The sequence below is a fragment of the Castor canadensis genome, chromosome 8 (assembly GCF_047511655.1).
Source record: "Castor canadensis chromosome 8, mCasCan1.hap1v2, whole genome shotgun sequence".
In the NCBI taxonomy this organism is placed as follows: domain Eukaryota; kingdom Metazoa; phylum Chordata; class Mammalia; order Rodentia; family Castoridae; genus Castor; species Castor canadensis.
Genome location: NC_133393.1, coordinates 133,597,727 through 133,866,912, shown reverse-complemented (window position 1 = coordinate 133,866,912; position 269,186 = coordinate 133,597,727). Strand labels below are relative to the sequence as shown.

General features: G+C 39.2%; 2 protein-coding genes, 1 long non-coding RNA gene and 1 pseudogene across 5 annotated transcripts; 3 read left to right on the top strand and 1 right to left on the bottom strand.

Moving 5' to 3' along the window:
- The first annotated feature begins 39,620 nt into the window (after positions 1 to 39,620).
- LOC141425573 (uncharacterized) lies at positions 39,621 to 47,387 on the top strand. Its single transcript, XR_012450549.1, has 5 exons — positions 39,621 to 39,793; positions 40,436 to 40,546; positions 42,981 to 43,122; positions 45,392 to 45,516; positions 47,141 to 47,387. It is a non-coding gene; the product is annotated as an uncharacterized lncRNA (long non-coding RNA).
- A 12,241-nt stretch (positions 47,388 to 59,628) lies between these two features.
- Cdk17 (cyclin dependent kinase 17) lies at positions 59,629 to 173,062 on the top strand. 3 transcript variants are annotated; one of them, XM_020182993.2, is made up of 17 exons: positions 59,629 to 59,762; positions 115,582 to 115,731; positions 120,121 to 120,285; positions 125,938 to 126,071; positions 128,691 to 128,816; positions 135,963 to 136,019; positions 136,984 to 137,098; positions 137,749 to 137,843; positions 138,087 to 138,149; positions 140,223 to 140,346; positions 144,731 to 144,851; positions 147,074 to 147,171; positions 148,134 to 148,239; positions 150,034 to 150,076; positions 150,813 to 150,903; positions 152,357 to 152,434; positions 152,964 to 173,062. In XM_020182993.2, the coding sequence occupies exons 2-17, from the start codon at positions 115,614 to 115,616 to the stop codon at positions 152,999 to 153,001; spliced, it is 1,572 nt and encodes a 523-aa protein (XP_020038582.1). In that variant the 5' UTR covers positions 59,629 to 59,762; positions 115,582 to 115,613; the 3' UTR covers positions 153,002 to 173,062. The 3 variants fall into 3 exon arrangements, with proteins under 3 accessions (XP_020038582.1, XP_020038583.1, XP_073940268.1); XM_020182994.2 differs by having other exon boundaries at positions 152,609 to 173,062; XM_074084167.1 differs by lacking the exon at positions 59,629 to 59,762 and adding an exon at positions 60,226 to 60,343 and having other exon boundaries at positions 152,357 to 173,062.
- On the top strand, positions 113,221 to 113,307 carry LOC141425991 (small nucleolar RNA U3; annotated as a pseudogene).
- Elk3 (ETS transcription factor ELK3) lies at positions 163,238 to 226,374 on the bottom strand. Its single transcript, XM_020182995.2, has 5 exons — positions 226,020 to 226,374; positions 199,629 to 199,837; positions 179,788 to 180,582; positions 171,041 to 171,163; positions 163,238 to 165,867 (listed from the first exon to the last, which is right to left on the bottom strand). The coding sequence occupies exons 2-5, from the start codon at positions 199,833 to 199,835 to the stop codon at positions 165,769 to 165,771; spliced, it is 1,224 nt and encodes a 407-aa protein (XP_020038584.1). The 5' UTR covers positions 199,836 to 199,837; positions 226,020 to 226,374; the 3' UTR covers positions 163,238 to 165,768.
- Between the last annotated feature and the right edge of the window lie 42,812 nt (positions 226,375 to 269,186).

Here is a 269,186-nt window from a genome sequence, read left to right as displayed (position 1 = left end):
TAGACTGTTTAAAAACAAAATTAGCTTGGTAAATCCTCTAATTCTCATCTTTCTCTTTTTTTTCACATAGCAGACTTGTCCACTTCAGATCAAAAGCTTAGTGCAATTTGCCACTGAGAACTATCTGTATATTGATGAAAAGTGAAACAGCAGGATTCAATTAAATTAAAGTGGTCAGAGAAGAGGAAAGAAAATAAAAATAAAACAGACAAAGTAGGATTTTTCCCATGTGGTCTGGTTGTTCTCACAAATGACCTTTCTCCTACTGTTTGAAGTTCAAAGTCACAGGTAAAAGAAAATGTGGCTAATTAAATTCAAATACTTGAATTATGAAACATTGCATCTTAGTCATCTTTCTCCTTGCACATACTTTAGTTAACAATACTTAACTTGCATTAGTTTTTGGAAGCTTCTCTGAATACTAAATGGATGTTATGTTCAAAATCATGGTAAGAGGGAAGTTTCCATTTTGTACAGTTCAAATTATATTCAAGGCATTTTTTAACATCTTAAAGATGTGATTTTTCTGGTAATGAGATGCAGCCATTATAATATCTTTTCTATTTGCTTGACACTTTGCTTTATTCTTTTCACTGTAATGAAAGAATGGAGCTAGGCAACTACTGTGTCTGACAGGGCTAAGTAATGTAAATAGCTTCCTTATAAATAATGTAAATTGCTGTTTCCTATAATTAATGCCTCTGCAGGCTGCAGGGATCCTTCTTGCCATTTGAAATTCTTTTTCATCTAAAGTTACTGTTAGAAAAATAATAAATAAGGTTAGTGTTCTTTCTCGTAGTAATTTAGTTGTTAAACACTTGAACTGTCCCAAATAGGTAGTCTTAAAAAAAAAAAAAAAAAGCACAAAAATCTCCCTTTCTCACATCGCCAGCTAATATGTAGGCTTAAAAACTTTTTTCTTTTTAAATCCATCCATTCAGTTAAATGCAACCATTTCTCTAGTGTGTCCATAGAATGCATAGTTGAGACCACACATTCCCCACAGGTGACACCTATCACAACTAACCATGATTGAAAGACATGCTGTGGGGGGTGCTGCTCTTAAAAAAAATGTTATAGGAGTTCCAACATGAAGCTTGGGACGGGAGAGAAAACAAAAGATTGTAGAAGAAATGACACTTTCACTCTGGACTGTAACTGTCCCTCATTAGCAGAAAGAGAACCCTGCAACAGGGGCTTGCCTGTGTACTGTAGTAACAATGTCGCCCCAAAACCCAGGCCAGGCCCAGAAAAATCTTTGTTTGAATGAGGAAATAAAAAAAAAAAGACGAAGACCATTTAGAAAGGTATCCCTGAATGAGAGAAAAGTCCGAGAACACAAACAGCAAGTAAACAATGTCTAGTGCAGTGGGCCCCAAACTGCAATACATTAAGAGGCACAAAAACAAAATGAGGCAGAAAAGGAAGTATGATCAAAAACAGTGTTGTAGTTGGAAAGTGGGCTCAGAAATTTGCACTTGGCTTTGTAAGCAGCAAAGCTCCTTGACTAGAAAAACATACATTCCTCAAGCTATGACTTAGCAATTTTTTTACTTTACTATAGCGGGAAAGTATACCCATTTGACCATTCTGGTTTTTTTTCACTTTCAGAACAGTGTTCTGAAAAGCATTCAATAAGTTACATGAGCTATTCAACCCTTCGTTATAAAATAGGCTTTGTACTAGATAACTTTGCCCTACCATAACCCAATGAAAGTATTCCGAGCACACTTCAGGTAAGCTAGGCTAACCTACGATGTTTGGTAGGCTAGATACATCAAATGTATTTTTAACTTATATTTTAAACTTGCAATGGTTTTATAGAGACATAACCCCATAAGTCAAGGCACATCTGTCTAACATAGAGATTAAAAGCCCAATTCTGGGGCCAGAAAGCATCATTTGAATCTTTAGTTCCTCCAAGTTACTCAGCCTCATTATGACTTGTTTTCTTCATCTGTACAATGGGGCTGAAATAATAATAATGCTGTGTCAAGTCTCTGTTCTGGTTAGAAATCAATGATAATATATTTAAAGCCCAAAGAACAGTGCCTGGCACATAGGAAATGCTATGTAAATGTTTGCTAATTATAATTATTGAATTGGAAACCACAGAAAGTTCCTAAGCAGAGCAGTATAAGATCTAGTCTGTATTTTATATTTAGAAAGGAAATTATTATGGCAGAATAAAAGATGGATTGAACTGAAGATTTTACCTCACCTCAGCTGTACAGATTATCACAGTAATTATATATAATCAACAGAGAAGTAGCCAAACTAAAACTATGGATAGACACTGAGGCAGAATCACTAAGAAACCAAATTCTAACCAATAAAATAAAGCGGTGTTTCCAGGTGCTGGTAGCGTATGTCTATAATCTTAGCTACTCGGGAGGCAGAGATTAGGAGGATCATGGTTGGTGACCAGTTCATGAGACCCTATCTCAAAAAAACTCAACACAAAAAAAGACTAGTGGAGTGACTCAAGTGGTAAATCACCTGCCTAGCAAGACTGAGACCCTGAGTTCAAACTCCAGTACCACTAAATAAATAAATGGATATTTAGAGAATATTATGTAACTTATTTAAGAAATATATATTATATTTCATAATATATAATTTTAAAGTAGTAAAAGAAATTTTAACAGAATGTACTCATGATCTTGAACAAGAAGTTACTCTAATAGCTACAAAAGTAAAAGAAGAAAAAGGGAAATACTGATCATCTTGAATCCATTAAGATAAACTTTTGGAAGCATGAAAGATAGCAAAACAAAAGTAGAAAAACAAGCCACCCACTAAAAGATATTTGTCATGTGTAACCTACTGTGTTTGTACCATTTTGATAAATATCGATTGCCAGCTCAGATCGATGGGAAGACCAGATAGATAGTTTACCTTTTGAGTAAACCAAACAGATTTACTTAGTACAAGATTTCAGTGGAAGTCGGTGTGGTCTGCATACAGGCCAAAGAGATCAACCACATTATCAAGGACAGAGAGCTATATGCTTCCCAAACCTAAAAGCCTCACCAGTGACGCAGCTTTCAAATTTTTGATGCTTGCACTGCAAAATCTGCAATTCCTCTGGAATGCAATATTGCTTCTAATTTCATAGTTTGGTATGGACAGTTTCCTATCCTTCTACAGCCTGTTATAATCAGCTTTCATTCCAGAAGTTAAAGTTAGGGTTCTGCTAAATACTGTCTCCTCTCCAATCAAGCAAAGCTATGGATAATGGGGAAACTACTGTATTGAGATACACTTTAAACATATTCCCCCCCTGGTTTCTGCTAATGCCTGTTAACAGGATCCTGCATTTCCTTTGGCATGTGGTCTATTTCTTCTCAGAGCAGGACTTGTAATTTCCTGCTCAGGCTGTGCTGAAACCTGACTTTGCTTTTCAGCCAGGAGGCAATCAAGTACGTTTGGGGTATATTTTGAGGAAAACAAGCCCCATCTTCAAAGATGCCTGCTTCAGATTAGGTCATCATGTGATCCCCCCAGGCAAGCATAAACTGTTTTTCTCTGGCAAGTGGTTAGGAGCACTTTCTGCCATAGAGAAGGCTCTGAGGAATGTAGGAACTCAAAATTCTTAGGCTGTGTATGTAAATGTCTCCATTTCAGGTCTGTGCACCCCACACTTGGAATATCTGCTATATAATCAGATCCTAGGTCTGGTTTTCAGCAGTCTTCTCTACATTTGCCTCAGGCTAGAATGAGGCACTCTGTCTTTTGAAATATTGCTTAAATTTTCTATTAACTGCCCTAAGTCAATACGATCCCTGTTGCTCTCAGATAAGTGGGTAATTTAACTCTAAAATTCCATCCTGGCGATCTACTTTTTATTTCTCGCTCCTATCCTGTTGGGTAGCTTTAAAAACAGAGCTTGAGAAAAGGGCTTAAGTGATAATGTTTTATATGCTGGTGTAATTCCCATGGATTACAAGAATGAGGGAAAAGGGAAGTGAGACAGAAATGAATGGAAAGGAAATATGATGGCCAATGAATCATGAGGAGACACAGCCAGTTGCTCAGTCATGTGGGATATCTCCCATCAGCTTATCTAGATTTCTATGTGTTTCTTACAGTTATTTATATGTATGTATCTATATGTAGTTTCTATATATATCTTATGTGTCTTATAGTGCTCCATAAGAGGGAGAAGGAGAAAGAAAATGTACTTGTTGACTTCCTCCTGATCAAGAGTCACCTCTGTACTTCCAGGTTGGATCACTTGATCCCTTAGCCATTGGAGATGCCAAATGCTATTCTTTGTAATACAGTGTTTTATCTTAGTTCAAAAGTATTGGAAGGATCCAGGTACTCCAGACTGTGGCCTCAGATGGTAGAACCACTCTGCCAGCCTGAGGGAAATCACCACCGCAGCTGCTAGAATGCTGCAAGTAATGGAGGGCCCAGTAGATAAGTGAAGTGTCCAAGGTATGTCCCATATACAAGCATTCTTTTATTATTATTATTATTATTTATTGTTGTGTTGGATGGGGGTACATTGTGGCATTTACAAAAGTTTTTACAATATAGCAAATATATCATACTTGAATTCTCCCCCTCCACCATTCTCCTTTATTCTTCCTGCCCCCATTCCTAGAATAGTTTCAACAGGTATCATTTTTACATTTGCATACATGTGTACACAGTATTTGCCATATTCATCCTCCTACATCCTTTCCCCACCACATCTCCCTCCCAGTGGTACCAAACCCCCCATCCCCGGGGCAGGACCTGTACCACCCTCCTGTTCTCTGATTTTATAAAAGAAAAAAATTTTAAATGGCATTTTTGCATGTTTAAGATAGCTACACAGGGAGTTTGCTGTCTCCTCTATTTTTCATCATTCTACCTTAATGCCTTTCTTATGGTGGTTTCAACTAGTTTAAAAATTTTATATTCATTCTTTATACAAGTTTTCTTGAATGCTAATGCTGGAAGCAATCTAAGGAAGGCAGAGCAGAAAGACGGAAGGAGCCTGAGTTCCTGACACTGTGAGGCCACAATACTAGTTCCTGCCCACTCACATCCAAATTACTATATGATAGAAAAATAAACTATCTCATTTAAAGTATTAGTATTGAAGGTCATTGTAGGGGCAACCAAACCTGTATTCTAACTACTGCATGACTAAGAAACTTCACTGTATTACTCTTTCTTAACCTTCCTCCCTCCTCCACCCCCATTTTTAACAGCTTTTAGTGGGTTTCAATTATGCTATTTTCATATAAATATATAATTATATCATATATATATAAAGTACTTCAATCATATTCACCCATCTGCATCTCCTTTTCCTTCCCCCTTTCTTCTGCTCCCCCAGTTTCCTCTTTACAATCACATCCTATTTTTTTTTTTAGATCTGGATTCTACATATGAAAGCCAACATGCAATAGTTATCTTTTTGAACTTGGTTTATCTTGCTCAACGTGATGATCTTCAATTCCATCCATGTTTCTGCAAACAACATTATTTAATTCTTCATTATTGCTAAATAATATTCCATGGTACACATGTACCACAATTTCTTTATTCATTCATAAATTGCTGGTCTGAGTCCATAGCTTTGCTGGTATGAATAGTGCTCCAATACACATGAGGGTGCAGGTGTCTATACTGTATGTTGATTTATATTCCTTTGGAAATATGCCCAGGAGTGGTATAGTAGGATCATATGGCAGTTCTAATTTAGTCTTTTGAAGAACATCCATACTGATTTCCATAGTGGCTGCACTAATTTACATTCCCACCAATATTTTCTCCCCTGCATTGTCATCTCTCCAAGACTTAGCATCTACATGGACCTCCAAAGTAGGCATGTTTATTTAACCATGTGTCCATCTCTTTCTGTAATTTCACCTTCCCCACCTTTTGTCTTTACTTGAATTTAAAGACTTAAAAACCCAGTTTACTTCCAACAGAGCAGGAAGTAAAGGCAATATGTGAAGAGACATTGCAACCCAGAATGCTGGCTTCCCTAAGGAAAAGCTCAAGCAGGTATAGATTGGAAGAACACTGAGAAGAGACTGCTCTGAGGATCAAGTCTGCCATATAATTCTTGGTTCAAAGTACTGAAGTTCTTGGACTGCGAATGTAGCTTAGTGATACAGCACTTGCCTGGCACGTGCGAGACCCTGGGTTCAATCACCAGCACTGCCAAGAAAACAAAAAAAACCCTGAAATTTTTATCTTACAGCCTAGGTTAGTCAGAAAACTCCAGTCTAATAGCTTCCAAACCTTTTTACCATAATGCACAGTAAAAAATACAAACAGCATGATGACTATACTTTTAATTTGGTTCTTGTGAGGAGCCTGACTATTAACTGCCATTGATTTTGTTACCAGGCTAAGATGAGAAACAATTGTCTCCTTGAATCCTGCAAAGTCCTAGTGCGTTTTCATTTTCCCTTGCTTGAAGATCATGTATCTTTTCTGGGCTCATATCTTCTTCTTGTGTTCCCTTGTCAAAAATAACCAACCGCAATCAATACACGCTTTTTGTTTCCCGACCTTTCACCTACAACCCCAAATTCTTTCAGTCAATTTTATGCTTCCATTTGATGGTAGGTATCAGTGTTATCAATTATTTCATCACTAAATAACATGAGTTTCTTTTCTTTCTTTCTTCCTTTTAAAACAGGATCTCTCTATGTAGCTCAGGCTGGCCTCAAACATCTGATCTTCTTGCCTCTGCCTCCTAAGTACTGGGTTTACAAGTGTGTACAGCATGCTTGGTTTACTTCATATCTTTCTAGGCTCCAATAACAGTCTCCTTGCTGCCCACTACCTGCTTCTGCAGCATACATTTTAAGACTGTTGTTGTTGTTGCAACAACACCTAATTTCAGTTCAAAATACCATGATAGTGTCCTTTGTCTAAATTATGCTAGGGTAACAAACAATACCATACCTCCAAAGAACAAAGTTTGATTCCTTGCTTACATTTGTGAATAATATAAATTGACTGAGTGTCTACTCCACACATTATCTTCACTTTGGGTCCCAAGCTGAAGGTGCAAGCCATATGCCAGTCTCAAGGCAGAGGAGGAAAATGATGGTGGAACCATTCAACAGAGCTTAAAGCTCCAGTTCTGAAGTAGCACCCCATCACTTCCACTCACATCTATTTTTTAAAGCAGCTCAAATGGTCAAGGTTGCTTTAAGAGGGGGTGGGGGACAGAAAATATAATCCCCCTACAGGAGAAGTAAACAATATTTTGAACAATAATACAATCTGCCAGAATTCCCCCAATTTAACATAATCCAAACTGAACATACATCTTCCTCCTAGCCCTGAACCTCCTTTCTGTCTCTTAGTAAATAACTAATGTTATTTGTGGAGGCTCCAGAACTTTCATGCTAGAAGGTTAGTGTGACAGTAGGTTAGAAGGAAGAGCTCAGACACTGGTTTTGAAGCTGCATTTTCTAAACAAGTGCCTAGGTTTTCCTTAGATTATATGGTCATTTTAATTGGCTTGGTGGAGTAGATTGAAATTATGAAATACCTAATATCCTCTCAACTCACCCCCTTGACCCTCCCACTGGATAACACCACTACAGTCACCGAAGCAAGAAAAAGCATTTTGCTTTTTTTTGAGCATTCCTACCTACTTCCAGTCCCAATCTCCAGATCTGCACTGCCCCATATTGCAGTCCTTAGTCACATGTGGCTATTGAGCACTCAAAGTGCTCTTCAATATTGTCTGGTTTGTGTGCTCTCAACGCATGATACATGTGTTATAAGTGTAAAATACAAATTTCAAAGACTTTGTACAAATAAAGTATGCATTTAAAAAACATTTTTACATTGATGACATTTTGAAATGACAAAATTCTGCATATATTGGATTAAAAATACATTATTAAAGTGAATTCCACTCATTTTTTTTTACCTTTTTTTTGTGGCTACTAGACAGTTTTACTTTTTTTTGCACAGCTGGAAATCAATAGACAATTTTAAATTACACATGTGGTTTTCATTATTGGCTGGCATGATATTTCTGTTGGACAACACTACTCCAGTGTATCTTCTCTCCCTCTCCACAGCACCAGCTTAGCATTTATCTTCTTTCAATGAGGTTTCAACAAAAGCCTCCTAACTAATCTTTCTGTTCCAGTTGGGCCTCTCTCCAATCCATTCTTCACAGTGTCTAGAATAATCTTTCAAAATGCAAATCACATCATGCTAACTCAATACAGTTGATAAATTTCCATAGGTCTCCATTGCCTTTAATTCTGTAGTTCCTTACATAAAGCCCCCCAATGATCCAGACCCATGGTTTCATCCTGGGGTCCTCTTAGCACTGGGACTATACCAAGACTTCCTTACCTATAGCACCACCAGTACCACAATCCCCAAAACACACATGCTTTCCTAGATGCAGCTTTATTCAGAGGCTCTACTTCTCAGCTATCTCAGCCAGGCATCCTCATGATATTTTGTTGTATGACACTGGTCTGTCTTCTCTCCATGCCAACAATGAGCCCTGGAAGAACCAATTAAGTTAATATCTGGCACCATGATGAGTTCACGGTGGAGCTTTGCCCAAGTTACTCAAGTCTGTGAGCTTTAGTAGACTCATCAGTGAAGTGGAAAGTGCTAGACATTAACCTGATTGTCTCTGTTTAGCTCTCCATGGGGAACTTAATTTCCCATTTTTTCCCTCAATTGACTATTGGTTAACTAGAGGCACTAGTGAGAAAGTTGAGGGTAAAAGGAACAGAGAAGTCAGTGTTAGTCTTCCTGTTCCTAAGAACCTTGGACAGCACTTCGAACAGCCTGACCTCCTCAAAGACTCCAATTGTCACTGGACAACTCTCTGTGGTTCAACTTTGGATGAGCAGCTCCTAGACTCCCTTTGTCCCTATGGCATGTTGTTACTTTCATTGTCCCCTATTTGGTTTTGCACCCCTTTTATCTAACTAATTACCTATATTAAATTCCTATTCCTGCTACTTAAAATATCTTATTGGGGAATTTTGCTTCAAGAAAGATGGAATAGATTGATATTTTCCCTATTCTCCCTCACTAAGTATAGCTAAAAGTCTCGAGCAGCTGGGAGCCAGTGGCTCACGCCTATCATCCTAGCTACTTAGAAGACAGAGATCGGGGGGTATCGAGGTTTGAAGCCAGTCCAGGCAAATAGTTTGTGAGACCCTATCTCAAAAAACCCATCACAAAAAAAAAGGCTGGCAGAGAGACTCAAGATGTAGGCCCTGAGTTCAAACCCTAGTACCATTAAAAAAAAAAAAGTCTCAGGCAGTATGTATAAAACAAACACAAGAAGACTCTAAAAGATGGAAGTGGGGCATGGAACAGCGTCAGATATCCTAGGTGGCATTCTGGAGAAGCCCACAACCTAGACACACTAATGGGAAGAGACAGAAGAAAAACTATATCTAGGAGAGACTTTTCTGTCTACACGAAGGACCAGGAGAGGGGCAGCCTCACAAGACAAAACTTACAGATGGTAACCATTCTCCTCTAGCCCAACACCGCAGAAATAACTACAACGCCCATCTTCAACCCCACCAGCAAAGGCTGGAACATCCATCCCCACCTGGAGTAGTGAAGCCCCCTCCCCCCTCCAGGCTGGGGAGGTGTCTGCAGAGGCCTGGTAGAAGATCAAGACTCTCATTACCACCCAGCAGTAACAAAGTCACTGTCTCATGGTATCAGTGTATGATAAGTAATGATGTAGTACTCCTGTCCCTCTCAGTCCTGGTGGTATCAACAGAGGCCTGTCAAATTCCATCATCAGCCAACAGTAGGGAAGAACTCCTCTTTCCACTGGGTGTCAACAGAGGCTAAGTGGGGAAACTGGACTTTCACTCCCCTCCAGCAGGAATGAGGTGGCACCCCCTTCTCCTGCTAGAGGAAGCTGCTAAAACAGATTTAAATAACATCTAGTCTCATAACATCATAGCCAAAATGTCTATGTTTCGTTAAAAATCACTCATCAGGGTGAGAGGGGTAGGGAAGACTTGCCTAGCAAGCATGAGGCCCTGAGTTCAAACCCCAGTACTGCCAAAAAAAATCACTCATCATATCAAGAACCAAAAATATTTCATTCTGGGTTGAAAAATAAGTAAATAAGAGGCACCAAGATGATACAGATATTAAAATTCTCAGAGAAGAACTTTAAATAAGCCAGCATAAAAATGGTCCAATGAGCAATTTCATAAACACTTGAAACAAATGAAAAGTTAGAAGGTCTCTTCAAGGAAATAGACTATATAAAGAAGACTTGTATGGAAATTTTAGAACTAAAAGATACAATAAGTGAAAATTTAAAACTCCTTGGGTAAGTCAGGTATGGTGGCACACACCTGTAATTTTAGCACTAGAAAGGCTAAAGCAGGAGGATCACAAATTTGAGGCCAGCCTGAGATACAGACCAAGACCCTGTCTCAACACACAAAATCCTACCCTCAAAACAAAACAAACAAAAAATACTTCATTGGACGGGCTCAACTATAGGATAGTGAGGAAAGAACTAAGGAACTATGAAACTATAAAATGATGCTTTATGTATGAAAACGTGAAATCATAACAGATTTCTCATTAAAAATGATAGATGCCAGAAGGAAGTAACACAACATGTTCTAAGTGTTGAATAAAAAAAATAAAATAAAACTCTCCACCAAAAGATTCTATAGCCAGTGAAAGTATCCTTCAAGGATAAAGGGGAAATCATGACGTTCTCCAGTGAGGATGAACTAAGAGGATTTGTCACCAGCAAACCTGCACTAGAACAATGACTAAAGGAAGTTTTCCAAACGTTCTTCAGATTAAAGAAGAAGTCTTAGGATATATAACAAAGGAGAAAAAAATTAACAGAAAGATTTTTAAAAAATACCATATGCATTCTTTTTCTCTTGAATTTTCTAAGTTTTGTTTGGCAGTTGAAGCAAAAATTATAACACTGTCTGATGTGGTCCTGGGTGTATGTAAGGGAAATATTTAAAATAATTATATCATAAATGGGAAAGGCAAAAACACATAGTTTTTTTGTATAGTTTATATAGTTTATTTATTTTTTGTATAGTGTTTGTTTATTTTTTGTATAGTTTATTTGAACTAGTAAAACATAATAAATTACATAACCTTATTGAGCAACCACTGAAAAAGCTATACATGAGGTACACTCAAAAACTCTATAGTTAAATCAAAATGGAATTCTTAAAAGTATCCACACAGCCTTCAGGAAATCAGAGGAATGCAAAAATTAATAAAGAAAACAAAAAATAAAGATTTCCCTGGACCTAATCAACATGTACAGAATGTACCTTCCTTTTTTGAAGTAGCCATATAACATATATCAAATAGGTCATTCCTAAACCATAAAACAAACATCAAAAATTTAAAAGAATTAAAATTATGCACTGTATTCTCTGACCATAAAGAACTGAAACTTAGTATAAAGAGCAAAAATATCTCCAAACTTATTAACTAAACTTTACACCTCTGAATAATCCATTGGTCAAAGAAGTCTCAAATGAAATAAAAATATGCATTGAACTAAATGGATGTAAAAATACAACATAGAAAAACTTATGGGACTCAGGCAAAGTAGTGCTGATGGAAAAAATACATAGCACTAAATACTTACATTAAAAAAGGAAAAGTCTCAAATCAATAACACCAACTCCATTCTCAAAAAAGAAAGAGGAAAGGAGATGAGAGGAGGGGAGGAAAGAGAGAGAAGAGGAAGGGAGAGGAAAGGAAGAAAAAGAGCAGGAAAAAAGCAAGCAGAAAAAAATGAATAATAAATATAAGAGCAGAAGCCAATGAAATTAAAATAACAGATTAGACTTGACTGAAACGTTGGCATAAATTTAAGCCTAACAGATTAAGTAAATTAATACATTCAGAATGCGTACAAAGAGCCTACACAAAAGTAAGCAATAATGTTCACTGTTATTATTTCATTTGTATTATTTGTTTTTACTTGTTAACACAATAATTGAGTGAGAACAATTGGAGCGCAAAACCATTGTTCAATTTTGTTCTCACTCAAAAAGTCACTGGAGTTTTTGAAGAAAAATATAAAAGAGCAATTATTAAGGTAAACATTTCATTTTTTCAAAGATTTGTTTTGGGAGCTCTGTAAACTCACAGAGAAATCTTATATTTCTCTATATTTCTCCTCTATAGCATATTTTCAAATTTCAAGAACATATTCATTCTACAGGTGTGATACTCAAATTATCAGCTTCCCTGGCAACAGAAGTACTGGCTTTTACCTTCCCAGTTGGTATGCAAACCTCTTTGCTCCAAAAAACCGTTACCCGCTCACCCAGCACTCTTGTTTGGACCATGTGATTTCACCATCAGTCAACTAATGATTGGACCAAGGATGAACACTTGACCTTGCTGAATCAATGAGAGTCTTTCTCCTGGAGAATCTGAAAGAGTGGAATTGAATGTAAAGGTGACCAGTTTCTGCCAAGAATTTGAAAAGCAGAAAAAGCTGGTTTGGAGAGAGAAAAGCAGGCTGTCTCAGAAAGGCAGAAGCAGAAACTGGAGAGAGGATTGCCTGTGTTAGTAAGACTTTTCAGGTCCTGACTCTAATCCCTTCTTGGGAGCCAGCTGCTTTCCTAGCCTCATAAGAGTATAGCAAGTAAACAGATTTGTTTTCTGATGCTCTGAGCCAAAAGAATCATTGATTAAATAGGGAGGATGATGATTGATACACTTGGAACACATACTGAATCTGATTTCCTTTCCTTCTTCAGAAATATTGATTCCTTTTTGACCATGGCTTTTCTAGACTCTATTATATTTTGAATAAAGTTCCAAGCCTTTTTCTTCCCGTCCTTTTAAGAGATATCTACTATCAGAACTTAGGTAATATTTTTTACACCTTATCCTCAGAAGAAAAAGTGTCCTTCCTTCCCAAATCTCTGGGTACCTTAAGATGTCCATCCCTTATAAAGAATAGTCCTGAAGGAAGGAACCTGTCAAGAAAAGTATTATTGTCAAAGACAAAAAGTATGGACAGAAGGCTTTTCTCCTGCACATAATGTTCACAAGGCATGATGTTATTCTCTTGGAATATGAGAAAAACTGGAACAGAAAACATGCACAGGGAAATTTGAACTACAGAATATTATACAAGCAGTGAAATGCATTTCATTTTCTAATTGCTTATTGACTTCAACACCTTTTCATAACACCTTGAAGAAAAAAAAAAAAGTCTGCAAATTGATTTCTTAATGTCAGGAGGCTCCACACACTCCCAGCCCACTCTCTTTCAGTTGCTAAGTGCACTGGATTGTCACAGTATGATCCAGAGGCTCCGGATTTCTCTCAAATATGAAATATGTCCTTCTCATTGGATGCAAAAGTCCTTGAATTTCAAATACAATATTCTCTAAAAACAAAGAAACCATACCCATTAGGTCTCCAGTCCAAATTAAAAATGACTTCCCAAAGCAAGTGAAATCTTACAAGATTTAAAACTTAACAATATTATCTTACAACCTAGAACTCAAAGATGATTTACAGATTAGTTTTGTTTTATTAACTTTACCTCATTAAGAAGAAAAAAACCGTATGATACTAAACATTTTTCCTTACATTCACTGATGACTTCTATTGATGAGATATATTATAAGAGGCTTTGCCTCTAACTCAGTAACATAAATGAAACTTTAGGCAAAAGTTTAAGACTGAGAGAAAGAAATGATAGCAAGATGTCAATAAAAACATAGAGATTTATTGGGTATATATGTACAAATTTAACAAATATTTAGTGAGTGGAGCCAGTTAGATATAAATTGCAATTTATTGATGAGTTTAGAGTCCAGTAGGAGAGCTTCACCATTTTATTTATTCCCCATAAATAAGATACTTTTGGGGTGATAAATCTTAGTCTATGCTGGATCACTTTAGTATGTCATCAGATTTACAAACTTTTACTTTATGGTTTTATGACGCTGCAAGAAATAGATGACTATTTCTTGCTCAGGCTGGTGGAGTGGCCCAAGTGGTAGAGTGCCTGCCCTGAGTTCAAACTCTACTACTGCCCCCCTCAAAAAAACCTCAAACCATATAGAAACAAAAAGCAACAGATTAAATAATTGAAACCACTATTGCATTTAAAGTGGCACTTTAAATAAGCACATATGAGTACACACAAATGCCTTTTTATTTCTTACTTGTTTTTGCTTTCTTGAGATGGGATATCACTATGTGGCCCAGGCTGGTCTGGAATTTGCAATCCTCCAGTCTTCCCCTCCCAAGTGTTGGAATTACAGACCTGAACCACCATACTCAGCAAATACCTAAAAAAAAGCAAAGATAGTGTCACACTTTACACAAAGTCGGTATAGCATGAGGCTTGAGAGAGTAGGCATTAAACAACACCACTTTGATCCAAATCCTTAGTGAGTAAAAACTGAACTGTGTAAATAAGGAAATTAAGTATCTAAAAAGAGTATCATTTCAAATAAGTTGGGAAGGGATACACTGCTCAGTTAATGGTAATGGAAAGTTTGGCTACCCATCTAGTCAAAAATTTAGATTTCTACTTTATATCAGACCAAAAAACTCTACATTATTAAAAACCCAAGTAGGAAGCAACAATAGTAAGGGACCATAAGAAAATATAGGAGAATATTTTCATAGTCAGTTTTCAGCACCCCCAACACATAATACACACACACACACACACACGTATAGGATAAATGTCATTTTTATATATGATAATGGAACCTAAGGAGATATTGATGTTGAACACATTTTCTCATAAATGAATTTTCATTTTCATTGAATAGACAAAAGAATAAAATAAGTTAGAGACAGCCACTGGAGAACTTATATCATATTAATGGAACATAGACTGCTACTGAAAGAAATTTCATAAGCAAATTGTAACAAGGAATTATTAAATAGAGTCAAAGGAAATACAATTAAAAGAGAGGTATACATAATTTAGATATTTATAACTTATTTCAGATAAAAGACAAATACTTTTCAGCATAAGTACATCTTGTGCAATATTTTTCTTTTCTTCAGTATACATTTGCATAGGCAATGAATAATAATTATAATTTAATGGGATGTCCTTTATTCTGATTGGCTCAGTCTGGTAACCCTAAGGGAAAGCCAAATTTTTTTTTAATTTCTTCATACTTAGATTGCGTCTTTTGAGAATAACAGCCTCTTGTATTTTTATGGATGTAATAAATCTATATAGATCTGTTTCCTGCTCTAATTGTCTTTCCTCACCAAGAATTTCTTTTGTTTCTACAGTGTGACATCAAACTTTCATGCTGTTGGTTTCCTTAAATGTTAGGGACTTTTTGGTTACCCATTCATCCTTATAATTTCATGTTTAGGTTGACTTGTTTGGTAGTTGGAGTGTTTCAGTTCATGAAATTCTGTTTTCTTGATAGTACAGTACCTAAGGAGACTGTGTGGCCAAGCAGGTTTTTCTCTTTGGTACTTTCCACCCCTGTGACCAGGGGAAACCGGGTCTTGGTTTGCCTGTGATGGTCACAGGCTACCCACCTTGTCTTGGCATAATTATTAATGGTGCTTTCTTCCACTTAAACATATTCCAGTGCAGACAATAAATTACATTTTCATCTTTCTTACAACAGATGAAAGTTAGCTGGAACACCCTCTCCTACTCTCCCTAGTCCCAGCACTCACCTTGGCAGTGTCTGGCACCAAATATTACATTTAATTTAGAGAGCAGAGTTCATAGCTTTGATCTGAGGGCAAATGCTACTGCTAGCACGTGGAGAATAAAAGACTGATTCGGTTCCTCCATGGCACTATAATTAATTATCCTTCTGGCTGCCTGCCTCCATCTTTATGGCCAAACAGTTTAGGTTTCTTTATCAAGGGGTCATCAGAACTATTATCTTTCACCTAAATCGGAGTAAAGATTTTTTTTTAATTCCTGATGTATATTTTCATCTATGTCTAACCCTACCTGCTTTAATATTCAATACTAATTCTATAATTGCACCTATACTGTCATCTAAGTGCGATGTGAAAGCTTAGCACTGTTCAAAGATCTTGGTTTATATTCATCTTCCCAAAACCACTATAAGGTCATTACTATTAATCTCCATTTTCAGATATGGAAATTGAGCCCTAGAGAGGGTAAGTAACTTACCCAAAAGCTGGAAGATCCAGCTTAACATGAAACAGCAGTTGGTTCCAGAACATCTATTTTCACCACCACCCAAATCTCCCATGCCAGACAACAGCTCACTTTCTGGCCTTCCAGCGCTATTTAGGGGTTTAACACTTCTTTATTACTCCTGTCATTTCTATGGGATTTTGGAGAGAAAGAGGCTCACCCACAAGCTCAGATAACTCATGAACCAGAAGCTTATTAAAACTGCTTTTTTCAAATTTGGGTATTCTGCCCTATTGAAGAAGGTTCTGGTGTAAATGGCTGTATGCTATTGTATGTCAGTTACCACCTATTAGCCAACTCTTACCTACAGACATTCCCACCCCACCTTACACTGCTACATCAGTCTGTAAAACTGGATGAAGATCTGGCATAAAAGCTGGAAAGGTGGCAGGAAGATTTCTACGTGTCCCTGGATACTCACTGTAAGTCCATTGTACCACTTCAGTTTTGCAGTTTTACAGGAGGGCTTCCCTTTACAATGTATTACCCCAAATCATGGTATTTTAAATTTCAAGGAGCAAGTACTAACTATGGCCAATCCTATCATTTTGCAAGAGAAGGAATTCCAAAGAGATCAAGTGACTTGCTCACATCTCACAGCTAATTAGTATATTTGTTCGTGATAAGGCCGGAATTCCACCCAGTACCCTAACAAACACACTGTTCTGTCCATGCTATCTCACTGCCTCTCTGTTCATTGCTTTGGAAACAGAAAGGGGAAATCATCAAAATAATGTAACTGTAAGTCTAGAAATGGTGGTTTTATATAGATTTGATCTCAATGTTCTAGACCCAAACTTTTGAAAAAAGATTACTTCTTCAGTTTTGAAAGAAGCCTTTAGAAATGGATTGCTGTATCTCTCATGGCTCTCTTACTTGTCAAGTTTTTTCTGCAATATACATGGTGGTTCAGTAAACCAGGCTTCTCTTCACCTCCCAGCATAGCATTGACTCTTCTCTGTTCAAATTAACCTTTTCTTCTCAACTGACTCACCTGCTAAGAGCAATGGGATTTGAGGCCAGTGCCTAGGATAATCTGTGTCACCTAGAAAAGTTGGATAAGATAAAGAATATTATTCTACTTTAAGGCTAATGAATTGTGAAAAGTGAAAGCTTTTCTTTTTCCTGTTTTTCCTGATAGCAATCAGCTTTCTGGGGTACAGATATGTTCTAGCAATTGCAACATTTGAAAGGTTAAAAAAAAATGGAGTATAAAGTAAAGAAAAAGGGAGTAGAAACAGGAAGTATTTCATAACTTATCAAGAGATAACTATTTCACATTCTAAAGAAATATAAATGGACTCTTTGTCTAGGAACAAAAGGAGATCTGTACCCAAAAAAAAGGGAGAGAAAAGCTGATAAAGTTTTATTATTTGTTATAAGAAAAAAGTAGCTATAGATACTCAATAATTTCTACTGGAATTAAATTCTAAAAATGTCCATTGCTCCTAAACCATAGATTCAAGATAAAAACAATAATTCTTATTAATTAATACCTCTATCCTCTCCTCTTGGTTGTTTCCAGTCAAGAGGCTTGAAAATCCGTTACCATCTCTGCAGCTCTAAACGGTCCACTACTTCCCTCAGCAGATGCACTTCCTTGAAATCAGCACCCCCACCACCTCATTCTGCCTCTTTCTGTCTAATTCCCAATGACGCTGCAAGAGAGAAAAAACAAGTAACATACAAAGGTAAACCCATCAAAATCACAGCAGACTTCTCAACAGAAACATTAAAAGCAAGAAGAGCGTGGGGTGAGATCTTCCGGGCACTGAATGAAAATAACTTCAACCCCAGGATACTCTACCCAGCAAAGCTATCATTCAAAATAGATGGAGCAATAAAAGTCTTCCATGATAAGCAGAAACTAAAACAATATGTGACCACAAAGCCACCATTACAAAAGATTCTGCAAGGGATCCTGCACACAGAAAGTGACACCCAACTTAACCATGAAAAGGCAGGCAGCACCAAACCACAGGATAAGAAAAAGCAAGACAGTAGAGAGTAACATCAAGTTAGGTACACACAATCAAACCTTCAAACAACTAAGACAACTAAATGGCAGGAATCACCACATACCTGTCAGTACTAACACTTAATGTTAATGGACTTAATTCACCCATCAAAAGACACCGTTTGACAAAATGGATTAAAAAAGAAGATCCAACAATTTGTTGCTTACAGGAGACTCATCTCACCGACAGAAATAAGCATATGCTTAGGATGAAAGGCTGGAAGAAGATTTACCAAGCCAATGGCCCCCGAAAACAAGCAGGAGTAGCAATACTTATCTCTGACAAAGTAGACTTCAAACCTACATTGATCAAACGAGATAAAGAAGGACATTCCATACTAATAAAAGGGGAAATAGACCAAAAGGAAATAATAATCATCAATCTGTACGCACCCAATGTCAACGCACCCAATTTCATCAAACATACCCTGAAAGACCTAAAAGCATATATAAACGCCAACACAGTGGTTGTGGGAGACTTTAACACTCCATTATCATCAATAGATAGGTCATCCAAACAAAAACTCAATAAAGAAATCCAAGATCTAAAATATGCAATAGATCTAGTGGACCTAGTAGATGTCTATAGAACATTTCATCCAACCTCTACACAATATACATTCTTCTCAGCAGCCCATGGAACCTTCTCCAAAATAGATCATATCCTAGGGCACAAAGCAAGCCTCAGCAAATATAAGAAAATAGAAATAATACCATGCATACTATCTGACCACAATGCAGTAAAAGTAGAACTCAACAACAAAAGTAAAGACAAAAAACATGCAAACAGCTGGAAACTAAATAACTCATTACTTAATGAAGAATGGATCATCGATGCAATAAAAGAGGAAATTAAAAAGTTCCTAGAAGTCAATGAAAATGAAAACACAACCTACCAGAACCTATGGGACACAGCTAAGGCAGTCTTGAGAGGAAAGTTTATAGCCATGAGTGCATATATTAAAAAGATTGAAAGATCCCAAATCAATGACCTAATGATACATCTCAAACTCCTAGAAAAACAAGAACAAGCAAATCCCAAAACAAATAGAAGGAGAGAAATAATAAAAATAAGAGCTGAAATCAACGAAATAGAAACCAAAAAAACCATACAAAGAATTAATGAAACAAAAAGTTGGTTCTTTGAAAAAATAAACAAGATCGATAGACCCCTGGCAAACCTGACTAAAATGAGGAGAGAAAAAACCCAAATTAGTAGAATCAGGAATGCAAAAGGGGAGATAACAACAAACACCATGGAAGTCCAGGAAATCATCAGAGACTACTTTGAGAACCTATATTCAAATAAATTTGAAAATCTAAAAGAAATGGACAGATTTCTAGATACATATGATCATCCAAAACTGAACCAAGAGGAAATTAATCACCTGAATAGACCTATAACACAAAATGAAATTGAAGCAGCAATCAAGAGTCTCCCCAAAAAGAAAAGTCCAGGACCTGATGGATTCTCTGCTGAATTCTATCAGACCTTTAAAGAAGAACTGATACCAACCCTCCTTAAACTGTTCCATGAAATAGAAAGGGAAGGAAAACTGCCAAACACATTTTATGAAGCCACTATTACACTTATCCCAAAACCAGGCAAAGACACCTCCAAAAAGGAGAACTATAGGCCAATCTCCTTAATGAACATTGATGCAAAAATCCTCAACAAAATAATGGCAAATCGAATTCAGCAACACATCAAAAAGATTATTCACCACGACCAGGTAGGCTTCATCCCAGGGATGCAGGGGTGGTTCAACATACGAAAATCAATAAACGTAATAAACCACATTAACAGAAGCAAAGACAAAAACCACTTGATCATCTCAATAGATGCAGAAAAAGCCTTTGATAAGATCCAACATCATTTCATGATAAAAGCTCTAAGAAAACTAGGAATAGAAGGAAAGTTCCTCAACATTATAAAAGCTATATATGACAAACCTACAGCCAGCATTATACTTAACGGAGAAAAATTAAAACCATTCCCTCTAAAATCAGGAACCAGACAAGGATGCCCACTATCTCCACTCCTATTCAACATAGTACTGGAATTCCTAGCCAGAGCAAGTAGGCAAGAAGAAGGAATAAAAGGAATACAAATAGGTAAAGAAACTGTCAAAATATCCCTATTTGCAGACGACATGATCCTATACCTTAAAGACCCAAAAAACTCTACTCAGAAGCTTCTAGACATCATCAATAGCTATAGCAAGGTAGCAGGATATAAAATCAACATAGAAAAATCATTAGCATTTCTATACACTAACAATGAGCAAACGGAAAAAGAATGTATGAAAACAATTCCATTTACAATAGCCTCAAAAAAAATCAAATACCTAGGTGCAAACCTAACAAAAGATGTGAAAGACCTCTACAAGGAAAACTATACACTTCTGAAGAAAGAGATTGAGGAAGACTATAGAAAGTGGAGAGATCTCCCATGCTCATGGATTGGTAGAATCAACATAGTAAAAATGTCTATACTCCCAAAAGTAATCTACATGTTTAATGCAATTCCCATCAAAATTCCAATGACATTCATCAAAGAGATTGAAAAATCTACTGTTAAATTTATATGGAAACACAAGAGGCCACGAATAGCCAAGGCAATACTCAGTCAAAAGAACAATGCAGGAGGTATCACAATACCTGACTTCAAACTATATTACAAAGCAATAATAATAAAAACAGCATGGTACTGGCACAAAAACAGACATGAAGACCAGTGGAACAGAATAGAGGATCCAGATATGAAGCCACACAACTATAAGCAACTTATCTTTGACAAAGGAGCTAAAAATATACGATGGAGAAATAGCAGCCTCTTCAACAAAAACTGCTGGGAAAACTGGTTAGCAGTCTGCAAAAAACTGAAACTAGATCCATGTATATCACCCTATACCAAGATTAACTCAAAATGGATCAAGGATCTTAATATCAGACCCCAAACTCTTAAGTTGATACAAGAAAGAGTAGGAAATACTCTGGAGTTAGTAGGTATAGGTAAGAACTTTCTCAATGAAACCCCAGCAGCACAGCAACTAAGAGATAGCATAGATAAATGGGACCTCATAAAACTAAAAAGCTTCTGTTCATCAAAAGAAATGGTCTCTAAACTGAAGAGAACACCCACAGAGTGGGAGAAAATATTTGCCAACTATACATCAGACAAAGGACTGATAACCAGAATATACAGGGAACTTAAAAAACTAAATTCTCCCAAAACTAATGAACCAATAAAGAAATGGGCACGTGAACTAAACAGAACTTTCTCAAAAGAAGAAATTCAAATGGCCAGAAAACACATGAAAAAATGCTCACCATCTCTAGCAATAAAGGAAATGCAAATTAAAACCACACTAAGATTCCACCTCACCCCTGTTAGAATAGCCATCATCAGCAACACCACCAACAACAGGTGTTGGCGAGGGTGCGGGGAAAAAGGAACCCTCTTACACTGTTGGTGGGAATGTAGACTAGTACAACCACTCTGGAAAAAAATTTGGAGGCTACTTAAAAAGCTGGACATCGATCTACCATTTGATCCAGCAATACCACTCTTGGGGATATACCCAAAAGACTGTTACTCCAGAGGCACCTGCACATCCATGTTTATTGCGGCACTATTCACAATAGCCAAGTTATGGAAACAGCCAAGATGCCCCAGCACTGACGAATGGATTAAGAAAATGTGGTATCTATACACAATGGAATTTTATGCAGCCATGAAGAAGAACGAAATGTTATCATTCGCTGGTAAATGGATGGAATTGGAGAACATCATTCTGAGTGAGGTTAGCCTGGCTCAAAAGACCAAAAATCGTATGTTCTCCCTCATATGTGGACATTAGATCAAGGGCAAACACAACAAGGGGATTGGACTATGAGCACATGATAAAAGCGAGAGCACACAAGGGAGGGGTGAGGATAGGTAAGACACCTAAAAAACTAGCTAGCATTTGTTGCCCTTAATGCAGAGAAACTAAAGCAGATACCTTAAAGCAACTGAGGCCAATAGGAAAAGGGGACCAGGAACTAGAGAAAAGGTTAGATCAAAAAGAATTAACCTAGAAGGTAACACCCACGCACAGGAAATCAATGTGAGCCAATGCCCTGTATAGCTATCCTTATCTCAACCAGCAAAACCCCTTGTTCCTTCCTATTATTGCTTATACTCTCTCTACAACAAAATTAGAGATAAGGGCAAAATAGTTTCTGCTGGGTATTGAGGGGGGGAGCGGGAGGGGGTGGAGTGGGTGGTAAGGGAGGGGGTGGAGTGGGTGGTAAGAGAGGGGGTGGGGGCAGGGGGGAGAAATGACCCAAGCCTTGTATGCACATATGAATAATAAAAGAAAAATGAAAAAAAAAAAAAAATTCCCAATGACTTGGTTCTTGCTACTGAAGTCCCCACTTCCTTTTCTTCAGGGGCACCAGAGTAACATCCTACTTACACTCCTATTACTCCTAGCTAAAACAAAACTTTTTCCTGTTTCATTTTCTTAGTAGCTCTTTTACTTTATATATATATATATAAAGTATATATGTATATACTATATATATATAAATTTATATATATATATAAATTGTTTACATATTTGCTGTCTGTCAGCTCTCATTAGAGAAGATGGTGTCTTATTTGTTCCTCTCAACATGCCATCCCAGTGTCTCAAACAATGCCTGACACCTGGGAGGTGCTGTCAACTTGTTATTGTTGAATGAATAATCCTGTTTGACTCCCTTGAAGCTTCAACATGTCTCAAGCTCTGAAATACCAGAGCTTATCCTAATCCTTCAATATCAGCTACTCTCATGTTGCCCACCTCATCAGCTCCCAGAAATGTCTCACCTCTAAGATGTTAAACCCCATAGAAATTTACTCTGGAAGTTTGTCATCCACTTTTTTCCTCTTTCTCTGGTACATTCTATTTGCTTTATTCTCAACTGTTCAGGAGTCTCCAACAGTAGCACAAACATTCCACCAATTCTAGTAGTTTACCTCTCACTTTCCTCTGTGAATAAGCTTAGTGAAAGAATAGTTACGCCCACTAGCTTGACTTAACCACCCCCACTCTCCCAGGCATTCTGGCTTCTCTTCCCACCATAGTACCAAAACTGCTTTTTCCAAGGTTACTACTCCATCACCCCATTCAATTATGGAGGAAAAAATGAAATCTAATACCAAATATTGGGAAAACAGGAAGTTTCATATATCTGGACTAAAAAATTGGTCCAACCATTTTGGAAAATAATTGGTGATAAAGTTATAGCATGAATTACCGACAACCTATTCTTTTAGAAAAGTGTTCTACATAAACACGGAAAGATATCTACGTGAATATCTCATAGCATTGTAATAGTAGAAAATTGGAAATCTACTATATGTCCAAAGTGGTAGGCATTTCTCCTTGACCCTTGAATAGACTTTGCCCTTCTTCATTAGTATAAAGCAACTAAATTTTAGGCATGTGGTCATTAAGTACAGGTATTCTTTTTCCAACTCTTCTTTATAGCTGTGATCACGTGATTTAAGTTTTAACCAATAGATGTAAGCAAAATGAGAGAATGAAACTTCTTCCCTTTCTCCTTCATACTCTAGCAATGAAGATGTGTCCACTAGAGGTGGAGTGCCCATCTTGAACTTTGAGGTGACCTTGTTTGTAAAGGCCCATGTACAAGTGGAGCAACAAGGTGGAGGAGACTGGGTTCCTGAACCAGTAACACTCCATATCACCTCTGGAAAATCACCTTTGGATTTAGACATAAGACCTTATTTTAAGACTCTGTTATTTTTGTTTGTGTTAATCACTGTTAACCAGACATAATCTTAGCATTCAGAACAATATATTCACAAAATGGACTCCAGACATCAATTAATGGGCACACACATAAGAAAATTCTAACAATATGAATAAACCCCGTAAGCATGATGTTTCAGGATGATGTGTCCAAATTTATAGCACTTATTTAAAATAAAAATGTAAACAATATATATTATGCATGAATTTATACATATTTACATTATAAATACAAAAACATATGACCATGATTCATAACAACTTCTGGTATCCTCGGAGCAAGAACTTCTCTGACCCTACATTGATTAACTTGATGTGTTACTGATTATCTTATCAGCTAGGATGGCAGAAGCCAAACCAGTCAAGAGCTTTCAAGTCTGATCTGTCCACCTCTAATCTTCCTTATAAACCACTGAAATAAAGCCCTGCTCTTTGGTATCTGAGCCACTGTTGAAAAACAAGAGGTGATAAAAAACTACCTAGCATTTGTTGCCCTTAACGCAGAGAAACTAAAGCAGATACCTTAAAGCAACTGAGGCCAATAGGAAAAGGGGACCAGGAACTAGAGAAAAGGTTAGATTAAAAAGAATTAACCTAGAAGGTAACACCCACGCACAGGAAATCAATGTGAGTCAATGCCCTGTATAGCTATCCTTATCTCAACCAGCAAAACCCCTTGTTCCTTCCTATTATTGCTTATACTCTCTCTACAACAAAATTAGAGATAAGGGCAAAATAGTTTCTGCTGGGTATTGAGTGGGTGGGGGGGTTGGTAAGGGAGGGGTGGGGGGGTGGTAAGGGGGGATGGTGGGGGGGGCAGGGGGGAGAAATGACCCAAGCATTGTATGCACATATGAATAATAAAAAAAATTAGAAAAAAAGAAAAACAAAAGATGAGACAAGCTGTTTCTGGGACATGACTTGTGAAATTCAAGTTAAGGAGAATCACTATTCTTCCACACTTCGATATAAGGAGAAAGCAGAAGTAGCCTTGGCTAAGTAGCAGTTGTGGACTAGCCACAATTTATTCCTATTCACTCACTCACCAGCTCTTTCCTGAGTGTGTTCTGAGTTAAGTATAAGAATATTAACCCTGTAAATTAGTGCAAATGAAACAAGAGGTGAATATTATATTTCTTATATGTAGAGGAAAGAGCATGAGAAAAGGGGGGAAATTAACCACTTAGTCATTTTCCAAATTTCTATAATGGTGAGAATAATAACCTCCTTATGAGCTCTTACTATGTCCCAGACATGCTGTATATGTTCAACTACGTAAGAAAAATTTCACAACAATCCTATATTCTAAATTTAAAAGCTGAGGAAAAGGGATTCTAGAGTTGTCTGAATCTAAAGTCTATATTCTTGAACACTATTCTAGGTCAGTTATTGCCACTAACAATATTTACTTCATGGTCTAGTTCCATGACCAGGTAAATTAAACGGTTGACTATGTTGTGTAATTAACAGGGTGACTCACTGTGCAACTAAAGGCTATTGAAGGCTTTACCTTCTCTACATTCTATAATGTTGCTAACATTTATGTCCCTTTTTAGGTCAAGTCATTTCCTCATAGTGTCAGCATAATTTTTCCCCTACGAGAGATGTTACATTAATCTTTAGATTAACAAAGTACAATTTAATAACAATCTATTAAAACTAGATTCCCAAAGGAGTGAGCTACTCATCGTATATACTTCAGTGGATACTTCAGTGGATAATGTAAAAGTCTTTTGAGAATTATGAACTCTTAGAAGGAAAAACTGGGAAAGAGGGACCTAAACAGTGAAGTGATACCAAAGAGGTATTGTGTGCCCTGTGGATTTGGTGATCTCAAACCGGAAATGGAATGTTCAAATTTGACACTTGCATATTCCAATCCCCTTCCTCTCCACAGCCACCCAAATCCACCCTTACCAAAGAGCTTAGCTGCAGATAGAGTCCTCCATTTCTCCATAGTCATATAAATAGGTTTTAACTATGCTAAAACTAAACATAAACCTTATAACTCCAAGATCACATCTCTCTGCCTAAAAAAGAAAAAAAAATCATTGCCTTTACCAGTCTTGAAATGTTTTCTTCTAGTTGTTTCATTGTTTCACATCTTACACTCAGGTCTTTGATACATTTTTAGTTGACCATGGTATAGGGTGAGAAACAGGGGTCAAGTTTTAATCTTCTGTATATGGACATCCCATTTTCCCAGTACCATGGACTGAAGAGGCCACCCTTCCTACAATGTATATTTTTGGTGCCTTTGTCAAGAATGAGTTGGTTGTAGATGTGTGGATTTATTTCTCAGGCCTCTATTCTAATGGGTTTATGTGTCTGTTTTTAATGCCAGGACCATGCTGTTCTGGTGGCTATGGTTCTGTAGTATATCTCCAAATCAGGTATTGTGATGCCTCTAGGTTTGTTCTTTCCATTCAAGATTGCTTTCGTTATTCAGGGGCTTTTGCATTTTGTAATTCCATGTGAATTCTTCCAATGGAAAACAGTCTGAAATTTCCTCAGAAAAACTAAAAATAGATCTACCATATGATCCAGCTATCCCACTTCTGGATTTTATCCAAAGGAAATGAAATCACTATACTAATGAGATAACTGCATCCCAGATTAATTGTGGCACTATTTACAATAGCTAAGCTATGTAATCAGTTACTGGATAAATAGGTTAAGAAAATGTAATAGATGATAGATACATAGATAGTTTCATAGATAGATATAGATAACAGATTATTATTCAGCCATAAAGAATAATAAAATCTTAACAGGGCACAGTGACTCACACCTCTAATTCCATATACTTGGGAGATGGAGATTGGAAGGATCACAGTTCAAGGCCTGCCCAGGAAAAAAGTTAGTGAGACTCCATCTCCATCTCAACAAATAAGCCAGGTGTGGTGGTTAACACCTGTAATTTCAGTTACATGGGAGGCATAAATAGAAGGATAACAGTCCTGAGGCTATCCCAGGCAACAATTCAAAGCCCTATAGGAAAAGCAATTAAGGTGAAAAAGGGTTGGGGACAAGGATCAAGTGATACAGTGTCTGCCTAGCAAAAGCATGAGGCCTTGAGTTCAAACCCCATGAAAGGGAGGATAAGACAGAGGAGGGGAGAAGGGGAGGGGAGGGAGAGGAGGAGGGGGTAGAGGAGAAGGAGACGGAGGAGGAGGAGGAGGAGGAGGAGGAGGAGGAGGAGGAAGAAGAAGAAGAAGAAGAAGAAGGAGGAGGAGGAGGAGGAGGAGGAGGAGGAGGAGGAGGAGGAGGAGGGGGAGAAGAAGAAGATCAGGAGGAGAAGAAGAAGAAGGAGAGGAGGAGGGCAGAGGTGGGGGAGAGGGTGGGGAAGAGGAGGAGGATGAGGGAGAATGAAGTTTTGTTATCTGCAACAAAATGGATAGAACTGGAGAATATTATATTGAGTGAAATAACCAGATACAGAAAGACAAGTCCATGCATTCTCTCTCATATGAAGAAGTTGAAAAGAAAAGTCGGCTTGAATATAGAACAGTGATTACTAGAGCTTGGCAAGAGGGTAGGTGAGGATGGGGAAAGGATGTCTGGATCTGATCTGTACATGCTGTGTGCATGCATGGAAACATCACACTGAACCCTACTCAGGTGTACAATTAGCACATGTTAATAAAAAACAAAATAAAATTTGGGGAGAAAAATGCTGAAAAGCAGAAGATAAAGTGGAGAGAAAGAAAGGAAATTTTGATTCAAGTCATAATTTTAACCAACACAAGCCCACACATCCACCAAGTATCCTTATCTATTTCTGGGTGGAAAGCAAGGAAAAGAGAGGGAAGTGAGGAGGTGGCTGAGTGGGTGCCAGGAGCTTCTGCCTCTGTTTGGGCAGCCTGTTGAAGTCACCCAGAGAGCTGGAGCTCTGACTTCCGCTTCCTCCTTTCTACAAGCCCACAGTTGATGGGAGGAGAAAAGAGGGATAGCTTTGATGAGGAGAGGAGAGGCTTCTGAACAGAGCCAGCGATTCAGCTTGTGCAGTTTCCAGCCTAGTCTACTTCCACCCTGTGGCATCCTCAGTAAGTCTGCGAGACACAGAGACCACCACTTCCCTGGATGGATCTCACCTATGAATCAAAATGCAAAATGCTGTTACTCTCACCCACTGGTCCTAGTAATGTCCTCTGGAACCACTCCCAACAGGTCAAATCCCAGCTGGGCATTGGTGGCTCATGCCTGTAAAACTAGCTACTCCGGTGGCTGAGATCAGAAGGATGGAGGTTTGAGGCCAGCCCAAGCAAATAACTAGAGATACCCCATCTCCAAAACACCCAGAGAAAAATGGACTGGAGGTGTGGCTCCAGCAGTAGAGTACCTGCTTTGCAAGTGTGAAATCCTGAGTCCAAATCCTAGTTCCACCAAAAAACAAAAACAAACAAACAAACAAAAAACCCACAGGTCAAATCCCCCCTCTACATAATAACCTTTCACATATCTGACGAGTCACACATAATAACAGAAAACTCTATCATATAGTGCTGGCACTGCTCAAAATACTTTATTTGTAGTAATTCATTTAACTTTCACAAGTCTATATTATTATCATGGGTCCCATTTTACAGATGAGGAACCTGAAGCATAGACAGTTTAAGAAACTGACTTATCACACAGTAAGTCAGTGTTCAAGCTAGGATTTGATTCTTTTCACTCATTCCTTGTGTTACACAAACTTTTCTTCTTTTTCCCTCGCCCTTCAGCTACTCATCATAGGGCATGTTTTCCCCTTTCCTCTGACTCACACTGTTAGTCAATGCTGTTTTTAAACAGTGAATGTAGCAATTGAGCTCCCTGGGAGGCAGGCATGGAGTCTGAGTTCATGGCATGCGAGAGGATTAAGAAGGAGAGCCCTTGGTGTCTGTACCTGAAAATGGTGAACAAGGCGGAGATGGGAGGAGAACAGATCTAAGACATTTTTAGTCTATATCACAAAATATTCATAGGTTACTCTGAAAATGTAAAATATGTTCACTTGACTGGTTATATAAGATTGGCTGAAATTTTGCATACATTAATTATATACCTAAGTTTTGCCTAAATTAATTACATGATTTTGTCCCAGGCAAAATCATCCAGGACACACTATTAAAATAGGACATAATAGTGCTTATGAATGATGACAATGGTAACTATTTCACTGATTCATAAAATTATTTTTAAATTAAGTCAAAAAATTGGGGGCACATTTTCCTCCCTAGAGATGTAGCTGGGAATGTAACTCAGTGGTAGAGCCCAAGCCTACCTGGGCTCTTAAGGCCCTGGAAAGAGAGAGAGAGAGAGAGAGAGAGAGAGAGAGAGGATTTATCTTTGAAAACAAAAGGTACATCTCTTAGGCCTCACATTTGTGTGCAAGTACTTTTGTTTGTTAGTTTAATAACTCTTCTGCTGGCTGATCAATCAAGTTGTTTTAAGAGCTCCACATTATATTAGAAAGTCTGTTAAATAATAGATAATTAGTCCCCAGGAAAAAAACCAGGAGAATGCAACAGCCCCCGCAAATCTGTTACTTGTCAGCTGCCTATTACAGTGGCTGCTCCAAATGCTATTAAAGTGAAACCTTACATTCTTACCTTATTTATTCTCACAATCTGCTTATCCACTGTTTATATTCCAAGGCTCCATACATTTTTGTTCTTGTTTTTATCACATTGTCAATTTCAGCAATCACAATTATGACTTAGCTACAATATAAATATTAAGAATCATAAGAATTAATAAAAAGGAAAATTGATAGAGGTATTACTTTAATGATAACTATGGAGTACTGAGTTAAGGAAATTTTCAAAGGGAAATTAAAAGCATGTAAGTTAAAATAACAGGAAATAGAATGGGATGAGGAAGAATGGTCCATCTGTTAAATTAATATACTCTCATTCACTGTGGATTCCAAAGCAATATTGTTATTCCACATTGTTAAGTTCACTGAGAAGGTTTTTCTGTTTTGTTTTTTGACACAGGGTCTTTCTTTGTAGCCCAGGCTGGCCTTGAACTCCCAACCCTCCTGCCTCTGCCTCCTGAGTGTTGGGATTACAAGTGTGCATCACCACTCCAAGCAGGAGAAGATATTTTAAGTGGCCATTTTGTTATTGTTTTTTTTCTTTTTGGCAGTACAGGGGTTTGAACTCAGTACCTCGTGCTTGCTAGGCAGGCACTTTACCACTTGAACCACTCTATAGCCTGTTTCGTGTTGGATATTTTCGAGATAAGGTCTCTAGAACTATTTGCACAGGCTGACTTCGAAATGTGATCCTTCTGATCTCTGCTTCCTGTGTAGCTAGGATCACAGGAGTGAACCACCAGTGCCAAGCTGGCAACTCCTATTTTCAAGTTGAATTACTTCTACAAAGTAAGCCAGCCAGCTCTTACTGATATTTTTCAGCAGCTATGGCCTCTCTCTACCAAACCCAGGATAATGCAGGCTATTTGTTATGTCACTAGACATATCTTCTTCTCTTTGAAGTGGTCCAACCCTCTTTCCCTAAACTAATTCTATTCCCTTGCTAACTCTGCATAATTGTTCTCCATGGAAACAGTTCCTTGCTAGTCAAACTATGACAAGAGCAAAATAAGTTGGCTGCTTGAATTAACAAATCTGATCGAAACTAAAGGAGAAATTAAATGCTTATCAAGTAAACTGTTCTATATGGGTAACTTTCCCATGAATCAACCCAACATTTCCTATAAGAATTACATAATATGTACTGCTCACTTTGCCAAAAGTCCTTATCTTGCCTATGATGTAAAACAGCTATAAGAGAGAAACATTGGGAAGAGGAAGGTGAGCAGAAACCCTGCACCAACTTTCAGCAGCAAAGGGAAATTGACTAATCTTAGAAATTTGCTTTTCCTTCCTTGTCCTAGGTTTGATCCAACTGGAGGAAACTGACTGGCATTTCATGATTTTCCTTTACAATAAGCTGTGAACAAGCTGCAGAGGAAACTAGGCAGGTCAGAGCAGAAAGGAAACTGCCTAGCACCTTCGTCAGTTTCCTGTTGCATATGACCGATAGCAGAAAGAAGAGGATGTGATGTTATGGTGCTGGGGGTTGGTTCCAAGATGCAGCTGATAAATGGCTCTGCCTTCCATTCAGTGGCTAGTGATTTACAGTTTGCTACTGACCAAATCTAGGTTCAGACCAAAAACTTACCCCTTAAAAATCACTTAACAATTCAGACTTTTAAAATGCTTATTCTGTATAAGATAGGAGGAGCCAAAAAAGTTATACTATATTCCTTGTAAACAGCCCCCTGGTGATCTATAAGCTCCAGAAATAAACCAGATCTGTTTCCAGGGAAATTAGTTTCTTCAGGCTTTGGTCAGCTCATCACAAACATTTCCGTGGGGGGAATGTCTTCTGTTTAAGTCAGAGGTTGGGAGTATTATACAGATTATTAGAATCTGTTTCCCAAATACTCCTAATAGGGCATTTAGCAACTCAACTCAAAAATTTTAATGACTTCCCTTGATTAAAGAAGAGAATTCTAGAGTTTTTACACAGAATTTGAAAGACTTGCAAAACATAGTCCGTACCTATGTTTCCACACTTATCTCAAACCATACCCCTTTCATTCTTTTTTTAAAGAGTCTACACACAGTGTTCCTAGCTTGAAGAGCTTGTACTTCGGCCAGGCTACCTAAGTAAGCACTCATGTCACTCTATTCTCCTTTCTAAGTTCTGTCTATTAGTCAAATCAAGTTCAAGTTGCTGCTTTTCCAACAAGTCTTCCTTGCCTACTCCGGGTACAAAGAAATTCACGTTCCTTATAGCATGAATTGTCTCTGTGTCTCATTGATCTCTTCTTTGCTGGAACACATCTTGTACTGTTTGGTTGTGCAGTACTATTTCTTCATTCTTGGGTTCCTACTTAAGTTTGTATGTTTTTGAAATAAATTCAAGAGGAAGATTTTATCTTACATATTCTTTGTATGTCTGCTCATCATCCATAATAGTGTTTTTGATTCAATAATACATATTTTAGATTAATTTATTGAGCACAAGGTATCAAACAGGACCAAACACAACCCTTATAAACTTAAGTGGAATAGAATGATCTAGCACGATAGGACAATCATTGATTTGGGGGTGTTTAAATAGGTTAGGTTCATACAGGCTCAGATTTATAATTTTATAGGAAATATTTTAAGTTTTTTAATCAACTAAGCAACCAACTTATCAAGAGGGGAAAAAAAGCAAACAAAACCTGTTCTGAGTTTGGGTGATGATAGCTGTCACAAGTGTACCACTCTGATGCACTTGTGATGGGAATTGAACCCAGGGCCTCTTGTACGCTAAGCATGTACACTACCACTGACCTAGACTTCCAACCCTTTCACATACATGGTTGGAATGGATCCCTGGAGGCTTTGCCTTCACCACAAGCTTCCTGAAGTAACTAGAATCTCCAAAAGGGGCAAAGTAGTAGGCTTGAACCAGTGAGAAATGACAGACTGACAGTATTCCAAGATGTACTGGTTTTCAAACAATCACATGTGTTTTGTTAACAAGCTGTGGCCAGCAAAGTAATACACCACCTGGTGCGCCCTCCTTCCTTCCTTCCTCTTTTTTTTCTCTTTACTCTCAGTTTCCTAGGATTGTAACCTGAAAAGATGGTTATATAAACTTGGGCTCTATTTTCTAAGGAATCTGAACACCTAACAAATATCAAACAAACCCTGTGCTTAGTGTTAGGGAAAAGACATGGTGTTCTACAGTTACAAATGCTCTTTTTATATTTTATTAGTTTTTTTCCACATGGTTAAAAAAAGTAAAGGCACAAAAGTGTAAAAAAATGAAAGCCTCTCTCTCACACATGTGTTTCTGGCACCTCCTGCATCTTGGTCCCTTTCTATTAACTTATCTTGAAAGTGTTTCATATCAGCCCATAAAAATCCACCACAACATTTTTGACTGCATAGTACTCCAGTACATAGATATAGCATAATTTATTCACTCATTCTGTTATTAATGAAACTTTAATACTTTTTTGTTTTCATTCTGATTCCATTACAAACAAAAGAGAATGAATAACATTACATGTACACTGATTTTATACATGATCTTTCTGGGTCAAGGAGAATACTGGCCTGTAGTAGAGTATCTATTATTACGTATTCTCAACGACACAGCACGTTAAGGTTTTGCTTTCTGCCTATTTGGTTGGTGAGGAATGGTATCTCAGCTTGTAGTTAATTGTACTTATTTTTTTGAGTGAAACTGAATATAATTTCTGATGTTTGGGAGCCATTTGTTTTTTTCTTTTCTGTGAACTTCTTGTTTTTGAAGAAATCTTCACCAAGGGAACATTGTTGAAGGCTCTATTTTTAATATCCTGTGCTCTGTGTCTCAAAGAAAATTAAATTGAGGACTTTCACACAACTCTCGCTATTACTGCTTGAAGTACTGTGATTTATATCATCTCTACTTTGCAACATCTAGTCCCCACGCTCAACAAGTTCACAGTCTGGCAAGAAAAGATAGACAGTGGGAAGAAAGGAAATCAGGCCAATGCACAGAGATATCCCAGTTGCAATGCCCTAAAACCATGACCCACTGATGCTTAGGGCTAAGGTTGATACTCAAAAGCTCCATCTGATGGACAGGTCACCACAGCTGCCATTTCTAAGCACTGTCAGGGCTAACAGATGAATGACAGTGCACTGGTTCTTGGAACTCTCAAGAGTAAACCTAACTTAAGCCAGTCATTGAAAGGTTTGGGACAGACCGAAACAACATTACAATCTTCGAGAAAAGCAATTTACAAACTATTATGGAAATACAGAGACTGGGAAGGACTTAAATATCCCTAGGATGCAGAAAGTGAGTTCTAGAAAAGTCTCACACTGAGATGACTTTTGAACAAGGACTTGAAGGATAAAATGGAATACACAGGTAGAACAGCAGAGATGGCTGTTCTATATGTAAAGAAATGCCATTACCAAAAATATGGAAATTTGAGATCTTTTCTCTATGAATGGTGACTGATCAATTGTGACTAGAGAACAGAGAGGGCGTGTGTGTGTATGTGTGTGTGCTGTGTGCATATTTACAGACAAGGGGTATAAAAGATAGGCGGAATGAGAAATGAAGTCACCCTTTAATTAAAAGCTTTTCTTTCTTGAACTGAGCTCAAATTTTCTTATAAGTTTTATTTGGCATACACAAAAAAACCCGAGCATAAACATGAATTGAGATAATGTAAAAACAACCGATTTTAGAGAAGACAGAGGGAAAAGCCCACCAGGTCAAAGAGAGTTGGTCTCTATTAGTCACAATCTCTCTTGTTCTCAAAAAATCAAAAATAAATTGCAGGGGATGGAGGCTAATGGGCACGTTTGTAAGGCAAAGCTGCACAGTGTTGGGGGTGGAACAAAGCAGAAACTTATTTTAAAATCAGGAAATGTATATCGCTTTTATATTTATGGTAATTAGAACTATTGGAATAAAGAAAAATGAATGCACACATGCAAAGAGAGGTCAGTGAGCGAAATTAGCCCCATTACAGAACTCTAATGATACTTTCTACAAACCCAGTAGACTTCACTAATGAATACTCCAGAGATGTAACCATTTAAAAAAAAAAAATCTGCTTGGCTTTAACAAGAAAAAATACATGATAATTATTTTTTCAAGGAGATGTTGCCAAGGTTTATCCATGCCAAAACGCTGAGGGAAATTTTAATGTGAAATGAACCACAGGAAAGAGATGATAATGAGAGAGGCTTACAAAGGCTCTGTCATCTGCAGACACATTGCATTCTCTGTTCTTCTTTCAGCTCCTCCTCAAACTGTTCTCTCCTAATCCTTGATGTTTATGTTATCCACCCCCTAAAACCCAACACTTGACAGACTCCAGGGATTAAAAACAAGAACTAAATTCTCAGATCTTTACATATAAGGCCAAACTAGCGGTAGAGGTTCAAATGACCTCACTAATATCTCACAGTATCATTCAGCCTTGTCTTGTGGGTCCAGGAAAGGGCTGTGTCCAGTCAATTGTTTGTTGGGGTTTTGTTTTTATGGTTCTGAGGATTGAACCAAGAGACCTATGCATGCAGACAAGAACTCTTCCACTGAGCTACACTGCCACCCCAATTGTTCTTTGGTAATGACTATCTACGTCTTGTTTGTGTAAGGACTCAGGATAAATCAGGACAAAAACTTTCAAATGCAGTAGGAGAGAAAGTAGGGAATGAATGCAGTGAGGTTGAGAACTGATCACATGGGGCAGGATGAGAAGATACTCTCAAAGTCTATGGCCAACACTCTTGGTTGCTACTCACCAACCTTCCCTTCTTGCTTGCAAACTAAACCCCAACTTTGTTCTGGAACACAGGCCCAGCACATGGAGTGAGTTATAGGTCTAAGCCAATCATGGTAAACCCGTTCTCCTTTGCTAGTAATTGGTACAGGAACAGGCACGTAATGACCAGTGCAATGTAAGGAGAAGTTGGTTGAAGGCTTGTTGGAAATATTTTATTCACTGATGGAGAAAATCTTTTTGGTATCCTTTTGCCTTGCTCCAGCTTGCATGCCTTTGCATGAAGGGTATTTCCTAGAGTGGTGACATCAAAGCTGACATTCGCAGGGGAGACCCAGCAACTCACTGAGAAACCAAGGTAGAATTTGCCTTCTTGATAACATTGTCTAATTACCAAACCAACCCTGAGGCAGGCTTTAGTTGGGTAAGCAACAAATATTCTTATGATCTTAGGCCATTATTTGTTAGGCTTCTATTTTCTGTAGCAGGAAATAAAAATAAAAACATTCTCTGCATAGTAGAAACCAAATCAGTAGCCATGGCAGTAGTGGCAGAGAGAACCCCAAAGGATGGGATGGAACATTAAGTAGAAGGGGACTCTGTCTTTCCTCTCCATCTTTATAATTTCACAACCAAATTTTTTTTTTTTTTTTTGCAGTACTGGGGCTTGAACTCAGGGCCTACACCTTGAGCCACTCTTCCAGCCCTTTTTGTAAAGGGTTTTTTTGAGATCATTCTCACAGAACTATTTGCCCAGGCTGGCTTCGAACAGCGGTCCTCCTGATCTCTGCCTCCCGGGTAGCTAGGATTACAGGTGTGAGTCCCTGGCACCCAACACAACCAGATTTTTTTTAAATTGCATTATTGTTTCACACTCTGACCATTGCAATACCCCAGCTGGCATTTTTCTGTCTTTTGCATCTTCATGATTCTAGGACTTTGCTCTTATCATTCTATCTAGAATGCTCTCCTTATCCTCTCTTGACTGATCCTTAGACATTCTTCAAAGCTAAGTCCAAGTCTCACATGTTATGTGAGACCTTCCCTGACAACTGTAAACCACTGTGGTTTCTCTTTCTGTTGAGTTCCTAGGGCACTTATTGTCTGTACCACTTATTATACATGTTTTTTGCCTTGCACTATTAGTCTTTTTACATGTACACATAGCCCAAACATTTCCACAAACTCCTCTCCCTTTAGACTTTAATGCAATAAACATCACTTTATTCTGTTAAAAAAAATACTTGAGTTTGCTGTATCTGCCACTTCTTGCTCCAAACCTTTGTGCCCTCCTCAATTCTTGATCTTTCACCATCTTGCCTCCTGCATTTACTATCCTTCCCCTCCCCTCCTCCTTCTTTCAGTGCTGGAGATCAAACTCAGAGCTTTGTTCATTCTCTGCAAGCATTCTATCACTGAGCTAACCCTTCGTCCTACTCCTCTCTTAGTACTGATTTCCCTATGAGGGAAAATCTCCTCCGTTTGTTAAAGCAAGACTAACAGGGGGAGCTGTTCCATGTAATAAACTCTTTCTAAACATTTGGGGACAGCAGAATAATTGAGCTTAGAACAGAAAATTATTCAAGTTTCCATATCATAAAGTAACAATTATTGATCACTTCCCATGTTTTCAGATTCTGATCAAGCATTTTTCAAGAGTTACTTAATATTCACAGTATACTTTATACCCTCTACTATACAGCTCATAAACTAAGGAACCATGATTCAAATCCAAGTCTTTCTGACCCTAGAATATGTAGTACTCATTACTATTTCTAAAATTCATGACCTATAAAGAATCTCTTACTAGATGTGTAGATTTTGTTTGCCTGTTCAATATTTATACAATTTCTCTTTCTTGTTTATAAAACTTAGACTTTTTTCAGGAATAGAGAACAGCTTCCCCCATGGAAAGCTGCAGCCTGATTGTTCTGAACAACTATGTCTGGCAGTGATTAGTTTAAGCATGGATGTGTGATATATTCTGGCCCATAAGATGTGAAAGGCAATCTTCTGTGCTTTTTCTGGGAAATCTTCCTTTCTCTTAAGAGAGAGAAACAGAAAGAGATGGTCTTCTTCTCCAAACACTATCCTGTCCAATGGTGATACATGTGAACTGCTATGGCCATTTTACAACCACAAGGGGATTTCTCTGAGGACAAAGATAACAGAAAAAGACTGCAAACAAGAAAGATCAAGGGGGAAAAAACCCCAAAACCCTGGTCTTTATTATTGGACTACCAAAATACTTTATCTTGAATATCCCTACCTTTGAACTTTTTTGAATAACAATGTTATTTTTCATAACCATTATGAGCCAGTTTTCTGTTATTTACAATGAAAAACAGTCCAATAGATCTTCTGCTTCTCTCTCTCTGAAGACTCCATCCTGCTGCCATTGTGAAGACTCAATCTCCTGCTCATAGCTACAAGCCTTCTTGGAATCCCAGGATCTCCAAATCTACTTTCCATAAATGTCAGAGAACATCTCCCAAAATTCTATTACTTTACTATGGGGAACAATTCCCTATTTTCTCAATTTTTCCCATTTGCCTTCCAGGGCTGCCTCTCCCCGTTTCATTACCAAAAAGACGACTTAGTGAGTTTTCCTAAAGAATTATTTCTAGAGAGTAGATACTCAAGACCAGGACTTTTACTATCTGAACTTGAATCTCAGTTCCATGTCTTTCTTTGACAAATTTATTTTTCTGAGGCTCATCTTCATCTGCCAAATGGGAAGAACAATTGAAGAGTTGTTACAAAGAATCAATGATGTCATCATCCACACAAAGACAATGACTGGTACTTGCAAGTATTCAAGAAAAAAATACTGACTGGAAATAAAGAAAAGTAATTCAGGTAGGCAGTAAGGAAACTTTCCATTGTACATGCTAGGATCTCATAGAATGTAAAACCCAGCTCAATAACCAAGCAAAGAAAAGATAAGGACTGGAATATTTGAAGATCCAGATAACAAGAAAGAAGTTTCAATCTTATTGTGTTCCTCTGCTCAAGATTCAATCAAAGTCCCTGTAGGAAGCAGTATCTGATTGGTCCAGTTTGGCTCATGGGTCCCCCTGCTTCCTTGGCTGGCAAAGTACCTTGGATAATGGGACAGCCAGATTGTCTGCAATAGTACCCCAACACAAACTTGAAATACTGTATCCAGAAAAGGCAGTAAAATAAAAAACAATTATTATACTTTGAATATAAGATGTCTTCCACAAGCTCTTGTGTTGAATGCTTGGTCCTCAGCTGAGATGCTATTTTGGGAGGTTATGGAAACTTTAGGAGGTGGGGCCTGCCTAAAGGAAGTAGCTCACTGGGGGTATGTCCTTGCAGGCTGTCTTTTATCCTGGCTTCCTCTCTGTCTCTGTGTCTCTCTTTCTCTTTTCCCCTCATATGCTCTGCTTCCTGTCTGTCATGAGGTGATGAAATTCCTCCACCACATGTACCCACCACCAGGATGTTCTTCTGCTCAAGTTCATGGGTCAAGAAATCATGGACAGTGGACGAAAAGAAATCTTTCCTCCTTTAAGTTGTTTCTGTCAGGTATTTTGTCACAGCAATGAGAAAAGTTAACTTGCACAACAAGCAAGCTAACTACTATTCTACATTTGTTATATTATGTTTATAGGATAAGGGTTAGGTATGACTCACTGTATTACCTAATGTTCAACCATTCTCAATAATTAAGGTTTGTTGGTTGGTTTTTCTTATGTAAGTTGACTTGTAACATTGATCATTTGCATTTTTAAGGCTCAATCCAAAAGAAAACACATGCTCCTTTCTTGGGTATTTTTAAGCTTAGGAAGTCTGTCAATGACAATTATGAAGGGATATAACAAGGCTGTTTTTGAAGGGTGGAGGAAGCAGAGTGTGAAGCTGTTAACTTTAAAAAATAAAATCAATATTAAAGAAAAAAGGTGAAAGAAAGCATAGACCTGTCAGCCTGTCTTCTTCTTCTTTCTCTGATTTTGCCCAGATTTCAGTCCTAGAAGATGGGAAAGGAGAAATTGGTAGAAAAATATCTCAATGTTCTACTTGGCTTTTGTTTTATCTTTGGAAGTAGTGCTCTTTTGACCTCAAGTATGGTCAAAAAAGAAGACTACATGTTGCATCAATAGGCAGAAAAGCACCAATTGGGTCCATTTTCCCTTATAAACATATTTTAACTTCAAGCTCATTTCTGTTGTCAAAGACAGCCTGGATACCAGTCATCTTGTCTCCCAAGATGACTCCTCAGCCTGTCTCCCAAGAGCTTATTCTTGCTCCATTCCTTTCCATGAAGTCACAGAATGAGTCAGCTTCCTCAAGCATTATTTTGGTCCCATGCCTTTGAAATCATAAGTTCCTGATCCAGATGTGAGCGCAATCTGGCTGAGACATCCATCACGCCTTTGCTCATCAGCACTGATTCTACTGACTTGACCAGTGAGGCAGATGTCCACCTCCCCCCACCTTCCTTACTACTCCACGTGGTCCCCTCCCCGAGTGCTTCATGTGGGAACACTGGTAAGTCAACAGGAAGGGAGGCCATGATCCTTGATGAGATTGTCTAAGTAAAGAGTAGAGAGTAAGAGGAGAAGAGGGTTGGGGATAAATATTAGATGAATGCTAACAGTGAATGGTTAAGTTGTAGAGGGTGAACTTGAAAGAAAGCAGAGAAGTAGGTGTCAGGAAGGTAGGAGGAAAACCAGGAAAAATGCAGTGTTGTAGATGCCAAGGAAAGGGAAGATCTCAAAAAGTAGTGAGGTCATAGTCAAAATGTGACTTAAACAATGGTGTATTATTCAAACTTAAGAAGAAAGGAAATTCTAACATGCTACAATATGGATGAACCTTGATGGCATTATTTTAAGAGATATAAATCAGTTACCAAAGTATAAATAGTCAAACTTAGAGAAACAGAAAGTAGAATGGTGGTTGCCAGGAGATGAGGAATGGGGGTTGTAGGGAGTTAATGTTTAATGGGTACAGAGTTTCAGAAGTGCTATGGATGTATATGAGGTGCTCAAGCTGCTTTTGCTGAAAAGCACTAACTCTTTCTTAGGTCCATGACTTAACTAATAGCAAGAAATCTGTCCTGCATTTTATACCTGTCTTTGTTCTAAGCCATTCTCTTTCCAGTCACCTTGCAATGACCTTGAATTCCAGAAAGGACAGGACAAGGAACAGAAACTACACCCAACAACAGACCTTCCTCAGGATGGACCACCTACCTGCCAGTCATGAGACCAACTAAACCATACCTGTGACTGGGACTGTGTAAGTATGCTTACCTTTGTCCCCTGCCCCCAGTTCTTTTGTCAACTTAAACCTATAGCTCAGGTCTGTACCCCGAAGATGGCTAAAGATGAGCTGAGTACTTACTCTGCCTCTTCCCACTGCGTGTCCAAAGCCATGAAATAAACCTCATTTCTCTGCCTTCACCATGCTTCATTATTTGGCCATTAAGGATGGGTGACAAGACCCAGCATATGAAATCTCGGGAGTTTGGACCTTGGGTCCAAAATTCCATTTTCAGAACAATGTGAATGTGCTTAAAGTGGTTAAGATGACAAGTTCTGTGTGTTATGTGTATTTTACCACAATTTTAAAAAGTGTGTGTGGGGGTGGAGTGGCTCAAGTGGTAGACGCCTGTCTAGCAAGTGTGAAGCCCTGAGTTCAAGTCCCAGTAACACCAAAAAAAAAAGTAAAGAGATGTCAGTAGTGTTAGATGCTGGCGAAAGATCAAGTATGGGGAGGTTGGTGTTTAGTGTCATAGAGACTGCTTGGTGACATGTGTGAGAGGGATCTAGCCTATGTTCTGGGTGACATAATTATTTACATGTAAACATACATATTTTCTGACTGATAACTGATTTTTAGTAAAAGTGAGTCATGACTGATTCAGGCCATCTCCAGTTCTACAGCTAACCTCTTCCTCCTGTCCCCGCCCTGTCCCTGCCCTCACTTGATGAGCTTCATTCTCACTGGTGTTCTCTTTCACTCCCACACGTGGTTCATCATTTTCTATCTGAAGCTTAACAGGACTGCAATAGCCTGTGTCCCCAAGTGCAGTACTTATTCTTCCTCTCTGCCAACTTGCATCTCTTCCCTGCTTCCCAACAGTCACTAACTACACACTTCCCTCCTCCAAGGTCTTTTCCTAGATTAACTACAACTGTCTTCATCCACATAATCCATTAAGAATTTTTTGAAAATAGTAAAATAGCCACTGTCATTTATTCAACAACTATTTAAGGAATTTTGTATTCCATAAATATTAATAGAGCCTCTACTGCATATGTGGAATTGTGATATTTGTTGGAGCTACAACTCCTGCCTCAAATAGGTCAAGTCCAGTGAGGAGGAACTTATCCTTTGAGCATTTAGGCAGGTAAATTTAAGAATAAATGACCAAGAAAAAATATCTCTCTACAGAAACATTTACAACTATTTTGGGGAAGACTATATCAGTATAATTCTAGTAGAAAGTCCTTTGCACTGGTAATAAATTAAGCAGAGTAGGTATTACAAAAACTCATCGCCCTGACCTTGTTATGTGTTTATTGCATAACTTTACAAAGCAACTTTCTAGCACTAGCTCTCTCAGCTACCCTAATATACTCTATGTTCCAGTAAAACTGATTTACCTTATTTTCCCATTTCTAAAATGCAACTGATGATTACAAGACACACTATCAATTAAAGAACATTTCAGGGGAAAAAAGGAAACAACCATTGTATAGTCAGATAGTGATTATCAGACACATACCAATTACACAAATTTGGAAATGTCAAAATGGAAAGGGGGAACACAAGGATGATGTACACATCTTATAGTGAAAGATACAGTGTTTATTGCTGTCAAAAAATGCTTTGCCTTTCTCAGGCTCCAAACATTTGTTTATGCCTTTCCTTCCATCTGAGAAATCTCTCTGCTCCCTACTCCTACCTACAATCTATCCAATCTTGCTTGTTTGTTTTGTTTGCTTGTGGGGGGTGGGGAGGGGAATGGGGGTAGGTACTCTAACGCTTGAGCCATACCTCCAGCTCTTTTTGCTCTAGTTATTTTGAAATAGGGTCTTACTTTTTGCTCAGGCCAGCCTGGACAGGGATCCTCTTATTTCATGCTTTCCACTGTAGCTGGGATAACAGGTGTCTGTCTGCCTCCATACTCTGATTTTTGTGTTTGTATAGGGTCTTGCAAACTTTTCTTGCCTGGGCTGACTGGGAACCATGAGCCTCCTGATCTCAAACTTTGGTATAGCTTAGGGTGACAGGCATGTGCCACTGCACCCAGCTCTTGCTTTTTTCAATCCTTTAAGACTATAAATCAGGGCCAAATTTACTTAAGTCCATTATATAATTTTTTATTGAGCTACATTTTAATCACATAGTTTAGGCTTTTACCAAAAGTTGCTATATCAGTCATATTAAATTAATTACAGCATTTGCTGTAAAATGTTATTGAAAACATTATTTAATACATTATCCAATATACCACCATGACTTCCCTTTGAAATTCGGTGCTGGTCAAACTTCTAAATTAGCTCACTTCTTCTCTTCTGAACCTAAGATTTATCTAATGGGCTGTGTTTCACCTTACTGCTATAAGTGTCAGAAAACTCAAAATCAATTCAACAATTTAATTTGAACAGTTGAAGCCATATGTTTATCCATATGGCTATAATATTTCTGTTTTTCTTTTTCTCAGATCTTGACTTTTCATAATGATTAATATCAGAGTATGCCAGGCTCTGTGCCAGATGCTTAACATGAGTTATTTCATTTAAACTTCACAACAATCCTGAGTTTTACAGATGAAAAAAATCCTGACACTTGGAGAAGGTCAAACAGTGAGTACCAGAGCTTGGATTGAACCTGGGCAGTTTGATCTCTTTACTACAGTCCCTTATCATGTGGAGTGTGTCTTTTAAAATAATTTCAGGAAAAGCCAGGTGCTGGTTGCTCAAGTCTGTAATCCTAGCTACTCAGGAGTCAGAGATCAGGAGACTAGAGGGTCAAAGCCAGCCCACGCAAATAGTTCACAAGACCCTATCTTGAGAAAACCCATCACAAAAAAGGGCTGGCAGCTGGACTCCAGTGGCTCATGCCTATAATTCTAGCTACTCAGGAGAAAGAGATCAGGAGGATCAAGGTTCAACGCCAGCCCCAGGCAAACAGTTCCCAAGACCCTATTTGAGAAAACCCATCACAAAAAAGGGCTGGCAGCTGGACTCCAGTGGCTCACACCTGTAATCCTAGCTACTCAGGAGGTAGCGATCAGGAAGATCCCAGTTCGAGGCCAGCCCAGGCAAATAATTCAAGAGACCTTATCTAGAAAAAAAACATCATTCTGCCTGGAAGCAGAGTGGGAGGGGTGGGAGGCGGGGAGAGGAGTAAGAGGAGAGAGGGGGAAGGTGGCCCAAATAATGTATACACATTTGAGTAAATGTAAAAACGATAAATTTTTTAAAAAATTAAAAGAAAAAACCCATTACAAAGAAGAGCTGGTGGAGTGGCTCAAGGTGTAGGCCCTGAGTTCAAACCCCGGTACCGCAAGTAATAGTAATTTCAGGAAAAAGAAGGAAACAATGTACATATTTATGCTTACATATGCATTTGTATGTGTATATAAAATGGTTTGAATTGTAATATAAAACAAAACACAGTGTTAATGACCTCATACAATGTCTTATTTGGTGGTCATTATGAAACATATGGAATTCCTTGACCCTTTGGCTATTTTATATAGATGAGTATGACCTAAACAAGAGTATTTTAATTTCATTTTAGTGCATAATTAAATTTAGCATGAAAGAAATTTTATTTAAAAATTCCATCAGAATATGAGATTAGGTAAAAAAAAAAAAAAAATCCCTCAAATTTTCAAGTTCAAATTGTGGTGCAGTCCATTGCTGTAAATTTCAAAGAAAGAGTTCCCGGCTGCATTGCAGTAAATTTCCTTAGATAATATACGTCATGTTTTAATATAAGATTGGCTCCCAAGTGGGATCTGGATCCTGGATTCCTGGCTCTCTTAGACACTGAAGCTAAGCTCATCAGAAGAATCTTATGTGGTTTAACATTTAAATAACTCTGCAGTCCCTGTCAGCCAAGATTGGGTTTACATTTTTATGAGACAATTTGTAGAGAGAAGGAAATTATTGGCGCTTACTCCCAAGGCAAATGCTATCTGTTAGGGCAGTATTCAAGGCAACCTTTTTTCACTATAGCAGGATTTTACTCCCATCCTATTTAGAAAATAGAGGTATTAATATATCAAGAACAGGAAAAGAATCCCCAGCAATGTCATTTCTCTTCACCAAAGCTAGAAGCAAGAAAACTAAGTAGGAAAACCTGTTTCAGGAACAAACAAAGCCACAGCAGGAAACTCTCCCAGGGTGTTCACACTCATTTAGTGAGAGCAATAGCTTTTCCTTTGCAGGAAGAACAAGTCCCTCCCCCTCCTCCCAAAAAAAGAAAACCTGCAGAGTCACCTGGTTGAGCCAACCCACAATTGCAAAAGGGACAGAAGTCAGATTACCAAAGCACCATTAAGGAGGAAGGTAGAACACAGCATAGTGTAGTATATGTCACTAAGATTACCTAACATTGTTCTTGGGAACTTGAAGAGGGGAAGGAGTTGTTCGCAACTGATAAGAAAATATTGCTCTTCTCTCTTTCATTTTGGAAGGGATTAGTAAAAAAAGCACACATCGACTGTAGCATAATATCAAAGTGGTCAGGAATCAAATGAACCACATTTAGTACAGTCAAGAGCAATGAGAAAAAAAAAATCTGCTTTCTAAAGATAAGAAAATGATGGCAGAAGATGGTTGCAAAAAGACTAAGCAGGCATTGGGAATCAAAAGATGTGCACGTGAGTCAGCCCTACTGGGAGATACACGGTTCTGGCATGTGCTTGTTCAAACCAAGGTTTGCCTTGTAAAATTGTTAGGTGGTTCTGCCCATTGTCAACTGTGTCACTGATGGGACGGGCGGGGGGAGTGGGGAGGAGTAATTGAATCGCTTTGTCTAAATATTTCTACTGCAGTGCTCTTTCCACAAGTTGCTGGATATTTCAGAGTCTACTAATTGTTTGTACTCAACCTTGTGTTTCAGAACCTCATTGGTTATTTTTTCATTCCATCGACACTTTCAACTGGGTGCCCACTAGCTGCAGACTCTGTGCTGGGCTGGGAGGATACAGAGATGAACAAAAGAAGGGACTCAGAAAAGGAGCTCGGGTAATCAGTTCTTATACTAGTTGACCCCCTAAGAAGCTGTTTGACATGAAAAAATTCATTGGTTTATAATGCAAAATCTTAAGAACATGGATTTTTATAATCCAAGGGATACCTTTCCTGATAAACCCCCACAATGGAGGCTAGGTCACTATTCACAAGATTTTTTGGGAATGCAGATTTAAAGCTGAAGGATCCAGATTCTGTTTTGAAACATGGTACTTTCCAGAAAGATAGTTTTACTCATTTCTTTTTAAATTAACTCTACCCCACCCCCAAAACCTTATATTTACCCTTCAGGTAAGAACTCTGCTTTCTTTGCTTTTTTCTTATTTTCCCACATACATCTCTGATTCTTTCACATTAGTGTAATAATAATTCAGAGGCCTTAGAGCCTAGGAATTGTGGGTTCAAATTGCAGCGTAGTCACTAGCTGTGCATCATTGGGGAAGTTGCCTAGCATTTGGAGCCTCAAATTTCTCATCTGTAAATGCAAGTCAATAATAGTACCTGTTTCATAAGAGTGTTATGAGGGGATTAATTGAGATAATACATGTAGAACAGTTATAACCTGTCTACCTATTATAACATACTCACTATTCTGATATTACATATCTGTGCTCACATCCAAGTGGCATACAATCTTTTTGACTCCTGGTTATCTCATTTTGCCCAACATTCTATTTTACTTAAATATGTAATTCATTTTTATTCTAACAGCATTATGAAAAAAATAGTGGTCAAAAATTTTTAAGAGAATCTTATAGCTGGGTGTGGTGGTGCACATCTGTAACTCAGTACTTATGAGATTGAGGCAGGAGGATTGCAGGTTCAAGGCCAGCCTGTGCTACATGATGAGATCCTATCCCCAAAACAAACAAATAAAATTTTTATTTTATTTTGGGAGCCCCTTTTGGGAACCCCAAAGGTCCTGAGTTATTTGATATGGTAAAGAGTTACTTCTTCAAGTTAAAACTCCAATTGCACACAACACTTTGAGACTATGGTGCACATGCAGTGTTTGGCAACACATCTGGTTTTTCTGCTTTGGTGAACAAAGAAACCTAACACATCATTATGAGTCACAGCTTTCTACATCACCTTGCATTGGGCACTAGAGTTGCTGCCAACAGTCCTGAGAGGAGTCTACCTATCACTGCAGGAGTCATGAGTTTATTCAGACCCCAGACTTGGACTCGGTGGCATTAAAAGAGACTTTTGCCCAGAAATGAAAACAGCATATGAAATTCTTCACAGGAATTTACTACTAAAATAATTCTACAGGGAACAAGTCATTTGTGCTATGGTTTATTGAATCACATGAATAAGGTAGGGCATTTTTTTCAGCATAAGATCCTCATTTTGGAAACTGATCAAAAAAAAAAAAAAAAGCCACAAGTGCTTTTGGCTAAGTTGTTACTGTAGGAGAGAGATTGGGAAAAGACAATTACAAAAAGCTATTCCCATGCTGAAGGAGATTCTCCTTGCTCCATTCAGGAGTGATGAAGCATGCCAATTTCTCATGAGACAGAAATCTACAGACACCTGGAAACATTGCAAAATGCCTCTAAACTTTGACCTTAAAATTGCACATGTATTTTAACCATTTTCTCCTTGGTATATATAGCATTGATGGTGCAGCCTTCGTGAAGATGGCCAGATTTGTAGACCTGAATACAGAAGAAATGATGCAACTGTGTTAGCATAAAGGGTCCTAGAGAAAAAAAAAATAATTAAATTAAATTTAAAAAGAGTCCTAGAGATCCACTGTGCCTGGATCCAGCCTAACTGTGGGCTACCACACAGCTTTGCAAATGTGCACTTCCTTTCATTTGTTGCTATCAAAATTAAAAGTAAACATAGTACCATGTAAACTTATACCATAATTTCTTCTTTTCAAGTCAATCAATGGCAGTCCTGATCTTGAAATTCACTGTGGGGAAAAACTTTTGATTTTGGTTTTTCTTTTGTATTTGCATATTTGCATTCTTTTAAAATTGCTTCATTACCCGAATAAACAAAATAAGGTAATATTTTTTTCTATGTGAAGGGAATAAATTTCTAAAGAAATAAAATAAAGCAGATGCCAAATGTGGGAGGATGCTTAAGTACATTTGGGGAAGAAAATAACCTTTATCTTTCATCACATGGAAACAAGCAAATGACCCCTTCTGGAAAAAGATTATAAACACTGATCTAATATGGCCTCTTTATTTTATAGTGAATAAATGGAATCCCCAAAACACAAAATATTTCCCTAAAGTCATACAGTTAATAAGTGTTAGAACTGGAGTTTGAACTCAGTTCTTTTGACCTAAGGTAACTAGATTATGTGACCACTGTATTTCCCCAATGGGACATCCCACAGTTGCATAAGAAAGTTCGTGGGAACTAAATTAAGTCAAAGCAAAGCAAGACCAGAAGCAATCAGTCAACCATAAAATTTCTGTGGAAATGAAGTCTTTTTTGCTCCAAGTGTGTGACTATCAGATTTTCCCATCCTTGACTTGTGTAGACCTGAGCTGGTTGCCAGCTACTTAGAACCCATCTGCTACCTATCCCATGTTGGTCCTGCTTGTTTTTCTTCCTTGATGACAGATGTCCCAGTTCCAAATCTACCAGCAGATTTAAGCGTCTTAAATAACCAACACTTGGCTTCACCTGGGTGTGTCGCTATTCTCTAAATGCTGCTGTGTCATTCTGCCATCATCTGAAGACTATGTGTAACACCTTACACTAGAGTTTAGTGGGTTCCAGTGACCATATGCTGAAATGGACCCTTTGCCTTAAAAAGAAAAAAAAAAAACCCTGAGAATCCTAATTTAAAGTCTTTTCATTTTCAAGTATATAAAAGTCATATAGTTTTCATATTTATTTCAATTACCTGTCTTCTATATAAACTAAATTTTTTATTTTGAGTTTAAGAATTTTTTTAAAAATTTCTAGTAAAAACAACAAAACAGTTGAGATTTGACCAATAGTCAAGAGCACCTGTCTGCCTTTTTGAAGATAGGGTAGGTCATTTCAATTAAGTTTACTCTTGATATCTGAATAATTGGACTCCCTGCAAGTAGGAAGCCTTCAGGATGGAGCCACAGTGGGTGAAATCAAGGTGGTGATTCAGGAGAATAAGTTATAATATAAAGTCCTATGTAGAAACCTAATAGCATTCATGGAAAATGGCTGCAGAGCCAGCAGAAGTTTGGGTAGACTGAGGGCTGTAGTTTGGATCTGGAGTATCCTCCAAAGGCCCATGTGTTAAAGGCGTGGCCCCCAGCCCTTGGTGCTATTCAGAGGTGGTGAAAGCTTTAAGACATAAGGCCTAGTAGGAGGTCTTCTGGTCATGCCTTCAAAGGTGATTGTGGGACACTACCCCTTCCTCTCTTCCTTCCATTAATGGTCATGAGGTAGATGGGCTTCCTCTACCACTTGCTCCCATTGTAATGTACTGTGCCATCAAAGATCCAAAGCAATATAGCCAATTGGTCATGGACTAAGACCTCTAAAACTGTGAGTCAATTGTAAATTGATATCAAGCATTTTGTTACAGTAACAGAAAGTTGGCTAACACACTCAGCTTGCCTGAAAACATGTTGGTATCAAGTAATGGAGAAGAGGAGTTAAATGAGCTGTATGGTTAGCTGACTGGGCAGAAACCCATTCCAGTGATGTACCTCTTTCTCCCAGCAACTCCCAGGTACACTTTGATGAAGCCTTTACCAGAGGGTGGGGAAGGGTCATGACAAAGATTACAGAATTTTAGGCAGCCAACAATTAGAATAATCATGAAGACTCTTGCAAAGCAAGCATTTGTGATAACGATAAGAAGCGGATACAAAACTACTTGTACACTGTTAAAACATATGTAAGTACGAAATAAAGGCTAGAAAAAAATACTACAAAATGATAAAAGTTACTGTGTTGGAGTTGAGGAGTTATGGGTGATTTTCTTTAATTTCTTTTTAAAATCTTTTATAATATTGTATAATTTTTAAAGCTTTTACCAAAAAAAAAAAAAAAAAGACAAAGGGAGAAGAAAAAAGCTAATCAACATTTTATATTCTATAAGAAAAAATAGAAGATTCTTAAAAACCTAACAATTTTTTCCCCCATTCTTCCTTTGTCATCTCTTTAAACTCTAATTTCAAGCTTCTTCTCATTCCAATTAATTCCGTTTTGAATAAAACACATCACTCCCCCTCAGCCTCAATTATGGTACAGCTTGAGTCTTTTGTATTTTGCTGGTTTGGTGTCACTTGTGTGAGATTATTCAGACTTGCCTAAATCTCTGGTGAAAGTACTTGACCTGCAGAAAAAAAAGCTGAGAGATCTAGTTTGTGAAGCTACAGAAGGCATGAGTCAGATACAAAAGGAAAGACAGTATTTCTCAAGTGAACAAACCAAAAAACCGAGATGTTGAACTTCAGAGTGTAAGGCTATTTTAGGTAGAAGAAGCTGGAAACTCTTCTATCTAAGTTGGGATAGAATATTTCACATTTAATGGGATCATAATATAAATAAAACTGAATTTATCTCTGATGACTGTTTTAAGATAAAGTTGTTAAAGATTTATAGTATGTCTCTATTGTGAAATAAAATGCTTGACTTTTCTAATAAAAGTTTAGTACCCACCTCAATCTTGTTATGTACAAATACCAGAACCAGATTTTATATGACTCTACAGGCATAACTGTATGCCACTAATGCTTTAAAAATCAGGGTGTGGCAATAATCAAATAACTCTTTTAAATTTTTAGTTTATGGAGCCAAGACCCATAAGGAATGGTCTGCCCCAATTCATAACTTGGTAAAAGACTAGAGGCTCTTTTGAGAAGTCCCGATTTCAATTTTTTTCCTTTGTCTCTTTATCAAAGCACTTGTATAAAGAGAGGCACCTAGCTTTTGTCTCTACATATAATAGATTTGTTGTTTTCTAAAACTAAACTACTATTAACAACTGAGTTACTATTAAAAAATTGACTTTTGAAATAAATACTTCAAAAGCTATAGAATGAATGAAAATAGCCTGCCTGCTTTGCAAATTCTGCTTAGTGCTAGGTTATTTGGTCAAACCACAGGTTATGCATGCCATGAGGGTACAGATTACTGCTTCAGATGCTTTAGCATTCTCCAGCACGATGCACAGATTCCTAATTAGTCACTAAAAAGTACTTGTTGACTTGTCTTATGTGAGCAGTGTAACCTGCTTTGATTTCCTCCTAACACCTCCCCACTTCTCCCAGCTACAAGTCTTCCTCTCCTCTGCATCATATTCAAACTTTCACTTTATACTTTTAGCTCTTTCTGAGTTATGGCCAGGCCTTCTCTCCTGACACACACTAAGCCTTTTGAGGACAAATATCTTCTGTGCCTTCTTTCCATTCTTTACAGTGCCTGGCACATTGTAGACATGAAACAAACTGGTTGAACAGAGACTTGAATGAAGCAACATTTGAAAAGTAAATATGACAATTAGAAGACTTCTAGTTGCCAACCCTAAAATTGCTTGAGAAAAATGAAATACATAATTATTTCTTACAAATACAAGGTACAGAAAACAGATAAATAAGAATCTGTGGTCATGTGATTTGTTCTCTTTACAGGAAAATCTTTTTAGATCACAAACTGTATTTTTTGTTCACTATAGCTATTACAGGTTCACATTCTGAATATTAGATAATGCTAACATTATGATGGATAATACATGAAAATATAAATACCTATTTTTTTGTCTAAATGGAGCTGCTAATCTTCCAGAAAAAAAAGTTTATTTTTCTCCATTTCTTTCTTATAAGTACTGTAGTGCTTTCCATAGAAGACAGATTATTTCTCTAGACCATTATAAACTTAGATCTCTGCCTTCCTAGATGTGTTTTTGTGGAAGTATTTTTCCATGACTTTTATAGTCATGATGTGCAGGAGTGGAAGGAAGAACACTAACATTTCTTCATTGCCTGTTAAGTGTCAAGTGTTATGTTAGGCACTTTTATATTTGGAATCTTGTTGAATCATCATGAAAGGCCCCATAGACATGCCCATTTTATATATGAAGCAACTGAAGTTCAAGAAGATTAATGAACTTTCTCAATGTCTTACAACAAATAGTGCAGCCAAGATCCAAACCCAGCTTCACTTCACCCTGTTCTATAGACTTCCTACTGCATTTTGCTGAAATTTTTGTGAACATTTGTGCAAAATAAAAAGGCCTGGAGCTGGGCACCAGTGGTTCACCTGTAATCCTAGCTACTTTGGAGGCAGAGATCAGGAGGTTCACAATTTGAAGCCAGCACAAGCAAATAGTTCAGTGAGACCCTATCTCAAAAAAACCCTTCACAAAAATAGAGCTGGTGAACTGGCTGAAGGTGAAGGCCCTAAGTTCAAGCCCCAGTTCAAAGAAAAAAAACCCCTAGGATGTTTTATACTGTATGCCTAGAAATAAATAGAAAGTTGTGAAGGAATGACGCATGATGCAGAGGCACTGATGATTATGACAATAGGTTTATCTACAATGATGCAAGTTATGCAAACATGTAAAATTTCTTTCTCCTTTTTTGTGATACTGGGGTTTGAATTCAGGGCTTTGCATTCATGAGGCAGGTGCTCTACCTCTTGAGCCACACCTTCATCCCTTTTTGCTCTGGTTATTTTGGAGATAGGGTCTTGCTTTTTGTTCAGGTTGGCCTAGACTGCTATTTCCCTATTTTAACCTTCCTGCCATGCTAGCATGACAGGGCACACCACCACACCCAGCTTTTCTCCATTGAGATGGGACCTAATGAAGTAGTTTTTTTTCCCCTTGGGCTGGCCTAGAATCACAATCCTCCTGATCTCATCTCCAATGTAGCTTGGGATGACAGGACCATACCACTGGTGCCCTGCTAAAATAACTTTCTTAACATACTACATTATTAAATTCTTTATCACCATGAGGACATTGTCTCTTGGACAACAAAAACCAGTCTTTGTAAAATGGCTTTGTGTTTCTCAGTGTATGAAATAATTACCATTGCTGATACCTTCCAATCCAACTAAAATTTGAAGACAGGTAACTGTTATCAGCACTAGAAAACAATTTTATCTGTAATCTGCCTACTAGCTTTGAGGATCAGAGTGCCCAAAGCAACAGAGTGTTTCTAATGGCAAGCTTTTTTTTGCCTCGAGGGAACACCCCATTAATTCACAGATGGTTTACATTTTTGCCAGGAGTAAAAAGAGGAAATTTTCTTTTTCATAAATACATGAGATGAACAATATCTCAAACTTTTCTGGTGATTTCCACATTGAGGAAGTAGAGGAAAAGGGGGCTGACATTTATTGTATGCTCTAACCTGCTTTAACAGGATGTCTTGGAGTTACTAGGTCAATACTTTATATAAAATAAGGTCAAGTAGGTTTCAGGTGTGTCTCACTCATAATTGTCTCACTTCTACACTCTTTTGCACTGTAGAGAGCAATAGGTCAAAATTATACTCTTATTCGTAGCTTTTATTAACCTCTCCTTTGACGCTGAGGCTAGAAATCACCTCTGGGTTAAGTGGTATGACTTCTACATAGGTATACTTAGAGAAAGCCTGCATTTTCAGCATTGTTGGAAAATTCAGTCTTAGACAGACAGGTAAGATAATAGTTTCCAATGCCATTTGACAGGGCAGTGTTTTTTTTTTTTTTTAATCACATTTTCTCTTTTTAACAGTATTACATAGGTATGTTTACATATAATAAACTGCACATATTTAAAGTGTTCAACTTGATAAGTCTTCACATTAGGTATACACCCATGAAAAGTCATCAGCACAATAATCTAAAAAATTTGTTTTATCGGGTGTTCCTTTGTAATACTTCCTTCCTCCCACCCTACCTTCTGGCTCTGGCAACTACTGGTTTACCTTATTTACTTACTTACTTACTTACTTATTGGGACTGGGGATTGAATTCAAGGTTTCATGCTTGACAAGCAGATGTTCTACCACTTGAGCCACACCTCCAGTCCATTTTGCTCTGGTTATTTTGGAGAGGGGTCTCTTAGAGCTCTTTGACTGGGCTGGCTTGAACTATTTCTCTAGCCTCCCAAGTAGCTAGGATTACAGGTGTAAGCCACTGGTGCCTGGTTGATCTGCTTTTTGTTTGCATTTCCTATAATTTTATGAAAATATAATCATACATTGTATACTGTTTTTTGGTCTGACTTCTTTCACTCCTCATAATTTTTTGGGGATTCATCCATGTTGTCACATGCATCAGTAAGTCAATCCTTTTCATTGCTGAATATTATCCCACACTATTTGTTTTTTCATTTATCCCTTCATTTATCCATCTTTGCAATTCATCCTAACCTCTTTATCAAAATTATTTCTCTGATTTGCAGTTTCTAATTATACTCTTGGCACTTCTGCAGGGGTGGAGGACGCCTTTGGTTTTCAACTACTCTGCATCTGTCCTCTTACTTCTGTTAATGGTGTCCTCCTGTTCTTTGGGCATTTGTATTTTCTGCATTACACCTGGTTTTGTGGAACCCTTCTGATTAGAGGGTGATACATGACCTAGGTTGGTCAGAGTCGTTCCTTGGAATTTTCTAAATGGACCTTCCTCCACTTAAATGAGGAAGTTTTCCATTCCTGAGATAACAACTTACAAAAGAGAAGGGATTTATTTTGGCTAACAGTTTTAGAGGGTTTAGTCCATGGTTGATTGGATCTGTTGCTTTGGGTTGGTGGCAGCACAGGGCACCATGGTGGGAGTACACGCTCCAGAAGACCTTTCTATTTTTTTTTTGTTTTGTTTTGTTTTCGAGGAGACCTTTCTACCTCAGGGCAGCTGAGAAACAAAGAGAGAGAGGAATGGGCCAGGATTCTAATATCCCTTTCAAGGACATGCTCACATAGTGACCTAACTTACTTCCAGTAGGCTCTATGTCTTAAAGGTTCTACTACCTTCCAACAGTACCATAGGCTGAGGACTAAACTTTTGACACATAAGCATCTGGGGGATACCTACTCAAATCACTGAAGGAACTATGAGGGTATAATTCCAAAACTTTCAGTGAATTTGGAAAAATGATGTTGGCACATAAACTGAGGCCCAGATCAGAGACAGAGCAACCATGTTCCATGGTGGGTCTCCCGGAACTAGCTGATGACAAAGTTTCTTCATCCCTGGTTTTTGCATTTTATTAGGTGGGTTTCCTATGGGCACTTCCTTACTTATTGTAAGAGTACCCTTTTTTTGTTTGGGGGGGACATTTCTTCTAATACTCTCAGCACACGTGATTCAGGTAAAACAGATTCTACCCTGGCTTTTGGGGTAAAACACATATCTAGGTCCTAGCCAGCTACTCAACTACCTTGGCCAGAGTGAAAATGATTCAAGCTGGGGCCAATTAGAGCTAATGTTTATGCTACTGTGAGATTCTGTTGACCTAGTGGGTGGACGAGCCAAGATTGCCAAAGGCAGAACCAAGAGGAGAGAAACCAGGTTTTGACAACATCATGTGGGCTGTTGGCTAAGACATCCCCGAAGCCTGCACTTCCCTTGGCCTTTTTAGTCATTAAAAAAAAAAAAAAATCTCCTTTTGTAACAAGTTACTTGAGTTGCTGTTCATGTCACTTATGGCAGAAAAAAAAAATCACAATACAATGCATTACATTCATTATCTCATTTAATTCTTATAACCTAGCAGGTATATTATTATCCCAAGATTATATATGGGGAAACTCTTGATTAAGTAACCTACCAACATCTAGTGGCAAAGCTAGAACTCCCATCCAATCCAAGTGCTTGCAAAGCCCAACAATTGTGTAATACTGCTCAGGGCTAGAACCCTGACCTGCTTAGCTTTGTGTTAACATTTGCATCTTCCTTATTGCTGAAGTAAAATTATATTTATAAGGCTTAATTCTCCTCCTCCTTTCCCCCTGCTTCTTATCTTTCGTGTCTTCTTTCCCTCTTCCTCATTTTTTATTTTTCCAATGTCTAAATACCAAATATTTGCTCTACTCTCCTCTTTACAGGTTGTATCTACTCTGAAAGTGTTCTGAGGTGTCGATGTTGGCGTGGGCAAGGCAAAGTTTATTTTACTGAAAACTTGATCTTTTGAGGAATGGCTAAGAATTAGAAGTCTTCAAATCAATTGGATCAACTGACCTAAAAGCAAGCCACTGGGGAAAATTTCAAGATAACAAACTATAAGGCCACTATTGCTTCCTTTCCCTCATTCTTTACAAAGAAAAAAAAAAAGATCAATGCTCATTGATCATTTTCCCCTGGGAAAAGGGCCAATTGTCCTGTCATTTTCAATGAGGTCTAACAGAAAACCTGTACTATCCCAGTGCTCACTTTTCAACAGTTTAAAAAAAAAAAAAAAGTGAGGAATTTTTAAAAATCTTAAAGCTGGTTTCATGATGGGCTTCATTTTGGGAGGATGTTCAGATAAGCTTTAGATGTGTTTTATTTGATTAAGAGCAGACAAAACATCAATTTAGATAAGGGAGGGAAGGAAGGAAGGAAGGAGAGAAAGAAGGAAGAAGGCAGAGAAGGAAGGAGAGAAAGAAAAAAGGAAGGAAGGAGGAAGGAAGGAAAGAAGGGAGAGAGGGAGGAGGTAATTAATTTCTTCTCAGTCTTTTTTTCTTTTTTTTTTTTTGTGGTACTGGGGCTTGAACTCAGGGCCTACACCTTAAGCCACTCCACTAGCCCCCTTTTTTTTTTTGTGATGGGTTTCTTTGAGATAGTCTTGAAAACTATTTGCCCGGGATGGCTTCAAACCGCTTATCTACCTGATCTCTGCCTCCTTAGTAGCTAGAATTTTTTCCCACAAAAAAACCGCCAGACTTTCTGTAAGATTCATTCTAACGAAATAGGGAATGGGCCCAGATAATAAGAGTTTTCCCAACTTTGCAGGTAAGCACTTAGCCACAACGACATAGGGTTAACTGAGCTGAGTGCTCCATGCCCAGAGGGCTGAGACACCCTGAACTTGGAGAGGTTTGGGTCCATGTGTCAGAAGGCGTAAGTGATGCTGTCAGTCTGCTCGGTGACACTGGGGTTGCGTGAGCACTGCTTGGGCAGGCTTTTTTGGTGGACTTTGCTTCTTGGGATTCCATGGTAGAGCTCCTTTTCGTTCTTTCCTATCTCCGCAGAGAGTTAAACTGTAGAAGAAAGTCCTCGATACACCGTGCTTATAGGCATATCGTCTTCAACCCACCTGCTGTCCATGCTGCAGTAAGAGTGGGGCTTCATGGTTCAGGCGCGGTAGCCCCAGCACTATAGTTTTATTTTATAAGGTAAAAATAAAACAAAACAAAACAAACCCCTATATTGCAACCTAGTGAAAAGACCAATCAACACACTCAAAATTTAAAATCGGTTTTGAAAAATAATTAAACAAATGCCCTCATCCATTGTTTTGATTGTTCTGTGACCTTGTCTCATCAAATAATTTACTGAGTGATATAAAGAAAAAGCCCACAGCTTTAGCCTCTGCTGGCCATCAGAACTTTCCTGATTTTGCCATCTAAAAGATCCCAGTTCACCTCCCCTTTCCATTTTGTTTCCATTACTCCTTCGTTTTCTTCATCTGTCAGGATTATAAATTATGCATGAATCCCTCAAGTGATTTACACGTTTACTGCTTATTTCAGTTCCACAAGGCCAACACCTTGCCTATTTTGTTCACCACTATCTACATCTTCAATGTTTAGCAGCGTACCTGGCACATTATGTGCAATTAGTAAATTTTTTTGATTGAAAGAACAAATAGATCAATAAAATAAGAAATAGAAATGTGATCCAGGTTCTAATGATCACATTTCTATGGTGGTGCTGTGGTAGGAAGAGAAGAGAATACACTTCAACAGATTTAGATGAGGCAGTTAGAATAATCTTTTTACTTCCAATGGGATAATTGCAGTCTGATGATATGAAGGGGGAATTTTATTTATTTACTACTTATTCATATGTTTTGATAATACTGGGGTTTTGAACTCAGGGCCTCACACTTGCAAGGCAGGCACTCTATCACTTGAGCCACTCTGCCAGCCTTTTTTTTTGTGTTGGGTATTTTCGAGATAAAAGTCTTGCAAACTATTTGCCCAGACTGGCTTTGAACCATGATCCTCCTGATCACTGCCTCCTGAATAGCTAGGATTACAGGCATAAGCCACCAGTAGGAGCAATTATTGATGCTGAAACTTAGGATGCAATTTTGTAGACTCTTTTTGGTGATTTTTGAATATTTACTAAGAGGATAAAAAGACATACAATTTTTTTTACATAAAAATACTTGGCCTACAAGTAGGTCATGTACAAACAAAATTTTTCTTTCTCACTTAAAAAGAACTGAAAATGATGCTACTTCTTGCTATATAATAAAGTTCTTTGACTTGGACAACTCTAAAGGCATCACTAACAGTGGTTTTTGAAAGTGCACACTCATTCTAAAGAAAAGCTTGTTACATACATTTGCATTCTTGAATAGTAAATATGTGTGGAGTGTATTTGTTGCTAATTTATGAATCCTGGTAATTTTAGAGGCACAGGAGAAGTCTGGTTGACACGTGTGGTTGGATATTAACAGCAGATACATGTAACTTTGCCCAACAAAATAAGAGAAAGAAAACAGTAGGTAGTGATTTCAAGAGGGAAAGGATTCACCCAGGAATCTAAGATGACAATTGTCAAAAGTCCTTAGGCCATAATGTGACTTGAAATTGCATTTAAAATGTATTGTCTACTTCCGGGTGTTAAAATGGAAAAACATATTTTTATATCTCACTTCACAGGCCTTTCATGTGGTTAAGTTTGTTTTTTTCTTTTCTTGTTTAGGTTGTCTACATCCGGTCCCTATTCTTTTATTATCTCCCTCTAGGGGTTTAAGTTTGTTTTTACCTTATGCTTTTATCCTTATTTGTGGAAAAAAAGTGGGTCAGTATTACTTTTAGTTTGTCTTCACTTTCACTCGGCTGTGCATTCCTGAACTTGCTTTTGGCCTCTGGGAAAGAAAAAAACTAAAAACATACCCAGAAACTGGGCCAGCCTCTCAAGGCCCGCCTCCCCCAAGAAAACAAAACCTAACCAACTGCGACCGTAGTCCTTTCTGTTCTCATAGCACGTGGAATTTCCCTTCTCTCAACGCTCGGATTTTCATTGTAACTCTTTGTCTTTCATCCTGGCGAGACCCTCAGCCCTTTGACAGCCTAGACGCGCGTCAAGAATGTAAAAATCTGTAGAAAACGTTGGAATTTAAATCAGCAAATGCTGCATGCACGAAGGATGGATGCACTAGCACCCATTCACCCACCCGACACACGCAGGAGAAAAGCTGCAGCGACCAGCAGGCTTCAGCGCGGGTCCTTTGACATCAACTCTCTGGAAAGCCAGCTATCTGTACTGGACATGGATAATTCAAATTGGTTTTGGTTGGGACAGGGTGTGGGGGAAGATGAAAGGACTGAATTATTCAGAGAATTTCTTCCCCAGTCGCTGTGGACAGGTACTGCCCAGCCTTCCCACTTCTGTGGGTCTCCTCGCCACTCGCACTGCCCCAGAAGACAGGCTGGGGACACCCAGGTGCCCACCTTGGGGACGCGGTTTCCAGAGGCTACCACGCCCCGCCCCGACTCTCAGGCCCCGCCCCCAAACCGCAGGCCCCGCCCCCGCCGCCGCCGCCGCCGCCGGCAGGGGTCGCGCTGCCCGTGGCGAGCGGCACAGGCGGGGGTGAGGGAAGCTCCCGTGGCCGGCCGTCTTTCTCCGCCGCTGCTGGTTGGATCGGTTCAATAAAAGTCTTTCTGCTCGCTCGCTCGCTCGCTCTCCTCCGAGGAACAGGCGGAGGCGTCAAGCCGCAGCTGCCGAGTACGAAAGCGACGCACACGCAGAGAGCGAAAGCAGCTGCCGCGCTCTCTTTCAGCGCCGCACGGTCCAATCCCACAGCCGTGGAGAAGGAGCCGGGCCGGGCCGTCTCGCTCCCGCCCCGGTTTCTCAGCGGGGATTAGTGGGCCGCCCGCGCGGCTCTACGGCCCGGGAGCCATGTTGACCAGGGGGTTCGGCCGCGCGTGAGACCCCCCCTCGGGCCCTCCCTGGAGCTCCGCACCCTCGGCCGGAGCCGGAAGACGGCTGCGGCGGCGGAGGCCTGCGCCGCGGCGAAGGCGCCTCGGGGCTGCCGGCCGCTGGGACCCGGACCTGCATCCGGTTGCCGCGGGCGTCGGCGGAGCCGCTTTCCCTTCGCGCCTCGCCTCGGGACGCGGTCCCCGCACTTGCTGGTGAGTTGGCGACCGAGCCACCCTGTCCCCTGCTGCCGGGTCCGCAAGGGGGTGCGCCCATGGCCGGGAGGGGGAGATACGGGGGGCCGCAGGAGGCTCAGGCCCGGCGGCGAAGTTGAGAGAGGCGGCTTGGCGCTGGGGCTCGTGTGTGCCTGTCACTCGTCGGGTCCGGCGCGGACCCCCGGTCGCCTGGGCATATCCAAGGGTGGGGTGGGGTGGGGTGGGGTTAGGGAGTCTTCCCGGTGCCGCCGCCTCCGGGGCTTGCTGCCGCTTTGGTGTCCGGGGAGGCGGAGGAGGAGAGGAGGCGGAAAGTCCCCCGAGACACAAAGGTCCCCTCGGCGGGGGTGGAGCTGGAGGCGCCCGGGAGGGGCAGGAAGGGGCGCGGGTCGGCGGGAGGTGGGCGAGCAGGCGGTGGCGCTCCGGGCTCCTTGGAGACGCAGGGGCCGTGCGCGGGTGGGAGCGCGGAGCTGGAGCAGGAGGAGGAGCCCGCGCGTGGGGGGCGCGTCGAGACAAAGATCGGGGCGGCCTCCTGCTGGCGGGTCACACCCCGGAGTGTTGGTCTAGAGCCGAGGTGCAGGAAGGTGGGAAACCCTAAGAACCCATGGCGGGGGTGGGGCGAGTGGGGAAGGGGGCGGGGGGTCAAGTGTCGCCTTGGCTGCAGTCGCTTTTCTCAGCGTTTTTGTGCCCGGTGCTTTTTTTTGCTCCCCAACTCAGCTGGATAGCTCCAGATTCTCCTCCCATCACCCCACACTGCCACATTGACTCCCCTGTGGTTTCCCCCTTCATTCTCGCTAGTTCTCACCCACTCCTTTTCGGGTAAGCAGTATTTTGCCTTCAGCTCGGTGAACGTTTGCTAATGACAGGATGCCTGAGCTTGTTCTGACCCTGAACTGCCTTGAACTCCTCTCTCTTCCTCCCACCCTTTCCCTTCTGGGAGCGCCAATGTCACATGGCCATTAACAATTAGCTTTTCTTCTGCAAAAATGGCAAAAGCATTTAGCTGAAATCCGTGGCGCCTCTCCTTTATGTTAATCTGTCCACCGAAGACGCGTTGTTGGTCATGTTTTTATGGCCTCTTAGCCAAATTGATTTTCTAGACACAGAAGTAACAAATTTTGTTTTGAGTCTTGGTCATTCCTAGGGTCAGCAAAGTGTGTTCCTGTCAGCCAGACCTTCTGTCACTTAACAGGAAATGCTTGACTTAAAGATAGACAGTTCTTGCCTTAAACTTTACTTTTTCTTTTTCTTTCTTTTTTAAAAAGTCTTTGTTGAAGGATTTCTTTTAAAAGTCATTTGTGCCACAAGATCAAAGTAACAAATGTGAGTTACTGTGTTGACTTCGTTAACCATTGAGCAGAAGAAAATATACGGGATTTTAAGACCTTTGATCCCTTGAGTTGACCTAAACTTCCCTTCAAGCTAGAAATAAGGCTAAGCTAAATTTTAGGAAAAAGAATTGCTCGTGGGGATATCACTGGTTTTATTTTGTTCTTTTTGAGTTTCAGGAGTTGGCTTGCTTCTTAAACGTTGGGGTGTTGCTTTGTTTGATGAAGTCATTCAGTCTTTTTAATTCTGACATCTGCATAGTTCCATAAATAATGGGTGAGAACAAAGAAAAATGTGACTGTTTAAGGAGTATTCCTTTTATTTTTTAATGTTATGAGAAAATACTGAAATGTAGAGTGTTGTCCTTTTATCTGGTAAACCATGTCATAGGCCAAAGGCACTAACAGTTTGAATGCTATGCTTCAAAGAAAAACCGCTGAGTCTTTGAATTTAAGCTGCTTTAAAATTAAATGCTAATATTATTTGATTGTTTTACAATGAAAATAAAAACATTACTGAAATATGGATAAAAGAAAGTAAAAGTAAAGCCTGTTCGATATAGGGACTTTTGATGGTGTCACTGTAAAAACAGTCATGTCTTGCAGTTTGCTGCTATTAAAGTGTTGACACTATAAAAATTAGGAAATTTCAGTTTAGGGACCATTCTCTGAATTTTGGGACTCCCTTCCTACCCCACCCCAACACAAACATTTTGGAGACCTTTGAAATTAACATGTCATACTTGATGTTTTAGATAATGTTTATCAAAAGGCCATATTGAGGGTACATTTTTTTAAACTGCATATTTATTACTGTCTGCTTAGAGAATCAAAATTTGTGTCTCTGTCAGGAAATCTACCAGAAAGTTAAACGTTTCTGGATAGTGGGATTTATTGTTGATTACGTTTTTTTCTATTTCTGCAAATTTTCACGTTACTTCTACGATCAAAAAAAAAAAAAGTAAATTTGGAATTAAAGTCTTGTTAATGTCTTAAATTGCCTATTATAAAAAAAGGTTTTACAAAATATATTAGTTATTCTCATCCTTTGATTAGGCCCAATAAAATAACTTTTTGTCTTAGGTATTTAAAAAATTGTAGCCTGTCATGCATACTGACTAACAGAAAGACAAAAGGAAGAGATGCATGCACAGTAAGGAAAAATGAAATTGGAGGAATTGATTTATTGTGTGAGGTAGGTTTATACACCTACTTTCTAATAAGTCCTTGTTTTATGAAAAGTGGAAATTTTAAACTGCAGTTACTGTGTATCAAAGGTTATATGTTGACAAAGGAGATTTTAATATATGTCTGTTGATACATCTAATTTTCAGATACTGATTCAGTCCTGTGGTGGAAAGAGATGGCATATAGAATCATTTATTTTGCTCTATCAAGGCTTGTTTTTTCTCATTCTTTCTGTAATACATTTTCCTCCTTTCCTTTCATTGGTGAGATAGTACTAATTGAAAAGCAGCACAAATATTTTATTGTGAATAGTAGAAGCTATAATGGCTACTGAGGAAGCTCTTCAGAAGTGAAGAATTGTCCCTTAATGTAAAAAAAGTTATCTGTGAATACACATTATTCCCCATTTTCTTTAATAGTGCTGAATGTTTATAAGGCATTGCACTTTAAATCTTTATTGCTATTCCCTAGTCCTTATAAAATTATAAAATCATGTCCTGCCATTCTTCTACATGGCATTTTTATTTCCAAGGTGGATAGTTACTTTATTGAATATATTGCAGTACTAGGGGAAAAAAAAGCCATTATATGTTAAATCCAGGTTATAAAAAAATTCTCTAGGGTAGTCTCTCCTTTTGTATATGGAAAGGAAGAACAATTTTAGGTTCTTTTGAATTTTAAATGGGTAATTTTAAACCTTTAAATAGGAAAGTTATTTAAAGTATTTTTTATAAAGTGATTATGGCATTTTGCATTGTAAATGCTGAAGGTAAGCAATAGGCTTATGGTATTCAAAATGTGCTTTGTATAGCATTTGTGAAGTAAAACACTGCCTATGCTAGAAAACTTTGTATAGCTCACTAGCAATCTGTAATGTTACCAGTTTCTTTGAACTACTAGAGAAAGGATTCATTAGACTGGCTTTTAAGAATTTTTATTGTCTCAAGGCCTGGTGACTCACGCCTGTAATCCTAGCTACTTGTGAGGCTGAGATCTGGAGGATCATAGTTTGAGGACAGCTGGGTAAAATAGTTCTCGAGACCCCATCTCCAAAATAACCAGAGCAAAATGGATTGTAGGTATGACTCAAGCTGTAGAGCACCTGCTTTGCAAGCATGAAGCCCTGAGTTCAAACCCCAATCCTACAAAAAAAAAAAAAAAAAGAGAATTCTTACTATCATTAGTGGATTCTTTTTCATTATTTTGCTCACAGTATAGTTGGTATTTACTTTTTTTTTTTTTTTGGTGCTTGCTTCTGTTGTCTGCAAAATATTGACCAAGTGGAATTGCCAAGGGCCAAAAAAAAGGTTTTGAGTGTATCTTTCTGTTCTTATTCTTATTTTGCTCTCCCTGTTGGCCTACTAGGAAAATCAATAGACATTTACCAATAAGTCTGATAATGTTGTTATGTTCTGCAGTATCATACAACAGTAACATTCTGTCTTTCAGGAGGTAAATTTATAGATCCATGGCATGTTGGAATGACATGAAAATACCTTGCTTTCTAAAGTCTCTTTTTAAAAATATTTATTGTAATCAATCCCAGTCTTCTTGGGCTTCTATAACAAATACCATACACTGGGTGACTAAAACATTTTCTCACAATTCTTGAGTCCAGAAGTCTGAGGTTACCTTGGTTGAGTTCAAGTGAGGATCTTCTTTCTCATTTGTAGGTACTTCTCTTTTTAACTGTGTGGTCTTCTAAAATTTCCTCTGGTGCCTGAAGGTGGAGGGAAGGAATGAGAAAGAGGGAGCGGGAGAGAGGAAGGGAAAAAGAAAAAGGGAGAGTTCTTTTTTGTCTTATAAGGGCACAAATCCCATTATAAGAGCCCACCTTCAGGTCCTAAACAAAATGTAATTACCTGTCAAAGGCTCACCTCCAGTAACCTTAACACTGGGAGGTTAGGGCCTCAGTTTATGAATCTGGTGATGGGGGCACTCAAACATTCACTATATAACATAAACTTTGAAAGAAGTTAATGTTAATTGTGTCCTCTGTTAGAGGCTGTACTGTTATTTTGTTAAATCCTTACCAGAATCCAATAATCGAAGTATTGCACTTGTTTTCAAATGGGGAAACAAAGGCTTTAGGTTGAGTGATTATCTTCAGGGTCCTACTGCCATAGTGATCCTGAAATTCCAGTTTAAGTATTTAAACCACTAAGCTACCATGCCTCAACGGAAAGAATGCCGAAAAAGTTCAGTGTTAGTGTTTGCTCTGTACAAACAGTGGTAAATTAGAAAAGTTCATAAAAATTAGAAAATGCCACTGAACTAGTTTCACTGCATAAAAATTGAACTATTCAAAAAATGTATAAGGAAGGGCATGTATATCATTCAAAAGGAATTCAAATTGCGGTGCTTAAAAAGATATTAAAGTATTTGTATTAGTTTTCATTTTTCTTTTTTTGAGTTAGAATTTTTTTTAAATTTTATTTTTGAGACAGGGTTTCTATATCGTTCACACTGTCCTTGAATTTACAATCTGCCTCCTAGGTGCTGGGAGTGCAGGTACTCATTGCCATGCAGTTGTGGATTTATTTTCAATCACGGATTTTTTTTTTTTTTTTTTTCTGGTGGTATTAGGGGTTTGAACTCAGGGCTTTGTGCTTGCTGGACAGGTGCTCTACCACTTGAGCCACTCCACCAACCCTCAGTCATGGATTCTTCAGTGTTCTTTGTATGTAAAAGGAATATGGCTGCTGTAAAGCAAAAAAAAAAAAAAAAAAGGAAGCAAAAATCCCCAAATGTGCTTGGCGTTATGATGAAAATACATTTACTTTCTTTTTTGTATATATTTACTTGTTTTGATTTTACACATTGAAATTATCTTTCAGGCTGGGGTTATGGCTGAAGTGGTAGAGTATCTGCCTAGCAAGCACAGCCCCTTAGTTCAAACTCCAGTATCCACCCCCATCAAAAAAAATTAGCTTTCATTATTTAAGTATATGCCATCTGTGTTATTACTGTGACAAAATAACTGAGAAAGTCAACTTAAAGGAGAAAAGATTTATTTTGGCCCCTGGTTTTGGAGGTTTCAGGCCATGGTTACTTGGCTCCATGGTTACTGGGCCTGTGGTGAGACCAAACAATATGGTAGGCAGCGTGGGGCAGAGCAAAGCTGCTTACCTCATAGTGGCTGGGAAGCAAAGAGAGGGTGGAGAGAGGTTCTGGGGACAAATACACTCTTCATTGGCATGCCCCCAAGTGCCTTCTTCCTTCAACTAGACTTCATTTCCTTAAGATTCCAACACCTCCCAATAGCCATTGAGTTATGAATTCATAAATAGATTAATCCATTCATGAGGTAAAAGCCCTTAAGATCTGATCATTTCCCAAAGGCCCCACCTGGACATTGCTGCATTGGTGACTAAGCTTTTGGGGTCATTTAAAATCCCAATCATAATACCATCAAAGGGAAGCTAGTGAAGATGCTTGATGTTGAGTGCCAGAGGCACACACCTATAATCCTATCTACTTGGGAGGCTGGGATTCAGAGGATCCCAATTCAAGTCCATCCTGGGCAAAAAGTTTGAGGGATTCTCCCCTCCCCCACCCCACAACCAAATGCTGGATGTGGTTGGTTGGTGTGTGGTCATTCCAGCCATGGTGCCACAAGGGAAGTCTAACATAGGCTGACCTGGACAAAAAAGCAAGACCTTATCTCCAAAAATAACCAGAATAAAAAGGGTTGGAGGTGTGGCTCAAGTGGTAGAGTGGCGCCTAGTAAGTGTGAAGCCCTGATTTCAAACCCCAGAGAAATACAGAGAATGGGTTGCTCTAATATTGTGTGAAAATTTGCTTTAAGGTAAATACACACATACTCACACATATCTGCTATCTTTTAATATTGGTAATTGCTTGTTTTAAGTAAGGTGTAAGTATTGGATGTATGTTTTTATTTACATGTGACTGCCACTGAAAAACTGAAATATGAGACCATATTTCACTTTTTCAAGTAAAACTTTACAGTGAAAACCAGTCAAGATATAAAAATTGCAAATTAGTATTGTTAATATAGATGTTTTTTTCTTGCTCACATTTAAAGGACAGAGAATGTTATTGCCTGAAAGTGGTCCATTAAAGCAAAAAATCAGTGAAATTTGTTTTCTTTCTTTTGTTGCCATAAAAATTAATTAAAAACAAAAAAGGTTTAGCTGAACATGATGGTCCATATCTGTAATCTTAACACTGGGGAGGCTGAGTAAGAAAGATGGTGAGTTCAAAGCCATCCTGGCTTAAATAGTACATCCTTCTCTGTTTTATGCACTTGTTAGTATAAAATACTTTCAAGAATTTTCTAAGTTTAACAATGGGTAAAGGGCCCAATAATATTTTTTCTTTTACTGTAACTTAGTTACTTTTTCTTTCTCAGGTTATGTATTTATTTAATCAAGCTGTGTGTTTGTGTGTGTGTGTGAGATTTGTTTTGGCAGGACTAGCATTTGAACTCAGGGCTTTATACTTGCAAAGAAGGCACTCTACCACTTGAGCTATGCCTCCAGTCCACAAGCTATATTTTTAATTGATGGCTAATATTTGTTTCTACTATAAATGAATGCTCAATAATATAAATAATTGTTGATAAAAAGTGATGTATTTGTGAGAAATTACCAGCTAACAAATTGAAACTCTTCACCCTATTGAAACGTTTTAAGTTAATAAGTATTTTTAAGTCTTATTTTTAAAGAATGCATCAGAGGAAAATGGAAATGTGTATTAGACACTGTGATTCAAAGATGAGGAAAATGGTGTGTTGACACTGCAATGCTGTGACACTTACCTGGAGAGCAGTTCTCATTTTTTAGGCCAAATGTCACTTCTTCTGACGTTTTCTTTGTTCTACTCTGACAGCCGTAGAGGCTCTGTTATTTAGCATTTATGTCTAGTATAGTACTGAATACATTATATTGTACTTAATTATATACAAGAATCTCCCCCTTTTGGCTGACTTTGTGCTTCAGAGGGCCTGATTTTTGTTTTTGTAGTTCCACCATACTATGTATCAGTCAATCCAATGAAGTGATATAATTAGGAGAGACAACACTGAATTAGTAAATTAGGGTCAGAGTAGTCATGGTCAAGAAACAGTCAAAAATAAATTCCGATATAGTAGAAAATAAAAGCTATCAAAGATTTTGAATAGTAGAGGTATACATTATTGGATATACTTGTGTGACAATAATCTAGAAGCAGTTTGTAGGCCAACATGCAGGTGCAGTAATTGGGCATGATTGTGACTTTTTAATTACATGTGAGCTGTACTAATTTGTCAGTGAAAACGGAGAAAAGAGGGATGTAGCTTTCAAAGATTGCTTCCTTTCAGACAAATTGGAAACACAAAATTACAAAAGGAAGCACTTTTTTTTGGCAGTACTAGGATTTGAACTTGGGGCCTTGGGCTTGCTAGGCAGGTGTTCTACCTCTTGAGCCCCTCCCCTAACAAGAAAGTACTTATTACTATAGGTCTAAAAACAAGGGTAAATTTCTCTCTTTTTTTTTTTTTACAACGTTTGGGTCATTTCTCCCTCCTTCCCCCCACCCCCTCCCCTACCCCCCCAAGGGTAAATTTCTTAAGTAAAATTTGGTTTAACTGAAAAAAAATTTCATCTCTGACAAAATCCAGCTCTTTAGCTATGTAGAACTAGATTTACATGAATTTACTGAAGTGCAGAATTGCATGTAAATAATTGCTCAGTATGTTTAATGTCATTCCTGCTACCCTGATAGTTTATGTATATAGTTGATCAGGAGTTTGTTCTTTAATAGAATTACTGTAATTATATGATTTTATGGTCCACTTTTCAAATTAAGTACCTTTTTTGTTGTTACTAGAATTTGAATTCAGGGCCTCCTGCTTGCTTGCTAGACTGGCACCCTACCACTTGAGCCACTCCACAGCCCCAAATTAAGTACTTTTAAAAAACTGAGTTTTAAATTTATACCTCTGCTATAGTAGAGTATCATGTGTTACAAGTAATAGATTTATTTTAAAAATTAGAGATTATGGCTTGGTAATACCAAGTTTGAAATGTTAAAAATTATTTTTTACAGCTTATGAGATTGGGTCCATTTTCAAATTCCTCACTGATGTACTACATTTATCATTTCAGATATAGTGGAGTCAGCATTGTATTTTGTAATAATTTTTGTTCATAATTTTGGGAGCATGGATTTTTGTCAATTTCTCCCTTTTTCATATGTTATTACCTAAATTTCCATTTTCCTCTGATCCTCCCCCCGCCCACAAAGCTTATAAAATTATTGAAGAGCTTATTTTATATATAATATTCTGAGAAATCTGCAACTCCAGTTTCTGTTTAATAAAGTTTAACATTAGTTATCTATTTTCATTCTTTTTTATAAAGACTGCTTCAGCACTAACTGATAACCATGTGATCATAAGCTAGAAAGTTTACCTTTTAAGGGTTAGTTTCTTCTGTAAGGTACAGCAGGGTTTTTTTGGTGAATATTCTTTGTATAATGAGAAATATTGTTAATGATAGTAAATATTTGTTTAACTGGTCCATTCCTTTATGTTGATGAATGTTTAAATTAGTGATTCACAAGGAAAATTAAATCAAAATAATTTGTTTGGCTTCTTAAACTACATATATGTCCCAGGTTTTCTGATATGCCTTTCCACTCCCACTCAATTTGAGACTCACTCTAGTGAACTGTCTAGTGATAGCAATGGCTGTACATTGCACCCTTCATGTATGTTGGGTAAGGGGTAGGAGAGAGGGATCAAATAACCTAGAATATTCATGGTTTCCTATCTAATGGCCATTAGGAATAAAGAAGACATAATCACCCTGTAAGCACATTGATAAACTTTTACTTATGGACAACCAAATTTTTCTTTTTATTGTCCTCCCCTTCCCCCATCCTCCATTACCCCCTGACTGATATTTGAACTCAGGGCCTGGCACTTCTTAGGCAGACATGCTACCACGTGAGCCATACCTCCAACCCTCTTCGGCTTTAATTATTTTTAGGATACAGTCTCAATTTTTTTTTTCCCAGGGCTGACCTTGGACCCTGATCTTCCAACCTATATCTCCTGTGTGGTTGGGATTGCAGATGTGTACCATCACATTCAGCTTTTTGTTGAATAAATAACTTGTTGCCTAGGTTGGTCTTGAACTGAGATCCTCCCAATTTCTGCTTCTGGATTAGCTGGGATTACAGCCATGTCCTACCATGTCTGGCTCCAGTTTTTTCTTTTAACCATTTACCCTGATCTGTGTTCATTCTTTAGACCTGTGTTTTACCACTTGTTTGATGTTGAGGCAGTTTGCATAGTACCTGCTTTCTTTGTTGATAACTCTCCTGTATGATTCAAGTTTTTTGAAAACAGAATAATTGGTCTTATAATTTACCAACCCAAATAAGAAACTGACTTTGCATTTTATTCTTTGTCCTAAAGTTTCCTATTTATTATTATTTATTATCTGTTGTTCTAGGTCAACAGATAAACCTGAACTTTGGAACTACTCTTGTTGATTAAAAAAACCAAAAAAAAGCCAAAGACACTTATGTATGTAAGTGTGTGTGTGTCTGCCCCAGAACAAGTGAATCACAATCTTTGGGCCTGGGTTTCCATGCAATTCTCCATTAATCTGAAGAGTTTAGCATAGTGTTAAGGGAAGGATTCACTCAGCTACAAGTTAAATTTAAAGTAAAGGCAAAGTGATTTAAACTTTCTGTCATTCCATCTCATTTTTTCCTCTGTTTTTATTCTACACTGAACCTTCTAGCTTTATCAGATTTTTTTTTGGGGGGGTGGTGCTTTTAAGTGTATATATAAAAGTCTTTTATTTTTTAAATTTTGTATCTTTTTTTTTTTATTTTTGCAGTACTGAGGTTTGAACTCAGAGCTTCATGCTTGCAAGGCAAGCGCTGTACCACTTTTTCCTTGGTTTTTCATTAGTCTTCTATTTTTTGTTTAAGATTATTTTCTTTTTTGGCATTACTGATGTTTGAACTCAGCACTTTGCTAGTGTTTGCTAGGCAGGCACTTTATCACCTAAGCCATGTCCCTAGCCCCAAGACACTTTTTGTAATGCAGCATAAGATTTCTTAAGGTACCAAATAATTCTTTTGGCTGTCATTTTTAGTGTATGCATCAGTCTATCAAAAGACGTTTAACCATTTCATAGTGTTTAAAAATTGTTATTTTTCATATTTGATTATGGTTAAGTTGTCCTGTGACAAACTTGAACATGTGATAACCCCTACCCCCTTCAATTTGACATTTCCTTAGGGCATAGGTATCCAGAAATGCTATTCATATATGAAAATCCATCAAGCTTTTTCTAGTATTGTCTGTCTGGTAATGTGTCACATCTGTTTTCAGAGACTTTAACTGTGGTGGTTAATCTTGAGTATCAACTTGATTGGACTGACTTTTAAAGCATACCTCTGGGGATGTCTGTGAGGGACTTTTCAGAGACAGTTAGATCATGAGTGGTTTAATCCATTGATGGATTCAAGATTTGAATAGATTATTGGGAGGTGGAAGGACTGTGGAAGGTAAGGCCTGGATGGAGGAAATAAGTTACTGGGGGCGTGTCCTTGGTGACTATGTCTTGCCCTTGCTCCACTCTGCTTCTTGCTGCCATGATGTGCTCTCTCTGCCATATCCTTTCCACCATGATGAACTAAAACCTTGGAAACTGAGCAATAAATCTTTCTTCCTTTAAGTTATGTATTTTATACCAGAGAAGTGTGATTTTTGCTGTGATTTCACCAAGTGAAGCAGATCAGAAACCTTTGGAAGTGGTTTGTGAGAGGAATTTGGAAAATTTTGGAGGTCTGGGCTAGAGAATTCCTAGAACGCTATAAGCAGAGCTTGACATGCAATTCTGGAGGGAGCTCAGAAGATTGAAAGACCAGAATGCTGATAGGAATGTGGACAGTAAAAATTGTGCTCATGTTTCTAGTGGGAAAAAGGACTGTTAGGATTTGGAGTAGAGGCCATTGGTACTACATTCTGGTGAAGAACTCGTGTATATTCTATGTCCTGAGACTGTGGGAAGTTAAGTTTAAAGGTGATGGAATTAATTTGGTAGAAAAATTTTCAAGGCAACTTAGAATTCAGGCTGTGGCATAGGTTTTGCTGACTGCTTTTAACCATGTTTGCTGTGGTGATTGTGAGCAAAAAGCAGAGCTGAAAGGCTTGAAAAATTGCATTTTATGTGGAAGAGAGGTGGATGTAAAGTTGGTCCAAGGAAAGTTAGAGATTAGAGCCACTAAAAAGAGGCTGAGTACTTTGCACCAAGCTACTAGGAAAGATACCTTGAGGTCATCTCAGTAATTAGCTGGACCCCACCAGACACAAGCTGAAGGGTGTGAAGGTTTTAAACTTATTTTAAAGATTGTTTTGAGAAGAGAGCTTTGGGGCAACCTGCTCACACAGGGCCACCTAGGGAAGTGTTTCTCAGCTTTTAGCCATGTAGAGGCTGCTCAGTCATGGCCCAAGGGGGGCTGGCTATTGCTTGAGGGGGCCGCAGAACTTGAAGTTATTCATGTGATACTAGTTTTGCAGGCATGCAGAATGCAATAGTTTTGGGGTCATGGAGGCTTCAACCCAGATTTCAAAGTAAATCCTGTGAGACCAGTCAATATCTGACAGTGTCAGGATCCCTGCAGGCATCCCCTAAGAGGGTAGTGTGTGAAGCTATGAAAGGGAAGCCAAAGATGCATTTGAAACCCTAGGATATTGGCTATTCCAGGATCTAGGAGTATCTGCTGAGGAAAGCTGCAGGAAATGAAGAAAACCAGTCAGAGAGATCATGTGGGCTGCAACCCAGCAAGACAGTAGGGGCAGGGCTTCTCTAAGACCTCTTGGGGCCCACATGCTGGCACACCTTCCCCAGATGGCGGACATGTTGCTGCAGGATTTAACGTTTGCCCTTCTGGATCCTGGCCTTGCTTTTGTCTGATCCTTTCTTGCTTTTCTCCTATTCCCCTCTTTTGGAAAGGTAATGTTTACTCTTTGATATTGTATATTAGAAGTATGTAACTTGCTTTTTGATTTTAATTTTGCAGAGATTCACAGCTAAGAGTTGCTTGGAGTCTCAGAGAAGACTTTGAACTTGGGCTTATGAACAATATTGGAACTCTTAAGACTATGGAGACTCATAGAGATGGACTGAATGCACTTTGCATTATGCAATAAACATGAGACTTGTGGGCTAGGGGTAGAATGTGATACTTCACGGAGATGTGTTTGGGTGTCAGGTTGACAAAGGGTGGACTTGTGATGGTTAATTTTGACTGCTAACTTGATTGTATTGAGAAACACTTAGGTTAGTAAAGTGTACCCTCTTGAGTGTGTCTGTAAGGGTATTTCCAGAGTTGTTTAGATCTGACATAATGAGTGGTTTAATACATTGATGGATTCAACATTTGAATAGACTATTAGGTGGTGGTAGAACAGTGGAAGGTGGGGGCTGGTTGGAGGTAGTAGGTCACTGGGGGTGTGTCCTTGGCAGCTATACCTTGCCCTGGTTCTTCCTGTTGTGGCTCTGCTGTACTTCCTGTCCATCATGATATGAGCTACTCCACCACTCATACCTCTGGAACTGAGTAAAATCTTTCTTACCTTAAGTTGTGTATGTCAGATATTTTGTCACAGCAACTCAAGTCTGACTACACTAATTTTTAAAATGTTTGCTTTGGATTATCTGTTTGTATGAAGATATCATTAATTGTATTTGAATTCCTTTGCTGGGATGTTGGATTTTTTTTTTTCCCTCTGTTTTTTCCCCAAATTGCTAAGGAGGAGAGCATTATCATGCCTTAATTCTGACAACTTAAAAAAAATTCTTTTGTGATATATTCTTTTTTTAATTAAATTGATACATATATATAAATTTTATCCTAAGGTAATATTTTTTGCTCTTCTATTCATTATACTCATCTCAGCTTATTTTAATTATCAGTACCTTATATCTTAATATTTGGTATGTCAAGACACTCATTTTTTTCTCCTAATAGTTTTGATAAATTTATGTGTTTTTATTATACTTTTATGAGTGGCAAACAAAAAATCTAAGAGGTTGTAATTAAGTTTTTGGAAGAAAATTGCAGTTGGTCCTGTCAGCTGTGTTTGCTCTGTTTTTTCTTCAAAACTGTCTCTGTACTATAAAATTTGAACTCTTAAGTATGTCAGCATATGTACAACAGTACAGGAATTGGAATATAACATTCTCTGACCCATTATACACATTTTACAATTTAAAGAGCATCTCACTAGGTACATTAGTTAGTTTATCAGTGACTTTATCAGTTCATTCATGTTACTACCAAAGATAAACTTTGGGTTATCATGAAGAGAGGCATGAGTGACTTTTTTTTTTCTTTTTTTTGGCGGGGGCTAATACCTGAATACTACCATGGCCTAGAATTTGCTAGGCAAGCACTCTGCCACTTGAGTCATGTCCTCAGCCTTTTTGCTGTAGATATTTTTCAGATAGTGTTTCCAGCTTTTTATTTGGGCTGGCCTCAGATCATGAGCCTTCTTCCTATTCCTCCCACATACTGGATTCAGAGATGTGCTCCACCACATATGACTTGTTCTCTGAGATGGGATTTACTAACTTTTTTTGCTCAGGCTGGTCTCAAACCTCCCATTTCTGCCTGCAAAGGAGCCAGGATTACAGACATGAGCCACTACACCTAGCCTAAGTGAGTGACATTTTGCTGTAAATATTTTCATAGATTTCTCAGAGGAGGTGGTGCTAAAGCTTTATAAGTAGAGAAGAGAAGCATTTCCTAGGATAAAAGAGGATGTAAAACCTGGAGGGTTATGAAAAATGAGTTTACATTCCTTTAAAAATAATGCTATTCTGTACCTGTCTGATAAGTATTTCATGGTAGAGATAAACAAGTAAAGGTTGCTTGTTGAGGTAGGAGATGAGATCACAGTGTTATTCCAGAAGGAAGTTTGTATTTTATATATCTGTAGCATTCAGTTACACATTGAACATTTTTTATGGCAGTATTCATTTTTCTACAGTGAAACTCTTGTGAAAGGTTTTTTGTTTTGTTTTATTGTTGTACTGGGGGTTGAATTTAGGGCCATATACTTGCTAGGCAGGCACTATATCTCCTGAGCCTCTCCACAGCCCTTTTTGCTTTGGTCATTTTTGAGGTAGAGTCTCACTTTATGCCTGGGATGGCCTGGACCACCATCCTGCTATTTGTGTTTCCTGGAGTAACTAAGGTGAGAAGCATACACCATCCCACCTAATCACTGGTTGAGATGGGGGTCTCGTGAACTTTGTGCCCTGGCTGACCTTGAACTGCCATCCTCCTGATGTCTGCCTCCCAAGTAGCTAGGATTACAGGTGTGAGCCACTATGCCTGGCTGGAAAAGTTTTGTGAACCGTTGCAAACAGGCTGCTTCTGAAAGTTGAATTGATGGCATTTTGTGAAATGTTGATGTTTCAGAAGCAGCCTCAGAAGAGTTGCTTCCCCACATTGAGAATGCTGAAAGAGCTGCCTGTGGCTTTTTGTTCTAGTTTGGTTCACCTTAGAGACATCTCTTAGGAACACTTAGGAAAACGTGTTTAATTAGCAAACCCTCTGCCGTTTCTATCTTCCAATAAGGAAATGTTTCTGTATGTTAGAAATTGGTTTCACCATTTTATTAGGGAAACAGAGATACAAATAGTAGATTTATAATATGTAGAAATGGGATCCTTTTATTCAACTATAAATATAATTGTCACCATATTTTATTATCAAGAATATAAGTATTGTTTCTCTACAAATGATTTTGCAGTTCTTTAAGCTTTACTTCCTGCTTTTCTTTTAATAGTTATTCACTTTAGTTATATGAAAGTTCTGAGAGTAGGTTAATCTTAAAGTTCTTTAAATTCAACTGAGTTTGACTTGAAATACTTCTGTTGTATTAGTTTCTGAAAAATTGTTTGGTACATGACTGTCATTAGATTAGAGATACCTTGGCCCATACTATTTACTCTTCAAAAGTACTTTTTTTGTCTTTTCTTAGAATTTGAACTCTTCAGATGTTTCCACTTTGGCGTAGGCATTTTAATGTTTTTGAAAAAGTTAAAGTCAATTTTTTAAATAGATGAAGCTTACAAGTAGGTAGAGAGATGTATACAGAGAGGTCTTGTTTTCCTCTTTTGCTCTCTCCTTGTTTTCCTCCTATACCTTTTGTAGGTAAATGTTTGTTTTAGTATCTTTCCTATGTTTCTTTTTGTGATTATAAAGGAATGTATATTTTACTTTGGATGTCTTTACAGATCCAAGGAAATGCTTATTTTTAATAGCTGCATAGTATTTCATTATGTGGATGTACCTTAGTTTAGCCACTTGGCCCTTTGTGGACACTTGGGATGTTTCCTGTCTTTTGCCTCTAAGGTGCAAAATGAATCTCTGTCTCTCTCTCTCTCTCTCTCTCTTTCTGTGTGTGTGTGTGTGTGTGTGTATGTATATGCATACAAAGATAGATATATAGATGTCTATAAAGATACAGATACATAGATATCTATATGTGTGTATATACACACACCTCTGTATGTATACAATGAATGTAAAATTTAGATTGTGAGAACAAGAGTATTGTACATATCCATGCCTGTCAGCTGAGATGGTCTAGACGCAATGACATTTCAGTAGTTATTAGCATACTTAAGTACCCCAGATTTTAGTTTCTAATAGCATTTCCCAATAAAAGAAACCAGGCCTCTTTGGAGAAATGGCTGATTCTTGGACTGGGAAAGGAAATAAACATATAAGATGAAGCTGGAGCATGTTGTAGTGGAATACATCTTGTAAGGAATACTCAAAACCAAGGATTTGGCTTTGTTTAAGAGACAAAGCAACTGAAAGACTGTACAGTGGCCAATGCTGGAATAATTTGGGCAACAAAATGAAGTACTATGATCCAAAGTATAAAATAACATCCACGAGTTCATACTGATAGAAATAAGTGATTGACTAAATAAATGGGGATGAATAAGCAAATCTCCTGTGCAGAAGAATTATAAATAATTTATGTAGATACTCCTCAAGACTATATGACACAACTACTCACTCCTTAAATGTGGGCTAGACAAAGTAACTTTTTTCCAAAGAGTACAGCATGGAAAATGGGGACAAGGATAAATTGATATAGGAGAAACCTGGAAAGCACTACTTAAAGTTACCTAGCATCAACAATTGCAAGTCATGTTGATAGTATGATGTGGTGAGAATGGTACTTCATCACTACGGTCTTCTTCCCTGAAAATTATAACCCTGTTTAATCATGAGAAAATGGCAAATCCTAGTTGAGGGATATTCTGTAAAATACTTGAGTGGTTTTCCTCAAAATTCTCAAGATCATCAAGAACAGGGAAGTCAAGAGAGATGGTCACATCCAACAGGATCCTAACGTGATTATTATAATACGTGATAAACTGGATAGAATCCTGGAACAGAAGGAGTCCATTAGAGAAAAACTAAGAAAATTTAAATAAAGTCTGGACTTTAGTTAATAAAAATGTATCAGTATTGGTGTGGTACTTTGTCACAAGTAATGAACCAATACTGATACATTATTATGAATTGTAGCAGCAGTAATCTTTGATATCATCAGTGATTACAACTTTATGGGCCTGTGCAATATGCCTGGTTATTTAACCTTTCTTTTAAATAAATACTTGTACTCACTTATTTCTTCATTATTGTGCTGAGTGGGAGTGCATTGTGGCATTTACAAAAGTTCTTATAAGATATACTTGAATTCACCTCCACCATTCTCCTTCATTCTCTCCTCCCCCTATTCCTGGAGTAGTTTCAGCAGGTGTCATTTTTCCATTTACATGTATGTGTATACAGTATTTGCACCATATTCACTGTCCTTCACCATTTCCCTGCCTCCTTCCCTCTTTTAAATAAATTCTACATAAGGATGTTTTTGGTCTTACAGGTGCTTTAAATGATTTATTGTAAAAAACTGCTTATACATTTAGCGTTGGTGGGTAAAAATTCTCAATATTCTGGAAACATTTTAAGCATTTCATTGTGTCAATTGCAAATCATAGTTTTAAGTTTATTTTACAGTTAGGGAAATTGTTTTAAAGTTTACTTTCTCTGTTGTAATATATTTGAGTATCTTTTCTTCTGGTGATTGTTACTATTGTGGATTGTTAATATTCAGTTTTTCCCATCCTGTTTTTCATTCTGTTCTTGCTTATTCAACTTGTCTGTGTTCTATCTCTCACCTTCCTTAGAGTTCCTCACTGACATGGCCTCTCTGATACCAGTAAATGTATCTGTTTTATTAAGACACTGGGGCTGTTGTTAGTGGATGCTCCCTGATGTAGGTAGATGATCTATCATAACTTTTTATAAAGTTATAGTTGGGACTGGGGTTTAGACTCAGGGCTTCTTGGTTGCAAAGCAGACGCTCTGCCACTTGAGCCATTTTGCTCAAGTTATTTTGGAGATAGGGTCTCCCAGAGTATCTGCCTGGTCTGGCCTAGGACCATGATCTTCTCAATTTCAGCTTCTCAAATAGTTAGGATTACAGGCGTGAACCACTGTGCCAGCTCAACATGGCTCCTTGATGCAATAAAGAGATGCGACAAACGCAAAACATTTGAGGGTGCTGCTTATGTAACATGGCATACTGTTTTGTAGTTTTTTTTTTTCATGTAAGTAGTACACTAATGATAAAAAGTATAGCGTGGTAAATATGTACATCAAAACATTTTATTTCATTATCAAGTACTATGTACTGTGCATAATTGTATGTGTTATGCTTTTATATGACTGGTAGTGCAGTAGGTTTGCTCACACCATCAGTATCATAGATAAGAGTAATGCATTGTACTGTGGCATCACCAAGTGATAGGAATTTTTCAGCTCCATCATAATCTTATGGGACCACTAACATGTGCAGTCTGATCGTTGACCAAAATGGGGGCATATGACTTACTTATGCATTAGAGTAGGCACAAGTATATGTACCTTCCTTCTGCTCCCTGCAATGCCACTCTGCTGTGCCTCTTTGTTTTTCCCTGATGATCATCCTCATATGCCCTTCTTGTTTGCCCTTACTCTTACAACTTGACTAGTATTCACTCTATTTCAACTTTTTGTTTGTTTGTTTGTTTTGTGGTGCTGGGTTTGAACTCAGGGTCTTGTGCTTGCTAGCCAGGCTCTCTACCACTTGAGCCATGCTGCCAGTCTCAATTTGCTTTTTTCGTTTGGAGAAGTAATTACTTCTCCCTAGAACTACCATTCCTCTCCCTGACTTTCACAGGGTCTTGAGATTTCTGGTATTGATTCATAGAAGAAAAAGGGGTTTTTGAATAAAATTATGAAGAAAAAATAAGAGTTTATCAAGAGGACTGAGGGGCTAGTTTTTCCAGGTAAAGGGATATACTTGTGCAAAGCAGAGAGGCCTGGCAAAACACCTGAAGGGAATAGAAGCTAGGAGTAATTTCTTCAAGGCAATGAAGCTTTCACTGTGAATGGGATATCTGGAGATGAGGATGAAAATTATCAGGGTCAGCAGGAAGGCAGATGCCTAAATGGAGAAAGATCTTTTTGCTTCCTTGGTCAGTTTTCACTTGCCAGTTCTGTGTATATACAAAATATCAACTTTACAGAGCTATTCAGTCTGTTCTTGACCTAAGTATTGCCTAGTGGGAAATTTCTGTTTGTAGGTTAGTTATTTGAAATTGAGAATATTTTTTGTAGAAATTACTTTTACTAACTTGGTTCTCATATTACCCCACAAAAGTTATTTAATCTCTCAGTTTGTCTGTGATGGGGAATAGGGGAGTCAGTGGGTATAGTCTGCAGTTTTTATATACAGTATACATATATTTGATATTCATAATTTGGGAGTTTATAATGGAGGACGTAACAACTGTTGAATGTGTGTGCTAGCCACAACACATACATTCTAGTTTAGATCTCACATCCTTTTTAAGTAGTTGTTAATTTCTTTCTCTAAAGAGGAAATAACCTGTAGCTTTCTCAGTGTTATAGTCCTCACTCTCCCCAGTGTCCAAATGAATCAGGATTTGAACCAAGGTAAGGCTTACTCTAAAATTTACTATCAATTTCTGTTGCACAAAGTAGATTTCCTGTGTGCTGTAAGGCCTCATCACTAGTGCCAAAGTTGTATATAATTAACATTTCACCAAGGTGTTAATTAAATGTAGAAATATGTTACATCTTGTTTTTGAGGATCAAGACTGAACAGGTAATGAGCAATAATGAAGAAAGAGAGAATCTAGGCCCATGTAGCTGATCTTTCATTAACTAGAATCCATTTAATTCCACTGAGTAGAGAATTCAAACAGCCAGAAGTATCCTGTTAATCAGAATTCTGGTTAATTCAAGCATGACTTTTAAATGATTCTCTTGTTCTCATAGGAAACCCTCCTTTGAATATTTTTTAAAATGTCATTTAATGCATATGCACTTCTTGCTTTTTTTTTTTTTGGTGGCACTGGAGTTTGAACTCAGGACCTCATGCTTACTAGGCAGGCTTTTTTACCGCTTGAGCCACTCTTTGTGATGGGTGTTTTTGAGATAGGGTCTTAGGGAACTATTTGCCTGGGCTGGCTTCCAACCGTAATCCTCCTGCTCTCTGCCTCCTGAGTAGCTAGAATTAGGCGTAAGTGTCTTTTTTCTTTATGTTAATCTAGTCCAGTACTTTAGTTTTCTATTTCTAGTATTCTGAAGTTTCCTAAATAAGTGGAATTAGTACAATAGAAATTCCTACAAATAAAAATGAAAATCTTTGGAACAATCCAAAGTTGTATCTATGGAGTTTAGTTAGGTACAAATTTTCTTCTTACTGTTTTGATTGAAGTCTTATGATCTAGCCTTTATTGTAGATGTTATAAAGAAAGTAGAATATACTTGTTTGTCTTATGTTCCCTCCGTTTTAGGATTGGTATGTGAACTGTTTCTAATTTTCCATTCAGCAAGTAATGTAGAGTATTGGGGTCTCTTCCCTCAAAAAAAAAAAAAAAAACTTTTCTGAAGGTTTTGAGGTAAACTCATTCAGTATTCAGAAGACTCTTTTTGCTGGGTATTTACCAGAAGGTTGAAGAGTTCTAATGTTTTTAACATGCTGTCAAGTCTTCTATTGTTGAGGAAAATTGGCCATTATCCAGTGGAATCTGTTTTACAAAGATTCTAATAAAGTGTTAGTTTAAAAAAATGTAACAAACCATTCTTGTGTCACATACTATAGAGTGACAAAATAGCAAATTTAGTTGTCCAGTTCAGAAGTCTCTTAGAAACAAAGGCCAGAAAGTTGCCTGCACATTTCTATTTTTTTCCTTTTAAAACACGAGAAAATTCGTATTTACCTTGTGTCAAATATGCTGAGAACCTTCTCATCGAAACCTATGTGAATATTTAAAAAGTAAGAAATTTTGTGAGATGTACTTATAAACCTGAAAACAAACTGTAATATTACTTGGACATAATTGAAAATATGTCATATTGTATTAAATTATTATTTTTGAAAGGAATTAAAGTTTCATTTTCATAGTGCCTGTAAGAATGTGATCTTTGAAAATATGTAAATGTATTTTTTACCTAATTTTTCTTATTAAAATTAAGTCCCTAAAGTGCTGTTTTAATTTCTTCCTACTAGAGTGAGGTGGTTAAAAGGGTAAGTGATTAGCTGGATGCCATAGGATCTCTCACATCAGTGTGATCAGCAAGCAGCAGGCTTATCTTTCCAGCTTTTTGATGACATTTCAGTTCATTTTGAGATGATGCACTACTGTAGAAACTTTTATGCTAATTAAAGAACAAAGTAAAGTGACAATTTACAAATACACAGTGAGAAGTATTGTGGTTTGATTCAGCACTTTTTTAAATGTGAGTGATGTGATTAAGAGTAGGGAGAGACAAAATTTTCTTTTAAAAAGCTTCTGTCCTTACAGAGTTTATAATATGGTGAGATCTAGGAGGGTATTATTTACATAGCCCCCTTAATCCTTGTGAGCAAATCAGTTTAGAAGACCAGCTTTTAAATTTGAAAATTGGTTGAGAATACCTTAGAGAAATAGGGTTTCAGCCTTCTTAGACTGATATAGAAATACTCTTAAATGTTTGTTAAAGACCCTTAAGACCTTTGTGTATGTGAGTTATATCTGTTTGTATTTTTGTATTGTAAATGAAAACAGAAAATGTAAATGATAAGAAATTGCAATTTACTTGAAAATAACAAATACTACATTTTATACCCACATGCACACACATGCTGAGGATTTTTTTTTTGGACTGGGGTTTGAACTCAGGGCTTTGCACTTGCTAGGCAGGTGCTCAGCCACTTGAGCCAAGCCTGCAGCCTAGGTTTTTTTGTGTTGAGATGGGGTTTCACAAACTTGGCTTGGAACCACAATCCTCTCTTATCTCAGGCTCCAGCGTAGCTTGGGCTGACAGGGATGATCCACTGCTCCCAACTTTTGGTTGAGATGGGGTTTCACAAATTCCCTGCCAAGACTGGCCTCAAACTGAGATCCCTCTGATTTTAACCTCCCATGTAGTTAGGATTACAGGCATGAGTCATTGGTGCCTGGCCATATTTAAAATGAAAAATAACTTTTGATAATAATATGACAATATTAACATTGTTTTACATACTTGCACAACTGCTTTAGACAAAGCAGCTGGATTCTCACATCCCTGTGCATTCTTTTGCATGTTAGTCTATTGCAATATTCTGTGCCGTGTACTCTGGAAAATTCTGTACACTTGTGAGAGAAGTATAAAAAGTGGAAAGGCAAATTACTTTCTATTATTATAAAAGTTGTTTAGGCCTCAGGATCCCTGTAAAGATTGAGTAGATCACCTTTACTTTAGAGCAAAATGAAATTGGATCCTAATCCTTTCCTTGATCTCTGGATTGTATATTCTGTTTCTGTCAAGCCATAGTAACCTTCCAGAATTCATGTCTGGAATCTGCACTCGGTAGCCACTGCTATGAAGAAACAGCCTTACTTATATTAACTTTGATTGGAAACGGCAAGGCTTGCTGGTTGTGTGATCTGAGGTGCATTCTTACCATATAGGGGTCTGTTTCCTCCTGTAAAATGGGTAGAATATCAGCTCATGAGGCTTTCATGGGAATTAAATAAGATAAAGCAGTATACACTTGGCAATCAAATCTTTCTGGCAGCCAGGCATGGAGGCATAGGTTTGAATCCCAGCACCTGGAAGGGTGAGGCACGAGTATTGGAAGTCCCAGCTGGCCTGGACCTGCATAGTGAGGTCAAGGCCAGCCTGAGCTATATAGTGAGATTCTAATTCACAAAACAGAAAACCAACCAACCAACCAACCAAAACCCTTAGTGTTAATAGGAGTTAGCAGCAAATGGTATTTGAGATGTTCCGATTTTCTCACATACATTTTGGATAATTTGGTTAATTTGCAAAATATAATGAATAAGATTTGTGTGTCTCTTGTATACAAGTTACTTTAGAGAGTGGTTTTTTTTTTTTAAAAACCATTCTGCTTTCTCTGTCTTGTCTACTTGGGCCTTCTAGTTCCTTCACAAGGAAGTACAGATTTTAAAACAGGATAGAAACTATCCTTCTCTAAGGAGTTTCCTTCTCTAATCTTGTGCTTAAACTAATTAGAAGCAATTAAAAAGAAGCTATTTATAATACACATGTGTATGCTGGGTGCAGGTGGCTCATGCCTGTAATCCTAGCTACTCGGGAGACAGAGATCAGGTGGATAGCAGTTCGAAGCCAGCCCTGGGCAAATAGTTTGTGAGACCCTATCTCGAAAATACCCAGTACAAAAAAGGGCTTGCGGAGTGGCTCAAGTGGTAGAGTCTCTCCCTAGCAAGTGTGAGGCTCCAAGTTCAAACCTAGTACTGTCATCAAAAACAATCACATGTGAAGACTAAATTCATAGTGTAGGGAATAGCAGTTACTGTCTAAGTAGAGAAATTCAGAAAGAAAAGGAAGAATTAGTTTATGCATTCTCAGTCACTGGTTTTTATAACTCCTGAAAGAAAAACTATTAAGCACCCAACCAATTCATATTCATACTTACTGAGTGAAGCCATATGCTAATCCTATTTTGAATGACACTGTCTAGTGGTTGAGAATGTGGACCAGGGTGTTAAACTGCGTGGATTCTCAGTAGCTCCTGCTTATTTGGTGTAGCCTTCTGTGAGTTTTAACTTTTTACTGTTCAAGTTTCTTTATATGTAAAATGGGGATACTATTTCAGTAACCTTATACATTTACAGTTATGGTTTAAATGAGTTAATGTATATAAAGTTCTAGAACAGACTGGCACATAATACTGTTTAACTACTTTTCCTATTACAGAATACATTAAAAGGGAAGACATTATTTCTTTGACAGTATTAATTTCTAGCACTCCCAGGGAGATCATATATTTTAAAATGAATGCTTAAGAAATTAGATAATGTGAAAAGTTCATTTTATCTTTTTCACTCCCTTGTTAAAGCACATTTTACTACTTTGACTTAGACAAGACAAAATTGATAAAAGACCAGATCAATTAGTATTTAGAACATGTTTTATCTAAAATCATATCAAGGATTTTTTTTTTTGGCAGTACTATGGTTTGATCTCAGTGCCTCATGCTTGCTAGGCAGGTGCTCTATCACTTGAGCTACTCTGCCAGCCCTTTCTTGGGACGGGTTTTTTGAGATAGGGTCTTAACAAACTATGCCCATGGCTGCCTTCGAACCATGATTCACCTGATCTTTGCCTCCTGAGTAGCTCAGATTACAGGCATGAGCCACCAGTGCAATATATATATATATATTCACTGAATATATATATATATTCAGTGGTATTAGGGTTTGAACTCAGGGCCTCACACTTGCTAGGCAGGCATTCTACGTCTTCAAGGAATTTTTTTAGTAACTTTTCCCCTTGAATTTATAGGTACCTTCCTTCTTAGGTGAATGTGGCAAGGGAAACTGATGAGTAGGGAAGTAGCTACATTTTAAAAACCTATTTAAAATTTTTTATGACTATATTAATTGTACAAATAATGGGTTTCCTTTTGACATTTTCATACATGCATACAATGTACTTTAATTTTATTTTCCCCACCATTATCACCTTCTTCCTCTACCCCCTCACATTGGTCACTTTAGTCTTTCCAGATAGTCCCCCTTCCTTTTCTTACATAGTCCTTCTTCTAATTCCATGTTTTTTAAAAGTCTAGATTCTGCATGTGAGAGAACACAGCACTAATTACCTTTCTCAGCCTGGCTTAGTTTGCTTAACCCAGTGCTTCCATTTCCATTCATTTTCCTACAAATGACATGTTTTCATTCATTTATTTTTTGGTGGGCCTAGGGTTTGAATTCAGGTTTTCTTGCTTGCAAAGCAGGTGCTCTCAAATGCTTGATCCACATGTCCATTTCCAGTTTGTTTTACTCTGGTTATTTTGGAGATTAGGCCTCATGAACTATTTGTGCATAGCGGTGTGAGCCACCGACACCTAGCTTCATTCTTCTTCATGGCTGGATAATATTCCATTGAGTATTTGTATATCACCTTTTGATTATCCATTCATGTTTATGGGTACCTAGGCTGCTTCTATAACTTTGTTATTGTGATAGTGCTGTCACAAATATGGTTATGCAAGTATCTCTTGTAGGAATTCAGGAGTAGTATGCCAGAATCCTTCTTTGAGATAGGATCTGGCTAACCTTTTTGCCCGGGCTGGCCTCAAATCTTGATCCTCTTCTCTTTCTTCGTAAGTAACTGGGATTATAGCAGTGAGCCACTCTGCCAGCCCAAGCCTTATTTTTTGTTTCCTTATTGACAGCCATTCTGACTGAGGTGATATGGAACTTAAATGTAATTTTGATTTGTGTTTTTCTTTTTTTTTTTTTTTCTTAGCACTGGGGTTTGAACTCAGGGTCTCATGCTTACTAGCCCTGTTTTGTGATGATTTTTTTTTTTTTTTTGAGATAGGGTTTCTCAAACTATTTGCCCAAGGCTGCCTTGGAACTGCCATCCTCCTGATCTCTGCCTCCTGAGTAGCTAGTATTATAGGCTCAAACCACCTGTGCCTGGCTGATATGCATTTTTCTGATGTTGAACATTTTTTCATGTATTTTTTTGGTCATTTGCACTTCTCCTTTGGAGAAGTATCTATTCAAGTTAATTTGCCCATTAATTTGTTGGATTATTCTTGTGTTAATTTTTTGAGTTTTTAATATAGTCTGGATAATAATCCTTTGTCAGGTGGATAGCTGGCAAAGATTTTTCTCCCATTCTGTATGCTGTCTACTCAACTTAGTAATTGTTTCCTTTGCTGTATAGAAACTTGAATTTTATGCACTCTCTCGTTTATATCAATTCTTTGCTGCTATTACGTCCTGTGCTGTTAGAAGTCATTTGCCTTTGCCTGTATCTTGAAGTGTTTTCCCCTAGTAGTTTCAGAGTTTCAGGTCTTCCCATTAAGTCCTTTGATCCATTTTGATCCATTTTTATATAGGGTGAGATATAGGAATCTAGTTTCAGTCTTCTACATGTGAGTATCCAGTTTTCCCATTTGTCAAGAGGCTGTCTTTTCTCCAATGTATGTTTTTGACTGCTTTGAAAGAAACCAGATGACTATAGCTGTGTGGGTTTATTTCTGGGTCTTTTCTTCTACTCCACTGTTCTTACATTTCTAATTTTATGCCAATGTCAATACCATGCTGTTTGTGTTACTGTGGTTTTATAGTATGCTTTGAAATCAGGTTATTGTAAAACTTCTACATTGCTCTTTTTGCTCATGATTGCTTTGGCTGTCTAGGGTCTTTTGTGCTTCCATTCAAATTTAGGGTTGATTGGCTTTTCTATTTTCATAAAGAATGTCATTGGAATTTTGATGAGGATTTCATTGAATCTGTAGATCGTTTTTGATAATACAGCCATTTTCGTAATGTTAATTCTGTTGGTATGTGAACATAGGAAGTCTTTTCATCTTTTAGTATATTGTTTCTTTCTTCATTATTTTATAGAGTTCATTGTAGAGGTATTTCACCTCCTAGATTAGGTTTATTCCTAAGTTTTGTTTATTTGTGTTGAGGCTGTTGTGAATAGGATCATTTTTCTGATTTCTTAGCATGTTTTTTATTGGTTTATAGAAAAATTACTGATTTTTTGTGTGTGTGTGTGTCACTTTTGTATACTGCTACTTTGCTAAAAGTGTTTTATCACATCTAAGAGTTTTCTGGTGAAGTCTTTAGATCTTTTAAAGTATAGGATCCTATCATCTGCAAATAGGGATATTTTGAATCCTTCCTTTCCTATTTGTATCCTCTTTTTTTTTCTTGCTTTATTGGTTTGGCTGAGAACTCACAAACTATTGAATAAGACTAGAGAGAAAGTACACCTTTGTATCAGTCCTGATTTTAGAGGAAATGTTTTCAGTTTTCCTCATTCATTGTAACATTGGCTGTAGGTTTGGCATATATGTTGATTATGTTGAGGTATGATCCTTCTATTCCTAGTTTCAAGGCTTTTATCATGAAGGATGTTGAATTTTGTCAAAGGCTTTTTTCTGCATCTATTGAGATGTGGTTTTTGTCTGTTACTTTATTTGTGTGCTGTATTAACTTTTATTGGTTTTTGTAAGTTGAACCTTCCTTGCAACCCCACAATGAAACCAACACAATCATGGTTTATGATCTTTTAACATGCTGAATTTGGTTTGCAAGTATTTTTGCAACTATGTTCATCAAGGAAGTGTGTCAGTAGTGCTTTTTTTTTTTGGTGTATGTGTGAGTATGTTATTTGGTAAGGGTAATACTGGCTTTATAGAATGAGTTTGGAAGCATTCCCTTTCTATTTTATGGAATAGGTTGAAGAACACTGGTGTTAGTCTTCTTTAATGATCTGATAGAATTCAGCAGTGAATCCATTTCATCCTAGGCTTTTCTTTGTTGGGAGACAGTTTCTTATTGTTTAAAGATCTGCTTTGGTGGTTTATATCCTCTTCATTAAATTTTGGTAGGTCATATGTATCTATAAATTTATCTATTTCTTCTAGATTTTTAAATTTATTGTAATATAAATTTTCAAGGTATTCCCTAATCTTCTGGATTTCAGTAGTTTCTGTTGTAACATCCACTTTTCATCTCTAATTTTGTTAATTTGTGTCTTTTCTTTCTTTTGGTTAGTTTGGCCTAGGGTTTCTCAAACCTGATCTTTTCTTTTTATCTATTTCATTGAATCTTTGTTCTTTTAGCCTCCATGTCATTAATTTCTGCCCTGATGATTATTATTACTTTCCATCTACTATTTGGGGTTTGGGTTGCTGATGTTTTTCTAAGATCTTGAGGTGCATCATTAAGTACATGGGATCATTCTGATTTTTTAATGTGGGAACTCATACCTAAACTTCTCTCTTAGAACTCCCTTCAGTGAATCCCAAAAGTTCTGATAAGTTATATTTTCATTTGATTCTATGAATACATATGTGGAAATGAGACAGCTCTGGAGACCAAACAGTCTATGGGCCAGAGACTCATAGCTCTCAGTCTCTGCAGTGATCCTTAGGAACTAGTCTTTGTCCTCAGCACAGATGGCCAGGCTGCCTACTTCTGGTTCTGTATCTGACCCTCCTCATGACTACCTTTCATGTCCATCTCCTACCCAGACACTGTGGTAAGGTGTTCCCAGGCTCCCTGACTTGTTTTCAGATCCTCAGAGTAGCTCAGTTTTAAGCAATAGGTCACTTCTCAAGGTAGGACCTGGGGATAGCACTTGGCAGTATGGGAAACAAAGCAGTTCATTTGTTCTCCAGTGCTAGTCTGCCATGTTGGAGGAGTCTCTGTCCTACCAAATTCTTGCCTTGGATTTAAGGTTTGTGAAAATTGTGGATTTCTCTTGAGGCAGAACTGTCAGTATGTTGTTACCAGGGCTGCTTGGCCTACTTGATGGTTGCATCTTCTTCCCTCCACCCACCAGGAGCCAGGGCCAGAACTCTAGAGTGTTGTTACTTACCCCTGCATTACATTTCTCTTTCTCTGTTTTTTAAAAAGTTGTTCCATCACCTCTTTCTTGATTGCTGGTGGCCTTCCTCTGTTTCTCTCTTCAACATATAGTCTGCCCTTTATTTTCCTTACTCTTCTCAATCATGGAGCTGCCATGTTCTAGTCCACTGTCTTACCCTGAAAAACCACAGCAGTATTCAACATACCTGAACTTAAATTGCACTTTTTTTTTTTTTTTTACTTTTTTTCTTTCTCCTTTTATTTTATTTTTACATTTACTTATATGTGTATACATTGTGCCACCCCCTCACCACCACATCCAGGCACCTGTTCCTCTTCTCCGATTTTGTTGAAGAGAAAACATAAGAGATAATAAGACATATCATTTCTGCTAGTTTGAGATAAAGATGGCTATATAAGAGAGAGATTCTTAGCGTTGCTTCCATGCACTTGTGTATTGCAACCCACATTGGTTTATTTCTACCAGACCTCTTTGCTACTTCTTGGTCCCCTTCCCATTGCCTCTGCTAATTTAAGATTATTTTATTCACTCCTCAACAGGGAACACATCAACCACGTTCAAGTTTTAGTTTTCCTTTCCTTTCCCTATTCCTCCTGTGTGTGTTCTCCCCTTAGAGTGTGATCAATGTCCACTAATAGTACTGCATTGTTTTGGGTCTATAAACCGCAGATGAGGGAGAACAAGCAATTTTTGGCCTTCTGAGCCTGGCTAACTTAGTTTAACATGATGTTCTCCAGTTCCATCTGTTTACTTGCGAATGATAAAAGTTCATTCTTCTTTGTGGCTGTGCAAAATTCCATTGTGTATAAATACCACATTTTCTTGATCCATTCTTCAGTTGTGGGGCATCTTGACTGTTTCCATAGCTTGGCTATCATAAATAGTGCTGGAATAACCATGGGTGTGTAGGTGCCTTTGTAGTACCCTGAGTCACATTCCTTCAGGTATATCCCTAGGAGTGGGATTGCTGGATCATAAGGCAGATCTAAGTTTAGTTTTTTAAGAAGCCTCAGATTGTTTTCCAAAGTGGTTGTACTAGCTTACATTTCCACCAGCAGTGTAAGAGGGTTCCTTTTTCCCTGCATCCTTGACAACATTTGTTGGGGTGGTGGTCTTGATGCTAGCTATTCTAACAGGAGTGAGGTAGAATCTTAGTGTGGTTTTGATTTTCATTTCCTTTATGGCCAGGGATTGAACATTTTTTTTGCCATTTGAATCTCTTCCTTTGAAAAAGTTCTGTTTAGTTCAGTTGCCCACTTCTTTATTGGTTCAGTGATTTTTGGGGAGTTTAGTTTTTTGAGTTCACTGTATATTCTAGTCCTTTGATGTGTAGCTATCAAATATTTTCTCCCATTCTGTGGGTGGCCCCTTCAATTTAGATACCATTTCTTTTGTTGTACAGAAGCTTTTTAATTTCATGTAGTCCCGTTTATTTGTCTATCCTTTCTCTTCGTTGCTGGACTGATGGAGTTATACTGAGGAAGTCCTTGCCTATTCTTATTGTTTCCAGGGTTTTCCCTGCTCTTTCCTGTACTAACTGCAAGGTTTTGGGTCTGATGTTAAAGTCCTTAATGAACTTTGAGTTGATACTAGTACAGGGTGATAGACATTAAATCACACTTATTGAAAGAAAAGTTGTCCATGATATCAGTAGGCCTAATTATTTTCTGTACTTTTTTTTTTTTTTTTGTGGTCCTGGGGTTTGAACTCAGGGTCTACACCTTGAGCCACTCCACCAGCCCTTTTTTGTGATGTCTTTTTTTCTAGATAGGGTCTTGGGCACTATTTGTGAGGGCTGGCTCTCTGCCTACTGACTAGCTAGGATTACAGGCGTGAGCCACCGGTGCCTGACTTCTGTACATTTTAAATAATCGTTTTTGGTGGGACTGAGGTTTGAACTCAGCCTTCAGGCTTGCAAAGAATGTGCTCTACCACTTGAGCCACTTTGAACCATTTTGCTGTAGTTGTTTTGGAAATGCGAGTCTTGCAAACTATTTGACTGGACTGGCCTTGAACTGCAATCCTCCTGTTCCGAATCTGTCAAGTAGCTAGGATTTCAGGCATGAGCCACCAGCACTCAGCCGTATTTAACAATTTTTGAATGATACAGTGCCTCCTGTACAGCTTGTGAAATGCCTGGTTAACCTTACAAACAGAATATTGCTTATATTTCAATGTCGAGGCTTTTATTTGAAGAAATCTTTCAAGTGTCCTTGGCATATTCAATTTTGGGTCATGTGTCAGAATAGTAAGTCCTAAATATTATTGCATTCTAGGTTAATAGTTACTGAAAGATGAGGCTGGAAGAATTGTTGAAAATCATTAAATCTAGTCCTTCTCCTGGCAGAAGACTAGCCAAAGAATTGAAACCTTTTTCTCCTTTGCATTACTAAGATATTGGAAAAATAGTAGTGCTTGTGAAAATGCATATTGAGGTTGCTAGGAAAAATCTTAGTGGAATGATAAAACAAGAGACTGCCACTTTTTCATTTCTAGATTAAAAAAAATCAAGTCTGCCTGTCAGAAAATGGTTTTGTTTTCTCCTTGGAAAGAGAATCTGTATGATTTTGGAAGCAATTGGGACCACAAAGAAGGTCTACTTTGGACACCTTGAGAGGCATTTCCATGCTCTAGGCATTTCCTTTTTGTCTATTTAATTGAATGTTTTTACTGTAATTAAATAATGATTTCTTTTCTTCCAACATTTGAATAAAGTTAATGGTAAGAATTCTAGATTGAGGAAATTATAAATTTGACTGTCTCTTACTGCTCATGAGTTCTTGAGAGCCTTGGTGTGTCGTGTTGATTGCGAGCACACCTAATGACTTGCATTCTGCACTCTAATCACATTTGTTGTTATGACAGCAGTCATATAAAAGAACATGTACTTAGGTTTGTAGGAGCTGATTATAAACGTTGCTTCCAAAGCATGATGAAGACAGAAATTGATTTTGTAGAATCAGGTCAAACCCTATATTATTAAATATTTTTAATGTGTATATAAAATATGGTAAACCTGCGTTATTTGTGAATTTATTACACATGGTTTTGACCAAGCAGCTCAAAAATTAATTTAAAAATTGAAATTTCTTTCTTTTTTGGGGAGGCTGGTACTGTGTTTGCTAGGCAGGCAAGGTACTCTATCTCTTGAGCCACGCCTCTAGCCCTTTTTACTTTGGTTATTTTTGAGATATTTTAATTTTGGTTATTTTATGCCTGGGTGGTCCTAGATCATGATCCTGCCAATACTAAAATCTGTGTATCCTGAGCATTTGTGGGTTTTCCTCAGTGGCAGTCTCCTTGGAACCATATACCCATGGACACTAAAGATCTACTGCAATCTGCAAATCTGAGTTGATACCCACACATTTCAAACAGAATTTGTTATAAGGATTAAATAAGGAAAGTTTCTTGAGGCTCATAATGGAATTTATTTTTTTATTTTTGGCAGTGCTGGGGTTTGAAATCAGGGCCTACACTGTGAGCCATTCCACCAGCCATTTTTTTGTGGTGGGTTTTCTCAAGATAGGGTTTCACAAACTATTTGCCCAGGCTGGCTTTGAACCATGATCCTCCCTCCTGAGTAGCTAGGGTTGCAGGAGTGAGCTTGGAATTTATTTTTTTAAAAAAGAAATCCTAACCACATAAATATGATATACACTTATTAGATTAGTAAGAACTAGATGATGGACTAATAGGAAGATTATGGAGTAGAATTTTCATTTAACTAGGAAATACTGCATTTGTTTCTTTCTTTTTTCCTGTTTGTCTTTTATTCCAGTATAAGGATGTTAGTACTTAAAATTGTATTGAAATTTTATTACTGGATCATCAATACTACATTTAGAAAGAATTTTTTTTTTTTCTTTTTTTTGTGATACTAGGGTTTGAGCTCAGGGCCTTGCCCTTGCTGGGCTGGGGCTCTACCACTTAAGCCATGCACCTAGCCCTTAGAAATGAAAAATTAAAATTCACTAATTTGTTACATATCTAAGTTAAAATATTTTAAATGATGTAAGTGTTGTTGTTACATGTTTGCAAAGACTGTTTGTACAGCATTTAAGAAGGTGAGGGTATAGTAGATGCTCTTTTAATAACCTCTGATTAATTTGTGGTTTTCCCCTCTGTAAAACTGATAACATATTTAAATACTAGTAGGGCTAGTTAGCTTTAGGGGACTTTTACATAGTTTGACCTTAAATATCTTTTCCTACCAGTTGTTTGTGAACTTGTTATTGTAATCACATAGTTTAATCAAATATTACCTAAATTAATGAACTATCAATACACAAGGACAGTAATTTTGGTGAAAATTTTGGAAGGCTAATAAATTAGGCAGGCAGCTAAAAATATTTTTTTGGAATTATCTGTAAGGAAGACTACTAAAAGCTTGGAAAGGTTGTACAAATGTAGAAGAGTTTGGCATCCATAAGTTTGGCTTTATAAGTGTTCTCATTTTTTCCTTTACTTTTAAAGAAACCAGCTAGAAATGGCAGAATCTGTGTGTGGGATTATGTAAGAAATTCCAATTACAGATCCATGTCTTTATCTCACAGTAAAGGATTGGTGAGCATATTTCAGTGTTTTAAGTTAAAATGATGAAGGTGCATAGCTATAATTTTTTGTTTGGTTTTTGTGATTTCCTGAATTACCAACTTGATTAGTGAACTGATCCTGGGTTAGGGTACCTTCTATCTCAGGCTTATTTTTCTTGAACACAGACTTGAAAGAATGTTAATAGGAGGACTGAAATTTTTAACATGGATTTCATAATAAAATTGGAATAATACATTGATTTCATAATTAGTACCCCTTGTAGTTTCTAGTGGCTATCATAAGTTTTTTTAATTCAAGCCATTTTTTTTTTAAGAAGACTTCACAGTTACTTAAGATTTGGAGACCCTTTTATTTTCCTTTGTAGCCTTCTTTGCCTGGTTCCTCCACCTGCTTAGTAGGCTTCCTTTTGAATTTCCTTCAGCTGATGTTTGTAAGGTAGACGTCTTGAGTCAGTAGGTATCATATATTTCATTTTCTAATGAATATTTAGACTAAAATTTAGATTAGTTCTACAATTGAAATACTAAAGGAAGAGTATTTCCTATTTCTAATTATTTTACTTAGGTTGGTGAGCTGAAAATAACTTAAGAATAAGTGGTAACAAGATTGGCCTGCACTCAAGTTTTAGGAGGCACAGTGCCCAGAGAAGGCTCCAAAGCTGTTTTGCTGGCTGCCTACTCTGGAGCAGCTGACTCCCCAGCTGCAGAACACATTGATCTGGTCAAGATTACTTTCATCCTAGAGCAGAGCAAGTTAACACAGTTTAAATCAAGAGCCACATTAAAAGCTTCTGACCTCAGGATAACCTCTTTCCTACCTTTGAAAGAGGGAACAATTCCAGTCACTTCCTAAATTCTAGAGACAAAAATGCATGGGACACGATAGCTACATCTAAAGATTGTGAGCTTGACTTTTTTTTTTTTTAATGTCTTACACAGGCAGGTTTAGAATAACAACTTCCAGTTTTCCTTTGGAGTTAAAAGAACGTCAGTCAGTCTTAACCTACTGGTTCTGTGTCAGAATCAGAGAAATTTTTCTGTTCTTCTCCACCCCCCACCCCCACCTTTTCTTTTTCCTATTGGAATCTTCCTGGGTCTGCTATTGGTACAGGATAGACAAAATAGACCTGGGCCTATGTTTGTAAACTCATCCTTTTTCTAAAATAGCATGCCAGGTAGGACAATGTTTTCTGTGTTAGATAGCAGACAATTGTTTCTTGATGTATACATTCTTAAGTTCATGCCTTCTTTTAATCAGTCTGTGTCTCCTACTGTTCTCTACCCTCCATTCACTATAAAGATTTTATTAGGATTTATTTTCTGGACATTTCAACTTCATTTCTACTAAGACACATGACAGAATATATAATTTTACATATTCAACACTGTAAGTTAGCTGTATTGGTAAGAGGGACTGATGACAGTGTTCATTTCACTCTTTTTCAATCATTATTGAGTGATGTTTTTGTAGAATAACTCTATCTGCTCTAATTCTTCAAGTATAATTCATATTTTCTCATTTCAACTGTTAGTAGCAAATTCAAGTACTCACAATATGAGCACCAAATATTAATTGAAGGAGTTAACCACATTGAGAACCTCTATTTTACTTTGTCAGATTTTCCTGGTACCAGAGGAACTACTGTTATGCCTAAGGTCTCTGTGCTCGCCTGCCTCTTAGAGAAAACAAGAAAGAACATTAATCATTACAAATGTCATTAAGTGAAGAAAGAAAGGAAATAATAATGTTAACAATATGTAAGTTATTGTTAGTGTTAAAATTTTGTTGACCTTATGTAGCTAATATCTTTTTACTCAGTAAAAAGGACCTAGATAATTGATCAAAGTCACATGCATTTGGTTGTGTACCTTCTTGATAATTGATGGTATTGAGTCACCTATAATCTTGGCTAAATCCTTTAAAGATCACTGATTCATATTTAACATTTCTGATTGTGCAGTTATGAGTACTGTATATCCCTGGTTGAAAGTCTGATTTCTTTAACAGGGATTAAATGGTGTCTTAGCCCTAGCCAAATACTTTAAACAAGTATGGGCATGGCTGCACATGCCTATTATTCCAACACTCAGGAGTTTGAGGCAGAAGGATTGTGAGGTCGAGGCCAGCCTGGAGTACACAGTAAAGCCCTGTCTCAAAAAAAATTTATAGTTTTCCTTATTTTTCAGAGTCAATTTTTACTTTTCTGATATTTTTTAATCTTAGCTATTGCAATATATTAGATTTAATAGCATTTAGATACAAGTTGAATCCAAAATCCAGAATGTTTGAACTGAAACTTTGTGTGTGCTGACATGATACCACAAATGGTAAATTCCATACCATGAAACCTTGTTTCATGCAAAATATTAAAAATAATGTATAAACTGCCAGCGGGTTGTGTGCTCCATCCCCAGGATATCTCATTAGGTATGTGCACATATTCCAGAATCCATAATATGTCTGGTCTCAAGGATTTTAGGTAAGTGAAACAACCTGTATATGGTATAGGCTATGACTTACTATACTTACAACTAAGGGGACTTTTCAGAGTAACGTTTAGTTTCCCTTGTATGAAGAAGTGGGTTATAATACCTCTGGAAAGAGTGAATAAAATTTCTTGCTTTGTAGGAAGAGATCTGTGTTCCTACAATAAATGAATGTGGCCTTGTTCTCCTGTGGAATACCTAATGCTTGCCAGGACTGTGGAAGAGTATTAAAATTTTAAATAACTTAAATTCATCTAAAAACACATTGGCCGGTCTAGGGAAGCAAGGTAGCAGTGGAAAGTATTTGTTACAGGCTTTTGGTTTTCTCTGTGTCTGAAATCTCTCCTCAGAAGTATAAAAATGTATCCAGGAGTTGAAAATTCTTCCTGATTATTTGTGGAATTGAGTCTGGAACTTGTGTTTATGACTTTGCCCACAGGGAAATGTTCACAGATACATGGAAAAGAGGAAGGAGGAACACTTACAGGTCTTCTCTGGAGGTTCTGCTTATAATTTTATCTGCTTTATATAAACCTAATTATAGAAATATAAAAATCAGATGAAGTGTCCTCATTAGAAAATAATATGGCAGGCAGGTTTTGATAGGATAGTACATGAAATTTCTTGACTTTCTGATAATTTGATATTACTAAAATTGATTTTTAAAAAAAATTTTATTCATATGTGCTAAAATTGCTTTTTAATCTGTGGGTTTTCTTTTGCAAAAGATTATCAATACTCTGTCTTACTCTATTCAAGACTATTATCTAATTTCACATATGTTGAGAGGTTTATGTTTTGCTCATAATCCACACATCAGCTGGCTTATTTGTCTATTTGACTTTGTCAGGATTTACTTAGCAACCTAACTCTTAGGTTATTAGGGAGTTTGGGCCTTTTGTTTTCTCACTTGTGTAAAGGATTTGTAAATAGTCTTGTTTTACTTCACATAATTTTTCTAAGAGTCAAACACAATGAAGGATGTGAAGATTCTTTGTAAGCTTTATAGAACCAGGTGTTATTTATGTTGTTTTTAACAGTAAATTGGTGAATGAATATTTATGTTGTGGCCTGTGTTTTTCGTGGTAGGCATAGAGAAGATACCATTACCAAATATCTCAGGTTTGAGGAAATTTTTTAAAATTTTTATTTAATGTTGAATGATATATTTAAGGACAATTTTAAAACTTAATTTTTATGAATATGTAACAAATATTAACACAATATGTAGACATCAGAGGTTATTAATTTGCAAAAATATTTGTAATTTATAAATAGACAAAGATTTCGTATCTGAAAAAAGATTTCAAATATACTTCATGAGGATATAGACTCTTAACTTTGTTGAGACTAAACTTGCAGAAGCTCAGTGTCATCCTTACATAGGCTATCTTTCCTATCTCATATTTGCGATGACCTCTTAGGTCCTTGAACATACTTTATAGCTTCTCCTAGCATTTGATGAGACTGGAGGTAGGACCTAATACCCAGCCCTCTCCTTAAAAGCGGGGAGTCACTTACTAATCTTAACTTTGTATTTCAAGGCAGGTTTTGAAATTCGTTTGTGAGACACAGAAGAAAGTATTTTCATTTCTTCTTTTTTGGACATAGAGTAGATGATCAAGTAAATTGAAATGAGTTTCTCTAATACTTTCCTTTCTTGTTAGTACTTGACTGTGAGAGTTGTAAGGAAGGTATAGTTAAAGCACACAGAAAAAAATAACCAAACTTCCAAAGAAGTTGCTGTAGGGCTGCATGGTCACCTTCTAGCACTGTGAATTCTAGCATCTTGTGTTGTGTAAAAGTTGAGACAACAATGTTTATGTTTTTTTAAGTCACAGTATCTTGAATTTCATAGAACCCTAGACTTCTGTGGAATCCCACTTGAAAAACTCTGTTCTAGGAGTATTGATTATAGTAATGCTAACTAATGACATTATATTTACTTCCTTTCAAAGCTAGAGGAGATACAAACTTTGATTAGCTGTATAGAGGGGCATATCTGTGTCATTTCTATAATTGTCTTTGTCCCTTGAAATAGTTTCTGTAGGTCATTTGCCCATGATTATTAATATTGAATGTCCCAGGCCTTTCTTCTTCCATAAATGCACCTTGAGTGCTAAGAAAGATACATCTAGAGCATCTGATTGGAGGTGTGGAAATAATTTTAGTTAGTATCCAACCTGCCATCCCTCAGTACATGAAAGGTTAAATGAGTTCCCCCAAGACCAAAACTGCTTTGTGTTTGGTGTCTCCTCATTAATATGTAAATATTTTAAGTTCAGTTGATTGTTTTATTGATGTTTATTGAAGATGTAGTTTATATAGCATAAAGCTCACCCCTTTAATGTGTACAATTTAATGTTTTTATAGTTATATATATAGTTGTATAATAATAACTATAATTTTAGAAAATTTTTATCAACCCCAAAGAAACCTTGTAATTTCTTTCTATCCATACTCCTGATTCCCTCCATCCCTTTAACCCTGCAAATGTTAAATGAAATTGCAGTTGGCCCTTAGTGTCCATAGGTTCCACATCTGTGGATTCAACCAATTAGAGGTTGAAAATATTCAGAAAAAAATTGTGTCTGTATTGAACATGTATAGACTTTTTTTGGTAATTAGTCTCTAAACAATACAACATAACTATTTATGTACATAGCATTAATATTAGGTATTACTTGTAAAGTAAAAGAGAATGAACAGATGCGTGTAGGTTGTGTGCTAATGTGACACCATTTTAAATAAGGGGCTTGAGCATCTGTGGATTTTGGCATCTGCACAAGAGGTCTATAACCAGTCCCCCAGCGATACCAAGGGATGACCTTATTCAGCCTTCTCATTTGAAATTAACAGAAAGGGACTAAGGTTAATCTTTATAATTTCTCTAGAAGAAGGGATTTGTTTATTAAAAAGGTAAACAAAGGTATTAGAAAAATAAAACATAGTATTTTAAGAAACCATTATTCATTAAGAAATAATTTGAGAATCTGGGATACTTGTCACTTTACTGTTACTGGCTCTGTGAACCTCAGGGCTGTCTATTAAATGAAGTCGTCATTTTTAGCCTAAGAAATGAGAATAGGTGGGTACAATGACTTAGGCCTGTAAAGCCCAGCTATTTGAGAGATGGAGATCAGATGGATAGAAGCTAACCTGGGCTAAAAGTTAGCTAGACCCTATCTTAACCAATAAAGCTGGGTGTGTGGGGTGCACCTATTACCCTAGCTGTGCCAGAGGCATAAATAGGATATCATAGTCCAGGCCACTTGCGCAAAAATACAAGACCCTATTTGAAAAATAACTAAAGCAAAAAGGACTGAAGATGTGGCTTAAATGGTACAGTACCTGCCTAGCAAGTGCAAGACCCTGAGTTCAAGCCCTAGTACTGTCAACTCTCCCCCCAGCCCTAAATATTTATATACCTGTAAAAATCAACACAGTAGCTATTGACAGTAAAAGTTACTTAAAGCACGTCCTGAGGTAATATTCCCTTAACAGTACATTAGTGTAAGAGAGCTCTTTTGCTAACTTTAATTTTTTTTTTTTTTTTTTTGGCAGTACTGGGAATTGAATTTAGGGCTTCCTGATTGTTCAGCAAGCACTCTACCATTTGAGCCACACCCTCAGTCCTTTTCTCTAACTTAAAAAAGTACATGAAAGGACACAACTCATAGTTTAATTTATAGCATTTTTCTTTATAGTTTGTACAATAATGTTATGATCTATAATTGATGACATTCTAGATTTGCTGAAGTATATTTAAGTTTGAAATAGTAAATATACATATAAATATTAACAGAAAGACAACATTTCAGACAATAAAAATATTAAAATGACTTACTAAGGTTTAGGTTACTGGAAAAAGTGACTTGTTTGAATGTAACGAAATAGCATTCGTCTAAAATTTTAATAATTCACATCTTTCACTAATCCACATTAATCTTTTTCTCTGATTTTTAAATAAGTGAGATTTTAAAGTTTTCATATAGATGCCAAATTTGGGGTTACTTGTTTTTCCAGTTCTTAAGCTTTTTTTTTTTTTCTTTTTTTTGTAAGGTGTGTATATTGTTTTTATCACAAAGTACAACAGTTTGGAGTATTAAAATTTTAAATACTCTTATTTTGGTGTTTATTAATTATATGACTTCCTTAGAATTCATAAGAAAAACAACTTTGCTTAACTAGAATTTTATCACTAAATATTTGCAAAATATTACATTAAAATTTATTTTCCTGCAGCTTCAAACTCATTCTTCTAAATTTTATAGTATAGAGCAGGAATCCTACAAACTATATTCCTCTTTTGCAGCTGGTTGCCTGTTACATTCTGCCAATAGAAGGTATTGGTGGAGGATAGGAAAATGAGGAAGGAGACATGGAATTTTCTCTTTCTTGTTTACTTTCTCCTTTTCAGTAATCTCCACAGCAACTAGGCTTTTCCTGTCAGGAACATGAGTGACAAATGGTTCTCATTTGCAGCTTTTGCACACTCACAGAACAATCTTCCTCATAATCCCTTCAGAGATAACCAGCATCAACTAATCATTTCCTCATCAGAGACCTGGGTTTGGGCTTTGCAGGGACCCTTCTGAGCTGTTTGGACTTACTCTCCTTCTAACGGTGCCTCCTTCAGAGGTCTGGATTCCAGTTTCTCCTTCAAGCCTTTGTATTTTAATAATTCCAGCTACTTCCCTTTGTTTCCCTTAGCTCTGAGGCTCAAAGCTGCTTCTTGTAATTACCACTTCTGTAATAATCTGTATTCATATTTTTGCCTTTTTAGTTCACCAGTTTCTGGTTAGCAAGTTGCATTCTCCCTTAAAATTATTGATAAAGTATTTGTATTTTGACTGAACTCTTCCTGATAAACTGGTCAGAATTATAGTCCTTTGCCAACCAGAATTAGGCCATCATCATTTAGAAGTTATTGAGTGTCTGCAGTGTGCTAGACCTTTGTCTGTTCTCTGTATTCTGTTACTGTCCTTGTGTGTGGTCCCAGAGATGTTTGGGTATACGTCACTGTTACACTGCATTGATGTTACTCTTCTGTGTTTGTTATCTCAAGGAGAGTGATGGTGTTTTTGTTTTGTTTTTTTGACTTAACATAGTTTTGTAGCTTTTAAAATAGGATTTGCACAAACTAGGTCTTCAATGATTATTTTAATTAATGAACATGGTGTAGAAGTTATAAAATTATCTGAAAAAGGGAAGGATCTTATTTTGATAATTTTTGGCACCTGAAAGTTCCTCCAAAAAATGAGATGTTTAAACCAAATCCTAATGTGGCAACAAGGGTTATATGGGATACCTCTTCAACAGTCACATACCTGAGGTTTGATTTGCTCCTTTCCAGCTTAGTTATTAATGAGATTGAATATGCTCATTTTTGCCAGCATATCTTCACTACTTCTTACAAGACTGCCAGAGAAAAATTCAGTCCTTCTACCACAGTACCTTTTAGGTTATCAGGTCTCTGACAACCATGCCTTACTTTTAATTAAACTTTTAAGCTTCCCTTTCCCTCTGCCTCCATTTTGCCCAGAAAGTAAGTACTGTTTTCTTAGATGTACTTTTATCATTGGTACTTAAGGGTATCAATGTCAACACAGATTATTTCCAGGTCTTCTAACTATATTGATTGTAATATTACACACACACACACACACACACACTCCCAGATCATGGTATGTTTTATAGGCCTTCATGCCATTTGTGTTGTGATATCCTTCAGTATATGCTATCTCCCTCTAAATATAATTAAACAAACACTTCTATAATAACTGTGTTAGTCATCTTCTTGTTACCATAACAAAGTACCTGAATTAGAAACTTAAAAGGAGGAAGGGTTTAATTTGGCTCATAGTGTTGAAGGTTTCTGTCTATATTTGGTTGCCCCTATTGCTTTTGGGCATATTGGGGAGGCAGTGTATCACAGTGGGAGAAAATGGGGAAGCCTGTTCACATTGTGGCCAGGTATGAAAAAGAAGGAGAAAGAGGGACTGAGGTCCCAATATTCTCTTTGAGGGTACATTTCAGAGACTTAACTTCTCCCACTAGGCCCCATCTCTTAAAGGTTCATCACCTTTCATTAGCACCAGAGCCTGGGGACCACACCTTTAACACCTGGACCTTGGTTGGGGGGGAGGGGTCCCAAAGATTACTATCTCTGTTTCTGCTTTATTTTGTTTTTCTGCTGATGAACTAACTATAGATAGCTTGAATGATTTTGTTTACGGTATTGGGATTTTAGGAAGAAAAGTAGATATTTCTTTGAAATTTTTGTATACTTGTTAAGTGATATCTCTCTTTCTGTTCCTTCCCTCCTTCCTTTCTTCCCTCCCTCCCTCCCCTTCCTCTTTTTCCCTCAGAGCTAGGGACTAAACCAGGTCCTCACACATGCTAGGGAAGCACTTTACCATGTTTTCTTACCTTTCATAATTTTGATGGAAAATTGGTTTGTATTTGACTTAAAAAAAAATCACTATTTGGGTTTTTATGGTACATCTTTTTAAAAACTTTTATGTGGTTATTCCTTTCTATTTTTTTTTTTCCTTTCTGTACTGGGGTTTGAACTCAAGGTCTTTCACTTGCTAGGAAACTACCATTTGAGCTACACTCACCACCCCTAATTGTCAGTTTTTAATACATCACACTCACTGTGCTACCATTTTATGTGACAGTTGTCTCTAAATGCTAAACCATTGTGAAACTGAAAACTATTTAAGTATATTCTGTCTTTCTTCTTGGGAATATGGTAGAAATCCCACTTGAAATGAGGCATGGCCATGTGATTTGATTTACCCAATGAAATATGAGCAAAAGTAATGTGTGCTACTCTTAGATGGAAGCTTTAACAGTTGTGCTTTCAACCCTTTGTACTCTTGCCATTTTGTCTGCTACTTTGACTGAGATCTTTGCGTACTTGGGGCAGATATCCCAATCAGTTCTGAATGGTCATGCATCATGAAAAGAGAGTACAATCTTAGTTATTTTAAACTACTTGGATTAGTTGGTTTTTGTCGCTGTGGCGTAATCTAGTGAAACCTGACTGTTGCAGTTATTTATGCAGTTAATGTTGAAGCGAATCTGCTGGAATGATTTGTTAGGTTCTTTGCTTGTGGGCAAAATAGTGACAAAGTATTACATGTATTGGTGGGCCAAGAAAGAAGGGAAGCCAAGAATGAAATGATAAATCTTCCAAAAGAAACCAAATATAGGCCATTTGTTTTAAGGGAGGAAAAGCAAATCTGTCTGACTACCATCAGTTTTGGAGACATTTTTGTTAAATGGCTAGCCTGAGATTATGCAGGTACTTGGCGGCAGGACTAAGAAAAAGAAATCAGTCCTTTTCGCTCTATCCCTGTTTCCTTTTTATTATCAAAATATTACTCCTTTAAGACTTTTAATCCACTCTTAATTTTTAATTATGTCTTTCTTTTCATTCCTATTTTTTCTAAACTTATTAACATTTTTGACCAGTTTGCAGAATTGTGTTAATCATTATCCTTGGCTCAAGACATACCCTCATTAATTCTTGCAAGGTTTGTACATCTGTACATCAGTAAAATAGTTAACATCTATGAAACCAAATTCTTAAACATCATCTGTAATTTCCTATGCTCTTCTTGCCTCTCCCTAATTGTTAACTATCATGAACTTTGTATTTCAGTTCTTTTCATTTTATAAATTATTACACATTTATTTACCTAAACAACATACTATTACTTTTTTTTTTTTTCTTAAAAGATTGTCATTCTAGGGGGCAGGGAGAACAGTTCAGTGGTAAAATATGTGTTTATTACATACAGGGCCTTCTACCAAAAAATAAAATTATTTTTGAATTATAGTGGAGGAATTTAAATTTTTACAGAATAGTGAGTTTTCACCAGCCTCTAGAGATTATTGAGATTATTTCAAGTATAGGAGGCAATTGCCAGAGCATGTGTAGAAGATAATCTCCAGTATTGTTTTTAAAAAAGTAACCTTTTTTTAATCTTTCACAGAACTTCTGTTTTTACCATTAAAATTTTTTTAATTGAAGAAAATTTGGTACAAATGTAGCTACAGTACATAATTAAAAGAATTTGATTAGTTTATAAAGGATAAGTCTCACATTTTTCTAATATTTTATTTCTAATCTATCCTTTTTAATGGGCTTTTTTTCTTTTCTTTTTGTATGTAACTATTTGTGTATCAAAATGAGACACTACCTCAAGTAGTTACAGTTGCTCTCTCGGTTCCTTTATGAGTGAGACTATTATTGTCAAAAACATCAGATGCATTTCTAATAGATGACTTTCTGAATTCACTGAAAAGGAACAGCTGTTTAAAACAAATGCCCTTTCTGTGGGGACTTATCATCTGCAAGTCACTTGATGATTATTCATGATGCAAGTACTTACATTTTGGGTGATTTTAAAATCAGATTTTAATTATATTTTTTATTTTAACCTATTGTCCAACAGGCAGTGTGTTAAAATGTATTTAAAGAAAATAGAATAACTGTTAGTGGAAAAACATCTTTAAAAGCAGATGGATAGAGACATCAAAAAATGCTTATAAGATTGTTGGAAATTTCTCTGTGACCAGTTTAGGTTTTTAGTTGTTTTGCAGCACTAGGGATTGAATCCCCAGGGACCTTTCTTCCCAAAACCCATGGTAACCTCTGTTGTCTGTATCTGAATTTGTTTGTGATAGGTCATGTAAGTAGAATCACACAGTATTTGTCCTTTTGTGCCTCAGCATAATGTTTTCAAGGTTCGTCCATGTTGTAGCATGTTAGCACTTCATTCTTTTGGTAGTAGGATAGTATTCCATTTTGTATATGCCACATTTTGCTTATCCATTCATTTATTGCTGAACATGTTGTTTACTCCTTTTCATTCTAATGAATAATGTTGCTGTTAACATTGGTGCACAAATGTCTGTCTGAGTCATGTTTTCAGTTCCTGAGTACATCCTTAAGAGTGGAACTGGGTCAATGGTTAATCCAATGCTTAACTCTTTTTTTGTGTGATATTGGGGGTTGAACCCAAGACCTTACATATCCGAAGCAAGCACTCTACCTCTTGAGCAAAGTTCCCATCTCCCCTCCCCACATTTTTTGTTTTGTTTTGTTTTTGCATGATGCTTCTAAATAGAGTCTCACTAACTATGCCTGTAGAACTAGTGATTCTCCTTTCTCTGCCTCCCTGGTATCTAGAGTTATAGACCCGTACCATCACACTCTGCCCCATGTTTAACTTTCTGAGGAACCACCAGTTTTTCCCAGTAGCTACACTATTTTATATTCCCATCAGCAAGGGAACAGTGTTGCAATTTGTCCACATCCTCATTGACAGCTATTATTTTTTTTCTTTTTTCTTTCAGTAATAGCCGTATTAAAGTGGTATCTTATTGTAGTTTTGATTTGCATTTCTCTGATAGCAGTGATGTTTAGCATCTTTTCCTGTGCTCACTGGATACTTGTACAATGAACATTCATAGCTTTTGCCCATTTTTAAACTGGGTACTTATTTTTGTTGTTCAGTTGTGGTTCTTTCTGGAGAGACTTATATACTCTTATCAGATATATGATTTGCAGATATTCTCTCTCTCTCTCTCTTTGAGATAGGGTCTCACTATGTAGTCTAGGCTGGCCTCAAACTCCGAACCTCATTGACTCAGCCTCTCAAGTACTGGATTATGGGTGTGTACCACTAGGCCCAGCTTTTTACTGTCTCTATATTCACAAAGGTTTTAAAGTATTTGTCTTGCCTTGCCCCACTCCTTCGCGCCCCTCTCGCCACCCCTTCCCCAAAAGTTTGATGGCTTTAATGCTTAGATTTATATCTTTCTTTTTTCATTTTATTAGGTTTTTTGAACTGGATTCAACAATATTTTATAGTTTTCAGAATATAAGTCTGTCACCACATTGGTTAAATTTTATTCCTAGGTAGTGTATAATTTTTGATTCTGTTGTAAGTGGACTGCTTTAAAAATTTACTTTTGTATTATTCATTGCTAACCTATAGAAATGCACCACTTTTTAGGCATCAGTTTTGTACCTTAGAACTTAGTAAATTTATGAGTACTGATAAGTTTTTATTTGTGGAGTTTAGGATTTTCTACATAAAAGATTATGTCATGTGTGAATATAGTTTTACTTCTTTTGAGTTCTGATGCCTTTTATTTCTTTTTCTGACTAGAACCTTCACTACTAGTTAAATAGAAGTGGGGGGAAGTGGACATCTTTACCTCATTGCTTATCTCAGGGGAAAGTCTTTCAATATTTATTTATTTATTTATAGTTTTTGGTGAAATTGGGGTTTGAACTCAGGGCCTCACGCTTGCTAGGCAGGCATTCTTACCACTTGAGCCACTCCACCAGTCCCTTTCACCATTTAATATGTTAAGTGTAAGTTTTTCATATATGGCCTTTATCTGCTTGAGGAAGTTCCTTTCATTCCTGTTTAATCAGTGATTTTTTTCTTTTTAATCATGAAAAGGTATTGAATTTTCTTAAATCCTTTTTGTGTAGCAATTGCAGTGTTCATGTGGTCTGTTTTCATCCTCTTAGGGTGGTATTTTATGTTGATTTTCCTTATGCTAAACCACCTTTCCACTCATGGGAATATATACCTATTTGGTCATATACTTAATAAGTATAATCCTTTCAATATGCTGCTGAATTTGCTAGTGTTTTCTTAAAGAATTCTGCATCTTTATTTTTAAAGGATCTTGGCCTATGGTCTTCTTATAATGTCTTTGTTTAACTTCATTATTAGGGTAATGCTGGCCTCACAGAATGACTTAGGAAGTATTTTCCCTTCTTCAGTTTTTGGTAATAATTTGAAATGGATTGATGTTATTTCTTACTTTAGAAATCACCAGTGAAGTCATCTTGTCTTGGACTTTTTTGTGTTGGAAGTGTTTGTATTGATTCATTCTCCTCAGTTATATTGTCCTTTTCTTCATGTGTGGGTTTTGGTACTTTATGTTTCTAGGAGTTTGTTCTTTTTGTTAGGTTATTTGATTTGCTGGTACACAGTTGCTCCTAGTATTTTCTTACAATTCTTTTCTATATAAATCATTTCTGATTTTAGTTATTTACATCTTATCTTTTTTGGTCTGTGGCCGTATTGCCCTGAACTCACCCAATCTCCTCTCATCTCAGAAGCAAAGCATGGTCAGACCTGGTTAGTATGTGGATGGGATTTCTTATCTTTTAATTTTCTTAATGTAGCTAATCATTTGTTTCCTTTGACTATCTTTTTCAAAAAATGGACTTCTGATTTTTTTGATTCTATTGTTTTTCTATTCTCAGTTTTACTTATCTCTGTTCTTTACTATATCCTTTTTTTTGCTAGCTTTAAATGATTTAGTTTGCTGTTTTCTAATTATGTAAAGCGTGCTGTTAGGTTATTAGTTGGAGATCTTTTTAAAAATTTTATTGTGGTGCTGGGAATTGAACCCAGGGCCTTGCACATGCTATGCAAGTAGATACTCTTTTAATGTGCTTTTACAACTATGAATATCCTCTTAGCACTGACTTAGCTGTATTCCATAAATTTTGGAATGTTGTATTATTATTTCAATTTGTCTCAAGGTATATTATATCTGTTTTGATTTCTTCGTTTGTTAAAACTGTCTAGTTTTACTCCATTGTGACTAGAAAAGATACTGTATATGATTTTTGTTCTTAAAAAACTTGGACTGGGGATGTACCTCATAGCTCAGTGGTAGAGTGCTTGCCTAGCATGCACAAAGTCACGGGTTTTATCACAGCACTACCAAAAAACAAAACAAAACAAAATAAACCCAAAAAACAAACAAACAAAAAAAATAAAATCAAGAAGAAACAAAAACACTTACTGAGACCTGTTTTTGTTGCCTTGTTGTCTGTCCAGGAGAATGTTCCGTGTGCACTTGAGAAGAATGAAGAATGTGTATTCTACTGTTGTTAGGTGAAAGTGTTCTATCTATGTCTGTTAAATCTAATATACCAAGTATATAGTACAAATTCTTTAGTGTTTTAAATTGATTTTCTGTCTGGTTCTTCCATCCAGTACTGAAAGTGGGGTATTGAAGTCTACAGTTATTATTGTAGAACAATCTTTTCAATTCTGCTAATTTTCAAGTCTCTGTTGTTAGGTATGGATATCATTATAATTGGTATCTTAATGTGCTGACCCTCATAATAATATGTAATGTCTTTTGTCTCCTTTTAAAAAAATTTTATTGTATTTCATCGTACAAAAACATAGCTGCCCCAGTTCTCCTTTGGTTACTGTTCTCATGGAATATAGGAATCTATCTTTTCTTTTTTTTTTGATGGGACTGGGGTATGAATTCACTTGAGCCACTCTGCCAGCCCCTCTTTTTCTGTTGTTTTAGTTTTACTCTCTTTTTGTCTTTGTAATCTAAAGTGCATCTCTTATAGACAGCAGTCAGATGAATCCATGTTTTTTTTTTCTTTTTAAATTCAGTTTCCAAAACTCTGCCATAATTGAGGAATTTAGTGTATTTACATTTAAAGTAATTGCTGATAAGGAAGGACTTACTTCTTCCATTTAGCTATTTTTTTCTGTATGTCTTATTTCTTATTCCTCAATTTTTGCCTTTTTTTGATTTCCTAATGTTTTTTACTCTTGAAATATTTTAGTAATTACTTTGGAGGTTGTAATTAAGATGTTAAAATTGCAATAAACCTGTTTGAATATCATCTTAGATAATAGTATATAAATATTTGGCTCCTATATATTTCTATTTCTTCCCCTCAATTTTGCAGGGTGCATTTGCTTTTTAAATCATACAGAAAAAAGAAGGAACTATAGTAATACCACTGTCTTTTATAGGTATTTATATATTTCTTCTTATTTCCTTGTATTTCAAAGTTTTCTTTTATCATTTCGTGTAGAATAGTCTACTGGTGGCAAACTTCCTCAGCCTTTGTTTACCTAGAAATGTCTTAATTTCTCTTTCATTTTTGAAGGATAGTTTTTGGTGGGTATAGAATTCTTGGTTGACATTTTGTTTTTCTCTTCAGACTTTTAAGTATGCCATTTCAGTTCTTCATAGTTACTAGAGAAACTTCAGCTGTTAATCTTATTGAGGAGCACTTGTGCAAGTAAATTTGCTTCTCCCTTCCTGTTTCAAGACTTTCTTTGTTTTGAGGTTTCTATACTTTTGAGTACAAAGTGTCTCAATGGGGATCTCTTTGTGTTTATTCTTCTTGGATTTTACTAGGTTCTTAGAAGTGTACATTCATGTTTTTCATCAGAGCTTGGAAGTCTGTGGCTATTTTGTTCAAAATAAGTTTTGTCCCCATTTTTCAAATCCCCTCTAGTACTTCTATGGTGCCAATATTTGTATCCTTGATATTGCTCCAAATGTGTTTCAGGCTATATTTGATTTTCTTCCTATTCCTCAGAGTAGATAACTTTGACTATCTTAAGGTGGTGTTGGTGTTTTTTGAACTCAGGCCCTTGTTCTTGTTAGGGCAACTGCTTTATCACTTCAGCCACGCCTCCAGTCCTTATTGCTTTTTAGTTATTTTTGGAGTCAGGTCTGGTATTTTTGTCCAGACACTCTTATTTAAGCCTCCTGGGTAGCTGGGTTGACAGCTACATGCCACTATGCCTAGTTTTATTGCTTGAGACGGGGTCTCGCTAACTTGAAGCTGGTCAAACCACTATCTTCCTCATCTCCATTTCTTAAGTATCTGGGATTATTACAAGTGTGAGCCACTGCACCTGACTGGACCTACTTTCTTATTTGTGTGCTTTGTAATTATTTGTTGAGACCAGGACATTGTAAGTGTTATAATGTATTTTAACTGTGGAAGTTTCCATTCTCCCAGTAGGTGTTTCTTGCTAATGGAGGTCTGTTGCTAGCCATGCATAACTTTCTCAGACTATTTTTGCAAACTGTATGTCTTGTCATATGTGATCCACTAAAGTTTCTATTGCATTATCTTTGTAGTCATCCTGACAGAGTTATTAACATATGTGACTAAAAGAAAGGTGTTATCTCTTTAAATTTTGCAATATATGTGGATGGGGGGTGGGGTCAGTCCTCCCCATCCCCCACAGAGGACCTTAACAAAGACAAGCATCTGCATCAGTGCCTATCTGTCAGACTGACCAAAACATGCCACTGAATTTTTGGACGACAAAGTTGCCCATTGCCTGATCTGGTACCAAACAACTGCTGTAGGAATGTAGGCTGCCAACCTTGTTGCTATAGCAGGGTTGAGGAATGGGGAATGGTAGATGCTGGTTTGCATATGTGACTGTCTTACCAAGATAGCCCCTCTCATCATCAAGCAGTGTCCTGGTTATTCTAAGTGACCAGTCAGGTTTTAGAGTTCGAAGATAGTTGATTCTGATTGCTTTTCCAATTTACTGGTTGCCATAGAGAGATCTTGGTTCTTCTTTCTCTGACATTTTGCCTCTCAAGTGTTACAGTACCGTTACATTGTCTTTCTCGTGTGGTGTTTATGAATAGAGGAAAATCTTTTAACATTTCTTTTATTTGGTTTGTCTGTTGGACTATTCATATTATCAATGGAATGCAAAGGATAATGGTATTTAAGAATTTGTAGGAAAACACCTATAAGTGTGATGGAAATTTTAATTCACTTAATTGTCAGTATTTTGTATTTTTCACTTTGTGTTTTATGCAAATAACAAAGTTACTGATTATTCCTTATTCTGTGTGGTTGGCTTAAGTGTCCTACAGAATGTTCATTATTTATCATGGTTTAATTATTGTGGAAAAAGTAGTAGAAAATTTATTTACATGAACTTAATGAGTTCAGCTTAAGTTTCATTTGAAGGCAGAGTTGCTGCAAAAAATGTTACAAAGAAATAAAGCTATCTTTATTTTGAAGCCCTATTACATGATGTTTAGAAAGACAATAACACTAAGTAGGAAAACATTAATTTGCCTTTTGGTGAATTGTCTTAAAGACTTTAATTTTAGCTTCAAAATGCTCTGTTCTACATGTAAATTTTGCTTATTTATGTAAAGGAAGTCATTAAGACATTTTAAAAGCAAAAACCCTTTTAACTTTTTCTGAATAAGTAACAAAATTGTACATAAACAGTAATTGCCATTTTAATAAGTCCTTTATTATGATCATTGAAATACAAAGTAAATTTGTCTCCAAAGGGTTTCTTTTTGAAAGTACCAAGCAGGCAGTATTAAGAACATTTTTACAAGTGAAAGGTCAGAGTGTCTAGTTGGGAATATTCATAGCTTCTGTCTTTTTAGAAAACTGTGTGTTTGTGTGTGTGTGTTTCCAATTCCTGTGGCAGAACCCAGTTTGTATTCCAAACTGGTTATCTATAATTTTTAAGGCTCATTTGAAACTGTAACATGTTCATATTGCATGTGAAAACGACTTTTTTCAGTGGTATGAATTAAACTAGCTTAAAATTTAAACCTTAACCACAATTGCATTGTTAACCTATTTTACCATTCATAAAATTGATAGTATAACTAACAATCCAAAGTGAAATTTTTTATTCAACTTTGTGAAATAGTTTTGATTTTTAGAAGTCAGTAATCTTAACACTGTCTTAAAAAAAAGATAAACAATGAAGATTCACCTTAATTCTGATACAGATTTACTTCACAAAAGATGTTTTTATTTTAATGTTGTACTCAGCTAATGAAAAAAGCTGATGAGTATAATTCTAGTTAAAGATAGATATGTTAAGGAATCTATTTAATTTGAAAAAAAAATTTAAGCAATGATTTAGGCTGTGGTGATGAAATTCTTTACTGTCTGGGCTTACTCATTGAAATTAGAGTTTATATCATGGATATAAAAATAGGACCTTTTTGAAAATGTGCTTTTATTTGAAAATTTGGTGATATTTAGCTTTATAATAAAGTGTTTCTCTCCTGCTTTATGAATTAGAAATATCTTTCTTATATCTAAATGTATAAAAATATCTTTTAAAGTTATTTTGTAGAATGGAATTTTCTTTATTCTTTGGTAACAAAACAAGGGTCATATGTACTATTTGAGTTATAAACATATAGAATGTTCCCTAATATACATTGTGATACACATGCACTGTATGAAGCAAAGCTTAAGGTTTATGTTATTTTTCATTCTTTTTCTTAACCACTTAAAACCACTTGATGCTGTCTACCAGCATGTTCCATAGAAATATGATAGGTAGCCTGTATGTGAGTTTTTAAAAGTTTGGACGGCATATTTAAAAACTTCTTTTTCTTCTTCTTCTTTTTTCTTTTTTTTTTTTTTTTTAAAGAAAAAAGGTAGTTAATTTTAGTAATGATTTACCTACACATACATCTATTTTGACATGTTATTAGAACAGTTAAGTTTTTGTGAGATAATAAACATTTATTATTGTCTTAAACTACTGAAATTTATTTCTCAGTTTTTAAAAATACAGGTAACAAAATTTACTATCTTAACCATTTTTAAGAGTATAGTTCATTAGGTTTAAGTTAGTTCATGTTGTATAAACATAACTACTATCCACCTCTGGAATGCTTTTCATCTTGAAAACCGGAAACTGTACCCTTAAGCTGTAATTTCCCATTCCCATCCTTCCCCGGGTGCCTGGCAACTGCTATTATATTTTGTTTTTCTGTGATTTTGACTGCAGTTATTGAGATATTTTTACATTCTTTTTTGTTTCATACTATGTCTGAAAAAGTCAGTGTTTATTTTACATCTGCAGTACAACTCAGTTTGTACTAAGCACTTTTTACACACTCATTAGCCACATTTGGCTATTGGCTGCTGTTTTGGATAGCTTAATTCTGTGCTGTGGTACTGAATCCATATATAATTGGTCTGTTAGTATGCTATGTGAATTAATTCTATAAAAACATTCTGTTATACTTTGTTATTTTGTCCTTATTTGTTATTCAGAACAATAGGTAGATTCTGTGGTCAGCAAACTTCCAAAAATGGTATGCCAAGATTCTGAAGTGATGACGTCTTTGTAACTGGATGGACATTATTGGTCATATGACTGTATTTGAGAAAGCTGGTGTCCAAAAAGTTGCTAGTTATGAGCTACCAGTTCTTTGGAGCTTTTGCTTGGAAATACGGATTTCTTGAAGCATGTATGTTAGGGCTTCCCAAGACCAAATCATTATGCTCAATGACTTTTTAGACTCATAGAATAGAGAACAGTGGTTAACCTCATTGTTATGATTTATGTCAGCTTAAAGATATACACTAAAATCAACAGTGAGGAAAACACATATAGGGTGGAGCCCAAGAAAAACCAGACATGAGCTTCCAGTTGTCCTCTTATTGGAATGGCATAGGCAGCATTTAATTCTTTCAGCAATTGTGTTTGGCAGCTTGTGCAAAAGAGATCACCTAGAGAAGCTTACCTGAGTCTTTGTATCCAGGACTTTTAGTGGAGATCAGTTAGATGATCTGATCTCATAAACATGAAATGCCTATCTAACTGATTTAAGATACTTACTTTCCAGTCTGCCCTATCTTTTCTCTTCCTAGAAGTCAAACTGATCATATGAAAAATCAGACATTGACCATAATTCACATTGTTAATTTAAATCATCTGCTATGAGGGCTGGGGAATAAATAAACTCAGTCGTAGGGCATTTGTCTAGCATGTATAAGACCCTGGGTTTGATTACTAGCATTGAAACAAAATTGTCTGGTATGATCCAGTCTCAGGTATACAGAGACACTATTATCAGGTAGAATATTCCAAGGGCCTATAGGTGATCTTTCAGGAGTCTCTGACAGGTGAATCCTTTCTTCAGAATGTGCATGGTTTCAGCACTATAAGCCTGCTGAGTTACCCTTTTACTACACAGGATTATTCCAGAATCTTACAAAGGGAGGTGTCTTACAGAAACAAAAAGGTAGATAGATGAAAGAGTATACTTTCAGGGATCATTTCTATAGTTTGTTACAAGGGTAGATGGGTGACAGCTCAGTTCACATTAAATATCTAGTATGTTTAAACAAATGTCATGGATAAAGGATGACTATCAGAAGTGAAGAATATAAAATTTAGGACATCTCTACAGGTAACAGGTTTCTCTGGTGGAGTCTACTCAAGTTTTCTAGCTGCCTTCTGTAAGGAGGCAAGATGGAATACATATATTTGCCTTTTCTAATCCACATCAAAGCCTACATTTTACCTCTGCTGGAGTAACTTAGAAGACTAAAGCTTCTGCTGAAACTACTAGAAATGCTAGGGAAATAAAAATTTGAAGGCATTATAGAACTTTTGAATCAGTCAAGACTTGAGGAGTCAAGTTTCAGGAGAGAAGGGAAACACACCTTGTATGCTGGGTTTCCTCTTGTGTTTTCCAAATCTTAAGGTGTTTTGGGGTAAGAAGATAAAAGGGTATAAGAGATGTGGGTATAAGCAGGGTATAAGAGGCATGGAAAAAGCAACAGAATGGAACTTTCACTAGTTTTTTGTTGTTTTAAGGACCATAGGTTTACAGTTGGAATCTCTTCAAGGGCCATACAATAAAAGTAAGGACAATAAAAGTGAGGACAAACTCAATCTCAAGGACTCTATCCCTGATTGGATTGAGTTGATCTGTTGGTCTCCTCCTAATCTGATTGCCTGCTTAAAAAAACAAAACAAACCAGAACTAAACTAAATCCTCTATGGAGGAAGATAACAGCATCCAGAGTCTCTAGTTTTTCCATTGACATTTTTATGCGTGTATTTACCTACAGTATCTGGCATCCAACAAGAATTTGCTAGGTAATAGAACAAAACCAAGAGAAAAAAGTCAACAATAGATATAGAGCCACAGATTATGCAGACTTTTGGGTTACAAACGGGCTTTAAAATACTACAACCTATTTATGAAAATAGATGCTGAGAATAAGAATTTCACTAAAAAACTAGAATTTGTAGAAAAGAATCAAGTGGAAATTCTGGAACTAAGAAATACAGCACCACAGGTGGGTTTAATTGCAGGTTAGACAACTGGAAAGAGGAATAATAAACAAAAAGATGTTAATAGAAAATTCAGTGGCATGAATATGTCATTTTGGCGTTATGACTAAACCAAGATATGGCATGAGAGTTTTTCAGTGACTTCTAAAGAGCATCTCTTATTTTGGAGCTTATGAGTAATGAAGAGATCTTATTAGAGTGTAAATTGCAATTCTTGCTATTTTAATGTATGTGGTTTTATATTTTATGTTTTTATTATAGTGGTTTCCTAAAAATGTAGTAAATAAGTAGCATGAAGAAAGTAAAACATCAAACTATCATCTAACATTTGTACTTGCTACCTTCCCCACAGCCTTTGCGCAAACAAACATTATTGTATAATACCTTTCTGTCTTATTCAGAAATCACCTGTTAAGCATACTCAGCTACTTAGAGCTTTAGAATAAGGAAATAAGCAAAACAGATGAAAAACAGACAAACAGCTAGATAGTAAAACTCATGTATTTTAGCATGGGACAGTTGTTGATGCCCTTACTCTTATTTGGGCACCTTACAACTTGTTCATCATAAGTCAGAAAGAACAATTTATAAAAGAAATTATAGGTAAATTGTTGGAGAATTGGTTTTGGCAGCAAGTACCTTATTTCATCACTTATAAGTCTCTGCTATAAGACCATTCATTTATGTAGGTAAATGGTAATTTTAGTTTTTAAGTCTTATTGCTGTTGTAATTTGTTTGACTTGGGTCAGTGCTTTGAGCATTTTTTCCTAATATGAAAATGGGATGCAAACATCATTCTTCATCCTCCCCCTTCACCTCTCCGCACGCCCCCCCACCCCCCCACCCCCCCACCCCCGCCTCCGTTTTATCTGAAGATACCACTGACTGGTTCCTGTATGATGATTGAGACTTGTTATAGAACCAAAGCATCAAAATAGTGGTGATATTTTGTTAACTTGGTTTTTAGAAAATGCATTTTAAGAACATTTCCAGTCCTTCTAATTATAATTATTACGTTTGAAGTCTCACTTTCAGCTACATTTTTTTTTCTGGTGGTACTGGGGATCAAAAAAAAATTCTCAGTGTTTACTTACATAAAATTCCTGTTCTTCTATTGATGCCAAATAAATACAGCATTGACCAGAGCAGGTACATGTTTTTAAGCAAAGGGTTGAGTTTTGTGAAGTTTGTCAAAAGTGAGAATTCCTTATCATTTCCTACTTTGAAGATTCCCAGTAAATCCAGAATGACTTGTTTCTTCAGCAGTAAAATAATTATAGCTTTGCTTTTGTGTATGTTCTTTACTTTTAGAATTTTTCAAGCCACCTTCAATTGATAGGAGGATGAAAAAGTTTAAGAGAAGGCTATCCCTCACACTTCGAGGAAGTCAGACAATTGATGAATCATTATCTGAACTGGCTGAACAAATGACTATTGAAGAAAACAGCAGCAAGGACAACGGTAAATATTTGGGATAGGGGTGGTACTTTCCCCATTTAATTACCTTATAAATATAATGTAAATTGACTGTCCAGATAATTTCATAATAGTGTTCTTTTGTTTTTCCTCATTCCCTGGTTTCTTAGGAAACAGATGACCATATAGTGTTTATATGCTTATTACTTATTGGAATATTCCACTGTCACTCAAAAAGTGTTGCCGTACCTGGCTTCACCCCAATGACTTATACTATCCTATATATCTTTCTGTTTTTACTAGCTTATAAATAAGATTGCATTACGTAATATTATCCTAATTGTTAAATATTTTTAAATTAACATTTAAAATTTTTATTATTCTTGTAATCTGAGTTAACACTAAAGTAGATGGGAAATTTGTGAAATTCCGTTTTGTAGCTTCATCATAGTTTTATAACATTCCATGTGCATGTTGATTATTTACATAGATTACAGTTTATCGCATTAGTGAATTTTACTAATTTCTAATGTTTACCACAGATTTTATCCATAGTAGTCAGAATACTTACGGCAGGTAGACAGTATTTCATTCATTCTTCAGTGCTTTTTACAACTCAAGGTAGTAGTATGTAGATATTAATATAAAATAAAAAGCGTTTACTGAATGAATTAAAATGCAAACTTGGTGAAAGTTTTAGAACAGGGCTACAAATTCAAAGCCAAAATAATCCTAGGGATGTTGTAATAACCAGGAAGGAGCTTACTGCTAATGGTGTCAGGATGTGCAGAGTATTTTTTGCCTGTGTCTGAAATTTTGCTGTTAGATTTGTGGTAGTTGGACAAAAACACGAACACCCTTACCTCTACTGTTGCATGTAAATGCTTATGTTGTGAAAATGGGCGAGGTATAATGGAAAAGGGTTTTTACTTTAAGTTACAAGTCATGGTTTGGGATTTGGGATACACTGACAATACTGAAACACTTAGTTGTATGACTGAATAAGTCAGTTTATCCACCCAGACTTCAGATAACTTACTTCCTTTCTTCAGAAGGGTCATTATTTACTCAAGGTTATCCAGCTCACTTTTGGCAGAGCCTAAGTGTCTCTGCCTCAAAGTCTGCACTTCTCCCAGCCCCTTTTGGATTTTCTAAAGCTTTCCTTGATATCGACTGTTTAGTTTTTAATATGGGTGGAGGAGAAATGAGCTTAGAAGGAAATTAAAAATAATAATATTTTTGATATAATTATATGTAGGAGGGGAAATTTTTGCATCTGGCCCAGATCCCAAAGGTGATTTTATAATCTTTAATTTATCCCTTTTGTAAGAAGATACGATAGGTACATGGACTAAAATCCTAATTTTCTCTCAGACTACCATCGAATTACTGGTGTTAATTTAATCCAGTGTGTTCATTCTTATGACAGAAGAGTCTTACCAGTATGTTTCCTAATGATGTTCAGGTAAAGTAAGCATGATATGCATCTTGGTGGGCTTTTCAGATACACTCTTTGGGTAATGCAGCAGTATTTTATTTATTCTGTCCACTAATAACTCCTTTGAAAACATTTATAATATTTATTTAACTTACTCTGAAAGAAGATAAATCTTCATTTTTTTTTAACATCTTGACACTGAATATTAATAGACACAATCAATATAATTACGGTCCAAATTACTCTGCCAAAAACTTACAATAAATTAGCGCTTGGTGTTGGTGTATTTACACACAGCTCAGTTTTTGGTGTAAAGTTCTTTGGCTGCAACAAAGAGCATTTGGTTTACTTCACTAATAGGAATATCTCATAATGCTGGGATGCCCTTTTCTTGGCATTTCTTCTGCTGTTGATTTTTAGCATAGTTATCTGTGATTGTGTGAATAGAATTGAGTAGAGAGGTACTCTTCCTGTTAATTCCAAATAAGAGTACATAACTGATTACTATAGTTAAAAGGAGGTACATAGGTAATGCAGCTGCTTAGTATTGAAGCCAAACAGGTGGCTTAAGCAAAGAACAAAAGCCACAGATTACTCTTTCTGGCAGTGGCAACGGGGAGTTCCCACCATTTTCCCTGTGGCTTTTGACAACCTCAGTGTTGACTTCTCTGCGCCAGTGGTGGCCGGGAACCGCAGTGGGGGAAGAAGGAAAATCGAGGAAAAAGCCCAGGTGCCATGATTCCCCGGGCCCTGGCCTCGTGACCCCTCAGATTTTTTTCTTTTTTTTGGTGGGTCTGGGGTTTGAACTCATGGCTTCATGCTTGCAAAGCAGACACTCTACTGCTTGAGCCATATCTCCCCCCATCCCCCGACCCCTCAGATTTTTAATGAGTATTTGAGTATAAGACAAATTGTTTTTAAAAGCTGTGAATCAAAGATAAACCTACTTTTTTGGACAACTCATTGATATTTTAGACAAATTGCATATTTTCTGAAATACTTTATATTAGCTGTCTTAAAACATGCTTAGTTTGTAATAAATTTTGACATGTTGAACATCTAATATTGTTCAAGTAGCATATATACATATATATTATTTTATTAAAACTTCCTTTTTTTGCAGTATTAACTTTATCAAGTAGTTAAAGGAAAATAGGAGCTCTGTCTCTTCTTGACCTAAATTATTTAAATAATACTTAAAGATATCATAATAGACATTGATTCTTTGGGTTGCAGAAATTAGTGGTAGCATAGACTACCATAATTGCTTCTGCTTATTGCCTTTGGGTTATAATATGGATTTCACCAACAGATTTGACACACATTCTAAGTCATTTTGGTCACCTATCAGTGCCTGATAACTGGTTCCAGAAGGTTTTTTTCCTTATAGAGTTGAGAAGTGTTTTTTGTTGTTGTTGTTGTTTTTTTAGCATTAAAAAGCTCCTAAGATAGGTCTGTCTGTCTGTCTCTCTTTCTTTCTCTCCCACTCATATATATGTGCATGCACACACACAGTCTATGTCAAAATATGATGTAATGAATGTGTATAGAATATATTATTTAAATGGTTTACTCACAAGTAACATAATCAGCTTATGAAGCAAAAATGATTTTTGTCTAGTGCCAGTTAGTGACAATACAGCTTAAGGAGTAGGAGGAATATAGTTTATAATTTCTTTGAGTAAATTTTCTCTGGGCCAATTTTTTATTTCCTTTCCAGTCACATGCATGATCATAATCCTGCTATTCTTACATTGTGTATAGGCATATGGCTGTCATGCATACTCTAGAACAAATCAAATGAAAAGAACACATACAGGGTTGTATTACTGTAAACATCTTGGGAAAATTATAATGCATATGATACCTTGGGTTATTCATATACACTGAGAGTCTCACTTGTGCATATTCCTCTGCCTTCCAAATATAATTTGAGGTATTCATGTAAGTCAAATTATATTGTGTGTTTATTTAACTAGAGAATGTTTGCAAATTCAAAGATGGATTGAATCCAGGAAAGGTGAGTCCTAAATTTGTAATCAGTATATGCGAATAAGCTGAAAGTTGGTAAACTTGGTGGTTTAAAGACACAGCCTTAACTTAATACAGCTTTACTTAAATATGAAATTAAATTTTTGCACAAAAATTAATAAGTGGAAGTATGAAATATTATTTCTAAAATACAAGGAAAAAGAATTCTAAGCATATCACATTTCTTTTTATTGGGAAGATATTAAATGCTTATTTTTTTAAATTACCAAAAATTAATTCATCTAATTTCTTCAAAAAGTTAAGCATAGAGTTTCATATATCCCAGCAGTTCTGTTTCTAGAGTTATATCAAAAGAATTGAAACAATGTCTTGTTCAGATTCTTTTCTACTTATAATTAAATAAATTCTAAGTATTATATTTTAAAAATGCTTCTGCTTGATAATGGGTCTGTTGTTGTTTAGTGACTTTATGTTAAAAATTCCAAATTTGGGGCAGTAATGTCAGAGCCTCCTTGGGTACCTGTATTTTATTCATCAATTGACATACCTGTTTGGATGTCTCTCAATAGAGATATAAGTTCCTTTAGTTCAGGATTATGACTTTTATATTGTGTAACCTCCTTAATTATAAGGCACTTTACTAGGTAATCAATACATGGAAGATTAGTATGGAAACAATCTTGAGATTAAGTAAATAGATAAATACTTGTGGGTTTTATTAGTAGTTTTGTCATTGTTAACCAATTTTGATTCAGAAGAAACAAATTGGCAAGTATATTAATTTATATTAAAGTATCTTCAGTAAGTATTTTTCATGAAAATGATTTAACTCTATGATTTGATATGAATAGCCAAAGAATTCAGGTGTAATGTAATGATCTCTATTACATCTTTTCCTTTTCTTTCTTTGTTTTTTTTTTAAATCTGTTTTGCTTTCTCAATCCTTCTCATGTGATCCTGAATCTTGGGCTGACTATGGAATAATTGGATATCATGAACCACAGAACCTATTGTGAAGAATGGCAGACCGCCAACGTCTCATAGCATGCATTCCTTCCTCCATCAGTACACAGGGTCTTTCAAGAAACCCCCATTGCGGAGACCCCACAGTGTTATTGGAGGAAGCCTTGGTTCCTTCATGGCAATGCCCAGAAATGGAAGCAGATTAGGTAATTTGGGTTATTTGTCTGTTATATTTAACTTTCTGATTGTAGGACTTGTACATAGGGTTTTGTTTTTTTTTTTTTTTTTTGTATGAAAGTCAACCAACCTTTATTAATCTGATTTCACTTGTGTCAGTTAAAAATCAAGTTAATAGTAGGAAAGATATCATAAACATTGAAGACTCCAGAGGGGTAGGGAGTACTGACACTATAGAGAAGTAAATGAACACTGTTCATTAAGAAGGAAACAAATCCCATAAAAGTGGATGCAAGATTTCAAGATAAATGGCAGCCTAAGATGATGATTAACTTAGTGTCATACTTCAAATCATTACCGTATGATAGCCCAATACAAAAATTAAATTATTGCCTGGGTTGTTGTTGTTTTATTATTATGTCCCTTTAAATATCCAGGAAAAATGTATATCTGCAAGTTTTCATGTATTTTATGTTTATTTCTGACCTTTTATGGTGGTATCTTTATCATGCTTTTTTTTTTTTTTTGGCTGTTCTGGGGTATGAACTCAGGGCCTCAGGCTTGCTAGACGTGCTCCACCACTTGAGCAACTTCACCACCCCTTTTTTGGTTGGGTGTTTTTTGAGATAGGGTCTCATGAACTACTTGCCCGGACTGTCTTCAAACTGAGATCCTCCTGATCTCTGCCTCCTGAGTAGCTAGGATTACAGGCATGAGCCACCAGTGCCCAGCTCATTTTTTGACTTTTAAAGTCATTTTATACACAGCTGTTTTCTTATCTCATTAAATAATAATTACATTTACAAAATTCCTGAGCATTTTATTCTACTGCTTGCTTTATTTCTTGCCATGGTAGATAGATTCCTGATGTGTTTCATTAGTTTTGAGAGTGTGATGTTACCTACAGTGGGGTTTTATCTAAGGGAAATGTGTGTAGCCTTTATCTCTATAAGTGCAACCTTGCAGAATGGTGTGCTCAAATCACCTCACACTAGTTCTGAGAGATGCTTAAGTTTTCAGGAATTTTTTAAGCTGGTTGTTAAACATAGCTACTATTAAACTTTAAATTATGTAAGGCTACAATTAATTAAATCAAATTCAAAACAAAGGTAATAATACTCAAAAGTCATTACTTTTAATTGCTTCACTATTTTTTACTATTACCTGTATTGGGAGGGTTATTTCTATTATATCCCTATAGTCAAAATACTGTGTAATTGTATGCTACTGCATAATTTTCCCCCGTGTCATACTTTTCTGTTATGCCATGTTGGTAGCTTGGAAGTCAGCCATGTAGGGAATATTTATCTCATAGAATCACAAAACACTACAAACACTTGGTTTGTTGTTTGTTGTCTAAAAATTACTGATTAGTAAGTTTCTTAAATTTTATGGGTTGTAATCTCTGTTGCATATTCTTTTTGTTTGTGAGGGACTCTTTAAAAATGCAAAATATTTTTTAAGTTCAGGGACCATCTAAAAACAAACATCCATTCTTGAAAGTCTTGGTCTAAATTTAAGAAAGTGGTATTGAGGGGTCTTTACTCCAGTTTCCTGTGAAGGGAGCAGGAAATGTTTCTCCCCTTCTTTCCCCCATTTCTCCCCACTTTATCCTGTTATGCTAAAATAGAACCTTGCTAAAACTTCTACCTTGTGAGTCTCGTTTTGAGACACTTTGAAATGTTTTCTCATTTGTGGGTTTCAAGGACCTGTGATTTTGCATGGAAACTGGGAAGCTATGGGAGCCTCCGCCCCTCCAGTAATAGGAAGATTGGTGAGCCTGGGCCAGGATTTGAATCTCAAAAGGCACAAATGATAGAATAAAGGAGAAAATGTCATTAACAGACCTGGAGCCGGTACCAGTGGCTCATGGCTGTAATCCTAGCTACTTGGGAGGCTGAGATCGGGAGTATCACAATTTGACGCCAGCCTAGGCAAATAATTCGTGAATCCTATCTCCAAAATAACCAGAGCAAAATGGCAAATGATACATTTTTTTTTTTTTTTTTTTGGTGGTACTGAGTTTTGAGCTTGGCTTCCAACGTGCAAGGCAGGTTCTCTACCACTTGAACCACTCAGCTAGCCCCACTGGAGCAAAATGGACTTGAAGTGTGGTCTTGCAAGAGTAAAGCTCTGAGTTCAAACTTCAGACCCACTACCATCAACTAATAATAATAATAATAATAGCATAAGGCCAAACCTAACATTAAAACTCATCAAAATTGGGACTTTAAAGACCATGATTGCAAAAAAGAAAAAAAAAAAGTGATGTTGAAAATGTTAGTAATGCAGATGAAATTTGAAAGTGTATTGTGTCTGTAGTGGTTATGTAGTGAATAGCACAAAAATTGAGCAGATAAATATTCTATCTAATTCTCATTACCTGGGCTAAATGCAGAGGCTCATGCCAGTAATCCCAGCTACTTGAGAGGCAGAGATTGGGAGGATTGTGGTTTGAGGCTAGCCTGGACAAAAAGTTAGTGAGAACCCCATCTTACCAAAACAGTTTAGCATGGTGGCACACACGTGGTCTTCCCAACTATGCAGTAGATATAAATAGGAGGATTGCAGTTTAGGCTCTCCAGGACAAAAAAGTGCAGAGACATTATCTAAACAGTAACTAAAGCAAAAAACACCTGCCTGGCAGGTCTGAGTTCAAACTCACGTACTTCCAAAAGCAGTAACAACAAAACTATTACCTCAGCATAGAAGTTCCTTACCCTGCTGATAATGAACAGAGATCTGACACAGGCCTTCATTGTTTCACTTTTGTCTTGAAAGAAATAAAAATAATCACCAATAAGTTACATGCTTGTAATGATGTGAATAATTTCTTGGTTGAGTCAGATGGTACTCAGGTGTTTATTTATATCTGAGATTAATATACTTCCTTTGTACTGCTTGTGCAAGAAAACATTTTTTCATTGTAATTTTGCATTTATTGTCATAAAATCAGAATACCCATGGTTATTAAAATGTCACCTCATTTTTTTGTTGTGCTGCATGGGAGTACATTGTGGCATTTACAAAAGTTCTTGCAATGTATCAAATATATCATAGTTGAATTCACCCCCTCCATCATTCTCCTTTATCCCCCCCTCCCCATTCCTGTAGTAGTTTCAACAGGTCTCATTTTCCATTTACATACTGTGTACACAGTATATTTATTTACCTACACCTTTTCTCTACATCCTTCCCCTTCCCACTGGTACCAACCTCCCCCCCACCCCCAGGACCTGTTATACATCTTTTTAAGTCTCAGAGGCTGAGCACTTTTAAAGAATTGGGCCTTTCTATGAGAAGGTCTCCATTGTAACTCAGACACCTAAGTCCTTAGCCTTTTATTCTGGTGTGGCAGCTAAACCCAAGTACCTTCTTAAGCAAACCCCGACCAAGGAAGTGTTTTATATACAAGAACCTATGCAATTCTCTGTTTTTGTATCCCTTACATTCTTGCAAGCGCTACACTTTAAAGTATTATATTTTGACCAACATTTCCTTGAGGAAGTAAGATTTTCAGATTTTGTTAGAAATGGAAGTCATGGTTAACTTATCTTTAAAATTTAAAAATGTGACAAAAGAATGCATAGCTTTAGAGGTGTTAGGTACCAAATTTTAAGTTATGATTCAGTCACCAATACATTGACCTTTAATGCCAAGTTAATTTTTTGGGCATATCTCATCATAAAGTTTCTCCAGAAATCTCTGTACAATTGAAGTGTGCCCATTACCGATTGTAACTACTGAGTGGGAGTTAGAATCTTCCCAATATTGGGTTACCAAGACAAAAATACAGAAGTAAAGTGAATTTTGATATTGATTTGATATGAGACCCTTGAGTTCAGTTTTTAATCTAAGCACTTCTCTTATTTTTGTAAGTAAAAATTATTCATTAAAAGTTTAAATTTGAGCTGGGTGTGGCTCAAGTGGTAGAGTGCCTCCTTAGCAAGTTCAAAGCCTTGAGTTCAAACCCCAGTACTGCAAATAAAAAAATCAAAAGTAAAAAGTTTAATTTATACACATAGAATATTATTTTCAAATATTTTGCACATTAATACTTCATATAACATTTCATTTGAAAAATAGTCCAATTATTTAATCCATTCTTTGATTTTTAGTTAATATTCTATTTATTGAATGTTTAGAATCTTCTCAGTCAGGCATTTTGCTAAGTTCTGAGAATTCAAAACTGAGTAAGCCAAATCTTGTCCCCAGGGACCCCATAGTGTGGTATAAAATCACAGGAACCAAAAAGTGCTATTAAGTGCACGGGTAAGGAATAGTAGTCAGTTGTGTCTGAGATTGGCAAAGACCTCACTGATCATGACACATGAGCATAGTTTTGAAGACTGTTGGAGACGCTGCAGCATGAAACAACACGATGCCATTTGAGGAATCAGTCATTACATGAAGGGGACTAGAGAAAGGAGATGAGTTCAAGATCTCACATTTATTTCTAGTGGGCTACATTTACTAGATGAATTAGAGAATGACAGGCAAGTACAAATATAGAAACAGGTAAGTATATAAGTTGGGGTGTGTGGGTTGTTTGTTTAGTTATTTAAATTTATTTGAGACAGGTTCTCCCTAGGTAGCCCAGGCTGGTCTCACACTTGGAATCCTCCTGCCTCAGCCTTCCAAGTGCTGGAATTGTAGGTGTGCACCACTGTGCTGGCCATAAGTTTGTTTTTAATATTCCTAGATAGAATTATTCTCTCTCTCCTTGACTTCCATTTAACTTTTATCTCTATTTAAAACATATGCCATAATCCACTTTATATTGTAATGTGAAAGTGTTTTGCTGTCAGCAATTTTTTTTAACCTTTTGAGAAGTCATAAACTTGTTTTTATAGTTCTGGTACCAAGTAGATAATTCATTGAATAGTATTTGAATAAATGAATGAATTAATTTTTGAGAAATGGCTTGCTTTTTTAGCCCAGATTGACTTGTAACTTGCTCTGTAGCTTTTAATCTCCAGACCTCCTGCTGCAGTCTGCTGAGTGCTGAGATTACAGGTGTGAGCCACCATGCCAAGCTCATTCCTGAGCTGAATTGTTTTATCTTTGGCACTGTGTGTGAGGGGGAAGGGCTAGTTTTTAAAAGCATATCTAATGGACTAGCTTGATTTGTCTGTAGACCCGATAATATATTATTTTATGGAAAGATTATTAAACTAAATAAGAGGTATAAGACCTGTTTTCTGTGCCAATTTTGCATCTAAGCTGTGTAACCTTTTGAAAGTCAGTTAATCTTTCAAGTTCTGAGATCTGGAAAATGAGACTCATTCCTCAAGTAGTCTATGCAGTCTAGAATTTTATTCAACTCATGATAATAATTTGAATGCTGTCCTTTCATAATCTTATGAGTGTAAAAGGATGTCTTACTATCGTTGTAAGACTTTTCAGTTATGTTTTGATCTATTAATTGCATACCTATGCCTTCAGAATGTAAACGGCTTTCAATGCTGTGATTTTTGCATGTTAACTGTATATTTTGCCTGTACTGTTAATAAATTATATAATATAGTAAGTACGATTTAATGTACCTTTTTTTTTTGTAGTATTGAGGATTGAATATAGGGCCTGGTGCATGCTAAGTGAACACTACCATGAGCTGTGCCCCAGTCCTATAATACACTTTTTTTTTTTAAGCATAAATGATATCTCATTTTTTGATCTAGATATTGTTCATGAAAATCTAAAAATGGGATCAGATGGTGAGAGTGACCAAGCTTCTGGGACATCATCTGATGAAGTCCAGTCACCTACAGGTGTTTGTCTCAGAAATCGTATACATAGACGGATCTCAATGGAGGTAATCATTTTTCAAAATGTAAATATATTTCTGTGTGTGTGTGTGTGTGTGTCTAACAAGCACACACACACATTAAGCAAATTAATGCCCATTTGAAACATTTTATAATGGCATATGACACTTAAAAGTGAGCTGGTGTTTTTACACTAGTCACTTGTAGTGTGTGAGTGTATTTTTTCTAATTACTATTTCAAGGCAAATACACATTAATTATAGTTGTTCACATTCCATAAAACGCTGTATTATATTTCCTGTTATGGAAAAGTGACCTTTTTTAAAATTCCAGAAATATAAAATGGTACATTAGTAATGTCTTCTTTGCAGAAAATATTTTATCTTTTTGAGATTCATCTGGGTACTTCATATTTTATACATACCTTAAAATTTTAAGAGATATAAATAAAGTAGACCCCACTTTCTTCCTTGCTTTGAGTATTACTTGTTTTGTGGTTCATTGTACCTATACATTCCTATACCACATGTAAAAGAATAAAAGATTTGCTTTTCTTCATCAACGTTACACCCTTGAGGACAGAAGTTGATATGACTGGTATCATTTCAATATGTACTATAGATTAAAAATAGTTTTCTGCAAAAATGTTGAAATTTCATTTTGTTTTATTATTAATTTGAGTATCTTCCTGCCTTACCCTACCAATTGGTGGGATTATAGGTTTGCACCACCATGCTGAACATGTTTTAAATAAAAGTTGTATCACTTTTGTCATTGCTGTTTAGATTCTTCGAGCATGTGTCCTGTTGGTCAGTTACATTTTCATTGTTAAAAGATTGCTTTTTGAATGAGTTAAGGAAAACAATATCAGTTTTCTAAATGATAAATTAACAGTCAACTCTTAGTATCAGCTTGATACCTGTGTAATATATGTATCTTAATACTAATTAAAATGTTCCTTATTTTTTTCATTTTACATGATTTCCTTTATTATATGTTTAAAATGTGTTAGTATTAGAGCATGTAGTTAGACGTTCAAAGAGTAGTTACATTTTTTCTCCCAAAGGTGACACACTGTAGATTGCATTCTTTTTATAGTTTTTTTTTTTTAAATATCTGAGCTCTTCTCTTTTCTCCTCTTGTCTCCTCTCCTCCTCTTTCCTCCTCTCCTCTCCCCTCCCCTCCCCTCCTTCTCCTCTTCTCTCCCCCTTTCTTTGTTTGATGGTATTGGGATTGAACTCAAGGCTTTGTGCTTGCTACGCAAATGCTCTACCAATTGAGCCACGCCCCCACCCCCAAGACTTCTTTCTTTATTCCTCTCCTTTGCACATACATACAGATTAACCTGACTTCCTGTGGTGTGACTGGTGATTTTGAACTTTATAGTGGTGCAAAATTGATATGCGCTTAGTAGAAACTGTACATCAGTTTTGAATTTTAACCTTTTCCTGGGATAGAAATGTGCAGTACAGTACTCTTTTGTGGTGCTTGGCTGCAGTGCCTCAGGTCCCAGGCAGCCATGTAGTCAGGGGATTGAGAAACGAATCTTCTACACTATACTGTGTTGCTAAGCTAGGATGTTCAGTAAATTAGATGTTTTAAATGAATTTTTTTGTTTCATTTACTTATTTATTTTTTTGCTGTACCTTGGGCCTTGAACTGATACAGGGTCTCACTAATTTTTCTCAGGCTGGTCTATGCTTCCTGCTTAAATGAATTTTCAACTTAAAATAACTTAAAATGGGTTTATCCCATAGTAAGTTGAGGGAATTCTGTACTCTTATTTATTTTAGACTGTCTTTGAATTTTTTTTTGTTCATTTATTCTTCTAGATGAATATTGGGCATTTTGTTTTGCTCCAAAAACAGTCTTATGGGGAGTTGCTTCAGATTCTGTAAAATTAATATACTGAGGTCCAGGGAAGTAGCTCAGTGGTAGAGCACAAGGCCCTAGGTTCAAGTGATCCCTAGCACTGCACATACAAAGTAATAATAATAATGTAAAAACCAGCATCATTTCATTGGTTTGTCTTATCATTTGAGAACATGGATGTATCAATACTTAAGTCTTACATTTCTTGGTAGTTATTTATATAGTTACTATATATATCTCTGTTCTGTGTCATAGCTTGACTACTATTATGAATAGGAGGGATTTCTTTGTACACAATTTACATTTATTAATGTGATGATAAGACAATAGCCCTTCTCAGGTTTCTCTAGCTCATATTCTATAACTAAATGAAATTGAAATGCCTTTTATTTTTTCCACTAACTGCAAGAAGAAAATATTTTAATTCTCTCACCATTTTGCATACAATATTATATAGTATCTTCTTGTTTAGTTATTTAAATTGACCCTATTTTGTGGTAGTCTGCTTTTTCTGAGTGTATGATATAATAATTTCACAGTAAATTCCAAGTTAAATTTGTCAGTGAAAAGACTCAGATATAACCAAGTTCTTTTAAAAAAATTTTTCTGTAAAATTGCATTGTATATACCTTTCCATACTATAAATACATTTGCCTCCAATATATTACATATAATCAATATGGGCAACTTTGCAGCTGCAATAAAACTTCAGTTATTTATCACTAAAAAATAATGCGTTAGAGCTCAGTTCAAAAGGCTAATCTCTTGACTATACTTTTTTTTTCTTTTTAAAGGATTTAAATAAGCGGTTATCCCTGCCTGCAGATATCAGAATACCTGATGGCTATCTTGAAAAGCTGCAAATCAGTAGCCCACCATTTGATCAACCAATGAGCCGAAGGTCTCGTCGAGCTTCCTTAGTAAGTTTTTGGTTTCCTGTACCTATAACCTACACCATCAGATCTGCTTGCTTGATTTTCTGGATGTAAACATTTAGTCTCTCTCTTTTTTTTTTTTTTTTGTAGTGTTGGGATAGAACCCAGACATTTGCAGACAGTGCTCTACCATGTAGTTATACCACCCCAGCCCTTAAATTAATTTATATATATAAGTTTTGAATAGCTAAAATTTTACTACATTACCTTCTGGATTATATCATTTACCATTCTTAAGAGTTTATTGGAAGCCATAAGATACATGCAATTTGGAACAAGATTTAAACTGTATTTTATTTTTTGGTAAATTTTACTGATAAATGCTAGATGTACAGAATATTTGCTAGATATATGCACTAGATAAATGTGCTATATTTGCTAGATATATTAACATATATCCATATATAGTAGATATGCAGTGAAGTACCCAACCTTCATACAATTCAATAAATATTTGTGTGTTAACATATCTGTCTAACCAATATCCAGAGAGATCAATGAAAGTTTCAGAAATCTTTCTGTTACCTTTCTCTTCACTTAATAACTCTCATTGTCTCAACTGTAGCCATAATCCCTTGCCTTCTAATACCAACATGTGTCATACCATTCGGATTATATTGTTTTTATGGTATGTTTTTGTATCTGGACCTTTTATATTATTCATGAATGATTAATATTCTTTTCTGGGTTTTTTTTTTTTTTTTTTTTGAGACACAGTCTTTCTGTGTAGCCCAGGCTTGCTTGGAACTCATGACTTTTTTGCCCTCAGTGTCCTGAGTGCTGAGATTATGAGCATGTACCACTATACCTGGCTCTCTCTTCTGATTATTCTTATTTAATCTTTTGAACTTTGTGTAATTATGAATATGTAAGTTTATTAAAATGCATTTAATGCAAATATATTGAAGTTTATACAAAGTTTAAATGTATTTTACAACATGTATCCCCATATGTATGAAACTATACGATATATATTTTTATGGTTGGTTTATTTTGCTCATTGTTAGGTTTGTGAATTTGATCTATGTTGTTGCATGTAGTTATAGTTCATTTGTTCTCATTGTGTGGTATTACATTACATAAGAATATTGTACTTTGTTTTTGAGTGTTTTATGCTTTATCCGTTCCCCTTTTGATGCACATTTGGCTTCTTTTTAGTATTCCAGTGCCTGCTAATTGAAACTATTTCACTATTATCAAATAGTGCTTCTATCAGCATTCCTGTGCATGTTTATTGGTTAGCATAAACCTGGGAGTAGAATTGTCAGATCATATAGTATGTATATGTTCACCTTCCCTAGAAACTGTCAAAACAGTTTTTCAAGGTGGTTGCACCAGTTTATACTTCTGTCATCAGAGTATATTTCTGATTCCTCTTTTTGCTGATTTTTATGTGTTAAAAAATTTAGCTTTTCTCTTATTACATTTTTTTTTTGATGACTAAGTTTGAACACTTTTTAATATATTTGTTGGTCATTTAGATGTGAATTAACTGACAAAGTCTGTTGTCTCCTTTCTACTGGTTTTATTTTTTCCCAGTGGTATCTCCTAGTAGGTATCAATTGTCCTAGCAGTTATTATTGAAAGAATACCTTTCCCTGTCACACTGTCACCCTTTACATAAATTCACATGATTGTGTATGTGAACATCTCTTGTAGATGACTGTAGTCCTGTACTAGAGATTATAGATTATAGTCCTGTGGAACAGCAGAATAGGAGACAGCAAGTAAAATGTCAGCAAATCACAAGCTTACACAAGATGTAGTGTTCTAGCTGATCCTAGGATGAGAAGGAATTTGTCAAGTTGAAAATGGGTTATGAGTGAAGAGTGTTTTAAGCAGAGGGCTCTTGATATTCTATACTAAAACCCAGAAATAGGAATATTTATGTTAGTTTGGGAAACTTACCCAGCTCATATGACAGGTAAACAGGGAATAAGATAAAAATAATCTTGAACAAATCAGATGGATCCAGAGGTTTAAAAAACCTTAGATGTCAGGTCAAGAAGTCTGGACTTTATCTCATGTAATGATAGTATATCAAAAGTATTTATTTGAACAAGAGCTGACATGATCACATTTTTGTTTCAAATGATACTTTTAGGAAAAGTGTAAACAGTGAATTAGAGGGAGAGAGACTAGAGTGATGGAGATGAATTAGGAATTTATTCAAAATTAGGGATAATGTGTCATATTAGAAACAGAAAGAATGTAGACCCTAGGGATCATGTAGAGAGAAAATAAGACCTAGTGTCCGGTAACTGATGTTGATTTCTGGGTTGTTAGCAGTTGTTAGTGCTCTTGTTCACATGCCATGGAATTTTTTATTCACCAAAAACTTCTGTTTTTATTAGCTATCCTAAAGATTAAAATTACTTTATTCTGTTTTTTTTTTTGGGCACAGTAACACTTACCAGTATATAAGATGGTAAAGTGTAACACCAACTTGATTTTAGTATCATTGCTTAAAACATTTTTATTGAAATAATTTTGTCACTTTGTTTTCTGGTCAAAAATATTCTTTGATATCAATTTTTATTAAAGATTTGTACTTAAGGTAAAATTTGAAGTTATATTTCAAATATAACTGGGAATAAAAGTGTAATTTAGCCACTACACAATTCTTTTTCTTTTTGCTGTGCTGAGGGCTCAAACCCAGGGCCCATATGCTAGGCAGGTACTCCAGACTACATCCCCAGCTCTCACCATGCAGTCATCCAAGAGCTATCTTTTGCAGTCTACGTGAAATTAAGAAAAACGGTGTTCAGTGATTGGAATTTTTATCATGGTTGCCTGTTTCTACCTCCCTCCCTTGTGTTTTGATTATGAAATTACTTCAGGGTTTCAGATTAATCATTCTATCTGTGCTTTGGTTTCTATTGGTGCATCCATTTCATTATTCACCTACCTAACTAAATGAAGCACATTTAAAAATATATTAGAAAAATTATTCTCTGAAATAAACATCTCTAGCCTAGGTTTATATTTGAAGGTGAACAGTGGAGGGGAGACATGTGAAAGTTAGGGATAGATGGAAAGGGAGTTGGAAAAAGAAAATTGTTTTTCATATGTGTATGAATTCATGTCTCTGTAGATAAAATTTTCTTCATATACCTGAAAAGTAAATTTTTTTTTTTAAGGAGGTCAGTTCATTATAGAAATCTGAATCTTAGGGTTTATGTGTGAAGAATGTTTAAGGTTAGGAATGGGTGAAAGCAGCTGGGAAAAGACAAATATTCTTTACCTGTAATAGAGTTCATATTTCCATGGATAATATACTCTTCATCTATTAAGTTAAAATATAAAAATTTACCCTTTCCTTTCTTAAAGTATAAAATTTTCACTTTTTTCCATATTATCCATTAGGAATATGTAATAAGGAGACCTTTAGTTGAATAGAAGTTAAGAAATAAGTCATAGAATTCATTTTTGCTGGAGAGAGTCATAGGGAAGGCTGACTGGATTTTACTGTAAATTCATGGTTATCAGCCTCAAATAGATTCTTAGTATTGCCTGTCTATCCTACTGTCTTGCTATAATTAACTCCTTCCCTTTTACTCTACGTAAGGAGAACTCTTCTCCTTAGAAGCCATGAGCCAGAAATTCCCTTATTTTCTGAGTTAAGTCTTACTATACTTATTCTGTTCTTTCCATCTTTTATATTGAGATGTTCTTCCTGTTCTGTCTTCTAAGGATACTTTTTTTTTTTAACTCTACACTCTTTTTTTTCAAATACATTTTTATTAGTGTGTATTAGCTGTATTGGGGGATTCATTGTGACTTTTCCATATATGCTTACAATGTGCTTTCTTAGTTAGGTTCCCTCTACATTCTTATATTCAGTTTCCCTTTCTTAACTTAATCCTTCTCAATGACCTTCTGTTGAACAAACTACTTAGTTTTAGATTTTCAGAAACATTACAAAGATAATGACTTTGTAACTGAAAAGGTGACTTTTCAGATACCTTTGTTATTAATATTTAATATTTACTTTAGTACATTTGTCACAACTGAGGAACTACCATTGGTCCATCGCTGTTAACTAAACTACATTTTTTTTCAAATTTTGATAGCTTTTCGTTAATACCCTTATTCTGTTCCAGGAACCCACCAAGGATACCACATTACATTTATTCATCATATCTCATGTTAAAATCTGGTTATTTAATTCGTGAAGTACTGCTGTTTAATAGGCATTTGTGGTTGATAAGAAATGAAATATTCTCTTAATATAACTGTTAGTAGAACAGCCTATATGCAGATAGTCAGAATTCATCACAGCTTCATTGCACTTACAATAATGGCATACCCAGTAGAAGTTTTATGAAATTTAAATGCAACACTTGTAAAATGAGGTTTATGTGAAAATTTGTCTCATTAAAATTATAGATTATGTACATTTTAAGAGTTTACTCTTTCTCAGTGAGTGTTTAGAATCTTTATTCCTTGGCTTTACTAATATAGATCAAATGTAGTCATCTAGGATATAATGGTAGGTGTGAAAACAGAGTAGCAACTCATGATATTTCTCAAAATAATAAACATGGGGTATGGAAATAAGGTTCAAAGTCCATACACAACTTACTTTTGGTATCTTAAGTATAGGATTAGGGAGTATCATGAGGATGGTAACAACAATTTTTGTAAGTAGAATAGAGGCTGTCAATCTCTTTTCTGCCCCCACATGTCTAAGGGATAAAACCCATTGCTGTCAGTTACAGTAACACAGTAATTCTTGAGAGGGATGTGGATTTGAAAAGAACCTCCCTCTGCCCCCATTGTTTCTCATATAAATACTCTTATTTAACATGGCATCTATAGAACTTCTGCATATACTTCACCTATTTTAAAGCCAAATAACAACTGCATATCTAGTATGTTAACACATCTTTATAACTGTAATGCAGTAATTATGTTGCTAGATCCAAAGTAAGCTAGAAATCTTTCATAATGCTTGCTACCACTTTCAAGTTAAGCTAAGTTATTAGGAGGACCTTATATAAGTTATGATTTATTTTTTATACATTATTTTAAATATTATTGTGCTTTTGCTAGAGGAGCAATCTGAACAAGACTTGCTTGAGGCTACCAAAAAGTGAGGGATTTTCTTGAAGCAATGAAGCCAAAAAGTGAAAGATTTTCTTAGAACAATGAAATAGCAGGAAAAAAAAAGATCTTCACTTGTCTGGAAATTAAGGGAGTTTTCATATTAGATTATAAAGCATATTGTGCCATTTCTAACTTTTAAATGACTTTAATTTTTAAAAATATTCTAAGGTAATGTAGAATTCAGTCTAGATCATAAACTCATGAAAGTGGGTATCCTATCTGTCTTCTTCATTGTATGTTTAGCACCTAGCATTGTGCTTGGTAAAAGTCGAATAAATGAGCTTTGTCCTCTGTCCTTGAATAATTTCTTTAGGAGAATCTTGTCATGTTCAGCAGATAAAACATTTAAAGATTCAGTAAGTGCTGTTTGGATGTAATCATTAAATCCTTAAGATTGAAATTATTAAAATGGGGGATGGGCAATATGCTTTATTCTTTGAATTAGTATCTAACTAGCTCACTAGTTAACTCTGCCTTTTCTTTGAGTTCTCTTCCTGCTTGCATGGGTGGAATTCAGTAGTCTGTTTATTTTATAAAAGATTATCAATTTTTTTAACTTCATAATTACAGGATAATATTTATTTTGTAGATATATATTTGATTGGCACATAATTATGTATATTAAGTACAGTGTGATATTTCAATACATGCATACAATGTGTAATGATCTGAGTAATTGACATCTGTCATTTAAAATGTTTGTTATTTTTATGTGAGAAATATTCAGAATCTTCTCTACTGGCTGTTTTGAAAAGTGCAATTAATTACTCCAACCCATCATTATTTTAGTTTTCTAAAACAGATTTTCAGCATATTTTAATAATGTCACTAAATTTCATTCTTTGAAAAATGATTCTTTGGAATGTTAAATTTTTGATGCATCCCTTACATTTTGTTCATTATTTATTGGATATGATATAGTAATCTCTAAAACATTTTTGACTTTACAGCCATTAATTTGTAGTCAATAGTACACTTACAAAACTTTAAAGCAAACCTCAACATTTTTGTCATGGTCACCGTTGGACCAAAATAAGTTGACTTATTTTAAGGGCATACTGTTAATCATTAGAAAAAAATGAGTAAGGAAATTTCCCTAACTCTGAGAAGAAAAAGTTCCTAGCTTACAGTCATTTTCCCATGTACCTTTCGTTGTTGACATTTTAATTTTTTTCAGGAATATTCATTATTTTGATCATGCTAGTTTCCATTTATTTAGTGCAGTGGGGTTTTTTTTTCTCCCTCTGTAAAGGATGCCAACAGGACTTAAAATTTATGGCAGAAATACAAATTCTGGATTTGTGAATTTAAACACCTGTATGCCAAGGTCATAGTTCTGTGACCTTGGCAATTAGCTTGCAGAATCAGACTGTCATGTACCAGATGGTGGGCTGTTTACCATATTTTCCATAGTGAAATTTAATACCTCACTTTTATTTGGGAAGTGTTGTCTATTATAATTTTATTATTCTGTACAGTTTTGATAGTAGAAAGCAAGGACTTAATACTGAGTCATGTAGAAGATAATACCAAGTAGATGTTATATAAACCTTATTTTTCTAATTTAATTTTTTCATGACATACATCATATACATGTACAAAAGAGAGAGAGAACAAGTATGAAAGAGAGTACAGTTTTTCAGTCACACATGTCACCTGTGACCAAAGTTTTAGTTTACCAAAACTGAATTAGGTACTGTTGGATATGTGATTTTTTTCCATGTGGAAATAATGATACATATATCATTGTGTTAAGACAGAAGTCTTAAAACAAAATGCTCATAGTAGAATATTAGCTAATTATATATAAAGTAGGTCAACAGTTTTACATATGAACTTTGATGTTTTTGAACCTTTTAATGTTTCACCATGAGGAATGTTTTAAAACTTGTTAGATGTTTAACAACTCATTGTAGAGTTTTTCTATTATTAGACACTCTTGAGGAGGAGAATTTTAGAAGTTGAGGGTAGAACATTGAAATGTTATGACTAAATGCTAAAATTATAATTGTTTGCTTTCAGTCAGAAATTGGGTTTGGGAAAATGGAAACCTATATCAAATTGGAAAAGCTTGGAGAGGTGAGTAAATACACATTTCAAAAAATAAAAAGACCTTTTTTTTCCTAGTTTGCCATCTAAGCTCTGTTTGTCTACAGTTTTTGCCAACCCTCAAAAAAGATTATAGACAGTTTTGTCTAAAAGATTATATAACTTGTTGTGAAAAGACAACAGAAAATTAGAAGGAATAAACCACTTTAATCCTTGAAATTATCCCATCAGTTTGACAGGAAGTGAGTATTTTTTCAACAGACATGGAATCCTTTATTGAAGCACAAATACTGTGTTTTCTTGGTAGCAAAATAGGCATCTCCTTGTTAGTCTCTGGCAGTGTGCTGTCTATGTTGTCATATGGGAAAATTACATGAGTTCAAACTTGTGAAAAATGAGAATACTATGTTTAGAGAGAAAAACACGTTTCATTGAAGAATAAGGAAATTCTTAAAACTTTGGTTTTCTTGAACTTGCTTCTATAGTAGTACTACTAATTTAGAAACAACCTACCTTATTCAATAAAAAAAAGGTAAAGAAAATAATAGATTTATTTAATAAGGATGCTTTCAGGATGCTAATTTTTAAAACAAAGGTTAATGTACAAATATTCTGAAAATTCTGGAAACATTGGTAAAATTTTTTTGTGATTTAATAATGTAATCATGTTTTCATTAAGTGTGCTTAGTGTCACCCACCATTGGTTGGTTAAGCACTTTTAATTTTAAAACTGTTGATCCAATTGTTAATCTGAAACAATGCACAAAAAGCAAGTTGAATACTGTTACTTTTATACTTTTGAATCACTGCATATGGTACTGAAAGTTTTCTTTGCTATAAGAAAAATTAATGCTGATCACTGAAATTTTCTAGGCAAGATAGAATTTAATATGCTTAGAAGTTAGAAATTCAGTTAGGGGTCTCTTTATTATATAGATGGTGTTAGATAGACTCATGATGTTTCTTATGTGTCTTTCAAAAATATATTTTATAGGGCACATATGCAACAGTATATAAAGGAAGAAGTAAATTGACAGAGAATTTGGTGGCATTAAAAGAGATCCGATTGGAACATGAAGAAGGTGCACCCTGTACAGCTATAAGAGAAGGTATAATATTTTTGTAGAGCCTTTTAAAACCAAACCCATATCAGAGTATATTTTTAATAAATAAAAGAACTTAGATAAAGAAATAATAAGTGACTTGGAAGATATAAGATATAATTAGACCTTAAGAAAGTTAACTTTTAAAATCAAAATATTCAATTAAAAGGAATTTTATTATTGTATATTTTATAATGTAGTAGTATGAACTCATTAAAAATCACTGAACTAGCAAATATTTGACCTAGGGAAATGGTATATATTGGTACATGGTAACTGTAAGTTAGCTGCATAAATTAATGTAAATATTTATATCATGTATCATTTTATATAAAAAGTTGGATTATTCAGAAATGGTTTGAGGCCACTGATTAATGTGGATAAAGAAAAGGTACCTTGTACTTTATATCTAAATTACAGAAAAAAATTAACATTACAGAAAAAAATCAGAAGATTAAGAATTTGTAATTTTGGAGATAATTTTACATATTATAATGCCAAATTTAAAACCATAACGGAAAAAGTATACTACCAGTCCCCTTGGTGAATTGCTGTTTTAAACTTAGAAGAATTTTATATATGCCAAAATTACTTCAGGTTGTTATAAAGACTGACTACCACAGGCTAAGTAACTGACTTTCTGTTCTGTTTTTCAGTTTCACTATTAAAGGATTTAAAACATGCAAATATAGTAACCTTACATGACATTGTTCACACAGATAAGTCTTTGACTCTGGTCTTTGAATATCTGGTAAGCATTTATAAAAATTCTGTGTTTGATTTTGTTTTCATAAAATAGCAAATTGGACCTTTTAACAGCCTCAGGGATGTTACTGTTTAGTTACTGGTATTTAATTAAATTATATGTATGGTGCATCTTGTACTTTTTTCCGTTGAAAAACGACTTTTTAAAAATTAAATGTGACTAAGTGAATCAGCCATGCATTCTGAAAACTGTGCATTTCATGGTAAATACTGGTTTTTGGTTTTTCAGGATAAAGACCTGAAACAGTACATGGATGACTGTGGTAACATCATGAGCATGCACAACGTAAAGGTGTGTTTCAGTGATTTTAAACTCCACCTAACGCACGGTGAACTACACTGCGCCGCGAAATATGCCAGCCTCGTAACCATGCCTCAGTATTTTCCACTTGCTATGTTAAATAGATCGTTTTCTTCCGAGCGTATTTATTCAGTTTCTATGTACTGTAGCTTTCTTAGGATCAGATCATTTTGTAGAATCACTTCTTCATTTTAAAAGTCCTCTAAAAATTACTTTTGACATTTTCTTTCACATTTCAATTAATTCTCCTACATGCAAAATGCATATACAAGTATATTCTGTTTTAAAACAAAAAACATTTAAAATAAATTTAAATTATGGATGTATTCTGTGAAAGAACTCCTTCCTCTAAATAATGAAATCCCCTAATATATTTAAGATGTTATTTAATTATAATATAACAATTTTTCAGGGGTCTAATCTAATACGTTTATGGATATCATGAATGCCATGCTAAAAATACATGTCTATGAATTCAAGTAATACAGGAGAAGTTTGCTGTTATAATCATTGTCACATGAAACCCAGAAGTTATTAGTTGAGTAAAAGCATTTGGTATTGTGTTCACCATAGATTTCTCTCACCTGAGTGGTACACTTCAAAGATATATTTATCCAAACTCAGTCAGCAGTTTATCAGGAAATATTTTGGAAATAGGCTGTCCCATCTGTATATTAGAAACATTTCTAATTCTCTAGGTAGTAACTTTAAACTTTTTCTTTTAAATAGTAAGTGTGGTGGATATAAAGAAGAGCCAGTTTCTGTTACTAAAAGAAAGCTCAGAACATATGGATAACACATTGCTAAGAATTTTAGATCAGGGCTTTGAATGTATTTCTATATACATTCTACAATGATTGTTTTTACTGTATTTTACATTTACTTTTGCATGGTGTTATGAATGTCATTTGTATGTGCCTTTCTGGATTTAAAATTTTTCCCCCTGTGTTTATATTAGTGACAATTTGGAAAGAAAATAAAATCCCTAATTATCACAATTTGACAAGGCTTGAGAAGTTTATATCTTTTAAGTCAGTTCTACATAGCTAGAAGTTAGAAAGCATTATTCGTCAGAATTGCATTATATTTTCCAAGCATACAGTGCAACAGGGATATATTGAAATATTAATTTTATACTTTTGTTCACATAAATATGTAGAATCTACAGACTTGACTGCTTTTAATTTACTCATGTCATTCATTCGTCTGCTGCTTTGGCTTATTCTTATGTTCTGATGGCCTGTTTTCACCTAGAAGTGAACTGAAGGTATCTGAATCCTTGGTACTTGAGGTGCATTTTTTGCTAACCCCAAAGAATTAAGATGTGTTCAACATCCTTCTTTCCACCAAAATCCACAAAAAAAAAAAAAACCCTCTATCGTTAGCCTTACAGGAGTTGCTTTTTTCAGAATTTTTCAGAGCACTATTATACCATTGCCCCTTTCTGAAGCACAGCATATTTTGAAGAGTGAGTAGGAGTTGTTGAAACTAAAGTACCCAGGAGGTGGATGATGGAAGATGGTTAGATTATTTTTATGTGAAGTAATTTACCAGAGCTATACAGCATTACTCTTTGATACCATAGGTTTTCTATAAAGCTATCAATACTGATGCCTTATTTTAAAGATATTGCCCCAAATCAGTATTGTTTGTTTGTGATTATGTGTTTGTATTTTGCAAGAAGGAAAATAAATGGCAGGAGTTGGTTAGTTGTTATGGCAGAATTTTATAATCAAACTTGTAAGCCTTTGTATGCCTATAAATTTGTAAGGATATGTTTATTATTTTTCTCTAATAACTGAAATGTTACTACTAAGGAAAATTTTATTTATAGTATTTATTTTTATAGATATTATTAGTCTAAAAATTAGGTGGATACTTCAAATAACTATAAAATTCAGAAAACAGCTATAAAAGGAAAAGGCTTTGTCCTAAATGGATATAATTGCTTGCTTTTTCTTTTACTATTCTAGATTAGTTACTTTTTTGCTTAGCATAATTTATGCTCATACCAAAGTATGTCTCTTTTTCTATAAGACTAATTTTCATTTATTTGTTCTGTAGCTGTTTTTATACCAAATTCTACGAGGTTTGGCATATTGTCATAGAAGAAAGGTGTTGCATCGAGACTTGAAACCACAGAACCTCCTCATTAATGAAAAAGGAGAATTAAAGCTAGCAGATTTCGGTATGGAATGATGAGATGTTTAAAAATACTTCCAGGTGGCTAAGTTTAAAAGAACAACCATTGTCACATTGTGTCATCACTTTTATGTGAGTTTGGAAATTGTAGCCCACAGAATAAGATACTTGACAGAATTTTGGTGGGTAGTTTAAATTCTAAAGTCATCGGTTTTCAGTTACATCCATAGACACCTAGGGCTCCTGAGACTCTTTCAGGGTCTTCTAAAGGCAAAATACATCATCAAAATTACATTAAGCATTATTTGCCTTTTTCATTGTGATGTTATTTCCACTGATGATCCAAAAGCAGTTAGAGGTAAACCTACTATTTTCTTAGTATATGACAAGGCAGTGCCACCAAAGTATATCATTATATTCTTTACCACTACACATTTTTAGGCAAAAAAATGTCAGTATACTTAACAAGGTATTTGATGCAGCAGTAAAATTTGTTAATTTTATTAAATCTCTGTTCCTGAGTATAAGACTTTTTTGTGATAAAAATAACATATAAAACCCATTTATTGCATAAAGAAATACTGTAGTTACCTCAGGGAAAAATGTTCATGTGATTATTTGGGTGCAAATTGAACTAGCTCTCCCCCACCCCCCCTTTTGTTTGCCAAGGAACACAATTTTTATTTGAAAAAAATGGTTTTTCAGACTTACATGTTTGGCAGACATTTTCTTGAAAATGAATGAAGACAGATTGATTTTAAGAAAAACAACTAAAAGTATTTTTTGCCAGTAGTAAAACTCAAGTTTTTAGACAAGAAAAAAGTAGATTTTGAGAGTTTAGATCTGCTACTTTGAGCTTAATAGCTTCCCAATACGTAGAGACTTTTCTGATGAGATCAGTGGTGATACTAACATAATTTTTTGATATTCTGACGAAGTATATAAATACTTGTAATATGTAATTCAAAGAATCAGTATTTTCCAAATTACCAATGCATAGTATAGAATCATGCATGGGTAAAGATCCATTTAAAGTATAAGATAGAACAATGAATTTTAACAGAAGTGTAAGAACTTCATCGATGTAATTGCAGTTGCCACATAACTTAAAAAAATACACATTCTAACATATCAAAGAAGACTATCCTTATTTTTTTTTTTTTATTGGTGGCACTGGGGTTTGAACTCAGGACCTCACACTTGCTAGGCAGGTGCTCTACCGCTTGAGCCACTCCACCAGCCCTAAGACTATCCATATTTATAGGAAAAGGTCTCTTTGTTTTTTTTTTGAGGTTCTGGGGCTTGAACTGAAGGTGTTTACCTTGAGCCACTCCACCAGCCCAATGTTTTGCAGTATGGTTTTTTCAAGATAGGGTCTTGTGAATTATTTACCACAGCTGGCTTCAAAGTGCAACCTTCCTGATCTCTGCCTAGGATCACAGTACCCGGCTTCCTCTTTCAACTTCTTATCTGTGGGAGATTGAGTCTCTTGATATATAACAATATGTATTTGATATGCTGTGATACATATATTGTGATAGATATATCAAAGCAACATATCACAACAGATTGAATGCAGAAACAAATGTGGAGTCCAGCTGTCTTCTATTAAAGTAGACTGTTTAATGTAAAACAAAGCCAATCTTACTAATTTTTGTTTTGATTAAAAAATATTTTTCATAGAAATATTGCTCATGCTAGCGTATGACTGGTATTTTTAATGAATAAATATTTTTAAACTTTTCTTAAATTTTAACTTAATAAATGTAAATATCAGTAATAATCTATACAAATAAAAGTACTTTGGGCCCTTAATAATTTTTAAAAGTATAAGATTCCTTCCAAGATCATTGAGTTCAGAAGCCACATCTGAAAAGGGTTCACTTAATATGCAAGCCACTGTTGTCTCTTTTTTATTATATGCTCAGTAATTTAGCTGGTAGCGATTTATCTGTATCCCTTAGCTAATCTGATTTCAAATGATCTGAAAGTAAAATACAATTACATGCTTCTTTTTGCTTCTGGCAAGTAAATTGTTTTTATATTGGAGAAACTTTATAGAGTAACTGAATGTTTTGTATACATACCCTCAGAGTTTGAATACTCTAAAAAGAACTTGTTTTTTAAAAGCAGTTTTCTATATCTACCATTTATAATTTTTCATAAATTATGATAGTTTTGCTTTTGGGACTTTCATTAAATTTCATAAATATGAGTTTCTGATATTATACTATTATCAACAGACTAAAAATTCATTATTATTAAATGGCAAAATGTTCTGGCAATTCCTATACTTTTGTTCACTTAATACTTCCCTTTGTTTGAAAGGTAAATTTTCATTTGTATTCCTTAAAAAGGAAATGAGTGAGCCACATATGTTTAAATGAGAAGTTTAAGTTGTTTGCATAAGCTTACATATATCATACAGTTGGGACGGCATAGTTTATGTTGTTATTTCCCTTATAATTGACCCCATCCTCCTCTCTCCTCCTCTTTCTTTGCCAAGCTGCATTTTCTGCTCTTTGCCCTAATTTCAAAATGAATGTCAGTGGCAGGGAAACCCTGAGTAGACATTCACAATGCAATAGGAATGTCAAGGGCCATTAAAAAATCTCCTTTTATCCAGGAAAACTAGGAGTACTTCAAATTTTGCTCCTACTCCTACAAAGAAAACCAAGCAAATATTATCTTCCCATAGGCCAAAAAGAGGTTCTGATTAGTCTGTGAGATAATATAATCAACTTGTCTATCTTGCTGTAATTGTTGATATTTTTGTTGATTGTATAATAAATAATACATATGTTTTCAAGTAATGGGAATCCTTGAACTTTGAGTTTGTATAAGTTATTTTGTTTTTGTTTTTGCCTTGGGGATCAATTCCAGGGCCTTGCACATGGTAAGCAGGTGCTCTGTACCAGTGAGCTATGTCTTCAAACCCTTAAATTGTTCTTGATCCTTTTGAAAATTTTACCCATTTCCTGTGGTCAATAAAATTCAGAGGTCTAGGAACTTCTAATATAAATGGACATCTTCATGAACGATAGAAAATGGCTTGTATGACACTGTATCACATTTAGTTAATTTGGGAGAAATTGTTTATTCCATTTCATGCCAGTACTGAAATTCTGACTGTGAAGCAGGTGCTTATTTTGTTTTTTAGACAAGCATTTTAGTTCAGATTTTTTTTGAGGAGAGTAAGGCACTGAGGAAACTATAGCGGGCAGTTTGCCTTGATGGTGTAAGTTAATAGCATAAGCAAGTTATAGCCTTGTCCTTTGTCTCCATATAACCCATTCTGAATATTGGGAAAAAAAATCAGAAAGCTACCCTCCATTTTGCTAATTACCAAAATTTATAGAAAAAGAATGTGTTAGACTTACTCTAACAAGTTGGGATGCAAGAATACAATTTGTAATTAAATATAAATGTCAAGATTGTTGCAGTTACACCTATTAGCCATTATAGTAAACTAAAATGGTGTGACTATTGCCTAATTATGTAAATTTTTGATATCATTTATGTGATTTAATACAATTTAATGAAGTTTTAAGTTACATTTTTCTTGATATTTTGACCTACAAAAAGTTACATATAACAACAATCTCAGTGTAAACTCTCTTGTTACTTGAAATAAAACATATGATAAAAATATATATTCAGATTGCTTTTAAAGTTGCTTCTTCAGGTGGTGGGAATTTAGAGGCTTAGCAGTAATGACTCTTGTGCTAGTAACAAAGATAAGGCTGTAAACTCTAGCCTTTACTTCCAGATAATCCATATTAAATTGACAAAGAAATGGCAAATGTTTTGCATTGTTCACAGCAGTTAATAATATTCAAAAGCAGTGAGGTCTGCCTTATCCTGAAATTATCTGTATGACTTAAAACCTGAAAAGAGGGTACAGAGAACATTGTAACTTGTTCCTTAGAAATGGTCACCAAATTATTTCCATAAGAAAATTGTCAGTGAAATTCAGCTGCATCATAGACCAAGGACTTGAGGGTTTTTAATAAATGGTATAGCAAATGAATGTTGGAATCAGCTTAAAAGTGAAATTGTATCTTAACTGTCATTGGCCTATTCTGGATTGACTTTACTGAGGAAATAATTTAGACATCATGACTCATGAACAAAAGGAAATCATCTTAAGTTTAGATTAACCTAGACACTGTACCAGGTACATTCACACACATATAAGTAAGCTTAATCTGTACAATTAATTATACTTAATTAAATTACAAAAGGCTTAACTGGCCCAAGACTACATGCACTCAGAAAAATTTGTAAAAGTAATTTTGTTGAAGTTAAGGAATAGCCATCTCCATACATCCTTTTGAATGCAGCCATGGTAAGAATAGGAGCCGAGAAATCCATTATACTCTTAATGGATCTCAATATATTTAATTCTTTGTTTTCTTTTCCCTATAAAGGATTAGCCAGAGCCAAGTCAGTTCCCACAAAAACCTACTCAAATGAAGTTGTCACACTGTGGTATCGGCCACCTGATGTACTTCTTGGTTCCTCAGAGTATTCAACTCAGATTGACATGTGGTAAATATATACAGATGTTATTGCCATTTCTGATTTTGAAAGAGGGTAGCAGTTAACACAGCATACTGATAGGTATTGATTTTCAAGGAGGTATTATTTTAAAGAGCTACAGTATAAATGGTGATTAAGAGTTCTGGTGTGGGAGTAAGACTACTAGGTTTAAACATCAGTTCTACCACTTTTAACTATATAATAATTTTGTCCAAACTACTGACCTGTGCTTTAGTTTCCTCATTTAAGGAGATGGGAAGAGTAGCACTAACTAAAGTACTATAGATACAGAGTTCATACATTAAAAAAAAAAAAAACACTCAGAAGAGTATCTGTCACATTGTAATTTAAAACAAAAATTTTTACTATCATTTAACGTACCAAAATCTAACCTAATTTAATCTGAAAATAATCAGAATATTGTAGCCACCTTGCTCACACACCACTTTTCTCGTGACTCTCCTCTTCCGAAGCACCTTTATTGTTAATCATTCATTATCTATAGGATAAAGTATTCTTCCTCAATCTGATGCTTAAGGATTTCCCTAAGATAAACTACCATGTTTCAGATTATTTTTCAATGTCAGTATTCCCTTTTAGCCAAATTCACTGTACCCTCAAAATAGTCTATGTTCTCCCACCTTTACTCTTGGGGTTCATGCCATTCCATCCATAAGGTATGCCTGTTGTCCTTCTTTAATGCATTGCCATACCTAGTAACTTTCAGAACACAGCTTTCCATAAATCCTTTCCTGAATACCAACCCTAGTCTTTGGTGGCAATTCTTTCATCTGAACTGTAGTCCATTTACTGTGTATACTTTTTAGCAGTGATAAGTCATCTATTTACTCCTTTTTTTGGTCTATTTTGTAGGACATTTTTCTCTTTAAAAATTTGGTAAAATATTTACTATTTTAACCAACTTTAAGTGTGTAGTTCTGAGACAATTAAGCATTTACATTTTGTACAACTATCTCTATCATCCATCTTCAGAACATTTTTCATCTTTCAAAACGGAGATTCTATATCCATTAACAGCAACATCTCCTTGTTCTACCCACTTCTCTGGTCCCTGGCAATCAGTATTACACCTTTTTTTTTTTTGACCTGGGGTTTGAACTCAGGGCCTCATGCTTGCTAGGAGATGCTCTGCCACTTGAGCCACACCTTCATTCTGCCTTTATGTCTATTAATTTGACTATTCCAACTACCTTGCATAAGTGTAGTCACAGTATTGTCTTATTTCAGCACATTTTGCTTAGATAATGCCTTCAAGGTTTATAATGTCATGTGTCACAAATTCCTTCCTTTATAAGGTTGAACATTGTGTGTATATGCCATATTTTGTTTGCCCATTTGTCCATTGGTGGGTACTTGAGTTTCTTCCATCTTTTAGCTATTATAAACAATGCTGCTATGATCATGGGTATACAAATCAAGACCCTTCTTTCAGCTCTTCTGGGTATATACCTAGGAGTACAGTAATTCTGTTTTTAATTTTTTGAGTAACCACCACATTGTTTTTCATAGCAGTTGTCATTTTGCTCTATATAGCATTTTAATATGTAAAATTAAATTTTATTTAGATTTGCCAGATTTATTAGGTTGTAAGCCTTTTGATGACAGTACTGTTTTATTTGTATGCACACAAGATGTATACAAGTATATATACTAGATGTCAGTGCTTATTCATTGAGCTTCATTTCCTTCTCTTATGCATACACACATAAACAAATATACCTCACCCTGAACCTACATATTCTATCTTCCTGCACCAAAAAGTTTTGAATCATTTTGCTTCTCTGTCCATGTTACCCACTGTTTTAGTACCACCATCTCCCAGATTACCATAATAGTCTCATGAATTGGTTTTTTTCCTTCCTGTCTTGTCCATTTCAGTCCATGGTCCACATTGTGGCTCGTATAATGGTTTTATGAGATAATAATTCAAGCACTTACAGTTTCAAATACTATTGGCTATTGTGTCAGTCTTTGAGGAATATGCAAAGGAAAGCTAGACATTTTAAGTGGGAAAACTGAATTAGTAATATGGAATAAGTTGAGACTGAGTAAATATTAGCAAATTAGTTGGCTGGGAATTTTATAAAGAGGTTTTCTAATGGGCTAGTACAAAACTCTCCAGAGAGGCAGTCTTAAGGAAAGAATTCTTGTGCTTCATAATATGCAAATGGTTTGCTCATTTTTTTTTTTTTTTATGATGTATTTTAAAGGGGTGTTGGTTGCATTTTCTTTGAGATGGCTTCTGGAAGACCTCTATTTCCAGGCTCGACTGTGGAAGATGAGCTGCACTTAATTTTCCGACTACTAGGTAATAGAAAAAAATCTTTTTCCAGTGATTTACACCAGCAGTTGACTAGAAGTTCCAAGTCAGCCCTGGCAAAGTTAGTGAGACACCATCTTGAAAACAGAATACAAACAAAATAGGGGCATGGCTCAAGAGGTAGAGCAGTTGCTTAGCATATGTGTAGTGCTGGCGGTGGGGAGATTATCTCTATAACATACCCAGCTATTATGTATAAGAACTACAATTGGCTTATTTATTATAAAGATCTCTTTTTGGGGGAGGGTGCTGGAGTTTGAACTCAGAGCCTCCTACCATTTCAGACACACCTCCAGTTCTTTAGCTTTTAGTGTTTTTGGAATAGGGTCTTGTTTTTTTTTTTGCCTGAGCTGTCTTGGACCACAATCTTTCTACCTTTGCCTTCCAGTTAGCTGGGATTACAGGCTTGTACTAATACACCGGCTTGTTTTGAGACAGGGTCTTGCTGACTTTTTTGCCTGGGGTAGCCTTGAACCTCCATCCTCCTTCCTAGGTAGCTTCTTTTCATTTACATAGTTTTATCTTTGCAATCAAGATTTTATGAAAGGAGGAAATATTGCTGAAAATCTACTTTCAGCATATTGTTGAGGAATAGTTCTAGCTTAGGTAGTGTCATCTGGATAGAAAAAGAGTAAGGTAGCACCATATTTGTGACATCATTATATAGTTCAAAAGAATCCATACATATTTACAACTTATAGCATTTTAATTTCAGTTAAAATAGTTAAGTCATTTAAGGCTAGTGATGTGACCCAGTGTTTGAGTGCTTGCCTAGAATACACAAGGCCTTGGATTCCATCCCTAACACTACAAAGAAATAATCATCTAAATATAAATTGTTCTCTTAAGACATTTTTTAGTTATGTCTATATATGTCTGTATGTACATTTAAAATATATGTGAATTTTTCCATATACTTATAAGTATATAAATTTATTTTTTTAATTCAGGAACTCCGTCTCAGGAAACCTGGCCAGGTGTTTCTTCAAATGATGAATTCAAGAACTACAATTTTCCAAAATATAAACCACAGCCTCTAATTAATCATGCTCCCAGGTATTTTTTTCTTCCTTTCAATCTTTTGAGTATTTGCCACAGTAAATGTTCAGGACATGGAGATAATAATACACACTATTCTTAAATATTTTGAGATTTAATTTAAACTTCTCCCTTTGGCATATTAATTTTATAATTCAGTGACTAAGAATCATCAAAGTATATATAGAATTGATCTGTAAATGAAATTAACATAGAGTGCATGTATTATAATTCTGGAGTTTATGTAGATAGATCCATTTCCCAGAAAGAAGCCATTGATTATAAAGATCATAATAAAATTTGTTTTGCTTTCTACAGAACTGCTGTAACAGAAACCTGTGTTACAAGTAAAATCTTGAGTCTGACACTAAATAACCCATCAACATTTTGGTCAGTGTTACTGTCATAATTTGTGTTTCTGACCCCTCAACAAAATACAATGTCCTAAATATTAGCAATTCAGTTAAAAGTTGTTTTCACACCTACCCCCAGATCAAAGACTCCCATTAAAATTTGAGTCAGAATATTTTTACTTGTAGAATGTATTGTATTTGTGGGAAGTAACACAGAACATCTAACCCTAACCCCTTTGACTGCATTTTTCCATCTTTCGTTAAAAAAAATTTTTTTAAGCACCAAAATACCAAATAAGGACATTGTCTGTTTTAATCAAAAGCCAGTCACATTGTTTACAACATAACACACTTGATCGGCTTCCATTTATTCTGAAGTGAGGGAAGGAATTGCAAAGCAGCTCTGACACTAAAAATATTGTAAAAGTATATGAGTTTGGGTTCTTATTGTTACTATAGCAACTGATATCATTCTCAACTAGACTTTCTTAGAAAGAATAATAATATGTTGAACTTTTTTGTGTCTCTGTAAACTAGTGTAAAGTCGTATTTTTTATCATTTATATAGTGCTTGCTGTTGGTAATGTTCAGCGTAGAAGGTTAAAGCTCTTTGTTGAAGCAGATTCTCTATGACCTTAGTACCTAGCCTGTCTGTGCCCAGGGAGCTCTGGATATGTGCCAGAATGACAAACTACAGAGGACTGAAGGAGTCTGGAGATTGTCTAGGCTGCAGCATTCACAGGACCCACTGACAGCTGTCAGGGGAAAATAGTTCTTTATTCATAATTGTACTTTCTGATCAAGAGATTATCCCATTAAAATAATCCCTAACTCTACTACTCCCAGTTAGGTTTATTTCATCACTATAAATAGCTATCATTATAGACTATAGGGTTGATTTTTATAATCCTGTTAGTGAAGTTTTATGACGTTACTGTGCACATTTAAATTAAAATTAACACCTTTTAATACCCATTGCTGAACAGATTATCCTGTACAAATTTCTTAACTAACTTGTCTCTGTGTTTATCTTGAACCACAGTGGTAACATTTTGGAGTCACTGTCTCTTGTGTTTTCTTACATGATACAACAATGGTGCTCCTGTGTATTTACCTTCATTGGAACACTAAAAACTGATGCATTACTTAAATTTTACCAGTAATAGAGAATATCTTTTTTGAAATAGAAAGCTGACAAAAAAAATTCTGTAGGTTTAATAAATTTTTCTTGGCTATTGAAAGTATGAATCAAAGCCCAGTTATATATGGTTTGTTCTCAAGTGAATGGCAAGATAAGTCTTCTAAGACTAAAAGCGATTTGAGTCTGTTTGAAGGCAACAGAATAGCTATTTTAGGGCACTTAAATTTAGCAAGTGAAAACATTTAGAAAATAGTTTATCAGAAACATTTCTGTTAGCTAAGATAAAAGAATAAATTGCTATTTGTTTTTTATTTCTAGGTTAGACTCTGAAGGAATTGAGTTGATAACAAAATTTCTTCAGGTAAGTTACATTTTATAATTGTTAAATGGGTAGTTAAGCTTTAATATCCTCATGGATAATGGGATCAATAATACCTCCCTCAAGTATTACTAATGACTATGAAGATTATTTATGGTAGTAGTGATCATGCTTCAGGCACATAAGGCCGTCTTTTCTGTAATTCATGTTCTCTCTTTTTTTTTTTTTTACTTAATGCCTTACATGATGCTCCACCTCCAAATACCACTCATGTTTTCTCCAAAGCAGGAAGGAGAGAGAGGATAAAAGTGGTACCAGACACATTAGCCCTTTTATATATTGAAAGCAAAGGCTTTTGCAAAAACCCATGCAAAGACTTCTTCCCAAGTCTCATTGACCAGAACATTAATTGTAAGAGAGGCTGGGAATTGGGGAGCAAGATTTTCATAATTAACCTAAATTTAGAAGAGTCATGACTCATGAGTCATCTGTCAGAGTTGGGAGCATTAACACCTTGAACAAATCTAGGTTGTATCATTAAGGGCAGTGAGTGTTGATTAAGTAATTAAGAATGTCTGCCATGAAGACATTGGGTACACTTCCACCAATCCTTTGATGTTCTTAAAGAAACATAACAGCAAAGGTTGAATATTTTACTTTTTCCTCAATTTAGATATCATGTAATCTAAAATTTTAAGATCTAGCCGTATTTTAGAGATTTTGGGCTGACATTATTATTGCTACATATCCTCAACAGCAGTTCTCTGCTTCTTCACAGTATGAATCTAAGAAAAGGGTTTCTGCAGAAGAGGCAATGAAACATGTATACTTTCGAAGTCTGGGACCAAGAATACATGCTTTACCAGAAAGTAAGAGAAATTCTAAAGTATTTTTTTCACCCTTTATTTTCATTTGTCCAGGGTTGGGGACAGGAATGGATTAGGAGTTTAGGAGGTGGTTGATTTTTAAGCCTAAAATTTTAGTCTTTTTTTTTTTTTTTTTATAATTAGATCATAATTTCTTGAAGGTTAGTTTTTTAATTTTTTTTTATTGTTTTAATTTTTTGTAACATTGAACATATTACTATTATGTAGGAAACCAATAATATTTAGGTATGAGTCCCTAATTTTATTGGACTTAAGTTGGAAATAGGCCATCTAATAATGTCATCCTAAAAGCTAATCTAGCTTCAATTCAGTTCTCAAAAGTAGATTTCTATAGATTAGTGAAGCACAATCAAAACATAAGATTGTTTCCTCATGAACATACATTTCCTTCCTAAGATAGAAAGATGATTTTCCTTTCATATGGTCACTCTGACTTTACTATCCCCATGACAAGGGGTAAGTATCTTAACAGAGACACTAAAATAACAGATTTCCCATGCCCGAGGTGACTCTAATCTTGTTCAAAAGAATTTTTTCATTTATTAGAAGAATATTTGGAAATTAGAATATTTTGGAATTCAGCCATGAAAAGCTTTCATGAATTTCCCATTCTCATTTGCTACATAGTACTGATCCATTGAGAATTATTTAGCAGTCAGTGACCAAGCTAGTTGGAATAAAAAATTCTTAAGCGTTTTCACTTAGAATTTATTGAATATTTTTAAATGAAAGACGGCTTTCTGACAGATTAGAGATGAAAGATGAACTAACAAGCATTTTTTTAAAAAGATAATATTTACCTTTCATTACTAATACCAAGTTTCAGTTTGAGATAGGTAGTTATGATTCTCTATTTTCTATTCTTCACTAAAAATCCAAAGACAGTTTGAGGACCTGTTACCTTCATGCCATCATAAGACAGAATAAGAACTTAGTAATATGTTTTTGTTTGTTTGTTTTGTGGTACTAGGGCTTGAACTCAGGGCCTATACCTAAGTCACTCAGCCCTTTTTTTGGGTTGGATTTTTTCAAGATAGGGCCTCTCGAAGTATTTTGCCCAAGCTGGCTTCGAATCGTGATCCTCCTGATCTCTGCCTTCTGAAGAACCTAGTAATATGTTTTGATTAAGTCTGCCAACCCCAGTAAATCCTGTTGCAGACGGTGTATATTTTTGTCAGCGAAACACCTACTTGCATCATGCCTTAAAGCAGAATTGGGGGAAGAAAAGTACTAAAGGGCAGTTAATTCACTTGGTTTCTCCTCAAAACATTGAGACAAATAGGGAAATCTAACAGGCTTATAAGCTTCTAAATATATATAAATGTTTTATGTTGAATCATTATATGCTTTTTAAACATTTCTCTAAAATGGGTGGTATTTGTTTTTAATAATGTTAGACCTTCTTCACCTGATAATTTTTGTCTGTGCATTTTAGGCGTATCAATATTCAGTTTGAAAGAGATTCAGTTGCAAAAGGACCCGGGTTTTCGAAACTCTTCTTATCCAGAGACAGGTGTGTTTGTCATAAACCATTTCACATGTCGATCATGAATTTTTGCGTGTAACCAAGCTTTTGGTTTATAAATTGATCAGTAAAATTATTGATGTAAAAACCAATGTACAGTACATTCCACAACTGTGTATGTTTAGCATTGCACGTACTCACTTTTCTGTATGATGTGGGCAGCTCAGTAAATCTTCAGAGAGAAATCTGATTCAGTCAAGTCAGGGATCCTGAAAGCTGCAGATGGCACAAAGACCTTTTACAAGTGACCTGGCTTGACCACTGCACACGCCATCCCTGGTACCTGAGGCAGAAGACACCTCTTGTGCTTCCCTAGTCATCAGGTTCATCACTTCGAAGCATAGAAGCTGTAGACTGACCCCATCAACAAAAGGGTCGTTTAAGACAGTGCTGACCACTTTTACCGTGGAATATTAGCTTTTGCTGGTGGGAACATTAGCTTCCTAGAGTCACCAAATACTATATGTGGGATAAAGCTGAACCTTGAACTGCCTCATAAAATGACTTTATATTTTAGGACATGCGAAGAACAGAAGACAGAGCATGCTCTTTTAAGTCTGATAACATGGTTTCAAGCCCAGCCCCCAGCCTTTCTTATCAATCAAGGACTCAAATCTGAAGGCACTTATTTCTTTTGGTGGACTTGGAATCTCCGTATGTCTGCACTGTCCTCTTCACAGTGGAGTCTTTTTATTTCAGACTTACAGATTGTTTTTATATTTGTTGTCACAGTGTGACAATTTTTTTGTACAGTGGGTTTTAAAGTCTTCTCTGCCATTAGAGCCAGTAGGTTACAGCTGTTGATGTAACTGTAGCTGCAATTTTTGTGCAGGACTGAGAAACACAGTGCATTATTTATTGCGGAATCATTGCTGCTAAATAACTACTGTCTGTTTATTTAACACAACAGTTGAATGCCCGAAGAAGTTACAGTGGCTTTATTATATGTGAATGCATCTGTTTCTCCTCATGAATTGTTTTACTGCTGCATTTTTTTGTTTGTTTGTTTTTAAAATTAAACTGCAGTGTTTCCTGGAATGTATATTTAGCTTTGCTTAAAAGTAAAATAAGTGAGCCATCTTGAACACTCTAAGTTCGTGCTACATAATTTCTTTTTGAACATTGGCAAATAGAGTAGCTAAGAGATGATAAAATGTATCATGTTTAGAGAAGCATGTGATGCCATTGATTGAAGCAAGTGAATACCTGTCAGTTTGGGGTTCTCACCTTAGACACAAATAAATTAAAGCACCAAAATTATTTATTTTTACCTGTTCCTCATTTTAGAAATGTCTACTGCTTATTGCTGGATATTTGTATACTAATACACTTAATTAACTATTTTACATTGTGCTTTAATTTAGTTAAAACTTAACAAAGTAAGTACATTCAAATATGAAAGGTGTTACTGTTTGTTCTAAACACATTTCTTTTATTAGAAGGGATGCTTACTTTATTGGGGAACAGTTCCATTTGGGGGCTGTGTATTTGAACAACATTCACTTGGAATCAGCTGAAAGCTGTAATGTCTTTGAAATGAGCCATGGTAAATTACAAATGAAAGAAATGAGAACTTAGACGATTGCTTTAAAGCATTGTAGGTATTATCTGTTTATCAGAGATACTAAATATTATAGTTTTAATTATGCATCTCCTTGAACATCATAAACACTTTGGTGTTGGTAACAGTGTTTTCAGCATTTGTGTTCATTTTTAAGGACTATTGTTTAGTGCATTTTACCAACTATAAATCTTAATTGGTATGTTTTGAAAGGGTCATGTAAAGTTTTGCATTATATATCATGAAAATAGTCATAACTTAAATTTTTTTTTTCCTGACATTCACTGTAAAACATTCAGGGGTCCTACCATTTCTGTTCAGGAAATCTTGTAGTTGTTATTTAACAGTATTAAGTAAGTTTTTGTATATTTTAACTTTATTTGTGAATAGTGATTGTGGCATGTTTGGGGTGTTATTTTAATATTTCATGATATTGAATTTTTAATTTTTAAAAAAATTCTGGAAGAAACAGATTCATGTGTAATGGTGAATATTGGACCACTACTGCTTTTCACATTTGTAAATTGGTTTCATGTTAAACCCTGTAGCCTAACAAACTGCTGTTATTTCTAACTGACAGATATGTATTAATATTGTACTTTGAAGGTTACAAATATTATGTGGAAATTCCTTCATTTTGTTTTGAAATTTATAATAACAAAATCTCCATGTTGTATAAAATGTGATTTTGTTGTTATTTCTTGGGGAAGAAGACTGTCCAGAGTGGAATAATTTTCTTTTTATGGTTCCTTGTAAAATAATGAAGTTTCACTGTGCCCAAAGTATTAGCTACTTTATATTTGTGCTGACCATCTGTTTAGTAACCTGGGCTGCAATTTTATGAGATAGCACTCTCATTTTTATAAAGTATCAAGTTTGTCATTTCGTGGGGTATTTGATTTGTTGCAAATTTGGCCTATAATTATCCATAAGTTGATTCTTGTATATAAAAAGTGAAGGAATATATACAGTTGTTACATAAAATTCTTTTTCTTAGTAAGTTCTAAGGAAGTTTCTTCATTTTAGGAATTTGGTAAGCAAATAAGTGTTTGTAGGGTGTTTTTGTTTGTTTATTGATGTTTGAGTCACCATCAGATCCTGAAAACCTTTCAGTGAAGAGAAATGAAATTCAGAAATTTTGAACCTTGAATACTTTTGTGAATCCTCTTAAGCTAAAAAGATTGTTTAAGGTAAGAAAAGATGCTTTCTTTGTTTTCTTTCCAAGAGTTAGGGGTAATACTCCTTGAGTATATAGATATATACTCAACATGTAGTATATGTAGAGTGGCTGCACTCTGTGTGGTGTCTTATCAGCTTGAAAGACTACTTAACATGTTCTAATCTGTGTTTGGACTCAAAGCAATTCATGTAGGTTTTTATTTTTCTTTACTTTTTTATGATATTAAAATGGCAGTATTTTAACTATTCATAATTTAAAGTAGTTTATTCATACATCAATGCCACTTCAATGTGACACCAATTGCATTACAATGCTGGACAGTTACCATACTATTCCAGATTTTTTCATCAACCAGAAACTGAACTCATTAAAATTAATTCCCTGTTGTCTCCTCTCTCTATCCCATGGTAGCCATCAATTGACTGTCTCTGCATGTCCCTATTCTATTTTGTATGTATGGAATTATATCATATTTGTACTTTGTGTTTGGCTCATTTCATTTAACTTAATGTTTTCACGGGTAATTCATGTTTAACAAAAGGTTGAACTCTATTTCTTTTCATGACTGATTAGTATCCTGTTATGAATATACATTTTGTTTATTCATCTATCTTTTAGCTGTTGTGTATAATGCTGCTAAGAACATTAGTGTATAAGTATCTGTTTGAGTCCCTGTTTTCAGTTCTTTGGGATACACACACACAGGGAATGAAATTACTGGTCAAACATAATTCTACATTTAACTTTTTGATTAAATAGATCCACTATTTTACATTCCCAGTAGCAATATATGAAGGTTCCATTGTTTTCATCCTCACCAGTGCTTGCTGCTGTCCTCTTACCATCATAATCACCACTCAGTCTAATAGATGTGAAGTAATATTAATATCTCATTTGTAGTTTGGATTTACATGATGTTGAGCATCTTTTCATGTGCTATTTTAGCCATTTTTGTGTCTGCATTGAAGAAAAACCTATTCAAATACTTTGCCCATTAAGAACAAATCCCTATTTGTCTTTTAAGAGCCTTTTTTATGGACTCTAGATATTATACCCTTATAAAGGGTGTTATCTGCAATTTCCTTATGTTCTGTGAGTTGTCTTTCACTTTCTTGACGTTGTCCTTTTGAGGCACAAGTTGTTAATTTTAAAGAATTATATTTTTTATTGTGTTTTTGGTGTCATTAAAAAAAAAAATGTTGCCAGGTTTCCAAGTTCATAAATACTTGGAAACCTGTGTGTTCTTTTTAAGGGTTTTTTTTTTTTTTTTTAATAGTTTTAGCTCTTAGATTTAGGACATTCATCCATTTTGAGTTAATTTGTGGTATAACTTCATTCTGTTGCATGTATATATCCATTTTTCCAACACTGTTACTGAAAAGATTCTTCTTAGGGCTAGAGAGCATGGTTAAGTGGTAGAGTTCTGACAAGTTTAAGGCCCTGAGTTCAGAACCCAGTACTGCCAAAAGAAAGAGTGTAAAACACTAAGTGGCACCAAATGTTGATGGATGTGGAGCAACAGGGACTTTTATTTGTTGCTGATGAGAATGAAGACTCTCTTTTCCCTCATCAAATGGTGCTGGCATCATTGTGAAAAATCAACTGGCCATAGATGTGAGGGTTTATTTCTGGGGTCTTAATTCTCTTCCATTATTCTGTGTCTGTAGTCTTTAATTATATGAATAGAACCATAATGTTCTGATTACTACAGTTTCTTGTAAGTTTAGAAATCAGATTGCATAAGTTCCCCAACTTTGTTCTTTTTCAAGATTATTTTGACTATTCAGGGTCCCTTGAAATTTCATACGCATTTTAGCATGGAATTTTCTATTTCCTGAAATAAACAGGAAACACCATTGGGATTATGACAGGTTCTGCATTGATTTTTTTTGAGCCTGAAGATTTCTTTGGGTAGTGTTATCTTAGCAATATTAAGTTTTCCAGTCCATAAACTTGGACTATTTCTATTTATTTCAGCAATCTTTAATTTTTTTCAGCAATCTTTAGTAGTTTTCAATGTGTAAAACTTATGCCTAAATTTATTCCTAAATATTTTATTGTTTTTGCTGGTATTATAGGTAAAAGTTCTTCATTTTCTTTTGGATTTTTTTCATTGCTAGAATAAAGAAATACAAATGACTATTATTTTGTTGTTGTTGTTTTGAATTTGTACCCCCCCATGTTGCTGAATTTAGTAGCTTAACATTTTTTTTTTGAAACAAGGTCTCATTACGTAACTCAAACTGTCCTTGAATCCTTGAATTCATTATATAACCAAGGCTAGCCTCTGGATCCTCTTGCCTTGTCTCCCAAGTGCTGGGATTATAATAGGCACTTACTACCATACCCCACCCCTTTTTGTGAATTCTGTAGGATCTTCTACATATAAAATCATGTCATCTTCAAGGAAAGATAATTTTTACTTCTTCCTTTCTAATTTAGATGCTTTTTATTTCTTTTTCTTGCCTAATTGCTCTGTTGGACTTCCAAGATTATTGACTAGAAATAGTGAATTTGTTCCTGGTTTTAGAGGAACATCTTTTAGTCTTTAACCACTGACTGTGCTATTAGTGGTGGCTTTCTGTCTATGGCCTTTAACATGCTAAAGAAGTTCCCTTCTTATCCTAGTTTACTGAGCATTTTTATCATGAGAGAGTATTGTTTGTTTTTTTTTTCTAAATGCTTTTTTTTCATCCTTGATTAATTTTCATATGCTAAACTACTCTTGTATCCCTAGGAAAATCCCACTTAGTAGGTTGAGTATCCCTTATTGAAATAACTTGAATCAAAAAGTGTGTCAGATTTTGTAGTTTTGGGATTTTGGAATATTTGTACAAGCTTTATTAGTTGAGCATTCCAAATCAGAAATTCTAGCATCTAAAATTCTCTAAAATCCAATTTTTTTTAGCATTATCACTCAGAAACATTCAGATTTCGAAGCATTTTGGATTTTCAGACAGGGATGCTCAACCTCTAATTCTTTTCAACATGCTGTCAAGTTTTATTTGCTAGTATTTGGTTGAGGATTTTTTTGCTTATATTCGTGAGCTATTTGGCTTGTATTTTTCTTCCTTGTACTATTGTTGTCTAGCTTTGTTATCAGGTTATTGCTGCTCTCATAGAATGAATTAAGGAAGTGTTCCCTCCTCGTCACGTTTTTGGATTTTAAATCTTTGTTAGAATTCACCAGTGATGCTGGTTCTGTGGTGGCATAGTAATCCCAGCAATCAGGAGGCTGGGGCAGGAGGATCACAAGTTCTCAGCTAGTCAGGACTACATATCAAGACCCTATCTCAAAAAGGAAAAAAAAAATTTCACCAGTGAAATTGTTCTGGTCCTAAATTTTTTCTTCATTGGGAAGTTTTGATTAATGGTATTGTCTCCTTACTTTTAACAATTCTATTCAGATTTTTTTCAATTTGAGTTGTTCCTGTTTCAGATTTTTTTCAATTTTAGTTGTTCCTGTTTCTAAAATTTATCCATTTTAGCTGTGTTGTCCAGTTCATTGGCAGAGTTCATAGTATTCCTTCATACTCAATAGTAATGGCTACTTTCATTTCTGATTTTAGAAATTTGTCTTCTCCCCTCTCACCCAACAAACTAGCTCAGTTTCATCAGTTTTGTTAATCTAATTTTAAAAACCCAACTTTTTGTTTCATAGACTTTCTCTTTTGCTTATCTGCACTCTTTATAATTTCCTTTCTTATGCTGCTTTAGATTTAGATTTCTTTTTCTTATTCCTTGGGGTATAAAATTTGGTTGTTGATTTGAAGTCTTCCCCTTTTAAATGTAGGCATTTGAAGCTATAATTCTCCCAGTATTGTTTGCAGCATATTCTATAGGTATAGATATATTGTGGTTTTGTTTTCATTTTTCACAGGTGTTTTCTAACAGCTGTGATTTCTTATGTGAATTTTTTGGTTGTTTGTGTTGCCTAATTTCCATGTTTGTGAGTTTTCCTTTGCCCTATCATTAATTCCTAGCTTCATTCCATTGTGAGAGGAAAAGATCATTTTTATGACTTTAGTTTTTTTAAAAAATTTTAAGATGTATCTTAATTTTAAGATGAATGATACATTCTGTGGAATGTTTTGTGTATACTTGAGAATGTCTCATTCTGAGAATATTGTATATCGTGTTTGTTCATGTCTCTTGAGTCTAATTGGTTTATAGTGGTTCGTTCCTTTATTGATCTGTTATTGAAAGTGGGGTACTAAAGTTTTCCAACTATTAGTATAGAACAATTTCTTCTTTAGTTCTTCAGAGTGTGCTTCTTATCTTTGGAGGCTCTGAAATTGGGTGCATGTATGTTCATGGTTGTATAGCTTCTTGATGGATCTGAAAGTATGTTTGTGTGTGTTGTGTGTTTAGAGACTAAGTCCAGGTACTTGCACATGCTAGGCAAAGACTTGTCCACTGAGCCACACCCCTGCCCCTGGCTTGAACCTTTTGTTAAAATATAATGCCCTTCATCTCTAATTTTTTTCTACTTTGTTTTCTGTGACAAAGATATAGCCACCCTGATCTCTTGGGTACTATTGAGATGGAATATCTTTTTCTGTCCTGTAGTGTCTGTTTATCTAAAGTGAGTCTCTTACAGATAGAATGTTGATTGTGGGATTTTTAAAAATCCATTCTGCCAATGTCTGCTTTTTAATTAGAGACTTTAAACCATTTACATTTATACTTCTGCCAATTAGTTATTTGTTTCCTGTATCTCTTGCATGCTTTTTGTTCTAGTCCTCCAGTGATGCCTTGTTTCATATTTAGTTGGTTTTTTGTTGTATGCCATTTTGATTTTCTTTTCTTAGCTGTGCATTTTTTAGGTATTAATTTGTATGGTTTTGAAAGATTTATTACCAAATGTAATTCTCTTCATTATTCCTAATGTCAGTGGTTCTGCTTTTAAATATTCTAATACAGATCCTTAACTTCATATCAAAATGTTAAATGGCAATATAAACTCATGAGCAGGCTGCTGAAATATTTGTGCATGTATATATGTTATAAACTTGAAATCTGCAAAGTTTTTTGTGTAACTTTAGATCTAAGGAAAGGTACAATGCTTCTTCCTCTTATTTGGAGCTTGTTTTCTAATATTAAGTTCAGATTCTGGGTTTATATATATAGGAAGTTTTCTCAGTTATCATCATTCCTAGTTCAATACTTTCCATTACTGACTTAAAAAATTCCTGAAGTCACCAATTTTCTGTCAGACTAAAACAGGAAGGATATGACCAAGTTACTGATTGTAAAGCTGCTTTGATTAGGAAAAAAAACATAAAATTTTGATCATTTATAATTGGGAGAACTTTTCATTGGTGGCTTCTCCTTAAGAGAAGTGAGAAAAGTCAAATTATTAGAAAAACCAGTATTTCTGGAAGATTACCATTTCAGAAACTGCAAACTAAACCTGTGTTGAACAGAGTGGGTGTGGGTGCTAGCTGTGCAGCTGTACATATTTGGGAAGGGACACATACAAACAGAAGAGACTAGGATAAGAATCATGTTCACAACTGCTTGCTTCCCTCTCAGCCCTACTGCAGTAGTTGCAGAAATGCCTGAGGCAGAGCATGAAGGTATAGGTGGTGACTGTCTCACCTGCAGCACGTCTCAGGAGGTGAGGAAAGCTCAGCATCTGGAGGGTGGCTCCACTGGGCTGTAGGTGAGATATAGAATTTTGGTGAATACAGATTTGGGATTTGTGCAAGGCTCTCTTAGGACTCTTAAGTCTTTCCTGGAACAGTGCTAGTGAGGAAAGTCACAAAAGCTTCAGCCATTTCTCCAGCTGTATTGACAGTAGTTACATTCTTACAGTCAGTCCTTCATCTTCCTATTTCCTCCTTCATGCATATATGCTGCTTAGGTAGTCACATAGTGAATGAATGACATGGTGCTGTTGTGGTCCTTATGCACCATTTTTTAGGCAACATTGAAAGTCAGCAAGAGGTGCTTTGGGGTTCCGGTCCAACCATTGCGGCTTCCACAAACTTCTTGTTAATCACTCCTCCTTCATTACTCCTCAATTATTTGGAAGCTCCCCCACCTTCCTTTTGAATTTATGCTCTATTACTGCTAATACCTGTCTTGCTGTTTTGTAAGATAATGATTTAAACACTTTATTAGTAAATTCAACCATCCAGATCTTGAATTTCCTTACGCTTCTCTCACCTGTTTTTAAAACCTCTTTCCTCTGCTTGCTCTTCTATCCCTCTTTTTGCTACTTTTACACATTCATTAGGTCTCAATTTAATTATGTCTTTCAAAAGGCTTTCCCTGACCCATCCTCCATCCTGCCACAGACTGGGTTATGTGTCCTGCCATTTTTCTGCCTTCCTTTCCAGTAGCATCCATACACTTGACAGTATAAAACACTTACTCACATTTTATTTCTCCCCATTAAACCATACGCCGCATGAAGGAAAGGATTATGTCTTTTTCAGCTCTGTATACCTCGCATCTGATAAGTTTTAGGGAAGCAATAGTATTTGTTGATTGAGTGTGTTGACACATGGATGAAGAAATCCTGAGTTGTAAGTAAAATTTGTCAGTTATGAAATACTGACTTAACCTTTTCTCTTTGAATGAGTTAAAGACAAATGCAGTAAAAATTGGTGGCAGAAAAACACACTTTTTTCTTCCTAACAGGTGAAAATATATGGCTCTTTAGAAACTTAAGAACTAACCCATAATCAAGCTGTTTCCATCACACACACAGACAGACATCCTGGGGAAATGGGACTGGGAATAAAGTTGGTACAAAAGAAATTTAAGTGGGACCGGCTTTACAATGCTAAGAATCTGCTGTACCAGAAGGTAATGATACAGTGGACATGTATTTATGTGCCAGGTGCTGTTCTTTGTAAAGATGCTGATTGCTGATTTGAAGTACTATTGGTCAATATCATGGCCTCCACAGTCAAAATGCTGATGCTGGCCAAATCTACAACTTTGAGTCAGTTACTTAATCATTCTGGGCTTCTTATTTCGTCATTTGTAAAATAGTACTTCCTATGAGGGCTGTTGGGAGTGAGGAATAAAGTAATCCATGTAACAAGGTTAGAACAGGGACTGGCACAATATAAGTGATCTATAAATGGTTATTATCATTAACTGAAACTATGTCATCTATTGAAAAAGAAATGGTTCTCAGGAACCCGACTCTCCAGGAGAGGGTACCTGAGCATAGTGTGCTTTTCAGTGTCATTTTCCTAGACAGGGTTGTAGATTCTCAGGTGGCGTGATGAAAAGAAGTATGAATGTGGGGGATGAGAGTCCTGTGTGTATTTAAGCATAAAAGAGAATTTTAACACTGATTGAGTTGAACTCAATATATAAACAGCACCAAACAAATCCATTATCTTCTTGAGAAGAGTGAACATTTCTGAAATGATACCTGCAGCACAGTTGATTTTCAAATGTTTCTTCAATAAGTCAATTATTTTCTCCCACAACTACAAATATGTGTTACATCACATCTGGCTAGGAATTTTATGTGCATTTTGGCACAATATAACGAACACATCAGAGTCTCTGCTAATCCATTGCTTCTCCCTGCCTCCTCTCACCTACACACAGCGGTCTCCCTGTTATCAACCCTGATAGAGACCTGCATTGAACTTATCACTGAAAACCAGAGCCAGGTCAACATAAAAGTGAGACCAGGAAACATAAGCTTTACCATCAAGCCTAACAGTTGGCAGTTCCCTATATTGACAAAATGACTAAAAGGAAAAATGGTGATTTGGTTTTCCCCTTCTTCCTTTCTTTACCTTCTTCAATACAGAGCAACTGATAGAACTTGAGATCAGGGGACCACTTTTCAAACCCATTCCATTCTTCCTCCAACTCATCCTCATTAATTATATTTATTTATATTTACTATATATACATATATATATATAGTATGTATTTAAAGCTTTTTTTTTTTTTTGATGTGCCATATTTAAGGGTAGGTAACAGGACATTTTCCAACTTACTTCTGTATGGAAAAGTGAAGTTTGGGTCATTACAAGTGAATGGAAGTAAACCAACCCACTTGCCTCTAAACTCCTTTTATCACAAAGTATTTATTCAACAAAAATAATATTACAGTAAAAATGATACATATATGAAAGTGAAAGATTTGCAGTCATAGAAAAGGTGTATACAAAGAGACCAACGTTCAGATTATATAGTTCTAACAAACTAGCTGTAGCATTTTAACACTGAGTAAGCAAACATAAAAAAAGGAGAGAAAAGTTAATGTTCCTTGCAACCTATTTTCTGACTAAAACACTTCTGTTACACACACACACACACACACACACACAAAACACACACACACACAGAATGAGGCAGAGCTATAAGAGTTAGTCTTCATACCTCCAGTTCTCTGCATTGCAGTGAGTATTTTGTGGTATTTTCCCATTTTAAATAAATGGATCCAGAGAGTACATTAATCATTATATTTGGAGGAAAAGAAAATAATCGTATTTATAGTCATTTGAACATTTCCAATCAGTGCTTTAAAAATAATTATACTGAAAAATTGTATTTTCAGTCAAAATTCTTGCACATTACCTTCCTTTAGTTTCTCTGTGGCCTTATCTGACAAAACAATTTTAAGTGTACTGTCTTTATCTGTTTCTTTGCCTAACATAGTTTTGGGTGAGTGGTCACTTATACACAGTGGGGAAACAAAATTGCACGGAGCACCAACCATTATTCTGCCTTCAGTGAGTTGTGTAGCAACTCAGCTTCTCCCTTGTGAGCTGTCTCAAAAGCCCCTTCTAGCTCTGACATTTTATGTTTTGTAATTATCAGTGCCCTGAGCCAGCTCCTTTTACTTCAGTACAGAATTCTCCTTAGTATGAGGGACTGACAGGAGTATGTATTTGGGGGTATTGAAGCCAGTCCTGTTACTTGATAGTTGGAAGTTGGGTTTTTGTTTTGCTTTTTTCCTGCTCAGTAATGGCACAGGTCCCATGCACAGAGATGCTCAATTCCAATTGAAAGTTTTAATTTGTATCTAAACATAAGTTGTAGATTTTTTTAAAATTCAAGAAATTTGTTTTCTTTCACAAACTTCATTATTTACCCTTTTCATAATCCCTGCCATTTAATGTCTCTGTTGGGATCAATTTTTTAGTCACATTTCAAATTGATTTCTATTACTTGTAGTTAGGGATTATAATGAACCTAATCTTAAAGTGCTAGTTCTCTTATCTTACATTGAACTTTCATACTTACATACAGGTTTGGAGCTCTGGAGCGATGCCTGCTGACTTTTGGAAAGGACAGACAGTATGTTTCGGTTATCACTGTTCTAAACCACACAACACAAAGAATTCACTCACTGCAGAGTGTTCCAAATTGTTACATAATCAGTTCAGTTCCACAATGATGAGGTTTCTGAAGAATTGTTTCATTAGATTTCCTTCATTCTCACCCTAAATTTAATAATATATAATGCAGTGTGTCCTGTGTCTCAGTTTCCACAGCAAGGCATTCAGTACCTCCACCTCTGTATTTATGTTACAATACCTTTTTGATCCATCAAAAATTGTTAATATCTATACACCTAAAGATACCTGCTGTTACAGATTTGTTTGAAATCATCACCAGTCTCTGAGCCTCTTTGAAAACTTTTGAAAGCTTTGAAAACGTTCAGGTTTTTAGATGTTAATTGTAGTCTATGGATTTAGAGAAACCTAACTCCTACTGACAGTAAATATAGCTTATGATTATGAAAAATCAGAAGAACCAGGACTAATCTGAAATAATATTCAAACCTAGTTACCATTCTGTGGGTTCGAATGGTGTGGACTTGATGTATCTTTTTCCATCTCAGATTTTTGTTTGTTAGGGAGGATAAAAGATATAGTAAACAGCTAAAAGGCTGGCCTTTCAAAGTTCTTTTTTTTTAAAATGCACTTTAAAACATTTTCTTTTATGAATGTTTATTGTCTAACTATGGCTTAGTTTTTTCTTATAAAAACATTACTTGGACATTACATTTACTGAATTCCAATTGAAAAGAGTTCTAAGGCAATTCTTAATACAACTGAAAGCAAAAAATAAAGTGATATGAATATGCTTTCATTTTGCCTACTTGTGAAAAATAATGAAATCTTACTAGAGAGCTGTTTGATACTAACTTTTTTCTTTCAAACATTTTCTCAATACTAAAAAATATATAAATCATTTACATAAAACTAAATGCAAAGGAAGGCACGGCTGGTTATGGCATATATAAGCACAGTTCAGCATATGCATACTTAAAAAGAAAAGCTTCACATCCTTATTATATTGAAAACATTAAGAAAAGTTCACTGTCAACAGTGTTCAGCACTTCAGAGCTAAGAGGACAAAACCAAAAACATTAAAATTCACTTAATGCAAAGCAGATTTCCATTCATACTTGAATATATAAAAGGCAGTTTTTAAAATGCTAGCATAAACTAGACTATCCATGTTATGAAAAGTGCAAACCAAATTAACAGAGGGTTTCACAATGTCCTTCTCATGACACAGGTAAACTAGTCCATGGGGAGAATTTGTTTCTTCAGTTAATGAGTCCTTAGTTGTGGCCAGATGTCATCAGGATTTCTGAGAGCTTGAAGAAAGCAGAACGGGAGAAGCAGCTCTGTCCAGGCTGGGGATTGGCACGGGCATGTGGCCATTAAGCAGAGTGGGGAACTGTAGGGACAAAAGAGTTAAAACAATGACTGCAGCTCCATTGGGAAGAACTTGGGTTCCTTACATTCTCAGACCAAAGTTCAGTTCTCTTAGCACCCCTGTGAAGAGGTCAATTGCCAGTCTATTTGACAGAATAATTGAAGATAACAATTGGAGGATTACGTAGAACAAACAGAACAAGGCCCAGAAAACACCCCAATTGCTCAATATGCCTAGCTACTAGAAAAAACAATGTACCTTAAATATTGTTTGATCATGTTCTAATAATACTGTTTTAGTAGGTTCCAAGATATTTGCTTTAAGTATTAAGAAAAAAATAAAGCCAAGAGTACTTATGAGTCGGTAGTTACTGATGCTGTATTGTAAAGTCTGCCATCAGTTTTCCAGAGTACTGCACAGGGCTGGTAGGGTGATTTAAGTGGAAGAGCGCCTGTCTATTTAGCAAGAGTGAAGCTCTCAGTTCAGACCCCACTGTCACCAAAAAAAAAAAAAACTACACAAAAAGGTTTCTCAGTAATTGTTAAAAATAAGGAACGGTTTAGTTTTAAAACATTCAAAATAAAAACAATATCTTCATTTTGGAAATGAGAAAGTATTCTTTCTTTGATAAACCTGTAATTGGCAAACTTAATTTTATATATTACTGTTAAGATAAATAGTAGGATGAAGTATGTACTTTGATAAGTTTCAGGTCTGAAGCAAACATGTCAGGTACACTCCCAGCTAAACAAGAAGAAATAGAGGCCAGAGTGGTATGTGCCAAAGTAATGTAAATAATAAGATAATCTCTTAGACTGTCCTCTAGCTGAATTCCTATTTAGTCCAGGGAGTTAAATATTAACCTTCAGCACCAAATTTCAAACTACAGAGCCTAGCACATGTTAGAAGTACGATAAATATTTTCAGAACAAGTAAACATATTTTTGTAACTTTCAAACTGTTTCAGTAACTTGTCTAGTACCTTATTGCTTACCAAGGGTTGTGTTTCATTTGATATCCAGAGGCCATAAAGTAAGTTTGTTATCCTTTTTACAAATGAGAAAACAGTTTTTATAAGTTAGTTAATGGCCACAGCTAATAAGCAGCAAAACCAAGTTTTAAACTCTGAAATCTTCCTGTACTAAACTGCCCACCTTCTTTTTCTGGCAGAAGTTAGGGGTTATCTTTAATGACTTTTAATTCTTTCACTGGTTATTGGCATATTTAAGTTTTTTTTTTTCTTTTCTGGTGCTTTAGAATTTTTATGTTTTCTAGAATTTTATCTACTTCAACTGTGTTTTCATGTCTATTCAGTTTATTTTGTACTCTTACTAAATATTAAACTATTACTGTTAATCCATTTCTAGTCTTTTAATCACTTAATCATCTTTGCTTTTCCCTAATTCCCACCTACTTTCTCTTCAAGCCAAACTCAAAGTTTTTCTCTCTTACCTCTGAAATATTTTCTAAATATATCACCATCCCATTCTACTCTAAAAGACAATTCTCTCTTCAGTATTTGAAGTAGTGCAATAATTTTCTCCTATCTTCTGCTCTTTCCACTTTCTCTTCAGGTTCTTCCTCTACACAGATACCAGTGAGAGATTTCTAAAGTAGAGCTCTCATTCTCCTACCTCTGGTGTGAAAAGCTTTAATAATATTTAACAACAGATTAAGGTGGAAGCTCCCAAGCATACTAGTCAAGGCCCACAGCTGCTTTTCTGACCTGGTCTTTTATCCCAGTCCCTGCCTGCAGACTTCCATGTCTAACCCATGCCAATCTACTAAGTTCTGAACTGTGCTTTTCTTGCTCTTGAAATCCTGTCCCCCATCCTGGCACAGCCCAGGCAGCACTTCTTGCTGAAAGATATTCTTTCTATTCTGTCCAGTCCTCAGCTGCAAAGAGCCACTCTGTCCCTCTGTACCTGCAGCAGCATTCTGGTTACTCTTGCATTATTTACATACTGTATATCTACAGCCCTTGCCACAGACACTACAGATATTTGCTGGGTGGCACTTGTTAAACTAAAAATTAGCACATTCTCAACTGAAAACTGAATTAGCTCTGCATTGTTTCCAGAAGTGTCTGTAACCTACTAGGTGTATTCCAAATTTGATCAAAGTCTACTTCAAAAGTTGGGGTGGACCAGACATCCCATAGATATAAATTCAAAATGCCAAACTGTCTATCTAAAACAGACATTTCACTTTATTTGTAAATCAAGGTTCTGTATTTATACTTAGCACACTGTCTTTGGCACCTCTCTTACTAAAATATTTCTCAATTACAAAGCATACCTGTTCCAGAAAGGCCAGTATCTTCTTCTTTCTCCTTCCCTGAAATACTTTCATATCTGTTATAACCTGCTGTCATAATTGTCTCAGGGGTCTTCTGTGCAGAAACTTCTCAGCTCTGTGAACTATTTCCCTAAGGATTCCAGACTACCTTTCCAAAGATCACAGCAGGAAACTTGCCCATATTACTTAAAATTCACTGTAGGCCAGTCCATTTTTTCTTTTACTCCACCAACACATTCATAGCACATGCAAAAGAGGTTTATTGTTTTGAAAGAAAACTATTTTCATTAGTTTATAAGGTACACAACAGTAATCTAAATTCCAAAAATCCATCAATTGCAGTTATCTAGTTTTAAAAATCAGAAAGTCTTATTCCTCTTACCATACTTTGTTGTTTGACATTTTTAAAACTGTTACCTTCAACTTTTACCACACTTCACTTAAGTGCTCTTGTTATAGGAGGAATGATATTTTAAAATGTACAAAATTGTTTTCTCATGAATCCACCTAATGACAGTGCAAAGCCATGCAACCAACCTGTCAGTCATCCAGGCTGGGTTGTATTTTTTAAAAGTTACTTATTTTTATTGTTGTCTTAGAACTGGCTCCAAGAGGGAAAGCAGGTCTGTATGGTGAAATTAAAATTGAAACTTTAAGCAGATAGCCTTTAAGGGTAGTAATTCATTCTACAGAATTCTAAATGCAAACTAGTGGTTCTCAAAGTATGGTGCCTAGAACAGGCACATCACTGGAAACTTGAATGAAATTTTTTTTTTATCAGACCCTATTTAAGACCTGTTGAATCAGAAACTCTAGGGGTGGGGTCCAGTACTCTATTTTAACACGCCATCCAGGTGATGCTGTTGCATGCTAACTTTTTAGAACCACTGGATGGGTGCATCTCCTAACTCCCAGAGATCCTGACAGTGTCTAGAATCACCATGAGCATGAACCTTATTTACTCTTGGGAATATTGGACTGGAAAGGTTTAGTATAATCCCAGTCATTCCGCATGGCTTTCCTAGGAGGTCACCAAACTCCACATCAGTTAGGTGGCAGAATTCCCAATAAGAAGGGAAATGGGAGGGCATTCATTATTCAGAAATGCCTACTGAAGTCTACAGAGCTCTTGGTTGGATTCTCGAGCTAGAGTAGTGTGTTGCAGTCCTAACCCCAGGATGCTTACTACAGCCATACAGCTCGTTTCTGTGCTAATATTAGAACACCGCTGCACTACACTTGATCTTAGCCAAAAGGCCAAGAAGTGATACTGATTTTTTGGGGTGGTGGGGGTGGTGGTAGACATTCTTGCTAGGCAGGTGCTTTACCACTTGAGCTGTACCCCCAGCCCAGACTGCTGCTCTAATCTGGAGGGTTTCTGGGGATGAAAGTCTCTCTCCACCAAAAGATTAGTATTTCTAATCTAGAACTTTGCAAATACTACCTTTGCCCATTGCTTTTTGCTCACTAGTTCTAGTGTTTACATTTTAACCCGTCCAAGTTAAAATGGTCAATAATCAATGTGTTGGCTGTGCATGATGGTAGCTAGTTCTGGTTTCTACATTTTAACCTGTCCAAGTTAAAATGGTCAATAATCAATGTGTTGGCTGTGCATGATGGTAGCTGAGTGTGTGTGATTGGGAATAGGGTCAGGGGAGAGAAAGAAACTCAGAATTACTCCAGGGATATAGTCACATCATGACACCCTACCTCAACCCTGCTAGGAAACGAGAGAAGCAAGATAGCAATCAAAACTTCTTTAGCACCATCATTCTTCCACTGAGACCCTAAATCCCAACATGTATACATGCTCCTGGCACAGAGGAGGTACTCAAAATATACTACCAGTGACAGAAAAAAATGACCAACTCACAAGATATACATACTTCATCTTTTAAACACTTACCTTTTATTGACATCTCTTTACAAGTGTTTTGGCATCTCTTCATTCAGACAGTCACCAGTAATTAATTTACTGACATCACAATGTACTAGATGCTGGGAGACACCAACCACAGTGAACAGGATAAAGTTCCAGGGTCTCCATGGCCCACAGTCTAGTGGAATTTGCCAGATCAACAGGCAGTCATAATACAAAGTGCTAAGTGCAGTGGGAGCCAAAAAAACTGCTTGGGTGTGCCATCCTGGGGGCATGGAGTGCAGGGTGGGTGAGACAAAGCTAGAATTAGGCTGAGAGGGACTTTGCACTATGCCAACCTTTGGTTTACTCCTGTCCCTAAGGATCAGCTGTATAGAAAACCTACACTCGAATATTCAAACAGTAACACTTTGGGTTGGTAACAATCTTTGAGTCTCAAAAAGAAAAATGATAGCCACACAATAGCAAGTGATGCTACTGCAAGACTGTAGAATGTGAATGAATAAAGGGTGTGCTTATGTAACATAGAGGGTTCTGCAAGATAAGGCAGCTAACTCATTATTTTTTAACCAATCCCCTGGAAACTCCTATTGGTTACAAAACAAGGAGAGCTTGCTTATGGCTCATAGAATTATGTAGGTAACTTTTCTATCCCAGTGTGAAGAAACTGTTTAGTATTTTTATTTTTCAATGCATTTCAAGTATGTGACTACATTGACTAATTATATTAATACTTTAAAGTTTTATGGACTTTTATTAAAATATTTTGTAATAAATTTCTAGTTTTCATAGTCAAATGGAAATTCTCAAAACACTTCAAGAGCTAATTGTTCCATGTATGGATACTTGACATGAGTACGCCATTTCTGTCTCAATGAAAATGTCTGCTCTGAAAGGTGTGTGCAGCCCCATTCTACAAGCTCTAACCAAATAGATGGCAGAAACCACCGCCTAAGCCTTTGCAGAGAAAAAACATCCCACAAATGTTCTATGTTTAAAATATTTCCAAATGCTCACCTGGAACAACGTGTTTGGCCCTTGCAGCCTGGCAGGACTCAATGGAGCGACTGGACTAAGGCTGCTCCAGAAATGTATGCTGGACAGCAGTGGACTCGGGGTCAGAAGCAATCCATTTGGTGTCTAGGAAATAAAGCAAAAGAGAGTTTTTGATAGCGGTTCACCTGACTGCAGCTGAAACCAACACCAACCAAGTGGTTAGGTGCACCTGGCCTTGGACCAAGAAGCAAGCCTCACCGTCTCAGGAAAGCTGAACAACTTTTATTTCTGCAGGGCTGTGAACAGTTTTTCTTCGCTGCTTATTTTATTAGCAATTCATAAAGGAAAGCAGTATTGACAAGTTACCTTTGCTAAATATTCTGATAGAAAATTCAAATTTACATCAAGTTTTTTGAACTTACTCCTCCCTCATGGACTAAACAAAATCTGTACAAGCAACACTGACCCCATGCAGGGCCTTTATTTTGTATCTTAATTATTTTTCTACAATGGGCGTCCAGTACGTAGGCTACAAACACGGACATTTTAAATGGTCTCTCCAGCTTCTCTCCATTCTCTACGGCCCTTTAATTGCAGAATCGTCTGTTAAAAGTACCCTGGAGTGGTTTCTTCAGAAGGTCTGAGCTGGGTTTTCCAGATTTCACTACTGATGTGGGGTTGGTGAGAATTCATTGCCCTGGAAGTGGTCAAGGGGCAGGGCTCCTCTCTTGTCAGTTGGGTGTGCAGCCAAAACTGGATTTCCTAGGCCAGTGCCAAAGCCTGCATTTGCCTGCACACACACAGCGGGAGGCCTGGCCCACAAGCCCACTAAAAGACAAGAAAACAACCTGGCCAAGCCAGTAAATCTGCAAGGCTCTTATTCTCGGCAGGGGCAGGCTCCCTGGCCCAGCTGCTTTGCCAAATTGGTGACCAGAAGGAGCCCCTTTGGTGGGTTTCTGATGTCAATTAAGGTGCTTTGTATAAGAACTGCAGCAAAGGTGCCCGCATTTCAGATTGTATCATGCTGGATGCTAACATGTTATTTTTCCTAGAATTGGCCTCTGCAGCTTCATTAATTATCAAGAGCATTTGGGCTTAAACTAAACCGAAAGATCAGGTCTGTTCGGTGGAGTGGAGACAGACATCCAAAGGTCTTCAAACTGTGAAGTGCTGAAAGGTAAACACATTTACAACAAATTATTTGAGTCTTTGGTTCCATGGCATTTCCTACATTTTGAGTGGACTATGAGGTTACTAGGATAGATACATGTCTTGGATAAGGTCTCCATTTGTTCTAGTCCAAGGCAATTTCAGGAGGGTTCCAATCTCGGCTCAGTAACCTCAGGCAAGCAATCTAATCACTCTGTGCCTGTCTCCTAATCTGTCAGAAGAATAAAAATGCCTGCATTCCAGGGTTGCTTGGAAAAGTAAAGATGATCTATCTAAGAAATGTTCAGTGAAGTATTAGAGATTAAAATCACACCAAGCACCTAATACATGTTTTTGAATGAATAAACAAATTAGTAATAAATTTAGAGTGTACCTGACATACTAACTAAGTATATTTCATCTATTTGTGGGAGAAATCTCAACAGACTCCTGAAATAATCAGCTGTACTTTCAGGCCCCTCTCAGCAGTGCTGGGCTCAAGTTCACAGGCTCAGGTGATCTGAGAACTAATATCTGCATGTTACTCTACAGCCAGGTTCCAACCACCATAGTCATACTAACATTTACTATCCAGTGTGTTCGGGATCTCCTGGTTTACCCATCAATGGTAAAGAGACAGTCTTCTATATTATAACACAGCTACCTTTCTCCCATCCAAGGCTATAAATACAGACCTTTGGGCAATACATAACATTTAGGGTTTATGTTTCCACAGTCTAAAATTTGTACTCTTACCTGCATTTGAGATGTTTGCACATTTGTTTCCAAGGGATACAGAATGTACTCAGAATATAGTGGCCTTCTGTTTCTTGTGGTTAGTGTGTTTGAAATGTCTCCTATAATATATGCAAATAAACATTGTGCATGACTTCATTCTCTCCTCTCCCTGAAGATTCTGTGGCCTTAAAGAAAGAACTATTTTGGTTACTTTTAAAGGAAAGTTCCTTTAAAGGCTGTCCGTTCTGGGTACCTCTTCTACAGCATCTCTGCACGTGCTCCTGCAGCTAGGCAGGGAGAGCTAAAGAAAGAAGATGCAAGCCAAGCTTTGAGCTTCCTGTTGTCTTAACAAATGCCCATCACTGCTCCTGATCCCAGGGGAAGGAGACTCCTAGGGCAATGGGCAATTCATTTGCGAGTGGAAGGACCCTTCTACCAGGAGATTCTTTTTCATTCTCCCCAATCAGTTTCCTTTCTCTTAATACCAGAGTCTCCTAAAAAGCTCACATGTGAGCTAAACAAGGTGAGCTGGCCTTGTCCAGTTGTGCCTCTGCGCCTGTGCTGTGGTCTGTGGCCCTTTGCTGGGCTCCTGTCCTCTAAGCCCCTCCTCTTTTCTTCCTAACCTCCCTTTGCTTATCAAAATGCCACCTCTTCATAGCAGACTTTCCTCATCTCTCCTCAAGCAGATGGAATTTCTCTTTTGCTGAATCTTTAGAACACTATGTAACCACTTTTTTCCTTAACATTGTAGAATGTTCTGCCTTGAATGATGGTAATTTGCATGTTTTTCTCATACCTCTTTCTGCAGCCTTGAAGGAATTGCTCATCTTTATTCCTCCTGGAATACTGAGCCCCTGAATACTGATGAGCTGAAGAGATGTGTAACTCTAGGTGTGTACTGTATCCTGCTTACCACCTGCTGGACATCTGCACTTGGAACGCCCCCACATATTCAAATTTCAACTCATCTTTCACACCAAGTGTTTCTTAAGACTTCCATTTCTTTCAGCTATACGACCAGTTATGTATCCCCCTCAACAGATACTGACAATGCAGATACGTTCCAGGTGCCAAAAACAATGATAAAACAAGACATGATCCCTGTACTCATGGTCCTGTCTATCACCTAGCATCCTAGTCACAGATTTGCCCACCTGTGTATTCCCATTTCCATTCCAGCTGCATTTGAGCCCAGTAGGCTCACAGATGGCATTCTACACAGCCACCTCAACCAGTCACCTGCCTCAAGTCTCCCTTGTTGTCTATTCTGTACACCACTGCCAAGTCAGCCACCCTAAAACTCCACATTCATTCAAGATGCTTTCACAATTTTGGACACATCCACATTAAAAAAAAAAAAAAAGATGACCTCATTAGTTCTAGTTCTAGAAACTAAGTTTAGTTTCATACACTCCCTAATCTCCCTGTGTGAGATGAACCCTCCTACTTTGGTTTGATGTGTCCTGAGCTTATCTAACACATGTAGAGAACCACAGAAATCCAACCTACCAGTCTTTCAGCACTCATCCCAGAACTTCCCTCTGACCACCTAGTCAATAGCTCCCATGACTTGAATCACCTATCCATGTTGATGACTTTCCTAACTTTGTCTCCAGCCCCCAATTTTTTGCTGAACTCCAGTCACCCAAATGTGCTACAGGTTCCTTAAATTCAAGCTATCAGCTCATGAGAACAGGAACTCTATCTTGCTAACTTTTGTATACTTGGGTGGCTAGCAAGTTCCTAGGAATTCAATGATTACCTCCCAAATGAATTCATTTAAAAGGATAGGCATTTGTTATTTGAGTAAAGGGGATATGGTTGAGCTATGTAACAAAAAGTACTTCCTGCCTACTTGATTCGATAGTGTGAAATAATGGTAAGGCATTTGGGCTCTCGTAAAGGAGAAAGTAAGATGTGTACTGAGTAGTTTGTCAAAACAAACATTTCTAATCTTAAAACTTGCATGGATGCCTATAGAATCCATGACGATACCTTGGGGTTAAAAAAAATTCTCAAATAAAAAGTCACTATGAATCTCTAGAAACCCCTAGAGTTGTCTTAATTCAAATAAAAGCCACAGTTTGAGGAACTTTGAAAGAGGAATAGAATCCCACAAAACTTTGTACAGCACTGACCTTAAGGGGATAAAATGAGGACCTCACATGGGTCTAGGATACCTACAGGAAGTAGTGGGGGAAGAACTGGGAACAAGATGGCAGACCATGAGGAATTAACAGAAAAGGCTAGGAGAGTAGACAGAGTCCATGGTGGAAATAAGGAGGGAACTACCACAGATTGTTTATCAGGGGAACCAACAACCTTCACTTGGTGTGACAGCTTTCATTTCTATAAGGACATCTTCTGCCCTGTAGGAATAGTAAATGTGGACAGGACAGAGCTGCAATTTGAACTTGGGGAACATCTCCAGAGTAAAAAGGAAGCTGAATTGCCCTTGTCAGGGGAGAAGAGAAAGAGGAGGAGGAGGGAGAAAACTTTTTTCCTTCTGATGATAATGGAAAAAGAGACAATACGTGAAATTCTCCCAGAGCTGGGATAGGGTTCCCTGTCTCCTGACTGCTTTTCACCACACACATCCATATTGCTCCAGACTCCCACTCTCTGACTTTGGCTCGAACTTGTTGCCACTCAGTAACAAAGGAAGGAGGCTTTAGCACTTCAGACCTAGCAGGCTGTCTCTCTCTTCTCCATTAGTGCTGTTCCCAGGCTGGCTCACCAAACACCCTAGGGCACGCATACTCAGACTCTGATGGTGAATGCGTGCCCATGCTGGGTGCCCGCACGTATCTGAGTTCAGCATCTTGCACAGCACAAGAGCGATGAGCACAGGTTGTCGCATAAATGAGAGGAAATGCAAAGTGCCAGTCTCTGATTCTGAATTAACTTCACCTTGTTAAGATCCAAGGCAGGAGGGACGGAACAGAAAAGGAAAATGGAAGGAAGAGGGACAGATGATGCCAAAGCACAAAAGACAGGGAGGTTCCAGCTGGCATTTGGGGTTGCCACAGTGCCTGGCTGGGGACCAGCACACCTCCACATCCTGGCTCCTCCCCTCTGTCTCAATTTCGATAGCTTGTACCAGCATAGACAGCAGCCTTGCTTTTCAGCAACACTCAAGTATGACCCCAGTGGCCAAGCTCCGGGGTTATCACACCTTGGAACCTAGGGGGCTTTTGTGTTCAGATTTTTTTAGTTCCTTACTGTCCCACGTTTGAGAGAGGGGTCTTTAGCTGACCATCCTATCCTGTATGTCTGCACTAGCAACCTTTGATTTTTACCAACTCAAACCCAAGGGTAAATGCTGCTGCATTTGTGCAACTCCCAGCAGATGCAACACAGGTATTTCTGATCCAAGTGGTGGCTGTGGGGCTGAGGAGTGGAGAATGATGCTGACAATTTTTTTTATGCACATCATGTTGAAGATCAAATTTTTAATTCTGAATTTGGACCTACATAAGATTTGTGGTTTCAGAAGGTCCCTGGGGAGAACTGTAACCATATGACATGGGTCATGCCCAGACTCTTCAACCCATCTTCCTGCCATGTTTAACTTGAAAGTAAGCCATCTTGGGAATCTCATTTACAGATCATCAAGTTACTCCAGCACGCCTTTCATCTCTTCTAAAGCTAATCCTTAGGAAAGGAGGTTCCCACAGATGATCAAACACTGCACACAGCATACCCTGTAGAGGAAAGGGACATTTCTATGGCTAAAAGCAAGTGCCAAGGGTGTCGGGAAATCTCCTGGCTGCCTGCAGGTGTTGCTCTCAGCCCAAGGTCTAGTGTTGAGTAGGAGGTTCACGCAGTTTCTGAATCCTCCAGGAGGGAGAGTGAAGAGAGGATGGGTGAGCTTCCCAGGCACCTCCTGGAGTTCGCTGTCGGGGAATCCTGAAGGATCAGAGGCTTGTCAGGTCAAGATAAACCCCGTGAATACCTTGTCTGATCACAGGTAAACCTCAGGGTGGAACAGGCTGATAGAACTCAGCTTTGAACACCACACCTCTGAGTCCAGCCCTACCTCTGCCCTTCCACCCAGAGCCACACCGGGTGCAGTCCATACCCTGGGAACAGAAGGGAATTTCAAGGTGAGGTTTGGGTCCTGAGGCTCCACTACCTCCTGAAAGCAGGTGTCTCCTTTATTTCTGTGGAGTTTAGAGAACTGCCTTGTGCCCTCCACCAGAACCAGAAGGCCCTCTCTCTCTCTCCACTCCCTTTCCCTTTGCCTTTCTCCTTCCCTTGGGAAGCCCTGATCCCAATTTTGGACCTCCTGGCACTAACTCAACCAAGGCCTGGCTCACAGCTTGGCAAAGCAGCATTTGTTCACAGCTGCCTGAGGTTCAGGCCCTTGTTACAGCACCTGGCTTGCCCAAGCTTTCTCCTCCCTGTAGTGCCTTCTACCTCCTGGATTCAAACAGCACTGTCTTGTTTGTATCCATCCTCGAGATCCCCCTTTCAAGCCAAAGGTTCCTCCTTTCCTCAGCCCCACCCCTAAGTTCACAGCACCAGGTCCAAGGCCACCGGGTGATTGTGGGCTGATCCTCTGAGACAGGGCTGGCATCAATCCCACTCTTCAGAGGTGACAATGGCTCACAGGGAAGGCAGACACAGAAATCGGAGTCGGCCTGGCGTTAGACACCTCTCAACCTCACAGCTGTAAATGCAAAGGCCAGGGAAGGAGACAATCTTGAGTGTCTCCTTCTCATGACTGCTTCTCCCTACTGCTTCTCGTGACTTCCCTGAGCTACTGAGGGAGCCTCGGCTTCTGAGCCATTTCCTTAGCAGTTCTCACCCTGTCTTCTTTGTCGAGCATCTGTGCCTGTTCCAACCTGCCCCTCAGGCCTGGGCCTGCCCTCCATGGAGGCCTTCTCATGCCAACAGCTCACAAATGTATGCTGGCCTGTCACCCTGGGAAGTCGCGGGAGGAAAGTCAGACAGAGCTGCTTCTGGCTGCTCTGCAGCCCCATGGGTGGCTGTGTGAAGGGCAGCTGACCTTTCTCCAGTGGGATGGCAGGGAGAGCATCGCACTTCAGGGCATGGATTCTTTTTTGTTGGTGGTGGTGGTACTGGGGTGTGAATTCAGGGCTTTACACTTGCAAAACAGGTGCTCTACCACTTTGCTCAGGTTATTTTGGAGATAGGGTCTTCTTTGTGCCCAGGTTAACCTGAACTGTGATCATATTTTACACTCCCTGCCATAGTTGGGATGACAGACGCATGCCACCACACCTAGCTTTTTTCCATTCAGATGGGGGTCTCATGAATTTTTTTTGCCTGGGCTTGAACCACAATCTTCCTGATCTCAGCGTCCTGTGGAGCATGGGATAACAGGTGCATGTCACTGCACCCAGCCAATGGTGGAGATGGAGTCTCGCTACCTTTTTGCCTAGGCCAGCCTTGAACCACAAGCCTCCTGAACTCTGCCTCCCAAGTAGTGAGGATTACAGGTGTGTACCACCATACCCAGCTATCAAGGCATGGATTCTCCATTTTATTTTCCATTCTTAAGTTTTGAATTTCTTTTTTGGTTTTTTTGATGTGTGTATAGTATTGGAGTTTGAACTCAGGACCTTGCACTTGCCAGGCAGGTGCTCTTCCTCTTGAGCCACTCCCCCAGCCCTTATTAGTTTATTTTTCTAATCGAGCCTTGTGATTTATGCTCAGGCTGGCCTGGACCACATATTCCTATTTATGCTTCCTTGTAGCTGGGATTACATGCTTGTGTCACCACACCCAGCTCACCTCTGCGCCTGAGCCACCTCAGCCAGGCAGCGGGATGATGGCAGTGTCTATCTGGGACTGGAAGGACTGACAAGGTAAGAGGTGTGATGTGGGTAGAAGAGCAGCTGACACACGTGGAGAGCTCCAGGTCTGTTGTTGCTAACGACGACCAGAAGAGCTATGATAACTACAGAGGCAGGACACACAGAGATCCTAGCCCCCCAAAGCACATCCCCATCCTGGGACCACAGAGCTCCAGGACAATCATACCTACCAGTTAGCTGGAGTGACATGTGGCAGGGCTGATATCCCAGTTATCCTTACGATAAGCCATTTCACTCAGGACGACTACCCACAGTCCCACGTCTAGGAAGCTAGGTAGGCAGAAACTGAGTCCAGGCCAGTGACCTCAATCAATGCTGCTTAATCTCTGCCACTAAACTGCATCCAGTTTTCCAGGGGAAAATCTGTCTTCTCACTGTGGCTGTCAACTGGACCAGACAGAGTGGCCAGATGACTGATCTAAAGGAAATGGCTCCCTTCTCTGGGGTTAGCAGTGCTCCCCCAGGGTGCGCTCCTCTCCCCAGGGTGTGGGCCTGGCTCCCTCAGGCAGTACTGCTCTCTCAGTGCGGATGCCCCCTCTGCTCTGTGTGGCACAGCTCCACACTGACAACGGCCAAGGCAGCATCTAAGAACATCCCCTTTCCTGCTGACAGAAAAGTAATGCCGCTGCCATAAAACTTTATAAGGCCCAAATGCACTGTGAAATGCAAATTTGCTACCTCAACTTGCCCCAAGAAATCACTGATGCATGTTCCTTCTTGTTTGGTTTTTGTTCCTTCAAACAGGGTCTATATGTAGTCCAGACTGGCCTCAAATTCACTATGTAGCCCAGGTTGGCCTTGAATGTGCTGGGATTACAGGCATGCACCAACACACCTGGCTTGCATGTTCCATGTTATAATCACTTTAGGTCACTAAAACAAGAAACCAACCAAGCTTCCCTTTGTCACCAATGTACCAAGCCTTTCCTTGCGGGTATGCCTCAGTTTGAGGATGGGTCATAGGTTATCTCTTGGAGAACAGAGGGTGTGGCTTTGGTCACTATTTTCTTCTGTCTAAGCCATGAGTCTGGCGCTTACCTGTGCAGTGAAGAAGGCTGGGGTGAGGGATCCCGAGGGGAGGGCTGGGCTGTTGAGGGCGATGGAGCCGAGGTCGGTGCCAGACAGCACCAGCGGGGGTGCAGAGATTTCCAAGCCTTTGGGCTTTTTGCCCTTTGGGGGAAGAGATGGAGGCTTGGTCTTGGAGCCTGACGACAGGTTCAAGGGCTCCAGGGAATCCAAATCATGGCAGGCGGCCTCCAGGGAGAGGCTTCTGTGTTCAGAAGGGAGGGGCGAGTTGGGGGACAGGGAGGGGGACCGAGACGAGGTGGGTGACGCAGACGACATGCTGGCAGCATTTGGCAACATTAAAGAGGAGATCTTGGCTGAGACGGACGAGGCCAGGAAGGCAGATGCCGCCGTGGCCTCCGAAGTGGAGGGCAGGGACACCACGGGCCTGGTGATGTGCTTGTCGCTTTTATTGGTCACAAACCTGATCACAGTCCTGACTTCTTCCAGGGGCGGGCTGTCATCAGCCGGCTCCTCCATCTTCTCCGTCTTGATGGCCTTGAAGGTGTCGGGTGGGTTCTGCAGGGAGTTGATGGTGAAGGACGAGTACAGGCCTGAGTGGATGTAGTCATTGCGGCTCGTGCTTTTGAGGGCGGACAAGCCATGCTTGTGGGCCTCGTGGCCCTCAGGGGACACCTTACAGTCACTGTCCTGCAGCAGAAGGCTCTCCCGGCTGGCCTCCACTGTCTGGGGGTCCACTTTCAGGATCTCCGGAAAAGAAACGAACTTGTACACAAACTTCTGCCCGATCACCTTCTTGATGATGTTCTGCAAACAAAGTCAAAAGCAGACGTTTCAAACGTGTGTGCTTAGACACCGAAGGAGGGGCGCTACGTAAGTGCCAACCTTGAAGCAGAGACACCACGGCATCCCCCACCCTGATGAGCCCAGGTGCCCAGGGAGGAGTGGGGCCGGCCACACGGCTGAAGGACTGGGTTTGCTTGCAGGCCTGCCCATTCTGGGGGGAGGGGTGGTCTCTGGCAAATTGCCAGTTTTGGTTTCCGCACCTGGATTATTCCTAATGATACAGTCACGTTGCCATTTCTATGTGGCGAGGAGTTTTCATGCTTTCCCTCACAGAATCTGAAGAGTGATCCTACAAGATGGGTGTTGTTATTCCCATCTTGAAAGCTAGGAAATAAGGCCAGGCATGGTGCATGCCTGTTACCCCAGCTATGCAGGAGGTGGAGATGGGAGATCACAGTTCCAAACTAGCTTAGGCAAAAAGTTAATAAGATCCCCCCACCCATCTCAAAAAACTGGTGGAGTGACTCAAGAGGTAAGAGTGCCTTCTTAGCAAGCATGAAGCCCTGAGTTCAAATCCCACTACCACCAAAAATCTGTTAAAAAAAAAAAGGAAAGCATGGTAGTGTGTGCCTATAATCCCAGCTATGCAGGAGGTGTAGGTAGGAGAGGCCCATCCTAGGCAAAAAGTGAGATGCTAACTAAAAAATAAACTAAAACAAAAGGCATAGCTCAAGTGGTTGAGCCCGGAGTTCAAACCCCAGTACCACCAAAAAATAAATGAAAATTTAAAATGAAAGTAGGAAAGAAGCTTAGAGCACTTAAGTAACTCACAGCCCAAAGTGGTAAGTGGTAAGTACAGTACCGGCTCACCTACCTCTGGGAATTGTGGGCATGCATCCTTAAGCTGGAAAGCATTACAGAGATACAAGTTATCGTCGCCAAACACCACAACGTTTTCTTAAGTTAGGCAGCCATTTTTGGTCTTGTTCATTTTCTGCCAAGAAAGCTCTTGAGGTGTATTAAAATTGTTGCATTAATTCCCTGCAGAACCCATCAGATTTCCATATTTCTATCAAATGCTTGCAGGGTGCCTAGGCCCATTGACTCACAGGGTCCCAGGTGCTCCAGGGAGAACAAGATGACCTCCCTCCAGCACAAAGAACTAGTACCCTCTTTGGGAAAAGGACTCAGCACGTTCCTCTTAAAACATGAGGATGAGAGGGTAAAAATAAAATCATTCGGGGAAAAAGAGGTTTAGAAGCAGCTCCTACTAGGTGCCTCTGTACCCACCATCTTGTGTGCAAGGTATCATGAGATACCCACACCAACTCCAAATACTAGTGGGTATGGAGATGCCTTTGTGCCACACAAAGATGGAGAAAAAGCATCAGAGGACTTAAGAGATGAAATCTAATCAGATTTGATGCTTCTTTTGTGATCATGGGTCAGTTCTAAATATAAGCATATTGGGTTTTTCCTGCCATCTTGTGACACCACGGCCTGCACTGAGATGGGCAAGGAGGAACTTCTTGGGGAGAGGTAGCAAAGAAGACACACAGGTCCCCACTCAGCACAGGAAATCCCACATGCTGGGTCCCAGCGCCAGCACACAGACAGCTGGGCCATGCCGAGGGACCCGTTAGATAAGATTCAGTGGCCGCATCCTGGGGCCCTGGCCCTTGCGCCTTGCCCGCTGAATCCACTGGTCCAGCTGACCTCATTCCCACACTCACATTGGCAAACAGTCAGAGAAATTCGGGAGACTGAAAAGTTCCACCTGGCCTGCTTGGTGGCGTGTCTCTGCCTAGTGCAATACCAGGCCTGGACAGACTGCACCAGGGAAAAATCAGCTTCCAGCCAGAAAAGATTAGTGTCCCCGGGCCTGCCTGACCCAGAGTCAGTCCTGTTCTAAAGAAAGTGTGCTGGCCTGGAGTGTGAAAGTCACCTCCTGGAAATCCTCGGGTGTTTTTCTCATAGTATCTTCCTCCCTGGAAAGAAACGCTTATAAAAACCATTGCCAGTTTCAACATTCATCTAATGAAGTGAATTTTTTGAGCCTACATAATTACACAGAAGAAAGGAAAAGAGAAATTATTTTGTTTGGGAGGTCTTACAAATAAACTGGTTTAAAAAAAATTAAAACTTGAGGGCCAGGTATGGTGGCTAGTGCCTGTATTCCCAGTTATTTGGGAGACAGAGATTGGGAGGATCTCAGTTTGAGGCCAGCCTAGACAAAAAGTTAGTGAGACCCTGTATCGATCAGTATGCTAAGACTGGTGGCATTCTTTTATATGTGGAAGGTGTACACAGGAGGATCACATCCAGGACAGCCTGGGCAAAAAACACGAGCCCCTATCTGAAAAATAACTAACCAAAAAAGGTGGGTGGAGTGGCTCCAGTGGTACAGCACCTGCCCAGCAAATGCAAGGCCCTAAGTTCAAACCCCAGTACAACTAAAAAAAAAAAAAAATCATACCTTTAATCTTCTTGCAGGCTCAGAACAGAAGAGGGATTATATTTATGAGCAAACCAACAAAAGGGCTGTGGTAAAAACGATTAAAAACAGAGTCTCTCCTCTTCAAAAAAACATGGTTGGAAATAGAAATGCAGTCACAGAAGAGAGCCGGGGCCTCAGCAGGCTAAAAAGAACAGGAGGAATAACCCACAGGTCTACCAAGTGATAAGTGGAAAAACAAGTATGTATCTTTACATCTTAAAATGGAATATTATTCAGCCATAAAAAGGAATGAAGTACTGAAACAGGCAGTAACAAGATGGACCCATAATTCAACATGCTAAGTGAAATAAGTTAGGTATTACATAAACTGTACAGGCTACATGTTGTATGATTTTATCTATATAAAATGTTCAAAGTAGAAAAATCCAAATGATTGCGTTACCCAGGACTGAGTGGGATGAAGGGGTTGGGGGTGGTGAAGGCTTAAAAAGTCTGCATTTCTTTGGGGGTGATGAAAATATTCCACAAATGATTGTGTTGGTGAACACGCAACTCTGAATATAGTCAAAGCCACTGAGCCACACATGACTTAAGTCAGCTGTACCATGTGTGAATTATATCTCAATAAAGCTGTATTTTAAAAAGAAGGCAAAGAAACTGAGGTGTTTTACATGCTCCAGCGGAAGACAGTGGGCACTTTCTACAGCTAGATGGTGACTGTCATCCCATGCCACCCCCCACGCTATAGATAAGACTCACAAAGGACCACCTCAGCCAATGCTTCTGCGGGCAGGCAGAGGGCAGGGAACCAGAACAGGTCTTTAGGACAAGTTCACGGGTGATGGGGGTGCAGATGAGTCAATGAACCAGCTGAAAGAGGAAGTGTCGCCTCCACAAAGAGCCAGGGCAGACCTTGTTCTCCTGACACCAACCCCAAAGATGGATTCTATCTGGCTGCCTGGCAAGGTGCAAACTCTGTAAGGACCAACAGCTGAGAAGGAAAGTGGGCAGGAAGAGTGGCACGGGGCAGGGTACAAGGTCAGAGGGCCACAGCTCTGGGAGTGCCTGCTGTCACAAGAATGCCAGCAGCTGGAGAACTAGAAGAAAGGTGGGCTGGGGGTATGTGTGTGTGTGTGTGTGACCCTGGCAGCAGAAATGACAGCTCTATTTACTTAACTTCCAGGGTAGACCCCAGGAATGGAGGCGGGATCATGTGCGTTTGAAGACTTCTCTACAACCTCTAAAGGGAAGTTTCCTTCCAAGACAGAGAAAACTCACACTACACTGAGACCCTGACAACCATCAACTCGTGCAATCCTCAGAGGGACTGGAGCTATTGTCATCCCCACTGCAGAGAAGAGAAGACTGGGGCTCAGGGAATAAAATCATGTCTGGGGAAGATGGACAACACCCAGCTCTTGGCTGCTGTGGAGGAGGACACAAGTCAGCCCAGGATGGCAGAGCCCTTGGGTAGGGCCCTTGTTATGGAAAGTGATGACGATATTTAGAAAAAAGTCTGGTTTTCACCCCTTCAGTCCCAGACTCACAGTACTTGTTGCTTTTCGTTGTCTGGTAACCTGACAAATGCTGAGTGTCCAGTCGAGCCTAGGGGCTCTCATCATGACTTGAGAGGGACAGTTGCACACCAGTGTCTGGGGTCTCCCATGAAATGTGTGCTCAACCAGGACCCTCTTCTCCCAGTACCCTGCGTGAGCCACAGGGAGCCAGGACAGGACCAACTTCCGAGAACCGGGAAGCATCTTGCTACAGCAGACACAGTGGTGCTTCCAGGCAAGGCAGCCACTGCCACCAGGTTGTCATTTTGACAATACAGGAGGCTGGAGTGCAGACATTCCGTCAGAGGCAGGACTCTGAGCAGCCTGGGAAAGGAGCCCTTCCTAACTCACTTCCCATGAGAGGACTCCTCCAGTATTTGTGGGTGGGAAGCAGATCTGCTTCCATCTCCCTCACTGCTTCTGCTGCCCTGACAGGTTACAGGCTCACCTGCAAGAACAGGTGTGGCCATGGATGTGGGCCTGCGTGCACACAGTCTGCTCTGCCTTTTCCCTTTGAAGGGGAAAAAGGAGCCTGCCTAAATAATCCTAAATACAGTGGTCCTACACCTCAGTGCCCATTGGGGGTTGGTTCCAGGAGTTCTGTGAAAGCTTAAGTCCCTTATATGAGATGGCACGGGACTGGCAAACAACCTACACATATCCTTCTGTATGGCTTAAACCATGTCTAGATTAGTTAGGATCCCTACCACAGTGCAATGCAATGTACACAGTGGTTATACTAAATAATGGCAAGAAAAAAAAAGACTATACATGCTCAGTACAGACGTAATTTCATTTTCAAATCTTTTCCATCCTGGGTCTGTTGAATCCTCCATCTGGAGGACCAATGGTAGTAGATAGGGGAGAAATATTCCTACTAAGTTTTGTGATTTAAAAAAAAAATTATAAATAGTACTAGGTAATAATGAGATGCTTGTAGAATTGAATTACCTTCTTAATTATAACATTGGGACAAAATTAAAATAAGTCCACTAAATGTTGGTTGAATGAATAGATAACTACAGGGAGAACTGATCCAAGTATGAACTAGAAGAAAGGTGGGCTGGGCGTGTGTGCGTGACAGACGCAATTCCATGACTACTTACTGGGCATTTTTAAACTAAAATCTCCCAGACAGACACCGGGGGCATAGTCAAACCCCTACAGCCTTACACCTCCCTTGACAGCTTAAGAAACTCTAATTTCAGGCTGGGGCATGGGTCAAGTGTTAGAGCACCCGCCTCCCCAGCACAAGGCCCTGAATTTAGATTCTAGTACCATCAAGAAGAAACGAAGAACAACAACAAACAAACAAAAAACCCCTCTAATTCCATCTACCCATTGACTTGGCAAATACTTGCTGTATGTGTCTGTCTGTCCACTCTGGTCTGTCGCTGAATTTGACCTAAAGTCATGGCTTTCATGTAGTCAGACTTGCCACCCAGTCTCCCATCCACTCTCCTCGAGGAGCCACACCTGTAAAGGATTCCCCATCGCTCTGCCCGGCTTCCTTGATGCCCCACAAGCCGAGGACCCCTAGAATCACAGACCGTCCCCCCTCTGACTTGCGACTTCCCCATCCTGTCCTTAAAACTGAGAGAGGGCAGCAGGTTGGTAAGCAAGTAGGAGAGCCGTGCAGAAGACTCCACCGCCAGCCGGGGCCTTTTCTCACCCCGCACCAGCCCTGCTTGGGGGACAGCTCAGGGGACCTTGCCAATGAATACTCACTTAGCGCTATCACAGAGCTGCTGGGATTAGGTTCAAATGGCATCCCTGTCTTATAGCAGCCACGCCTCAGTTTCCTCATCCATGAGATGGAGACTAACCTCCACCTGAAGCTTGAATCTGAACGTCTGGTAAGTCCACACATACACACATACACACCAGCTATCAGTTTTATCACCATTACTTTTGCATTTCTATTTAAGCAAAACCAAAACATAAACATCTGCCTCTGTCAGCCCCGACAACAACTGAATAGTCAATATCAGTCTATATTAGCCTTGTAGAGGCCACGTGTAGTCTACTTGCTCTGTCCACAGCTCAGGGTACCATGACTTGGGGCGCTGCAGGCAGAATTACATCTGACTTACACATCTCAACAAACAGGGAAACATGAGATTTTATTTAGTTGGGTTCAGATAAGAAACAGAGGCGAGGCGCATAGTGGATGATGCATGCAGAACAGCCAGCTTTTGACATCCACCGGGAAGAAAACCGCATGCAATCCCATTAATTCCAGGGTGGGAGGAGTAGAGGGCTGAGTCTGCAGGGAGTGACCACTGCACCTGAGTGTTCCTGTAGACGGGATCACAGCCTACAGCAGAGCCACTGCACAGCAGGTCCTACAAGGTGGTGTAGACGCTAAGCAGACACCCAGTGGATCCAGTGCCTCTCAGAGCAGGAAACGTGCTGCCCGGACAGGGAGGAGCCAACAGTGTCTGTCACCTGAGCCTGAGGCCTGTGGTGGGGCCCCTAGGCAACACCAGCGGGAGCTGCTAGCCCAGAGCACATCACTGAGGCCCCTGGCACGGGGAACCAGGAATTGGGTGCTAGCAGACACACTGGACAATGGGTTTCCTTGAAGCACATTCATGATCACAGTAGAGCCTCTGTGTGAAAGGAGCCCAGGGGGAGGAAGGACACGAAAAAGCACCAAGCATACATGGAGGCTTGACACAAGCTGAGTACACGGAGCCACCTTGCAAGGTGCACACTGCTGTGCCATCTTAAAGACGATGAAGTCAAGAGTTACCAGGTGTGGTGGTTCACCCCTGTAATCCCAGCTACTGTGACAGGCAGAGAAAGGAAGATTGCAAATTCAAACCAGCCAGGTCAAAGGTAGTGAGATTCTAGCTCAAAGACAAGCAAACAAAAAAAAGGATTGGGGTTGTGGCTCAAGTGGCAGAGTGCTTGCCTAGCAACTACAAGGCCCTGGGTTCAAACCTAAGTACTTACAAAAAAAAAGTCAAGTCATTGCTCTTGCTTGGACAATGAGGTCATATCCAGTTTTCTGCCACAGAGGGGTGGGTTAAATATTGGGCGAGTCACACAATGGAGTCCTGCCACTATTTTAGACAACAAGCCAGTGTTCACATTTTCCTGTGTCTTTAAATATACATTAGGTGAAAATGACCATATGTATCGAATGACCCCATAATTGTAAGGAAAGAATTTTCCATATATAAATATTTATGTATTTAAATAAAAGGAGAAGGAAAAATTAATGTTGAAAGATTTTTAATAAGATTTAATGGCAATTATAAGCCTGTTTGCTTCTCTGCATTCTCACATTTTAAAAATACTAAGTACTCACTATGTATAACTTATCAAATTGACACACAGCTTGTAACTGGTAGTGCTGAAGTCTGAACCCAAGTGTGTCCAGAGCCAAGTATCCTGAGCCATTTCTGTTCCACCACCACGCCCTCTTCCAGAAAGCAGCTGCATTTGGTCCAGAGGCTTCTGCTAGAGTTGACCTGCCAAGACAAAGGGGTCCCTGCCTTACACAGCAGAAGTGGGATCATTGAGCTGGCTCTTGCTAAGGAAGTAGGGTCCTTGCTCTTCCAGCTCTAGCCAGGCTGGAAGAGCCAGATCTTCTGGAAGATCGGGCTCTTAACCAATAACAGAACCATCTCTGCCAAGCCACAGGGCAAACAGGTACCTTCTTTGATGGGACATCCTGGCATGAGGCACCAGGGCCCAGTGGTCCCTCCCCACATCAGACATCAAAGTCCAACCTCTAAGTGGCAGAACATCAAGAGACAGGGTGACAGGGGAACAATAGGAAGCTAATGTCCTGTGTGGCCCCTACTAATCAGCATCTCCCAGCACTCACAGGCCTGGGCAGAGCAGCAGCTCTGAAAGGTCAAGGCCAGGAGCCCCAAAAGGAGCTAAACATTACATGGAATCAACACTAGCATGAACAGACCTGGGTTCAAATCCCAGCCTCTTTACTTATTATGACCTTGGGACAGTTACTCAACTTCTGTAAGCCTCTGTTTTTCCATCCCTAAAATGGGAAGAAAAATACTTTATAAGGTAGGTATTTCTAAATGATCATGAGGTCAATGGCCCACTCACACAGGTCCTTAAAACATGACCCCCATCCAGTGGGGGTCATGACGTCTCATTTTATTCTGCCTTGAGCAAGCCGCATTCCTTAGATGGTACTTCACTTTACAGCCGATGGGGGGCCTACACATGAGTTCATGTGAGCCTCACCACACTCGGATACCCATTTTACAGATGAGGGACCGGAGGTTCTGAGTTGAGTTCACACAATCAGCGAGCAGCAGAGGCACGGCCACAGGCCAGCACTCTTTTTCAGCTCCTCATTTGGGTCCCCACCCAGACCACACTCTGACTCACTCTTTCCCTACACAAAACCTGAGCTGTCCTTACTCCAAAGTTAGAACAAGTTATGCCTGTAGGAGTCATGCTCAAAAGTCCTTCTCCTTAACCAGAAACCTTCTTCCAACCAACCTCAACAGATCCGTTCCTACAGAAGGTCCAAGCTAGACTCTGCAGGTCAGAATGGGGTAAACCCGCCTTCCGTCCCCAAAGCACCCAACTGGTGCCTGAGCAGGCAGCACAGGCCCTGCCTCCTCTCAGTCTAGGCCATCAGAACTGGAGGGGACCCTGAGCAGTCACCTGGCCACACTGGGATGGGCTATTTGTTGTGGGCAAGGTCCCCTCACACCTGTTCCCTGGGAGCATTTTATGAAGGGGCTCCTTGGCCCCAGGAACCTGAGCTGTTTCCAATCAGGGCAGAGCCTCCAGCCCTGTAGGGAATTGAATGCTGTCCCCCAAATTCATGTCTACCCAGAACCTCAGGACATGACCTTGTTTAAGAAATACGGTCTTTGTAGATGTAATTGGTTAAGGATGTCAAGATGGAATCATTGTGGAGTTACGGCAGACACTAAATCCAATGACTGGTGTCCTACAAGATGAGGACACAAAGGGACACACAGGGAAGATGGTCATGTAAAGATGGAGGCAAAGAAGGATCTTCCCTGGAGCCTTCAGGGGGAACTGTGGCCCACCTGACACCTTGACTTCAGAATTCTGGCTTCCCAGATCATGAGAGAATACATTTGTGGTTTTAAGCCAGCAAGTCTGTGGTTATCTGTTAGCGTAGCCCTGGGAGACGTCCAACCACTTGTGCTCAGCAGGGCAGGGAAGGTGAGGCCAAAGTCTCCCCGGGTGCCAGGCCAGGCCTGCCCTCCCCACTGGACATTGTCACAGGCACCAGGCCAGGTGAAGCTGGGTCGTCCTCTGTCTTAAGTTTGGAGAGTGTACACTTGAACACCCGTACCCCCCTCCATTTCAAACAGCTAAGAGCATGCACTGCTGGGAACTGGCCGGCTCCCGGGGGAGGCTTCCTTGTGGTTTGGGCTGAGATTTCTTTATTTCCTGGCACTAGGAAGCTGCAGTGTGACCTGTCTCACCAGACTTGGGAGGCCTTGCTGCCAGAGCAACTGTGGTGCCCCAAGGCTGCTCAAACAGAACTATGTTGCTGGCATGGCAGGATATCCCAACCAGGGAGGCTCAGACAGGGCGCTTCAGCTACCATCTCATCCTCGCCCTCTTCTACACTCATGGCACTTCTCCCTGGGACTGAGTCCTGTCTCCTTACTGGCTCTCTTAAACACACAAGGGTGCCGGTGTCAATAAACTGAAATGTAAAACTGCTCCCCAGCACCAGCCTTCTGCTACTGCCCCTGTTGGGTGGGGAATTTGTGCGATGACCTTCTTGTGTGGTTTCAGTGGCCATCTGTAGTACTAGCAGATGGTATGAGGGAGTCAAGGCCACAGGAGACCTAGGGCTGTTCTCTTATCCTGACTTTGCCACTACGTTCCTTAAAAGTCACCTCCTGGGCTGAGACGTATCTTGATGGTAGAGTCCTGGGTTCAACCTCCAGAACTAAACAACAACAACAAAAAAGCAGAAAATAAAAATAAAAGTCCCCTCCCTGCTAAGGTCCTCACTTGCTAAAGAGGTAGCAGTCACAGCGAGATGTTTCTTGGGTCCTTTCCCGTGTCAACATTCCCAGATGACAGACTTCCTTTTCTTCTACAGAGAAGGATGGCTGCGCTCTCCTCACTCATTCGTTCTCCATTTATTCAGCAGCATAGCATCCCAGGCACCACAGACGCTGGGGTTGGTAAGGAAAAGCAGCCTAGTGAGGCAGGCACAATGACAGCAACAGAGGGGAGGGGACGCAGAACAGGGAAGGTGTTAGCTGAAGCGCAGGCATTGGCTGGAGGAGACATAGTCAGAGCTGATGGAGGGATAGCTAGAGAGCACTAGGCAGGAGAGATCCAGGCAGGGAAGGCAGAGCGAATGATGAGGCCTGAGAGGATGCTGGGTGGGGAGGCTCAGAGGCAGTCAGGTCTGCCCAGATGGTAAAGGGGGTTTGGAGTCTTTCCAGGGCCACAGGGAGATGGGGAGGTGTACAAGCAAAAGCAAGTGGAGCACCTCCTGGCTTTCTTTACAAAGCATTTTTTCGAAGCCTGGGTGTTCTGAGGCCACCAGAACCAGCACCTCCCATGCTCAGCTGTCTCAGAGAATCCTGCCACCAGTCTCTCCATTGTCGTCTTGATCAAAAAATATCAGGGGTCATTTTTTTCTTTCTTCCTGCTCTTGGGGTAGTAATAAGCAACCTAAGGAATGGAAGATTCCAGGGTGGGCCCCAGAGATCTGCATCAAGTAAGCCCACAGCCCATGGTCCCAAGCAAAGACCTTGGGGCCAAGCTGCTAGACTGAAAGCTCTCTGAGACTCAAGTGTCCCCACCTGTAGGATGGGTCCACTGCTGATCACCACAAGGACAGGTACATTGGGAGTTAACAAATGTAAGACTGCCTAGCGCAGTGCCTGACTTAAAACATCATCCCGCATACACGTGAGCTTCCCCTCCATATGTGTGTCCCCATTTGGGGGATTTGCTGAGCACCAGCAGGAGGTGGGAAGAGGCTGCCCAGAGGAGCAGCTGGTGGATGGTGGGTGGTGGGAGGTGTGATGTGAACGTTAGGTTTTTTGTCAGTTCATCTATACAACCCCTAAATGTTCCTGCAGTTAAAAGCCCAGAAGCAGGAACACTGGTGCTGGCAATCGCAGACGCGGTGTGGGTTTGGGCAGCCGCCTGACACAAGGGGACCTGGCAAGGCTGTGTGAGCTCTGGCAGCCCAGCACTGTGCTGTGTGCACAAGAATCCCCGTCAACACCGTGCTGACGGCACTTCCAAGACTGGCTCATCCTTGTTTCTTAGCAACTACCCTATTTGGGGGATCGCTGAGTGCCTTAGGGACACTGGCTTGGGAGCACGTGCAAGACAGAAAGCCCCCCTCACCCCGCCCAACAACACTTAGTAACCACCATCACTTGCAGCCTGGCCCCTTTAGCTGGCTGCTATCTCCCAGGACAAGGTGACCAGATTGGAAGATCTCCATGATCTGTGGCATACTCCACAGGTCTCCAGGCAGTTTCCAGGGCCAAATGCAGGCAGAGAGGCCCTGGTTACCCCCAGGGCCCCCAGACAAGAACTCAGGTGCCATCTGTTGTCCTTCAAACCATCTGAGCAGCTGACGTGGTACAAAGAGGAAAAAAAAAAAAAAAAAGACATCCAGCAAAACACACAGGCTCTCAACAACAATCCCAGTACTGGGCACAGAGGGCCCCATCCATACACAGAGCACCATCAGCAGAGTACAAGAGACAGGGGTTTTCTGTGCAATTCTACCACCAACAGAGGCATTCTAGAAAGTTCCAGGATGTGAACACTTGTTGGACTTTTGTACTTTCTCCACTCTGACAATACAACATTTTATCTTTGCAAAATTTATTTTGGGGAATTGAAATACTCCGCCAGGGCCAGGCTTCTTGGCACAGGCAGTCAACCTCAGCTATGTATTATTAATACTAACATTTTCCCGTTGTGATTGCACACCCAATTTAAAATGAATTATCCAATTAAGTTAAGAAGGTGATATGTTCTACTTCCAGGAATAGGTTGCCAATGACTTTGTCTTGACTGTTCTCTCCAGAAACCCCTTCCAATTAAGTCAAGACCGTTTGGTACACTGAGGCTAAGCTGGAGTGTTGCTGTGGAGGATTTTTCATCTCGTCATCACCTTCATCTGCTGATGAGAAGGGAGCTGGCAGAGCGTCCTGCCCCCCCTCCCCCAGGATGAATATTCACCGCCAACAACAACAAGGACAAAAGGTCTGTTGGACAGGAAAGAATGAGGGATCGTGTAAGCTTCCAAGTCTCCTTCTGCAGAGCCCATGTCTTCAGCCTTTCACAAGCAGAAAACACTGCTCACCTATGTGAGTGCCAGACACCACCACTCCCTTCTCTACCCAGGGGGTTTCTGGTAAGGGGCCTGCAGGGCCTGGTGCTGAAGGTGAGATGGGTCAGCTCACCCAGCAGGGAGAAGTGGATTCATGGTAACTGGCCAAAAAGACCAGGGCTGTGAGAGCTGATGGTAAAACCAGCACTGCCAAGAAAAGTGAGAGGAGACACAGATTCCATTCTAAAATGCAAATCTGATCATGGAACTCCCTTGCTTTCAACCCTCCCCTGTATTTCACTAGAAAGTACCAAGCTGTCCATGTCCAATTCCCACTTACTGTCCAGCCTCTTCTTTCCCTCATTCCCTAAAAAAATACTTGGGAAGGTCAGCCTCTTCCACACTTCCCTGCTTTTGCACCTGCTGTTCCCTTCTTGGTATATCCCTTCCTAACTTTTTCTAGCATGGTAAACTCATTCTCAGTCTTCACGATCCAGTTTAAGCATCGTCCCTCTGCTTTAGTCCCATCCCCCTCCTTCCTCTAGCACCTTCTATGATTTGGGAAAAACAAATATCTGTGTGTCCGCGAACTGCTGATTCGTGCAACAGGAGGGAGGGATGTTTTTCAAGGAATGGCTGAACAACTGAAAGAAAGGCAGTAAGGAAAGAAAGGGGCCACATCAACTGGATGCAGATGTGTCACAAAAAAACAACCCTAGCAAGGCTACATCTCAGCCATTGCTAACTGGAACTGGAGCCTCAGGAATGAGTGGTTTTTCTTCCCACCGCAGTGGTCTAGTAAAGCCCTTTGTTGTTCTAGGTGAGGGAACTGCCAAATTCCCAGTGCCTCTAAATCCCTCCAAGGCACGGCTCACTTCCTTCACCTCTGACCTGGCACAGGTGCTGGCACAACGTGGGCACACCATGATGGGCCTACTGTTGAATCTAATGCCACACCTGTCTAGCATCATACCTGTCACAGAATGTAGTGTATACCTGAATCTAGTTGCCATGCATGTCCTGGTGAACAGTCCCCTCAGCTCCAAGGCACTCCTTTTATGTAATTTTGAAAATCTTACCAAAAGCCCAGCAGAGTCTAAATATATGCTATGTACATTCTATAGGTTGACATGGCTCCTGATTCCTGTGACTGTGGCCCTATTTGGAAATAGGATCTTTGCAGATAGAACCAACCAACTTAAGAGGAAGTCATTCTGCATTAGAATTAACTCTCATTCAATGCTTGGTGTCTTTAGAAGAGAGAAATATGGACACAAGGATGCAAAGGAAGACTGCCATGTGATGACAGAGGCAGAGATAAGAGTTGACAAAGTCACAAACCAAGGAACAGCAAAGATCAAGGGCCACCACCAAAAGCTGGTAAGAGACAAGGAGGGATTCCACCCAGAGTCTCAGAGGGAGCCCAGCCCCTGACCTTGGATGTGTAGCCTACAGAACTATCACAATATACACTTCTAATGTTTTAAGCCATCACATCTTGTGTTAACAGCAACCCTGGCTGACCCATACAGTATAGCAACCAAAAGTTGTTTTTAAGTGTATGTAATCACACAGGTGATTTGAACTTAGGCAGCGTATACTTCATCATTTTGTTCATTGCAACTTATACGGGCCAGACACGGTGCAAGAGACGAGAGCAACAAAAGTGGTTCTGTGAGGAAGACGCCCATATAAACAGATGACTGTCACTAGTGCAGGGAGATTCGTAAAACACAGTGATAGAAAAGAGCAAAAGAACGTACTTAACAGGTGCGTGACCTGTGCTCAGCACATCTACACCTCCTCTCTTAACCCTCATGTGACCCACAGAAGGAAGGTGCTAGTGTCAATCCCTTTCTGATGGGAGAACGAGACAGCTGGACTGTCACCTCCATGGCACTGAATAGAAAGCCTATACTGGCTGTGAAGGGGCCCAGGGAAGTGTGCAGGCTCTGATTCAGAAAGGCAGAAAGGGTCATTTAAATATGAAAGTCTCTTAATAGTTGAGTTCTCAGCACATTCTTACTCCCACCGTACTTCGTCACACGCACCTCGTCCTGGGCACTGTCTCAGCATTGGACCCGTGTCACTGTAGCTAACCCGCCACACGGCCTTAACTAGATGTTACTGCCACATTCATTTACATAAAGAGGAAGCTGAAGCCAGAGACTGGGCATCCCCAGCCCCCTCCCAGACTTCCTACTTTGTTTTTCCCTTCTGCCTGCTTTTAATATGCTGGAATGAGCTAAAAATATAACCTATAACATAAAACCAATGATAGCCACATGCTTGTCTACTGTGGCAGGGAAACTCCCCTATTAGGACAAACCAAGGATACACAGTTTCAGCCAAGGGGAAAGGATGACAGCAAAGGACAGAAAAGATGGTGGCTGAGCTAGGGAGTTACTAATTTATGCCACTCATAGGCTCTGGGTGAGTGTGAGGGAGGAGGAGGAGGATGACAACCATGACATCAGCACTGAGAAGCGGATAGGTTCAGCCTGAGCGCTGGGGAACTGTGACAAACACATGCAGGGCAGGGCAGGGCACACTCCACAGTGCCCATGTGGCCCCAACTTTCACATTCACAAACACCCTGCTCAAACATGCCTCTCAGGTTAGAGGTTCAGCATTTAAGACTGCCATTATTGTAGGTAAAAAAAACATTGTCAGATATTGTCAATTTAATCCAGTTTAACTTACCATCACAGATTCATGATAGCAGAATTCAAAGTGCTGCTAGGTGCAGTGGCCCATATCTATAATTCCAGCTACACAGGAGGCTAAGATCAGGAAGATCACGGTTCAAGGCCAGCCCGGGCAAAAAGTTCATAGACTCTATCTCAACCAATAAAGCTGGGCATTGTGGCGTGCACCTGTCATCTCACCTTCACTAGAAGCATAAATTAGGAGGATAACTAAAGCAAAAAGAGATGGGATTGGGGCTCAAGTGATAGCGCACCTGCCTAGTAGCACAAGGCCCTGAGTTCAATCCCCAGTACCACCAAAAACAAAATTGAAGTGTTCATAAGATATAAAATAATGTTTCATTTTTGGCACCTTTTTACATTTCTCCTCCTCTTGCCTTTCCCTCTCCCCTTTTTCATCTTCCTTTCACCCTCCTCCTTTCTTCCCCTTTGTCTTTCCCTCCCTCTCCTTCCTCTTCCTCTTCTTTTCTTTTTAAACTACATTTAGATTCTGCTATGGTTTCAATATGGTTTGAGAGTGTCCCACAAGGGTTCATGTGTTGGAAACTTGGTCCTCAGGGTGGTGAAGCTGGAAGGTGGTGAGACCTCTGAGAGGCAGGGCTTCGCGGAGGTAATTGGGGCACTGGGGATGGTGCCCTCGGAAGAGATTAGTGTTCTGGTGGGACCTAGACTAGTCTCATAAGACTGGTTGTTATTGGTTTCCTTTTTATTTTGGCACTACTGGGTTTGAACTCAGGGCTTCCTGCTTGCTAAACAGGTGTTCTCCCACTTGAGCCAACCCCCTAGCTCTTTTTGCTTTAGTCATTTTTTTGGATAAGGTCTCGTGTTTTTGCCTGGGCTAGCCTTGGACTGTGATCCTCCCACCTACACCTTCCATGTAGCCGGAATTACAGTGCCACATGTCTGCCTTATTGACTGAGATGGGAGTCTCACTAACTTTTTGCCTGGGCTGGCCTCAAACCATGATCCTCCCAATCTTCACTTCCCAAGAAGCTGGGATTATAGATGTGAGCCATCACACCTGGCATCCTGTCCTACCATGTGATCTCTCCTTCTCACACATGCTCCTGCCATGTCACCCTCCATGAGGGTCTCCAAGGAGACCCTCAGCAGAGCCAATACCCTGCTCCTGAATCTCTAAAACTGTGAGCCAAATAAAACTCTTTTATTTATAAACAATCCAACCTCAAGTACTGGACTAACACACAGTCTAAAACTTTCACTCTCTTGAGAGCCTTTTGTGTGGAGGAGGCATGTCAGCATGCATGAGAAGATGTGTAAATAGGAAAGACACAATGTCTGCACTTCCGGTGACCATGCCTGCGATGACACACCCAGACAGGTCTGTCCTACTAGGGAAGGCTGCGGAAGCTCCTGCCCTCACTGTAAGCTCCAGTTTGCTGCTCCAAGGCTGCTCCAAGGTCATGTGGCTAGACCACTGTTCCAGGAGAGGAAAGGGACAAGGCAGGTCACAGTGGCCACCAGAGCTCAACCTGGTACCCAGCATTTGCTTGGATTTTTCAGCACTAAAGTCTTGACAATAGACACACATTTCTTAGGTTGTAATAACCTTTGGGCAGCCTGATTGCCTACCAAAACTAGAGGTTCAAAGGCAGAATAAATGAATGGCCCAGAAGGCAGGAATGTATGTGGACTAGGTTTCCCCATCAAAGCCTCATGTTCTCCTCTGTGCATGGAGGTTGGCAACAGGACCTGTCTCATGGGGTGTCATCTAATCCAAAGGAGACAAAGGTAGGAAGAGCTCCACACAGAAAGCACCACGTGTGTTGACGGATGGCCATGAAGCTGCTTTCTCTAGAGATCTGAGATCAAGTGCTGTCTGAACAGCCATGGCTTTGCAATCATGAGCAGTTACTTCCAGCCCAAGAGATCCATCCCTTGTTGAACAGAACACTGAGAGCCCCAATGCCCAGGCCAGGAAGAGGGGAACCAAGTCCCAGACACAGGCGAGACTTCTTTTCTTCGACACCTTGATTTAAAAACAATGAAAAGGCCAAGCTTCCAGGCACTCAGCCAGCAGGCGAGACGGACTGTTTTCCTTCAGGGGCCCCCAATTCCCATGGTACAACTTAGAACCTGGGGAAAATGCAAAACAATACACCATCTGCTTGGCTTCCAGACAGTGCAATTAGCAAGAAGTGCTTTTACATTTTAGTAGGACTCTGCATTAAGTCAGGATTAATTAATTGCCACATTAAAGGAAAGCACCTTTAGCATTTCAATGATATAATCATATGCAATTACCATAATATAAAGGAACACTTTATAATTAATGATGTCTTCACTTCCTGAAATGTGTAATCCTATGTCTTCAATTCCAAGGAGGTTGGCAGACAGAAAGCACTAAATATAGATCAGGAACTAATATTTAAATCAGCTTTCAATTCACCTTTCAATATGAACAGTGAAACCAGAACAAAAGCTCTCACTGTTACTATGACTCTAAGTCCTTAGGTCTACGAGGTTAAATAGTCAGCAACAACCAATTCAAACAGAAACGGTCAACAATTATAGGTCCAGTATAGTTCTCCTAAACAGCGATAATTTTGCCCTTTCAGGCACATTAACTGCTTTTCCAGAAAGACATGAAATCTCACCCAACTGTCCCAGCTGTGTTTTCACTTAACAAAGCTCCCTGTCTCATCTCTGGTCTTAGAAATAAAAATGGTCTTTTTGTCTAATTAGGGAAGTTTCCCAGCAAGCTGCAAATGCTATGTAACCAGCACTGTTCTAAGTACTTAACGCGCAGTGGCTGGGTTACTCTTCACAACAACCTTGAGATCTGTAGTGTGGTGATCCCCAAGGACACTGGATCCTTAAAAATAAGGGGTCCAGGACTAGAGGTGTAGCTCAATGGTAGAATACTTGCTTAGCATGCCCAAGACCTGAGCTCCATCCTCAGCAGTACAAAAATTAATCTATTAATTAATTTAATTAAATAAAAAAGTCATGTGCCCAAGCTACTACTCCTCAGGAAAGGCCCTTCTGGTTGACACTCTTGATTTTAACTCAACCTTCTGAATGTTAGGAAAGTCCCAGAACCACCTTGAAGCACGTTAGCAGGCAGGGGAAAGAATTTACCCGGGGCTGTTTTAAGCAAACAAAGCTAACAGGCACCCAGCACAGCCCTGAAGCATCTCTACAGAAACAAATCCCTTCTACATTGTAGATACCCTGGTGGTCATAAATATCATTGCAAGAGAGCATCCTGAAGAGGTGCTTTGGGGCTTGCCTTGCTTGTTCAAAAAACGGCCTGTCCCCCATTCGACCTCCCAGGCCAAGTCCTCTTACTTAGGAATGCATGAATATTGATCGCATCTCCTACATACAATTAAAGGCCTAAAAAATTAACATAAGCTCATGCGCAGAATACCTCTTGTGATAAGGCTGTGTTAAGTATGCCTGCCAGCCACCCTAGCTCCTCCCTAAGGACTGCACAGATTTTTCTTACTTTACACCTTATAAATTGGACTTAAACAATGAAATCAAGGCTACTGTGCTACCTGGCAAGGGCCCACTGCTTTCTTTGAGGTGCTTCTTTCTTTTCTATTCTTGCCATAAAGTTTTGCTAATCAGTGCCTCTTTGCCATCAGGCAGGAACACACTGCTTTTCTTTTCTTTTTCCTTACCATTTCTTTCCCTTTATTTCAATACAGTTTTGCTACTGTTTTGCAATTTGTGTCTCTGTCCAGTTCTCTGTTCAGGTGACACAAGGACTTGGAGTCTTCTGGACTAGTGTCTTCTTAGACTACTCAGCCTGGTAACAACCTGACATCTGATTTATATTGTCAGCAGCATTCTCCAACAAACTCCAGATTCGAACACGGCAACAAACTCTGATCCAAGTAATATCCAAAGGGCTTCCAGAGGAGGGGGAAAAGCCCTGTAACGGGTTTTTCACACACACAAAAGGCACAAATAGCCTATGTGTTCTAACTTGACCCCTAGCACACCGGGATCCACTTTCATCAATGAAACAAGAAGAGGACCACCGCCCTCCCCTGTGCCACGCAAGGCCCAGGGCTTACCTTGTCATAATAGTATCGCAGGGCTCTGCTCAGCTTATCATAGTTCATGTTCGTTTTGTTTTTGCGGAGTCCCCACAGCTTGGCCACTTCTTCTGCCTTAAGGAGCTTGAATTCACCATCATTGGACGTCCAGCAGATCAGGTGCTCATGCTTCTGGTCCAGCAGCAACTGCAACAGGAACTGCCACAGCGTGATTGCACTCTCCATACCTGGGGGGACAGGAGGCAGGTCAGAGCCCAGAACCCAGAACCGGTGGGATGGGGGCTGCGGCAGGTAGTAGCTTCCACTCCCATCCCAGACGGCCCACTAATTCAGGAGCTTTCCAGCTGCGTTTTTGTAAGCAGCTTTGACCCAGAAACACAGGGAAGCTTTGTGATCCTGGAATTTGCTACACACAAGCCAGCAGGGGACAATGATACATTGGGAATGACATGAAAAAAAATTAATGTGACGATGGCTTGCTTGCTCCCGGAACAGCTCTTCCTCCCTGAAGACTGTCCATCTAGCAACTCCTTTGTGGTTGTCTCTAGCCCATTGTTTGCTGAAATGCTGGCCCCCAGGCAAAGTGCATTTACATAGAAGTCTGGGGTGTAGGCTGTGTACCATCCATTGCTAGAACTGTTCCTTCCTACTTCCTGAAGAGCTTTGCAAGAGAGTAGGCATTACTCTGCATTGCCAGCAAACTCATAACCCAGCATGATGCCCGTGTGCAGCAGGTGCCCAGTGAATGATGGTGGAACTGAAGAATCAGTCAGGGCTGGGGCACAGACCTTCATGTTCTCAGACACTTGTCACATTGTAGATCAAATCCCATGTCACCAGTGCACAGGTGAGAAAAATATTTTTTCCATCAGGAGATTAAAACCTATAGGTTTTACAAAATGCTATCTTTCTCCTTTATCTCTGGTCTAGACTTTATAAGTGCTGTTCTCACTGCCTAAAATGCTGTTCCCTAGTTTTGGAACCTGGAGAATTCCTCCTCCTCCATCCTGCCCAGCTCAAGTGGGACCTGCCTGAGTTTCTCAACTTCAGTCATTTGAGAATACCAATAACAATAAATACTGATTCTAAAATAATAACAAAGATTCCACAGTTGTTTTCTCAACATTCGTTTAATTAGGAAATAAGACCACTGGGCTGGGCTGGCCTGGAACGTGTCATTGCAGCTCAGCTGTCATGAGTGGCCACCTCAGGTGCACGCAGTTTTGATCTGGTCAGGATGGAGCTGAGCTTGTTGCTGAGCTGAGGAAGCCAAGAGAAGAAAGAGAATGGAACCCTGGTTCTGGCCTAGAGAAACACGTGGAAGCCAGCTGTGGGGAGAGCACATGCCTGATGGAACGAGGGATCATCCTCCACCATGGCAGGGAGATAGTTCAGTCCTCTGGACAGCCTGGGGCGACAGCAACCAAGGGCGGAGACAGACAGAGATGCCCAGCCCTGGGAGGCCCGGAAGCCAGGATAATGGCCTTGGAGAGGGCTATGTGCATCAGAATTCTAGTCCACTCCACTCCCTCATTCACTGCTCTGGGGAGTGGCTTGGGGAAGGGAGAAGGGTGGCTCAGTGACAGAGTACTTGCCTAGCATGATTAGGTCCTGGGTTCAATCCCCAGCAACACAAAACAGCATCAACTTTCTCCCTCTCCATACAGGAATAGATGTGAAACACCCAACCATCCAGGAAGTATTCATTTCCTTATGTCCTTTCCCGGTTTTAGCCAGAAGAACAAATCTTACTGCTTCTCTGAGCCACATGGCAGATTCGGATGCTCTGCAAATACCTGCCGAGCATTTGACTTATGACTCTTTAAAGGAGAAATTCTTACAGAAATCAATATTCACCACAATGGTCACTCACTCTGTGAGACAGGAGAGCATTCCATTACTGGCTCAAAACCCCATCTGCATCCCCTGAGTCTTTCAGGACAATTGCTGGAGTGCAAGCAGCTCAGTAGGTTCCTACTCCTAATGAGAACCACCTCGCCATGATCTAGTCATGAACTTTCACTGGCACCAGGAATTGCTAACAGTTGTCTCCAATTCTTGGTGTCTTCTTGGCCTAACACAGCAGTGAGCTCTTAAATGCATTTGACACTTTTACTGGATGCTCAGAGAAGTCCCCTGAGAGTACAGAGGTCTGGATGGATTTGGCCAATGTATTGTTGGGTAGAAGTGATAAAAGATACATGGAGCCAACCTAAACTTGAACTCGATCTAAAGTTTGGAACCAACTTCCACTACCCTGTACTCTGATGTAGTATTGCTGAACTTGTAAGAAAAACAAATGCCTTTGTATGTCAGTGACTCTCAGGACAGTTTATTATATAGCACCATTGCAGTAAAAGCTGACTATTACAACACCCAAAATATTTGCTTCTCCCTTCACTGGGGTGCCAATATCTTTACATCCTAGCACTCACCATCAAAAAGCATACTACTGGGGTGGGGGAAGAGAACTGGATGACCGTGTCTTTACTCAGAGGTCACAAGCAGATTGAGTGACAGTCATGATGTTAAGGCCATTGCCCAAGGCAAGGGCGAAGAAGGAAGGTGAGAAAGGAAAAAGCAGAAAGGGAACAGGCAGAGGAATAAAATGGTGGAGACGGAGGTCCCCTTGCTTCAGGGGCTCCCAGATTTCTGAAATAAAAGAAATGGGCAAGAGAAGACAAGGAGCTGGGAACCAGGAATCCACAGCTGCCCAGACAACCACCAGAGCCCAGCAGAGCTGGGGTGGAGGCTGGGTGCCTGGTGGAGTGCTGGAGGATTACTCACAGGAGCTGCTCCACCGGAGGTGACTAAGGGATCGAGCTTCAAGTGTCTACAGCAGCCCGCCCAGCACAGAGGCCCCAATTCTACTCTTCCCTGGCTCTCCAGCCACTCCCTCACCCCACTCAGCACACCAGTTTCGATGACTGTGCAGCGCATACAGCTGGTAGTGTTACAAACCCCAGCCACACATTACTCAGAGATGAGTCTCAACCATTTCCCTTTGAACTTATAAGCCCCCTCCAGGGACTGCTCACTCCTTTCTGCACTCAGCAGAAGCCACACTGGAAGATCACGAAGGCCCAAGGCAGCTCTGGACTCGCCACCCTCTCTGGCCAAAGGCATCTGCATGATTTAAATGGTGCTGCATAAGGAGGCGCAAGGGTGGGGCACAGGTGGGCACAGGTGTGCCTTGGCTGCCGGCTGATGCCCTGCTTTTGCTCTTGCCCTTCAAGGGCACAAACTGCGTTTCTCTGATTTTTGTTCCACTGTTTAATTATGATGAAATCGACTTTCATAATTTACAGCTGTTTTCACATACAATCATGCATTACGTTCTACCATGCCTCTGCCAGCCACAAATTCCGCCCACTGGAATGTTGAAAAGGAAAAACGTTCTAATGTAGTGACAGGGGACCTTCCCATCTAATAACTGCAAACACTCTACATACTGGCAAATTGAAACTCATCTAAGTATCTCTCTCACCAAAAAAAAAAGTGATTTTTTTTTCTAAATTAATTCCTTGATGCCTATACTCTTTAATGAACTTCTTTTTTATAGTTGTTTTGTTTTTTTTGTAGTACCAGGCTTTGAACTCAGAACCTTATGCTTGCTAGGTAAGCACTCTTCCACATACCCCTGGATCTTTTTTGCTTTAGTTTGTCCCATGCTTTAGCCTGGGTTAGCCTGGAACCATGATCCTCCTACCTCCACCTGTGAGTAAACTGGGATTACAGGTGTGAGTCATCCGCCCAGCCCTGAACTCTGGTATCTTACCATTCAGGTACAATAATAAAATGCCATATAAGAAATATAATTCAGACAGCCTACTGTGGAATTTATTAATAAAAAGTTCAAGAAAGTGTTCATACGTGGGATTTATGTTTGCTACATTACTGCAGCAAGCTTTTCCACGGATACACTACACTGTATTGTCATATGGCCTAACATAACATCCTGCCCCGAGGCCTGCTTTGTTGCAATGTTTCATCAACGTAGTTTCATTTAGCTGACTGTGGACATCTCTCAGCTTAAAATCTATACATCACATAAAAGAAATACTAGAAATCTTAACTAAATTCCCCAAGTCAATTTTTTTGTTTTTAAAATGAACATGCTAATTGTACATATTATTTCAACATGTGCCCACAGAGTATACTGATCAAATCAGGGTAATTAGCATCTCCCTCAACTTACTTCTTCTTCTGCCTGTGTGTGTTTGGTCCCTGTCATCCAGCCTCCCTGTATCTACTACTCTCTCCCATCTCCCCTTTAGAAATCACTGTTTCACATTCGGGTCAACTGTTTCATAGCTTGTGCATATGAAAGAGAACACACTCAAATCAATTTTTTTCTGATGAGAAAATGCTTCTCTTTCCCCTGCCAAGACCTTACTTTGAATATATGAAATTTCATCAAGTACTTTGATGCCATTTTTTATGCAAAACCAGCTCTCTGCACTTTCGTTCCAAGAAGGAGCAGTGGACTTTTCAGGGGCAGTGCTCTTGCAGGAAGAGAAGCCCTACTTGGGTATTTCTCCATCTCACCTCCAACTTGTTCCACACAGGGCCAGTCCATCTCTGGACAGTCTCCCATCATAGCTACTGGAAATGACCAAAGACTGCAGGCAGAGTAGCTGGCCAAGATCCCCTAGTTCTCTCCAGAGAACAGAGCCACCTTCTGTTTTCCCTGACTGGTCCTCTGTAATTTATAGCCAGATCCTGCTGTTACAGAGTACAGTTAGATCACTGAACCTAGCTTGTCTGGTGCTGGGAAGGGTGTGGGAACTCTTCCACAATGCTGGTGGGGATGTACATTAGGGCAAAATCTGTGTGGCGGGTGCTTAGAAAATTAAAATAGAACCATCGTGTCATCCAGTAATGCCAGCGCTGGGTACACGTGCAAAGGAGACGAAATCACGCCAGAGGAGCACCTGCACTTCCACACTCATTGCAGCGTCATTCATTACCATCAAGATATGGTGCCCGCGCCGGTGCTCACATCTGTAATCCTAGCTATTCAGGAAGCAGGGATCAGAAGAATCGTGGTTTGAAGACAGTCTGGACAAATAGTTTGTGAGACCCTATCTCGAAAACACCCAACACAGAACAGGGCTGGTGGAGTGGCTCAAGTGGTAGAGTGCCTGCCTAGTAAGCCCAAGGCCCTGAGCGCAAACCCCAGTGCTGTCAAAAACAAAACAAAAGATATGGAATCAACCTAAATGCCAACCAACAAATAAAGAGAGAAGGGAAATGTGGCATATGTACACAATGGAATAGTAGTCATTCATTAAAAAGATGAAGCTCTGTCTATTGTGACATACAGATGGACTGGAGGACATGACAGTAACTAAAATAATCCAAATTTACGAAGACAAATAGCGCATCATCTCCATCGTATGTGGATCTGAAAAAAAATTCGATCTCATAAAAGTCGAGAGTCCTGTGGAACCATAGTTACCAGAGGCTGGAGAGAGGGAGGGGAAAGGGGAGGGGGAGGGAGAGGGGAAGGTGGTCACAATGCATATTAAGTCATGGTGAGACAGGAGGAATAAGTTTGGCGTTCTACTGCACAGCAGCCTGCCATAACTGATAGTGATATATTACTTATTTCCAAACAGCTTGGAGAGGATTTGGAGTGTTTCATCACAAAGAAATGATAAATGCTAGATGTGATGAATATACTAATTATCCTGATTTGATCATCACCCAGGTATACTTGTATCAAAACACCACACTGAACATCATAAACACGTACAATTATGATGTCAATTAAAATGAGAAAATAACAAAACAGCTTGTCAAATTTGAGCAATATTCATACTTCCTTTAAAGGATCAGGGAAAAGATTATACATTCAAAGTATTGATAAATTATCTTTACTACAATTTTCATCATGGTCTCCCTTAAACATAAATGACAAAGCTAGAAATGAGTTTCTCAAGATGTTTTATTTCCTTTACAGACAAAATATACTCCTCTTCCATCCCATTCAAATGAATGACTAACTTCACATACGACAGACATTTGGTTGAAATCTGTTCACTCCTCACAGAAAAAAAATAGGGCAATGCAGGTGTGGTGGCACATGCCTGTAATCCCAAGGAATCAGAAGGTAGGAGGATCACCATCTGAGGCTGGCCCAGGCAAAAGTGTGAGACCCCCCCCATCTCAAAAACAAACTAAAAAAGCTAAAGTACTGAAGGTGTGCCTCAAGAGATAGAGCCCTTGCGCATGAGGCCCTGAGTTCAATCCCCAGCACCGCTAAAACCAAACCAAACACAAACCAGCCTAAGGCAATGACGCTCCAACAACAGGTTTTTTTGAGTAAGATGTTTACATACCATATTGTATACCCTAATAAAGACTCAAGTCTTTTCTTCCCCCTCCTCCTTCTCCTTCTTTTTGAGTGCCTATTTTCTGCCAAGACACTGAGTGGATATTTGGGACACATCAATAAACAAAAGAGACAAGGTTCCTGTCCTTGTAGAACTTCCATTTCAGTGAAAGAGGACAGGCCATGAATAACTGTAATGAAGTCGCTTACACAGAGTATTGGAAGACAAGGGCTATGGGAAGGTGAAGGGAGAGCTGGGAAGGGACAGGGAGACCGGGCGGGCGTGCAGGAGGTGGCAGAGGTGTTAGGATGGTCATCAAAGGCCTCATGTGATGATAACAAAAACTCATTTGTTAAATTTTTTTAAAAAAGGGGTAAAGCCATGGCTGCCACACAGATATAAAAATGAACGCACATCAAAAACCAACAGGGGAACCAGGTAGGTGTTATAATGATGCAAAGAAGAATCAGAATAATGAGGGCATTATAGATTAGGAATGCTGAAATGAATATGCAAAGAGAAATAAAACTGAGAGGGGAGTCAATGAAACACTGTTAGAGCAGAATTTGCATATCTATAGATGAGAATTATTTTCTAACCAGCGCTCTATAATTAACACATTGTAAAATAGTTTCCAAAAAATCAGCTCCTATCAGACAGAAGGGTCCTCCCTAGAGTCTAGATGACAGTTTTTCACTAAAAAACCATTATTTTTTCCTCCTTGAAGCCAGTGAGAGAACGAAAAACTTTTGTCTCTCTAGAAGGTACATAGTGGGTAAGAGCAGATTCTGGAGCCATATGGTCTGGGTTCAAATGCATGCACCAGTCCTGTCTGGCTGTGGGACTTTGGGGAAGTCACTTAACCTTTCTGTGCATCAGTGTCCTCATAGGTAAACTGGGGATGATCTGATCACAGAATCACTCTTACAGGATTGTTATAGCAATTTCAAGAGTTACTAATGCACTTAAACTATACCTGGTGCACACTGTTACTCCCTATGCAGGGAGACCCCTGTGATCATAGATCACAGATCATAGATCATATGTCACAGACCATCAATGACATGTGGCCTCCATTGGGCTCAGAGGCATCATCAGATCTTGCAACCACCTTAGTCCTTTGTACATAGGTAATAACACTAATAAAGGCATTTGATGTCCAGGCCATGTCTCAACTGCACAGTGCCTGTTGTGTGTTTACTAGTTCAGAAAATCATCAGAATGGAAAACACAACAAATTTTAAACTTTTGCCAATAATTCAGACCTCTGAGCACCTATTTTCTGATGCTAGCTTAAGCAACACTGCCTTAAGATGCTTTGTGTGGCCTCCCAGCCATGTGAGCTCAGCAGACAGGGCCTTTGGTTGCTGACACTGTCCCAAGAGCTGGTTCTGCTCCCATCTACCTTGCGTCCCTAGAGGGGGCTCAGGAGCCAAGTGGATGAGAGCTAGTAGGTCAAAAAGAGAGAAAATCTAAGATGCCAAGCTAAGACAGCAATGTCAACACTGCTATGACTGCTGGTGACAGAGCCCACCTGTGTCCCTAAGCCAGCTCATCAGCACAGGAGATAAACAGCAGAGAGAAGTGGAAGAGGCCCGACAGCAAAGAGCTTGACCACTAGCACTGAGGCAGGCACTACTGCAGACTCTAAGTGACTGCCTTCCGCCTCCTGTGTTTCCACCTTTCTGTTTTCAAAGAATGCAAATAAAATGAAATCACTTTATATCCCTCTTAGTCTTTTCTCTCTTGCTTTTTAAAATCCTTAATTCATTCTTTAATCTGGACAGATAGAATATACTAACCACTCTCATTGTCCCTGGTGCCAGCACCCTGCCTATTGGAGAGCTGCCAGGTCCCGAGACAGGATCTCAGCTTCAAGTGTTTCATTTCCCTGTTGCCTTCCTCCCTCCCAGAAGCTGCTTTCCTCTCCTTGGAGGCAGGCCTGCTCTCTGTCGGCCACTAGGTGGCGCCAGATGTTCTAATGTGAGCTGGATGCAGACTCAGGCAGAGCAGGAAGGCTTTGCTTCCATTCTTAGAAGTCAGAATAGCCATCTGTTATTCTTTCTACTAATGGCAAGCTAGCACATCTCTTTGCGTGCTCCTGATTTCAGTTTTAAAGCTGCACTGAGATTGTCGTTGAGGGGCAAAATGGTCATCTTTGATTTTCTTAAGCTTAAATGTGTGGGAACTGAAGAAATCAGTCAATAAAAAGAAGTAAAAAAGAAGTGAGAAATGAGAGTACAGGAAAGGAAGAACACTCCCTTGGAAAGGCTGTGCAGTCACACATGTCTTTTTGTTAAAACTCACATGGTTAGAGAAACGAGGGTGAGTGTGAACTTTTTTTTAATGTGGGACTGGGGTTTGAACTGAGGTTCAAACTTGCAAAGCAGGTGCTCTATAGCTTGATTCACACCTCCAGTCCATTTTGCTCTGGTTGTTTTGGACCTGGAGGTCTCTCAGGCTGGCCTCAAACTGTGATCCTCCTGATCTCAGCCTCCCAAGTAGCTAGAATGACAGGTGTGAGCCGTGGGCTTACTGAAAATTTCCTAAGCTCAACTCTTCAGTCCAGAGCAGCACCTAAATATTTAGTTCCATTATATTGTCACTGTCTAAAAGGAAGGGCATAAACCACTCATTTCTAAACCAAACCTTAGCACTGAAGTCAGGAACTGGAAAACAGCATCTATATTACTTGGGATCTGTAATAACTCAGAATAACTGCAAGGCTCTAAGTGAATAAGGGGCACTTGGCAAATACACAGCCTATAGTCTACAAATTCTGACTTTTTTTTTTTTGGTATTTTTGTGAGGTGAAACAAAGATTATTAAAATTTATTTTTAAAAAATGTCAATAATTGTCAGCCACTACATGTAAAAAATACATGCAGGAGGCCAAGTTCATGTTTGCCAGATCTCTGTATTCTCACTTCCGTAATACCTACCAATTGTTCACTTCTGAAAAGAACAAAAAGAGTAGGAAAAGGGAGGTAGCTAGTGCCAAAACCATTAACCTACGCTTTACAGTCTGCAATATTTTTAAGCAACTTTTTGTATTAGTCTATATTAATTATACAAAGGAATTTTCATCGTGATATTTCCACACATGCATGTAATGTACTTTGAATTCACCAGCTCTATTACTTTCTTATCCCTCCTCCTCCCCTTTTAAATAACTTTCGTCTGGGGAAAGAGAAAGGATTTTTTGGAAGAAATCATGGACAGCCACTGTCATAATAAAATACACGATTCACTGTGTGCAGGTCTCTGGGTAAATTAGAAGCAACTCGATTGGTTCATATGGTGCCTCTCGTATGGGAGACTTTTCTTTGGAAAAACTACATGGATGGCTACATTGACTCCAGCTGGAAAGCGCCCCTGGGCCCTTCTACTTCCTCCGACATCCGTAAATTCATGCCACTTTCCACCCCACCCCAGCATGGCACAACCCAGTCCTATCTTTATCCCACGTTTTCAGGGCAGGCCCGCATCAGGACGGGAAAGAGGCTATTCTCACTCTAGACTCTCACATGAGTACCTCTTTGATCTCTAACTTGGCAACTTCTCAGAACTTCTTAAGGTTCCGGGCATAGAGTTTGTCCTTTCTGGGCCTGGAGAACAAGAGGTGGTCCATCTGCAGGGTAAATAAACAGCTGGTTGTCCTAGAAGTACACATCTATTTCCCTGTACCTCAAAGGAACAAGTCAATTTAAATGAGATGGAGGGTGGGGATCGCTCAGAACGATCACTGTATGAGAGAAGCCTCCAACTTTACACTGTGCTACGTGCTGCCCTCTCCTGTGCCTCCTATGAAGGCTTCCACCCATGCAGCTATTTTTTAGCTATGATTTCACTAGCATCACCCAGCAATCCCAACACAGCACCTGACCAACACTAAGTACCCAACACTAAGTACTCAATGAATCCCAAATTCTTTACCCTTAAGGTAGGATTTTACTATGTGACTTCATAGACTCTCCTAAACTGAGGTCAGAGCCTATACATTTAGTAATTTCTCCCCTCAGGACAAAGATGGGCTCATCCACTTCAATGGTGTCTTCTAACTGCCTGTCCCCAAACGGCTCTCGGGGCAGCCACACAAACAGAGGATGGAGATACTGTCTTCAACATACACACCTCCATTTAATCTCTTATTTAAAAACATCAGACAAAAACTTTATTGGGCAGTTAAAGGAACATAGGCCTGCAAGATCAAAGCAGCCAACTGGTCACCCATCCTCCCCAAATGAGGCTGGAGTTCATTACAGCCAGTCCCTTAACCACACCCACCTCCTCCCTCGTACATCAACATGCCCAGGAAACAGATTTAGAAGGCTGAGCACTGTAGGGAAAATCTTTTCAGGTAACAAACTGTATTAAAACAGCAGACCATATTCTTGAAAAATGAGTAGGGTTGTAAAAAAAAAAAACAGATTCTTGCAACCTAGAACAGCTGCCCTCCCCCCACCACACACACCCAGGCTTTCGTGTGCAAGGCTGTGTTGACCATGAATTTTCTTGAAACAGTAGGGCTGCTCCTTTCCAGACATGTTTGGACTAAAACCTGAACATTCACTTTCTTTGCAATTGTGTTTGAATGAATCCTATTTCTGGCTAGAAGCATGTCCCCCTTCAGAAGTTCTCACACTCGGTAACATTCGGCTTCCTCTTCTTCTGCAGGTCACAGGCAGGAAACTGGAAAACGGGCCACAGGAAACCTGGCCTCCTACACCTGTCCTACTTCCATAACTGCAGCTCTGGTTTCATTTGGTCTTTGTGTGTTAGCTCTGCTTTAACCCTCAGCACAACACCAAACCGTTTTCTGAGAGAACTCTGATGAGTTTATTGCTCAAGAAAACTTGAAGAATTTCTTTTTTTTTTTTTCACCTCCCCAAAGTAATTAACTCTATAAATTCATCAGGGGAAAAAAATACTGAGCAGATTCTCCTAAAAGTACTTATTTAGATCAGAAGAAAAAGGATTCATTGAATGTGATAAAGCTATCGATGAGACCCCAAGAAAAATTTAGGACCATTTCATAATATAGCTCGCAGAAGTTGTTTTATATAACTAAAATTATGAACAGTCCAAGGCTGCCTGATGAATTTTAACTTACTAGACTTTGATAAACAACGTATGAAAATAAGCTGTAATCATACCTCACTAAAATCAGTATCATTATGATACTATTTCAAATTTTGTTTCCTAACAGCACCACAACTCTTAGGTTGAACTAAATGAAAATGTTGTTTTAATGGCTCAAAAACTATTAAATACCAACAATCTCATACCCTCAACCTAAAGCTTGTAATTACAAACATACAACAGATACATACACACGTTCACATTCACAAACCCAGGGCAGAATCTTCTTCACCTATTCGGTCCACGAATCCTTTGAATCTAAAACTTTCTAGTAAGTTTTTGAGACAGGGTCTTGCTATGTAGCCCAGACTGGTCTGGAACTTACTACGTAGCCCAGGCTGGCCCCACGGATCCTCCTACCCCAGCCTCCCAAGTGCTGGGATTACACACAGTCATGTACCAGCACACCCAGCTGGGCTTGTAAAACTATAAAGATCATTTATAAATTCCAAATCAAGAGCCTGCTCTAAGAGAAATGGTAGTTATATCCTCCACAACCAACAATCTGGAGATTCCATACAATTCTCACGGACAAAGCTCAGACCACAATCACCTACTTACACTGAAGTTGCTCTTTTTTTATGCTAACATTTGATGATCACTTATGTACAAAAGCATTGTGCTGAGTGCTTTATACAAGCTGTCTGCATCTCAAACTTTCAGTTCACTATGCCCATCAGGAAGCCATAACTTAAAAATGAAATCAGACGTTCCCAGCCACAGGAACGATAGGGGCACCTGGGCCCCAGGTCCAGGCTTTTAATCACCCCATACATCGCCCTCAGCAGAAGCTTCACGTCCTACACTAGCACTTCACAGCTGCTGCTGAAAGCCCCACCGGGGGTCAAGTCAGGAAGTGTCCTTTGTTCCTATGTGGCTCTGCCTCATCTGTGACTCCTGTGACTCCAGCTGGTTCTTATTTGAATCTTTGCACCCATTCCTCCACCGCTTCGTTTAACCAATTCCCTCTGTTATCATGTGTATATTGGTTTTGACAGGCTCCAGGTCCACCTGCCACTAAGTAATCAAGGTTGACTCTTGATGATGAAACAGGACATGAAATGCTTTGAGTTCTAGAACTCAGTTCCTCATTTGACAGAGGGACTGGTCCTTCCATTTAGTGTGTGTACACAGGACAGGGGAATCAGAGGACGGAAGGCACCCTAAGCCAGCATGCATTTCACATGCTCTGAAATGGATCACAAGAACCAATCCCATGTGAAGAGGGAGGGACAGGCTTAGGAACCCTACTGCAATTTTGCACCAGCACGTGGATGGGACCTAGCGCCCAGCTGGGACTCAGCAACATTCCTGTGGAAAGAAACACCTAGAGGGAACCACTACCTTAGGTTCTAAGAAAGCAGTTTGAGGACCACAGCATACCCTCAGAAACCAGGCTGCTTACAGTTAGTAAAGCTTACTAAAATCTTGCTAACTGCCCTTGAATTTGGGCTTCCATTTAAAGACCTCCCTAAGCTCCACTGAGCAATCCACCACGATACTCTTGATTCATGTATTTCAGAGACCTTTGCTTGAATACAGAATCTTTTTCCCAAATATTTGTTCTATTAACATTAGCAAAATTCAATCCTGTGCATTCAGGGGAAGGGGGAAGGTGGAAGTGAGCATATGCAAAGTCTCGTGACAGCCAAGCCTTTGAGTCTGTGTGTTCTGAGACAGGGACGTCAACATCTTTTTCAGTCTCCTATTTGTAGAAGGGAAAGCCCAGCCTGGGCCCTTTCCTTACAAGAATTCTCACAAACTGAAAGATTATGTTAAGATTAAAAGTATTTTGAGAGTAAAATATGTCATCTGGGCTGGAAATGTGCCTCAGTGGTACAGTGCTTGCCTAGCATGCTCCAGACCGAGTTTGAGCTCCAGCACCGCAAATAGTAATAATAACAACACAATAATAATTCTTTTGATCAATACATTGTAGAAAGGATTTTTTTTTCTTTTGGAAGTTCTGGGGCTTGAACGTAGGGCCTCTTGCTTGCTAGGCAGGTGCTCTACTGCTGGAGCCACTCCACCAGCCGCCACTCCACCAGCCCTTTACTATGGTTATTTTTCAGACCACAATCCTCTTATTTATGCTTCCCAAGTAGCTGGGATGACAGGTGTGCATCTGCACCCAATCATTGGTTGAGATGGGGTCTTGCTATCTTTTTGCCAGACATCAATCCACGATTCTCCTGTTCTCCATGTTAGCATTACAGTGGAATACTGTCTTCAGTTTCAAATGAAGACTTAATAGAGATATTCTCTTTCATCTGTGGGTGTCTTACCATTAGAAAGGGTTTGTTTACTCACATACTTGAAAGTGAGTTTTATAAAAATCAAAACAAAGGCAATCTTATACACCACTTCCAGAGAAGGAAACCTTAATCTTTCAGATAAAACTTAACAGCTTTACTATGCTAAAGAAGAGGCTGGGAAGAGTCGAAGTCTATCTCCAGTGCAGTGAGAACACTTTTGCATGGTATAAAATGATGGCAGTTTTTCCACATCCAGAAACTGAGACATTTCCTGCCAGAGCATCCTCTACATTCCTCTATTGTGTTGAAACTGTAAAATCTTTCTAAATCAGGACTTCCTCCTATTATGCTTTGGAGGCGTCTTTCTGGGAAGGGTACATCCAAGGCAAAAGGTAGGAATTCCTGCAGCACCACCCAGTGGAAACATTAGAAGAAGAAGAAGAAAGAAAAAAAGCAAGATAAAACACATCTAATAAAAGAAAAGTCATGTCTGAGCGCCTCTAACTAAAAGTGTGGGCGCTGCTCTTTTTCCATCATTGACACCCTCCAATCTGTCTGCTTACAAGTGATCTTTCAAGTCACATCTGCCCTGTCTCTCTCTTGCACATCCGCAAACACTGAGCTACAGTGGGTCAGGAAGGAGGGTGCAAGCCTGGGGAGGAAGAAGTCCCAGGTGGAGTCGGGTGTGAGCTATGACACCATCCTCTCCCCCTCAGAAGGCTCCCCAAGGGACTCTGGGGACCAGGAAGTCTGAACAGCTGTGCTCAGCATCCCAGTCTTGATGCAGCGACAGGAGTTTCCTGGCAAAGGTACCCAACCATCTGTGCACCTTCCCCTTCCCCCTGGTGCACCTGGTTTGGGCCACCTCCAACATCTCAAAAGCAATTCTAGTTGCACACTGGGGGACGTTACTAAGCCCTTCCCTCCACTGTGGGCCACACCTTCAGTTCTCAAACTCCCTCCAGTATACGACTCAATTCTTTCGCGTGCCACCCTCACCCCCCAATCCTTCCAATGTCACTTGGGGGTCCTACAGCCAAACCAGGGTTGTTTGAATTTGTCTCCTTTCTCTACTGCCATCACCCAAACACATCTTTTCACCAGTGCCTACTTCTCATGAATGCATGACATATTGGGCTACAATTTTCTAGATAACTAGATGGAGCAATGGGAACCCTTGACCTTCCTCCTTCCAGTTTTCTTCACAGGAAGCCCAGGCAAAGGAGAAAAACCATGCTCTTCCCAGGGAACCTGGAAACTTTCTTATCTTTCTCCATAGAACTTAAAAAAGTACCACTTTTTCAATCACTTCTGAATGGCCAAGTTACTAAAAAACAGAAAAACAAACCAAAACCTGTCCCCAACATCAGTCCTCCTGGAAAAGTTCCTTTTCCCTCTTCCTGGAATAAATCCACGGAAACTATTTTAAATTTCTTTTTTAAATGGTTCATGGATAGTTAGCTGATCTTGACTTTGTTTAGAAGTACATGACCAGGGTTAAAAGTTTACAATATAGTGCATTTGAACAATTGATCATTTACAAAGGGCAAATAAATCTTCTTTCCTTCTTTTCCTGAAATTAAACATTTTCCCAAAATGTGTTCCTGTACTCCTGGCTCCTGGCAATGTCAAGATTCAACAGGAGCTGGGCACCAGTGTCTCACGCTTGTAATCGGAGTTACTCAGGAGGCAGAGATCAGGAGGATCGAAGTGGGAAGCCAGCCCAGGCAAAGAGTTTGTGAGACCCTATCTTGAAAAAAACCCAACATTAAAACAGGGCTGGCAGAGTGGCTCAAGTGGTAGACTGCCTGCATATCGAGCATGAAACATTGAGTTCAAACCTCAGTACGATCACTTAAAAAAAAAAAAAAGATTCACCATGAGGACAATTCCGACACTAGCTAGTCTTTGGTTCCTGTTATATATAGTCTTCTTACAAAAATGGTTATATACTACTGCTATTTGTGAACACACCAATGACATCGTGTTTAGATTTCTGAGACACACACAGCCCCTCACAGTGGTGGTTACCTAAGACAGGAACTGAACTCTCCCCAGGCTCTGCTTCTGTAATTTCTTCAGCTTCACTTCTTTTCTTTAGTGTTCTTCTCAGAGCAAAGCTGTTTCATGGTTTAGGAAATGGAAATTCTGGGCATGCACATTTCTACATAAATCTGGTATGATAATATATTCACTTTGGAAGAGATCTAGAAAAAAAAACCAGTGCATCTGGAGTCTTCAGTATATCATCACCTGCTCATGTGGTGGACATCTGTGGGAGTTTTCTTCTGCATCTGAAGTCACAAAGGCAGTAACTATGCCCTTTGGCTTCAGTCTCCTCACATACACAGGTTTCCCTCACATTTTCATACGTGACATCAGGTCTAGCTACATATGACAGTTACGGTGCGAAATGCAGAGTTTCTTCCAAATGTAAATAACTTCTAATAAAGTTCTTTTGAACATGAAATGAAACTATAACACTGTTACGGTAACAGCAAACAAAAGACCTCCCAACTTTTCACTGAATGTCCATTAAAAACCACACCTGGCTTGTAGATAAATAACAGTAAACAGAACACATTTAAAATGTGTGGATACTGATGGACACTGCTATTTCTAAGAAAACTGTTGCAAAACACACAGGAGTGATTTAAAAATGAAATACTCTCCTCCAATGCTTCATACCTTTTTTTTTTATTAATCACCAAATGTATTGAATGCATACTACCCAATGATTCACTCTCATCAGACAAATGCTGTAGCACAAAGCCACCTGATAGAAAAGACCTGATATTTGGCCCTTCATTCCCACACAGGAACCTGCCACCCACCAACCTAGCTAGGCCCTTTTTGAAATGTCACATACAACTTGTTACTCTATTTCTCTTGATAATTATTCAGCATGAATAATACACTTACTGCATAAAGTAACAGCCAGATCCATACTTAGACCATGTTTCTCTTCCTAAAGAAAATAACCCTTTTTTACGAGGTAAAATAATTGAACTAAGTGGTACAGGTACGGTCTCCTACCACAAGGTCTTCAAGTTTCTACTTCCTTAAAGACAAATTACTAAGTCTTAATTATTTAGGTTACAAGAAAAAACAAAGGAAGTGGCAAAGGCTGAAAAATGATTCTGTTCTTGTGGTTCAGCTCTGATTTAAATCAAAGCAAGGCAATCACCTTCTAAGAGCAGTGCCTCCCAACCTTTTGAGAGCCATAGCAGACTTGAGTCATTCAGTTTGATGTAAGACATCTTCAAACAGCACATTCTTTCATAATTAAAATAATTCACTTTAAGGAAATTTTAGCATTTTGGAAATTATTCCATTTACCCACATGTCAAGAATGCAGAATTGAAATAGTAAAGTGACTAATTGAGTTCAGCAATGCCAAATAGCTGTCTGGCTTGTTTTTGCCTTGACCATCAAAGACAAGTCGGTCCACCAATGTGCATTGCTGCGTTGGGTTGGATGTACAGCACACATGTGGCAACATAGCTTTGCCTTGGAGCATTTGGAAGTGCTGTTCTAAAATGCTTTAAAAAACAAAAGTAGGGAAAGAAACCGTCCAGTGCCCTCTGGTCCAAATGATCAGCATCTGAAGTTTGACTTGGAAAACACGCAGGGACGCTGGCAGAAATAACTTCCTGACCAATCTTCAGGAATTCTGGATTCCAGAGGATTTCAAGTTCAAGATCACACAAGAAAACCAAGGCAGTGCATGTCACACACTCCCCTAACTAGTACTAAGTGGCTTGGCTTCTCCTTTGTACGATCATTTTGGGTCTTGCTAAAATGATCAAGAACGTACGCTTTTTCCTCTCCTGAAAATGATATACTAATCCAGGTTCTCCCCTGACTTCTCACATGAAACAATGATTCTTCCGAGTGAAGAAGCTCAGTAAACATCCTTTATGCACCTACCCTCTGTAAAGAACTAAGGCTCAAGACGCACATGGTACCTCACACCTATAATCCCAGTTGTGAGTCTGAGGCCAGTCTGGGCTACATAGCAAGACACTGTATCAAAAAATAACACCACAAAGGGAACTAGGGCGCAAACCCTCCATGCGCAGGGCTGCTCTCTAGAGGTGCAGCAGAGACTGAGGTCACATACTGTCCCATTCGCTTAGGCTCGTGCACCCCTCTTTTTTATCATAATTTTTTATTAGGATATATTCATTATGGGGGGGATGCATTGTGACAATTCCAATCAGACTTACATTGTACATTATTTATGTTTCCCCCATTGTTTCTCCCCATCAGCCCCCTCCCCACCCCACTCAGAGCAATTGCAAGAGGTTTTCTAGTTCCACTTCATATAGGTATATGAAGTCCATCAACCACACACCGTCACCCCAATCTCCTTCCATCACCCTCCCACGTCCCACCGGCACCTCCCCCATACTCTCCCTCCCTACCCCCCATGCACACCTCCCTTGTTTTACAGTCCTGACCTTCATCATCAATATTTGAGTTGACGTTCAAAGGGGCGTCTCAATGTATTCCCTCTGTGGGTGCGCTTCACCTTGGTCTCTTCAATCTCCTTGAACACTCTCCCTTATCCCTTTACCTCCCACCCCCCCATTTTTTGTGAATGTGTTTATTTTGGATCTGTCATCCATATATGAGAGAAAACATGCACCTTTTGTCTTTCTGATCCTGGCTAACTTCACTTAACACGATGTCCTCCCTCTTGCAGACTTAATCTACAGAGACAAGCGTATGCACACACTCTTCTTCCACACCCACATCTTTCACTTTTGATTAAAATCTAAAAATTAGGGTTTGTATGTTAGCCTCAAAAGGCACAGCTTCCAAGCTCCAGTAAGAGGGTGACGTGGGGAAAGTCACACTTCCAGCTCAATGACTATCAACCAAAGAAGTGTTCTTCTCAACGTTTGGTGTTAGAAAATCATCCTAGTACCAGCACCTCCTTTGCTTGCTTAGTGGCATATTCCAGCTTCCTGGGCCTCAGTACCATATCACCTACAGGTGTGGACAGTGTGGAATTCCCAGTCAATTCCTGCAGTTACCCTGGAGCATGTCCCGGAATAAATTATCGGGTTTCTTTTGTTGTTATGATTTTAGTCACTTTTTGTCTTCCCTTTTTGTTGGTACTGGGGTTAGAACTCAGGACCTTATGCTTGCTAGGCAGGCACTCTATCACTTGTGCCACACCCTCAGTCCTTTTTGCTTTATTTATTTTTTAGATAGAGTCTTGCATTTTTGCGTGCGGTCAGCCTCAGGCCATTATCCTCCTACCTACACCTCCTGTGCAGCTGACAAGGATTACAAGCATGCCCCACCACTCCTGGCCCACTTTTTTCTGTTATGTGCACAGAGAAAAATCTGTTTAATTATACATTCTGGTTAATGCAGGTTTGATGATCAAGAAATTGCTGCTTGGCAAAACCCAGGTGAAATTAATTAGCATAAGAAGTCCTCCTTCACCAAAACAAGCTGGGATATCTTTCCATCATCACACATGCAGAGCCTCTTATTATTTTAAAACTCAACGAGAAACGTCAAGCTCAAAAAGTTACCAACCAAAGCTACACACGTTTTCAAATAAGTGAGGAAATTTTAACTAGAAATATTATGGAACTCAAAACTGAAATCTTCAATGAAGATGTAAGGATGGTCCTCCAGATGAATAATTCTAACATGGCAAGACCTTTATATTCAGATTCGTACCTAGGAATTACTTATCTGTTAACCAGCCATTCTCAGATAGTAACCGACACTGGCTACAACAGAAGCAAAGCGTGTTCTCTTGGATATTAACAAAGCAACCTGATTTCTATACATCCATATTCCTTGGAAGTTTAGATAAAAAGTATGGAAAATGACATAGAAGCTCTTCTTGACTGTCTTTATGGTTTAACCAAGAGATAATCCAAGTTGTTTACTGTCCAGTAAAGCGTTAGATTTATACATAGCAACAAAGTGCATTATCAAGCCAGGTTTTGTACAAAGGGCTGGAATGAATACAGGATGAGAAAAACAGATGCGGACCCAGAGGGAGATCGCAGTCTGATGGGCACCACAGATGTGGAACACATCACATCGTGTACATGCACAGAGAGCCCTCATTAGCCAAAGCTAATGAGCTCAAGAGTTTAAAGAGTGACTTCAAAAAGGAGGGAGGGAGGGATACTATGCTATCCCATGCACTTACTTCATAAGTTTTGGATACAGAGTATTAATGAATAATTAGGGACAACACTTCCAGTTCCTGTGTTCTGATGGTAAGAATTTGGAAAGGAAGAATTTGGGTAAGGAGGAAATCCGGAAATCAAGTCTGTGTCAAGAAATCAAGTCTGGGGACAAGAAGGAATGTGGGAGCCCTCAAGATACAGTGGCAGTGGATGGACAGCACTCTCAAAGATGACCAGAGGGAAGGAGGGGGACTTGACCTGGTGATGAGAAGCTTACTGGGGTCCACCCAGCACCCAACCCAACAGTCACTGCTGTCCCTAAGAACCCAAGAATGAGGGGGCTGAGAGTCATGACAGACCACTGCTGCCTGACTCATGCCTCAAAAAGGGCAAAAGGAAGGCCAGCAGGCAAAGTGCCCTTCCACTGGGTCTTTCTTATTCAATAAAGGGCCAAATGAAATTGAAGGAGAAACCTTCCCACTTTCTTTTCCCACTGCAAACTAACACAGCTTGTTGAAATTGCCTTCAGAGAGGACAGCAAAAATTCACATCACACAGTCACAAGTCGTAGAAGTTATTTACTCCAAGAGAGTGGTTGGTACCCAAATAAGACTTCTGACTCCGCGGGCCCAGCTTCTCCTCTTCAATCAGGTGATGATCCAGGCAAGGAAACTGAGGCCCAGGAGGATACAGTAATATCTGCTCAACCCAGTTAGTTTTAAGGGAATATACATTTCCTACAGCATACATATTACTTTAGGTTAAATATTTTTGCTATTAAGTACTAAAAAAGGGACGAGATTTCTTTTTATGGTATGATGAGGAAATCTACATATTTTAACAATTAATTTTTAACTATGTGGATGAAATTGAAACATTGCAGCATTTTATCAAGGTGTGTTGGGGTTTAAGAAACTACTTGGTAGAATTGTGAAACTGTCCTAATAAAATTAAAAAAAAAATACTCAGGGACTATTTTGAAGTAATGGGATTATTCTCTATTCGGGAGGAGAAATATATGCAATAACATGTTATATCTGTGTATTTTAAACAAGATAAATTATGCCTCGATAAAAAAAAAATGTCAAAAGTCATATATTTTTTCTTATTTCTTGGAGCCCTAACCTCACTGGTCTTAGGAAAAGATATTCAGATATGTGTGTTATTTCTATCCCACCATTCCTGTATTACACATGGATAATTAGGAACTGTTCTTTGATAAGGTAGCTTTAAAAAAATTTATGATACTACGAGCCTTTGATCCTCTTAGATTGCACTCATTTTAGTCCAAGTCAAATTAGAATACACTAATTAGGAGCATCGTCTGTATTTCTTTAAAAAATAAAAGTAAATCCCTCAGCCGGTTATAAATGAGCCCACTTTAACAATTAAGAAAATTGAGTAAGACTTTCCAGGAAATGTAAATTAATACATAGCAATAAAGAGGTCAAGGAGCTCATTCCTAGTGGCAATTAGAATCAAATCACAATGTATTGAAATGACCACTTCACAGTGTATTTGAAAACTGCTGACATATGCAAGTTTTCAGTATGGAGGAAAGGTCATCTTTATTTTGGTTGTGGGTAAGACTCATAAAGAGTTAAATTTCTGCAAAGAACAGTTACTACAAAGGCTGAATGATCTACTATTTTTGAAGGCCTTCAGGATTTGTTAATTGAAAGTTAAAACACACCCAAACTCACAGATAATTCAATTGACTGCAGCAGCACTGTAAGTGGAAAAACCAGAGTTTTCATGGTCTCACTGCCATGGTTTCAGTCAAAAAGCTAAACGACCTCAATTCAAACATCATGGGCCACAGTAATCTTGAGCTAAAAATCAACTTAAAACACCAGTTACAAAGTTTTGAAACTCTACTGATAGAAAGTGAAACAGTAACGACTAAAAGCTATCCAAGTGTACAAAATACACCATCCTCCTCCCCTTCATATTTGGATAATTTCAAGGTGTATTTTTGGCTTAACCTTGTTTCTCTTCTTTCATCACTTAACATTCTATCACCATGTGTAGTGCCCTTCACTTCCTGTTACTACATCTTGATATTCTACTGCAAATCATGACTCATTCTTAAATCATAGAGAAACTCATCAAAATCCCAAATTTCACAGCACACAGGAATCCAGTCTTTCAAGAGAGCAGCATTCTCGGAACATGACTTGAACCCCAGAGGACAAAAACACTGAACAAGTCCCTGGCGGAATTATGTCAATCCATCACTGAGTCAACACATTTATGAGATCAATAAATATGAGCGCTATGTGTGGCCATTTCAGTCTCGGTACTCATTATTGAAATGTGCTACATGGTATGGGAAGTGAAAATAAGTTACAAAACAGTAAGTACAGTGTGATTCCAAATAAAAACTTTATGTGTTATGCACATCTGTGTGTGCATGGATACACATATGCACTTGGAAAGTCTGGAAAAATATACATCAAAATGTTAACGGTAGGTTTATGGGAGATGTTTGTTTATTTTTCATTGTGGTTTTCTCTATTTTCCTAAGGTAATTTGTGCTGACATTTTTCACAACAGGAAAAAAACAACTAACCTTTAGAAAATACCTTTAGGCTACTGTGGTCCCAAGTATGCTATAAACTGGCTACAAAGGCAAAAGGGAATTATGGATAACTATGACATGAAAAACTTGCCTGAAACATGCAAGAAACTCTGATAAGCGTGGAGCCCCCCCCCCATACAAATCACCCACGCCACTCAGGTGTATATGTAATGGGAAACCCTTGAGAGGGGTCAGAAGCCAGTCACAGGGCAAAATCAAAACAGAGAGCCATTGCTTTCAAGCTGTAAAGAGGAACCCAGATCTGGGAAAGAGATGACTGTCACTTCCTAGACTTGGAAGAGAGCAAAACTATCAATTAGTATGCCGTAACTCACCCTCAGTGAAGAAAGACTATACTCCAGGAAGTCCCATCCTTGGATAATTTTTTATTAAGTGTTTTAGGTTTGTCAATAGGTCATATTTTGTAACATTTCACAGCACCGTATTGGTGTTCTGAGTAGGAGAGATATATAAATATAACTGGGTGGCACAGAACACACAAAATCCAATATCTGACAGCTAAGAGGGAATGTTCTAATTTATATACACTGCCTGGAAGTCCTTTAAAACCAATTTCAGGAAAAGATTCAAGTTCCAAAAAGTTATTACAAACATAAATTTTAATATATGATCTCAGAGTTACATTTACTATATATTAGCAGTTTTGAATTATTTCTTATATAAAAAAAGGAGGCGGTCTTTAATAAATATTTAAATAACTTTGAAACTCAAATGGGACTGAAAAACTTTTGCTCTCCACTCAGGGTTACTACCCATCCCATCTAAAAAGCTTTGGCACTGTGTGTCAAGATGCTATGCAGGAGGTTCGAGGAATGGCTCAAGTAGTAAGAGCACCTGCCTAGCAAGTGTGAAGCCCTGAGTTCAAATCCCAGTGCTGCCAAAAAAAAAAAAAGATGGTCTAATTCAGCTCACAAAAGGCAAACCATCACAAGGTCACATCAGCATGTCACCCTATCATACATCACTGACCAGAAAGAGAAAGAAAGTCCATAAATAGTATGCTACATACATGACAAAGGGCTCACACCTGTAATCCTAGCTAGTAAGAAAGTAGTGATCGGGAGGATCAAGTTTCGAAGCTGCCCCAGGAGAGACCCTATCTCAAAAAAACTCATCACAGAAAAAGGCTAGCAGAGGGGCTCAAGCGGTAAGAGCTCCTACCTAGCAAGCGTGAGGCCCTGAGTTCAAACTCTAGCACAGTCAAAATAAAATAAACAAATAAATAGAATAAAGGATTTTAAAATGCCCTATTTGCTGAATGAATGCATGTGATAGCTTTTATCATTATTAAGGTAAATAAGAGTTTCTCAGTCTGAGCACAATTGACATGTGGGGTTAGGAAATTCTTTTGGGGTCTGTCCTGGCTTTGGTGGCCATGTAGCAGCATCCCTGGTCTCTCTGCTCACCAGATGCCAGTAGCTTTGTTACAAACAAAAACCTATCTTAGTATTCGTTGAGAACCTCAGATGTAAATGAACCTTACGCATCCCAAACAACAACCTACTGGAAGGATGAACTCTAATTACCTTTCTATTTGATGGAAATGGACTTGAGAGGAGACTAATTACATCCTCCCATTGTAGGGAGTTCTACAAAACATGGGAGTTCCTGAAACCTATTCCTTCAGCCATTGTAAGTTTCGTCTTACAGCTTTAATGCCATGATTTACAGAGCACCTATTCTGTGCCCAGCAAGGTTTGAAGGACATCCTGTGCTCATGCCCACTGACTAACACCCTGGTCCAGCTGGCTGGACTTTACCATTGTGGAAGAAATGCCAACACCTTAGAAACCCTCAAGAGAGGTGACATCAAGAAAGGGGTTCCATGGTTCCAATAGGTTCCTTAAAATTCTTTGCCCTTTTTAGTAACTCTACACATTTCTAGGCAACATTTAAAGGCTTAAAAAAGAAGAAGAAAAAAAAAAAAAGGCCAGAAGGCCTTTGCTATATTTGGCATAGACAGGCCATCACTTTTCAAACTCTGAAGCTTTGCAGCAAGATCATTACTGGAAACTCTAAAAACACTTATGGACAGCCTCCTTAACTGTCTGACCCTCATGCCCTCCTAACACAATTTGTAATTTTACAGTCCTCATAAATTCAAACCCATAACTGACCTTTTCCAAATAAATGTGTGCCACAGACAGAAAAGGAGATCAGAGGGTGGTGTGTTGGGCAATAAGGCTCAGAGATCGATTTAACCTCATTAATAGATGCCCGGAATATGCTGGGTTTCTCAGGCTCTCCCTTCCTGCCCCCCAACAAAAAAGAAGCACAGATGGAAGAAAGATGGGTGTGTATGAGCAGGCTGGGCAACAGAAACCACACACACACACACACACACACACACACACACACACAAACCTGTAAGCCTGAAATCCAAAATGGCCAGAGTCATTTCATGGTTTTTTGAGACTCTGCCCTAAAAGGACTGATGGGACAGAAAAGGCACCTCTAAGTAAAAAGGCAGTAACTTGTCTCCTTGGCCAGCGCTGGGCTCCCTAGGCTGACAGTGGCTGCACAAAACCCCTCCTGTGCGCAGCAGCGGAAACTCCTAATGAGATTAGTTGGTGTGTGTGCAGACATTACTTAGCAATGACTAAAGGGGCTCTCTTCCTGCAGCAGCCAGTGGAAAATTCAGGGAACTTTTTCCCCCTGCAGCAGCAGAATCCCTTTAACCCTCTCCCCAGCCAACTCCAAAAACATCTCGGCCTCCCCTCTGTCTGCGCCCCCCCCCGGGGGCTGGGAGACTGGGGGAAGTTAAAGAGCGGCCAGGGGCTTTCAAAGCAGGGAGGGCGGCAGGGGGCTGGCGGGGAAGGGGCGGGGGACCCTCGAACACTACAAAGGAAACTGTAAAAGGCACAAATACATAAACCTGAGAAGGAGCAAACCACAGTTTCTTTGTGAGCGCCTCTAGTGAGTCATTTTCAAGATGCTGTCTGCTGCCAGTTTCAAAGCGGAAGCGCATTGCAATTAGTCTTGCCGTTTCCAGACAAGCCAGAAACTCTCCCGACACTCGTTGTTTTTTTTTTTTTTCTTTCTAAAAAGCCCCTTTTGCAGTTTCTAAAATAGCATTTCTTGCTCCCACCCCCACCCGCCGCCTAACTGCTTTGGTTCAGAAAACGTAACAGAACCGAAATCTTTTTTATTTTAATCTCTCCCCAAAATTTATCCCCTCCCCCGCTAAAAAGTTACAGTAGCAGTTCAGGCCAACACTCAGTTCGAAGCTAAAGATCAACTTTTGTTAGTTTCCAATCGCAGAGCGTGACCAGACGACTTTTAAATGGCTTTTAAAAGTCCGATTGACTGGGCGTGCGCCTGCGGCGGTGACCTGGGCGGGGGTCACCTGCCCGGCGAGAGTGGACGAAGCTCCCCCAAGCCCAGTGCCCTCTACCTCCCTCTCCATCCCTGTCTCCCTCCTTGGATTCGAGCTCCGGCGCCCTCCGCCCACCCGAGGGGAGCCGGCCCACAGCCCCAGCTGGAAGGTCAGCGGCGGTCCAGCGTCCAGACACGCAGCCTACTCCTGAGTCCCGGGGACCCCAAGACTCGCTGTCCCCAGCTCCGCCCGCCGCCGACAGCGCTGCCCCCTCCTTCGGGCTCTTAGTGCAGCCCCAAGGCGGACAGCCGCGGCACAGGGTCCCCGCGATCCCCGGCCGGGAGCGCGAGCTCCGGCGGTGGCGACGGTGGCAACGGTGGCGGCGGCGCGGGCGCAGCAGCATCGCATCCCGGCTGCGCCCCTCCCGCGGACGGCCCCCGCCCTCACGGACGCACCCCCATCCACCCACCCCGGGGGGCCCTCCGCCCCACCCCCACCAAGCCTAAGAAAAGAAAGCCCCCCAAAAACGATCTCAAAGGAAACTTTGCAAGTGTCGGAGCAACAGGCAGAAAGAAACCCTGTTACCTACCCAGATGTGGGGGAGCCTTCAAGATCCTTCTTCGGGGGGAATTTCTAGGAGGACCCAGGCGAAAGCCCCCGACTTTCCATGCTGACAGGCGTCTACAGACGGTCTGTTGCTCTTGTAATGAGATCCTGATCCCCCCCCTTTTTTTTCTTTCTCTCGCTCCTCTTTTTTTTTTTTTTTTTTTTTCCCCTCGGCTGTGTGTGAGAGCAGGAAGTTGGAGCAGTCAGGCCGAGCCGGCTCACTTCCTTTACTGCATTATTCCCCAGGCGGTGTGCAGTCTGTGTAAACAGGCTTTTCCGCCCCGCGCCGCGCGCCCCGGCCGCGGCTGTGCGCCGGGGCTGCCCGCCGAGGCCCGCCCGCGCATACTCCGCCGCCCGGGACCCCGCGCGCCGCCCGCACGCCCGCACGCCCCGCGCGCCCCCGAGCCGCGCCCGCCCCGCTTCCTGCTGGGCCACCCCAGGGGAGGAGCCTCCAGCCCCGCCGCGACGCCCGGCGGCCGCAGCCCCTCCCCACGCGCCGGGCTCTGCGGGAACCAGGATGCCACATGTCCCCTCTTCCACCACTCCCACCGCCCCCCTCCCCGGGGGTCCCTGCGCTGGGGACCGCGCACGCTGGCCACCACTGATGGGGTCGTGCCCTGCCCAAGTTGGCCTCGGGAAGGGAGGCCCCATGTAAGGAAGCCGCTGGACCCGCTGTTTTCTGTCAGCTGGGATGGTAGAGTTAGGGGACATTTGGACCTTGGGAGTGGGGTTCGGGGTTTGGTTGCAGTTGTCGTGGGCAGGGCATGATTGTTGAGGATGACAAGATGTAGGATGTAAAGAAAAGGAGACAGTTTCTACCTAGGGATGAAGTTGGACGCCATTCCTGGCTAGAGTTTAATTTAAAAAAAAAGCCTCAGTGGGGACCCATTTTTGGGGAAAAGGATGAGGATCCACACACTGGAAGCTGGGATTCTCCAGTAAGAGTCCTCCAGGAAAATGGCAGGCCCAACCTTCCTGCTTGCTTAGGAGCTCCAGGTGGCAATGAGTGACCACTGGCCCAGTGACTAAGGCTCCTGAGGGAGGCTCTGTGGTCTCAGGACCGACTCCCACCCCTGAGGGTCCGGCCAGGCTCTGACTGAACAAGGATGGATGCAATGCCCTGAGGCTGTGATGGAGGAGTGAGGAGCAAATGCCTATTGACTAGCCCCTCACTCCCATCCCTGTGCTCCAAATAAAACTTGCTAACATCCAGAACCTTCCAGTCCCATGCCTGCACTCCTTAGCTCTGCAGTTCAGTGGTTTTTCAAACTAGAATGTGCAGCATGGTGACCTGGGGGGCTTGTTAAAACCCTGGTTGCTGGGCTTCTCTCCCCTCCCCCGCCACCACCCCAGTCCCGGATTCAATGTGTATGGGGTGTTTCTTAGGCCCGGCTAACGTTAGAATCACCTGGGGAGCACTTTGAAAACTATCCAACAACGTACTCAACCCAGACCAATTAAGTCAACTTCTGAGAGCCGGGCGTGAGTCCTTTAGAAGGACCACATTCTAATATTTCCTGCACTTTATTTGTTTCTATTTTTGCGATCTCACTGAAATATTACTTGTTTACAAATCTCTCACTACTATTAAGTATGAGCTTCTAAAGCCGGAGGGACTGTATTTTACGGAAGTTAGTACCACCCAGATTCAAGCACCGAACAAGTCCAGCATTTTTGCTTCAGGACTGATGTGGCTAATCCACTTGGGTGGAACAGTGTCCCCCAGACCTCTGAGAAGGCCTGAGAAAATGGTGGGTGGCTTGGGGGTGGGTGCGGGACAGAGTCAAGGTAGGAAAGCCAAACGGGAGGAGAAGGTATGGGAAAGAGAGCTGTTTATCAACCCCTGATTTTCCACAGCTAATTTTCCACTTTGGAGATTATCGTTTTAAATCCCTAGTCAGCTTCTCCTGTCACTCAGTAGAACTCACGCTGTGTTTCTATATGATCCAGCTGTCTGTGGACTAAGAGAATGTAAACTTATCATCCTTCTCAGAAACACACACACACACACACACACACAATTAAGAAACCATGTTGTTTTATTTTAGAAAGTATATGCGTGAGAGAAACCAGTCTTAAAGGCTGCATACTGTATGATTCCAACTATGTGACATTCTGGAAAAGGCAAAACTGTGGGGACAGTAAAAAAGATCAGTGGTTGCCAAGGGCTGGGGCAAGAGAGAGATGAGTGCATGGAGCACAGGATTTTTAGGGAAGTGAAACTTCTCCGTACAGTACTATGGTGGTAGAAACATGTGATCACACATCTTTCAGAACCCACAGAACACATCAGGAGTGAACCCTAAGATAAATATGTTGGGCTGGGGGTGATGAGTCAAAGTAGCTTCATCATTTGTAACAAATGTACCCCTCCAGTGGGGGATGTTGGTGCTGGGGAAGGTTATTCATGTCGGGGGTATATGGAAAATCTCTATACCTTCTGCTCAGTGTTGCTGTGAATGTGACAGTGATTTAAAAGACAAAGTTATTTTTTAAAGGTATATGCCAAAGGCAAACATAAGTAGTCAGTGGCTTTTATGATTTTCATTTTCTTTTTTCACAGGAGATTTTTGTAGAATCCTAACATGCAGGGGAACAGAGGTACAGGTTTTCATCAAACAGTTTCATTGTTCTGAAGAAATGCTTCCTGTCTGAAGCATTTCTGAAACACGGTTGGGCAGCTGTAGGGTTTCCCAGTCCATAGAAGAACCCCTGAGTTTCTCTACACTACTAGTGCTGCCCTTCATCTGGTAATTCAGAACTGACTCTGCTCTTTCTCAGAGCCCAGGGAATAGCTTGTAATTCAGGTACCTGCAGCCTCTGTCCTTTGCATTTTAAGAGAAAAACTGCTATTTGTTTTCTGTGATTTCCTTCCCAGTATCAAAAAGCAGCCAAGAGGTGTGAAATCTTCAATTGTGCCATCCACAGTCCTCTTTGCATACAGCTTTGATGTAAAAAGGTCCGGAGTTGGAAGTGTGTGGGATATGATTAAGATTTCTTCAGGAGCCCTTTATAACAGGTGACAGAGCCTAAAGTCATACATTTCAGCTGACCAAAAGAAAGGCTCTCAGCTTTGATAAAAATACCTGATTATTCACCAGAGATGGTACCCAGTGTGATGTGTTGACAGTACACAGAGCAGAGTCAGCCCAAGAAAACCCAAAAGATGAAGAGCAGTAGAGGAGTGGGTCTCCAAGAGCAAATCAAAGCCCTGGTTCCAGAAGGAGGAATGTATTTGTCAGCCTGTGCTGGGATATACCATATAACAAACAACTCCAGGATTTAGTAATTTGCAGCAACAAATGAATCTTGACTGGGTTTGGCTCCACTCTGAAGGCTGAGTATCTGTTTCACATGTCTTCTCACTTGGGGACCCAGGCTGAAGGAACAGACACTACTGAGGACATATGTTTTCTAAGGGACTAAGGAATTCATGAGGTGTGAGTGAGGCCTTTTAAAACCACTCACTTCTACTCACACTTCATTGGGGAAAGCAGATCATCTGGCCAAGTTTAGGTCAATAGGATCGGGAGAAGGGCAGGGAGAATGCTAAACAAATGACCTTCTACCACAAGAGAAATGCTGGGTGCATGAAACCCACAAATCTTTCAGGCCCCTCATCATTTAACATCCAATGTGTAACAGGATACATGATAAAAAATTACAGGTAGATGAGAAAACATACAGCAGAAGAAACTGAGCTTTAGAATAACTCTGAAATGTTCTAGGGCAGAACAGAATAAATAATACTTGGAAGTTATGAATTGATCATTTGGTTTGGCATCATTACTTTGAAGACTCCTTCAGTAGGAGGGGAAGTGGGGGTTAGGGCTTGAAACTGGATAGCCAAGGCCTGGTGGACAGCCACTCTGGTGGAAGGTGTGATTTGGAATCAGGAATTTAGGGATCCAGTGCACACCTGCCTAGTTTTAGCATGTGGTCTGGAGTAAATCACTCACCCTTAATGAGATTTTGCTGATTTTTTTTTTTACAGTGATAGCCAGTTTTATATTGAAACCTGTATTGCCGAGAAAGACTTTTAAATGTTCATGAATTGCATTTAAAGTCATATTTAAAAGAATTTTATGGACTTGCAGAGAGCCCCGTGTGGGAGTTGGCAATTCCCTCTTTGTGTTGTTATTAGGGACATTTAAGAACTATTGATCTGAACCATCATTTTTGTCCTTGGACTGGCCACCCATGGGCCAGAGGTTAGCAAACCAGCCCACTGCCTGCTTCTGCATGGCTTCAGAATGAAGAAGTTACTTTTTTTTTCTTTTTCTTTTTCTTTTTAATAGTAATTTTTTTGAAATAACAAATTTACCGTTTTTAAGTGTCTAGTTCAGTCTTGTTGAGTGTATTCACTTTGTTGTGAAATTGATCTCCAGGACTTATTCATCTTGCAAAACTGAAACTCTATATCCGTTAAACACCATCCCCAAGCTTCATTCTACTTTCTGTCTCTATGAATTTGACTAGATACCTCATTCAATATTTACCTTTCCATACTGGCTTACTTCACTTAGCATACTGTCCTCAGGCTGAAGGATGAATAATATTCCAGTGTAGGTATAGATGACACTGACGGACATTCGGGTGTTTCTACCTCCTGGCTATTGTGAATAATGAGAATCTACATTTTTAAATAGTTGAAAACAAAATAAGGGTAACATTTTGTAACATGCAAAAATTATGTGAAATTCAATTTCAGTCTCCATAAAGTTCTATTGGAACACAGCCATCCTCACACTTTTGCTCTACAGTGGCATGGTTGAAAACTTGTGACAGAGACCATAGATCTATAAAGAAAATGTTTCCTTCTGACTCTATAAAAAAAAAAAAATTGCCAGTCTCTGGCACAGGCAAGTGAGATTCAGCATCATTTTGTTCGTCTGTTTGGATTTTTAATTACATTTTCTTCTTAATTTTAGAGAAGGCCCTTAACTTGCTACCTGGGTGAAAATCTTAGTGTCTTTAACGGACTTCACATCCAAGAACATTATCTTCAAAGGAAACCAAGCCTTCATGCTTCATTGAATTCCTCGCATTTGGTCTTCTGAAGAGTGGAAAACAGTAGCTCTCACAGTCAAGCCCCTGAGATGGCCTTTCAAGTTCTTTGCTCCGAGGACCTGGACCTTCGTTCCTAATGGTTCCAACCCTGGTTGCACATCACAACCACATAGACCAGGGCCTCACCCTGGGCCTGTAAGGTTGAGCCCAGGAATCTCTATTTCTCCAAAGGTCCATCCAGACCATCTTTCTCCTTATGAAGCCCTTGTAAATGTTTTCCCTCAGACTTCCCTTAATCCAGCCTCATCAAGGAAGCCTCCCAGGTGCACCATATGAAGCATATGGCCCATTTCTCCTTACCTACGTGATATCATGTTTGAACTTGGTGGGAAACAATTGAACAGTTTGTCCCCACAGTCAAATTCTCCAACTGAAAAATTTGTCTCTATTCTGCAGGTCAGATTCCTAGAGAAGGAAATACGGTTTTTTGTTTGCTTGGTTTTTGCTGTGTGGACACTTATCAATCAACTATTGGTGATTTGGAAATTGTTAGGAACCATTCCGTTCAAACTTTGCATCCAGTTTGCCGTGGGAAGTCCAGCCTGGCCCTGCACTCACTCTGGTTTATGGACTACATATAACCCTCAGCCTCTCCTCAGTTTCCAGCATGCTCAGGTTAACTGTAACTGTAATGATCTCACCTTCTGTTTGCAAGGCCCCTCTTGGCATACCCAAAGCATCTAGTCTCATTCAAACAAACAGAAAGCAAAGCTGGGCATGGTGGTGCATGCCTGCAATCCCAGAACTTGGGAGGTCAAGGTAGGTGAATCATGAGTTCAAGGCCAGCCTGGGCTGCATTTTGAGACCCTGTATCAAAATAAATAAATAAATAAATAAATCAAAATTCAAGACCATGAGATAAGGTTGTTGCAACGTGTTGGGTTTGTATTTGCCTGAATTTATGTGGCAGGATCAAATTGGAAATACTGAGCAGAACGATCTCCTGTTAATTAATATGATGCTTTAACTTTTGGTGTTAGTACAAGTATCCAGGGACAAATTATTCAATCAATCCTGTTAGCTTATTTATTTATATAATTCATTCTTCCATCAATCCCACATCTCTATCATTAACATCTGCCTGAAAGTGCCAGAATTTTGTTGAATTAATCAATAATCAATAACTAAAGAAATGATGTGTAACAAAGTTTTATAGTGATGTACAGTCCTGAGATACATATTCACCTGGAGGGAGAATAATTAATGACCTTCTGGGGGAATTAAAACTAACTATAAGCTTCAGATTTTAAATTTAACAATCGACTGAAATTTCTTAACACCCAGTACCTTCAGGCCCACCCCAAACCAGTTGTACCCTTGGAAGGGAACAGAATAAGCACGTAGTATTGGGTTTCACAACCCCCCAAACTGTGAGTCACTGCCATCATTTCCAGGACAAGTACAATTGAGAAACCTATCTGGAACAGACAGCCGCCGGCCAAATCCCTTCCTACATGGTGTAAGTGTGAGGAGTCCAGAAAGGTGCAACAATCTTGAGCCTTCTCCCTCAGAGATGCTCTGAGTTCCTGTGCGAACAACTGCTTTGAGTTTTAAATGTGTAAATCAAGAAAATAAGAGTGTGTTATCTTTTGTTTTGATCCTAGGAGGTGTTGGACGAGGCTTTGTAGAAAAGCACAAATTTGTTTGTTTTTGTTTTGTTTTATTTTTAAAATCAAGTTATATCAGACAGTTGCCAGAAGTTCAGGAAATATCATGGAGGTTATGCTGTGCATTCATGGCCAAGATGAGGAAGGTGGATGGGGAATTCCAAGACCAACTCCTTAATGGTAGAAAAAGATAGGGATTAGAAGTTGATTATCACATCTAAAAGATCCCTGAACTCAGGTCAGGCATAGTGATACATACCTGTAATCCCAGCTACTCAGGAGTCAAAGATCAGGAAGATCACAGTTCAGTATCAGCTTGGGGTAAAAGTTAGCAAGACCCCATCTCAACAAATAAGCCAGATATTGTGTGGTCCCAGCTACATGGGAGGCATAGATAAGAGCATCAAAGCAGTCTGAGGCCTGCCCCCAGGCAAAAAGCTCCAATACCCTACCTGAAAAAAACCTAAAGCAGAAAAGGACTGGGGGCATGGCTCAAGTGGTAGAGTGCCTGCCTAGCAAACTTAAGGCCCTGAGTTCAAACCCCAGTTCCTACAAAATAAATAAATAAATAGTCCCTGAACTCAAATGAGAGCAGTAGTTTGAAAGCAGCTGAGGACAGTCTAGGGCCAGGACCAAGCCTGCAGTCAGATTGTGGGCTAGAAATTCAGAGCAAGTAGAAACTCCAAGCAGTGCATAATGATGAAATCCCTCCTCATCAAGAAGCTGTTTGTATGGGTTCATTGGCTTTGTCTGTAAAGGCTGGAGCCAAGGGAAAATTTTGGTGCAAAATCAGAGGGAAAGAGACTACTTCCCAGGAAACTTCAGGACATTCTGAAGCCAGGTGCTTCTCCCTTTGGGGTCCAGCACAGAGATGGGGAGCAGACATTTCCACCCCCACACACACACCCTGCATTAGCATGGAACTTGGTATTGCATAGAACCCAGAAGTATCTGGAGAAGACTGTGTTGGGCGTGGGGTAGGGCAGGTATTGTGTTCCCACGTGACTGGTATTGCTTACAGTGCCATAATCAGGTCATCTGTCATGTTAGGGCCTCCTATGTACCTCCAGGCCAATGAGGCTACCAGTGTAACCTAAGGCAGAGAAGAAAAATGCCACTCTGTAGGCTGCAATCAGGAGCCACCCACTGTGCATAGAGGTTTAGGACACTGGGTGATGTCATGGTGGTGGACTAGTTTAAATTAAGTGACTTGTATAGGCCACTGTGAGGGCTTTGAGGGTCAGTGAAGATGTCCCTGTGAAAAGGACAGAAACCTCTTCTCCCTGGAAGTGACAGTCAGTGCTCTTGAGAGGGTGAGACTTGACAATATCACCCCTTTATCACCATACCAATATGTATCTCTTGAATAAATGCCATGGATACTTAAGAAGTGAATGTAATTATTAGGAAATATGTGTACTGCCCTGCATTCTACAAAGTTCCATGAAATAAATTAATTCAATGGATCCCTATGTTATGAATCCTGCTTTACATTTGATAAACTTAGGAGCAGAGAGCTTTTAGGAGTTCTGAGCTCAAGATCACGGTTAATAAGCAATGGGGCTGAAACTAAAATCTAGGTTTTCTGGCTTATATTCAAATCTTTTCTGTTTGTCTGTGCTAAATTATAGCAGAGGACCACAAAAAAATTAAGAGAAAGAGCCTGGGAAGGGGCTTCATGGAACCTACATAATGGAGTGCTGGTCCTGCCACTAACTTGTGTCATCTTTCTCAGGTTCAGCCTCCTCAGCTGTAAAAGGTAGAGTTGGACTGGGGATGTTGCCTAGCATGCATAAGTGGTGTTGGGTTCAAATCTCAGCACCACTTTAAAAATTAAATTTAAAAATAAAAGGTAAACAGTTTTACTTGTAAAACTGTACACTAAGGATTTTAAGCCAGAAGATATCCAAGATGCTGGCATACTGGGAAGGGCCTGGATGGTTCTCAGCTTTAGGTCACTGTCTTAGTCCATTCAGGCTGTTATCATAAAATACATTAAACTGGGTAGCTTATCAGTCATAGAAAGTTCCTTCTCACAGTTCTGGAAGCTGGAAAGTTCAAATTCAAGGAGCTGGCACAGTGGAATCTGGTGAGAGCCCAACTTCTGGTTTATACATGGCACCTTCTTGCCGTGTCCTCACAGACAAATGGTTGGAGGGGGTCTCTCTCAACCTTCTCTTATGAGGGCACTAATTCCACTCATTTGGGCTCCACCTTCATGACCTAATCACCTCCCCAAAGGTCCCACCTCCTAATATCACTTTGGGATTAGAACCCCAACATAGAAATTTCAGGGGAACACAAACTTTCAGATTGTTAGTAGTCACCTCGTAGGAGGTGATTCATAACAGTGGGTTCATAACAGATTCAGGTGATTCATAACAGTTCTGAACCACATGGTCACAGGAATCAGTCTGCAGAAGGCTGGGGCTTTTAACCTGCCAACCAGAACAGCAAATTGAAAACTATCTCCTATCACAGCTACAGCTAAACCTGACGCACACATACACACAACGGAAACAAGTCTGGAAAACCATCTTTTAAAAACTTTTATATTATACTTGTGATGTGTGATACATTGGGGTATTTCCTTTTCTGTTTTGTTTATTTAGAAAATATTGGTTGCAACCCACCAATTTGATTCATGACCCAAGCATGAATTGAGACACACAGTTTGCAAAGCTAGAGCTTGAGGGGTCATGAAGGTACAAAGTCTGGGAAGATAGGATTCCCAGAAGCAGATGGGCTTAATAGGAGAGTTGGCTGTGTAGCAGAGAGTATTCGGCTATGTGTGTGTGACTCAATGCCGTGAACATGCTCCTACATTTTCCCTTTGCACGCCATCTCACCAAGCAAGTTCCCACCTCTGTCGTGGAGTTACCTTCTAAAATGGAATGTTTGAAAGATACCTTGGATGCTCTAGCTTTATTTATCACTGACTTGATTTGTGAGCCACCCTGACCACAGGTTTCTTGAGCGTCACTGAAAGTATCCACAGTGGGCTATTGTATATAACATGATGGGATGTAACATTTTAAGGGGAGTCACATAGTAAGGTCAGGGTGTCACCAGGGAAAAGTCAGTTTGGTGTTGGCCCATGGATAGCATCACCTTAAAGACAATCTGTACCTTAGCTGACAGGTTGAAAAATGCACTGGACATGTACCTCTGAGCAGAGTTTGACCTTGGGTGTCAGCACACAAGGCCGCCTACTTATCTCCAGCTTTATCTCCAAGTGGTCTTATTCATATAGTTGAATAGTCAGCTGCATAAATGGAAATAGATTGGAAATAGAAGGCTTTCATCACACATCTTTAAACTTGTATCCCATCTTCCAACCACACTGCTTAAAAGTACACTGGAATTAATGTTTTTGCAGGCCCACATTATAGTCACTAGCACAACACTAGTACATTGTATTTTGGACGTTAAAAGGATCAGTTGTTTCAAAATAACACTCAGCATACACACCAACTTTTAACTATCTTTTAACATTGGTTCACTTTTAAAATTTAAATTTAAATTAATTAATGAATTAATTTGTTTGCTCTTCAGGGTCTTATACATGCTATGCAAGCACTCTAACACTAAGCTACATTGACAGCCCTGTTCAATTTTAAATATACCCAGAACTTCACACACACACACAAAGGTAGTGGTCTGAGCCTTTCTCAATTTTGAGAGGCCCCACACTCCAGGAAGACCAGATTCTTGGTGACGCAGTTTTCTTGGAATATCTGCAAGGAGTGAATTCATTTGGGAATGAAAGAGGAGCAGTCCTTTCTCAAAGGGACTGAAATATTACAGCTCCACAGGACCCCTAGGTAGCCAGGAAGACAATGTAACCCTGAGTTTGTTTCTCACTTGATCCTCAATGGCAATGCCATGAGATGATTATCTTGAGGACTCCTTCCTGTGGGTACGATGAGGTTTAATGAACCAGCTGGTTCTGCCCCATCACAGATGGTCCTCTCTGGAAATCAGAGATCCCCTTTCCTTACATTTGTGTCCCCCAATTTATATTCAGCTGAACATGCAGCAGAGATGGGCTTTCTCCTTGTGCTCCTTTCCTGACCACACCCTGTTCTTTCTTTAGACATTAAACTCCAGTTAAGTCACTATTCCAGACCTGGAAAGAATCAGGATTTTTTTCCCCCATCACATGTGGATTTAATTTCATTTTTCAGACAGAAAACTTACTTCCAAGCTGCCATAGTTGGATAAGTGTCCCTGCAGAGCCCACACGCTGATGCTTGGGCGTCAGCCTGCGGTGCTATTGGGAGGTGGTAAAACCTTGAAGAAGTGAGGCCTGGCAGAAGGGAGGAAGTTAGAGCACTGAGGGCATACTCTTGAAGGGGCTTATTGGGATCCTGGCCATTTCCTGTCAGACTCTTTGTTTCCTGGCTGCAAGGAGGTGAGCAGCTTCCCTTGCGTCATGCTCTCACCACAACGTACTGCCTCCCCACAGACCCAAAAGCAACTGAACCAAAAAACCATGAACTGAAATCTCTCAAACTATGAGTCATGATAAACCTTCCTCTTACTAAGTTGATTTATTATTGGTTGTTTGTTACAGTAACAGAAAGCTGACTAACACACAAATCCCAGGCTGATCCTTTCTATAGGCTCCCACAACCTCACAACAAGACATGGCACAAAATAGACACAATGTCTGACCTTGAAGAGTTTACCAAACCAAATAAAAGGTTAAAGGAAGAAATCTACTCCAAGTACAGAAACTAGAGGCAGAGTACAGGGTGGAGTGAGCACAGATTGAATAGTTGAGGGTGTTTCCAGTCCTCTCTGTGACTTTGAGAAAGACACTTAACTCCTGTCTTGAAAATGGTAGTCCTGGGATGGGCAGTGATTCAGAAAATCTCTCATGACAAGAACCCTTTCATTCCTTCACCCATTCATTCATTCATTCATTCGCTCATTCATTCATCAGAAATTCTGTCGGAGCTGGGCCACAACCAAATGTTATGATGAGTAACACATGATACCTGCCTTGAAGGAATCTTCAATGTGTAATTTTCAGTTATAAAATTCTATGATTCAAAATGCAATAAGAATCAGAAAGATCTGTTGGTACAGAAGTGGGGTGACAATCTTGGGAAGGCCATGTGACATATGAGATCTGCCAAATGGGATCTGATGGTCCTAGGCTAAGATTCATCTCTGTGACCTGGGGCAAGTTCCTTCGTCCCTTCCAGTTCCCATTTCCCTGTGCATAGAACAGGGATCTACTCTGAAGTGGCTAGAGGATTAAAGCTAAAAGACACAAAAGTACCCCACAGGTAGTTCTTTTTCAATAAGCCATTTTCCCCAACCTTTAATGTCATTCTTATTTGAGCAGCTAGATTGATCTTTTAAAAAATGTAGATCTGTCATATTATGTGGAACCCATCCATGAGCCCACACAAACATGCAGATTTCCACACGTCTGAGTACAAGGCCTATGTGATGTAGCCTCTGCTTTCCCTCTCCTTGCTTCTCCTTCCACAGGGGTCACATGCCTCCTTTTTCTTTCTTATATAAGTTTATCCCTACCTCACAGCCATTGCTCTTTTCCTAAATTGAAGAGTTATTTGGTCCCCTCCAGTCAGGTCTCAGATCAAATGTAATGTTGTCAAAGAGACCTTTTCTGATCAGTCCCCAGCCCTGTCACCTCTATCCCATTATCCTGCTTATTTTCTATGCATAATGCCAACCTCTACTTATGCTGTTTGTTTCCTTGTGTTTTGTCTTCCCTACCTCCCCAAGAATGTCAATTCCCACAGGCAGATTCCTTGCCCCAAACCTAGGCAGAGGCTGGCATATAATAGGTGCTTGATAAGTATTTTTTGAATATATATTTTTGTTATTATAATCATTACCGTTCAGTGGTTGTAATCTACCTGAGCAAAGATTCCTTAGGTAATAGGTGAACCTCAGACCGGAAGAGGAAACGAATTCCATGCCTGAAATACAAAGCTGAGAAGTATGAGGGCAGGTTCAGGGATCTGGAGAAAAGACAGGTAGTGTCCCTGGAGGACATCTTTTAATGTGGTAGAAAGAGGTCCAGATTTGGAACAAGAAATCTGAATTCTGGACCTAATTTTACCTGTACTACCTCTATTCCTTAACTTCTCCAGTCTTTATTTCTCATACATATAATTTTTATGAAGTGGAGACTAGATTGGTGGTGTACACTGTAGAGGTAGCAGAGGTAGAAGAATTGTAGTCTGAGACCAACTGGGCAAAAGCAAGAGACCCTATATGAAAAACAAATGAAAAGCAAAAAGGACTAGGGGCATGACTCAAGTGCTAGAGTGCTTACCTAGCAAGTACAAGGCCCTGAGTTCAATCTCCAATACTGGAAGAAAAAAAAAAAAAAGGTTGAACTAACTGGACCTTAAATACTTCCTCCCTTCTCTGACCCCAGGCACATTGGTTATAGCACAGACTTGGCCAACTCCAAAAACCATCCCATGCACAATCAGCTCTGAAAATGGTACAGACATGACATCAATAACTCCCATCACGAAGATATAAGTCTGTTAAGGGGATGGACTCCAAGTTCCTGAGGAACACATATTTTGACAGGAAGCACAATAAGAAGGGCCCAAAGAGGATGCAGGCCAGTGATACTGAGGTCATGTGCCAGGGCTATTAAAGCCGTCCTAATGCCCAAGGAGTTCAAACCCAAGACCCAAAGGGTGTCATCCTCAAGCTCCACGGCTTGCATGCATGGCCCACCCCACACTCAAGAAGAGTGCTGAGCCTGCATTGCCAAGGGTTGCAAGTTGCATTGGCCAGAGGTCAAGGCCAAGGCTCAATCTAAAACCCAGGCCCAGGTTGCAGCTCAGTTTTAGTTCTGGCTCAGGCTCAGTCTCCCTAAGATGCCCAGACCCCGTGAAGTCTCCACAGTAAAAACCTCTGTCTCCTAATGTCAGCACAGGACTGGTGTGACCCCTAGACTGCAGTCTGAATAGGGCTAGTGTCCTCCCATACCCTTTGTACAAATAAACTGAGGCAGGAAGAAAAGGTTCCCTCTGCCCTGAAATCCGGGCTTTTAGTGTGAGGCCACCTCTGAGGAAGCCCAGAAGCATGTGTGTAGATGATGCAGGAAAACTGCCAAGAAGGGAGTGATGGATGAATCCTTCTCTATGCAGAACCCCTCAGATCCTGTGCTGCCTCCCTTCCACCCACCCCCAGCCATCCACTCCAGACCTTCCCCTTACCACATCACTTCCTACACACAGTGGCTGCTTAGGAGGTGTTGACTGACTGATGAATGAATGCATTTCCTGTAGAACCAGCAGAGATTGGGGACTGACAAGTCGACAACTCAGGAGAAAGGACCTCTGAGTTACCAGGGCCACTTCTTGTCTTGCTTGGTGTCCTCCAAGTCAAGTCCTAACAGGGTCCTGTTGAGGCTCAGAAAAGGATATCCCAAAGTATGGTGCTTTGATGTACTGGACTAAAGAAGCAGCCTCAAGGTCACTTTGACCTTCTCCCCACACTCCCTTCTCTCTTGATCCTCTTTTTCTCCCAAAGTACAGGAAGTGTTTTTCCCTGATTTTCCTTATCTACCAAAAGACCATACCCACCAAAGAGGAACATGATTGCCTTCAATCATCTTACTGAAATTTCATTAACTAGGGAAGATTAAACTCAAATTTCAAAGGAAGACTGAAAATCAAACACCACACTCAGAGTCCACAGAAACAGTATAATGTTCTCAAACTTTCAAGGACTTCTTCTACCTGTAGCCTGTACCTTCTTTACTGGAACCTGGTGACAGAGTCAATCTTTTGAGCCACCCCATTTCTCAGGCTTCCTCTTAGTCATCTGATTCAATTAAAGAGTTAGAAACAGAACATCAAAGCCCTGTTTCCAAGGCTGACTGCAGCCACCTTAGTCTACGAGTCACCTTAATAGGAAAGAAGATTCCACTCCATCTTCTGATTCCTTGAAAATCTACCAAGCTAGGTTTGACTGTCAAATCTCATTTAACTGGGTTCTGTTACAGACATTTCACCACATAGTACTTGTGGTTGTTTTTAAGGGAGTATATCATAAGCAAATCTGTTTGAATAACAATATTTATCTAATATTTATTGAGCTCAAACTACTTCTAGTACATTTACAAGTTTTAGCTTATTTAATCATCATGGTAACCGTGTGACCCAGGTATTACTATCATCATTTCAAAAACTGGTCTCTCAAACATCCCCTTTGTCTCCAATTGGCAAATCCAATTTTTTCCCCACAATCTTCATCCTTTTCAACTCTTCATAATTTGAAAATACTTATTCATTCATTTGCCCACACATTCACTCAACTAAGTGGCAAGACGTGGTCTAGTGGTGTAGAGGAATAGCAATAAACAAATCGGAAACATTTCTTATCCCCATGGACTTTCCGTATAGTAGGACAGACAGGCATTGAACAAGTAGGAGCCAACAGGCTGGGTATAACAAAGGGGGAGTTGGGGAAACCCTCCGGATGGTCATTCTCTCTTACTCTGGTCTCTGGGAGTAAGAACTTGTCAGATTCTAACTCCTACTTCCCTGACACTCCTTTGCAGATTCCTTTTCCTCCACAGACCCTCTAAGTCCTGGCATTCTCCAAGAATTTGTCTTCCTCTCTGTCTGTCGGTGAACTCAGCTGGTTCTCCAGCTTTGGCCATTACCCTTGGCTCCATCCAGGCTGTGGATTTATCTTCTTCCCTTCTGGCTTTATCTGAAGCTTTCTAGTGCTCCATGACTTCAACACCCACTGAGGATTCCCAGACTTTGTGTCCAGTCCATATTTCTAGTTCTTTATAGGCTGTTGCAATCAACATATGCAGAATTGCTCCTAGGCCATTCAAGGTTATTGACTGCCTTCACTCAGCTTGGTCTGTCCAGTCTGCTGTGATCCTCTTCACCTTCAGGACATGGTTGACCTACCAGCTCCTCTGGAAAAATCAGCCCTGCCCTCTTTAGATGACGTCAGTGCCTCCCTCCTCCCAGCTCTTCTGCATGTTTCCTCTTGGCTTGTCCCATACTTAGAACTTTATAGATGAATTAAACTTCTCTGTGTTTGATTCTCTGCTAGACTGTGTGTTCTGAAGACAAGGACCAGCCATTGTTCATCTTCACATGCCCAGTGTGTTGCTCAGTGTTAAATGCCCAAAGTTATTGCTTATGTAACTTGTGTTAGTCACCTTTCTGTCATTAAAACAAGATACCTGAGACAATCATTCATCAAGAGAAAAGGCTTATTTTTGGCTCACAGTTTGTGGGTTCTACTCCATGATGAGTTGGCCCTGTTTCTTTTGAGCCTGTGGCACATCAATACAGCATGGTAAGAATGTGTGGTGGAGCAAAATTGCTCACCTCATCTCCAGGGAGCCAAAAAAGAGGAATAAGAAGGGACCAGGGTCCCTCAATCCCTTTCAATGATCTTAAGACCTCCCACTAGGCCTCACCTCTTAAAGGTTCCACCACTTCCCAATAATGGCACACTAGAGACCATGTCTTTAATACCTGGACTTTGTAAGGGCCATTCAAGATCCAAACCATAGCAGAACTGTTGAACAAAATCTGAATTTGGAACATTTTCAATTCTCCAGTCAAGAACAACATGTTTTAATGAGTCTGATACACTTCTTTTAGAATTTCTATTAGCAGCAGCTGAGTGTACATGTCTCAGTTATGAGGTTGCAGGTAAAGAATCTCTTTTGGGGCAAAACTCTTCCTTCCAGATTTTATCTTTTACCCACCAACACCCTAGAACTGGTCACATAATGGAAATGTTTTGGTCTAGAGTCATTCCATTACCTTGGTCCATTCCTGATAAGAGTGCCATCTCTTATTTTTTCATGTACTTATTCAACAGGGACTAATTGAATGCCTTTTTTTGTTGCAGGTATTATTCAAGGCAAAGTCCCAACTCACAAGATATTTAAGCTCTAGTGAAGGACATGGATAATAAGCAAATAAACACACAAGAAAATACCAGAAAGAATAAGAGCAATGACAGGATAAGCAGGTTGATGAGCTAGGATGTGACAGGGAAGGTACCACTGTAGATGGCACTGCTTGGGTAGGCCTCCCTTAGGAAGCAGTTTTTGGGCTGAGACCTGTATGGCAGAAGAAACCAGGTACATGAAAGTCCAGAAGAGACTTCAGGAAAGAATGGGCACATGGAAGACACAGGTGGGACAAGACCACATTGAAGAGGTAAGCAGGGGCTGGTTGGGGGTTTTGCAGGCAGGTATGTAAGGACTTTTGATTTTATCAAAAGCAAAACAGGGATCCATTAAATGTTTTATGTAGAGAAGGGACACAGACTGATATTTTTTATATAAAAATAACTGTACAAATAATGTAGGGAGGAATGGGGCAGGAGGAAAAAAACCTGTTAAAAGATTTTTGTAACAGTCATGTGCACTGGGGGTGTAGGTTAGGGGCTGGCTGCAGAGAGAGAGAAGGCATGGCTATTCTGACAGAAGTGCCATTCTATCCATTCTTCTGCCCCATCGGCCTGACAAGGAGACTTCTCAGAGATGCTACTGCCTGTCCAGTGCCCATGAGAAATCTGGGTATCACAATGAGAAGTCTCCAGAGTTGTCCAGGAGCCCACTGTCTTCTTGTCTCTCACTGCCTCCTCATCCCTTTCCTTCTGGCTCAGGCCTACAAGGACAGTCCCATTCCTAGGCCAGTCTTGCAGAGCTCTGGGGAGACTAGCCAGGCACAGGAATGCCTAAAAATCGAGAGGACTTCAAGGCTTGGTTGTTGTTAATCTGGGCTCCTACCAACTGCCTGAGCTGGTCATAACTCATTTCTGTGGGCCTATTGTCTTGGTCTTTACTTATCCTCAGATGAACAATGAATGCTTCACTGTTGCCCTGACTGGAAAACACACCCTTTTTGTTGTTATTTTCAAATCCATTAACTGAGTAGAGAGAGCTAGATATAACTGGTAGCAGGAGCCAAATGTTGTCCTGGGCTAACTGGCCTCAGCCTCCCCCTTCACCTGCTGGCTACTCAGTGGCCCTTTTCCCTCCTCCAGCCAGCTAACCTTCTCTTCCCTGGACCAGCCCCCTTCTTCTGGGGGCCATGGTGTGCCCACCCCTGCTTATCTTCCCTACTTCAACTCTCAGCTCTAGCATCATTTCCTTCTACATGCTGTCCCTGTGGGCCGCCTGCCAGTCTGTTCTGTGTGCTGATTAAATGTGTTCAGAGCACAAGGGACTTTTTCCTTATAGGACTCATGGTAATCATAACTACATACTTCCGCCAGAAAGGTAGAAATGTTTACAATACAGCTCGAGAGTTTTAAAAGAAGGTTTAACTCTTTTAAATATTTTTATAACTGGAATCATCTGATTCCATCCTGAAGATAGTGAGGTGGGAGGTGGGGACTTAAACTCACTATTGAAAGGTAACAGCCTCTTCCAGTTTAAAACAATTGAATTAAGTCAATTCAAAGTTGAAAATTCCTATCAGGGTTGCTTCCTTCCCTTTCCAGCAGGCTTACTCCACTGGTCCTACTTCTCCAGGTTTGGCTATATCGTTGGGGTCCTCAGAGCATTGGGCAGAGCTCAGGTGGGCTGAGAAGGCCTCCTGCCAACTTGAGAGTAACCCTTGATGTTGGCCTTGCCAGGCCTCATGTCTTCCCCCCAACACACATTCAATACAGTCTTTGCTGACCCTGGGAACCCCACCCGGGGTCACCAGTTCATCTACTACTGCAATGGGGGCAGGGGACAGCTCTACCCTTCCAGCTCTTGGCTACATGAACTGGCTGTGACCACATTCCCCACCAAATGAGCTCACAAGCCTGCCTTCTCAGTTGTCTTGGGAGGATATCTTGGGGGACTTCTCTGTCCCCTACAGACCACACATAGGCCAAGAAGAAACAGAACAAGCTGAGGTTCCTCTCAGTGAAAACAACCCAATCCTGTTTTGACTGCTGTGGTTGCACCCTGGTTTGTGGGGTGACCAAAAAGAAAATTTCCTCTGAACTCAGTTCCCCCTGAGCTGACTTGTTCTCCACCACCTGGACCATTCATCATTCCTGCCTAATGCTTGCTTGGGATGAAGGAGCTGGAAGCAAAGACCCTCTTCTGACTCCCCTGTCTTCTTTCTGTCCTCCTTTGGATGACTTACACAATGGTCTTGCTGCGTGGAGCCAGGCTCTTGGTTTGCCTCTCCATGTATGAAGGCAAGCTTCTGGAAGCTGACCACTGTCCCCCACTCAATGTGTGTGCACACACAGAGACATAAACACTCACATACATGTTTTCTCCCTCCCAAAGCCTACCTTTTTTTTTGATGGTACTGGGGTCTTAACTCACGGCTTGACACCTGATAGGCAGGTACTCTTTCAGTTGAGCTACTCTACCAGACCTTTTTTGTGGTGGGTATTTTTGAGATAGGGTCTTGTGAATTATTTGCCTGGGCTGGCTTTTCCCCCATGATCCTCTTGATCTCTGCCTCCAGAGTAGCCAGGATTATAGGTGTGAGCTACTTATACCAGGCTCCAAACATTTCCTTTTAAGATCTACCCTCAAAATGAGCAATGAGCTCTTTTTTTTACTTGACATGCCCCCTCTCTGAGCCCACACTTTACTTGGGCAGGGATCACAATGCTATCAGGAAACAAAAAACCCCTCAGCTTCATTGTTTTTAAGGTGAATAAATACCTGCTAAACAATTTGTGTAAGTTTTTGCTGAAGGTCTACCTGTAGCTCTTTCTTACTTGACATTTTATAGTTCATGAATTACAATATATTTTTTATTACACTGATTTAAGTGAATGGTTTCCCTTATGTCATCAAAACTGTCAGGGACCATTTCATCCAAGTCCATTATTTTAGGAGAAGGAGCCTGCTATGATTTGAATGTGTCCCTCGAAGTCAAGTGTTAGGAACTCCATCCCCAATGCAATACTGTTGAGAGGCGGAAGCTTTAAGTGATTGGGTTGTGAGGTCTCTGCCCTCAGGAATGGATTAATGCTGGTGCCTCAGAAGCGTGTCAATTACTGCTTCTGATAAGAGGATGAGTTCAACTCTCTCTCCTCCTCCTTCATATTCTGTTTGCCACCAAGCCCAGCCTTTATTACTGTTTTTCAATTCGCCCAAGCTATGAAATGCTATTTTTATGGAATTTCATTTGCTTTTCTCTCCTAAATCAAAGTTATGAACTCTCATAGAAAACTAGTTGCATCCGTAGATTGGTTAATGGAGATTGACCCCCTCCCTTCTTCTCATTTTCTTCCTCTATCAGATACATAAATAGATACAACATTGTCAGAATGAAAATAACTTAGTTTTTATGATTATAAAAACTATACATTATCATTGTAATAAAAAATTGTTTCTAGCATTTAACACAGTGCCAGTAAGCACCAAGTTCTCACTAAATGGCTAATAGTGAAGAAAATAAAAAATCATGTCTGATTATGCTATCTGGAAATAACTACAGTTTATACTTCAGTGCATAGGCCTTCTATTCACACACACATAATTCTTTCAAAAATACAATTATATACTTAATATTCTCTTCCCAAATTCCTTAAACACATCAAAACATCCAAGTAACAGGTAACCTATTCAAGGAGGACACCTTGAAGGCCATGTTGTTTTCCTTCCAGAAATTTATTGTTGCTGATATACTTACGGAATTGCCTTCCAAGATTGTTACTAGTTATTTTCTCAATATGAACAAATATTCATTCCCTGATGGATTTACTTTGTAAAAAAGAGGAGTATTTGGACAGTGGTAAAAAGGGTAGGTGTTACTATTTTGCATCAAAAATAAGATGTGAATATAAACAATATGAAAGTGTTTTCCTAAATAGCTTATAAATTAGTTTTGAAGATGAACTCTCACAAAGAGTCCCAAAGTGTTTCCCACAGGGCCCTGATAGGAAAAGGTGCAGGCCTTCCTAGGGCCTCTCAGAAGAAGTTTGCATCTAAATGCAAGAATTCCCTGGTGGGAGGAAGGGAGGAGGTGGCTCAAATAATGTCTACACATGTAAGTAAATGTAAAAATGATAAAAATAAAATAAAGAGTTCCAGTGAGGAGTTTTTAAAAACAATATATTGGCTTGTGATGATATTTTGTACAATATTGAAATTTTACAGCAAACTTTAAAATAATTGCAAGAATTTTCATTTATAATCAGGTTGTTCTGTTTTCAAGTAGAAATTTTCCCTGCTTTGGGTGGGGGGCTCTGAGGGATTTTCTCTTGTAGCTGTTTCCATCACTGCTTCATTCCTCTTCCCACCATTCCCTGTTAATGTGGCACTGAGTGACAACTCACAAGAGAACCGAGGCCCTCTGTACTCTGCACTTCCCAATATATGTGTCATCAGAGTATCAGTGATGGTTGTGCACCCCCATTTAAGGAAAAGAAAAGCTATGATGGGCTCAGACCAGGTTTATTTAGCTCTAACTTCTGACCCTAAATACACCCTCTGCTTAGGGAGAGTACAGTTGTGGAAACACTAAAGTCTACAGGAGCCAGGCAGTTGTGAGCAACGAGCCAAGAGGCTCTGATAATAAGAGGCAAATGACTTTTAGCCTCAGTGTTGGAAGGCAATAGGGGGTGGTGGGGACTGGAGTAGATAGAGAACACATATCCATGGAAAGGGGGCTGACTTTTGCCATGGGGAGCGCAGGCTTGTGACTATTAGAACTTCTGATTTTTTGTTCTGACAAGCTGGAAATACAGGCTTTTATTTCACCATCTCAGACTTTTACATGTCAACAAATAATTCAAACATATCAGAAAGTCAGAGAGGACTTGTGGTTAAGAGCTAGTACTCTAAAGCCAGAATGGTTGGTTTGAATTTGTCTCTGCAATTTATTAATTAACTGTGCCACTGTAGGTAAGTTAAACAACCTCTATGAGCCTGAGTTTCCCCATCTGTAAAATGGAGATGGTCATAATAATATTTACCTCATAGGTCTGATAAAGAGTAAACATCTGGCCTATTACTAAAAATGAGAAGTCACCATGTGGCTAAATAAAACATAACTGCAGGACTCTGGTATGGAACCAGGAAAGAAAGCTTTTGGGACCCTCAGAGAGTCTGTACAAAATCAGAGTCACCACCTCAGCTTATTCCAAAGCACACCAAGATTTATAGTGTCTGTAAAGGTCAAGGTGACCTTTAGTCACTCAGCAGTTTAGTAATGAATAGGACAAACTATCCCACCAGCCAACTCAGAGGCCAACAGGAAGGGGGCTTTTCCATTTTGGCTGGTCGTTAACATCCTGGTCTGTAAATAGGTGCTATGGCCAGGCACTGGTGGCTCACGCCTGCAATCCTAGCTCCTCAGGAGGCAGAGATCAGGAGGACCTTTGTCTGAAGCCAGCCCAGGCAAATAGTTCTCGAGATTCTATCTTGAAAAAAATTCATCAGAAGAAAAGGGCTGGTGAAGTGGATCAAGGTGTAGGCCTAAGTTCAAACCCTAGTACTGCAAAAACAAAACAAAACAAAAAAAGGCACTGTCTCTTTCCTTGTCCCATTCCTGATTTGGCCACCCCAGTCACCCAGCATCCCCTAATGGGTTCCAGAGTTTGGAAACTGTTTCAACCTCCTGGCCTGGCACCCGTGCTGATGGCTTAGTGTCCACACCACATCAGTTGTTAAATGTTTTGTTTACCACCCCTGCCCTCAGGTGCAACAAAGCCAAAAAAGTTGCAGAGTCAACCATTAAAAGGTTTGCTTTTCTCAAACTAGCGAACTTTTCTGAGCTTAGTTTCCTTACCTGTAAAATGGGGATGATATTAATAACTACCACTTGAGTTATTTTGATAACTGAGAGAATCCATGTTGGATAGTAAGTACAGTGCCTAAAACATGGCACTCTCTCCCACCCATCCCCATAAATAATATTGGTGTTATTTTGGCTACTGTACCATCAGGTGAGAAGCATGTGCCTTGATTAAGTTTTATCCTTGGAAGACTTCATCTGACTCACATGTGCTTACTAGTCAAGGACCAGGGACTTTAATTATAGATGTTCAAATTTTTTAACATAAAAAAATCTTTATTAAAACAAACAGAAGGATTGGGTGGGGGTGGGGGTGCTTGTCTGTAATCCCAGCTACTCAGGAGGTGGAAGTAGGAAGATCTCTGTCCAAGGCTGGCCCAGGAAAAATTTGGAGACCCTATCTAAAAACACACTTCAAGCAAAAAGTGTTGGGGGAATGGTTGAAGCAGTAGAACACTTGCCTAGCAAGTGAGAGGCCCTGAGTTCAAACCCCAGTACTGAAAAAAAAGAAACAGTGTTAATAAAATTATATTTCAGCTTCCAAATAGCAATATTTAAGTATAATTCTTCAAGAAGAAACTGTCAAGTGGACCAAGTACTATTTGACACCTGTCTGACATCTGGTAGGGACACTTACATGTTGACTGCCACTGGTTCCTGCACCTGGCACAGTGCCTGACTGTGAGGAATGCATACTAAATATTTTTTGAATGAATACGTGAATGCCAATGAATGGATGAAGACAACACAGGCTTGGGAGAAGCAGGCCAGAGACTGGGGCTGAGAGTGCGGTATCCAGGAGCTGGCCAGAAGGTACCATGGATTCAGGAGTCAGTCTCTGGGAAGGTGGAGTAGGAAGAAAGATGGAGGGACAAACCCATGGGTTTCCATGGGACAGAAGAAAAGAGTATCTTAGAGTCAGGTGAGAAGCCAGAGCACTGAGGTGGGAGCTGAGAACTGAGTTATCCACGGGGCTGTTTTAAAGGTCTTTCTTCTCCCAGTCAGGACCGCTGGTCTTGGGGTGTGGCAGTTCTACAAGCTCCCTGCTGAGCCATGTGGGACATATTGCTTAGAAGGCCACGGCAGTCCCTCCCCTGATTTGTCATTCTCAACATAACTGTTTTGTCAAGCTCCATCCAACACTCAGCCTTTGCTCAGCAAGGTCCCTCTTCACTCAAGCTGCTTCCCCCCTCCCCCTCCCTTTTTTTTGAGTGTTTAGCACATCCTGGGGCAGGGCACTGAGACCTATAATCCCAGCTACTTGGGAAGTAGTGATGGGAGGACTGAGGTTTGAAGCCAGCCCAGGCAAAAAGTTAGTGAGACCCTATCTCAAAGAATAAGCACTTTGTAGTGGTGCATATTATAATCCCAGCTACACAGGAGGCAGAGGTAGGAGGATCTCAGTCTGAGGTCAGCTTCAGACAAAAGTGTAAGACCCTGTCTGAAAAATAACTAAACCAAAAAGAAATGAAGCATGGCTCAAGGGGTGGAGTACCAGCCTAGCAAGCACAAGACCCTGAGCTCAAACCCTAGTACCACCAAAAATAAAATAAAAAAGGAAACTCCTGGGGCCTGTGCAGGGCTGAGGCATAAGTCAGTGAGAGATTCAAAGACACATCTCTCTGGGAGTAGCTCCTGAGGAACAGCTGCAGGCCCTGGTGATTGGCTTCTGAGATGGGGGGCTGTGTTTTGCACAGCACTGTACTCAAGGCTGTGGCTGGCTGGCATCCTCCTACATAGCTGTTTTGCTGAAGTATCAAAAGGTGCCCAGTGACTCAGGGTCAGCAGGAGTGGGCATCTTGCAGCAGACTGTCCACAAAGGCTCCGGGGCCCTTCCTGATGAGTTAGGGTCAATGTCTCATAGTTAAATGTATTAAAAACCACTCCTGATTGTTCCTCAAACAAAACCCAGTGCCTGACACCTACTATCAGGAATGGATGTGAAGATGCAAGCGACAGGTAGTCACCACACCTGTGTGGCAGGAGCGAGTGCTTCAGCTCTTACTGTCTGACAATGCAGGTCCTTCCAGACAGCAAAGCTTTCTGAATCCATCTTCAATGGCATTTTAAACGGGTTTCAGAACTCAAGGTCACCTTCTTAGTTGTACCTGGGCTTTTATACAACACACTTCAATCACTGTCTGGGCAGCAGCATGAAAGCTTTCTGTTGTGAGTAACACGTCGGAAAAGAGGCCATTCTTTGCTTTACGTACTTAAGTGAAGAACTGGTCCCTGACTGAACATAATGGAAGTCATTTGTTCTGGAAAAAGCAATTCAGAAAAAGCTATCCCCTAAAAAGCTATAGCCATACACTCAGAACTCTCTCCTTGGACAGGCTATGAAAGACACTTGGGCTTAAGACTTATTTTGGCGGGGGTGGGAGGGTGGGAGGGGGTCAGGAGCTGCCTTAATTTCCCATAATGGCTATGTGTAGGAAGTCTATTACCTGTAACTGTTTGCTGCTGAAATATGTGATTGGCCCCAAGCTTAGAAGTAACGGATGCTCCTCTTAGGGCCTGACAGCCCACATTACAGCCAGTTTTGGAAGTGGTTTCTACAGTTCCTGGCTAGAGTTGGAAGGCTTTCCATCTGAGGGGGAAGCGCAGACAAATTCCCCACGTTTTGGAGGTTGCTCTTGAGATGACTTGGTCCTACAGGCCTCCCTGCAGGGAAACTGAGAACATTTTTCTACCCTTTTTTTCCTACCTTTGCAGCTCTCAAAAGGGAGCCATTTTGGCGTGATAGGAAAGGATTGAGCCTAAGAGGAGGAACAACTCTCTTTTTTCATCTTGGTCTTTTTCATCTTTCAGATTTGGGGATAGAATTACTTCTCCCTATGAGAGCCTGGTTTTCCTAATCCTAAAACCAGAGTCTCCAGGCCTTAGCATGGGTGGCAGGGAATCTTAGAGCAGTGTCTCTTGAGGCTTGGTGGACAGAAGAGAGGGTGGCAGGTAATTCCAGCCCCTCCTGCTTAGTTCGGGTTACAACTCTCCTCACCTCCTGTAGGAGTGAGATCGTCAAAGTGCATCTTTGGCCATGATGAGGGAACCAGGCTAAGCAGTGAGTTGGCCACATTCAGCTTTTGTTCAAACCCTCCTAACAGGGAGCCGCCCTGTCCCATATGGGACTTCAGGGAAGCTCATGCCCTCCCCAGAAATGACCAATGGAAAAGACAGACGGGACTCTCGCCAGGCCAGGATACGGTCTCTGGAAAGAGGTTGTTTTTGTCTCCATTGCCGTAGAAAACACATCCTCTGGACTTACTGAGGGGGAAACGGCGTAATTGGGCCTGCTGGAGGTTACCAAGGTGAACAGAACCCAAGATTAAAATCTGCCAGGCCAGTGATGCTGGAAGCACGGAAAGCCCGAAGAGGAAATCTAGTTTGCTATTGGTAAAATTTTTTTGGATGCTGTTTACGTTTGAACTTTTCTCTGTTTTCCTGTAGAAACTTCCGTACCCTCTTCCTGAGTCCCCACAAAGGCCTGGACAATGCAGTCCCAGCACTGCAGTAGGACATGGGCTGGGCCCCACCTTCCTTCTTCCTGCAGGGATATCCTCTCCTATAGAAGAGGTAAGAATGCAAGGTTCATGTGAAAATGTTATTATATTCCTTATCTCAGTCATTTTGGGTTCTGCCGTTTGGCGACAATAAGTCCGCCTGGTCACATTCACAATAGAGGTGGCCCCGGTTCCGAGCTTTGGCTCTTGCTGTTTTCTCAGCTGAAGAGGGCAAATGGCTGTTAAAAAGGCTGCATGTTTGCCAGGATCTTATCAGGAGTTCATGTCTAAGGCCAGAAAGAGAAGGGAGGGCTCCATTTTTTTTCTCTCTCCTCATTGTTTCCAACTGAATCGGCAGGAAATGGGAGTCCTCCACCTGTCCCTCTTGGGAGCAAAATTGATTTGATTCCATTTTTCAGATGTATCCGCTGCCACCAGAAGTTAGGGGCATTTCCGCCCACCCCAAAGCGAACGTGTGCTGCAGTTACACAAATGACATCTTTCAAAGTTGCAAATGAATCACACGTGAATGGAGACCTTTAGGATTGGTGACTGCCTCACAGAGTCTCAGGCTTGCGCCATCTTCTCATTCACCCCTGTATACAGTGCTTTTAAGGGACTGTGGACCGCGACTGACTCCAAGTGTGTGTGACTGTGGTGTCTGTGTGTTTATGTGTGTGCGCTTTTATGTGTGTGTGTGCGCGCGTGCACAGAATCTTGGAGAATTGAATCCCTTTGTCCAGGTTTCCACATAAATCCAATAGTTCCCCTTGACAGCTGCCTGAAAGTGTAGGTTTGAGATGGAGTGTAGGATTTAGACAGAAGCCAAGTTCATTTCTGAAGAAACTTAGTATGTTTGTGGTTAACCCAGCATTTTCCATTTAACCCAATCCAGCCAATTCAGTCAATTTGGACAAGAATCAGGGTCTGTCTAGATGCATTGTTTCATCTGAGAGTAACCCCAGATGATTTTAGCTTGAGGGAAGCAGTCGTTTTACTACGTACAGATAAAGCCTAAACACAGGCGTTACGTAAACCACAGAGTTCCATAACAGAAGGAACTTCTTGTTCTATGTTAACACTTCATCTTGGAACTTTGAACTTGGGAAGTTACTTGATGGAGTCAGGACACAATCTAGTTCTAACTACACTCGGGAGCACAAGAATCAGAAAAGGCAATTTGGTTCCACTCTAGTGGCATCCTGGTTTTCCTAGGCCACACCATCCTCAACACAGAACCCTGCCTTGGACCAAAGAGGCTGTGCTCCTATCTCATCTAGTAATGGAACCTCAGCGTGTCACATGCCCTGCTCACACTGGTGGCTATTTGTGCTCTTCTGGGAGAGGATATTTTCAGGCTGGGAGAAACTCTCCAACTTCCTTCTTTCCTTGATGGTCTTAGGGCCCATGTGGGTGGCTGTTGCTCCCAGACTTCCCTGCAACTCCATCCCCCTTCACTGTGTTTGATGAGAGCCACCCTCACTCCCATGTTCACCCTGGGGTACCCAAATGATACCCCAGATACTGAAGTATGATAAACCTGCTGACAGCCCTCTGGATAGTGTCTCTTTCCAGTGAGACAATCAACTTTGGACCACATGTCAGAAGTTAGATCCATGAGAGCGCTAACATCCTCAAGTGCATCAGCCAATACTTTCCCCCACCCCCAATATTTGCTTTCTCTCCTGGTGGCTCCTCACATCCCTAGCTCCTTTGAAATGGCTGGGCTTTTCTGGCTGGTTGGCTCTCAGAAAGGATGTCACAATGAAAAGCACAGCCAGGGCAGGAATTTTCCTGACTTTTGAGTTTCAAAAGCTTAGTCCATTAGGGAATAGAAAAGACCCACAGAAAGAACAAAACATTTGACTGAAATATTATGAGTTAGAACACGGTTCCTCAACAGCCACACTCCCTGAGCTTCAGAAGTTTTGGGGAGAACCAAGGGGGAAAAATTAGTGATGGTAAGATTTGAAGGGATTCCAAGGGTGTGAGAAAATTTAGCCCCCACACCCCCACCTTGATCTACTCACAGAGCCTGCATATCACCCATACCTGTGGGATACACTATTGCTTTGTCTTTTGGCATTCAGTGAGGACTTCCTAGGATAGCTGTTGGCATTTTTCTCACTGACCATTTAGTAGGAATGACAACTGTCTCTTTCCCCAGACTTATCTTACCCCATGTGGTCAACCCAATGTGCTATATCTCATGGTGCTTATAAGCCCCCATGATGGAGGGTGGCACCCTTGGTTATCTGGCAAGGTAGTATGACAAATGGGGATGTCTTTTGTGTCCACAAATGAAGGCTGAGTGGAACAAACTCAGTCTTTTCCCCATAGAGCAGTGGTTTAGACCACCCACACTTCAAGCCCTCCCAACTGTAAGATTCTTTGGCTTCCTACAGGGAGCCACTCTGTTCTTCTATGTTGAAGAACTTTGGAATATTTCCCACACAGCTGGTCCAGTGGTCCATTTGGGTGATTCTATCTTGTGTTTCATTCCTAGCCTCTAACCTAACCTTGTCCTTGACACTTATATGGTGTACTTGCCTGGTTTCCCACATTCTCATGCCTCTTACTATAGAATCCAGATGTCCCCAGCTCCTGGGCTCTGATTTGGATTGGGCTTCATCTCTTCTTTACTGGAGTGTCAGTCTCAATGTCAGCCACCTTCCTTTTCACAGGCACATCAGTCCTATACCTACACCTCCCTAAAACATCAAGGATCCCTCAAATTGCACACCCTCATCTTGCCCAAGATAGACTGAGTTACAGGTAAAATGGAGTCCTTGGGGCCACACTATAAGTACCAGAAGGAGGATGTTCTTTCTTCAGTGAGTGAAGATAGTACATCACAGGTTGAGTATCCCTTATCAAAAAATGCTTGGGACTAGAGCATTTTTTCTTTCTTATTTTGGGATATTTTCATATACATAATGAGTTATTTGGGGAATGGGACCTAAAATTCATTTATATGTCATACACCTTATGCATATAGCCTGAATGTAACTTTACAAAATATTTTCAATGATTTTGTGCATGAAATCAAGTTTGTGTACACTGAACGATCAGAAAGCAGTGTCACCATCTCAGACACCTTGTGGACAATTTGCAATTGTTTGTCACCACCATCATTCTTGACTCTGAATTTATATGCTGCCAGTAGCAATCATTTTATCCTTGTTATGTTTTGACTGCAACTGACTACATGGTGTGCAAGCACTCACTCTCCTTGTGATGCTGTAGCCTTCTTGCAATCCCAGGGTCTCCAAAGCTACTTTCTCTAAATTTCACAGAACATCTCCCAGAATTCTATTACTTTTCTCTGGAGAACAACTTCTCCCCTTTCTCAACTTCTCTCATCTTCCTCCAACATTTCCTTCCTACCACTTCATTACCAAAAGGACCACTTAATGAATATAAAGAATTATTTCTAGAGAGTATATACTAAGACCAGATTCATCCTATCTAAATTTGGATCTCAATTCCGTATCTTCCTAACAAGTTTCTTAATTTTTTTTAAGACTCATCTTCATCTGTTAATGTTATAAATATGGAATGATTAGAATGGTACCTGGCACTTATAAGTATTTTGAATACCTGTAAATATTCAAAAATGCTGATTGGAAGTAGCTTAGGAGGCAGAAGGGGAACTTTCCTTTCTATCCTCTAGTAGCTCATAGAATGCAAAGCCCAGCTCTCTAATCAGATAAAGAAAAGGTAAGGACTAGAGTGTCCTTTAGGATACAAATAACAAGAGGAAGTGACCTCCTTCAGTCTTGTTCCTCTGCTCAAGATTCAGATTCCTAAGACCAGGCCTATGATTGGCCTAGCTTGGGTCATATGTCCACCTCTTTGTTTGGCTGACAAAGTACCTTGGTTAATGGGACAGACAGACTGTTTCCAATAGTGCCCCAAAGCAAACTTGGAATATGGTCACCAGAAGAGTAAGTGTTCTTCAAAGGCCCATGTACCAAAAGCTTGGTTGCCAGCCTGTGATGCTATTGGAAAGTGGTGGAAACTTTAGGAGGTGGGGCCTAGTGCAAGGAAGTTAGGTACCTGCAGCTATGCCCTTGAAAGGGATATTGGGACCCCAGCCCCTTCCCCTCTCTCTTTGTTTCCCATCTACCACTAGGTGAGCAAACCTTCTCCACCACATGCTCCCACCATGATGTATGTGTTGCCACGGGCCCAAAGCAATATGGCCACATGATCATGGACTGAAACCTTGAGACAAAAATAAACCTTCCCTCTTTGTTTATATCAAGTATTTTGTTACATTGACAAAAAGCCAGCTAAAACATGAGTACTCAAAAAATTTAGGATTTTGGAGCATTTTGAATTTTGGATTTTCAGGTTAGGGATGCTGATCCTATAATAGAACTAGGTTGGGCCACATGGAATTCCCTTCTCATCCACATGGAGTCCCTTTTTGACTCTCTTTCCTCCATGTGACTGGTATGGTTAGACCATCTTGGGGACAAGCTGGTCCTCCTTTCACTGGGGAAGGGTAGGGGATCGTGGCACCAGGCCCCAAGGAAAGGCTTCGCTTGCAGTCTAGAGACAGGATCCAGAGGACCATAGGAGCAAGAGCTGAGGCATTCAGCAGAGACAAAAGGGTGCCGAGAAACCAGATGGCTCTCCAGTGCTAACGTTCTCTGATCTTGTCTGTATTGAATGGAAACCATCAAGTGGAAGTATGTGCTTTATGTCACATACTTGGCATGTTGTTAATTTTCAGTTTGCATTTCCCCTTACCCTTCTCTGCTTCCCTGGGGTTTTGCGAGGCTTAATTAATGTTTATAAAGTGTTATACAGGTCTCAGATGAAAGTTATCATAAAAGTGCAAGAATGACCATCATCATGGACCCTAACTTGATGAGAAATTCTGTTCAGCTTGAAGTGAGTATCAGCTATATTTAAATGTATGGGAATGTTCCAAGATTACCGCTATCTGGAAGAAATGCATATGAAGAGAGATATTTTTCATAGTGAATTTATAAAAGTATTCAGAGGGTTAAGTAAGAAGCAAACTTCAAGGGATTCTGAGTGACAATAAAAACAGATTATTTAACAGAAGCAAAGCAGGCCTTCCAACCAGGTGACAAGAAGACTGATTTTCATGTAAGGTTTTTCAGGTCAAGTCTATTAAAGGAAATGATGAGCACATGAGCATTCACTGAGGTACTGACTCTGGATTGAATGCTGGCTAGGATTAATAAGGCATGGGTTAGGGCTGGAAATTTTTTTTATTAGAATATGGAAGGTTTTGTGGTAAATTATGGTAGTTAGGGGTTTGATGTTGGAAAGAGGAATGTTCTAGAACATTTCTTCTGCTAAGTGCCTCAGGGGTCATATCCGTTTTTGGAATCTCACTGGCTGACTTCAATTCCCTGGGGCAAGTCATTTAACCTTTTGTGTCTCAGTTTCTCATTTGTCCAAGATAAATAGTAGAAATGCATACCTTAGGACTGGGAATGAGGATAAATGAGCTCATATACAGAGAATACTACAAAAAGTTTACATCATTAGTACGATGATATCATTGTTATCATTGCATTCTGCCTTTGGAAAGTTCTTGAACAGGGAATCCACTGGAGCTTGAATGAGCCTCACATAAGTCCCTCCCAAAATGTAGAGTCTAAGGGGAGAAGAAATTGAGAAGACGTGGAGTAAGAGTGGAGCTGCTATGAAGAAGTTCTTGGTCAGGTTTTTGATTATTTCAAAATCTTCTTTGTGCCACCCCAAGTGAAGCCATTCTCAAAATCAGATTCAACAAAGCTCTGCTTTTAGCCCATTATTTTGAAGCCACATTGGCTACAAGAGCATCATTTGGCCCTTCTCTCTTAGTTGTAGTGGGATTTTCTGAGAAGCAAACTTGAGAGATGGGTAATAGTAATTTTTGCCAATTATTTTCAGCTCTCTTCCTTTTGGTGTATGATGACTTTACTCCTCTGGCCCCTTTGAGGGGTTACGTTGATCAATGGCTCATTCTGGCCAATGAGTGACATGCAGTGACGTGTGTCACTTGCAGCCTGAAGCTCTAATAGCTTATCTAAGACCTAGTAGTGCTGTACTTCCACCTGGTGTGGAAGCCAGCAGTGCTGGAGATGGGCACTGTTCCATCAGCCTGAATCCCTCAATGACTGTCAAAACTGATGAGGGGAGTCACTCCCTTCTCAACCTCTTCCCAACCAATCTCCAACTGACAGGTAACAGAGCTAGAAATAGACTTACTGGTTAAAGCTGTCATTCAGGGGTCATTCGTCATTGCAGTGTAACCCAGTCTCTCCTAACTGACAAGGTATCTTCATGTAAGAAATCACATGCATACCTATGTAGTGAATTACAATGTAATTTTACTGTCCACAAGTAAATCTTTATAATCACCTCTTTTTTATGTGATTCATCCTGTGGCCTAATGTAAGGTCCAACTCCTTACTTTGCCCCTCAAGTCTCGAATTTCACTTTATATCCCACAATGTCCATAATGAAACTCTCTTCCAAGTTACACTGGGCTCTCCACTATAGACCCTCAACAAACTTTGTTACCACCTCCCACTCTGCTCAAACTGCTTCCCTAATAAGATCAGTACTTCCTACTAATCCTTACCTATTTGAATCCTATCCTTTAAGTGTAATTGTTACTGTATTTCCAGAGAACAACTAAGAAACAACTATGACACATTAAAACACATTATTATTTTCATTAATTATCAAACACTGATAAAGAAAATACAAAAAGGTCACGTGGGGACCAACAGTGACAGCAGAAGGACCAAGAAGTATGATGTACACCTGAGGTCCTTACACATCATGCTGAATATTCCTCATAGCTGCGTTTCAGTACCACATCCAGGACTTCCTCCTGCAGCTGCACCATCACAAATGTGCAATATTGCACATCTGCATTAGCCTCTGCACCGTGTTTATAATGGCGAGAAGTTGGAAAGACCTAAATGGCCCCCAATGTGATCTGAGTAAATTAATTTTCATGGATTCATAAATTGAACTGCTAGGCAAGTGTTAAAAGGGACAAGGTAGAGTAATATGTATTGGCAGAGACAGGTATGTATGACATGTGGTTGTGTAAAAAAAAAAGCAGCTTGAAGAATAGTATATGTGGGATGATTCTGTTTATATTACTATATTAGTTACTTTTGCATAGCTACAATGAAAATACCAGAGAGAACAAGGTAAGGGAGGAAGGGCTCTATCCATGGTTGCCAACTCTATTACTTTGGACTTGATGCAAGGCCAGACATTATGGTGGCAAGAGTGTGTGGCAGGGGAGGTTCTTCACCTCATGGCAGACAGGAAGCAGAGAGCGAGGAAGGGACTGGGTACCAGATATAACCTCCACAGACATGCCCCGCCAGTGACCTATTTTCTCCAGCTAGGTCCTACCTCCTAAAGTTTCCAGAACCTCCCAAAATAGCATCGCCAGCTGGGGACCCGTTGTTGAACACCTGATCCTGTGGGAGACATTTTGCATTCAAACCATAACAATTGCTTAATATATTTTATATTCATAAAACTTCTGAAGTATATTGAGTAAAGCAATAGCAGTGGTTCTGAATGAGAAGTAAGATTGCTGGGGCGGGGGGAAGGGAGTGAGACAACTCTTCCATTTTTTACTGTATTACTGGACTTCATATAGGAAGCATTTATTGGGCTAGGGATGTAGTTCAGTGGTAGAGTGCTCACTTAGCATGTGCAAGGCACTGGGTACAATCCCAAGTGCCACAGGAAAGCAAGTAAAAAGAATTTATTACTTGTATGGTAGCAGTAACGATGTTATTGTCCATCAAATACTTACTGAGTGCCAAGGGTACCTCAGAGTTCATGTGCTAGTCCTCATAGGATAATGCCATGAAGAATGATTTGTATTCTCACTATTCAGTAGGTAAGAAAACTGAGGGATAGAGAGGTTAGATCACAGAGTCAGAAGTGGGATTGAACCCAGGTAATTCAGCTACACGATACATGGTCTCCATCACTGCACTACAATAAAAATAAATAATAATTCTTATTATTTCTTCCTGTAAGACACAGTTCAACTCTCACTTCTGTGATGGCATTTCTGACCCTATCATTCATTCAACAAACAATTGCTAGATATCTATTAGGGTCAAAAGGTCTGTTTGGGATACTGCAAAGTACACAAGACAAATAGATGACAATGCTTGCTATCCAAGAGTTTATGGTCTAGCAGAGGAGGATGAAGTAACCTCCCAAACCCAAGAAGAATGTGTCATAACACAATGGCTAACTCTGACAAGGGTTAGGAAAAAAAGAAGGGAACTTTCAGCTCTGGGAAGCAGAGCTAAGTCTTGAAGGCAAGAAGGTTTCTAAGAGGCAAATCCCTCTGTGGCTGGAGCAAAGAGAAGTCACAAAGCTGCCAAAATGGGTGGTGAAGGCCTTGGTAGCCTGCTGAGTTTTCTCCTGCTCCATCTGGTAGGAAGTGAGACTCCTTGAAAAAATGTGGAGTACACCAGTGACAGGACCAGAGGATCAACTTCATGATGACAGCAAATACAGATGACCTGCCTGATAGGATGCTGAGTACTTTTTATATACAGTAAGCCCGCCTTTTTCATGGATTTATTGCACGTGGTTTTGATCAAGCATGGTCAATAAGTAACAATAAATTAAAAATCAAAAGAAATTTAAAAAACAAAAATTTTAAATTGTCATGCATGCATCTCGCAGCTCAGTGGCTATGGAGAAGCTCTCAGGCCCGAGTTATCATCAGCTGGGTTTAAATCCTTGTGTGATCTGCTAAGTGTTTCCTTGTCCTTAATTTTGTGAAAACATGCCCCCCAAAAAGCAAGATAAAAATGAATGTGCTTAGTTGAAGTGATCAAATGCGAATTTGCGATTTGTTGAAAGACAACATGTCTTTAGTGGAAGTTAGGCAGTGTTACGGGAAAACTGAATCAAGCACGGGCAGTACAGCTGAACTCCGTGCAGCCTGAGCATGAGTGGTTTTCTATACTAACTCATTTAATCCATAAAACCCCCCTAAGGCTTGACACTTTCCTAACTTTACAAAGAGATGAAATCAAGCTAGTTAGCTCTCACAGCTGAGTTTGACTCCAAAGTTGGCCTCCTTCACCACTTACCTGTACTGTTTTTTGTTTTGTTTTGTTTTTGTGGTACTGGGGTTTCGAACTCAGGGCCTCATGCTTGCTAGGCAGGTGCTCTACCACTTGAGCCACTCGACCAGTCCTCAAAATCATGACACATGCCTGATTACAGACTTTGTGTATGTGTGTGTGTGTGTGCGCGAGACACTAGGGTTTGAACTCAGGGCCAACACTTTGAGCCACTTCACCAGCCCTTTTTTTTTTGTGATGGGTTTTTTTTTTGCGAACTGTTTGCCAGGGTTGGCTTCAAACCCCAATCCTCCTGATCTCTGCCTCCTGAGCAGCTAGGATTACAGGCATGAGCCACCAGCCCCCTGCTGTACTTGTTTTTGTTGGAGACATGTGTCTGGTGCCACTCTGTGAGGTGGCTTGAGGGGTACAAAAGTCTTCAGGGGCAAGGAAGCTGGTGAGAAAGCTATGGCAGATCCGGGCCATCGTCCCAAACTCCTACAGCATTTTGCCCAAAGGACTCATTTGTTCCTTCATTCAGTTACTAGTTTTTCACGTGTGTTTGTGTTCTCTCCTCAAGTGGATGGGAAACAACCACACACACACACACACCCCAGGTAAAATGGTATGAATGAACCACTTCTATGATTCTGCCATTCTCTAATTCCATAGGGAGTGGAGCTCAATGATATTTATAGTGACAGACTACAATGCATGCTGCCTTATAGTTTTCCACTTCCCCACAGAAAAGTGGGAATCTGATTCCAACTTTTACAGGAAACTTCAGAGGTCAGTAAAAAGCTGGAGAAAATTCAGGTTCCCTAGGACAGTGCTCTTCTAAATGCATTACGTAATCTCCGCATTAAACTTGGTGAGAAGCTCAATGTTTCGGAAATCCCATGCATCTCTTCAGTGTATGAAGCAGGTAGGCAGGCAGCACTAAATGTGTTCTAAGGTGGGCAACCCTTAGCACAATTTATCAGTGTGTCAGAGCTGGGGAGGACAGGAACTGGAGTGTGGCCCCCCATGGGGTACTGTCACCATCCACTTTGTCCCCTCATGTTGCAGCTTCCTGCACCCTCCATTTTAAGGCAATACATTTTTCTGCCCTTGTGTTCATCCATAAACACTTTGATGTGGACTTGGGTATGAAGTCATACACTCTGACTCATTGCTACTTCAAAGAAACTAATTATAAATGAACTTACCTCAGGTATGTCAAAATCCTGGAAATCATCAACAATCCCCCCTGTTAATTATTGCAAGAAACCTTTCTGGACATGATTGCATAGAAATACTATTTGTGAACATATCTAACCAGTGACAAGCATATCTAGTCACTCAGTAACTGATCATTTCTGAACACTGCCTGAGCCAGGTGCCAAGGATAGAGCAGTGGACAAAACAGGCCAGATTCCTGTTTGCAATCAAGAAAAAGAAGACAGAGAATAAACGAGTATCAGACAGGGAGCAGTATCAGGTCCTGAAAAGTGCTATGATGAAAGGAAAATGGCCAGGTGCTCGTGGCTTACACCTATAATCCTACCTATTGGGAGACAAATACTTGGCAAGACCCCATCTCCAAAATAACCAGAGCAAAATGGACTGGAGAAGTGGCTCAAGTGGTAGAGCACCTGCTTTGCAAGCAATGAACCCTGAATTCAAACCCCAGTCCCACAAAAAAGAAAGAAAGAAAAGAAGGAAGAAAGGAAGAAAGAAATGAAGGAAGGGAAGGAAGGAAAGAGAGAGAAAGAAAGAAAAGAAAAGGAAGGAAGGAAGAAAGAAAGAAACAGGTAACATGATGGATGGAAGTGACTGTGGAGTGACTTCAGACACAATGGACAGGGAAGATCTCAGAGATGAGGTACCTTGCAAAGGACCAAAGGGACATCCAGGAGCAGCAGGACAGCATTTGGGCAACAGCACACAGGATCAAAGCTTGTGAGAAGCTGAAAGAAGGAGCGGTGCCTGGAATGTGAGCAAGGGGAAGAAGGGAGAAGGCTAAGACAGAATTCCAGAAAGGAGGTGGCAACCAGATCATAGAATGTCTTCATAGTCAGGAATGAAGGGTGCATTATTTTCAAGTGTGAAAAGAAGTCAATGGGAAGGTTAGGGCAAAATGACTTGCTATGACTTATAAAAGCTGACAGTGGCTGCTGAGTGGAGACTGGATGGCTGCCGCAGGTCTCAGCTCAGATGGCTATACAAAACACCTTAGATCTGATGGCTTGGACAGCAGCTATTTCTTAGCTAATTAACATGACCAACATGTTTTTCTTTAAAAGCACAGGTGTTAATTATATCCAAAGCTAAGTAGACTCAGGTTGGTTCAACAAAACTTTGTTGAGAAAAGAATATGTAATGTGGGAAATGCCCAGCTTTCTCATATCGGGTACAGTTTCTAGTCCTTTCAATTTATTTTAACTTTTTTTTTTTTTGTAGTGCTGGTGTTTGAACCCAGGGCTCTGTGCTTTCAAGACAGGAGCTCTACTGCTTGAGCCATGCCTCCAGCCCAACAATGTGTTTTGATTGACTATGAGCCCAGTATTATGGTTGACTCTGGAAGTTCAGATGAAAAAGACAGACACAGCCCCAGCACTCAATAATAGGTTAGTAAAGAAACCAAAGTCAATGCAGGAAGATAAATGAAACACAAGAAATACTGAGACAGAGGACACCAAAAAGCACAGGAGAGAGAGAATCCTTAGAGAGAGAAGAGGAAAAACCTACCCAGAGCAGGTGCCTGCTGGCTTGCATGTCAGGGAGGAACAGGTCCAGCGTAGGTACAAACAGGAGGGCTTTTTGGGTGGGGAACAACACAGGCAAATACACAGAAGAGTGAAACAGCATGGTTTGTTGGAGGGACCGCAGGCCACTTGGTATTTCTGGAGCGACAGAACAGGGAGAGAGATGAGACTGTCAGTGTAGGCAGGACTGAGACCACCAAGGGCCTCATTTTTAATCATGGATGAGCTTGCATTAGATCCTGTGAGGGATTGGGAGTCAGAGAAGTGTTTAAAACAGAGAGATCATCAGATTTCTTTCATCCATTCCCCATTGCAAACATACTTTTAACACACACATACACACACAGACAAACACACTCATACACTAACACACTTCAAAACCACACACACACACACTAACATACACCCACACTTTCACACACCCCGCACTAACACTCACACTCATGCTTACATACTTACACACTCACTCATACTCTCACACACACATACACTCACACACACATTACTTGAGAATATTTGTGAAGGTATGTGAAAGGTGGCTCCAAAGAAACTGTATAATTTGGAAGGCAGAGAATGAGGAGAGAAAAAGTTACAGTGGCTGGAGGAGGGACTCTCTGCCCTCTTCCAGCACTTGGGCCAAGTCCAACAGGGGACAAGCGGCCTGTCTGTTATGCCTGCAGACCTGTGAGGCAAGCCCTGCTCCTCCACAGAATGGGCGATTCATGCAGAATGTAAAGCCAAGAGGTGCCCATTTTCCAGAGCTGCGATGCCAATTCCAGTTGCAGTAAGAAGGTGACAGGAGCCTGGAGGCCTGGTTGTGCCAAGGTACACATTTGCTGTGGGCACACCATTAAGACATATAGTAAAAAAATCCTCTCCGTGCTTGGAGACTTTCCTAGAGCCAGGCAGCTTGGACACTGTGGAAGGTGCGGTTTCCCAGGCTGGCTGTACGGTGTCTCATGGTGCCCGGGGGAGGGGCATGAAAATATGCACCAATGCACAAATGCAATGTCAATTTTAATTCTCCTGTCACATATGACATAGTTAACATACCACCTAAACCTTGGTAAAGGGAGTGCTGCAGACTAAAGTCCCAAGGAAGTCACATCATTCTGTGACATCTCTTCTATGCAGAATGAACTAAGAATGTTAAATTAAATACCCACCAGAGGCTTCCTAATGTTGGGTTTTTGACTTTTGCACATAGAAATCTGAAAATGTGAAGCCCTGGTCTTTGTAGTGGGTGGAGAAGTAAAGCTGGGCCCAGGCATGGCTAGAAAATTAAGTGGGAATTGTTATAATATACGCGTATGTACGTATATATTACAGATATATAGTATCCTATATATGCTATATTATTGGGAATGAAATGTTCAATATCTATTGACAGCTGCTTCTGCAAAAAAATCTTACAAAGCGAGTTGTCCAATAATCTTGTAAATATCTGCATTTCTATTTATTTGTTGAACTGATTGAGTGAACTCCACAATCAGAACAGGTACCACATGGTAGAGCCAAATTTAAACCAAAATTGCAACCTAACTGTCACATCAATATTCTTAAACTAAGGTCTATAGATCCTGTAGGTCTAAGAGTTTACTGAGATAATCCTAAAATTTGGTGATTTTTGTGTATACATTTCAGCGATGGCCTTAAAATTACTATTAGCCTATTGTGGATGGCTTAAGATCACCTATCCCATAAACCCCATAAACAGGGACAGTGTGGGATTTCTATGCCCAAGCCTGTGTTTGCATTCATCATCCTATTTGTACAAAATGGTGCCATTGTAATTATCTTAGCTAATGAGAAAGGAATATGGGTGCACTTAATTCTTAAGTGATTCATAAGGGTTACCTGTGAAACTGAAATGATGTCATGGGATGCTGTACAAATAAACAAGAAAAGCAGTGTGTATGTGGGGGGGGTGGTCACATGCAAAAGAGCTGGCAGCAGGGAGGTCAAAGTTATAGTCCCCTTGTGATCAGTGTTAATCTAGACACCATCTCGCTCTCATTCCTGCTGTTACTCTAAATTGTATGCAGAGATTTTAGTTTTTATTTTATAAATTCAGTTTGGTTTTATAGTTGCATAGGAGTTTGGATATAATTTTATGCTTATAGAATTTAGAGCAATATATAATTTAAATGGAGCCTTAAGTTTTTTTCTTTAAAATATACCTAGGCATTATTCAAGTGTAGGAAAAGCTTATGCCATGCTACAAAGCACAACATGACCTGCTGGTCTTGCTGCTGGTGGCAAGAACTTAAGAGAGGCAGCCCAGACCTAATCAGGAGTGGCTGGGGGGAAATCAAAGCTGGAAATAGCTATTAGTTATGGAGTACAGCTCAATATTGAACTATCAGTCACTGCTCCGAGTTCTCTATATGTGTCTTCTCAAATCCACCTAACAATTTTGCAATGTAAATATTATTTCCCCATTTCACAGTTGAAGAACCTGAGACTCAAGAAGGTATGTAATATGTCCGACACACATAACTAGAAAATGGAGAACAAGGATTCAAGCCCAGTCTATCTCATTGACAATTATACTTTTTAGTCTCTTCCTGGCATCAGAATAATTTTTAAGCCACAGGTTTGCAAAACACTTTTTTCTTTTCTTTTTTAAAATTATCATATTATTGTTGTACTGGGGGTACATTGTGACATTTACAAAAGTTCTTACAATATATCATAGTTGAATTCACCCCTCCATCATTCTCATTTATCCCTTCCTTCCCCCCATGCCTGGAACAGTTTCAACTGGTCCCATTTTTCCATTTTCATGCAGGAGTGCATAGTATTTCTCCCACATATTTTCACCCTTCTACTTCCTTTCCCTCTGGTACCAACCCCTAGACAGGACCTGTTTTGCCTTCTGGTTCTCCATTTTTGAAAAGAAGACATGCCAAAAACCCTTTTTGATATGAATTCCATTTTTCAGTGTTTATCTGGTTTCATGAAAGTGAATAGAGATTTGTGAACTTAAAAAAAGTCCTCTGCCTTTTGAATCCTTATTAATAGATGACAGGGGTTACTCCTGTCATCTCTGGTGCCTGTCATGCTGTTAGTACTGACAGAAACACTTCCCAGCCTCACATGGATGCTGTCTAAAAATTTCCTCCAATTGTTACAAACACAAGCTCTTACTAGGGCAAAACTGACAGTGCAGCTCTAACAATTTTACATGTTAAGTAAAATTGCTCCTGTGTGAGCAGAGAATCATCTGGGCTGAGTCTCAGAGTTACTGGTTATGGCTGCAGGAGGAGCTGGACTGTCCTGGCTGCTCTAACCCCTAGTGGAAATTCACCAAAAACAATGGCGGCTCTTCCAGACTGGAAGGCAGCAATATGGGCAATGTCCCCAAAGCAATTGATGACACATTTCCTTAGGCATGAAGAGTCCACAAAGAGAATTTGCATACATCAGCTTATATATACGTCACATCAGAGTGTGATTCTCATTATAGAGATAGAAAACTGAATCTCAAAAAGATTGAATGACTTGTTAAAAGTGGTTTCACACCACTGGCTAGATCCCTTGGATGGCATACAATAGGTTCTCCATAAACATTTGTTGTTGATGATAAATGTAACGTTTTCTGTCTGTTTTGGGCAGGATTAAAGGAGAGGAGAGCACCACAGTGTGCAGAAAATAATTTCTGCAGAGCTTGCAAGCGGCACTGGAGGGCAGGTCTCAACAGGACTAAGGCTGTTGCAGAGTCTCTTGTTCAGCATCAGTTCTGACAGTAGGGGAGGTAAACTCTATCCCAAGGATGGAATTTCAAGAGATTTTTTTCCCCTTTCCTAAATTCAGGACCTCTGCTTTTCGATAATAATTTAAGAATCAAGAAAGTAGAGATGGAAGGGATTCTTTTAACCCAGGTAACATGCACAGGCAGGGCACATGGTATACCTGAACAGCCCTGTATCTCAGTTTTACCCAGAAAGCTCCTCAGCATCAGTTTTAACAATTCGTAATAGCCCAGTAATCATGGGTGCAAATGGCCAGTCATCAGGCCGATCCTACATGTGAGCAGTTTTTCAAATATCAAAACAAATTGTTTCTTAGGGGTCGTTTGTTTTGTGATCTGCTATTTCTCCCTGTACAATCAACTTTGTAAATTGACTTAGAGAATGAGATTTTCAGAGCAATTGGAATTCCTCCTTCCAAGATGGAGTTGAGTCTCCTTCCCTCCCCACTAGGAATTTTTCCTTAGATAGGTTTTTGAAAAAAAGCAGAGTCTTTTCAACACTCCACGACTATTCACAAGGCACAATTGTTTGTCTTCAACTCAGAATTCATCTCCATTGAGCCAGGAACAAAATCAAGGCGACAGAGGCTTTAAAATTCAGACAGGAAGTTCTGCCCTTTCGACCTGGGAAGCCAAAAGGAAGGTGAGGAGGAAGACGATAAAGAAAACGATCAGGAGGAGGTTTGATATGTGTGCCTTTTAGACACCTTCCACAATTTCTCAAAAGACTTTTTTTTTTTTTTTTTTAAGGTGGAAGCAGTCTTTTGAAAGGCTACCAGTGAATACTCGATGAGCCAAGAAACCTCTGATCACTCCCAGCCAGGCAGGCTCCTTTTCATAAAATTTCCTCTGCATATTCATAACTAAGGCCGGTAGCTCTGAGAAAAAAGTGGGGAAGAAATATTGAGAAGACATTTCTACCTTCCTGACAGAGATGAAATTTGGGCACCCCATTCTTCCATTTGCCATGCCCCCCACCCCCCGCCTGCCATTTTCCACCTTTTCCCTTTCTTCCTGTGGGCTTACTCTTACCTGTGTCTATTTCTTGCTTGCTCTCACCGGCTTCTTCCTGCCATTTCCATTACCTTCTTTCTCTTTCTGCTCTGCCTCAGTCAGTTTTCCCCTAAATGATCAATTTCTCTTTAACCCCCTGATCCTACTTTCCTTTCTACCATTTATTCTCAGCAGGATCTTGGTGGTGGATCTATGAGTGATATCAGAGACTGTTTTATACATTGTAGTTTAGTAGGTCCACGTTTACATCTAGGTAAATGTCTCACTGCCACCTGGGACTAAAATAGGCTGAATTACATCCATCACTTCCCTTCCCAATTCCTCACACTCCCCACTATGGCTTCTCTGGTTCCCCTTTTCCTTACATACCTGGCCACCCCCAAACTAAATTCCTACTTCCCCTCCTTCTCTAAGAGTGTCTTTTAAATGTTTTTCTCCACCTCTGTTCCCAACATCCTGGTTTAAGCCTTCATCGTCTCTGAGACTGTTTTTATATCTCCTAATTCTTTTCTGATACCTTCAGTTTCTTCCCTTCCTCATCGAATTTAGCTTTCTAAAACACAGATCAAATTGCCTCACTCCACTTGCTTAAAAATCTA

Excerpts from the sequence above, each read along its gene's own strand:
- Cdk17 (XM_020182993.2), top strand. The coding sequence starts at position 115,614 with ATGAAAAAGTTTAAGAGAAGGCTATCCCTCACACTTCGAGGAAGTCAG. Across the intron at positions 120,286-125,937 it reads CAGAAATGGAAGCAGATTAG|ATATTGTTCATGAAAATCTA; the intron begins GTAATTTGGGTT and ends TTTTTGATCTAG. Across the intron at positions 137,844-138,086 it reads CTCTGGTCTTTGAATATCTG|GATAAAGACCTGAAACAGTA; the intron begins GTAAGCATTTAT and ends TTGGTTTTTCAG.
- Elk3 (XM_020182995.2), bottom strand. The coding sequence starts at position 199,835 with ATGGAGAGTGCAATCACGCTGTGGCAGTTCCTGTTGCAGTTGCTGCTG. Across the intron at positions 180,583-199,628 it reads TGCGATACTATTATGACAAG|AACATCATCAAGAAGGTGAT; the intron begins GTAAGCCCTGGG and ends CTTTGTTTGCAG. Across the intron at positions 171,164-179,787 it reads CAGCCTTCTTCACTGCACAG|ACACCAAATGGATTGCTTCT; the intron begins GTAAGCGCCAGA and ends TTTATTTCCTAG.